Source organism: Eleginops maclovinus, chromosome 9 (assembly GCF_036324505.1).
Source record: "Eleginops maclovinus isolate JMC-PN-2008 ecotype Puerto Natales chromosome 9, JC_Emac_rtc_rv5, whole genome shotgun sequence".
NCBI classification, from domain to species: Eukaryota; Metazoa; Chordata; class Actinopteri; order Perciformes; family Eleginopidae; genus Eleginops; species Eleginops maclovinus.
The window spans coordinates 15,199,008-15,449,451 of record NC_086357.1 but is presented as its reverse complement, the minus strand read 5'-3'; the positions used below and the strand labels follow the sequence as shown (position 1 = coordinate 15,449,451).

General features: G+C 39.0%; 19 protein-coding genes and 3 long non-coding RNA genes across 33 annotated transcripts; 18 read left to right on the top strand and 4 right to left on the bottom strand.

Annotated features, from left to right (window-relative positions):
* Window positions 1–664: 664 nt before the first annotated feature.
* On the bottom strand, window positions 665–3,848 carry LOC134869128 (prostaglandin E2 receptor EP4 subtype-like). Of its 2 annotated transcripts, XM_063890568.1 has the most exons (3): window positions 2,710–3,848; window positions 1,663–1,819; window positions 665–1,437 (listed from the first exon to the last, which is right to left on the bottom strand). In XM_063890568.1, exons 1-3 carry the CDS (start codon window positions 3,643–3,645, stop codon window positions 1,307–1,309), a joined length of 1,224 nt encoding a protein of 407 aa, XP_063746638.1. In that variant the 5' UTR covers window positions 3,646–3,848; the 3' UTR covers window positions 665–1,306. The 2 variants fall into 2 exon arrangements, with proteins under 2 accessions (XP_063746638.1, XP_063746637.1); XM_063890567.1 differs by having other exon boundaries at window positions 665–1,819.
* A 2,126-nt stretch (window positions 3,849–5,974) lies between these two features.
* LOC134870213 (uncharacterized) lies at window positions 5,975–6,327 on the top strand. The gene is made up of 2 exons (XR_010166520.1): window positions 5,975–6,107; window positions 6,221–6,327. It is a non-coding gene; the product is annotated as an uncharacterized LOC134870213 (long non-coding RNA).
* Window positions 6,328–8,083: 1,756 nt separating this feature from the next.
* On the top strand, window positions 8,084–8,627 carry LOC134869299 (uncharacterized). The gene is made up of 2 exons (XR_010166397.1): window positions 8,084–8,407; window positions 8,521–8,627. It is a non-coding gene; the product is annotated as an uncharacterized LOC134869299 (long non-coding RNA).
* Window positions 8,628–12,524: 3,897 nt separating this feature from the next.
* LOC134869302 (disabled homolog 2-like) lies at window positions 12,525–21,110 on the top strand. The gene is made up of 10 exons (XM_063890822.1): window positions 12,525–13,276; window positions 13,401–13,554; window positions 15,487–15,617; window positions 16,260–16,358; window positions 17,242–17,373; window positions 17,692–17,778; window positions 17,901–17,948; window positions 18,086–18,148; window positions 18,629–18,719; window positions 20,286–21,110. Exons 2-10 carry the CDS (start codon window positions 13,470–13,472, stop codon window positions 20,690–20,692), a joined length of 1,143 nt encoding a protein of 380 aa, XP_063746892.1. The 5' UTR covers window positions 12,525–13,276; window positions 13,401–13,469; the 3' UTR covers window positions 20,693–21,110.
* Window positions 21,111–21,470: 360 nt separating this feature from the next.
* On the top strand, window positions 21,471–30,411 carry si:ch73-40i7.2 (FYN-binding protein 1). Of its 3 annotated transcripts, XM_063890496.1 has the most exons (17): window positions 21,471–21,580; window positions 22,996–23,136; window positions 24,321–24,903; window positions 25,042–25,153; window positions 25,452–25,507; window positions 25,679–25,716; window positions 25,945–25,976; window positions 26,528–26,660; window positions 27,088–27,250; window positions 27,762–27,909; window positions 28,107–28,123; window positions 28,429–28,489; window positions 28,589–28,631; window positions 28,923–29,085; window positions 29,296–29,329; window positions 29,695–29,747; window positions 29,860–30,411. In XM_063890496.1, exons 3-17 carry the CDS (start codon window positions 24,549–24,551, stop codon window positions 29,886–29,888), a joined length of 1,437 nt encoding a protein of 478 aa, XP_063746566.1. In that variant the 5' UTR covers window positions 21,471–21,580; window positions 22,996–23,136; window positions 24,321–24,548; the 3' UTR covers window positions 29,889–30,411. The 3 variants fall into 3 exon arrangements, with proteins under 3 accessions (XP_063746566.1, XP_063746565.1, XP_063746564.1); XM_063890495.1 differs by lacking the exon at window positions 22,996–23,136 and having other exon boundaries at window positions 21,476–21,580; window positions 29,695–29,732; XM_063890494.1 differs by lacking the exon at window positions 22,996–23,136 and having other exon boundaries at window positions 21,476–21,580.
* Window positions 30,412–31,114: 703 nt separating this feature from the next.
* On the top strand, window positions 31,115–34,605 carry pex11g (peroxisomal biogenesis factor 11 gamma). Its single transcript, XM_063892296.1, has 5 exons — window positions 31,115–31,318; window positions 32,252–32,449; window positions 32,805–32,983; window positions 33,374–33,445; window positions 33,562–34,605. The coding sequence occupies exons 1-5, from the start codon at window positions 31,256–31,258 to the stop codon at window positions 33,773–33,775; spliced, it is 726 nt and encodes a 241-aa protein (XP_063748366.1). The 5' UTR covers window positions 31,115–31,255; the 3' UTR covers window positions 33,776–34,605.
* Window positions 34,606–34,733: 128 nt separating this feature from the next.
* si:ch73-40i7.5 (amyloid-beta A4 precursor protein-binding family A member 3) lies at window positions 34,734–42,175 on the top strand. Its single transcript, XM_063892294.1, has 11 exons — window positions 34,734–35,323; window positions 36,009–37,002; window positions 37,347–37,374; window positions 37,489–37,634; window positions 37,791–37,877; window positions 38,346–38,534; window positions 39,573–39,752; window positions 40,300–40,512; window positions 40,913–41,032; window positions 41,158–41,298; window positions 41,442–42,175. Exons 2-11 carry the CDS (start codon window positions 36,022–36,024, stop codon window positions 41,511–41,513), a joined length of 2,157 nt encoding a protein of 718 aa, XP_063748364.1. The 5' UTR covers window positions 34,734–35,323; window positions 36,009–36,021; the 3' UTR covers window positions 41,514–42,175.
* Window positions 42,176–42,638: 463 nt separating this feature from the next.
* On the top strand, window positions 42,639–69,173 carry abca7 (ATP-binding cassette, sub-family A (ABC1), member 7). 2 transcript variants are annotated; one of them, XM_063892292.1, is made up of 51 exons: window positions 42,639–42,811; window positions 43,689–43,812; window positions 44,224–44,322; window positions 45,120–45,213; window positions 45,644–45,785; window positions 46,687–46,811; window positions 47,857–47,975; window positions 48,370–48,567; window positions 48,734–48,826; window positions 49,234–49,471; window positions 49,725–49,864; window positions 50,064–50,180; window positions 50,278–50,475; window positions 50,716–50,921; window positions 51,057–51,233; window positions 51,354–51,576; window positions 51,730–51,951; window positions 52,203–52,407; window positions 52,862–52,975; window positions 53,620–53,791; window positions 55,554–55,685; window positions 55,805–55,944; window positions 56,099–56,236; window positions 56,818–57,065; window positions 57,287–57,344; window positions 57,483–57,685; window positions 58,639–58,768; window positions 58,886–58,909; window positions 59,202–59,347; window positions 60,078–60,202; window positions 60,288–60,389; window positions 60,570–60,762; window positions 60,997–61,091; window positions 61,174–61,206; window positions 61,303–61,408; window positions 61,487–61,561; window positions 61,674–61,843; window positions 62,334–62,511; window positions 62,873–62,988; window positions 63,175–63,319; window positions 63,632–63,755; window positions 64,034–64,163; window positions 64,402–64,528; window positions 64,623–64,685; window positions 64,963–65,069; window positions 65,341–65,482; window positions 65,641–65,775; window positions 65,987–66,090; window positions 66,269–66,361; window positions 66,876–67,125; window positions 67,380–69,173. In XM_063892292.1, the coding sequence occupies exons 3-51, from the start codon at window positions 44,257–44,259 to the stop codon at window positions 67,848–67,850; spliced, it is 7,152 nt and encodes a 2,383-aa protein (XP_063748362.1). In that variant the 5' UTR covers window positions 42,639–42,811; window positions 43,689–43,812; window positions 44,224–44,256; the 3' UTR covers window positions 67,851–69,173. The 2 variants fall into 2 exon arrangements, with proteins under 2 accessions (XP_063748362.1, XP_063748363.1); XM_063892293.1 differs by lacking the exons at window positions 43,689–43,812; window positions 58,886–58,909.
* On the bottom strand, window positions 68,365–71,223 carry LOC134870211 (uncharacterized). Its single transcript, XM_063892295.1, has 3 exons — window positions 70,461–71,223; window positions 69,739–69,929; window positions 68,365–69,352 (listed from the first exon to the last, which is right to left on the bottom strand). Exons 1-3 carry the CDS (start codon window positions 71,097–71,099, stop codon window positions 69,217–69,219), a joined length of 966 nt encoding a protein of 321 aa, XP_063748365.1. The 5' UTR covers window positions 71,100–71,223; the 3' UTR covers window positions 68,365–69,216.
* A 1,155-nt stretch (window positions 71,224–72,378) lies between these two features.
* r3hdm4 (R3H domain containing 4) lies at window positions 72,379–78,485 on the top strand. Its single transcript, XM_063891854.1, is given in 9 exon segments — window positions 72,379–72,586; window positions 73,534–73,691; window positions 73,895–74,016; window positions 74,297–74,414; window positions 74,501–74,521; window positions 74,524–74,585; window positions 74,977–75,062; window positions 75,795–75,850; window positions 76,321–78,485. Coding segments are annotated over 9 exon segments (765 nt in total). The 5' UTR covers window positions 72,379–72,548; the 3' UTR covers window positions 76,425–78,485.
* Window positions 78,486–81,398: 2,913 nt separating this feature from the next.
* Window positions 81,399–122,764, top strand: arid3a (AT-rich interactive domain 3A). 4 transcript variants are annotated; one of them, XM_063891327.1, is made up of 9 exons: window positions 81,399–81,646; window positions 93,719–94,412; window positions 94,498–94,780; window positions 110,530–110,602; window positions 112,547–112,730; window positions 113,301–113,548; window positions 113,903–114,190; window positions 115,342–115,431; window positions 116,179–122,764. In XM_063891327.1, the coding sequence occupies exons 2-9, from the start codon at window positions 94,072–94,074 to the stop codon at window positions 116,322–116,324; spliced, it is 1,653 nt and encodes a 550-aa protein (XP_063747397.1). In that variant the 5' UTR covers window positions 81,399–81,646; window positions 93,719–94,071; the 3' UTR covers window positions 116,325–122,764. The 4 variants fall into 4 exon arrangements, with proteins under 4 accessions (XP_063747397.1, XP_063747396.1, XP_063747395.1 ...); XM_063891326.1 differs by having other exon boundaries at window positions 113,900–114,190; XM_063891325.1 differs by having other exon boundaries at window positions 94,483–94,780.
* A 560-nt stretch (window positions 122,765–123,324) lies between these two features.
* Window positions 123,325–130,700, top strand: ctdspl3 (CTD (carboxy-terminal domain, RNA polymerase II, polypeptide A) small phosphatase like 3). The gene is made up of 11 exons (XM_063890503.1): window positions 123,325–123,913; window positions 125,060–125,183; window positions 125,319–125,459; window positions 125,653–125,764; window positions 125,855–125,966; window positions 126,616–126,702; window positions 126,831–126,893; window positions 127,193–127,272; window positions 128,241–128,367; window positions 128,653–128,748; window positions 130,203–130,700. The coding sequence occupies exons 1-11, from the start codon at window positions 123,788–123,790 to the stop codon at window positions 130,266–130,268; spliced, it is 1,134 nt and encodes a 377-aa protein (XP_063746573.1). The 5' UTR covers window positions 123,325–123,787; the 3' UTR covers window positions 130,269–130,700.
* A 1,472-nt stretch (window positions 130,701–132,172) lies between these two features.
* On the top strand, window positions 132,173–140,175 carry LOC134869878 (transmembrane protein 79-like). Its single transcript, XM_063891814.1, has 5 exons — window positions 132,173–132,292; window positions 135,278–135,562; window positions 137,431–137,997; window positions 138,578–138,791; window positions 139,502–140,175. The coding sequence occupies exons 2-5, from the start codon at window positions 135,289–135,291 to the stop codon at window positions 139,755–139,757; spliced, it is 1,311 nt and encodes a 436-aa protein (XP_063747884.1). The 5' UTR covers window positions 132,173–132,292; window positions 135,278–135,288; the 3' UTR covers window positions 139,758–140,175.
* A 1,816-nt stretch (window positions 140,176–141,991) lies between these two features.
* ndufs7 (NADH:ubiquinone oxidoreductase core subunit S7) lies at window positions 141,992–146,406 on the top strand. The gene is made up of 8 exons (XM_063892265.1): window positions 141,992–142,106; window positions 143,002–143,038; window positions 143,667–143,738; window positions 143,840–143,960; window positions 144,218–144,397; window positions 144,764–144,810; window positions 145,109–145,197; window positions 146,185–146,406. Exons 1-8 carry the CDS (start codon window positions 142,091–142,093, stop codon window positions 146,280–146,282), a joined length of 660 nt encoding a protein of 219 aa, XP_063748335.1. The 5' UTR covers window positions 141,992–142,090; the 3' UTR covers window positions 146,283–146,406.
* Window positions 146,407–148,377: 1,971 nt separating this feature from the next.
* Window positions 148,378–152,431, bottom strand: gamt (guanidinoacetate N-methyltransferase). Its single transcript, XM_063891693.1, has 6 exons — window positions 152,157–152,431; window positions 150,421–150,566; window positions 150,227–150,290; window positions 149,729–149,796; window positions 149,197–149,307; window positions 148,378–148,646 (listed from the first exon to the last, which is right to left on the bottom strand). The coding sequence occupies exons 1-6, from the start codon at window positions 152,332–152,334 to the stop codon at window positions 148,506–148,508; spliced, it is 708 nt and encodes a 235-aa protein (XP_063747763.1). The 5' UTR covers window positions 152,335–152,431; the 3' UTR covers window positions 148,378–148,505.
* A 6,467-nt stretch (window positions 152,432–158,898) lies between these two features.
* On the top strand, window positions 158,899–178,074 carry dazap1 (DAZ associated protein 1). Of its 5 annotated transcripts, none has more exons than XM_063891938.1 (13): window positions 158,899–159,043; window positions 160,137–160,177; window positions 161,421–161,587; window positions 162,100–162,165; window positions 163,342–163,446; window positions 163,671–163,719; window positions 167,376–167,458; window positions 170,714–170,861; window positions 171,044–171,076; window positions 171,830–172,000; window positions 172,641–172,805; window positions 175,262–175,354; window positions 176,943–178,074. In XM_063891938.1, exons 1-13 carry the CDS (start codon window positions 159,012–159,014, stop codon window positions 177,104–177,106), a joined length of 1,317 nt encoding a protein of 438 aa, XP_063748008.1. In that variant the 5' UTR covers window positions 158,899–159,011; the 3' UTR covers window positions 177,107–178,074. The 5 variants fall into 5 exon arrangements, with proteins under 5 accessions (XP_063748008.1, XP_063748009.1, XP_063748007.1 ...); XM_063891939.1 differs by having other exon boundaries at window positions 163,339–163,446; window positions 171,851–172,000; XM_063891937.1 differs by having other exon boundaries at window positions 163,339–163,446.
* Window positions 178,075–178,233: 159 nt separating this feature from the next.
* Window positions 178,234–189,660, top strand: LOC134869957 (dipeptidyl peptidase 9-like). Its single transcript, XM_063891936.1, has 21 exons — window positions 178,234–178,479; window positions 180,211–180,301; window positions 181,099–181,343; window positions 181,880–181,992; window positions 182,508–182,681; window positions 183,149–183,317; window positions 183,411–183,521; window positions 183,736–183,864; window positions 184,013–184,074; window positions 184,161–184,261; window positions 184,427–184,604; window positions 184,919–185,078; window positions 185,539–185,618; window positions 185,758–185,928; window positions 186,088–186,223; window positions 186,542–186,687; window positions 186,923–187,069; window positions 187,391–187,543; window positions 187,769–187,911; window positions 188,237–188,348; window positions 188,436–189,660. Exons 2-21 carry the CDS (start codon window positions 180,246–180,248, stop codon window positions 188,526–188,528), a joined length of 2,679 nt encoding a protein of 892 aa, XP_063748006.1. The 5' UTR covers window positions 178,234–178,479; window positions 180,211–180,245; the 3' UTR covers window positions 188,529–189,660.
* A 1,137-nt stretch (window positions 189,661–190,797) lies between these two features.
* Window positions 190,798–193,891, bottom strand: LOC134869959 (angiopoietin-related protein 4-like). Its single transcript, XM_063891942.1, has 7 exons — window positions 193,372–193,891; window positions 193,101–193,211; window positions 192,855–192,945; window positions 192,106–192,219; window positions 191,731–191,826; window positions 191,361–191,639; window positions 190,798–191,276 (listed from the first exon to the last, which is right to left on the bottom strand). The coding sequence occupies exons 1-7, from the start codon at window positions 193,819–193,821 to the stop codon at window positions 191,107–191,109; spliced, it is 1,311 nt and encodes a 436-aa protein (XP_063748012.1). The 5' UTR covers window positions 193,822–193,891; the 3' UTR covers window positions 190,798–191,106.
* Window positions 193,892–195,049: 1,158 nt separating this feature from the next.
* LOC134869960 (uncharacterized) lies at window positions 195,050–196,336 on the top strand. The gene is made up of 2 exons (XR_010166479.1): window positions 195,050–195,489; window positions 195,842–196,336. It is a non-coding gene; the product is annotated as an uncharacterized LOC134869960 (long non-coding RNA).
* Window positions 196,337–209,506: 13,170 nt separating this feature from the next.
* Window positions 209,507–238,011, top strand: kank3 (KN motif and ankyrin repeat domains 3). Its single transcript, XM_063891692.1, is given in 13 exon segments — window positions 209,507–209,594; window positions 225,140–225,199; window positions 226,260–226,344; window positions 226,508–228,301; window positions 228,916–229,018; window positions 229,249–229,285; window positions 229,288–229,481; window positions 229,758–229,848; window positions 230,436–230,655; window positions 231,368–231,510; window positions 234,743–234,943; window positions 236,404–236,505; window positions 237,346–238,011. Coding segments are annotated over 11 exon segments (2,985 nt in total). The 5' UTR covers window positions 209,507–209,594; window positions 225,140–225,199; window positions 226,260–226,307; the 3' UTR covers window positions 237,409–238,011.
* A 1,737-nt stretch (window positions 238,012–239,748) lies between these two features.
* LOC134869865 (GTP cyclohydrolase 1 2-like) lies at window positions 239,749–241,752 on the top strand. Its single transcript, XM_063891799.1, has 6 exons — window positions 239,749–240,060; window positions 240,674–240,783; window positions 240,914–240,969; window positions 241,131–241,162; window positions 241,249–241,333; window positions 241,565–241,752. The coding sequence occupies exons 1-6, from the start codon at window positions 239,802–239,804 to the stop codon at window positions 241,689–241,691; spliced, it is 669 nt and encodes a 222-aa protein (XP_063747869.1). The 5' UTR covers window positions 239,749–239,801; the 3' UTR covers window positions 241,692–241,752.
* Window positions 241,753–247,208: 5,456 nt separating this feature from the next.
* LOC134869876 (GTP cyclohydrolase 1-like) lies at window positions 247,209–249,208 on the top strand. The gene is made up of 6 exons (XM_063891813.1): window positions 247,209–247,523; window positions 247,821–247,930; window positions 248,235–248,290; window positions 248,507–248,538; window positions 248,647–248,731; window positions 248,957–249,208. Exons 1-6 carry the CDS (start codon window positions 247,265–247,267, stop codon window positions 249,084–249,086), a joined length of 672 nt encoding a protein of 223 aa, XP_063747883.1. The 5' UTR covers window positions 247,209–247,264; the 3' UTR covers window positions 249,087–249,208.
* Window positions 249,209–250,444: the final 1,236 nt, after the last annotated feature.

Below are 250,444 nucleotides of genomic sequence, written 5' to 3'. Positions count from 1 at the left end.
TCGCGTAAATCATGCTGGTCTTTAATCAAGAGATACTGTCAGTGCAAATTTCCCTCAACTTTTTCAGGGCTAAAAAGAAATCTGCAAAAGTTTCCAAAGGTAACTTTTGAAAAATACTCTGCAAAGAAATCCTGCAGATAGAGTTCAGCTCATCACAGTTACCTTTATTTCCCTCGACTGGATTCTTCCTGGTCTATGACATGCAAAGGTAAGCTTACTAGCAATTTGGTCTAAGTCTAATGATGGGAAACCAAAAACCAGTCTTTGACCAGGACCACTGAAACAGTGTGGCCAATTGTTTACATGCTGTTTACATGCTGTTTACATGCTGTTTACATGCTGTTAGCTTGCTTTTCAACAGAAGCAGAATATGACCGGAAAAAGTGATGGCTGCTGACGCTGGAAAAGGTAGGGTTGAATGTTTTCATGTCTTGTAATTGGAATTTTCAGGGACACTGTGGTTGAGATTAAATACAATTTAAAGGTTGAACATAATACTGAAGCCATTTTTTTGCCCATATGAAATAGTATAAGATACCTGTTAATCTGAAAACCTGCACAGGTTTGCACACTCATTGAGCATAGAATCTATATTTTGGCTTGCTGTTAAAACATGTGTAATCATGTACAGGTGTGTTTTGAAATGAATGGATTCGATATGGACCCTGATACAAATACATTTAATAAACTGAACACAGGTCAAAGGTGCTCGGCACCAACTGAGAAAACAGAAATATGCGTTTAATTCAAAACTTAAACAAATGATCAAATGGAGAGAAAAGACAAGAAGAGTCAAGCTAGGAACTTTAGTACAAACATGAATCAACAGCATTAACTCAATGCCTTATTGAGGTCGTAATCCGTACCCCCAAAGGACGTGGCTGACACTGGGGTATAAGTTTTCAAAACACATCTCAGAGAAATAGCTGTGCTACGTTTCAATCAGAGTCTTTTAATATCTCCATGTTATTTATGTTATAAGAGAACATTGTCATTTGAACACTGGCTCCACATGAAACGTGTTGTACCATCTCTGTAGCATCCAACTGCAGAATTCACATGAAGTGTCTGATCTGTTGGAGGGAGGAGCTGATGCTGATGTGAAGAGGGATGACAGAGGACAAGGAACTTCGAGATGTCATCTTGGACTTGAGATAAGACTGATCAACATTTTTCCTCTTTTTCTGACATTTAATAGACCAAACAACAAGAGATAGTTTGGAGTTGCAGCCCTAGTTAGGTAATAATATCCAACATCATGTCACAGCAAGAGACATCTGCATAGATGCAGAGCAGAAGTGATATTTTATTTAATAAATAATCCTACAGGAGCTACAATGGTCCTGTCTGGCCTCGGGCCTGCAGAGACGTCACACAGTCTGTCCTTCCCAATGATGACCGCTCCGCGACAAAGCCCTGCGTTGAGGTGCTTGCAGCCTGAGTGAGCAGCAAACATTCACATAAGTCAAACAGATTTCATTCTGTGTTAAGTCTGACGGAGACTCTCTGTGTCGTACGAAGTGAAATTGACAGTGGAAGGCAGCTGAGTTATGATGTTTGCGTTGCACATCAGCTGCGTGATCACGTGGCTGTCCCTCACGACTACAGGATAAAACAGATTCCTTTGTGACGTAGAATATGAAGTACTGTGAGTGCTGCTACCTTGTCTGGATAACTTGAGTAACTTCTTGAACATAGACCTCCTGAGGAGGATGTAGATCCAGGGGTCGAGGATGGGGTTAACAGCGGCGATCCGGATGGCTGCCAGGTCAGAGTTGGGGTCATTTTTCAGAATGAAGCAGTTGGCAAACACGCGGACCTGAAAGAGAAAAACAGGTTTTGATTCATATCTTCAATGATTAAACATGCTGTAATGGCAGCAAATATTAACAGGAATAGTTCCTTTTTACAGTACTTTTCAGGTTTCCCAATAAAAATGAAGGTTATCATTCCATAGTCTTTTATGAAAAGTTATCAGCAACTCTAAAATATGAATAATGCCTGATAGAATGTGCAACACATCACAGGGTTTCCAACCTGTTTAAGTGCTCTTAATACTATATATGTGACCCCTTGTTTGAGGTTCATAATGTCAATGAATTGTATGCAGTTAAAAAGGTTTTGTTTAGGTCAGATTAAACTATCCTGGATTAATGAAATGAACTCCTGTAATTATACTTCATTAGGTATTATAACTTTTTTATGCTTTATAGTTATTAATGTATTCATGTATCCATCAATTTAATGTCTCAGCAGGTAAAGCTGAAGCTCATTTAAACACTCATGCTGCAGTAGTTTATTAATTTACCTCCGGGGATAAATATAGTCTCATCTTAATTATTATTATCATACCAGAATGTATTAGTCATTTATTAGATTTTGTATCATTATTCCAAATTTACAAAGTAACTCATAATTAAATGTAGTAAATACATGTAATGTGCTAAACAATTATAAAATATCTGCCTCTGAATTGTTGTGGAGTAACCTTAATGTATAAAAATCTAACAAACTATAAATATGATAACGTATAACAACGTGAACATTTCGGGCTACTTAAGTACAGTAGAAAAATATTGTACTTCGTTACTTTTCACCACTTGTCTCTGGAAGAAAAACTTTCTCCATAAGGTTTGCTGCTCCGTAGGCAAAGGTGCAAGCAACATTAAAAACCACTAACTGCTTAAATAAAGTCCCCCCCTGACTCACCACCAGCGGGGCTGAACAAGCCAGAACCACGGCGGAGGTCATCACCAGCACAGCCATCATCTGCGTCTCTGCAGCCGAGGACAGAGCCCTCCACCTCTCCCGGACGCTGGCTCTGGTGACCGGTCGCTGCACTGTCCTCTGCCGCATCAGCAGCAACGCACCGCACACCGCCAGGTTCAGAACGATGGTGCCGAGGATGAGCAGCAGGCTGACGGAGCCGTACAGAACGGAGTAGGCAGTGGCCACAGGCTCGTCTGTCCCCCAGTCGATGAAGCACCAGGTCCCGGACGGCTGCAGCTCGCTCTTCGACATGCCCATCATCGGAAAGCAGCAGAAGAAGATGTTACTGATGTAAATGAAGAACAGGAACCTTTGCGCAAATCGTCGGTCCACCCCCCACCGCTGGTAGGTGTACGGACAGCATATAGCCATGTACCGCTCCGCTGCCATGGCACATATGATGCTCAGGCCTGTCAAACCGAAAAACAGCAACAAAAAGGAGTGAAATTCGCAGACATGCTGGAGCGTCAGCACATTCTGGTACATGTAATTGGCTATGGTGAGCGGACTGGCCAGGCAGGTGCCCAGCAGGTCGGTCACCGCCAGGCCGCACACCAGCGTGTAGAAAGCTGAAGATTTCCTCTCCTGTCGAGATACTGACAGGACGATTATTGCAATTATATTCCCAATAGCGCCTCCAGCAAACATAAAAATCGGTAAAGCGATTGCTTTTTCAAACGTGGTCGCTTGTGAATGCTGCATCAGCGTCTCGTTTATCGAAACAGATCCGTGCGTAAAGTTCGGGCTCTCCATCGCCAAAAACAACCTGGTGTTAGTTAGCGATATTTGCTTCGGTCTGTAAAGGATTTGGGAGAGCATCTCCTTTTGAACCCCCTGTAATTGAAGATAAGGGGGTACTTTTTCTGGTAGTCTCATCCCCTCAGTTTTCCAGTAATCTAGATGCAATTAGCCAGAAGTCGTTGCGCAAAACTGGGAGCCAAGAGGTGGGCTGTCTCTAATATACTGAACCACTCAGCAGCCCGTTGGATGCTGTGAGTGACGGAGAAAAACGAGATGGAAGTTCAGTTTATTTTCAGTCTCCACTCTGTCTCATCTGCAGAAGTAAGCGTCATCACAGCCCTGCGTAATAGTTGTGGCTGCCTATCAGGAAGTCAACTTCACTTAAACGATGATGCAGAGAGAGAGAAGCTTCAGGAGAGCTTTCTCACCCATTTAGACATGAGTCATATTTAGATGTAGAAACTATAGAATGCAATATTTTGAAAGCAGAGTGCTAAAAGGTTTCTATTAAGTTAACTTTGGGTTTTCACTGTTATATAAATCAAAGGGCCAATACAGTGATATTATATATTTAAAGAAAAATCTATGTTGTCATTATATTCCTTGATGTGATGCAAACTTGGAAATCAGTGTGTGTGAGCCAAAAAATGGATGCTCATATTTCCTGAGTAGTATTTACTAAACAGTGTTTGTGAGATGTGGCACATTGGAAAAATATTAACAGGTTTGGCACTCACTCCTTAGGTACTGTAATAAAAATGCAGCTGCAGCTATACAACTTCAAACAGATCCACTTCATTCAACAGCTAAACGGTCTGAAATCTCAAAAGAATCCCAAAGAATATTTAAAACAGGTGCAAAAACGTTATTATATGCCCAAATGTTTGGTATCAGGGATAAAGCTGTAAACTACTTAATTAAACACATAAATATATGGTTGGAAGAAGGTGTTCCAGCTTTGTCCCAAACAGAGATGACTGTAAATGGTTGTGTGGAAAACACAAGGCTGAGGGACACCTAGAGCACACACGGGACGTCAGTGCACTTAGCCTGCTCTTGCTCTGCAGCCATCACACATTCATTACAACGTGACTTGTGTTTACAGTTACGAGCAGCAGCGAGGGTCTCTGCCTGCAGCTGGCCTTAAAAGACAAAGCACAACACCTCTCTGAGAAGTAAACCACTGCTGCTCCTCTCTGCTGCAGACAAAAGGGAGCTGGCAGATTCTAAAAACAATAAAGCCCTTAAGTGATGCCAAAGCTGGAAACTCCAACATTGGCTGGAATGTCCTTCAGTGAATCACGGGACGCACCAGCACAGTTTATAGTTATTGCTAATGCCATTTAAATGTGTTATCTCTATCTGTGGTCTCTGCAATAGGCATGGAGCTATAAAAAGTGTACATAGTTTTAAGTGTATGACTAAGCTGCAAAACAGGACATGTTGCACTACATTCCTAAAAGGTAATTATACTGGATTTATGTGTCTGTAAAGTTACCTCTTAACTCATCTTTAATCATGAATCAACCCTTGAAGTTCCATTAAAAAAGGCTTTCCACCACTATTCTCAAGACAGAAAATACATAAACATTGATAACATTTTATTTGATCACACTTTGGCTGCGTTAAAAAATGCATACTTGCACTAATCACACCAAGTGTGACGTAAAATTGAGTGTTTAGTGTATTTTAACTGCAAGGACTTTGTGTATGTTAGAAATCCCTGGATATAGCAAGAATAAGAGTATGAGCCATGAGGTCACACAAGCCTAAAACAATCAATGCAGTTCTTGCAATGGTAAAGAGGTAATGCTGCCATATGATACGTCTGTTATGCTGCAAGCTACTGGAAAAGCTGGTTTAAAACTGCACTCTGTTCATTCCTGGAAGTGAGTCAAAACAATTTCTTGGATTTTAAACATTTTCTAGGGAATCCGAGGTTAAGTGGAGGGGTCAGTCGGGAGTTACATAACAATAAGAAAATAACATAACCAGAGATGGTTTAGCAGCATATGAAGGAAATGTTACAGTCACTACATAACTGATTCTAAAAGAGGCAAATTAAACATCACAAGAGAAGCGATAAAAGGGAAAGGTTGTTGCCTTTGGTGGAACACCTGCTTAAGCATCCTGTATGACGCTGAATCAACCCTCAAAACTCTGGACACTGTGACCCTTATAACTGCAGCAGGTGGTTGAATAATCTCTTTGCAACTTGTAAGTGCTTACGGTAGACGGTATAGTTTCAGTTTGAAGTTTGCTATAGTTCGGTAAAACCAACCAAATCGCTCAGATATTATTTTCTACAGTATATGTTATTAAAATATCTGCCCAATTAAATTGTGCTGACTAATTTAATCTTTGCCTGGATGTTCATAGGCAACATGTTTTTGATTGAATGAAATACTATTGTTGTGGTCACAGCAGTCTGCTGTGTTTTTCCTCCTCCTGGGGTTGCCACTCCCCCTGTCTGTCTCACTTCACACCTGGCCGTCATCTGCAATCATGCTCACCTGGTCGTCATCTCCAATCAACTCCCCTTCATAAACCCTTGGATTCCCTGCTGTCGGTGCCAGATCGTACTTCGCTCTACAGTGGTAATGATACGTGCCTGGCTCCAGTTTACCTTGTTACCTTGTTACCTCGCTACCGAACTCTCGTCTCTTGTTGCCTTTGACCACAACCTAACTCTGTTTCCCTCTGCCTGCAGTTATCCGGATCACGCAATCCAGCTCGCCTGCCTCACCCTCCCCCCGGCTTCCGCGTCCTCTACCTGCTCCTCCACCTCATTCAATAAACCCTCTTGCATCAATTCAACACCGTCTCTTGTCTGCTCTTGGGTTCAGAATCGTTATCATAACAGAACGATCTGGCCAAAATGGACCCAGCGGACATTGACAGCATCCGCGGAGCTCTCGCCGCCCAAGGCACTCAGGTTGCTGAGCACAGCCACACAACGCAGCGCGGTTCCGAGGTCCTGATTGGCTCTCTCAGCCTGCCCATTAGTCTGCGGCTGGTACCCTGATGACAGGCTGACAGAGGCCCCCAGCGCTCGGCAGAAGGCCTTCCACACTTGGGAAACGAACTGGGGACCACGGTCGGAGACGAGGTCAGCGGGAATCCCGTGGAGGCGAACGACATGCTGCACAAGCAGCTGGGCAGTCTCTGTGGCAGTGGGGAGCTTAGGAAGCGCAATGAAGTGAACCGCCTTCGAAAATCTGTCCACAACGGTGAGTATTACAGTGTGGCCCTTAGAGGGAGGAAGACCAGTCACAAAATCAAGGCCAATGTGGGACCAGGGCCGACCAGGAACAGGAAGAGGGCGTAACAGACCAGCAGGAGGTTGATGGGAGGACTTGGCCCGAGCACACACCGTGCAGGCAAGCACGAATGCCCGGGTGTCAGCGTCCATCGCTGGCCACCAAAAGTACCTCTTCAGGAGGGACAGGGTGCGGCCCACGCCAGGGTGACAGGCAAAGCGCGATGTGTGGCCCCACACCAGAACTTGAGAGCGAACCGAACTGGGGACAAAGAAACGGTTAGGAGGGCCGTTGCCCGGATCTGGTTCGGTGACTTGGGCCTTCCGGATGAGGGACTCTATCTCCCAGGTGACAGCAGCAACCTTGAGGCAGGAAGGAGAGAGGATAGTGTCAGGGGAGGCCGGTGTGTTCATAGTGTTAAACTGACGAGAGAGGGCGTCAGGTTTGACGTTACGGGATCCGGGACGGTAGGTGAGGGAGAAATTAAACCGCCCAAAAAACAGGGACCACCGGGCTTGGCGGGAATTCAAGCGCTTAGCTGTCTGGATGTATGACAAATTCTTGTGGTCGGTCCAAACCACGAACGGCTGTTCTGCCCCCTCAAGCCAGTGCCGCCATTCCTCCAATGCCAGTTTCACAGCCAGCAGCTCTCGGTTACCAACATCATAGTTACGTTCAGCAGGTACCAGCCGGCGAGAGAAAAAGGCGCAGGGGTGAATCTTCTCATCAGAAGCTGAGCGCTGGGACAGGACCGCCCCCACCCCCGTGTCAGACGCATCGACCTCCACGATGAACTGCCTGGAGGGGTCAGGTTGGATAAGAATGGGGGCAGACGAGAAAAGTCTCTTAAGACCAGAGAAGGCAGTCTCCGCCTCAGGCGTCCAGGCAAATGGGCGGGCAGGAGAGGTGAGACGGGTGAGAGGTGCTGCAACCCTGCTGTAATCACGGATGAACCTCCGGTAGAAATTGGCAAATCCCAGGAACTGCTGCAGTTTCTTGCGGGAATCGGGAATGGGCCAGTCTGTCACTGCACTGACCTTCTCGGGACAGGTCCTCACTTGCCCGCTCTCAATGATGAACCCAAGGAAGGATACAGAGGTGACACTGAACTCACACTTCTCGGCCTTCACATATAATTTGTTCTCCAACAGCCGCTGAAGAACTTGCCTGACATGCTGGAAGTGTTCCTCCTGGTTGCGAGAAAAAATAAGGATGTCGTCTAAATAGACAAAAACTGAGCGGTTGAGAAAATCCCGGAGGACATCGTTTACCAGGTTCTGGAACACGGCAGGGGGTATCAGTACCTCGTGGATTGGGAGGGTTATGGGCCAGAGGAAAGGAGCTGGGTTTCGCGGGGCCTCATCCTCGACCCCTCCCTCATCCGGGATTTTCATCTGGCTCACCCAGAGAGGCCTAGGCCGCCTGGAGGCGTCCATTGAGGGGAGGGTACTGTTGTGGTCACAGCAGTCTGCTGTGTTTTTCCTCCTCCTGGGGTTGCCACTCCCCCTGTCTGTCTCACTTCACACCTGGCCGTCATCTGCAATCATGCTCACCTGGTCGTCATCTCCAATCAACTCCCCTTCATAAACCCTTGGATTCCCTGCTGTCGGTGCCAGATCGTACTTCGCTCTACAGTGGTAATGATACGTGCCTGGCTCCAGTTTACCTTGTTACCTTGTTACCTCGCTACCGAACTCTCGTCTCTTGTTGCCTTTGACCACAACCTAACTCTGTTTCCCTCTGCCTGCAGTTATCCGGATCACGCAATCCAGCTCGCCTGCCTCACCCTCCCCCCGGCTTCCGCGTCCTCTACCTGCTCCTCCACCTCATTCAATAAACCCTCTTGCATCAATTCAACACCGTCTCTTGTCTGCTCTTGGGTTCAGAATCGTTATCACAACAACTATGTTAGTTACAGGGTGGGTCGGGGTGGATGGTGGATGATTTTAACACAGTGGGATTTGCATCAAAGGTCATGTCTGTGGTTAAGGCATCAAACGCAACAGCTGCCCTTATATGTACTGCAGCTTCCCTTAAAGAGTATATACTTTTGCATGACGTATGCATACAATGAGGACATACACTTCATCATAACATGGCTCATTGAACTTTGACTCAGAGTAGACAGAAAAGCATGGTAACTTGCATCCTGCAAAATGTGACCGGATGCTGTCGGGTGTCCTTGTATTCTTATCATACTGCATTTGACAAACTATGTTAAGGAGATGCAAAATCTTTCCTTTCGTATTTAATGCTATGGTAGTTTGTTGGGAACAACATGATTGTCTCTTGCTTAAATAATGAATCCTGTATGTGAAGCCGTTTATGGTAAAGATATCTGAGCACTGCGATCCCTGTCTGCTTTCTGGTATTCCATACAACTCAATGGACTGACTTTAATAATATTTGGCCTGAAAAAAAAACAATGGGGCTCTCCAACATCCAGCTGCAGTTCTGTTTCTCAGATCCTTTCTAACCTGTGAGCTTTTTTAAATACTTTTTTAGTAATATTTTATATCTCAGACTTAGACATTTCTTTTAGCATACTGATGTAACAGGTATATTTTATACCAAGGCTGTCACCATTTTAATTAAGCTAGCTTCTATGCCGAAATGTGCTCAATAGCAATCAGAGATTAAACACCCTGGACAAGTGTTGGACGACTGTCAAAAAATCCAAACTGCCCTCTGCCCTCTAAAATACTTGTTAATGTTGGTAACGTTAAATTATTGTGTTATGTAAACCTTCAGTATTTTGAATCGTTGCACTCTGATTTCAGTATTTGCCAGATTATTCAGAATTTGATAAAATGATTATAACATGATGACATTGGAATGGACTCTGTGTCCTCTTTTCTTTGTTTAAGTTTGCTACTTTAGTGTGGATGGAAACTGTTCATGAAGTTAAATAAACACTTCTACTGTGTGTTTAAATTGTATGCAGGAGTTTAGTGATGGTACAAGGCCTCCCATCATCACTTATTTGGGCTCTTTAATTTGATCCAGGCCAGAGAAAAACCAGCTGATGTGTTTCAGTGGTGTGAACCTGAATTAACAAAATTAATTGATCATTTCAATGGGAACACACTTTTTTTTTTATTGAGGTTTATTTTAACACAATATTGATACCACTGCACAGCTTATTAGAACATTTTAGTATTCAAGACTCAAAACAATTACAAGTTTTACTTGTTGGTCACTGCATTAACCTTCTATAGTTACCCTCAGTGCTATATTCTCTAACAATCTCCAGGTTTTCAGTTGGGTTTCGATTCTATCAGCCGGTATTGATTCATCCTGATCTACAGCTCATTTTCTAGACAAATCCTGCTGTGTATCTCACTTGTTGAAAAAAATAAGTGATGATGGGAGGACATGACAACAATTATATTGATTCTTGCAGCCAACAACAGAACCATTTTATGTTACCATTTATCACACAGCAAGTTAGTTTCCTGATGGTTCTCTATGGGGTTAGTTTGTTTGTACTGATAAAAACCAAATTGGCAAAACTAGTGTGTTGTTCAGTTTGAACATTGAGAACATTTTAGGGATTATTTGGTGGGGTTTTTAATCCTTTTCTCAAAGTTCCAACAACACAAAAAAGATTAAGTATGACAAAGGGTTCATTCTCCAAACTGGGAATCAGAAGGTTATTATATATTTTCTCTCCTCCATTTTGTGATGTTGGATGTGGAAAACACTTAATTCAGATCAACTGACAGGAACTTGTTCAAATCAACATTTTGTTATAGTTGCTGATGTATTTGAGTTCATCATTCAGTCATGGATTCAAAGCCCTTTAGTTAGGAAATAAATAAATGTGTTAACCGTAGAGATTGTGATCATCATCAACCCATTGTCATTCCTCACTCCTCACATCCTGAGGCTTTGGACAAGACCTCTTGGGGTTACTTTTTCACACATTATGGTAGCCCAGTGTGCTACTCTACAATGACATTAAACATGTGCTAAAGGTTGTGAATTCATAATGAAAGAAGTTTGGGTTTGGATTATAATTAAATAATCTTTAAAGTAAAACCTAACGTTGTGAAGACAAAGACAAAAACATGTTTTTAGAAAAACACACTTAAATACAAAATCACCACACTCCCGGCACATTTGCTCTGAGCGTATAATGTTGATAAAGGTCTTAGTTGTACAGTGAGATAAAAGCCTAATACATCTAATCAAGAGACTAAAAAGTACCCCAGCATCACTGCGTGTTTAAGGCCCTTTCATAGAGACGGGGCTGTCATCACACACTGCAGGTCATAGAAAATGTTGTAAGAAAACAAAACAGTCCAAAGTCACCTGAGTCTGGACTTCCAGGATGTGGATGATTGGTGGTGCACTTGGCTGTGTTTCAACATCAGCTGATTACATGCTAGATTCAGTGAGTGTGTTTTTTCTGTTTCTTTAAACTGAGAATTTATTATTCATTTCATTATTTGTAAAAAAAAACAAGCAACAACTTTGTTCACATGTTCAATAAATTGACTTAAATTGAAAAAACAGCTCGAGTTAGTCGGGCTTCTTTGGAATCGTTCAGGATCACTATTTTGATGAGTCATTCATCACAAACTTGGCATGAGTTCCTCCCTTAAGGCATATTTTGGATCGAGTCACCAAGGCCACCACTGGGAAACTTTTTAATTTGTAAGGGGAAATGTGTTTTAATAATTAACTGAGTAAATATTAAATGAACAATCCAATCCATATCTTTTTTTTCAGGTTTACAATTTTTAAATCAATAATTCAGAGTTCTGTGGTAAAAAGGGTTTTCCTTTCCACTATACAATGTTTCCATTAAGACCACTGACTTTAACGAGCAATGGCGGAAATTGGCTCCATCTTGATTGTAAAGCAGCCAACACACACAAATGAATAAATCCTGGTCACAGATCACCAAAGCTCAACTGTTTGAGACAAATCTTTAAATTTCTTCACTATCACTGTTGGGAAATGTGGCTTTAACCATTATCCCACAGTTGTTGTTTTTAAATGGAAACTTGGAACCCACTCAGTGCTGTGCTGACAGGAAAAGTTCATGTAGATTACCTTTTTTATTTTTTATTCAAAGTGGATTAAATCTGTTATTTCATGGCCTCCGGTTACTGAGGCCTCTGCCAGTTGACCTAAATGGTCTGGGTTTGCATATTGTTTTGATTTTAAAGGATTCGCTTTAAATTAAAGGAGATTTCAGGGAAAGTCACATTTAATCTGACATGAATCCTTTCCTGTTTCTGGGAGATTTTCAACATTTGTTCTGCTTCCTGAGAAAATGTTTCTACATGCAGAGAAACATATTTGCCAACCTAAATATCACGTCACAACAAGTGATCAGACTCATAAATATTTATCTGAAAGTGCATTGCTAGCATTTTGATCCCTCTCAAGTGGAGGGCCTGATGATAAGAGAGACAGCATAGACTTTTCTCAACAGCCTCTTTCTATGTGAGATCCTAAACTGTCTTTCTGGGCAACACTACTGGCTCATATTGGTGACTTCAATTATATTATCTCCAAGAGTTACAGTAGATAATAGGATGGACACAATTCTCAAATGTGTAAATATGAAAGTAAAGTCTCACAGCTTTATTTAGCACAAAGACTGGTAATACAGACATTGCTGATAGACTGACAGTAAGTGGTGCTCTAAAGAACGGATTTCCTAAATGTGATGTTCAGTTTACTCATCACGAGAAGCACTGTTCAGCCTTTGAAAACAACTGCATAACGTGTACTGTGACTCTGGAGGATATTTTTCAAGTCTGAGATAATAATGAGGTTGATGTCATAGTGATGTCATCAGGAATACCGTATCTCGGCTCGAATTGAGAATTCAATTTTCAACAGAAAAAGTGCAATACAAACTTTGACAGTTTGAGTGACCACTTGAGTACAGGCAGTAACTTTATAAAGCAATAATTGAAATGATACAAAGCACTGTATTTTTTCACAAAGCAACTAAAACATCCTCTTAGTTAGTTTTTAACTAAGAGGAGTGTACATGAGTGTACAAGAGACATCATACAGCATCATCAAGTTAATCATTTCTAGAGCAAGACATTCCTTCTGCCTGGTTCATGAACCCTATATCAAAACCCTTTAAAGTAAATATTTAATTGTTGTTGTTTTTTAAACAGCACTTTGTGAACTTGGTCTGGTTCCTCTCAACTATACTTTTTGCAAAAGTGTTCAGATAGCTTGATCTTTATTAGGCAGCCAAAATTTGTTTTCATCCATTATTTTAAGAAATACCACCCAAAGGCTTTCCTTGAGGGAAACGCATGACCTCTCACTGAACCCCATGGAGGGACAGCCCCATGTATACTGACTATCCTCCCTATCAGAGTCTCTTAAGTCTTTTACATGAGTTCCCATGTATTCAAAACTCCCAGAGGATGTTAATATATCACCATTGAGTGTGCAGTCTGACCTTTGACTCTGTAAAGTTTCTGCTGTGAATTGAGCCAAGCAGAGAAGAGTCACACTCCCATCAGGTGAGCAGAAACTGTTTCTCTTTTACTAAAATTGTTGTTGATATCTGGAGATGATTTTTCTTTTCATTTTGATATTCTTTGCTTATTCTTTACATCAACAAATCTGTCTTTTTCCGTTACAAAGTGTGACAGTCTCATTGCTGTCACTGCATCCTGAAGCCTCCTAGCTTTGGATTTCCAAACAGAGCTTGCCATGATGGAGACAGAGCAAACATCTGCAAGTTGTCCTGTCCCTGTCCAAACTCCTGTCAGGAGCTGGCTCTCCCACAGCACAAGAGGTACAGTGCTCTGCTGCATTTGATTGTCAGGGTTGGTTCTAAAAAAAAATTGCCTTTTGACAGAAGCTGCAAACTCTGACCAGAGAAAGGGAAACTTTGAGCACCTGCTAAATGCACAGTTCCTTACATTGTATCTGGACATGGTTTAGCAGGCTAATTCAATTCCCTCAGTTCAAGTCAGATAGATTATTAAGATTGTTTATTCTATACTTGCCTGGCCTTACTTTTGTTCATACTTTTTAGAAAAAGAAAAGAACTGTAGGTGTATTTGATTTAAAACCTTAATATATTCAAAATCACTTAAAACATGAAACACTTTCAGAACAGCTATTTTCTCTCAATAAGTGTCAATGGGCATATACTTAATCCTAAATTGATCAAATGTTCAACTATCCTTGTTAACAACAATCATTCAGTTGTAGCTTCATTCTGGGTGTGCAACCCCAAGTTTTTCTCTGTACCCCTCCGGCCACAGAAATGTCTGAGGGTGCAATGGAGTCATTAATACAAGTTTAACCAAACAGCACAGCACGATGCACAACTCATCAGATTTTTGCAGCGACAAAGTTGATCTATTTTTAATTTATGACTCCCAATTTGTTTTTATTCACATCTTTTACCTTTTTAAAATCTGTGTCTCTTTGCATCTGCTTAGACAGTTCTTCTTATTATTATTATATCTTATTATAGGACACTATAAAACTTACAATACAGTATACAGTGTGTGTCCTGGCCTGTCACTGAACTAGTTAATATCTGATTGGAAGCAGGTATGTTTTCAGGTTTGCTTTGTTCCTTGTTTCTCCTTCATGCACCTCTCTGTCCAGTAGTTCCAGCTGTTAAGAAAAACACTGTTGATGTCAGTGTCTGACTGGAACTAACTTATCACGTTTCCAACTTTGTAAATGTTTATCTGGTGTAAACAAGTGGTTTGTCAACAGAGCTATTTCTTCTTGTCTCCAAAAGCTTTAAAAATCTAACACAAACCCTTTTACACACATCAGTGTTAACCATTCAGGAGCAATGAGGATTTTATGAGAATATGATCACACTTTTGTGCTTGTAAAAAGTGCAATAAATATGCAGTAGTCATATTTTTGTTGGTGATGTATTGGATTGTAAAACCAAAAAGCTTCTGAATTCAGATACTGTATTCTTATTGTACTTTGGTTGGACTCTGCGTTTGGAGTAAGTTCATATTAGTTGTATAAACCTGTAATGCATTTTTATTTGAAGTGTACAACTTTTCTAGACCTGACATTACACAACACTTTTGAATAATAGGTTAAATGTAACAGTTATGTGTTAATGCGTTAGCTAAAATGTTACTATAATCAAACTAGCAGCCTGTGTATGGAATAAAATATTTCCGTACATTTGAGAGGTAGTTTAGCCTTCAACAATCACCAACTCAGGTACCTCTCTTTGTTTTGAACTCTGAAAGACGAATGTATTTCTGCTGAACAATAAACTAAGCAGTTACTAAAATACAGTAAAGTATTTCACAACGTTAGTTAAGCTGTTTAAGAGGTGACCTTTGTAACAACATGCATACTGACATTTCCATAATCACTCAATTGCTGTTTTCATTCCAGGAAATGAGATGAAACATTGACCAAGCATCAGTAAAACGCTCGCTCAGCTATTTGCCTACACACACAGTAAACACACCGAAGGCATATAAACACCTACATACTTCTACTAATTATCCATTTACAAACACGCACAGATGTTTCCCCATGAAAACTTTGTACAAACCCAGAGGTAAACATATTAGAAACATAAATACACATAAACTTTAATCAGATTACGACACACAAACATATTTAAGACACAACTAAGCTCAAATATATAGAAACATGCTTGTCCTTCCTCTCACACAGATTTGTCTTGGTAGTTTGACCCTTTTTTTCTCCTCTTTATGCCTCCCAGGGGCACCCAGCCACCCCACTTCCCGTTTCTCTGGAGACGGGGTTCGCTTCAAAGCCAAACTCATCGGTGTGGACTATGTGCCCGATGCCCCGGGACACAAGATGTGCTGGGACTCTATGATGAAACTAAAGGTTGTCGGTCTGTCCTCCACAGCCAGAACAAACACACCTCTTTTTCCTTTAATCAAACTGCAGTCATTCAATCAAGGAGCAAAAGATATCACATGGCAGTTGTCTGTTCAAGTCTTTTTCAGAGGTTTTTTTTCTGAAAATAAATTATCTTCTATATACAGAACTAAAAGAACTAAAAAATCTACCCCTATAAGAGGTAGTTTTCATATAAATGAAGGCAAATTAACATGGTTTCTTGGATGGAAAAGAGAGTTGTGGGAACATTCAGGAAAAAAAAGAATGTAATATTTGACCTCTTGCTCCGATATGTCAGTGACTTCAGGCCCTGTCATCTCACAGGATGTTAACCGATACAGTGGAACTGTGTATGAAAGGGTACAGCAACATCTTAAAAAAACAAAACATGGTCCACAGGCACATGACAAGAGTTTAATCAGTCTAGTGAAAAACGGTTAGCTACCTAGACGATTTGGCGCCCCCCGGTGAGGGTATGTACACAATCGATCAAATTCAGTCGGCTTAAAAAGAAATAATACAACTTTTGATCTGTATAAATAATCACATTTAGCCTTTAAAGTAACAGTACAGGTTTTCTGCCCATTTTAAATATCTCAAACATGTGTGTTATTTTTTGTGTGCCAGGGTTTTGAGGCAGCAGCAAGGAAGCAGGGGAGACACAAGCAGAGAGTGTGGTTGAAAGTTTCCTCCAGCGGCCTGAAAATAGTGGATGAAAGAACCGGGGTGAGTTACACTGACTGCAACTCCCCCACATCTCTCTTCCTCTTTGTGTTGTCCTGAAGCTGTAGTCGCCTCGGGTTGTTTGTTAATCTTGAAAAGGTTGTCTCTCGTGTGCAACCACAACAACCACTGACGTCTTTAGAGGACAAAGAATAAAATGTTGATGCATAACTAAAGCCAAATGTGCATTATTTTCGTTTCAATTATATATTCTCAGGAGTCCTTTGGGAGGTTAAGCAGAATATCTATACAACTGAAATGTGAGTGAGTTTATTTTAGTACACCACAGATATGTTGTAAGTGAGTCCAGCCCAGTAAGTCACAATTAGAATTCACCCCCCTAAAACCCATACCATTTGGCCTTCAATAACCTTTTTTATTATCCAAAAAGTATATGTTAAAAACTGAATCATGTTGATAGAATTGAGGAAGTAGTTTTTCCCGTATGAAATTGATTCCGCATTTTACGTGCAGTTAATGTTTGAATATTTGCTTTAGTTTTGGTTCCACTTCAGCCCTTTCTTTTGGTCCAATGTCTGATTGTAATACCCAACATCACAAACTTTTTCCTGCACTGAAACCTGTATTTCCTGGTTGTGTTCAACAAACTCAATTGAAGCTAATTCTTTTTCTTTTTTGGAGACCAAAAACTAAAAATGTAGGTTAAGGCTGCTAGATCCAGAAATAAGTCAAAACATTTCCCCACAAAAGCCAGAGACACATAAACAATTTATCTTTTATTAATGATGTTTAAATGTTCCTATTTCAAAGTCCTTTTCCCTTTCTTTCTTTATGGTATTTTTTGTTCCCCCATTACATTTGTGTTGTTGCTAAATGCTTTTGTCATATGTTCACCCTCAAACCTTTTCTATAATCTGTTGATTAGGCTGTGCTTCATGACCATGACCGGAGCGGTATCAGCTCTTTGATGAGAGATGAGTCCGACCCCAGAGCTCTGGCCTACGTCTACCAACACCAAGACACATACTGCCTCTTCTACATCAAGACGGCAAACCTGGTATAACCCACAAAATCCCTAATTTTGAACATGGGACATATTTGATAACATATAAATATTCATAGCTATAAGAAATTGGAAATACTTAACAAGGTGATACTCATTGAATTTAATGACATTTATATTAAACCGCTACACAGTGCATAATCAGGCTGTGGTCAAAGATTCATTATAATAATGGCAGTCCTTTGGAAATGTAACTCATTTGGGCAGACTGTATATCCCAGGTAGTGACAGCACAACTAAAGACATGTTTGTGCTGTAACCCTTCTCTGATGAGTTTGGTGCACAGTGTGATGTTTGATTTGTGTTCTCCAGGCAGACCCTGTCCTGGCTGACATTGAGGAAGTTTCTAAGATGGTGGACCATGATACACCTGAGGATCCAGCAGAGGCACCAACACAAGTCAGGGAAAAACATTTTATAATTGTGTTTATTTACTTTGGTGTACATGTTTTACTTAATTGTATTAAAGACTGGGTTCAATGGTGTGTGTGTGTTTGTTTGTTCGTTTGTTTTTTTTCCAGAGTAATTCCTTACTGCTGCTAAATGATAGTTCTGCCGCAGCAGCTGAGGTAAATAAAATAAAGTTTTAATGTCCAAATCTATTGGTGATGTTAATCATTGAGCATCTCTTTATGCAGTTATTTTCTTTAAATGCTGGGAGTCCCAGATTGAAAACAGACTGTACTGAATGTGTCTTTATTTTTAGGAACCAGCTTTAGAAGAAGTGTTCAGTCCACGGCCGGATTCTTCCGCAGAAAAATTTAACCAGGTATACAATATCACACATGTGAATGTTTCAGTACAGTGCCTTAGCTACCTGATTTGCACATGTTTTTTGTTACTTTTTAAAGACCCACCTCTATAAAAACATAAAAATCATAAAGACATTTTGCATTTCAGACTTTCCAAAATTCTGAGGTTGAATAACAAAGATGTGTGACCGACCTTTCAAATTCAAGCCTGAGGTTGGGGTTAGTTAGCCTGTTATTCACCTTTTAAGATCATAACATGTGAATTGATAAGACATCATGACACTATTATTTGTGTCAGTTTGTTTTAAACATTTTTTTTAACTTGCCTATTTTTGTTGTTTGATAACCTGTTCTCGTATGGCTCTTGAGACCAACTAACCTGCAGTTGGATTAACAGTCTCGTACTTTACTGTTAACACATAAGCCTTTGTTAAAGGTTGTTTATAGTATTGTTTTCAGATGCAGACTGTAGAGTTGTTCTATTGCTCTGTGTACAGGCCTCTTCAAGTAGTGAGCTGATGGAAGTTTTCTCCATCCAGATGGAGGCGCCGCTGATGCCCGACCAGAGCTCATGCGCCAGTCAGCCAGGTTAGTCTCATTCTGACAACAGGAACTGTCCCTGTGTCTCTTGCATGTGTTACTTGCTTGGTCTGTTTCTAGGAAATGGAGCCATTAATTTCATTATTGTGGCCAAAAGACACATCTTTTCTTGACAATCTTGGATGAAAATTTCAATTTAATTTTACAATTTCTATCTAGTTTTGTGTTTTGCATCACAATCCACTTTACTCTGCCACTGCTTAAGTATTGTAAATAGAGAAGAGATAAGTTATTTCACGTGACCTTTGTAAAACAACTACTTTAGCTTGATTACCTTTTAGAGTTAGCTGGATTGATTTTGGACTGGACACACATGAAGGAACTAAACACAGTATGTGGTTAATTAAAAAACATTGAATCACATCAAAGGGAGGATTCATGCAAACATCTAGCTCAGAGTTCATCAGTTTGGTATCCTATCATGCAAAAAATATGATTGAATCATCGGGCCTTAAAACTGGCCCCTTCCTTTCTCACGCTGACTCTTTTGCCGGCTGAATCAGAGCAACCTGAAGATCTGCAGAGACAAAAATTACTTTCACATCCCTATTGAACATTAATGTTCCCTACATCATACATCATGAAAAGACCAGACAGGAAATAAGATAAAATAAATACATCTGGATTCATATATTGAATCCCTTCAGCTGCTCTTCAACTGACCTATGACCTTAGATCTGGAGGCACAAGAGAAATGCAAACAGTGTGCCTTAATGTACGCACTAATTTCCCATGATCGCCCTGTTTAAGATGTTTAATCTTTTCCATAGGGAATAGCATCATTCTCATGGTATGTATAGAAATGGCCATATTTCTCACACTAATGTGATCTCATTCTGATAGGGAAAAATATCAGATCCCTATGAACTGAATTACAGAAAAGTAAACGTTTTTTTGGATTACATTTTTGTATCTGCATTATTATGTATTTACTGTATGTTCCTATTTTTTTAATTTGAACTTGGATTTAGGATTTTTACCAGAACATACTATCACCCTTTAATAATCATAAAAAGCTTCTGATTATGGGCTGTGTGGATTTCTTTTGATACTTTCACACTATGTAGCACCTAGACCTGCTTCATAATAATCTAATTTTGTTTATCCTGATATAGTGTGGCAAAGGTTTGTGGTGGTTTACATCCTCTCTCTTTATTATTACTTGAATTTTCATTATTGTAATTATATAAATTGATAATCTAATCAAATACTTTGCCATTTCAATCCATTTTTCTTGCTCAGAGTTCAACCTAAATCAATACTATTCTCATTGATTTTTTAAGAAATGGAGCCAGAGTTTGATTTGCTTAGCTTAGCATAAGGAATGTGAACAGGTATGAAAAGCTAGCCTTGATTTGTTCTAAAGGTAAAATATTCAGCTTTCCTACGTCTCTAATTAAAACAAATAAGTTGAAGTTTGTGATAAGATTTGTTGACACAAATATAAAAAATGACAAGGGAATCACTAGTTGTTACTTGTTGAAACTATTTCTTAACGCATTGGAAGTGCTCCAAGTATTGACTAATCGTTCCAACATAATTTGTTTCCCTCAGAGTCTCCACATCAAATGCTCTCCTCCTCTCAGATCCTCTCCATGTTCCCCACTCAGCCAACAGCGGGCACTCCTTACTCCTCACCCCCTTACTCTCCCACCTCCATGCCCTGGGGCCAGCAGGGGCTTTTGGGTAATCAGTGGGCAGGTCCAGCTTCAGTGCCCTGGCCCTCAATGCCTGGCAGTCCTGCAGCATGGGCCCCAGCAGGATACCCAGTGCCCCCTGCAGGTGGCCAGTTTATGGCTCACAGCCCTCAGCCAGGAGCTGTGATGGGAGGAAACTCCCCCGCCTCACCAACAGCTGTCAGCGGATACCCCTCCCCTTTAAACTCCCCCTACGCCCCCACTGCAGCAACAGCACCGCTGCAGTCAGTAACCCCCGCCTGGGACCAAAATCTCCTCCTGTAAAGAACTTGTTGAAGTTGAAAAGGAGTTGAAAAATGCTATCAAGATGATGCTTATTTAGGTCCACTTAAATGAGTGATTTAACTTTTCAATCTTTCTTTCATTTGCACGTAATCAAATATTTGTTTTGCTGCTTGATAAAACCGGAAGATCAAAACCATTTACTATATTATTACGAGTTATAGTTTAACATTTACTGTGTGTAAACTGAACAAAAGCAACACTTTTACTGCTATCGTTTAATAAAAATGAATGTATTAATTATTAAAATTATTAAAGATTGTATAGTTTCATTACCCCTGCTCATACACTTTGTTGTGTTTTATGAGTTTTACTGACACTCTTACTTTTCCTTTCTTTAGCAGATATAGGTTATGTAATGTTCATGCAGAATAAAATGCAGATCATGCGAGGAAGCTCACTTAACTTTGTGTCTAATTTCCTTCTAACTAAAGCATCTAACTTTGTCTTCTGTTTTATTATATTATTGTATCATCGTGTTTACTTTGTTTCTTATTGAAATAGAAAATAATTTACGTACAATAACACATTGCCAGAAAAGTTAAATAAACAATATTGCCTTACATGAAATGCACTCACAGTGCCCTGACATATAACTGCATAATTCATACTGATAATAACTAAAAAACTGACCTTTTTAGAAAGAACTGAAACAAAGGGGCTGACAGCATGTTAATGTTTCTCTACTGTCATTCCCATGTAGTGTCACTGTCTGCCATCCTGTTGCACTCGCTGAAGCATTTCCTCATTTGCAGAATAGGTTTAGTGACACAGGACTGTACAGTAGATCAGCCTCCATACAGTATATTGAATCATGCTGGACATGGAGCACTTTATTCATCAGTGAGACCATCACTAAAGGAAAATATGGTAAGAAATTGTTATTTGCTTTGTTACTTAGAAGGTTTAGCTGTTTATCTATATATTTGTGAATGAAGTGATTAAAAACTCCTCAGTAGCTCCTTTCAAACTTCTGGCCATTTCCTCCTACTCATCAGCGTGTCTATGAATAACTTGACTTTTACAGAAAGACCATCCAATTTCATTTTCTCACTGGGGGTAAAACCTCCGTTTCCCTCTGACATAAAACATAGTACCATTGAATCACCTTTAAAACTTGCTTTACAAACCTGCAAATACAGGATTTGAGCGACTTGTTTGTTCTCTGTAGTAATTACATCATTGTAACAGTAGAAGTGGAAGTTCAATTTTAGAAAGAAGTGTTCATGCTAATGAAAGAACGCTTTATCGCAGTGGTTAATGATTCACAGTGAGGTCAGTGCAGCTGTACTTCTACTTTTCTAGCTTCCTATTTCCCTTCTACTACACATGTTAATAGCATTTCAGAAATTCATGGTTGATATTTATTCTTGAAATATAAAAGTATCCTGCACTGCAAGTATGTGTGCAGATATACAGTATCAACTATTAATTATCCATCTAGAAAATGTAGATATATAAATGATTAAGGGTGATAAATGGTCTGGTCTTTAAAATCTCTTTGACTTTCTCTCTCAAATATCAATGTAATTTTATTTTTTCAAACCAAAACCAAAAGGATGACAAATTACTTTATCTATTTATCAATTAACAATAAACCGTGTAAAAAATTGTCTGACCGTCGTCCAATCAATAACTCTTTTAATCATTGCAGCTGTACTAGTGAATAATTAAATGCATATAAAATGCAAATGTAATAAAAGATTAGTATAACCTCAATATAGTCACTCATCCTGTTTAACTCCTTCTCCGACAAACTAATAATCATTTAAATGTAAATAATTGTACAGATCAGTTTTACTGTGTTTGTGTGTGTGTGTGTGTGTGTGTGTGTGTGTGTGTGTGTGTGTGTGTGTGTGTGTGTGTGTGTGTGTGTGTGTGTGTGTGTGTGTGTGTGTGTGTGTGTGTGTGTGAGAGTGTGTGTGAGAGTGTGAGAGTGTGAGAGTGTGAGAGTGTGAGAGTGTGAGTGTGTGAGTGTGTGAGTGTGTGAGTGTGTGAGTGTGTGAGTGTGTGAGTGTGTGTGTGTGTGTGTGTGTGTGTGTGTGTGTGTGTGTGTGTGTGTGTGTGTGTGTGTGTGTGTGTGTGTGTGTACACCTAACGGAGAACCGAAGACATCACTAGAAGTCAAGAATATTTACGATAACAAATGACATACCAGAAAATATTTCAACATAAATATTTAATTTCAATATAAATTGTAAATGTAATCAAGCACATTTTATTTGTTGACATGACTTTTTTTGTCACTTTTCCTTAAATAAAATATATTTTCTCAATGTTATCAGGTTTTCTTTGCAGCAAAACTGCACAGCTACACTGTGTGGCGACACAGTTTCATAAAATGTCAGAGGACAGACACACAGATGCACGCACACACCCCGTTGAACCCCGTCTACATATCATGTGTGTTTGTGGTGTAGAGAAAGGTATGTGTCTGTTTCCTGCAAGCTAAGCTTGCAGTTTATTGGTGCAAGAGGTGACGGCAGAGAACGTTTTTATGGTCACTAGCTCAGGATGCTGGCTGAGATAGAGGTGTGCGGTGGTGAGAGCTTCCTGCTCTTCTTCACATGCTCTGTTTGACTTTTTCAAACTTAAGATGTTCAGACAAAATATGTTGTAATTTCTTTGTTTTCATATTTTTTTCATTTTGTCAGAGAACCAGATAACAGAAAACGTAACTATTTACAACAAAAGTTCCTTTACCGGTTCATAATGTTACCCCCTTGCTTTGAGTTAGTTAACCATTGCTCTTTTAATTGCCTATTGAAGTTAAAGACAACCAATGAAAACGTTCCTGCTTCTCAACGACTGAATTAAAGAGCTACAATAAAGATGCTCACCTGAAAGTCATGTCACTGTTTTTATAAGAAAACTTCTGTATACTGAGAAAAACTTTGTGGCATTTTTAAATGTGTAAAATAATATTGTAAAATGTCATCTGAGTCATAAAGTTGAACGCTATTCAAGGATTGGTGTTACAATCTCCTGGAGACCCCACTCTCCTTTACAATTGGTATATAATATACTGCATTTCATAGATTGACCTTCTTCATTATGAACCAGTTTGATTTGCTTGATGATTGTACGCTGTGTTGTGGCTTTTTTAATTACTTAAAAAATATGTTACATTTTTTCAGTCAGCTTCATTTGTTACTGCCTCAGCAATGTCTGACTTCAGTTTAAAATGTAAATTGTCCAACTGCAGTGAGTTTAATAGATTTTTAACTGAGAGCAACAAAGTTTGTATTGGCTTCACTGGCTAATTTCTAGCATTGTTTTAGTGAAAATCTTTGCTATAACCAACAATTTAACCACCTTATAACATAAATAATGTTTTAAGGTATTGATTGATTTTAATTCCAGATTTACTCATTAGAGCAACCTCAGTAAATGTCTGTTCATCACTCATAAAGGTTTTGTGTGATGCAAAGAGGAGAGTTATCAGCTCTGTGTAGATCAAAAGAACCAGGAAACTGCAATGTTGCAAGGTGCATTCTCATTTTGTAAAGCAAGCGTGGGGGTTATGCCTTGCTGTGTGCTGTGTTGCTGACTTCCTGCTTCAAACATATAGCAGCAACAGTTGAGTTTGTGCCTGTGTGTTTTTCTTCAGGGGGAGAGTGTGGATGTGAAGGCTCTGAGGGCCAGGTTCAACAAGCCCAGCACCTCAGACACCAGCATCCGAGACAGCGATTCTCCAAAATCTCCACAACTCGGCATCAGTAGACTGGTCCTGCCTCTGACAGAAAGCAACCTGGCGCACCACAGACTGTCTCCTACGGTTCCTCCTCCTCCCCTGGCTAGTCCAGGCCTTGTGAGGTTCCCAATCAGGGCAGAACTGATGGCGGCATCCAGACCTCCCCTACCGCGACCGTCTCCCAATCCTGGAGTCAGAGCATCCCCCCAGTCGGTAGACCACAGCAAGGTTAAGCTGAAGGGGGAGATGCTACAGAACATGATGCTGAGGCACCAGAGGCCTCCAGTCCCCAAACAAGCCCCAGCTCACATCACCACCCCTCTACCCCTCCGACAGCAACCCCGACAGAGGAGCGCAGGGGATGTGACCCCACTGAAGAGGCCCCTGCCTCCTGAAGGACCACTGCCCTTGAAACCCAAACGGCCTCCCAATGTCAACCTGGAGCTCTTCTTGAGGCTCAACCGAGGACCTGCCCTTCTGGTTCCAAAAAAGAGTGATGGTGAGTCTCGGGCTTAATGCTCACAGATTTTAAATCATGTATGACTCAATTAATAAAGGAAATTATGAAAATTCCTCGCTTAATGTGTGTAAATATGTAAATATATAAATATATGTAAATGTGCTGTGATTCCCCTAGCATGTTCCCCGGGCTCAGCAGGCAGGAAGATGTCTTTACCTGCCGTCCTCAGTCCTCCGAAACCGCCACAACGATGCAACAAACCCAGGCTGCCGCACCAAATGGCCTCCATGTTAGTCTTAGTTCACATCACACAAAATCAGATTCTCATTTTCTTCACAGTTGACAGGATGTTAAGATGGCAGGCAGGAAAAAGTGGGAGAATCTACATTTATCTTTAGCTGATACAACTGTTGTAATGCACTTTAAAGAGAATAAATCAGCCCAAATACTATAATTTGAAAACAAAATACTATAAAATGAGGGCATATTTTAGTTTTTTTAAACATTTGCAGCGTCCAAGTGTCAGGTGGCGCACCACCCAATTGCTGAATAACAAGCAAGAAAATATGTGTGCTTTTTGATTGCAGGGATATTGAGGATAACCAGGACTTCTATGATGACATTGGCAGCTTTGAGAAGAACGGTAACAATGGCATCTTGTTTGTTTGTGCATCACTGCAGCTCTTTTTGTTTTTCAAGCCTTCGTTCCTCTAACTCATTTTAGGTTATTAAGTAAAGTGTTGCAAATTTTCCTCATGCTATTGTTAAGAGAATGTGTCACTTTTTCTTTCCTTTATATTGTCTGACTTCACAGAGTCCTTGAGCGACAACAGTTCACAGTGTGTGGACGAGGTAAGGACATTTTAACTTACTGTAAAGTGAAAAAAAGGGATGATATCTTCTGAGACAACACTCTTTCCTCAAACTAGATCATAAAGTTTTGAAATTTTAATGTTTAATATTTGGGAGGCTGAAGTATTTGTTTTATTGATACGGTAAATGACAATTAAAGTGAATCTAATAATCCTGATATATTTCTTTGTTCTGTAAACATGCAAATGAAACCTTTTTCTTTTGCAGGAAAATGATGACGTGTATGAATTTATAGATGAGTAAGTATGCACGTTCTTCCTTTATCATACAGTGTCTGTATTTGTGAAGCGCTCTTCTGTTTAAAAGTAGAAAGTGGCCGCAGCTACGTGAAGACGCAGCATGTCATGTTATTTTTGTACCTACTGAAGCAGCAACTATTATTACTTAACAGGCTTTTTTTTGTTGCATTTGACGCAAGTTCACTTAAGCGAACAGCACTCTAATGTGTAGAATCTGTTTGGTTTAAATGTGCCACAGATTGTTTTTACTGTGATTCAACACATTTGCTGTCAGGGATTGTTGTCAATTATGTAATGTGTAACACTGTTGTAAATCATTTGATCTCCTATTTTAACAACAATGAATGAATTGTTTCCAGAGTGTAAAAAACCTGCCAGGACATTTTCTGCTTGTCTCTAGGAAAATCAATATCAGTCTAACATTAGCATATAGCAAGCACAGATTCAAAGAGCAACTATCATGGCCTTAAATTCTTGTAGTGACTTAATATTGATGTAGAAAGCTGTGAAGTAATGAATTGTCTTAAAATGTTTGGATTGTTCCTTTATAGGGATCAGGTGGACTCAAACCGGTTAAATACTGAGAAGCAAAACAAAAAAGATGTAAAGAAGCTGCAAGAGCAGGAGAAGAGAGATCAGATGGAGCGTCAGAAGAGAGAAAATTACTTGAGGAAGAACTTTCAGGTACGGACAAAATACGCCCTCCTTGAAAAACCCTTTGAAGTCCAGTTTCTTCTGTGACAGTAAATCAGATAGCATCACTTGAGTGGTTATCCAGCTCTATATTGAATGATGACTCCTACCCTCTGCACTCAAAATGTAACTTTCTTCCTTCGGGCCAGATGTTAGTTGTCCCAAAGTGTAGAACAAAGCAGCACAAATACAGCTTTTCTTTGGCAGCTATCACACAAATGAATAAGTCCTACCAGTGTCACACAGATTTTGAATCAGTGAATATACAAAATCTACGTTTACTGGTTTTATGTTTTTGTTTAAATGTGTAACTTAGCTTAAATCCTTAAGCATGGAGGTTCTTCAAACCCAGTCACTCTTCAAATCCAGTCACTCCATCCACATAAAATTTGTATACATTTCTTATAATTTTCTATAGTTACAAGGGGTGGAGGAAGTCCTTCATACAGCCAGAGTCAGACATGACTGGCAAGGAGTAGGAAAACTGGACCTTAGCGTAAGGCAAGGAGAGAGCGTGGAGATTGTTCGAGTGGAGAACAACCCACGAGGCAAATGGTTGGCTAAGTCTGTTAACGGAAAATGTGAGTTTCTCTTAAAATATCTATCAAACATTTATAGAAAACATTAAAGTCTTTATGAAGACTATTTTAAGTTTAGATTTTCAATTTGAAGACATTTTTTCAGGGCCTTGCTTCGCTGTAACTTGACTTTATTATGTTTGCAAAGATATTATGTATTTTTGATGGATGATACTCAACTCTATCTGTACAACCAAAAATTCTGTGTGGCATATCATTTTAAACCCTTCAGTCTGAGTCTTGATGTATAAATCCTCTAGTGTTTGTTGTTCTTGTTGTAACCTATATATAATATGCTAGTAACTAGGGAAGAAAAGATGATGTTTTACCCTTAGTTATAAATGCTTTATTGATCCAAATCCAACCTTTTTCAAACAGAAATATGAAACTTTGTGGTTGTGGTTTCAAAGATGCCCAGTGATAACATTGATTAGGATTCTTTGCATCAGATGGAGCTCTGTTTCTTCACACAGTGATTTGTCATAATTAATGTCTTTGTTGTGTTACCTTGCAGACGGATACATCAGTAACACATGTGTGGATGTTGACTATGAAGCAGTAAAGCGCAAACAGCTCCAGTCCAGAATGATAGAAACATCACCTTTGCCTCCACCACCTCCTGACCCCTTGCTGATGTTAAATGTGGAGCCTAGTAGAGACAGGTACAGCTGATCATGTTAATCATGCTCAACTAACAATTGTTTTGTTAAAGTGGGAGAACAAATATTATGAATGATTGTTTCCCAAGCATTTTATCCAACCAGTAATTACATTCTGTAATCTACCTTATTATTTGGTACTTTCTCATTTTCAAACATGCCTGTTCGATCTAACATGAAATGTTTCCTCTAATCTGCAGCATGCTTGTGGATGATGGTAAGTGACAACACTTGAATATTACTGATTGATTGGGATTATACAATAAAAAGTAAGGGATTCATAATAGACATTCATAAACTCAACTCACTTACTATTTGCGAACAATCTTAAAAAGTCTGTTCTTATTCAAGTATTGTGTAAAATGCTTTAACTGAAATAAACATAATTTGGTGCAATAACCCTCACACAATGTTGTTAAACTGTGGTTGCCTAATTATTATTATGGTACTGATTAGTTTTTATTTACCAGAAGAAACAATTATTCAAGTTTTGGTTTACTGTACTTTTTGTTTTAACCTCAGACGACTATGATGATGTTCAACCATTAATTGAGGATTTCCCACCACCACCGCCTGAAATCAGGTACCTTTTTACATCTGGCCATTGAAAGGGAACAGGAAATAAGAGCTTGATAAATGAGAACTTGAGTATCTGTTCAATCATTATATCCTTTATTTCCAGCATCGATCCTAAATTGGAAAAGGAGCTAAGAAAGAAATTTAAGGTAAATATTTTTTAAACGTTCACATCAGATTATTTGTTTTTTTATCTGTAAATAAGAGTGGTATGAGCATAGCTGGGAATTAAAGATGTTATACAGTTCACTGTCTCTTCCTGAATCACTTATCCAAAGGGAAAACTTTACAGAAAGAAAAGAGAACAGGGTACACCTACACACCACAATGACAAGAAGCCTCATTTCCGTATGAGTCATATAAAACCAACATCTCACATTGCCCTTAACACAATTACTGAAAATGCTAAGAATGAATCATTATAACCTGTTGTTTCCCAGTATGAAGGGCCTACCAGAGTGCTCCACACCATGATGGTGAATCCTAATGGTACCATTAAGAAGCCAGGGGCAAAGGATCTGCACGTGAGTCAAGGAGAAGTTGTGGACGTCATCCAGCTCACCAACAGCAAGAAAGCTTTGTGTTGTAACCGGTTTGGAAAATGTATGCAAACACTTCACATCCCTTTGATTTGAATATGAATAGTAAACCTAAATTCATGCTATTGGCCCTGTGAGGCTGTAATAGCAGCTGGGACGAAAACAAATATTAATAACAGCTTGCTTTTGATATGCTTTTCCTTGTAATTACATGACATTACTTGTTTGCATGATAGCGTTTGACATAATGTCTGTTTTGTCTTAACTCTAACAGATGGTTATGTGTCCAGAGATCTTCTTATTCAAATGTAAGTGCATATTCAGCTTTTCTTTGGGATCCAACATTTGCTTCCTTATACTTTAATAAGTACCGTTTTACTTACTTTAAAACGTATAAAACTTCATGTAAACACATTTTTCGCTTTATTACAGCTTCACTTTGACTTGAATCATTTAATAGAATTTGAGTTTGTTGTATATAACTACATTTTTTATTTTTAGTCATCTAAACATTTCATATTTAATGCCTTCTTAAATGTAATGCCTTATGTTCTAATCAACGTTTCCAGTATAGGTTATAAAAAGAACATCCTAACATTGCAACAAGTTTTACATCTATAAAAGTATCAGCAGAAAAAACTGTTATTGTTTTTACATCACTCTCTCTTTGCAGGGAAGGAGACATTTACGACGATGTTGACTATCCATGTGGTGAGTTATCTTTGGGTATGTCCTGTAATAAATGCAAACTGTGCCGCTGTCATTTATTTGTCAGAGTCATTTGTGTTGTTTTATACTTATTTATAATGGTTGTTTGTGTTTTTATTTTATATTTCAGACGTCTACGACAACGACTCTCCAAACTGATTACTGAAACCTGAAAACTAAAGAAACACTCACGCAGTAAGAGAGAGGGATAGAGATATAAGGGGCGGGAGAGGCCAATGAGAAAAAACAATGTGAAAACTTAAACTATATAAAACTATAACTTACAACATTTACATTTTTGATGTAGGAATGTTGCATTCAATTAAACAGGATTCAATTGAGAGAATTTGTATACCACAAAATTGTATAAAACTACACACACACACACACACACACACACACACACACACACACACACACACACACACACACACACACACACACACACACACACACACACACACACACACTCATGCACTGTGCTATGAATGATAAACATGTCATCAATCCATTGTTTGCCAATCTGCTTGTATAGAAAGTGAATACACTATTAATAGCTTTGTGTATTGCCCGAATTCTGGGATAATTTAAAAATTAATGACGTACCTTTTTTACTGTTAGTTAACTGTCTTTTCGTTTAAATATTTCCTCTTTCTTTGAATAAAAAAGAAAATGCCTAGACCCTGGAAGTGTGTTTTTTTAGTAAAGTGGAAGAGAAAGATTCTACGTTGACAACCAACCAACATAATTGACAACCAATTGATTGATTGTCATAATAAATAATAAAAATGTCATTTCATGAACCACATTTAGACAATCCCTATTAGGTAAAGTAAGAGACAAGAAAACTGTTTTTCTAAAAGTACAAACTCGTTATCCCTCATGCCATGAAAAACAGTAGGATCACCAGTTAAAGAACACCATTAAAAGGGAGATCATTTTCTTTTTCTTTGCTCCATACACTTTTTTAGACAACACAATTTTCCTTATACTGTCTGCCTGAGTACACCTGTATTGACACTATGAAATGCTCCACAAATGTTTTCTTCAATGTAGTAATAGAGAGAGGATGTCTGTCACAATTGTGTGGTTCCTAGACACACCTCTAACAACTGCAAAAGGTATGTTTTGCATAATGTGTCCTCATTTAAACCCTATGTGTTGACACACATCAAGTAAAACTAAATGGAGTAAAAAAAACACAACAGATTGTACTTAATATTGTAAAATGTGTAAATAAAAACATTTATATTTCTTATAGTATAAATGATCATAAAGGATTTTTTAAATAATACTCTCGCTGAATATAACATCAGACAGAAATGATACTGCTCAAACTGTAGAGGGCAGCAGTGAAGAATAAAAAAGGACAAAGAAAAGGTTCGTCTTCCTGAGTACTTCCTGTTTCAAAGTCCGGCTGATAACTGTAAACAGTGGAGATGTTGTTGTGCAAAAGCTTTATAAATCACTGTTTATTTATTTCACCTTGTTGTGAGAGAGTTTGAGCAACAGACAGAAAGACAGATATGCAGCCGTCTGCGGAGTCTCTGATCCGGCTGCTGGAGTCATACAGAGGGAGAGATAAAGTTGTAAGTACCCATGTGGTTTATATTTTAAATCATGGGTGCACATAAACTAGGGTGACCAGATTTGAGGTGGCGAAAAAGAGGACACTTGCGATTGTTGGGGGGGAAGTCTAAGTACAGTAGACTTCTGTGCTAAGCGCCATTCAATTTAAGTACACGCTTAATGGTCCCATGAAAAACTGTGAAAACCGGACGTTTTCATGAATTTATAAACCCCCCCCGGACGCTCCGGACAGGACATAAAAAGAGGACATGTCCGGGCAAAAGAGGACGTCTGGTCACCCTACATAAACACAAATGACTTGGGTTTTATATATCACTCATTCCACATTGATACAAAAACAGAATCCTGTATTAATAATTGTTAAAGGTGTAGTTTAAGCTCTTTAAACTCTAAAGTCTGTGCCGCTGAGTGTACTGAAACCGTATTAATAAAATACTAGTACAGCAGAGTTAAGGTTTTTTTGTGTACCATTTGCTCTTTGATGTTCAGATAACATAATAAACCTAATAATTGTTTAATTAAATTGAATGATTCCCATATGGAGTAAAAAATATATAATTAAAAGTATATGAAATTTAGAATTGTAGTACAGATAGCTATTAAAGAGCAGTTAAGGAAAAAATGACAAAGCAAAAGTGACAGATTAATAGCCAGATAGTCAGTGAGTCTAGTATATTTTTAAACAGTATACATCTGAATACTATATTATTTATTAGGTGATGACAGCCTACTTATATCAAACTATAATAGAAATATTGTTTCACTTTACAATCCATCATTTCTACAGATGTTATTTGTTAGTTGTGAAATAAGCATAAATTGTTCCAGAAAAATGTCAAAAAAGAACCAAAACAGCATCTACTCATCCCTAAAAGTAAAGTCTCCTTTTTGATAAACATTCAAAGTTGTTTTCCTCCTCTTTATCTTTCTAGATCAGGACAGCCTGTTATGGCTCGCAGCTGGTTGGAGGATATCTGTCCCGGAGAGCAGAGGCTGGCGATTCATCCCACCGGCTTGGGAAACGTCTACTGCTGTTCTCTGCGCAACTCAGCCACTGCCGCACGGTGCTGAGGCTGTTTGATGATCTGTCCATGCTGGCCTACTCCCAGAGCTATGGGTTCGGAGGAAAGGTGAGCCACAAAACAATTCTCTGCTCCCATCTCTGATACATCTGATAATCTGAAAACCTCTTCACTTTAACAAAGATGAAAGACTAACTATTTAGTTACTATTCAATAGCTACAGTTCCTATGAAGCCATGACAGTGGTTGTCTTTGCAAAAACTCCAGATGCACTGTTGATTAATACAAATAAAATGAAAAGGAGGCTTTTTATTTTTGTTAAAATTCAAAAATGCAACCGTACATATCAACATATGAGTACAACATGGACACACTGTTAAAACAATTCTGATTTTTATAATGATGCACAGTTGTATCCTGTTAAATGCAGCATTAATGCATATGGCTTCATGTCTTTTGTAAGGAGGAGGATGAATGCATCCGCTGGTTATCGGTGCTAAACAACGTGGCCGACCAGCTGTACTACCCCTGTGAACACATCGCCTGGGCTGCTGATGCTGAGCTGATCAGAGTGAAGTCTGATAAGTGGTGGTTGCTCAGCACAGTGCTTTGGGGAACCTCGCTGCTGCTGGGAATACTCAGGTCTGATGTCACCTCAAAACAAACATAAAATCAAATCTGGAAACACTGATGTAATACAAATGGATAACCAAAATAAAACATTTCACCTATATGAAATTCCAATGTATACAGAATTCATACCTTATTACTTCATTGAATATAATGATAAGGCTGGCAGATTGTCTTATATTTTTCTAAAAGCAGCAATCTGGTAATGAGATTTATTTACAGTCAATTGAACACAAACAGCAAATAATATTTATAATATGTGTGACCTGTTTTTAAAGATATTTAGTATGAACCAATGGAAGTAGTGTGAAGTGGCAATACTGAAAGACAAGGAACACATTGTTGTTTTTGGTCTTTTTATGGGATTAGATGGCAGTAAGAAAAATATGTTTTGCTCTTTAGATCGCTTCGAGTTTTGATGCTACTGAAGGAGAAGTTGAAGAGATGTGAGAGGGATGAGGGAGACAACAGCAGGTGTTGTATAACAATTTGATGTCAAGTGTTGACTGTTTTTGCACCTATTCAAAAAGTTGGATGCTCGCAGAGTGAGAAATAAAATGTCCTAATGAACCTATGATTTTCTTCTTCAGTTGCTCTCAGCTCCACAGACACATGCGAGGGGAGATTCTCACCATCCTCAGCAGCACGGCTGACCTCAGTAATGCCGTTCATTGGATGCCGCCTGGTTTCCTGTGGGCGGGACAATTCCCCCCCTGGCTGGTGGGGCTGATGGGCACTATCTCATCTGTGGTTGGTTTGATCCAGATGAACGCCGGAGACGGCCAGGAGACAGAGAGTACATAGTACTAACCTCACTGTGAGGAACAGATGACTGAATGAATGATGTGAACTGATGTAAAATCAAGTAGTGAAAGAATGTATAAGAGATCTTTATCTTTGTGATCAGTATCTACTCAGAATATAATAAGTAGTAGATAAGGAGACTTTTTGCAATCGTCAGTCCAATAATCAAGTGCTTCATCAGCATTGTGATTGAAAGCATCTTTTATAAAGTATCAGAAATGAATGAATCAATTAAATGTTAAATGTATGTTAGTTGTTGCATATCTATGTATTTACATTTTCAGACAGCAGTATTCAGATCCTAGATGACAATGAGTTCTTAATGACGTTAGGGTTAATAGGAGGCAACTACATGGTGTAAATGGACTTCAGCACATCTGACCTCCTATTATCTCCTACGTACTGGGATGATAATAGATACATAATATAGAAAAATAATAAAGCTATGGTGATTTTGGATACAGTAAAACTTTAGAAAGACTGGTAAATTGTTGCCTTAGTTAAATATACACTCCTTAGAAGTAATTTTCAAGCATACATTGATGAATAAATCATCTGACCTTTTTTGTGTTTTTCATGAGCTGGCAACTGGGAAAACTCAAGTAAAAATGATATTCCTGTTTAAAAACCAACTGCACTGCAGTACAGCAACTTATTTCACTGATACATTCCTCAGGTGTGGACATTAGCTTTCTTTTTTTAAATAATAAGTGGCCTACAGACAACAATGATGCAGATTTATACTGAAATGAGAAAATGTTCAAAGTGTACAAACGCAGCTTAATATGTAAATTGAATTATGCGTACAGTTATTAAAGATTTTGATTATGTTTTTTAGTTTTATTAAATTGAATTCTCCTTTATTTGATCGTTTTATCGATGTTTGATTGAGCAGGTCTAAACACAATGACGTAAGCAACTGTAACCTTCAGGTGCCAATGGACGAGTCGGGACTGAGATATATAGTTTCTTTAGCGCATATTTCCATTAACCTTATATCAATAAACCGCCTTTTACTTTGCAAAAGCAGGGTTTTGTATTACCGGTTTTTGTCTTGATTAATTGTTATTATAAAAAACTTAGGGAGGCTACTTTAAGTAGACATGGCGTGGTTAAATTTTTAAAATGAAGAAGTTAATATTTGTGTTGAGTTGTTCTTGTCTCCGGAATAGAAAAAGTGCTGTCAATAGTTTGTGGTTATGTCATGTGATCATTTGAACAAAAGAGGAATAAGAAACTACTATGGGGCTGACTAAAGGAAAGGTACAATAGTCCATGAACGCACCGCAGCTACAGAGACCGTGAATAAATAAAGAGCTGTCGACTCGACAGCAATGGCAAGAAAACTCAGTTTTATACCGTAACTTTTCTTAAACTCTTAGATAATGTGATAGAATAGTATGTAACGGTTCTGCTGCTGTTAGTATGACGAATAAAACAAAGCCAAAGTGTAGGAACATAACTATCCCAAACCACGTCAACTCATCTGTCGTGGCACCCAGAGGAGTGTGTGGGCACAAAGAAACTAAGAAAGACGCAATAAATCAGGTGAGATTTGTCTTTTCGATGCTTAAACAACAGTATTTAACACAGAAATTCAATATGTTCTTGAATGATCTCCCGTTGACTCCCTGTCTGTTTTAATTAGCTAGTTAGCATTGAGCTAATGTCACATTAAGTCTACCCTTTATCGCCAAACTGAGATTTAACGTAGGATTTAGTATAAAAGTGTGTTTTATAGGACCAAGGTTTAATTCGTTTGTCTAAAACAGCCGTCATGACTTCTTCTCAAAAACTGGCTTTCTGGGTTCAGCCTCTGTGGAAAGCACATGAATGCGTCTTTGTGACCCAGTATCAAAACAGAGATATTATGTTGCATTGAAATGTATGTAACCCCAGCTTAATTACTTTGAATTCAAAAAGGTTTCATTCATAACTGGGCTTTGAGGGTCTGTTTTATGGTTACGCATATTGCACATGTTGTCCTTGTACTTTGAGCTTGAGGCTTGTTTCTTTATCTTGATGGTCATGATGTTATGTGGTTGTACATCCTATAGTGCTATAGCTTTAACAACTGGTGTCTTCTTGCACAAAATACTTGACAGTCTTATTCTGTCTTTTTATACAGGCAGTTGTGTTAATGCTGTAGCTCTTTTACATGCAGATAGAAACCAATGCGAGTGAATGCATTTTCTCATGGTCTCTTAACTTAATTATTTTTTTTCTCTAATAGACTGTCTTTTAAAATGGATTCAGACGTCTGCCCTGCATATCAGTCCAACTCCTCGTGTTCTGCCACTCTTCCTGTCAATGAAACCTCTGATGGGGAGGTCAGAAGACAGACTGAAGTAGCTCCGCCAGGTTCAGAGGTGGAGGATGTGGAATCCTACAACCTGATCGAGCCTCCTCCGTTAGACTGGAGGTCTGATTCGTCCAGTGAGGCGGGCTCAGAAGATGACCTGGATGACTCCTCCTTACCTCCTGCTGCTGACAGTCTGGACAAGGCCAGTCCGAGTGAGCCAGTATTACTACCATTGAGTGACACTGTGGCTGCGATAAACGTGAATCTGCAGGAGTTAGTGGGAGCTGTTTCAGAACCAGTCCATGATTCTGAGGTACAGTTGAAAGAAAAGCCTGAAACTGTTGAAACGGGAGAAGAGGTGAGGGTTGAGGTCTTGGAGGATGTTGGGGATTGCCACGAGGAAGGTGACGTTGAGGAAAGGGTGAATGAAGACGATGTGGAGTTTGCAAACAGGACATCAGATGATGAAGACCACAGCCGCATCCAGAGCCTGCTCAGTCAGCTGCAGTTGATGGGGGAAGAGCCTCATCCCACCTGTCGGACACCCCCTCACATGGCCCAGCAGCAGTTTTCCGACCTCACTGAGCTGAAGGCGTGTTCCCCCTCCCTAATAAGAGATGACAGCACTGAATCCACCGGGCTGCTGTTCTCTGAGAGCCACCAGCGAGACCTGCTGGGGATGCTGCAGTTTACAGATATCAGTGCTACACCCAGCCCCCCCAGTCTGCCCCACAGAGTAGACATGGATGCTGTAGTGTCAGTTTCCTACAGCCAGGAGGACGCTCAAAGGTTCTGGGGACATTCTGGTCAACAGCAGCTAAGCAGGGAGGACTCGCTGCCTGATGAGGAGTATCCTGAGCCTGTGTGGATGAAGATGGGCGAGGAGCCTCCAGAGGAAGATGAGGCTGCTGCAGAGAGCGAGCAGGTAGGTTCAGGTACTATTAAGAAAAATATGAATTCTAGACATCAAAATGTGCTTGTCCAGATTCATTTATAGATTTCGTCTACTTAAAAACGTATGTCTCAGGTAATACACACATTTTGAACTACCTAGTTTCTTGTATTCCACCCATTCATGTAAGAAAGATTTGTGTCAATTTAGAGAAACACACAAATAAATAAATATTTAATTTCACTACATTAATTGCAAATCAAAAGAGTTGTTGAAATGTAACCAATGATAACATTTTATTGCCATATTTCATGATGAATTATGCAAATTGTAAATTGTTGACAGTTTATTAATTTCTCTATTTACTGTCATTACAGAGTGCAGATCATCCTTCTTATAAAGATGGTAAGTTACTTAATTTTTTTTTTTTTCTGTCAGATCTTATTAAAAAAATGAATAAGAAGAGGTCCTGGTCTGTTTTAATATATTCCACATAATATATCCTCTTTACTCCTGTAGTACCTGGTCCATGTGACCCTGAAGACCTGTTGGATGGAGTGATCTTTGGGGCCAAGTACCTGGGATCCACTCAGTTAAAATCAGAGAAGAACCCTTCTACAAACGCCCGTATGTCGCAGGCTCAGGAGGCTGTGGACCGCATTAAGGTGAACTCAAATAAGAGAAATTCTCAGAGTGGACACTGAAGCACAGCAGATGATTTTCAAATTAGAAATAATAATTTTGAAATCCCAATTCTTCTATCATGGCTCTAGCTGAAAATAGTAATGCATGTCTTATCAGTGTGACTGTGTTTGTTCCAGGCTCCAGAGGGAGAGTCCCAGCCAATGACAGAAGTGGATCTGTTCATCTCAACACAGCGAATCAAAGTTCTCACTGCTGACACTCAGGTGTGTTTTCGTCTTGCTCATGGACTTTACTTTGATATTTTAGGTAATATATCAGCTCACCATACTTCTTTTATATATTTTAAAATAATCACAGTTTTAGGTTGTATTTTTTGCATTTATTTTGTTAACATTGTGTTTTCATTCGTAGTTTACAAATGATGTGCTTTACCATTTGAGCCATCGAGCCACGATAACCTGTATTGATAAGGAATTTTTGGTCATTTAATTATAGAATGATTGGGAGCTGAAATCATATTTGAAATAGTTCAACTCCTCAAACTTAATACATTTCATGAGATACACTGGCTGCTCAACAGCAACATTTCACATGGTACATGGCAATACAAACTAAGCTGACAAAAAAAGGGTAATCTATCTTAAGCAAGTCTCTGCAAGTTGAATTGAAAAGCAAACTTCCTGTCTTCTCTCTGTCTCTATTTAACACATTCATGTCTCGTTTCCACTCAGGAAGCCATGATGGACCACGCTCTGCAGATGATCTCTTATATTGCAGACATTGGTACCATTGTGGTTCTTATGGCACGAAGGAAGCGTAAAGGGCAGGATGCTGACCCTGCCTCTAAGTCTTCCTCCACGTCCTCCTCGGTGCCTCAGAAGAAGTACTTAATGATCTGCCACGTCTTCTTATCTGACGATGTGAGTTGATTCACTTTCATATGTTTTTGTCATATCATTAATCCAACAGGTTTATAAAAGAGTTTCCTGTCCTGGTGTTTTTGATCCTCGATGTGGCCAGAACTTAATCATTTTTTATCACCAGAAGTCTTTAGCATTTGGCTGCAGAACTCACAAACGACCTGACTCGTAAACACATTTTTAAGGTATTTTGCTCCCCTGAATGTTGCATCTTGGCTCTAGACAACAGTCTCAGCTTCTGCTTGGCCTGGTTTCATTCCCCCAGACAGACAGGGAGTTCTGCTGAATATAAACATGGTCTGGCTGTCGTCCCAGTTTCCCACTGTTGGCAAGACTGAATAGGGGGAGGAAGGGTTTCTTTTTAGAAAGTAATTAGCTGTGGGACACTGAATGCCATAGGGCAACTGCGTGTACTATTTCTAGTTTTCCCAACTTTACTCTCTATATACAGCCGTGGAAAAAATTAAGAGACCACTCCACAATCTTTATCTCTACATGTGTGGCAGCCAGTCCAGTGTCTGTTCAACTCCAACACAGAGAATTGTCAGCAGTTTAGAGAATACAATAAACAAGAGAAAATTATAATGCTGAAGTGGTCTCTTGTTTTTTTCCTCGGCTGTATATGAAGAGTTGTATAAGATAGGAGATGTATACAGTCTTTTGTTATACATGGCAGAGCTGTGTTCAAACTAATGGTAAAATGCTCGAAATCGTTACTGTTTTCCAATGTTATCACTAATTAAACGGTGAAATAAATCTGCTGCTTATTGTTTAATTTTAAAGTGAAACTTACAATGAATTGGGAACAGATAACTGATGAGCAGTGGAGACATAAGTCACCTTCCACAGGAGTTTATAGTCATTTTAGTTTTAGGGTGTGATGTGTTTTCGGGCGCACTGTTTAATGTTTTGCAAATTAACTCATTTGCCTTCAATTTGTTCATATGAAAATTGAGGGTAAAAAAAGTGAAGGAATAATATTTATTTAACAAATTGTACCTAATCAGTTCTCTCTCCTAACCATGTCTCTTCATCCAGGCTCAGGTCATCGCCCAGGCTATCGGTCAGGCGTTCGGCGTGGCCTACCAGCAGTTTCTTCAGGCCAGTGGCATCAAAGCCAGTGATCTGAGGCCGGGCGAGTACAGTGACTACTTGGAGAGTCAGGAGCTCTACAACGGAGATCTGGCTCACTTCTCCGACTCTCAGAACATCCGAGATGTAATCCGAGTTTGTGGCTACAATGTTTTTGTCGTTAGGATGTTATTTAATGTTGTTAGAAAAAGACACCAAGAAAGCCATGGGAGAGAAGTAACTTTTAAAGCAAAAATGCAGCATTTCTGCACTTGGATATTTACTGGGACTTAAGTGGTTCATTTACAAGAAAAACTCAAATATTTACCGGATTATTTTGTCACCACATGGCTTGATTTCGCAAAGTAATATAAACCTCATCACACCACATTAAACCGGTTTACAGATACTTGTTATTGAGGGGTTGCAGCAGTATGAAACATGTTGATAACCTTGCTATTTCCAATGCTTATTTTCTTTTAAATTTGTGAGATTGTTCTTTCAAATAAACCTCTTTTAATCCTGGATAAAATCTAATGTTTTCTCCTATAGTGACCCCAATTTGGTGTCCCAGCTGTTATAAACTTGGATTGATGAATTTAAATATATTTCAATACTGACCCTGTAAAAGATAACTATTGAACAATAATTGGTTAACCACATTTTTTTCTTTTTTCTTTGCTGTTTGTCTCAGGTTGGCATCACAAAGACTGCTGGAGAGATCTTGGGTCTGGCAGTGGTTGAATCGGGCTGGGGCTCCATTCTGCCCACAGTGGTGGTGGCCAACCTCCTTCACGGGGGGGCGGCTGAGCGCTGCGGCGAGCTGAGCATCGGGGACCGCATCATGTCGGTGAACAACACCAGCATGGTGGGTCTGCCCATCACCACCTGCCAGAACATCATTCGGGTAAGGGACAAGGGAGTGAAAAAAATAATAAGAATGACTTTAATAACTAAAAATATATCAACCGTAATAAAAGTGTTATTGTGATTTTGCTGGAAAAACAGACTTTATTGAATGTATTGGGATTTCAGCTTCTTCAAAGCAAGTGTTATGTCTTTAGGATGCACTAGATGGCACTGTGTCAATACAGTTTAGGTTTTCCTTTTTATTGAAAGTGGATTTAGATATTGCTTGGGTTTAAAGGACCAAGATCAGTATTCATCCAGCTGTGTATAGCCGGTATTCTTTACTGATATTTACATTCAAGCAAACCTGAATGAAGAAAAAGTAAAAACCACTCAATATTAAAAGAACATTGCAAATGCTTCTATAATTCAAAACACTTTTCTTTTTTTTGTCTCAGGACTTAAAAAGCCAAAAGTTTGTGAAGCTCAGCATCGTCCATTGCCCACCAGTCACCATGGCGATTATTAGGAGGCCAGATCCCAAGTTTCAGCTTGGCTTCAGTGTGGAGGACGGCATTGTAAGTCAATATTAATATTTTCAGTTTGTTGCTATTTAACAGGACTTAGTTGTTCTGTTTTTCTCCAAACAGTGAAAACATGATCTTACTATTTTGAAAGTAAAAATCCCTCTCTCTGTTTGCAGATCTGCAGTCTGATGCGGGGCGGTATAGCAGAGAGAGGAGGCATTCGCGTCGGTCATCGCATTATCGAAATCAACGGGCAGAGTGTTGTCGCCACATCGCACGACAAGATCATCCAGATCCTGACCAATGCTGTCGGAGAGGTGCGGATGAAATGTTTTTATTTCATAATGAGATACATCAATACATTAATATACCTTTCACTTATTGTTTGCTATATATATATATATATATATATATCATGTCATATTAACAATTACATTTTGATTTGTCTCCATGTTGGCAGATTCATTTGAAGACCATGCCAGCTTCAACATATCGACTTTTAACCGGACAGGAGCAGCCCGTGTTTCTTTGAGCGCAGCCTGCTGCTCAAAGGACAAAATACTGCACAGTGTTCAAGCTACCTGGACTTTTGCCAAACTAAGGAAATATTATGCAATTTATAATACAGCATAGCATACGCTGTTGTCATACCACTGAATACAACAAACTAGTCTAGCTATATATTTTTAAGATTTTTAAATACAATGTGATATTGTGAAAGCATATTTTAAAGTGACAGGGATAGATGGTAGCTTTCCATTTATATTTATCTGATATTTAACAATGCAGGCGGTAGCTGAGATACAGTGACTGATAAGCATAATATATTTGGCTTCACTTGCTTTTAAAACTGTAGTGAATGGTGTTTTTAAAAAATAGAGTTTTGGTCATCCAGCCTGGAGATTTCGCCAGTGTGCCTGAGCTGAATGTGTTTACTGGAAAAAGATTCTGTGTATTACATTGTGATGTACCAACAGTCCGTCACGTACACATGCTTATCAACTGCCAGAGTGTCAGCGTCTGTCAGAGTGCTCTGCGTCATACACACAAAGCTTCAGTTACTGTGCCTGACAGGAAGCCAAAATCATGCACAATTGAAGGTAATTGCCTTATTTCATAGAGAGAGAAGAGATGTGTATATTTTTAATAAATTGTTGTTTTGGATGTTCATTAAAAAGATCTTTAAGATCTGTTCTTGATGTTATTTATTAAGAGTCAGTGGTCACTAACTAAATATCAGATGCAAAAGATGCTTTTTGATTGGTTTAAAAAAAGGGACATACCTACAGTATGTACAGCTGATAAAATATTTTGTACTTTACTTGTACTTTTATAAGTATTTGGAAAGTATATCAAATTGATGATTACATAGTTCTGAGGAGAATAATGTAATGTTTGCAAATGTTATGCCATTACCTAATATTTCCTGCTACTTTAAATATTTACTAATATGCAATGTAATCATATGCGGTTCCTGATATTAAAGTGATGCCTATTATTTATGTGAATATCGTTATACGATAGTTATTACTTATTTTATGTTATTTATCTAAGTCTCTGTGATCATGAACATAACACAGTGCTTACAATGGCTGCCCAATCAGCTGTTTTCATAATCAAAACATAAACACAAGCCAATCAGATCCTTTGCCGGTTTCTGTGACCCCGCCCCTCAAACGCACTTACGCCAATCACCGTCGCATTGGGGCGGAACTTTTTTCAGCTACACTTACCGATTACAAACAGTGGGGAAATGGAGAGTCAATGACAAGCTACAGCGGCCGTCGGAAACACTGAAGGGAGATTGTATCACCTATTATAACAGCAAAGGTAATCATTAACAGCAGTGCATAGGGTCTTGGGTGCGCATTAAGTTGTATTTATTGTTTCTGAAAATGTGTTTTCTCAACCATCACTGCGTAACATGCTAGGAAGCTACTGTATTTCCGAATATGACGTTAGCTATTTTTTTTTTTTTTTTGCTTCCTGTAAGCTAGGTTTAATATGGTCTTTTGTCAAAATGTGACGTAAACTGGGAATTGTGGTAGCGTACCATAGTATCAAAATAAATGTTTACAAATTGAATTGTTTTGAGTATCAGTAACTACAAGCGTGAGTTTGTACCTGCTGGTTCAGTAAATATATTTATTATATTCTGACATTTGTTTTTATGTTGCATGCTGTATGCCTCTATTAAGTGCAGGAAAAGGAAAAGGGACACTATTATAAAGTAAATAGTAAATAAAATGCACTGGCTACCAAACATATCCTATACCTATACTAGTATCTGCAAAAACCTTAAACACTAAACAGATAAACAAACATATTTAAATAATAGTTTGATATTACACAATGTCTTTTTAGATGCAACTGAACCTGGCTTAAATCATGAGATTTATTTGATAACCTGCACTAACAGGACAATTAAACCACACTCTCCTCTGAAGGCAGAGGAGACAGAGCAAAAGTAAATCTTAAAGTCTGAGTGTAACAGGTAAGCTGTTAGGATCAGGAGGATTTCGTTGTAAAGCAGGGGATTGTCCATGTTGAGCAGATCACAGCAGGCACATAAGACAACCTTCACTTGCAGTAACTTTAAAAACTACCATTTTAATCCATCACATACAGGATTTTTAACTTTCTTAGCCATGTCTGTGTTCAAAGTGAGTGGAGGAAATATAAACACTGTTTACTGCTTTGAATTAAGGTCAAGTGTCGTCAGCCACAGTTGTGTCCTCTGCCGGGGAAAGGTCATCTTCAGTTTGTATCTATGGTCCCTACTAATGATGAGCATATTCACAGTCCACATAGGAAGTAAAGTATAATAGTCAGTAAGTATTTGTGAAAACACTTAAATCAAGATGTACAATTAATAACTTCCAGATACATTTCATTTTGCCTGTGAATGATTACACAAAACATTTGGGTGAAAAGAAGATCAACACAACATCGGGGGGAAACAGAACCACAGACAATATACCAAAAGTCAAATTATGATTCATTTTACCGTTAAATGCCTTTTTTCTGTCTTTGTGTTTTATCATTTATTTAACACTTTGTTTATATTTCATTTTTACCATTAGAGTGGGACAGTGCAAGACAAAGAATTGCAATAACTGTCCCCAGATATAATGAAATGCAGATACAGTAGCCTTATTTCTTGTATCCCCAACAACTTCAAAAAACAAATGTGGCGCCATGCTGAACCTGTCTTTTTCCTCACCACATTTTGTGTTTTCCAGGTTTGCATCATGACCAGGTAGCAGGTAAAAGCGATGGGGTTTTTCCAAAAGCTTGGCCTCCTGCTCTGGAAGAACATCACATACCGCAGGAGGAACAAGGTAGCCACATTTTCACTTTTTCACTTCACAATTAGATATATAAGACTTTGTGGATTCTATAGAGAAAAATACAGCTTGGACATAAAATAAATAAATATTACTATTGTTTAGAACAAATTAGCTAAAACAGGGCCTTTGGATTGTTACAGCACTTGCTGTATAACCGCAACGTCCTGGACTAGATTCCAGCCTTGACCTTTGTTGCCTGTTTTACCCCTCTCTTTCCCCCTTTTCCAGTTTACGTCTGAACTGTCTAATCTTATAGTCTTAAAAAAAACATCTCCTATCTCTTAAATTTCGTGAAAGATTTACAACTAACTTGTCAGTAACTAAGTGACAGGGTTGGGACATACTCTTGCTGATCTCTCTGATAGAGTTCAATAAAGGTCAGATTAGTTACAACTGTAATGGAAACTTCTGGAGCAATGGAGTCGAAACACAATGAGAACACGGGAAAGCTGGAACTTGATGGCAAACACTGAAGGTTTATCACGAAGCTACGGCCGGAGAATTGACAAGACATGTGCTTCAGCCACGAGTTGACCGATCAATTCTGAAGATTTCTCACCCAGTCTCATCTATTTAGCTGGTTCTGACACAATAATCAACATACTGCATAACAAGATAAAACAGGAAAAGCCCTATAACCTCTATCAGCTGACGCCAACAGGCAGGAGTAAGGAGACAACACACTGAGAGCACAGCAGTTCAAGGTTGGAGGCCTGTGCTCAGTGAGGGCAGTACACACTGATAAATTGGGTAAAAGTTATGGGCCTAATAAATTATTTCCCCACCAGATCCAGCTGATCATTGAGCTCCTCTGGCCGCTCTTCCTCTTCGTCATCCTCATCGCTGTTCGCCATTCACACCCGCCCTACAAACAGAGCCAATGTGAGTATTGTTGTGTAATGTCTTTTCAAAAAGACACACACACACACACACAGATAAGGCAGGATTAGCTCACTGAGAGTGATTCTGTGGCACGCACACACATTTGTTTTCCTTACTTGTCGTGTTCTTGACCTTCTTTGAGAAGTCGGTCATCAGTATATGGTGATATAACTTGACATGTAAATCAAATAATTGATTGCACAGTAAACTTCATGAAACAATATAAACCAGTCGATTTCTAAAGATAATTAGGTTGTTATTTTATATAATTTGTAAAAGAGAAACCCAATATTTTTTCACATAAATAGTTTAGGATTTTAGGATTATTGGTCAGTCCGCTGCCAGTAGATTGTGTTTTTAGGTCACTACCACAGTGTTTCATTGTTTCATATCTCAAACTAATCTCTGGTTTCTTTTCCTTTGCTTGTAGGTCATTTTCCCAACAAAGCTTTGCCTTCGGCAGGCACCTTGCCCTGGATCCAGGGCATTATCTGCAACATCAACAACCCCTGCTTCCACAGCCCGACCCCGGGGGAGAAAGTGGGACAAGTTGGCAACTTTGACAACTCCATGTAGGTAAAATGGAGGTAAAAACACGGACAGTTGTCTGGAGAGGTGAAAGCTCAAAAGATATTCAGACAAAGTATAGTCAGTGAATACATGTTCTAATTGAAAACATATTTTTTAAAATCAGCTTCATTTACTTTGACTTTTGTTCATGAAGTAAGAACAAGTTATAGAGCAGACTGCTTGCTGCTGCATACTGTAGTCTTGTTGTGAGGGGGGGCAGCCACGGTTAGAAACCCACTCCAATGTCTCCGAACTGTGGCCTGCCAATTAACAGAGGAGACAGAGTAAGACATAAGATTTGAGCAAGATGATATCTTTCATTGTAGGAAGTCATTAACTGGAAAGATCCAGTGTTCGAGCAGTTTGTTTACTTAATTACAAAGTTTGACATGTTGGGAAATATGCATATTGTTAGTCTCTTTCTTAAAGACAATACAATAAATAGATAGACACCGCTGTCACATCTGTATGCTAAATATGAAGGTGCAGCTTAGCACAAAAGTTTTCAATTTTGCAAGAAACTAAGTTAAAAATAAAATAAAATACGCCCATGTTAAAGGAGACAGTTCAGCCAAAATCAAAAACAAACATCATCTTACCTGTAGGGTTATTTTTTATCTTTCAAAATTGTCTTGGGTGTCAGTTACAGGTTGTCGGAGCCTTAAAGTAGTCCGCCATCTCTCGAGTTTAATGAAACTAGATTGGCTACTGTATATATTTTTGATTTTGGTGTAAGCTGTCCTTTTATTTCCCAGGCAGCTGGGCACTTCATTAAACACAGTTTGTAGTATTTGCAGATGTTAAAGTTAGTGTTTACTGGTCAACTAAAGTCTGTTGTAGTTTAATTAATGCCTCACATATGTGTGTCCAGTAAAGACTTCTTTTGTGTTCTCTTTGCTCCAGACTGTCTCGTCTCTTTGTGGATGCCCAGACCGTTCTGTCCTACAGTGGAAACCAGAGATTCCCCGGCTTTCAGGACCTGAGGGATAGTGTCCAAAGGCTGGGAGAGAGACCTGGAGCCTGGCCAAGTACATAACAGCTTGTTTGAATCTCCTCTAATAGCGACCTGAAGGGATACCTTGACATTCTGACAGTGACACTTTCTTTTTATTAATATTTCTTACTACAAACCTACCTGAGGTGGTTCTACCAGACAGACAGTTAAACGGATTTAGGTATGCTACCTGCAATGAGTGGGTTGAGTCATTTTGACAGGCAAACATACACAAGTCATATATAATGTCAAATGATATCTTTACGGTTGCTTTCCAAGAATCAGAAGGAATTATGTTCATGGAGAAACCCAATAGAGCCTTGGCTTCTGTCAGTGAAGTTGTTGTGTGGTTTAAACAAGGTCATTGTGCGGTATAAAGAAACCTGTTAATTAAAATGTCAGGGCATTAAAGAAAAAGATTACTATACAAATACGACATTTTTGGAAAACTTATACCTTTCTTTAATACATTTAAAAAAAAAGTTTAAATAAATAAATGTAATGGATAGAACTATTAAGTCCTGTAAGCCATCTTATGTTGTCTAAATGTATTCAGACCTTTTTTTGAGCCAGCTCTGTTCCCTGACTTCCCTGAGCAGGACTGAGAGCCTACAGTAGCAGCCGGTTGATCTGTGTGAATGGCTTTACACAGGTGTCGAGTGACCGGATGAATGTGGCTATTTACCTTGCGGTGGAGCAGCACAGACAGTCTGTTTTGCTTCTCCTTTCTCTGGGCAGATAACATTACATGAATACCCCAGACAAACAATTGGATGAATGAAAGCAGGCCCTTCAGTGTTTTTCTTCTGCAAGATTTCCCACATTGAGGGCCTTATAGACATCTGCTAACTCCCACCATCTTACCCGTTTGGTACTGTAAATAACGTTTTTTTATAAAGCAATTTTTTTACCGTACTTTGCTATTTGCTATAAGTGTAACCTGCCTGTTGACCTTTCAAGTTCAATCCAGCTCTTTCATGATTAATTAAAAATGTTTTTTTAAAGTGGAGTTGATTTGTAATATGGCACAATTTATTAGTAACAATGGAAAGTATTATATATTTGTGTTTCTGCTGTAGATCTTCCAGTAGGAGAATACCTGAGAGCCAATGAGACGTTTTCCTCCTTCCTCCTGACCAACGGCAGCCTGTCGCCTGTGACTGTGAGCCAGTTGCTAAAGGCTCGTCTCAATTTTCAGGTGAGGTCTCTCCTGAATATTCTCGGTGTATAAACAGAACAAAACCAACTTATGCCCTGAGCAGTTGCTGCTCTTTAATTTGTTAATCTGTTCTGACACCTGCAACCTAACAGATTTTTCCCAAAAGATGCAAAATCATTTCAACTTTCACTTTCAGAAACAAAAGGGTCAACAGAAAATGTAGACAGTTCAAGTACAAACAAAAAAAGGAATTATGAATTCATGGAACTAAATTAAAGTTATATAAAGAATAAAACAACCTTAAACATAAAACTTTAGATTTATGGGGTAACAAGGCACAATTAGATAAGCACAGTTGAGAACACATTTTATGTATCATTTATGTATAACACTGTTAAATGTAAAAGTGGGGCATCAATTGTGTCACATCCAGGTTCTTTTGGCTGGAGCTGAGGTGCAGCTGAAGGACTTGGTGTGTAATGCGAGCATGCTGGGACGTTTTTTGACCGTGGACGGAGGAGAAGCAGCCATGAATGATCTTCAGACTCAGCTGTGTAACGTGTCAGCTGACGTCCTGCAGGAGGCTGAACGCCTTTTCCTCTCTCAGCTCGATTTGGCCAAGTTGTTAACGGTAGGAATTTGCAAAAATGTTTTGCTAAAATGTTTCTTACCAGTGGAAAAAATCAATGGATTAAAAGCTTTTTCCTGTCTGTTTGCTCTGACTCTTGAGTTGTTTGCATATCTGTTGGTCTGCAATAAGGACCTCAGTAAACCCGTCTGTGTTTCCTTCCTGTCAGAGAGAACGTCTGATGGCTAACGCCGCTAACCTCAGGGACATCAGTCTGGCTGTCATGTCCATTTCCCAGGAGCTGGCTGTCCTCATCGATGATGTGAGAAGACACTATTTCTGGTTTTAACTTGCGTCTGAATTTCGTTTGACATTTTGTTGATTGGACAGTATTTTTCTTATGTGCTGCAAACTTGCATTAGTTATTCATAACACATTGTATTTAGTACTTATATCCGACCATGATTGAAAGGATTGCTATTTAGTAGTTATGTTATCCCTCTTAAAAATATGAAATGTATTTAACCTTACTTGAAATTGAAGTTTAGTATCTTACTGTGCTCAGATAATGTTTCCCTATTTTTCTGAATACATTTGAACAAAATGTCTCCCAGGAATAACATACACTTTAAAATCGATGTGTTTTCTCCCTACATTTTTACCCCCTTCTGTTTATATTTTCTCTTCCTTTGCCAAATATTTTCCTTTTATTTCTCTTCCTTCCTTCAGTTCTCCTCTCTCTCCAGCTTCACGGATATGAGTGCAGCTCTCAGTCTTCTATCTCCACCTAATCGCTCGGCAATGCCAAGAGAGAGTTTTCGTGCTTTTTCAAGGATCATGTGCGGTCACCCAGAGATTGGTGGTGAGCGCATCCCTTCACTCAACTGGTATGAGGACAATGACATCAAGTCCTTCTTAGGAAAAAACGGCACCGAAGACACAGACCTGAACCGTGACAACAACACAAGTAAGAAACTTTGATATTTTCAGAGACATACTAATAATAAAAGAAGTGAATGACCTCCTGTGAACAACTTTGAGTATATTATTTGCTTTATACCTTTACTTTTGATGTCTTTAGACTGACCAGGATTAATAGCCACTCCAAAAATCAATAATTCCTTTAAGCATTACATTTAGGCTGTGTCATGACTGTATTTAATCAAGTTTTTTTGTCCAACATTTGTCTCCTTTGGGTCTGTTCTTTTTTCTCCATGCAGCTCCATTCTGTAAAAGTTTGATCCAAGGCCTGGAGTCCAATCCTCTGTCTCGGATTGTGTGGCGAGGAATAAAACCTCTGTTTATTGGGAAACTTCTGTACACACCAGACACTCCTGCAGTTCAGCAAGTCATGAAAGAGGTAGTCAACTCTCAGTGAATCTGGGATACTTTCTGAGGATTTATGAAAATGAAGATGACTGTTTGTCCGTTAAACACCAGACCAGAAACCAGTGTTTTAAATCTTAATAATTGAAAACATCATCTGTAGTTGGACATAAAACTTATGGCATTGTGAAACAAATATATCCATCTCAGCTAACTACAAGTTTCTGCTGAAGGTGAACAAGCCTTTTGAGGACCTGCAGATCCTCCAGGAGCTGAATGAAGCCTGGATGGAAGTGGGACCGCGAGTCAAGCATTACATGGAGAACAGTTTGGAGATTCAGCTACTGCAGGTCTGACTGCGGACTCTTTACAGGGGGAATACATGTATTTTAACACATTTGGTTCCAAACATTGTTTTTATATTTAATTTGTTTGTGTGTGTGACAGGATTTGTTGAGGCGGCCAGAGGTGGCAGTCCTGGTCAACCTGCGACTAGAAAACACGTCCTGGACGGCCTCACGGATCGCACGTTTCCTGTCCACGCCCTCGCCAGACACCCCAAAGAGGCCCGGGGCTCCTCCTAACTGGCTGGACATCTACAACAACCTCGGCCACACCATCTCCACCCTCGCACAAGTCTCTGAGGTTCTCTTCCTTTGGCATTATTGATTTCTCTTCATGAAAGCACGTCAGAAATTCTGGCATCCTACTAAAAACTGTTTATTTTTTAACATCATTTTTTAGTTCCCTTTGTGTTGTTCAAAATAGTTTGATGGTAAAGGCGTAACTACTCCTCTTACTCCTCTAAACAATGGAAGTAAACTTCATCTTCTCTTCCCTGTTGTTCATTATTAATGTATTTTGCGTTTCCTTTTATCTCCTCAGTGTTTCTCTCTGAACAAGCTGGAGGGGTTGGAGACTGAAGGTCAGATGGTTGACAGGGCGTTAGAGCTACTAGAGGACCGGCAGTTTTGGGCAGGTGTTGTTTTCCTGCTTCCTAACTCCTCATCCCCTGACCTGCCGCCCCATGTTAAATACAAAATCCGAATGGACATTGATGATGTGACCCGGACCAACAAGATCAAGGACAGGTACTGAGGAAGCTTCTTATGTAGAACTTTGTCATTGGAATTTCAATGAAACAGCTTTTGTGTAAATATGCATTTTCACACGAAAGGTGATATTCAAATGAATTCAAAAACATATTTTGGGGGTTATCTCTACAGGTTTTGGGACCCTGGTCCAGCAGCCGACCCTTTTAATGACATGCGCTACATTTGGGGCGGCTTTGTGTACGTCCAGGACCTGGTGGAGAGAGCGGTGAGCCGCATCCTGACCGGAGTTCAACAAACAACTGGCATCTACATCCAGCAGATGCCCTACCCCTGCTATGTGGATGATGTGTAAGTCGAATGTTGTACATTAATGTTATTTGTCATCAACAATCCTTGGCTTAAGACTACAACTAGATTTTTCTTTTCTTTATTATTTGAATTGGAATTTTGTTTACTTTTATTCAACAGTTTCCTTCGAGTGCTGAACCGCTCTCTGCCACTCTTCATGACGCTGGCCTGGATCTACTCGGTGGCGATGATCATTAAAGGAGTAGTGTACGAGAAGGAGGCGAGGCTGAAGGAAACCATGAGGATTATGGGTCTGGGAACGGTAACGCTGTGGCTCAGCTGGTTCATCAGCAGCATCGTTCCTTTCCTGGTCTCTGCTGGGCTCCTCATCGCTATGTTAAAGGCAAGATCAACACCACTCACTTGACGCAAACATATCAAATAAAGGATGCACACTTAAATAGAAAACAATCAGCTGTTCGATCAATAAAGGAAAAATAGAGCTGTTAAAAAGAATAGGAATATTCTCTTTACTTTTATTTTGTCCTGTTTCCAGGTGGGGGACATCCTGCCATACAGCGACCCACTTGTTGTGTTTTTCTTCCTGACGGCATTTGCCACCGCCACCATCATGCAGTGTTTCCTCATCAGTACCTTCTTCTCTAAAGCCAATCTGGCTGCTGCATGTGGAGGGCTGATCTACTTCGGGCTTTACTTGCCGTACGTACTGTGTGTAGCCTGGAGAGACCGCCTCAACACCACCTACAAAGTCATCGCTGTAAGTAAATATATATAAATATTCTGCATATATACACTACTCGATAGACATTTTTCAGATGTATGAATAGAAAAATTAGCGATTAACATCTTAGAAATTATTTCAATCAAGCCAATTATTTAAAATGTCTTTAGCAAGACTACTCTTATGAGTTTCAATAACAAAAGGTACCTTCTTCCTGGCCATTGTTACAGATTTTTTAAGTGTCTTTGTACCAGGATAAAAATATGTGCTTGTTCCTCTTTCATCAGAGTTTTCTGTCCCCTGTGGCCTTTGGCTTCGGCTGTGAGTATTTCTCTCAGTATGAAGAGCAAGGCGTAGGAATCCAGTGGTACAACCTCCACTCCAGCCCTGTGCATGGAGACTCGTACAGCTTCACTACCTCTATAGTCATGCTTTATGTGGACGCCTTCATCTACGCCATTGCAGCCTGGTACATTGAAGCAGTGTTTCCAGGTACGGATAATGGAAGTTTATTTAGGATATAAAGATTGGAAATGTTCTGCATTTTTGTTTTGTTTTGAGTTACAGTTAGGGGGTTATTGAGTACAGATTTCTGTCTTCAGCAAACTATAAACTTTGAGTTCAAGGAGCACTTATACAAATGTGTGTGGTTTTAGTTTAGACAGGGAAAAAAAGATTTCTACAGATAATCATTTGTTTCAGATTTGAAAGCTGCAAATTAAAGCTTTTTTATGTGTTTTTTGTTCTGTTTCAAGACATTCAGTAATATATTATTTTTAAGTGTTTTTTTCTAACTATTAAAGTATTAACTACTACTAAGTAGTAAGTATGTATTGTTTTGTTGTAGTATTGGCCAATGAATCCCTATATTAGCTTAACATTGCACTCCCCAGTATCATCACAATGTAGTCTGGGAACATTTTATCTTGGTTTTTTTTCACACCAGGTGAATATGGGATCCCCAGGCCCTGGTACTTCATCTTCCAGATCAACTACTGGGGAGGAATTCCTCTGGAGGCGGGCATGCCGATCCCCCCCGCACCTACAGAACAGGATGAAGGTACAAAACTTGTTTCACAGGAGCAGATAATTCTCTTTCTCTTCTATTTTAAACTGTCACAGTAAACCAGAGCTAAATCATAGCCACAATCTGTGTTCTTTGGCTTCTTTACCCCTCTGGAAATGTGTGTTTACAAACATCAGTAAAGTCACTTATAATAGCTTGTTTATTGGAGTAATCTGTCATTTGAGCCACCATATGTAGTCTTCTCCTCTGGTGTTAATACCAATTAAAGACCATACTTGTAGTTGTGTGTTGAGGCCAATTAGCTACAAATAAAGTTAATGAGCTGAGACAATAAACCCATTAGCTACAAGGGGTTAAATGTACAAGGACACTGAAGCTGGAAATGAAAATCATTGTTCTGTTAACTACATAGCTGCATCTGACTGGTGCTACTACCCAAAATACCTTTAATTTTGGACTTCATTCATTTCTCCTGCAGAGAAGTTAGTGGACATATGTTCTCATCTCATTTAAAAACCTATTGACCGTGACTTTTCTCTGATGAATTCTGCTCACATACTACACCTACAATGCCAGTGTTAAATAACTGGGAGAGCAGAATGAGCAATAAGGATTTTGCCCCAGCATTAATATAGATTTAATGGTATATTTTACCTTATCAATATGTTCTGTTTTAGATCACATTGAACCAGAGCCCGATAACCTGAACCTGGGTGTGAGCATCAGAAACCTGGTTAAAATCTACAAGAAGGGAGCCAAACTGGCCGTCAATCACCTCAACCTGAAGTTCTACGAAGGGCAGATCACATCCTTCCTCGGCCACAACGGAGCCGGCAAAACCACCACCATGTGAGCAGCCGTCCTGCTGAGTGAAAGCCAAACACTGTGTTGAATGATGCTGTGTACGAGGGCACCTTAGCAGTTTCGTTTTCCAAGGATTTCAAGTAGAACTTTAGTTCAGGGGTGGCCAACCCGCGGCTCTCGAGCCGCATGCGGCTCTTTGCCCAGTCTCATGCGGCTCCTCAGTTCATATGGAATTGTAATTGTGTGTGGGGGGGGGGTTTGCGCATATGTATCCAAGTTCAAAAAGGGTTAACGACACACAAGTTCCAGGCCAATCGTTACACAGAGTTTTCGATACAGAAGTGCTTTAGACAATCAGAATGCAGATCCTGCAGTACAGGAGGCGGGTTCTACTGCACCCGCGATGTGACAGTGAAGGGAGAGATCTGCTTCTGAACGGCGAAAATAAAACTCAGATAAGACCGTAATAACTCAATACAAAGTTGTCAGATCAAAACGGTAACACTTTGCAGTTTTAGTTGTGTGTGAAAGTGCCTGCTCACGGAAAGCTGGCCACCGACACAGAAGGACTCCCGAGTTGCTGAATCCCAATAACGAAATAAATAAGAGAGAAAGTGCATCTTCTGCCAGTCACAGGGTAAACGTTGGGATAGTTATCATGTGAGGATAATTAACTTAAATGCACTTCATTTATTTTTAAATAACTGTCATGAAGCAGTATTTGAACCAACCTTAGTCATGGGTTTGTTTTAAATACAAACATTTAAATATTGTAAGCCAGATTTGTAAAGGAGTGTTCAACGCAATGAATGCCAACTTAGTTCAAAGAAGCAACATGCATAGTAATACAAAAATAGTTTTCACATGATTAAGTGAGTGTGTGTGAGACAGTGCACACAATCTTAATGGCTGAAAATAACTGGCCTCTGGTCTTAATACTTTCTGTCAATATCATGGTGTGTGACATTTACACGAAATCTGGCTGAGCAGAGGTATGTGTGTCTGTCTGTGTGACAGAGTGTGTCTCTATTGGAGTGTGTGTCTGTGTGTCAATTATTGTACATTTTTAGATTTTCATTTTCTATGTGTGAGAGACAGAGAGGGGAGTGAGGGAGCACACCAGTGGCGTAGCTATACCTATTTTAGGTGAACTTCAGCCCACCTAAAAAAACTGAAATCCCACCCAAATGAACATTTTGAAATTGAAAAGAAAAATGTATATATATATTTTTTTATGTCTCACATTAGTGTTGAGAGTTATGCCCCCTCCCCTTACCAAGACCACACAGTTATATTGTGTAGCCTCTTAATTTTGCTCTCAAAGTGCACCAGAAGGATGTAATTCACTTTAAAGTGTTTTTAAAAATCTGCCCTGGGAAGCATGCCCCCGGACCCCCCTAGAGGATGTGAAGTCCACCCCACTCAAACTTCAAAACTAGCTATGCCCCTGGAGCACACAGAAAGGGTGAGAGCAAAAGAGAAAGGGCACGAGAAAAGTGGGGGGACATACATCCACGATGTGTGTATGATGTGGCTCTTTGCAGTAACACAGTCAAATAATTGTCTCTTCGTCTCTGACTGGTTGGCCACTCCTGCTTTAGTTGAATGCAATTTCAGTAGATCCCATGTGTTGACGTTTACCTGTTGTCATTTCATTCATTGTAAATGTTTTGGGCTTTTTAATAGTGGAATGATGTTACTAAGCAATCATCAGTCCAGTCTTATTATTACTAATTAGTATTACTAATTTAAAGTGGAAGGTGTGCTTTAATTAGTATATATTCTAATTGTGTCTAATATTCGACAGATCGGTCCTGACTGGCCTCTTCCCACCTACCTCGGGCACAGTCTACATCAAGGGAATGGACATCCGCCATGACATGGACATCATCCGGAGGACACTGGGAGTTTGCCCACAGCACAATGTCCTGTTTGACATGTAAGGCTTGTTTTCTGGCATCTAAAAGTCACTGCAGAATTTCTTGGATTTTTTTTTTGTGTGATTACGTATGAAATTACTTATGCACTCTCTGTCTTTCTTTCGTCCCTTTTCCTCAGACTAACAGTGGAGGAGCATGTGTGGTTTTATGGGTGTCTGAAGGGTTTATCGGAAGCAGAGGTGAAAGCTGAGCTGGACACTCTGCTGGAAGATGTCGGCCTGTTGCACAAACGGCATGAACAGACCAAAAACCTCTCTGGTAAACTTTCTACTTCTGTAAAAAAAAATGACCTTTTTTATCTTACTTTTGTCAGATTGTATAATGACTGCTTGTGTTTTATGGAGGGTGTGTCATCTTTAAATAAAAAAATCTGTTACAAATTAAAACTCCCTCTGTCCCTCTTGTCTGTCAGGTGGCATGCAGAGGAAGCTGTCCGTGGCGATCGCGTTTGTCGGAGGTTCAAAAGTGGTTGTTCTGGATGAGCCCACAGCAGGGGTTGATCCTTACTCCCGCAGAGGGATCTGGGATTTGCTGCTCAAATATAGAAAAGGTGAAGGACAGCAGCTTGAGATCTCACTGTTTTTTAAATGAGGGTCAACATTTTAAAAGGCCATAACCCCAAAAGGTCAGAAAGGCATGTCAGCCTGAACATCCAAACCAACAAAGTTTTTTTGGAGTTACTGCCTTAAGACCATTTTTTTGTCTTAAAGGTCCCCTATTATGCAAAATGCAGTTTTTGCTGTCTTTTATCCATAAATGTCCCCGGTGTATAAGGAGACTTACAAAGTGACAGAAAATACAACCCTCTCTCTTTTCCTGCTTACACACATCGCTAAAAACGGGGGTACAAACGAGCTGATCCAGATTTGCTTCGGTTATGACGTCATAACTTGAATAAATAAGTAAAGTTGTTATATAATACATCTAATGTCACTGTTCTAGTGGTAAACACTGACAAATATAGCATAATAGCAGCCCTTTTACTTCAATTACAACATTACTTTATCACACAAGAGTCATTATTTGTTATACCGGTAGTTATTTTTAAACTAAATATACAGTAAATTACATTTAAAACAAGAGAAGGTGAAGTAATAGTCAATGTGTCCTTGCCCTCTGTGTCCCCCTCAGACCGGACCATCATCCTCTCCACTCACTACATGGATGAGGCAGAGCTGCTTGGTGATCGGATCGCCATCATCTCTCAGGGGAAGCTGTGCTGCTATGGTTCACCACTCTTCCTGAAATCCCGCCTTGGATCTGGCTACTACCTCACTGTGGTAAAGAGGGAAGGACTGGACACCAGCACTCCCAGCAGTACCAGTATCTGCACCAGTACCAGCAACAGCAACAGCACCAGCAAGTTGCCTCCTCTCAAGGTCCGTTTTTTTCGCTCTCTCTAAACTGTAATTATCCAAGAATTACGTGTTTGAGCTTTTATTAAAAAAAAAGAAATTGGTAAAATAGTTTGCGCTTTAAGAAAATATGGTGTGCTTAATTGCTTTGAAAGAAGTGCATTATGATTATAAAAATGTCATATTACTGTCTTTGTGACTGAAGTGTCCTCTGTACATTTTAAGAAGTCCTCTTTCTGTTTTAGGACAGTGAATCATCCATGAGTGAAGACACCGGCCTGGGAAGTGAGGACAGCAGCTCATGTGAGTCTCTCACTCCCGTTTGACCTTTTCAATTTTTGTTTTAAAGCTTTCAATTTCAACAACCAGCAGTTAGGGGTTTATGATTGAAGATATTACTCACAGTATTATCTCTCCCTTTATCGTCGTGTTCACGGGCAGACCTGGCGGCGTTGCTCTCCCTGGCACAGCAACACGTCCCTGGTGCGAGGCTGTCGGAGGAGTCAGGGCGCGAGGCGGTGCTCAACCTGCCGCAGACTGCTGCCAAGGACAGCAGCCTGGCCGTCTTCCTGTCCGAACTGGACCAAAGGATGACCGAGCTGGGCATCAGCAGCTACGGACTGTCAGACAGCACTCTGGAGGAGGTGAGGCTTTTACATCGGTTTTGATTGATACATAAATATGCTATTTGATCCACTTGCCATTTGACACACTGTTCATTTCATAATAATATGAGATAGCTGTAAATGTGCATAATTAACAATACACAATGTATCATAGCTACTTCAGATGACTGATACTCAAGGGTTTCTTCTGCCCTCAAATGTGTAACTGAAAAACAATAATAAAACTGTGACAAAAAGCAAGGACCACAAAAGGGACAGTTCAGACCAGAGTCACATTGAGAAAAAAACGCTTTGAAACTCTGCTTATCGAGGCGCCTACCACTCTGCTCTTGGTAAGTGACTGGCTTTAGAGCGTGTGTGTGTGTATATGTGTGTGTCAGAATCACACATTTGAACTCTTGAACTCAACCAAGATTCCCTTTGCCATTGTGCAAATGGCAATAGCAAAGCATTTGTTGTCCCCCCTGTGTGATCTGCAGGAGCTCAGCCAGGTGTAATCAGTAGTGTTGGTTATTTGTGGAGCAGCCCTGGTCTTAATTGGTTTAACATTAGCATCAGATTAGCGCTGATAGCAAAGTCTGATGAGACTGATTTACTCAGTCTGAATAACCACGCACTAACCTCTGCAAAGCTGATGGAGCTTTTCTTTACTGCCATCTGCTGTACACAGCTTCAGCTGTCAGGGCCTGAAGATCATGTTTAGGGCTTTTATTCAATGAACTCTATCTTTTCCAACCAGTGACAAGAAAAATAGTAGCAATTTAAACATTTACAAATTGAAATGAAATGTATAATTTAGAGCCTTATTTAGTTTTTGTAATCTTATGCAAAATTCTTGGGCTGAAACAGAGGAGATGTGTCAATTGAGAAATAGATTTACCCTCTTGTCGCTTTCACTTACCTCAACTAAAATATTCCACATGGAGGAATGATCTTGTTGTGTTTATTTTGCCCATTCTGTTCATTTCCAGATCTTTTTACGAGTGGCTGAGGAAACCGGAGTGGATGCTGAACCAGGGCTGCAGGCTGAGTCTCCCGACGGGCAGCAGCCGTCAGCCGGGCAAAGAGTGGAGAGACAAGATGCTGAAGAACCAGAGACAGGTCTGCACAAACACTTCCAGGCACAGATTTTTGTACATACCACACATTGTTTCCATGTACAGTCAGTCTGCTGTTCCGTCTCCAACTTTCATTGTTTGTTTCCATAATTGCTGCCAGGAAGGAAAAGGCTTCGTAAGCAAGGTACCTTCAGATCATCCTGTACTAAAAAACACCATCAGATAGTAAACGAGAGACTTCTCCCCTCAGATTAAATACACAGTATTATCTTCACTCTTAACCTTTAACTGTGAAAGTTCACAAATAAGAGGCTTGCTTGTTTTCAATAGCTTTACATTAAAATTCCACATTCGTTGTTGTCATGTTATGTTTCAAATGAAGACATTTTCTGTGGCTGTGATCCAACAAAAGTCTCCATGTTATCACAGGAGGACATCACTGACAGGACTCTACCTGTGTTTTTTCCTGCTTACAGAACCTCAAGAGACGGACCTGCTGAGTGGGGATGGCCGAGGTGGCATCCCGCTGACAGGCTGGTGGCTGACCTGGCAGCAGCTCAGGGCTCTCTTCATTAAACGCTGGCTTTACGCTCGAAGGAGCCGCAGGGGCTTCTTTGCTCAGGTGATGACAAATATCAGCAACAGCTGTTGGAGAGCGAGATTCAAAGGCCATCCATCACCACAGAGCTTATTGTTTCCATAATGAAAATGAGCGCTGTCTCTTCTCCGTCAGATAGTTGACTAATCATATAGTTTTGGCTTCGTTGTTGCTAACCTGGACCATATCTCCTTTTTTTCGAGTGACTAAAGGGGGAAAATCATTTTTACTCCAGTGTTGAGCATGCTGCAATGTAATTTTCTCCGTCAGTGTATATCTACGTCAAGTGTTTATTTGTGCTCGGACTCAGACTTTTACAATATGTTTATGACAACATATTGCAAATAACCCTACAGAGAAATAATCTGGTATGTTTACTTTTGTGTTGACATAAGTCATGCTTGTCTGGTTCTGAAATCGGTTGCAACTCTGGCTGAATACTGGACCCATTTCAGAAATTGTTTTGCCCATTAGTCACCTACACAGAGGAACGTGGGAAAATAGGATTTAGGTCAAGAAATACCAAAGTCAACCCTTAAGTCAGTTACTCATTAGACTGTTGTTATATGGCCTTTACTCATTCTCTGTGTAACATGGTGTGGCAGCCGGGTGTGGTTAGAGCGCCGGCTGCTGGGGTGAGGGGAGTGGCTCGGCCGGAGACCAGACAGCTGATCGGAACCACACCCGGCTGCCACACATGGTCTTTGGTTAGGGTTGGGGAAGTTGTTCAGCTGATGGATGACTTGTGCTTCAGGTTGTCCTGCCGGCTGTGTTTGTGCTGATCGCTCTGCTCTTCAGCCTCATCGTTCCTCCGTTTGGGAAGTATCCCTCTCTGCAGCTGGAGCCCTGGATGTACGGAGAACAGTTCACATTCTTCAGGTAGGCCTCCACCCAAACATTCACTCGGACCGTTGTTAGTAAAGTCAAGATTTGTAACTCCTTGCCTCTGGTTAAATATTTACAGCAATGATGCACCTGGGAATCCAGCCATGGAGAACCTGCTGGAAGCTCTGTTGGACCAGCCAGGTTTTGGTACCAAATGCATGGAGAAAGAGGACAACAGCACGTAAGAGACAACCCCTGATAAGACAGTATACAATTTGTGTAAGCAGCATCAAAAGGAACAGTAATGAAGTTAGTAGGACACATGGTTCTGAGAATCAGGATTTTGAAGACAGTTGTAAGAACACACTTGAAAAAACTCAGTACTCAAATCACACATCTTTACTCCCTTTTCTACCTACAGGATTGATGGGTGTGAAAACAAGCAGGGGGGGCTGTTCATGCGACCACAGGTGTCTTATTCTACCTGGCAGATGTTCAGCAGAGGCAACTGGAGCAGAAACCTACCGTCTCCTGATTGTCAGTGTAGCACAGAGGACGTCCGGAGGATGCTCCCTGACTGCCCGCAGGGTGCCGGTGGTCTACCGCCTCCACAGGTCAGTGTGCTATCGGGAATGACGTTAACACCAGGGATTGCAGACGCAAAACATCACCAATACAAATGTTAAAATTAAAAAACATTGATCTACGGTAATTTTAAATGGAGCCTCAGCCCAGGTCAAAATGTGATATAACAGTTAACAGGGAAATAAACATACAGTCTATGTAAATGAATCTTAATGTGTGTCTGTTTTTTGCTCCTGAGATCTTTTTTACTTGTTTTCTTTTAGATAAAGAGGCTGACTGGAGATGTCCTCCAAAATCTGACTAGTTATGACATCTCTGATTACCTTGTTAAAACCTACTCTCAGATCCTCAAGAAAAGGTACTAAATAAACATTTAAAAATGCATTACAGTTAAAAATATTCTTTACAAATTAGCTGTTGTTCTTCTGTGTCATTTGCAGCATAAAAACCAAGAAGTGGGTAAATGAATTCAGGTAAGCTCCTGATTGAAAACATCCTTTTGGATGTGGAACATTCTGTACTTAATAGGACTGCCAAGAAACAAACCGTTATACTACTCTGTGTTGCAGATACGGAGGTTTCTCCCTGGGGGGCAGCGCCACTCAGACGTTATCTCCGGTGCATCATGTCCAAGACTCCATCATGGCCATCAGGACTCAATATCCAGTTCCGCAGGTATAAATAAAATTCAGGGACGTTTGACCGATCCTGCTGCTTCCCTGAATGTTTCTGACGTTCTTTAATTCCACACAGAACAGTTCACTGGATCATCTGCTAAACAGACTGCCAGATTTTCTGGGAGGATTGAACAGTCAGAGCAATGTGAAGGTAAATGTGTTTCTGTGTGTCTGTTTTCTCTTTATTTTCTGCCGTCTGTATTTACAGGAAGTATCTAACATAAAACACGTTGACATTTTTATTTTATTCTTCCTGTTTTAAGGTGTGGTACAATAACAAGGGATGGCATTCAATGGTGTCATTCGTCAACGTGATGAACAATGGCCTGCTGAGAGCAAGTCTGGTCCCCGGTCCAGAGAGGAGAAAACATGGCATCACTGCATACAACCACCCACTCAACCTCACTAAGGAACAACTCACAGAAATGGCTATGTGAGTTCAAAGCTGTGGAGTTTTTGAGTTGAGGTGGATGGATTTGGTTTCTGGAGCTTGTTGTATTACCTCTATTTGTCTCAATAGATAAATTCATCTTGGTCACGGCCCTAAAGATGGATTAGTGTGTAAAGGAAGATTTGACAAAAAAAAATGCAACCTTTAATCCAAAATGAGTTGAAACCAATAGCTGTGTTGAAGTGAAAATATTTACACAACATGCATACAGTATTGCTCTACAACAAAATTATGCTTTAGTAATTCCTGCGCAGTAAGGTAAAGCGTACATAAAAACTTTTTGAAGGTCCAAAACCAATCAACAAATTTAACAAAAACCTCCTGAACAATTGTTTTCTTAATAAAATCAGAAGTTAAACGGGAAGTGGATCATTTAGTTGTATAATTGTTGGTCACACTATTTATATATTGTCTATGTTAATGAGTGTTGTTCTGTACCTGACTTGTGTTTTTCCCCTCTCTAATCTGTCAGGATGACCACATCAGTGGATGTACTGGTTTCCATCTGCGTGATCTTTGCCATGTCCTTTGTGCCAGCCAGCTTCGTCCTTTTCCTGATTGAAGAGCGAGTCAGCAAAGCCAAACACCTTCAGTTTGTCAGCGGAGTCAAACCAATCCTTTACTGGCTGGCCAACTTCACCTGGGACATGGTCAGTACTCAAGAAGAGGAGACATTTTCCTTACTCAATCAGCCAGTATTCCAGTGCTCAGATTTCACAGATAAAAAAATCTCTAACTTATTTTAAGACCGACATCTAAATCTCAACCTTTTACAAAGGCAGCAGAAAGTTCCGGCTAAATGAAACATCACGTTGCCCCCACCAATGCAGATGCTGGCATTTTCTTAAGTTAAGGGTCTGCATTATGGGGTCTTAACATTGACCTAGTTAGTAAAGCTGGTATAAAAACTCAAATTTCTTCAATAATCTGCATTAGATTTATTTCAGTTGACAATAGTATTCACTGAAAGAAAGAAAGACTTTTCTAAAATCTTGTGTTGTCTTCTTTCAGTTGAACTACACCGTCCCAGCCACCATGGTGGTGCTGATCTTCATCTGCTTCCAACAGCAGTCGTACGTCTCAGAGACCAACCTTCCTGCTCTCATCCTGCTCCTCCTGCTCTACGGGTACGATCAGGCTCAGGCTTCACTCACTGCTTTTCTCACTGTTCTTCTAAAACCACCCATCACAAGTGTGTCACAATGTATATATCTTATTGTCTCGTTCACCAAACATCATTATTACCCAATCTTTTTGCTCCTAACACAACTTAAAAGGCAAATGTATTGCAGTGACCTAATTATCCGTTTTAGGTGGTCCATCACCCCTCTGATGTACCCAGCATCCTTTCTGTTCTCCGTGCCCAGCACAGCCTACGTGGTCCTGACCTCCATCAACCTCTTCATCGGAATCAACGGCAGCATCGCCACCTTTGTCCTGGAGCTGTTTGTTGACGAGGTAATAACAGAGAAGAATATTGATTTATTAAATAATTACCTTTCTTTTCTTCTGGAGGTGGTACAAATATTCATAAGTCGAAGATTTTCAAACATTAAGAAGGTAAGGAGGTAAAAACATACACAATAGCAGAGCCCACCCCCCCCCCTCTCATTTACTGCTGTGCGATGTCTTCCTGTCTCTCCTCTCATTCATTCTGGTTTAGTTCAACAATTTGCTGGTAGTGTTATGGTTTATTTTTTCAACATGGCAAATGCAGTTTTCGTTGACAAATAAAACAACATGGGTGCTCTCCCTGTCTTTTCTTTCTAGCATCTGAACGAGGTGAACAGGATCCTGAAGAAGGTGTTTCTTATCTTCCCTCATTTCTGCCTGGGACGAGGACTCATTGACATGGCCAAAAACCAGGCCATGGCCGACGCCTTCCAGAGACTGGGTAATTAAATATCCTTCTGAAATCAGTCTCAAACTCTTCACAGTATTTCAAAGCTGAATATGATTTTCCTGAGGGATCGTAAAGGTCTCAGCTTTTGATACTTGATTGCTGTGATGATTGTGTACAGCACTTTGAATAGATAACAAGATATGGTAACTTATTTTTGTGTTGTTATTTCATGCATACTTCAACACGTGAACTCCCTATTAAACTGCAGCAAACACAAAGCATGTATTATATTTCAATATATGTGTATGTGATTGGGTGTGCTGCTCCAGGTACGAAGCAGACTCTGGACCCTCTTCAGTGGGACTTTGTAGGGAAGAACCTGTTTGCGATGGCAGTTGAGGGTGTTATCTTCTTCATCTTCACCATACTGCTGCAGTACAAGTTCTTCATTCAGTTCAGGTAAGTTTGTAACAACTATTTCAATATTATTAATCAAATACAGACAGCAGTTGAGGTTGGAATCATGCTGCAGCATCTGTACCAAAGTGATTGTGAAGATGCAAAATTCTGAAAGCAGATTAAATAAATAAATGTTCGGAAGACCAAGGACTTTCATTTATTAGAAACATGAGAAAGCATTGTTACACCACTCCACAGTAATACATGTTAAAGTTTGATCTTGTATCTCTACATGCAGGCCGTGGTGGACCGAGCCTGAGGTACCTCCTCTTGGTCCGGAGGATGAAGACGTGGCCAGGGAGAGAGAGAGGGTGATAAGTGGCAAAGCCCAGTCAGACATCCTCACCATGAAAGACCTGAGCAAGGTAAAGCCTACAATCAGCCCACATTGACATATTTCCTGCTGCTGCGTTATGAATTCCAGCTTGATCATAAAACAAAAAACCTTTTGTTTCACAGGTTTATAAAGCAGGCAAGATGCCAGCAGTCGATCGCCTCTGCCTCGGGATTCCTCGTGGAGAGGTGAGAGGAGAAAGAAGCATCTGTGTATTTCAGCAAGGTTTTGACTACATTTCTAATTACTGAATAGTTAATGAAAAATACTCAAAAGGACTAATCTTCAGAAGGAAATAGTTCCAGATGCTGAGTTCGGTGACACAGTCGGTGTCTGAATTATTGCATTACAGAAACATACTAAGGGACATTTTAATGCAATTAATTACACATAAATATAGAGAATAAAATAGAATGGAAAAGCTATAGCAGTAATAAATCATTTGAAAAAATGTGTGTCATCCAGTGTTTTGGCCTGCTGGGGGTGAACGGAGCAGGAAAGACCTCCACCTTTCGCATGCTGACCGGAGACACAACCGTCACCTACGGAGAGGCTTTCCTGGATCACCACAGGTACAAACCCTCGGATTTTCAAGTGCTTTGTTTGACTAAGTGAGTCATTTATGAAATCACATTTCACTTGGAGTCTTTACTCTCTCTTGACAAAAACCTTTAAAACCCTTGTTGTCTTGATTATCTAGCATCTTATTCCTGAGTGTTACGTGTCAAAGAGATATTGTAGAAGAGATATCGAAATGCTGCCTCAGTGGTGAAATAAAGAATAAATGAAATCATTCAAAGTATAGGTATTGGTGTAGCTGTTGACTGTGTCTGTGGTTCTCAGTGTGATAACAGAGATGGAGCGAGTGCACCAGCTGATGGGTTACTGTCCGCAGTTTGACGCCATAAGCGACCTGCTGACGGGTCGGGAACACCTGGAGCTGTACGCCCGCCTGCGGGGAGTGTCAGAGGAGTCTGTCGCCAAGGTAACACGTAGGAGCAGCTCACAGGAAAACTTAAATCAACACAATGAGTCATGTGATTTCTGAATTTGTCAGACACAGTTAAAGAATTATTGTGACCAGTATATTAAGCTTCACTGTGGAGGACTCTTTAGTAATGTACCTGTTCTGCTGTCCTGGAGGTGGCGCAGTGGGGCGTGAAGAAGCTGGGACTGACCCAGTACTCTGAGCGGGAGGCGGGAGGATACAGCGGAGGCAACAAGAGAAAACTCTCTACTGCCATCTCCCTCATCGGGGCTCCGCCTGTTATATTCCTGGTGAGAGACTATTCACCAAACAGCTGAAGAGCAACCGCTAATCTCTCCTCCAATGATGAAAGTTATCACCACTTGTTCAATTGTAGATTACTTGGATTGTCATAGGGAAAAATCGAGATAGATTATGTGGTGAGTCAGTAACTTAATTTTTGGTGCCACTACAGGTATTACTGTTTTTAATTCATTCTTATCCTTTTTTTCTTCTTATTAGGATGAGCCCACCACTGGCATGGACCCAAAAGCCAAAAGGTTTCTGTGGAACTGCATCCTCAGTGTCACCAAAGAGGGGAGGGCTGTAGTCCTCACCTCACACAGGTAGGAGGAGATGTACACTAAATGATAACCGCATAACCTAAATACCTTGCAGGCTCACTTACAGCTCCCTGTTTCTGACATAGAGCACTGAGAAACAGAAATTAATTCTCTACTTCTTCATCACTTCTGTAATTCTTTCCTAATAATGTGTTTAATGTATGTATCTTGTATGTGTCAGTATGGAGGAATGTGAGGCTCTCTGCACCAGAATGGCCATCATGGTGAACGGCAGATTCCAGTGTCTTGGATCTGTACAACACTTGAAGAACAGGTAAATACACTTTATTCTATGCAACGTCGATAATACAAGTTCAACTCAAAACACTATTTATCAATCAATCAATGAATGTTGGAGATTTGTGCTGTTTCAAGCCTCACATCCCCAGAGCGCCTAATTAAACCTCTCGTCTGTATCAGTTTTTAGAGGCACTGAATGAAAGTGTGCTTCCTTTTAAATGTTACCACGTAGGCGAGGAAATCTCTGTTTATATTGCATGTTTCATAGATACCAGTCAAAAGTGCTTCACTGTCAAGGAAATAAAAAGCAAATGAGAATCATTTAGAATCAAATGATAAACCAGATAAAATATACAAGAGGAAAACATGCATAAGACACAACTTAAAACTAAATGTATTACTATCTAGATCTACTGTACATACCCTTGTGAGTTGAACTTTCTCTATATTTTGTGTTGCTCTGTATTCTTGTTTATAAAGTTTCTCTGAATCAAATTCTGTTAAACTGTATTCATTTATTATATCCATTAAATGTCGGTATCTTCCAGGTTTGGTGATGGCTACACCATTGTTCTCCGTCTGCTGGACAATAAATACGACCCGGACTCCTGCCCCATCAGCAGCTACATGCAGAGCTCTTTTCCCAGCATCGAGCTGAAGGAGCGCCACCAGAGTGTGCTGCAGTTCCAGCTGCCCTCACACGCCTGCTGCCTGGCTCGAGTCTTCGAGGTGCTGGCCAACAACCATGAGGAGTTGGGCATCATCGACTTCTCTGTTTCACAGACCACTCTGGACCAGGTGAGAGCAACTCAAAACTCTGCATCTCGGGATGTAATGATGCTGAACCGGGATTTTTCTTTAGATTGAATTAAACTAACCTTTCAATTTTAAATATCAAATATAATCTTACTATACAACTCTTATTCTTATCTGAATTACCTATATTATCACTCACTTTCATTCTTTAACTTTATTAGTATGGTAATCTGAAACTAATTTAAATCACTCAAATAATTAAACAATGTGTCACTAAACCTGATTTGTTTTTATAGGTGTTTGTCAACTTTGCCAAAGAGCAGAAGGATGACGACATCCTCTCAGATGTTGTCATCAGCAACAGTACAGTACAGACCAAACAGACCACTCTACACAGGGTTAACCCTCCCACCATCCAACCACTGCCGCCATTCACTCCCCCTCAGCCGAGCAAGAGCCCGCAGCAGCCCGCAAAATCGTCTGGCAGTAAACACAACGAGGGTAAATCAAAAAAGCCCAAATCTGGCAAGATCAAATCTAAAGAAGGCAAAGCTAATGGGGAGAAAAGCAGCAACATGGCAATGACAAAAATACCTCAGAAAGAGGAAAAGGCTCAGAGGACGAGCCGGAGGGCCAGCGGCGGATCAGACAGCAGTGCTGGTGGAGTTCAGGGAGAAACTAGTAAATCAAGCAAAGCAGAGAGCTCCAGTAAAAATCCTTCTGCACTCTTTATAGTCGACGGCAACACACAGGACAGCTCACTGTGAACTGGACTGCTGCAACACAAGAGGTTTTTATCACTTGCTGTACGTTCATCTGAATGTCTTTCAAAGCAACAAGGCACAGGGTTAGACGTTGAAAGAATTGACTTTGAAAGTTACTGCAGGGGTAAATGTTTCTCCCCTGAAAAAAAAAGTTGAGTAATTAAAAAAAAATGGCTTTGGTGCCTTGTTCACCTTGTTAACATATCTGTAGCTTTTATACCCTTTTTTGGGTTCCTAAATCTTACACTGTATCAATGTCATCAATCCAAAGTTATAGAAAATATTATGCAAGGCTCAACATAAAAACAAGGGGTGGCGTTCCTCAGGGCTCAATCATTAGACCTCTCACAATCTCATCTTTACTTTGCAAAAGCACTTTAAAACAAAAGAGAATGCTGCAAATGCTCAAACAATACCTGAAGTACATTTGTTACATGAAATTGTTAAGATGAATTTATGTATCAAAGCATTTAAGGGGTTGTTTCATAACAATATTCAGTATATCTGTATAGAATTGTTACTTTAGGTTCATTGTGAAATACCTCTTAAATACTAAATGATGAACTTGACAAGTGTTTTTTTTTTTATCAAAAATGTATTTAGTCTTTTATCTTTCAAAAATATTCTGGGTTTTTTTTTTTGGTGGGGGGGTGCGGTTTTGAAACCGAGGGTATTTCATATGACCTTATTTAATCAGTAAGGCATGTTTGCAACAATCCAAATTAATCATATTTCAAATCAAATAAATCTGAGATCTATAATACAAACAACTAAAAATAGGGTTCAGTCAGACCCACAAACACCAAACATAACAAGATTACCTTTAATAAAGCTGGGTTTCCCTTTATTATTTTTTAGTTTCTTTCCTTAAACTGTATTTCTCTTTTTTCTATCAATTCTATCTTTCTACCATTCTGTCACAGCAGCTGACTGAATGTCCAAAGCAGGTTCTTACTGCACTGTTACATATTCAAAAGATTGTTACAGAAGTTACTAAAGGCATGAAACAAATATAACTCTTACAAGATAATATGTGTAAAAAGGTTAATGTATTGAGAAGACTGAAATTGTGCAGAAACATAAAGATGGAGTAAAATGGTTGTGTCATTTTGGAATGAACGTCTTCACTACTGAATGTAATGTTAATGTATTATGCTTGAAAAGTTCTACTTGAACATTAATTTATCTGTGCATCTACTATAAGATGTGCATTATATACTGGAGATATGCTAGTATAGGAAAGGAGAAACGGGTATATGTCTGTCGTGAATGTCTTGTCCTGAAGGAAAATAAAACTATATGGTTTCCTGTATACTTTTTAAACATGCTGTGCTGTATCTTTTGTGTCCAATTGGTTGTTTTCGGTGAATCACTGCTGTGCTGTGGAAGTCAGGAAGTTTATCTTCGTCATGGTGATTCTTAGCATCGGTGTTGATGCAGATAAAAGTGGAGGCAGGATCCTCTGTCTGTTTAGACAATATCCACCCACTGATGCTACTGCTTCCCTGTTCAGACAAAAGAGAAACCAAATGTAATGGACTGTTTTCCTCACACTGAATATGCAAATATTGCAACGCTTATATTCCAGTAGTAATTACACCATTATAGGGGCCTAAAATTAGTGTGATATGCCTTTTAGGATACATTGCTAATAAATAAATAAATACATAAATAAAGGTTCTCATAATTTTAAAAAAATTGAAAATGTTTTCGCTTCTGTTTTAGCTATTTAATATGTTTACAGTCTTAAATTGATGATATTTAATTTGACTTTTAAATCAAATATGAACAATGCCGTAGTTTAAATGTAGGCCTAATAATGTACTACTGTATTCCCCTTTTGTACAATAACTACAGTAAACAACAACATTCTCTAAACCACCACACGTACATGATGGCCAAGTCCCCTCCCTCTGGGACGCTCGTTTCTTTCAAGTGTTGTTCTCTAACAGCCACCAAGAGATGGTCTGCTGGCACTTCATCCCCTCCTCTCCTCTTCCTCTTCAGTTTCTGTGTTACCGTCTGCAGCAGAGTGTCCAGGCTGGACAAGGAGATGTCAGCAAGACGAAAATCTGGAGATCTCTGAGCAGAGAGAGAGAGGAAAGTCAGTCAGACCTCTAGGGTGAGGATGTTTTGTTCAGAAAGAGAAAATATATTCTTTTTTTCCTGTCCTGTTTTAAGTTGTTGGTTTTTTTTCTATCCGTCTGATATTTGTGGATGAAGTGCCTAGACTTTTTACATCAGTACCAATACTCCATTGTAAATATTGTGACACTTTCCTGTAATTTCCTCTCATTCACAGTCTACTATAAACTGTGGCAGTTCCATTAAAGGTAAACCGTTTTTTCAGTTTTTATTTAAATTTTCTTTAAAAAACTGATTTTTTTGGGCATATGATTTTTTAGATACTTTTTTATGTGTTCCTTGTCGACTTGTTTGTTGTTGTTGTTGTTGTTTTTTATGAGTAATGATGTATAAATGATGTTTTTATAGGGATTACTCTGAAAAGTATTTCATTCTCTCTTCATCTCCTGCCCTGCTAAATATTTTGTTTTCTTATTGTATGTATTTTCTTTATTGTTGTGTATTCAGCTGGTTTAGCAGTTTACTCACACTTTTAGAGACCTGGGGGTTCTCCATCCAGGTCCTGCAGTCTGCTTCTTCTCCTGTAACCAACCCGTCGCCTCTGCAGTCTTTTGTTGTGAAGTATGGAGAGATGCTTCTTGTTTGATCAGACAATCTGATGGGAGGCAGAGGAGTGTGGGAAATTTTCTGACATTCACAAAACTCAGCAGCGGCTTTAGATTGAGTCACAGGTGGCAGCACAGAACAATAATTTAGTGATTGTTCAATATCGATGTCCAAATGTAATCCCAGGAAAGAATCAAGTGTTTGTTCCACAGAGTCATCTTTGCTGCTGGTTTCTGTGTCTTTTTGATTCATGCAGCTGTTGTGTTTTGCTTTCTTCTCTTCCTCTTTCTTTTCTTCTTCCTCTTCGTCATGTTCCTCCACATTCTCCTTTGCTGCAGCCAGAACAGGCATCAGGTCGACACAAAGCTTCATTTTACTCCCTGAAGTCTCACAAGTAGTAGCCTTGGCTGAGATAGAGTTTGAGGCAACTTTAATCTTCTCCTTTGATTTCACGGTTCTCATCTTGGGCATTGATATCTTCACTTTACCTACGATCATCGGAAAAGTGTCTGGTTCATGTTTTTCTAGTTTTACCGTCCTTGTCTTTTTCTCTCTCTTCATTCCAACACTTGTATAAAAACACTTTTGAAAATCTTTAAATGTGTGGTTCAAACATCTCTTACAGATGCTTTTTAAATATAAAAAGAAATGTCCTTTGCTGTGTGTTGTGTCTCTCAGACATATCAAAACAGCTCTTCTTTCCTCTCCAGCAGCAGTGAACAGAAAAGCTCAGAACAATTAGATGTTGCAGGCCTATAAAACTGGCTGTTATGGTAACATGCACACAAACTCCAGCCACCCTTAATGTGTGATTGGAGAGTCAATGTTATCTTCTTTAGATTATATTAAAAGGGTAAAATATGTCTGAGCTAAACCCAGTCTTTGATGCTGAATTATAAAATTGATGGAGGTGGCAGAGGCAGTTTTTCTTGTAAATTATGACAGGAATTTGTTTCATTAGGCGTGCCAAAGATTGTCTATTAATAAGATGAATCACTCAGAAGTTGATTAAAAACACTTGTCATGCACATTTATATATGTATGTTGGATTAGTTTTAAAACTTAATGTATTTTTCACATTAACCTTCATGTGATGAGCTGTTTTTTTTAAATGGCAAAAATAGGGTAACATTTAAAGGCAAAACTAAAGCAAAGTTTAATGCAGTTTGTTTGTACATTTATTTCAAAGCTAAACTCATGACACTAATTAAATGAATACAGATTGTGACAATAGCTGCCCTCAAATATTTAAAGCAATACAAACTACCACAGATAACATCATTGTGATGCTGTCAAAGCATGGCCTGTCCAGACATTAATCAGAAAGAGAATCCGGTGTAATGTCAATTTGGTTTTCACACACAAGTAATTTGCTTTGGTTATTGGTGCATAGATAAAGACAAAAATATGGAGTCAAAAATAATGCAATCCTTTTTTTAAATAGATACTATTTGGAATTATTTCTTTAACAGATACAATGCTCTTGTTAAAAAAAATAGAGAGTTAGGCTGGAATGGGCAAAAAAATGTTTATAAATAGGTGAAAAAGATTGTGGTTCACCACCCACAACTATAATATTGTTAACAGGTATTTGTGTAACGTGGTACAAATGTTCATACCTACTGTATGTTATTATTATGACAGGAGTAACACATTAAAGTAAATCTTAAAATAATTATTGAAGGTGGAAAACATGTTCAAAATGTACAAATGTTCCTAAATGTGTTTAGAATGGTGTTTATAATAGATATTGTTAAAGTTGTTACATATTTAAAAGCATTACATCATGTAACTCTAGGCAGAGTGAGAGCTCTTCTTTTCCGCTCTGTGGTTCAGGTCTATTTGTGTTCACTGTCAGGCTAGCAGCCGAGGAGCTAGCCTCTCACAAAACCGCTGCCAAACTATCTCACCTTTTTGTCTTTTTTTCCGTCTTTGCTTTGTCTTTTTGTTTCTACACAGTCTGTAAAGATCAAGGGCATTTTTTCTTCCCGTTTTTGGTGCAGGAATAAAATGGTGGTCTTGACAAATAATGACGAACAGGATTACATGTGAGTAAATATAACGTTAGCATGCTAGTTAGCGTTAGCTTATATTACAGTTAAATAGCCATTTTTACTACCTCTCGAGTTGTAAACGGGTTTAGATGAAGAGTGCCAGCTCTGTTGATAATCATGCTCATTTGGGGAAGTTACTTTTAAGGTTTTATAAGGCTGTAGATTTCAATCATCTGTATGTTAGTCCTTTTTAACAGCTGGCAGCTAACCCGATAACCTGGATTATTTTTGTTTGTGGCTCTTTAAATTCATGGCTAAATCTCGCCTGGGTTTTTCTAATTGATCTGTTAAATCTTTCACTTGGCACTCGCTACTAAACAGATTATTGGTGTTATTTAGAGATTTCCTTGTTAACGTGTATAGGTGCAGCGGGAACATATTGCTTACATTTAAAATATGTTGCAAAACTGCATCAATGTTTCTTGATGGTTACTAAGATTCACGTTTGCTAAACCTGCAAGCTAAAAATGGCAACAAACAGGCAGAGGGAATCAACACAAAACACCCACTGACATACAAATGCAGCTCCTGCAGGATGCCATAACTCTTACTTTTCAGATTCATTTAGAAATACTGCAGGGATAAAACACAAGCAGCACATTAAAGTAAAGGAGATGTATAAACCCGAAAGCTCTTAGCAAAGGTTATTTGAATGATAGGTAATCCTATTTCACAGCCACTTTCCTTGCCAATAGGATTATGTTGCAATGATATTCTGCATGCCTGTGCAGATGCACCATTTCACCTTGTCATTCATATAATTTGCAATAGACAAGTACTAAATGTGCTTTCTCCCTTGTGGTTAAAGACAATTGAGGAATAGTAAAATAGTCATGGTAACATGAAATTACTATGATCGATAAGATCTGAGGTGCGGTTACTTCCTCTTCAGAATGTGTTACTAAATTAGCTATTGAGACATTTGCACTGTGTTTTCTCAGCCTGATAGAGGAGCGTAAATGCAGCTCCCTGCCCAACTCTCCAGCCAAGCGAGTGTCTCCCACCAAAAAGAAGCAGTTCTATATCAACCAAGCCATCCGCAACTCTGACCTCACTCCTCGAGCCAAGGGCAAGAAGAGCCTTCGCCGACTGGAGAACAGTAAGATTGTCTTATCAATTATATGATGTTCTTATCTGCTGCAGGACGAGCAATGTTGGACAAGCCTTGAAGACCGTGTGCCTTAAACACTGAAAAACAACATTTATGTTAAATCATCAATTCTTTTAAATCCTAAATCTGTCCTTCAGTTGCTTACATCACCCCTGTCCATGTCTTTCTTGCCCTTCTTCTCTGAAAACCAGCACGCTATCTTGCTAATCTTCTTGAGAGGGATGAGTGCACCATAGATGATCTGGAAGTTTGCAGTAACCCAGCAATCCCATCCTGCTTCACTGAAGCCTGCACCAACGAAAACTACATAAAGGTAAGTTGTCTTCAGCTTGGCTTAAACTTTGCTGCTCTTTAGTGATGCAGGAGTGTCTTTTAGGTCTGTCTTGGTTTTTTTTTTCTATAGTTTTTTCCCAGCACTAAAAATGATCAAAGACAGATGAGCTTTGGGGGAAAGTTATTCCCTTTCAAATCCTGCCAGAAGCCAAAAAACAATAGCTTGTCTTGCACCAAACATCACATCTAAATTTAATCTAAAATTGCTTGTTAAACAAATATTTGTTAAAAAGTTGTTCTTTATTCTGTTTTTCTTTTAGCCATGGAATGATTTCATGAATTGCTCAGGTGAGGAGCAGGAGAGGCTGCTGTCTCTGCTGGAGCTGGAAGGTGCCAAGAAGAAAAACACCAGCAATCCGCTCAAAGACGAGAGGAATGGTGAGCATCTTGATCTGTTATTATTTGTAAGCCGGCTGTTGACTAAAGTGCGGCTGTTTGTATGACCATCACCCATCTCTGCGCAGTAAATCCTGCCTTCAGTGCTCAGACTGCTTCCAGAGAATCGATCGCAGACTGCGAGCGACTCTCAAACGGAAACAGATCCCCATGGTGAGCTTCATCTTCTCCATACCTACAGTGGCTTTAAACTCAAGTCAAAGTTTAATCACAAAGTCTCAACTTGTAATTAGTTTTCTATCCATATGGTGATAAAATACCTGGTAGTCTAGTCCTTCCTGCATCTCTGCTGTGCATCAAACCCAGAGGCTTCACTAGCTTGTTGTCTCCTTCCTTTTCCTTTTCCTAGTTGATGTCAAAACAGTAACGTGCTGTCACAGATTTTTTCAAATGACAAACAGGTTTAAGCACGACCATGACTCAGCAAGAAAGCCCACAGAGGTTCAGTTTTGGGCTCAAGCACAAACCAGGCTTGAGGACTCATAATATGATGTGGATTAATCCTTCTGGCTGCCACCCAATATATTTTTTCTTCTCCTCACAGGGAACTCTGGAAATACTTGAGGAAAACCTTTTGAGGTTCTTCATCGCTCAGCCGAATTCTGTTTACACAACCAACCTAGGCAGCAGGTAGAGATCCTTTTTCTATATTCAGTGTATATGAAGGTTTTAAAAAAGCTTTTCATTTAATTTCCTCAAAAAGACACGTGAAGAGATATTAAAAAGTCTTAAAACTAATACACAAAAGTCCTTAATATTAATTTGTTGCCTGCTGATGTTAGTTATAGAGGTTCTCTTTGCCAGATGACCGCCTGTTAGCAGGCATTATACACCTTTAATAGTCCACCTACATATCAAATTCCAAAAATCAAATCATGGAAGATGATTTTGAATCCTATCCATAGTATTATAAACGCCCAACTTCTCTTTTGTCATCTGATGAGCCTCCAACTCATGGATTGGTTATTCAAACTGAACTTCCTGGATCCTGTTTCCACTCTTACTGGTTCCTGAAACAACAGAACCTCACCAATGCAGCAACCTTTTGTTATTTTAACACTTTTGTTTCCTTAGCATCTGACAAACATGCAGGCTAAAAGCTCCGGGTGATAAATCTTGATCAGGTTTCCCTACCTGGCAAACCAGTTTATATTAAAGGACATGACCCACACAAGGAAGTGAGCAAGGTTGCAACAGCAGGACACACATTAAACAAAACAGGAAGGGTAAAAATGTCAAATAATCTACATGAAACACACACAGAGACCAAGTTTATTGATCTATGTTGGGAAACTTGATGACTGTTTGTACAAATGGTTAGAAAACACTAAGGGGAAAATAATATCTCTGTTTGTGAATCAGCTTTGAGAGACTGCTGCTTCACGCCGTCTGCCAGTACATGGACCTCGTCTCTGCAAGTGAGTGGAAACACGAAAATCCATACATAAAGAATATATCATCAAGTCGGTGCTATTCCACTTAAGACATGACAGAAAGTGTTGTTGGAGAATTCACTTATATTATAAACTTATAAGCATAAAGACACATAGATCCATAAGGACAAAACTGTCCGGATTGAAACGCTTACTACAATGTCTGATATCTTGGCCATTGCCTTATGAATAATGCTTCTGATCGCTTCCTGATATTTGTGTTCGATGAAATACATCAATGTTATTGCTTATAATTGACATAACTACATATAAAGACCTGACCTCAGCACACAAACAGTTGTCAAAGCTTTTGAACTCTACGTTTCATACAAATGAGATGATTCTGTTTCTGGAATCCTATTGACACAGTCCGGCTGCATGTACAAGGCAAGCTAAATGTTTTTTCTGTCACATGAGAGAGGTCAAACTGTATTATGTTGTTGTTGGACCTTCAGGCAGCGACTACAAAGGGTCACGCCAGACTGAAGTGGTGAACAAGCAAGAAGAGTTCCTGCCTCCTGGTCTCCTGTTGTCTGCACACTTGGAGCAGATGAGCTGAGCCATGTTTTCTCAGCACAGCTCTGCCGCAGCCAGGCGCTCCGACAGGTGTAGATAAATCTGTTCGTTCGGATAATGTCCGTCTAGATCCTTCCTTCCTTTTCCCTCTGTCTGGTGGTTGATTTCTGTATCCATAAATACGTAAAAGTGTATTGCCGCCTGAATGTAGATGGATATACATGTCTAATGTCACATCCTTAACAATAGCATGTTAGCATGCTAACTGTTGGCGTGTGAGTATACCTCAGATAGAATTCAGCTCAAAGCCTAGCTAAGCCTGAGTACATGAGGGTGACATAGTAACATTTACCTTGCCGTGTGATTTCATCCTCAGGCAAAATGCTTTAATTACTGCCAAACAGAAAATAGTCTATGTTTTCAAAGCAGTTTTTCATTCAACCAAAAATGTTGTTCTAGTGTTTTTATTCTTGGGATCAATTAATTAACATAATAATGTTATAAGGATTGTTCATTCTTAATTTTAAGAATATTCTAACCTCACAACCTGATTTTCGATCTGGAATTCACAATTAGGAATTACATTATACAAACAAATTATACTTCATTCAATTTTCTAAAGAACAAATGTCAACAGTTGTCTAAATCATTTAGATAAGCATTAAAATGTATTTATGAGTTGTAAATTAAAGCAACAGTTGATCTATCCTGTCCATTTTCATAGTGCAAATGATAGAATTTAGAAACTCATGTTAAAAAAAACGTACTTTCGAAGCACAAATTCAGAACAGTACATAATGACAATATCAACCTAAAAAAGAATGGAAGAAGTACTTAAATAACGGACTTGTATCAAATGTATCCTTGCAGCTCTGTTCAGGCTGCAAGGAGTCAGTGGTGACATTTTGCAAAGGTGCTAAAAATGGAGGAATGCATCAGGAAATATATCGCTGCCTGAAGAGTCATCCTGTAGGATTAATGTCAGTGGCGAGGTGTGAAGCATGAATATTTATAATACATTATATGCACAGACACTTCATTCATCATCGTAGGAAGTCAATTGTTGGCTTGGAAACTAATTCTTAAGGTTCTTCTTCTCTTAAGGTACAAATTCCTGGATATTTCTTTCATTTTCTCTTTCTCTTCTGGCTTTGTCAAGTCTTATCACCTCGGATACACAGACATCAGGAACGTTTCTTCCCCACTACACACTGAAGTACATGATTGTATATATAGTATGGCAGCACTGTGGCTGAACAGGTTGCTCATGTGCTGCTTTCAGTGCACACTGGTGTAGACGAGGTGTAAGTGTTGTATCAGTCAATAATCAAAAATGAGTAACGGAACTTTGCTATAGTCATAAACTGCCTATGCCTGTACATTTAGGCTTTCTTGCTACATGCACAATGCTCACTCAGTTTACTCTCAACACACAAGTATTAAAAGTATCTTTTTGTCACATCATCATGTAATATGGTTATTACAGTTTCAAGTATAATGTACACTGTCCACTAGATGTGTTACACAGGTAGAAATAAAACCATGTTACGTTTTTTTGATGGTAAAAGCCTGCAGAGTGTTGACTCTGTATGTACATTAACTCTTACAACAGCACTTCTGCCTTATGAATACAAGTTTCTAGGTTTTTTTCTACATTTGTACTGGACTGGATTTTGGAAACAATGTGTAAAAAACTTGACATGGTGCATTTTGTTGACAACCAAAGTTTGTGTGTTTGTGTGCGTTGGAATGACATTTCTCAGGCTCTAAACTTCTCTCTCTGAATGTCACGTAGTTCATCTCACTTAGTGTCATTTTCTGTGTACTGTAGGCTTCCTTCAACATGCACTTGTTTTGGTCATGTTCAGCCCAACATCACGGGGCGATGCCAACCTTTTAAGTAGTTGTGCCTTTAATAAATGAACTCAGATGAATAACATGTGCCAACATTTGGAGAAGCCTAAAATATTCAGCTTTATATACTAGTCTTAAACATCTTTGTGTATTTAAGTGTGTGTGTGTGTGTGTGTGTGTGTGTGTGTGTGTCGCGCGCTACAACAATTATTTATAGTTATCTCTGCATCTATTAAAAGGATTTCAGATATTTCTTTTTATATGATTGTGTCATCTTTGTGCACCCTATTTCAATGAACCATTTTCTCTTATATTGCAAAAATCAAACTCCTGGAGATATAGTGTTACATATGTACAGAAGTAGAAGAGCATATCAAAAGTACAAGTGTTACTTTAAGAGGTTACTTGATCCAGATGACTGCATTGACATAAAGTTAAATGTACTTATTCAATCACTCTCTGTCGAACACTGCACATCCTCCGTTTAGTGTCCATTTACACTTTGAAAGTCTGGAAGGAGACTATCCACAATTATTTCTTCAAAACATGTAACAATTGTTGTAAGTAAGATAGGCAATAAACTGATAACCGCTATACAAAATATTAAGAAGTACCAGAATCCCATTTATTCAGGATAAATAGATGACTTTAATATTGAAAAAATATGATTGGGATTTAGTTTTGGAGATTGTTGAGTGAATATACTAAAAAAATCTCAGACTATGCATATGTTGTAAAGTTTATTTGAATGATACAGCGTACACCTGTAGTGGTGGTGTGGTATGCCAGGAATCCTCTGGGTTTGCTCTGACTTGGCACTAGAGGGGGTAATTGTACAAACAAACACAGCCACTCCTCATAGTAGAGTGAGTATTCAGACCCTTAAGTAATATATAATACTGTTATCAGGAAACTGAACTTAAAGTATTTGAAAGTAAAAGTACTTCATGCCGAAAAATAAGTGTCTGTTACACTAGTTTATATTTTGTCCTTCAATTATTATGTTTCGTTCATCAATGTAAAAGTAGGATTGTACAGTTGTAGTTGGTTGAGGTGGAGCTAATTTCCAGTTATTCACTAATGATTATTTTTGATTAATGTGGATTATTCTACAGATTATTTACCAAGCTGGAACCATGGAATGTTTTTGCATAAACATTAACTATCAAACATGTTTGATAGTTAATGTTTATGCAAAAACATTAACTATCAAACATGTTTGACTGTTCAATATTATTTTAAAGTATCGAAAGCTGTCAAATAATGAAGAGAAAAAATGAAGACACTATTTACCTAGGAAGTACATTTGTCATAGGATTAAAATACTTACAAGCACCTTCAATGTATACTTCATCAGGTACTCATAAAGCTCAATGAAAGCTAAAACCATAAATCTTGATATTAAATGAAAACAAACTAGCAGAGTTAATAAAATAACAAATATGGATGCAATGAATACAAAGTAAAGGGCTGACAGATGCTGCTCATTAATATTGAACATAACTTTGAAGCATCGCTTAACATTTATTTTTAAAGTCCTGTGATGTTTTAGTTTTGTCTATACCCTTCAAATATTTTCTAAATTAAACTGTCTCAAAAATTTTGCTCCATATATAAGAACATCAAATTTAAAGGATGATTATTTCTGAAAGCTCATTTTTGTTTTGCACTTTGTTGTGTTCTCATAAACTTTTTTTATTTTGTTGCTCAACATTATAGTGAGTATAAAACTATTCATTTCCTGTGTTGACCACACCCAGGCTGAAACGCATCAGTGAGGGTTTCATTATGTTGATGTTTGATTTGAAGTGTGAAGTGGTTACAGTTCACTGTTTTTAATTTAAATGTCTTACTATCACACACGCTTCTCTCCTGGATACCATTACATTTGAGAGGGCAGAGGGAGGATCATTTTTCTGTTTTAAATATCTCAAGCTCTTTATTTTAGTAAGCAGCTGTCCCCAGTCACTGCAGTCAGCAATCCCACTGTAAAATCAGATTTGGAAAGAGATTATATGACTGGTGACTTTTGGGAGCTGTCAACAATTGTGTGATGAAGACAGAAAAGAACATTTCAAGCCGGGAGTTCATTTAACCGTAGCTAAAGATGTGTTGAATGTAGTTATTTTTCAGCATTAAATGTTGGTTTTAATGTTCACTTTGATATAGAAAAAACATCTAAACCAAAGATCAAGACTCAGCACTATTAGTTTATATCAGTGTGGTGATATCTTATTATCTCAAATGCAGTGTTAAAAATCAATGTATCTCATTCCAAGTCAATCATTCAGTTAGTAGGGATCCTCATGTGTTCTGAAAGGGAAAATATCCACCTTCATGTTTTCTAAATTAATGTTGTAAAGCTTTATGTAATTAAATGAGACTATATCTGTATCATTTGCTTAGATGAAAATAAAATAAAACTATAAGTCAGTTGTAATAAAAGCTGGTTTAATTAAATAAGCGGAATTCTGAATACATTTTAAGCTAATTTTATGCGGTTTCTACACCAAACAAAGTCTCCTAGCAGCCTTACTGATTAGGGACTCTCTTAAGGCACCGTAACTAAAAATCTACGTGGTGAGAAAAAGGAAACACAACAGACAATTTACCGCAAGCTCAACGACATATTTCGGATAATATTTTAAAAACTGAATACGACTTATATAATTATATTTGAATTGTCATATCAACTTGTATAACGTTTCAGAACATGTTCGGTTTCAACAATGCAACATAAATTATGAAATAGTGACATACTGCTGTAAACCAACAAAGTAAGACAAAACTGAATGTCGGATAACATACTGGAACTAAGAATAGAAACTATACTATTATAATCGATAAATATGAGGAAAAACAAGTGTGTATTACAAACATATGAAAAATGTTGTGTGTGTGTGTGTGTGTGTGTGTGTGTGTGTGTGTGTGTGTGTGTGTGTGTGTGTGTGTGTGTGTGTGTGTGTGAGTGAGTGCCCACTCCCAGCCCAATTTATATAATTCAAAGCAGTACATTTACAGACATCCCCTGCTCCTGTGGGTGGGGGTGCATGGGGGGGCTGGCCCCTGCTGATTCAGAGGTTAGGAATTTGCATCTGATTACTGTTTGTCAACCAATGATGTGACTTTGCAGGACGGAGCTTCTCTCCACGCCTCTCTCTCCGGCTGTCTGCTGCCTCAACCCTACACTCAAACTCTGAAAACACAATTACGCGCAGAAGACGAATTCGTGGATATCTTGCAGTCACATGAAACCACTTTTTTCCAGCCGATAAACTAACGAACCACCTCTCCTCTTCCTCTTTCTGGTGTTTTCCTCTGTGTGTAATCGAGACTGGATTCAGAGACGGGGAAAACAGGGATGTTTCTTCCGGTTCCAAAGAGTGTAAAAACCGAACGGAAGCCGATGTGGTAAGTTCATATATTTTTCTTTATTTTTCGGTTTATCTTATTTAAACAGTCTTTCGTTGTGTTGCTTCCGTTTTTTACTCGTCACTTACAGGGCGCTGATTTTCTTTTTCTTTTTCTTCTTAATCGATGCGACGTTATTAAATCGCCTGATCGATAGTGTATTGTGAAGGTAGCGGATGGAGTCACCTGCCATATGTCACCCAACCAACGTAACGTAAACTACACTCAGTTAGACTGTACTATACGTTGTAGTAAAAATCTAACGGGTCTTTTGTTCAAATGCACCTTTTTTGGGCGGTTACAATCGCATTTCAAACTAATAAATACAGTAAAAATACATTAACATATTTATATTAAATAATCAGTGGTCGTTTTAACTGTCAGTTATAAAGTGTACTGAGGCTCTCACCAAAATACTATTAGGAAAGTAAAATCATAACTCTGCTCTCAGCGACACTTCATATTAAAAGCTGATAATTGACAATAAAGTGCGGTGTGGGCAAAATAACGGATGAACTAACCATTCGTGTTTGCTGTTGAAGATTTGTTGGCATAATTGTCAAAAATTAGTATTTCTTAAATTATTGAAATGTACGGCGGTGTCACGTCCTGTACAATTTTTAGCTACCATGCCATTAAACATCATCTAACGCCTACATCCTGTGGCAATTTAAGTCGAAGTGCATGTGACAGCATCAACAATTGGCTTTATACAGAAAGTTAAACATGTCATGTAGGGGATCAAAACAGATTCAGGGGGGTGATTCAGAGTCACACGTAGCTTTATGAAAGGATTTGAAGTTCTAATTATTTAAAAAACAGATTGTTAAAGGGTAACTAAGTACATACAATTACTCCAACTACATTTGTGAGGGAAGAGCAGGCTTCCGTTTTGCCACTTTGCATTTGACAGCTGTAGTAGCCCACTAGTTGGTCATTTAAAAAAGTTGTTCAAAATATGATCATGATGTAGCACTTAACACTTAATTTCAATTAAGTAAAGTGATGCTTTCACTTATATCACTCAATATAGTTTGTGTATCCCCTCTGTGATTTAAATCCACTGCAAAATGAAATGGGTTGTTCAGTGGCTAAAGCTTCAAACTTCCACAAAGTTTCATGAAAATCTGGCCAGTAGTTTTTGTTGGTAATCCTACAAATGTCAGCCCTGTTTGAGAGCTTAACACGCATTATCAGTCTACATGTAATTAAGCATGTAGCCTACCTGTCAAGGATAAACACAGCCGCAGATCTGCGTCATTTTAATATCCAACTGATATCATTTCTTAAATGTCTCTGGTCTCTCTCAAGGGGAAAGTAGAAGTGCATAAAAAAGGTGGTGTATGTGGATAAAAGAGTCTGTCACTATCTGTTCTTGGCAGAGATCAAGACCAGTCCAACATGTCAGCGGAGTGATATGGACACAATGAGCTGCCTTCAGTACAACAGCAGGGTGGTGGGAAAATCCTCTATATCCTTCTGTATGACGTCAGTGGATATGAGAAGGGGGCACCAAACTTGTCACTTGTCATTTCAAGTGGATTAAAAAAAGAACTCAGTAGCCTTCCTGACTGTATTTATCAGGAGAGCCTTGTTGGTTAGGGCCACCTCGAAGAACTCCACATCAACAACTACAAATTACTTTTTCACTAAGTAGTGGGGGTGGGGGAACACAGTCACAGGAAGCTAGTCTAGCTTAAAAGCATTGTATAGTACTTTGTCTGAATGACCTAAAACATATATGTACTGAGAGCATATAGAAAGTGCCAAGTTTATTTCTTTTGGTCTGATCTAATGCATTTTCAGAGGCCGTCAAGATGCGAATTTGAAGATATTTTCATTTAAAAACAACCCCAAAAAGCAGATTTATTATGGGCATACAATATATTGTATGTTTAATTCTGACACGAACATGGTTATGAAATGTGCTTAGAACTGACATATTTTCGTCGATGTCAGGTTTTACTGCACCTTGCACTGCCACACAAAGTTTGACTAGGGTCACCTTCCTATTGCAAATATCCTCCATGCGACTGCTCAAAGTTTCAGTTGACATCAAAAAAAAATGTGAGGTGTTAAATTAGTGCAACTGTTGCATCCCAATAATATTATAAGGCTCTGAAAGCACTGATAGATGTCCAGGCCTTATCGCACCCTGTACCCTACTATGCTCCAATCACCTTAGAGACTCGCCCAGAAATTCCCACACTAATCTGTTTGGTCCAATCTGGCATATGGTATGCTGCGTCCCACACCGGACAACTGCCCCAGCTCTGTGTTTCCAATGCAGAGAAATACTGCTGCAGCCAGTGGATGGAGGGGGGTGTTTTCGTAGTGATTGGCCCTATTGTGGATTAGAAACGTATGGCCGGTGATCAAGTTCAGGTCTTAAAAGGCCTCCCTTTGCTGTGGCATAATGCATTTGGTTCATCAACGTAAAAAACTCCTTGTTGGGAAACCAGGTTTACACATTTGTTGTGACTCTTCATTGTGGTTTCACATACTTTGAGGACCTTCATGATTATTTGGTTATTGATTCTTTCAATGCTAAAAAGTGTATGGGAATTAACCTCCCCTTCATTTATTCATAAGACATTAAATGTAGACTAACTTGATGCAGTGCTGAAATGGTAGGTCATCAGAAAAATAATCGAAAACAACTTTAATAATTGATTATCATCAATAATTTATCAAGAAAAAAGGCCCACACTTGCAGGCTCCAGCTTGTGAGAATTTGCTGCTTTTCTCAGTTTGTATACAACATTGTTGATTAAATAAATTGTTTGTGTTTTTCTGAATGGTCGGATGGAAAAACAAAATACTTAATTTTGGCCTTGTAACTAATTGACCAGCACTGTGAAAAGTGTATGACTTGCTTGAAGTGAATATATCTGCACTTTCCTTGTTGTTCGGAGTGGGAATCTTTATGGTTTTTGCATTTATTTTAAGTTGCTTCCGATAAAAGCGCCAGCCAAATTATATGTGAGGTGATGATGAAGGGATCTGTGTTTTTCCTCTTGTTGTTTTGACATTAACTTGTGGCGCTCTTGGTTTCTGGGAGTGTTCCTCTTGACATGTAAACTGGTCTCGTAAGCATCCTCTCAGATCAAGTGTTTGTTATGGTCTGTGTTGAAAGGTTTATTAGGCATTATCCTCTTCAGCATTTTGTTTGATGATGATGATGTTTGTATATTCACACCTCTCTGTGTTCGTTCAATGTACACGTGAAGATGTAAAGCAGTCATCAATGTTAACAGTTAATCGACAATTCCCTGCTTCCTCTGGACGGTACAGATAAACTAACTGATCATTTTAGATTCTTGCTTTAAAAAAAAGAAAGTTCATAACCTGTATTTTATGCAAACCTAAGGGCAAGGAAGGCTTGAATGTACCAAGATGGATGATTTAGTATCACCCATTTCTGGACCTTCAAGTTCTTTATAAAACCATAACAAACCTTTGTAAACTTCTTGTCTCGAAATTTGTCATGTCAATGTATTAATTGCTTAATACAAAAAAAAAGCTTTCACTCAATTGAAAGCCACTTGTTAATTGATTTGATGCTTTAAGGTATCTAAATGTATAGTCTATAATTGTAGTAGCAGAATAATACATTGTAAACAATGTAAATGTACTATATCTTATTTTAGATTATTTATAGACCCCATCCCTAATCCGTACAGCGTCCTGTCCGCTCACACGCCTGATCTCAGCCCCGGGGTAATCAGTGAGTGTAATATACAAATAGCCTGCTCATTTAGCCTCCGAGCATCGTGGATGAATGAGTTGCCATTGCTGGCAGTTGGCCACTAAACTGGTTAGTGGCTGTGAAATAATGATGACAGACATCGTAGACAAGTCAAACAAGTCTGCTGCCTTTTTTGTTTGTTGTCCTGTTGTCAAACTATAATCCTGCAGGGTTTTTAAAGAGTGCTTTTTCTGTCATGTCATGAGGGTGTGGGCTTTGCCTAAAGGCCTGCATTGTGTCACTTTAATGTTGTAATAGCTCTCCTGCTTGATTTGTATCACAGTCAATGCATGTGCTGTCTGCACACCACACGATTCCCAGCTATTAAGAAGAGGTGGGAAGCACCGCGGCTTGGCAGGCTTTCAGCTGTTCCTCTGCCAAAAGCTACATTTCTGAAGGCCTGTGCGGCACGTGGGGCTTTAACCCTGCTATCCTGCCAAAAAATGCAGGAGAAAAACTCACAGGTTACTTCACTGCCTGAGCCGGAGCCATGGGGGAATCCCAGCAGGGCAGACGGTGACGCAGGCACAGAGCAGACGAAAGTAGGGTCTGAGCTTTTGGGATGCCCTGCGGTTCCTGAACTGAGCTGCTAGTAAAGTTGTAGCCTTTGTGTTTTTTCAGTCAGCGTCCTGAACGCGACCTATCCTGGCACTTGTCTGCCTGGATACCAGCACACAGCTGCAACATGCTGACAAGTCCATCAAATCTGAAGCATTTGCATTTCATATTTGCGTCCGCTTGCACTGGCAGACTGCCCAAGCAATCAAAAGCTTATTAAATCAGATACATGCCAAATGAGACACATCACACCCTTGTGAGTTTTTATTAGACATAGCGCAGGCCCATGAAACTGTAATCCACATTTAGCACAGAAGAGCCTGTTTGTATTTTGGATGTCTCCATGTACAATTCACAGAGCTCTTTATCTAAGATTTCCACTCATCCATTGCCTCTCTGCAGACAAAACACTTGATTGTTAAAGATCACAATGCAGGGACGTGACTGCACAGTCACCATATAAACCAACACGTTAATCCAGTTTGGGACGCTCATGCCATTCAATGAAAATTAAACACCCCCCCCCCCCACTCCACGCCACCTCCCCCTGCACTAGAGGAACTATCATCATACCGTCAGTCTAGAGTTACAATAGCAGTGCATTGAACTCTGCGAGCAGGGACATGCAGCTTGTCTCCTGTCTGCTCACATGAAGAATTGGACTTGGTGAGGACAGATTTAGACATTGTTACAATGAATAATTATAATGTATATAACTGCAGTTAGAGGAGGTCCTTTCATAGAGTTCAAATGTTTCATACACCCCCGTGGACTTTCATGTCTGTCTTGTCTTAAGTATCACTTTTTTAACATATTTATATAAATGGTGTAGTTTTTATTTTTTAACTCTCTTTTTAGTATCACATTTTATTTTAATACCACAATTGTTATATTGTTTTTCTAGAGTGGAAAAGCCCCTAAGACATTGAACATTTATGTCACTTGCTAGTTCTAGACATCATAATGTATGCATCAGCATCTTTCATTTCCTTCACTCATTTCCAAGTGAGCAAATTATTGAATCCAGACTTTTTATATGTATTTATCATACATGCTGTAACATCAGTTGCTACAAATCACTTTGAGCCTCGCTTACTTGCACAGCTAAATGCTGTTGCTTGATAGATAACCATAGATTTCAATGCTGAGAAGTGGATCAACAGATTATTTTTGCTATATGCCCACTTAATTTATGGCATAGCTGGGGTTAATGAGATTTGGCTCGCTGTGTTGCCTCGGATCGCTGGAAGAGGTCAGTGGAAAGTGCGTGACGAGCCTCCGCGACACTTCCTCAATGATCTTGTTGTTGGTGCAGCAGGGCTCAATGGAGCCTGTGTTATTTCCCTGCGAGGTAATACTGCAAGGAATGTGAGAGAGGGACTCATAATCAAGACCAGCACCACTGACCAACTTCTTGTTTTTATGCTTTTTTCCCTCTTTTATGAAGAAAGGATCATGAATGGCTTCTGTTTGGCTCCCTGCGCATGCACTCACTCTTTGACTAGTGTCATATTCAATGCTTACCAGTCCTCACATGGATAGTTTATGCTAAATAGAAAAACTATATGAAGATGGGTAACTCCACACTGTATATAAAAGTAATGAATCAATATTAAATAATTAGAAAACAAGATAGATTCTGATATGATATTAAATACATGTACCATAAATAAATGTAATACCACTACTTGTACTGCAGCTAGAATTATTTGAATATGTATTTGTTCCCCCATACATACATGTCAGTGTTTGAGAAGCATTTAGTGTTAAGCTGAGTTTCTGTCTGGCTTTTTTCCCCTCATACTGCAATTTGCATGTTATAGCAGTATATCCAGTAAACTGAGCTTGTACAGATAAGGATTTTAAAGTAAAAGATGCTTGGCTGCGTCTAGTTACCCTGAGGACTTTTATGCTGCATTCAACATGTAGTGAGTTACAAGTGCAAAACAAGAAAGGCAATCTTTAGAGATAGAACCCTCTGAAGTGCGTTGGCCATCTAAAATGGAAATCCTCACAGTATTTTTGAAGCTTCACAGAAAGTAAAACTAGCTTTGTAGATATTGTAATCTTACAGTTCTTAATAAGTATGTTGTATTGCAAACTCCCTTGTTTTGTAATAATTGGATATTCACGTGTCAGGATTGGATTACATTTAAAGATTAAATATCAATATAAAAAAAGTAAAGACTTTCTGGCGCCATGATGGTCAGAAACCAACGGAGCAACATCACAATTCAAATGGTGCATAACAAGTGCCGAGTGATAGTATGATAAAGCCTTACAAATTTCACTCCACCCACACATTTACTGTACACTGAAGCTGATTGGAATCATCTTAAGTCTACAAGTCAGGTGGAAGACTTTATTCAAAACGGGTGTAGCGTGAGCATGGAGGCTCATTTGATAAAGAAAGTACAGTACAGCAACTACATGTACAGAAATTCCAAGAGGACATTATAGGACCACCCACAGTGATTTTTCTTTTTTTTTTTGGGGGGGGGGGGGGGCGGTTTTGCTTTAATTTTAGTACAGCTGAAGATAGACAGGAAAGGAGGAGAGACAGGCGATGACATGCAGCAAAAGGCCACAGGTCTGATTTGAACATTAGTCTACCAGGTGAGCTACCCGGGTGCCCCACAAACACTGATTTACATGTGATCTTTAGAGCAGGAAACACCAGCAGAAGAGCGCTTATAGCTCCAGAGATGAAGAGAAAACATCATGTGTAATACCACTTTAAGAATTTTTGACTTTCTATTCAAGCAGAACAGAAATAAGTTCATTTGAATACTTAGTTTTTAAACCTGGTTCACTGTGTTCATCTCTAAATAACCACAAGGCTTTCTCGGACAAAAAAAAGGGTTTCTTCTTTCAGTATATAAAAGGAAACACAAATATTTTTATTCAAAATGTTTTAATGAAAGATACATCTGCACTGGCATAATGAAACTAAACTATCTCAATAGGAAAGACCCTGACGTTAATGTCTGTATTTCTATGTTAAAAAACGTGCCACAAAATTATATCTCTCACATTCACGTATGGATTTGACAAGAAGGCTTTGATGCTCTTTCCAGAGTACAATTCACATGCTACGTGTCTATACAAGCAGCCAGTCTTATATGTAAATATGTGCGTTTACATGTGAATGTATGTGTGGCGGTGTAGGTCTCTTTATCTCGTTGGAATTAGACCCTTAGTTCTCTTTCTTATCATTCTGTCCTGTTTGCTCAGACCTCGCAATCTTCTACCCCTGAAATGTGGGTTCAGAAAAAAAGAGGATTAACCCATTAGCTCTCATTGTTTCAACTTTATCTTTCAATCAGCCAACTGTTTAAGTTTCTGCCCTGTTGGCTCCACCCTGACCCCACATGGGGTTCCTCGGGCACCTAAACCAGCCTCCTTTTAGTGAAACAGGGTGTTAAATAAGCCCCAAGGGTGTGATAGTCAGCATTCCTTTATAGTGTATAAAGCTTTTTATTGCAATGTTGGATCATTTCTGTATTTCCTAAAGTTGAACAGTCTGCTCTCTGTGACATGGCAGCTGGATTATAACAAGATCAAATTCATCTTAGCAGGCTTCAAGTAATGCATTTGTGTCTGAACCGGTGTGATTCAGACCAACCAACGTCCTGTAAGGAAGCTGCTGGCCGCTACAGATGTGGTTTGGATGAGTTACGACAGACAACAAGGAGAGTAGCCTTTTTCCTCAAAACAACAATTGCAGCATATTTAAAAAATGGTGTCGATTCTGCAATAGTGTCAGAACTAGAGACTATTTCTTCATAAGGAGAGCAAGATAAGATGTTTTCCCTCTTCTTTGATTGACTGATAGTCTACCCAATCATCTGCCAAGTATTCTTTAAAGTGCCTGCCCATCTCCAAACATTCTCCAAATATGGGCTTCTCAGATGGTTCAGGAAAACAAAGAAATCTGGTGCGCGAGATAAGGTTGAGGCAACATGGACGGTCAAATCCCCCCAGCATGTCAGACGGCAAACACAAGCAGGTAGCTTTGAGGTGGAGCTATTAGCTCAATCTGATAGGTGAAGCTGTAAATGTAACATTGCCATGGCAGTGGTTTGTGTGAAGATTGGTCTTTACACTCACTGTATCTGCATTAGATAACCCTATATGTCAGAAATTAAAGCAGGATTTACATTTCTTCTTTGGTAAACAAAACATGCCAAATAGTCCTACTGATTCTGAGGCTGTACTACTTTGCATTCAGAATGCCTTCATAAAGTGCTGGCAATAAAATTGTGTAGGAAATCATCTACTTGTCTTCTAAGCTGGCAAATGGCCTTTACCACAGCTACATTGATATGTTACAGAAAGGTTGCGGAATGATTAAGCAAAAAACATGAAGCAAGTAGGTTGCTGTAATTAATTTCCAAAGCATTCCAAGCATCACTAGAAGAACTGAAGAGAGCTTCTGCTCCCTTGCCATAATACCAACTTATAAATACATCATAGTTGCAACAGTTTTTGAACAAAGTAGGATTTCCATACAATAACTGGTTCTTGTCCAGGTAATAAAAAAAAGGTGGTTTCCCTCTCTGACTTCAGTATAAAAGAGACTCAGATACGCTTTGCATGGGATTCATCCCTGCACCACTGATACTGCTTGTTATTATAATTATGATTTAGATATTAAATGCTTTCTCACTGTAACCAATTCTGATTATTCATAAAGTACAAGAATGATATACCAAGGGCAATCTCTAGACTCTAGATTTTACACACAGCAGTATCTTTAATCTCTGTCTCTAGCTCGCAGTCTTATAAAAGTTTGTCTAGTACTCTGTTTCCACATAATTTTGTCGTGACATGCTGTCATTTATAAAATATTTGATATGCCTCCTAATATGGGGATGGGGGGTTGTGGTGGTGGGCTGTTCTGTGATGCAATGTAATTTGCACCATATAGCATATAGGAAATCGTGTCGTCTGTGATGAACATTGGTACGAAACAAAGCGACCACTTCTGCTTCCCGCTGCACAGGAAGAGTCAAAAGAACGGCTTTGTTGTAATCACTTCTGTCTTTTAAATGACATACATGACACGCAATAGACAATAACAGAGGCAGTATTGTTTTTAGGCTTAAGACACAGAGTGACATTCTTGCTTATTAAGCCCATGAGTTCAAAGTGTGACTACCTACCATGTTGAGTAAGGAATATTACAAATAGTGTGCACATACAGACAGTTTGTGTATGGGCTGTTGGGAAGTGAATTTGCCTATGCCACTTAATGAAAACTAAATGTATAGCTCTTCAAGTGGTTTCACTCTGAGCCCTCTGCCGTTTGTCAGTAAGTAGAACAGAGACAAGTTGTCTTGGTCGAACCAGATCAAGTTAGGTAAGATGTTTTAATCCTGCTTACACTGCTGCTATTCTCTATCCGACAACTGCAGGCATTCAGTTGTGCCTCTATTGCTCTTTAAGAATGTAATGAATCGATATTGAACATCTGTCGGCTGCCTCGCTGCATCTGTTGCGTCAGTTGTCACTTCCTTCACCCTCAGAAGAAACACAAGTTTCACAGCTCTGGTTTCCTTACGCAACACTTTAATAACATACGGCTACAGTATAAAAAACTTTTAAGTACATTTCGTGGCTTGGGATTATGACCAGTTGAGCCAAAGTGAGGAGCTGCAGGCTGCAGGCTGTGAACTGTACACTGTATGTCGTTGGTCTTCTTGTTTTTCTTCAAACTTGCTATTGTGGTTCAGCCAGTTCACATCACATTTTTCCATTATGATTGATTCTTCCCTAACCACAAATACACTAGCTGCTAAATAATGTATTGTCTTAAGGTATGGAGACAACAGCTGAAAGAAAATATATCATGTAACTGCTAGAGCTGCATCGATAAGTTGATTGACAGAAAAATAAACTGTAAATAGTCGCAAGTTTAGTACAAAAGTGGCAGAAAATGTAGTTTGAGCCTCTCAAATATGGAGATATCATGCTTTTTCTGAGTTCTATCATATTCAAATATAATATTTTGGGTTTTGGTCTGACAAAACAAGAGATCCACTATTTTCTGACTTCTTAAGAACTAAATATTTGTTATTTAACCTAAAAAAAATCATTTGTTGATTAATCGTTAATGAATATAAAAGCAATCAGTCCTACAAAGTTCTTTATACAATGGAACAAGATGCTTTAAAAACATCTGATCTGACATACAATATTACTGAAATTGTGTAACTTAGCTGGTCAATTAATTTGCAGCCCTTGTTGAAAAACTAACTGCCATTAAGAAATGTTAACGTGAGACGTTGATGATTATAGACATTTGTTAAGTTAGTTTTTTTATTACATGGTATACTATTACAGTATTTAGTGCATCTATTCATCTATACTGAATATCATTGAACTATGTTGTCTTCTAGCAACCTAAAACCCAAATATCAGTATGGGGTGGTTGAGTTGCTCATAATGGTGATTCAGAGTGAATTGTAACTCATTCATGATTTTACCCAGAGTTTACTTATGTGTAAAACCAAAAAGTTTCTGAATGTAAAGTTGGTGGTTTCAGAGGTCTTTCTGTTCATGTATCATTCAATGTAGCAGAGATGAGTCACTACTGCCTCCTTTCATGACTGCATGTCCACCACCTGCACTTGAAATTAATTTCCCCACACACTGTGGACCTGGTGTACATTTCTTATCATTGCCTGACTGAACTGAGCTACGAACCCCAACCCCAGCATTTTGACTATTTTCACACATTCTGAGTAAACGGGGAGGTGCAGGACAAACTGTGACTCTCGCTCTGGTAAAACTCTGGGCTATAGGTGGATCACTTTTGTGATATTACTGTTGATTGAAGAGAACAGACATCATTGATACCAGAAAGTTGCAGCCCATTTCTGATACTAGGCACTGCTTTGCATACCTGAGCAATTTTGGGAAAAGGGATTTAAGAGAAGCATTACTGCCTACAGAAGTTGCAGAAAAACTCCCCCACTGTGTCTCTACACTTGCAATAAAACATTTTAATGAGGGGGAAAACACACCAGTCATACCTGAGAAAAGTCAAACCTCTTTATATTAGTTCTATGTTTTTAAGTAGAACCTTAGACAATGTAGACAAGACATTGTCGACTGTGCTTCATGTACTCTTTAAGCCAAGCAGGTGAAGAAAGTTATGGTTTTCCTTGTGATTTCACTTCCTCTTGTTGTTGGGTCTAATACTATCTGTCCTCTTGTGTGCATAGCTTGTCTGGTCTGTTTGTGTGAGTAATCCTGCACATGCTGCACAACTGATAACTCAGGGACTGTGCGTTTATGCCTCACATGAAGTTTAGGATTAAATAAGGATTTTGTTGTGAGAAATTGGGTTCTTTCTGTTCTGGTTTGCTATACTTTTCTCCTTTAATGCAACCCTCAAAAGTTTTACATATATTCCGTCAAAGTAATGGATTCAAAAGTGGTTGATCAAGTTCCTTAAATAAATGTTTTGGTGGTTTTGCAAAAACAAGATCTAAAAACCAGTGCAATAGCAGCAACAATCTACATACATACATTTAACAATGGAGTATAGCTTGAGATCATGTGAGCATATAAAATACCTCCACTTAATTGAATCATAAGTTTGACATATAAAGCCATACAGTATCTGATACTTGGGAAAAGTTGTTAAACAATTTTGGCACTGCAACAACAAAAAAAGTGTTACCCTTACATCAAGGGACTAATGTTAACAGACATTGCCAAAGTGGCAGTCTGACACTGTTATTCTTTTTCTCCCTCAGGTCTTTGTAGTCTATCAGCGCACTCTTGTCCTCCTACCTTTTGCCTCCGCTACTTGTGCTTCATTGACTGCTGTGCAACTCAGCCCTGCTGTCGGCTTTGGTTTCCTCCCACTTCAGGAAAAACCATTGAGACAAGAGAGAGGCCTCTGTTTCCAGAACTGCAGCCGACCTTTCTCAGAGCTCTGCCACCCCTTCCTCCTCCTCCTCATTTCACTTCATAACCATAACCTGCAGCTGCCTCACCACAAAAAAAACTTCCACCACTGTCCACCGCCTGGCCCCGGACTGGTGCTCCTTCAGTGGGGGAGGGAGGGGAAGGAAGGCAGCTGAACGTTGTGCCACTTTCCCCAGAGATGAAGCTCCAGGCTGTCATGGAGAACCTGCACAGGCAGCAGAGGGCCAAGCTGCTGATGGAGCAGCAGCTACAGCAGCAAGCCGCCGCCCAACGCACTCAGGTCCGCACAATCGTTGGAGGAGGGGACGAGCCGATGGGGAGCCCAGCCCCTGAGGCAGAACAAGCCCAGATGGCAGCACTGGCAGCCATGCGTGCCGCTGCCGCCGGGCTGCAGAGGGTGTCGGACAGCCCCATGTCAGATCGCAGCAGTGGTGGTGAGGACGAAGGTGTTGACGATGACAATGAAGACGGGGAGGACCATTACAAGGACATGATGGGGTCAGATGAGGAGGAGCAGATGTGAGTTGTGTTGCTCTTAACATAATCTGCAGTGTTGCTCTAAATGTTTTCATTTTTAAACAATATTCAGTTTTTTTTCATACAGCAAACACAAATGGGACGAGGAAGACTTTGAAGGCGAGATGGAAGAAGACTTTGATGACGACCTGGCGGAAGAGGGTCTGCCAACGGGCCATGATGCCGTGGCTCCAGGAAAGGGAATCCTCCTGCTACCCCACCGTCAACTCAACCCTCACTCTCAGCTGCTGAAGACCCGGCCCGGTGTCGACCAGGAACCCCGTGTAGCCATCATGCCCCCCCACGCCACGAACAACCATCTGAGCGGACAGGACCACGGAGAGTGGACCTACGAGGAGCAGTTCAGACAGGTAGGATGTCTTATTTATACACCTCCTGCTCTACTGATTGGCTTGTTGCACTCATTCTAATGTGCCATCAAATGTAAATTATTGTTGCTTTGGGAGATTTAAAGTCAGCTGTTTTGGTTCTAACTGTGGAGAACCAGATCAGCTAAGTCCCCAAAATATGCCTTAATCGGCAGCTTTAGCACTCTGAGAACCTGCATGAAACCAATATGTTGGTTTTAGACCAGAGACACACATCTGGCCTTCACACCTCTCCCATCATGTCACCTTTCCAGCTGAAGTAATCTGACCAGGGCGGGAAATTAACACCAGCCACCAGCCAAATGTTGATGAACCCTTAACTGAGCTTTTTAACGTTTGTCTTTGCCACCTGACATTCTGGTGGGCCACATATGTCTGCTTTTTGCCCGGGTGGCTTAGTGCCTCCAAAGACTTGACATGTACGGACTGCTGTGGCCTTAGAGTGAAATGAATAGGCCTGCTAGCTGAGGGAAGCGGGGGAGGGGTTAGGGTGCATTTTAACAGCTTTACCATGCTGCCGTTTACTGTAAACATGCTTGTGGGCTGGATATTATGAGGGAGGCCCTGGTGGAATAAGACAGGCTGTTTACATGAAGAGATTTAAGTCTGTCAACAGCTAAGTTAAGATGGAAGGCGGCTGCTGATGAAAAAGACTGTGAAACTTGTGAATGATATAAATAGTGAACTCACCGTTCACTACAGAGGATTAAAAACTCAATCACTTGTTGAGATACTGAACTCTTTGCATTTTCTGAACAATTACAGCAAATGTTACTCCAAAAAGAATAGATACAAGCCTTTTAGAACATATAATACCTTTTATGACTGAGTTAATAATGTTTTGGATATAGTAACATATTGTTCAAATATTGTTAATTGAATCAATGTATCAGTTCAACCATTTAAACATGCCTCTGCATTGCAAAACTAAGGCTGCTTTAGTAGGATTAAAGTGTGGCATAATACTGGGCCACCTTATGAGGTTATATAACACAACAGAAGCCACTATTGAAATTCAAACACACTCATGGCCTGTAGCAATATCTCAAGCCATTGGGCAGAACAGCAACTTGTCTTTTGTCCTGAGCAGAGATTCCTCTTTTAGATGATAAAGCTGGTTTGGTATGTTTGGAGAAGATTTCAGAAATATATATTGATGCCTTAAGGCTATGTTTGAGGTAAACAAGCTCAAACCCAACCATTTGCTTCGTCTTCAAACCTAACCATTTATTCTGTAATTTAAGGCCTATTACTTGTAATTACAGAGTGTATGGAATAAAACTCCTCTAAAACCTAAACCTTCTCTAAATAGTCCACCACTCCCTCCGTAAAGCCTTGAAATGATACTCTCAACAGTTAGTGGTTTTCATACGTCAGGTACTAAATGGACAACATTTTTATCATGGCATGTCAGTAAGTTGCTGACGGTTATATAATCAAGGCAGCCAGTATATTGGCTGTTAAGATAATGTTACGCAATCCATTGTTGATTAAAACCTATGTCACGCCTATACAACGTCCCCATCTATAGTGGGACAGAGTGGAGGGGGAGAAACACACAGTCTGCTGTCATTTAAAACCTTCTGCATGTTAACACGGTATAGAGAATAAAGAAACAGTCACATCTGTTTGCGGGGAGTCGTGGCTCACAACCTCCTTGCTGCTGATGGTTTATAATGTTGTGAATCCAGGATTTTAGTCCATGACTCATTTGGCCATCGTATGATTACGGTAATTAGTAATAATTACAGCTTTACCCTGTGATTATAATGCCCTGTGAATGTGCTGTGTAAAGGAAAAACGACCGACCTGTAATGATGTAGAAAGTCTGTCCGCTGATAATTCTAACCCCATGCAAATCAAACTCAGTAATTTCAGCCTTACTTTATATTTAGTGGGCGCCATTTTTCTTCTGCTTCTTCTTTTTCTTGTGGTTTATTCTCATCATGCAACAGTTAGATTAGAGACCACATTTGTGTCTATGTTTTTTAAAACATGTTTAGTATAAACTGAAGCGGTTAAGAAATGTTACGTTTTGAAATGATCTTGTAATATTTGTAATAGTGGTGAGTCATAAAAAACCAAAACAAAATGGCACAACTTATTTCAGCTGCATACAAAAAAATGTCTAGCCAACTGAAACCTCATCAAATAATGTCCAGAAGCTGCACTTGAGCCAGATGTGCCACAGCACATTACAGTCAAGCTGAAATGAAGCATCACAGAATGAATTCAGATCAAACTAGTGCAAATGCAGAATCCCTTATTTACAAAAACAGAAAAACATTTGTTCAAAATGATCAAAGTAACACCAACAAGAGCTGGTGGTTATTCTTGAAGTCTGAGAAACACGGTACTTTTTTAATGATTGTTTGTACTGTCCACACAAAGACAATATTTTTATCATCGGAAGTCCCTAAGAATCATGGTAGAAAATGGTGATCTCCAGCCTTGTGAACTTAAACTAACTTTCATGTGTTGTGGAGTTGAATGGTGTGCATTTGTGTGTGTGTGTATTTGAGGGCACACTGGGTGGGGAGGAAGGGGTTAAGGCTGTACAGTTTATTTTGGGCAGGTGGGTGGAGGCTGTTGGAATGTGCCTGAGGGAGGGTGATAATGTGGCCACTGGGAACCCCAGATCCTCAGCAGAAACCCTGCATGCCTCTATCAGTCGGCAGCAGTTGGAGATCTTCCAAACGGAGAACTGTCCTTTCTCTCTGTTGTGTTTAAAGTCATGTCCTTTGTGAGGTCCCAATGTCACATACAGTTTCTCTATGAGCATCACTACAGCAGCACTTCACAAGCCAGTCCAAGGTCCTTGTTAGAAGGTGTAAGGAAATAAATGACGAGACCTTAGGAGAGGAAATTCAAAAGAGAGATGCCTCACATGACAGATTTAAAATGGGTAGGAACATGTCATTTAAAAAAGTAGAGACAAATCCTACCATGTTTTTAACTAATGTACTAATGTAATACACCTAATTTAAGAAGTTCATTAAAGAAAGTACAATGAAATAGATTGAATGTCACACCACATCTATATCCAAGGTGCCATGTAGGTAAGTGAAGCAATCAAACAAATGCTAAGGTGAGGTTTGCCCCCAGGCTGTGTGTGAGGCTAACGTATATCAGCCAAGGCCCGACCTGCATTCCTGTTGGAATCAGCCGTCCACCTTCCTATCTGCCCACTCTGCACTGAAAGGTCAGACTAAATCAAGGCAGCGGTGTCAGGGTTCAGAAGAATTACTTAAAGGACAAGGATTCATGCAGATATCAAATTATGCCAGCGTTGTTGGATTATTTTGTAATTGAAACGACAGCTCAGCTGAGTTATTTCAGGGATACCTCTGTAGCCCATATCAGTATCACTCTTTGGAATTTAACTTTAATTTCCAGGAAATATTAACACCCTTTTTCAAGTTAATGGTATATTTGCTTTCCAACAGCCAATAGGCTTGCATGCATCTGTTCCAATCAGCCACCATCCGAATGAGGGAAACGTTTGACTGTGGTTATTGAGTGACATAGGTGCTGATATTAGTACAAAACTGTGATTTTGGTTTAAGTACAACCCCTTTTATAAAAGGGTAATTTCACCAAAACATTAAAAAAATTATGTATTTTCTCACCCCCATGATATCTAAGCATGCAGATACCGATACGTTTTTATATAGATTAGGTTCTTATCTGGATGCTTGACTCCCATCAACTTGAAAGAGATGAATGAAGTAATGACAAAATCCTGACAAATTATATCTTTATTTACATCCATTTTCCCCGGGCCTTCTCTTGGCCCCTTGTTCTTTAGCTCCTGAGCAGCAAATAGTGGTGGATTTACAGTTACATTCTGTTTTCATGAATGTGTAGTCAATGCTATGGTATACATAATATAACAGACCCACTCCCTGTCCCCCTTTTATAAACAATATCCTCCTCAGGCCAGAATTCGTCCAAAGACCATGCAGAGCCTTTGAAGTCTCCTCTCCTGTGTCTCTGTCTGCTTTAAACACCAGCAGCTGGGCAGATGGAGCCCAGATGGACAGTAAAGTAGGGATGTCTTTAAAAATTCATGGCACTCACCATGATCAGGGCGAATGGAGGGGAGTTTGCATTAAACATTAAATTGCTTGCACACACACACACACACACACACACACACTGTGAGTGGGGGGAGGGACTGTTAGTTACTACAGGAAGTGTAGCTCGAACAGAGCCAATTGGGAGCGACACTTATTGGGATTGCCCCTCAGGTTTCTGCTGATACAGCTGTCTGATAAGTGTTGTTGGGTTTATATCCCTCTGTTTTTTCTCCAGGCCTTTGATCTATCTTTGGGTTGTATGAATAGGATGGATGTTGTTTTTATATTTAATATGATTGTATGTTTTCACAGGTGTAGATTTATTTAGTTAAAAAACACTGGAAAGATAAAACTGAAAGCAGCTTTCAGATAAAAATACATGAACTTTCTATATGGCCCGTATGAACTATGAATATCTAATTGACAGCTAGTTGTCCTCGTGACTCAGACATACTGAACATTTTGCTGTAAATGAATCTAATGTCAAACAATGTTTAATAATTGTAAACTCTATGTCTTTGTACAATTTGCCAATAACTCATGGAACATTTTATAGATAAACTACTTGTGTTTTTTTCCTCAATCCATTAACTTAAAATAAACCTGTTTTTTCTGAGGACATTTAACTCCAGAGCAACAAACAATTTGATCATCTGGAACCAGTTTTCCCTACTGGAGTCCACAGGGGTTGAATTAATCAACACTAGGGAGTTTTCATTTAATTGACTATGTTTTGCCTCGAGAATGTGCAGCCATCTGTGTTACTAGAAGAAAACCAGGCCCTGCTTCGACCTCGCAGTAACATGTGTCTGGGTGATTCAGTCTTGAAATGGACAGCTCTAAGTACAGGTGTTAATGCACATACAGTAACACCAATTAGAAAATGGTCTGGGCCACATATGACCACAAATGGATTGAAGGTCTTCTTAATCAACTGACGTCCTCTAAGTAGGCAGTTAGTACTCATCTGCTGACTTTGAAACATCTGAACTATATGAATTATATTTTTTAACATTAGTATTTTGAAGGTATTTCTCATATATCAGAAACCCCTTATATATTGAATATTGTGTTTTGAATGTTTCCAAATCAAATTGCGGTAATGTGTCTGTTTTGTGTTCTGGTGATCTGCAAAGATTCGATCCCCTCTTATATGCCTGGCTCTCTAGAGCCACAGCGGTAGCCTGGTAAAGGTACCGGCAGCACAGTGGTCCCTAAGAGTGTCGGTAGACAATAGGTTTTACCTTTAGGCTCATAAATTGTACCTTTTAAATCTGAACATTTGCATGCAGAAAATGATGGCCTTCATCACACAAAAAAAGACTGTAGGCAGCCTTTTTCCATTCAGTTTTCTCTTTAGTCTATATGCAAAAGTAGAAAAAGGATGAGTTTATTTGCATACTGAGTTGGTTAGGGTTAAGTGAGATCCGATCGCAAGTGGTCACTGGAGACACATGAGGAGATGCATCCTAATGCCAGGTGTGAAGAGCTGTACTCAGAGCTGTCCACTTGTGATCGAATCAACAAGAATGCATATTAATGCTAGGTTTGAGAAGGGCCCAAGAGGTTAACGGTCTCTGTTCATGTCATGAGAACAAAGGCCAAAACGAAAGGTCACGGGAGCATAGGAAGAGGTATGAAAGTCTTCCTGTTGAAGAGGTGTAGCAGCACAGGCGGGGAAGAGTAGTTGTCACTGAGGCAGAGGGGAAAATCCGTCTGCTGGTGTTTGGCTTTGAACCACTGCCAAGGAAAGTGTGTAGTACATGCTGGTTTTGACTGTGTATTATACTTGTGTCCAACGTGCAGCGTGCAGCACCGAGCTGATGTCAGAAACTGTATAGCCACAGGGATTCTGGAAATTGGCAGGCGCTCAATATGAAGGAAGGAGAGGGGGGTTGAAATGTAAACAAAGATTACATAAAGGCTGAGGCTAGCTCCTTTGTCCCATCTATTTCTTCGGCTGTTGTGATATGTTGTATGGATTTTAGTTTGGCTTTCTCCTGTATGTGTGGTTACTCTCACAAGGTTCTCTTTGATTTGATGTCTTCATGTAGAAGGAGGAGGAATGGGAGGGACTCGCTAAAATCCTTTATTGTCGTTGCCATTGTTATGTGTGAATCTAATCCTTTCTAAAGGAAATATGTGAGTGTGTCTTTTTGTTCCTAAATAATTAACTCTGCACTGTAGCCTTGTGTGAGCCTCAGAAATATACTGCATCGAAAGATTGGAGTTGTCAACAAACAAAACTCTTGGGTGACAGCTTTTCATAGTGAACCGAGTGGAAGGCATTCATTTGAACAAAAGCCATGCATGTGTTGCTGATGCCTTCAGATGCTTTTGAAAAGGTAGCGAGTGTTGAAAGCTTTCATTCCTAGCATAATCAATATAGAAAGAGGTCAAACAAAGATAAAGATACTTTTCTCCGTGTCAAGGTCTGAATCCCATCCGTGCGGTCAATAGCTCAAACATTATGCAGAGCATTGCACACTTGTAACATAAAAGACCCTACGAGTGCTTGGATCAACAATCACGTTTTACAACGCTATATGCCTCATCTTGCTATGATAATAGCTGTTGTGAAGCCATAGCTCTGTTCATACTATAGACAGAAATATGAATTTGTCACCTCCATGTAACAACAATGTGAACCGATTATTAAACGTTTCTATTGCAGATATTTTGACTTGTCATTGCAAGAAAACCACAGGCGACAAAGACTGCAGGCCATTTAGATATAAACCAATTTGGGGCCCTGCTTATGTGCATGCGCCTTCATTGGCAATCCTTATTGATTACACATATGCAAAACGAGTCAAATGTCTACTTTCAAAAGATTTAACAAAAGTTTTATTTTGCCTGAAGAACACACTGGGAAACAGTGACTCTAATCTCAATTTTGTGTACAGAAAAAAATATGCAGTGCTCATTTTATATGCTTATAATTTGACTCCTTGTAGAGGACAAATCCAGGGGTAGCTTGAGGGAAAACTGCAGCCCCTCCACCTATTGATCTGTGTGGGCCTTGCCACGTGGCCTCAACATATCAGTCTCTCATGAGCCACATGGACAGATATCTGCCCTCCATGAGGCTGGGTGTGCCAGATATATTTCTATGGCCAATTCTATGGCCACCATAGTCAACCATTAAACTCATTGCCCTGCCCGTCCAACACTCTGATTGAGAGTGCTCCTGGCCACCTCTCTTCCCCTCTGCATAGCAAGGTGCTACATTCTGAGAAACAGCAGCGGAGAACAAAACTTTTTTCAGTCTTGGGCCAGATAAATATCCCTTACATATGTCTAACATTTTATTCATCCAGTTTGTTTATAAGCACAGTGACAGAACTTCTACTGAACCTTTAGCTCCCCTGTTGTCTCTGTGTCCATCTTTCTTTCGTCAGACGCAAATGTTATCACTTCATCTGCACTGGCGCTACCTTCAGCTTTCACGCAAACACTCATTAGATGATAATCTAGGTCATAATTTTATGTCATTATAGGGGCAGGGTAGTTTACAGATAAACATCATATGTAAAGATATTTGTGAGAGAAATCACATTTTTCATGGCTGATGTGACTTTATGATCTGGATTTGCTGCTACACCCATTTCCCTTTTTTGCCTGCCCTGCCCAATTTTGGCATCCATCATCGCGATACTAGTCAGTAGCATTGTGGTTATAACAGATTGCTAACATCCACGTACATCAGACTCTCGAGGGCCCTGGGAAAGCTGGCTGTTATTTCTGATTCTTATCCAAATCTACAGGCCGTGGCAGCTGACAGCTTGCAAGAGCGGGATAGTGCTCATTCAGTTTCATGTCCTGTCAATGTCTTTTCCCCTTGTTAAGGTGTCAGCAGGGGATACTATTTATTAAATTATATCTGACAGAATCCAAGCATTAAAATGTTTTGGTAAAGCCCTGCATGCAGAAGCCTCCCTTACAAACTTCTCACACCATAAAGCAGCATATCCTGAAGAACATTGAATGTCTGGCACATTATTGAACTTCCAGAAGGGTATTCTACCGCAAGAAAAAATTGCCTGGGCTACAACTAATGGAGATATAAACACATCATTTTAATTTTATAGCTAGCTGTGTTTTATACTATTCAGTCCAACTAGGATGGATATAATCCTGTGATTTTATTCAACGGTTAGATGAGCAGTTTTATTCAGCAATATTCAAATTGCCTGTGTGTTTTTCTCAGTGTCTTTTTCTACCTCTCTTACCCTGTTGTTTTCATTTGGGGTAAATGTGACTGTAGAAGATAAGGTGAACGCAGTCAGTCACAGCGGTGGTGTTTGTCTCAGCAGGCTGTTGGCTCCTCATTTTCAGTCGATGGAGTTGATTTTACGAGGTCATCTGGTCAGTTTGGATTATGATGTGTTTGATCCTGCTTGTCAATAAAACACCGTTCAATGCCTCTGCAATCGGACAGTTCTATTGTTGCTGTTAATTGTTGGCATGTGGGGGGGGATGGTACAGGGCGGAGAGCAGAGGAGACAAAGATGGATTCATTATAGATGTCAGGTTACGGAGACATGTGAGCGTAGTAACTGCCAGCTCTGTCCACTGACTAGATTAAGAAATGTTCATTGTATTTTAACTATTCAGAGCACATGAGTGATCTCTGAGGCTTTTTTACCTTGTTATCTGTTATAGGTGAACTGAAATGATTTCCGTTTTTTTCCATGTGGCCTTGTCTGTTTCCTACTTTTCTTTATTTCCTAGATTGGATCTTGACAGTTGCTTGTGATTAGTGTGGTCACAATGTGTTTATAGAGTTAGTTTGTTGGCTTACGAGTCTCTATCGTAAGCCAACATGGCTTGTTAAATAAAAAGGTACAAATAAGAAGTAAATCCCTCTCCGTATACAAGTGAAGGAGACGTCGCAGCTCTGCTCAAATTGTTGGATTAACAGGTGATCCCTGGAAAGTGTCGTGCAAACAGCAGCAAAACATAATCCTGAGCAACAAAGAGAAGAAAAACAAGAACATTCAAGAATATGATTCTTTTTTTTTTTATTTGTCAAGCAGAACGGCAGATGCATTAACCTTTTGGAGGTATTTTAAAATCTGGTTTCTCAGGCAGTTGGCCTTCAAGCTGAGAAACTGCTCTGCAAAACCTGCCCTGTGGTTGTCTTTCATAAAAGAAACAGTCTAAATGTAAAGATCAAAGAACAAATATAGCTATTGTTTACTTCTCTCTGGTACTGTAGTTAAGCATGTGTTTTGCAAATTGGGCAATACTATCTTGTGACTTTCACTAGCGTCTTTTGGTGACAAAAAAATGAGACATAGTGGATAATTTCATCAGGATCCTTGGCCGTGTTAACAGCCTATTCTGTTTATGACCCTACTTTGATGAACATAATCAGATAAGAGCTTCAATAGTCAGAGTATTGCCTTTGTTGCAGTTAAAGTTAATGATGGGCTGACCCCACTGAATTCCTTCTTTACTCTGTGGAAGAAAACTTAGATTTATTGAAGCCAAAGTTAGGTGAAACCAAAAGCTGCGGAGCCTGTCATAAACCAGTATTCAATGGAAATCTCTACAGCCTTTCTTTTTCTAAAACTTCCTCCTACTATTCATTAAAAAGACATATTCTAGTGACATTCAAGATAATTTCCTGCTCTGTTACCTCGGGAACAAAGGCAGGGAATTGCATTGTGGGATAAAAGTACATATTATGACACATTATGTTTTCTGTGGGAGAAGTGAAGCGATGCTTTGCTGGTGGTTGTGTTTGCTTTGGTTCATTAATGACACTCGTAAAAGAGCTTTGGCCTGGAACAATGGTGTGTTTGAATATGGCTGATCATGTGTTCATGAGCTGAGTCAAGCCCCCCCCTCAACCCTTCTCCCTGCTAGCCATACATTCCCCTCCCCCACTGTCAAATATGTGTGTGTGTTTATGCACAGTATATGTGCTGTGTGTTCATGTTTACATTTTATCTTATTTTCAGCTCTCTTTATGTTTACAAAGTGTTCTATGAGAGTCCAACACTCATTTTGTGTGTCTTCTTTTAAGGTTTTGTTTGATATAGTCATACTTAAAAGTAAAAAACACAGTAACTTTGCATGACTGAGAGCATTAATTAATTGAAATTAGTCAGGAGGACATGTGGAAAACAACTTCATACTAATCTCTTACATTAGAAGAAACAACTGAATGACTTGGACTAATTTGAATTTGTGAAACTGGTCTTCCAGTATTGGGTTAAAGGGGAATGAGTCCCAGTGTAAACCTAGTTTCTGCTCCGTTCAACCACAGGAAATATACTTAGTCTTCCAGTAAATAAAACACACACTCCGCAAAGGATAATTCACACCTTAAGGTTAGCACTATGTTCGCCCAAGACTGTCTGTTAACATGTTATAATGATATTCAAAGACTGACCTCAAACTAACAAAAGTTATTTTCCACTTTTAATAGCATAATGGAGGAGGTGAAACCTTAGATAATATCTGACTTTTGCCATGTATTTGAATAGAAAAGAAAATACATTCAGCTGAAGCTCTTGATATGAAATATATAATATATGTTTTGCTGCAAATTGCATTATTCACCTAGTATAAAAAAAGATTAAATAATGATGATAATAAGTCATTTATTGGATTAGTACAAATAGTACAATATGCAGTTTTATGGTTTGCTCTGGCAGAATTCTTCTTTTTATGTAAATGTTTCAGGGTAGACATATTCAAATTCGTAACGGCAGCCTTCAATTGTCCCTCTGTCTAATATAGCAGTCTGTATGAAGAGGAACGTGTAGCCCAATGTCTGTGTGCGTCGGCATGCTGGGCCAAAATTACGCTTCCTCTTGAAAGACACATTTTACCTGAAGAAGACTTTTAATGCAACAAGAACAAGTATAAGAAAACATTTGCTCTAAGGGTTATCATAAATTTAATCCCGTAGTTTTAAGGTTGAAGGTTGGCCTGTAACTTTTTTTCCCTTTTTAAACTTTGACCCTGAGTGTGTTGGTGTGTGTATGTTTGTATGTGTGTCAGGTGATTATCAGGTGTAAAGGAGCATGTAGACGATACCCTGGTCTTTTCTCATTTTAGGTTTTCAGTTGCAAAGTCTCTGTGTGTGCTATGTGACACTTTAGTGCCGCTGGCTCTCTAACTGCCACACTAACAGTGAGTTGAACCCTTCCCCCCTCTCACACACACACACACACACACACACACACACACACACACACACACACACACACACACACACACACACACACACACACACACACACACACACACACACACACCCCTTAACAGTATCACCTACCACCACCTGATGGCTAAAAACAGGCTTGTCTTTGGTTACTGATTATTTGCAGTATAAGACCACTTTGTTTTCTGGCCTGTTTATAATTTATCTGCAGACGGGGTGACTGACATACTCAGGCAGGTAGGGAAACTATCAAACAGCAGTCAAACACTAAATACTTGTTCAAATATTAAGTCTCCTAACTTTAGCATCTAAACAGACAGCATATAGTTTACTTTCCCCTGTCACCGTTTGTTCCCTGAACAAAATAATGTTTTGGATGCCAATTATAAGCTTGTTACAACAAAATATGTATATATAAAAAGCCCAGTTACATATTTTGAAGTGTGTAAAAACAGTCAGAGTTTACTTCCAGTAAACAATTTCAAATTGAAGTCTTCTAGTAAGCTGTGCTGTTTTAATAGGTCTTTTTGTTGCAGGGAATTTGGTGAAGTGGCGTTAACTGGCTCCTGGCATTACCAGTTGGCCAAGTTCTTGGTCGTTTTTCTAGTTTCTTGTCTCTAGACATTAAAACCTATATAATAACACCCACACCCACCTGTGTGTGTGTGTGTGTGTGTGTGTGTGTGTGTGTGTGTGTGTGTGTGTGTGTGTGTGTGTGTGTGTGTGTGTGTGTGTGTGTGTGTGTGTGTGTGTGTGTGTGTGTGTGTGTGTGTGTGTGTGTGTGTGTGTGTGTGTGTGTGTGTGTGTGTGTGTGTGTGTGTGTGTGTGTGTGTGTGTGTGTGTGTGTGTGTGTGTGCGTGTGCATTGCGACAGGTGAGTTATAATGTACATAAGGGTTACATGTATGGAGCTGAGAGTAAAGAAAATATATAGTGAGGGTTGGCTGTGGTCGAGCCAGTTGAACAGGCTCCTGATTGGCTGCTCTCAGTCCTCCAGGTGTCCCACTCTGATATGACCTATAACAACTATAGCTCTCCATGATGCAGATGGTCCATTAACAGCTTCTGTTAAGCCGCAGGTGGACATGTTTTAAAGTGAATGTGTTGTTTAAAGAGTGATTTGTACATACTACACAATCCAAGTTTAGTGCTTTTTTCTTTGCCTAAAACATAACTCCTGTTTTTTTCAGGGTGTTTTCATGCATTCTTTTGGTTTTTCCTCATCATGTTGTTTCATTCAGATGTACATTTTTATCAGTGACCCTGTTTACATGAGCCACCTTAATCCAACAACTTTATTGTTATTAATTAAATAATATTAGGAAAAAATGAGTTCCTTCTACATTTCCTTCCAGTATTTAACTCCACCAACTTGTCAATTGATGCTACAAGGGTTTACTTTACCTAGCTAATGTTACTAGAACAACTTTGCTTAAGCTACAGTTCTATGTGCATGAGAGCAGATCTATGCGTCATTTAGCAGTTTGATTGCAATTTCTGTGACATTTAGGAAACAGGCATGATTTGATAAAACCGGTAACTAGTTAAACTAGGTAAGGTAATTATAAAGTGACATTTAAAAGGCCTGTTTGAAGTATTAAGTGTCATCAATCAATACTATAAAAGGTCACGTTAAATGTCATGCAGATTATTCAGATGTTCGGTTGCCTTGGTTTGTGTTGGCTAAAATCATATTGATTTCCGAAACCTGGACAAAAATAGGGATGAAGAGAGATGCATATAACTAGGGAGGGACTTTATCCAGAATACTGCATAAATCAGACATACATAGAAGGTAAAAGCTGGGAGAATCCAGATTTAAAGTCACATGTTTATCAATACAAAACAGAGTAGTCTTTGTCTGAAAAGAATTGTGTTTAACAGCGTATACTGTAAATGGATTAGTAATAGGAATACTGACCGGTTTCGCAGGGAAACAGAAAAAACTATCAACACACTGCCATGTCAACAGTGTCACGCTGCAAATGAGCAAATGTTACATGAATATTTAAGACTTCAGTAGTTTATTGAGTGTTGTGTATCGTGCTCACACTGATTTCTGGTGTCATACTATAAAAAGTTGACTGCATTTTGTTAAGAAATGTTTTTCATGCCATTTTACCACATCTGGATCTTTAGCTTCCTTGTTTTCGATGTGACAGCGCTCCCACTATGCCACTAGGGAAACATTTGTTTGTATGATCAGGACAGAGGGAGGGGGTGGAGAGGGGGTGACACAGAGCAAATAAAACAACATGGGGGGGATGGGAGTTTTAGGCGGGGTGGTTATTTCAAAGATTTATGGAGCGGCACTTCACGAAATGCATGCATCCTGTAATTAAAACTCCCCCTTGCCTCTAGCAGGCATGTACATTACCCAGCATCCCCCACCTCCAACGTCCTTAGTTCCCACCCCTCTGTTCACCCTATCCAGCAGAATATAAGGTCTCATGGCAGCTCGGTGTCACTAATGAGGGCTAAATGCCACAACGAGGCCACTACTGCCAAAAATCATACACGACTTCTCCTGGACAAGCCTTTCATTTCACTTCTCTGGCTGTGTGCTTTGAAGGAATACTTCCCCCTCCAAAATGATCATTTGTTTATCAATTACTTTACGTTATACTTCAAAGTCTTGGGAATTGTTGTTTAAAAACGTTGTTTTTCTTACATGCCTCTTTGGTCAATGAGGAATTATAAAAGCAGAAAACTCAGTGAATTGAAGTAAAAGGGGTCTTTGTTTAACACCAGCAAATGTATTTCACGTATCTTATGTCTCCAGTTGTATGCTCTCTACATCCCAAACACATGCATTTCCATTAAAAAATTCTATTTTATTATACACTTAAAACCCATCAAGGCACGCATGGATTAGGAGTAAGTGTGAGACTCTCTGTGATGACGTGTTTTAAAAAGTAAGGTTTTAAATGAAAATTGTGTATGTAAGTGTGTATGGTGAATAGTGGGCATACTGAAACTGCATAAATGAGACTAAGATTTTACTCCAACAATTGTGTTGTTGTTAACTTTATCTCTTCAAAGACTTTTCCCCATTTTTTTATTTTTTCGTTCAGCCTAAAGGCAAGTAAAAACATGATTTCTTTGAGAATTGAAGGTAGCACTCATTGATTAATTAAAATACAATTGATCATTTTGGGGTTGCGGCATTCCTTTAAACCAAATGCACAAGACTTTTAGTAAGTAGTAAGGTATTGTTCACTCTACATGTCAAAGAGGTGGCAGAGTACATTTAAACCAGAAATGGTCTCAATCTGCAAATTTTCGTCAAACGTCAATGTTCTTCTCCGTCTTGTCTCAGCATTCACAGGCTTGTTCAATATAGTGATGCAGTCAATACATGTGACAGGGTAACATGAATCAATTGTAAATATAGAATTTCACCCATCTTACCTTTTATAATAAGCAGATCAATCAATTAGATGATTTACTAATTGATTATTATATTCCAAATCCTCCAGTGTAAAGATTTCCCTGCTTTTTGTTGGTCCGACAATAACAAACTGTCAAATAGTCTTGTTGATTTCAGTGATGGTCACATGCTGGACTTTCATTTGGTCTTTACGTGTTGGAAAAGACTGAAAATGTTCGTATTGTCTCCTCTCTTAAATCCTATGGGAACTTTTTTGAAGTTGCTTGTTTTGTCCGACCACCAGTCCAACATATTTTTATTAGAAGACAAAGTTTAGCATCAAATCCTTACAATATTAAGCGACTGGGAACAGAAGATGTTTGGCCCTAATCAATTATGAAAACAGTTGCTGATTAGTTTTCTGTCAAATTGAATTGCTTTAGCTCTAGCATGTGATGACTACTTGTCTCAATCACGAGCTGTGACATGAATGCTTTCCTGTGATATGAAATGCTCTTCAACCGTACAACATGAAGATTAGTTGTGGCTTGGTCTGCTTGCTGCAGTGCTGTGTAGTAACAATATGCTGCTTGTGTTTCACACCTTTAAATAACAGATTATGAAATGTTTCCTGTGATTTATAGTTGTATAACTGGTAAATATTTTACTGTCATACTGACAAACTGGACTTGAAAAACAACCACTGGTTTCAATGGCTTCTCTGTACTCCCCCGAGTTGGTGCCCCACTTTTACTGCTAACTTTCACCCAACTTTTCCAGAGCCAGCTGGATTCACATCAGGTTCTCATCAAATGAGACTGCTCGACATTTCTTCCTCTCCTTGTCATCTCCTCCTATGGTCAGAGGGAAACTGACTGGTTTCTCATGACAAACCTTTATGAGTGAATGTCGTAATTTCAAAGTTTTTCAGCTATTGATTTATCATTATTACGTGTTCAGGATGCTTATTTCACAACAGAGCATCCTGGTCATCTCTTCTTTGGTGTGTCAGATTATTGTCATTGTCAGATCCTAGATTGTGGATTTGATATCAATTCAAAAGCTGTTGCCTCACCGGGATCTCTTCTCCTCCTCTTCTACAGCTGTATGAACTGGATAGAGACCCGAAGAGAAAAGAGTTTCTGGATGACCTCTTCAGCTTCATGCAAAAACGAGGTATGTTACTGTGTCCGTTCAGTGTCTTATCTTGCCATACTATAGGTCATGGCTATCTCAAGCCAGTCTCACATCCTTTTTTTCATAAACAATGTTAAATAGCTTTCCATTATAATTACAAATGACAAGAACAAGCCATTTTCTTCTTCCTTCCTCCTTCACCCAACGTCCCGAGTGACAAAATGTGACACACAATCCATACAGGCAAGAAAAAAAGAAACAACACCTCATCATCAAAAGAAAAATACACTACAAATAATAATAATTTTTTAAAAACAAATAAATAAAACACAATACGCTCCATGCCATTACTGTCCCAAAGGTGATATTTACGTATGCTATTTTTTTAAACGTGCAAATTGGTATTCAGTGCTCTCTTAGGCTTGCCTTTGTAAGGGATGTAATAAAAGGGTTTCTTCAAACACATGTTTTCTATCTTCTATAATAGCATACAAACATGATGCCATTTTGCTAAGCCATTAATAACTTACATGCTTTATCTGTTTCCTACCAATAAGAGCAATACGCCACTTGGCTTGCAAGAAGCTTGGTTTAAGCTCATCCTTCATGTTTTTAGTTTGAATACCAAATGTAAATCTTATGTTGGAAAGGGTCTTCTACAGAGGTGATTTTTTTCCCTCCCAGGTTTTATGTCTATCTAGAACTCCATTGCGTAGAGAGATTCTTAAAAGTTGAATATGAGGGAGGGATGTTCCCTCCTCCCCTCCTCTCTTTGACATTTGACACACACGTCTTATCATCTTTCACTCACATGGGTGGGGTTTTTGTTCATTTCGGAGATGATTGCTTTATGGTTGTCCCCTCGTTCGTTCCCAGGCTATAACTAGAAGGAACACATCGTATCGATGCCTGGGAACAGATTGGTTTACCTTCCTCTCCTGCTGCTCATCTGCCAGCCCTGCACACATAAACACACTCACACACACTGACTCAGAATGCAGGATGTTCACTATGGTGACACAAACATCATGAAAGCTCATTTCCAATTGTGCAATATTTTATTTGCATGTCATGGCCAACGACACATTTCAGATACTCCTCCTCCCATAACACTTTAGCAGTCTTGTTTATATGACAAGTTGATTTATGGCTGATATCATCAAAAGAGCGGGAGATGATTGACATGAGAGACATGAGACACGAGACACGTGCTCGCAACTGAAAAAAATAATACTACATGTTTACAGTGTCAGAGCCAACAGTAATGGGCTGATCTGCCAAGCTTGATCTGAGAATGTGAGAGCGCCATCTGCAGGCCGCACGTATAACTGAGGCATCCCTCTCTAATATGCACATCCAGGTTGATCATATTTTATGTCCAAGTGGACCTGAAGATTGTCTTTGGGATCAATCTGTGTTTAAATGAATATTATTTGATGGAAAGAATAATGAAGGCTTTGATTTTCCTAAGTAAAGGACATTTGTCACAGATTAATACAAAATTGGATATATTAATAGGGGCTTGACTAAAGGCATGTTCGGTTTGTCATTAACTTACATTCACATCATTTCAACACAAAATTGTCAGGTTTCAAAATGTCACCAAGACAAATCCTGTTTTATATTTTGACAAGACACTAAATATTTAAACTGTTCTCTCTACTGAAAAACAATGTATCAAAATCGAAAGTTCCACCAAAATTAAGTGCCGTCACTTTTCCATTACAGCATAATTTATTCCCCAAAAATGTTTGGATATCTCACCCTCTTGTCTAAGTTTGTTTCCTGTTTCTTTCCACAATCCTTTTGTCTGCATGATGACTGGATTTTGATACATTTGATGGACCTTGTACTTCAGTCTGCTTCTTGATATGTGTGTGTTGGCCAATTCAGTTTTTGTCCCTGTAGGACAATTAGTAGAAGCTCTTTTCAATGTAAATTTCCAACGATTCCTAAAAAAAATACATTTTTGTTTTATTACAGGAACGCCGGTGAATCGTATTCCCATCATGGCCAAGCAGGTCCTGGATCTGTACATGCTCTACAGGCTGGTGACAGAGAAAGGCGGCCTGGTGGAGGTCATCAACAAGAAACTGTGGAGAGAGATCACTAAGGGACTCAACCTGCCTACCTCAATCACCAGTGCAGCCTTCACCCTACGCACACAGTCAGTACACACACAAACACACACACACACACACACACACACACACACACACACACACACACACACACACACACACACACACACACACACACACACACACACACACACACACACACACAGGACCACACCTGGTTGTTTCAATTTGTTCTGTGTTATTTTTTTAAATGTTATCATCCATTACTCTCATTCGTATAACCAGTGTTCTTCTGCTCAGCCATTTCAAGCATGCAGAGTTTGCTTGCTATCAGATGTCAACAACTATTATGTTTGATCACCTTCGTTTTATGTCACTTTCTGTAGTTGGTTTAGATGGCAATGTACTTCCATACAGTTTGGAAACTTAGGCAAATAGTCGATATGAAAGAAGCAGAGACCATTGGTCATACAGTTGACTAGTGGTTTAGCCCACCCAAAAGAGTTTTCCAGACTAATTCTCAACCACACAAAAGAATGTTGAAGCTTTATGTTAATTATAGGAACTAATTGAATGTTCAGCAGTAGGTTAAAGCTTGGCAAATTTCTGCATAAAGAGGCTTTTGGTGAAACATAAATACATTGTTCTCCTTTCAGATACATGAAGTACCTGTACCCATACGAATGTGACAAGAGGGGTCTGAGCAATCCCAACGAGCTCCAGGTAGCCATCGACAGTAATCGGCGGGAGGGCCGGCGGCAGAGCTTTGGCAGCTCCCTCTTCACATACTCGCCCAACGGGACACCTACCATGCTCTCGTCGCCCAAACTCCCGTCAGCCAGCGTCGGCCTGACGATGGGCACCAACGGGGCCTCGCTGACCCATAACCACAAGATCAAGAAAGGTGAAATTTGGATTTAGAAACATCACATCATGTGTGATGTTTAAAGACTTTGAAGGACGAAAGAGATTATTTTGAGTGGTTGGATTTAATGGCTTTATGTTGTATGACTGGGGATAGTTATTTTTGAAGTAGTTCTTTAAAAACCTTGAGTTTTAAATCCTCATCCTTACATTTAACAGGATCGAACTTGCTGTCCTGTCGTCTGTAAGACATCTTAAACCCTAACATAGTATCTCCGACATGTGTTTGGGTAGAAGCACGGTTTATATCTTGCCTGGATAACACATCATATTCAGTTATTTTTTTTCAACTAAAATAACCCTTCTCCCCCTTGCTGTGGTCCTTGCCTAGAAGAGGACGCTGGCCAGTCGCTGATGGGACTCAGTATGGCTCGTCTGTCAGCGGGGGCGCTGCATGGGAACTCGATGGGTGCGATGCAGGCAGCAGCCGCTCAGGCAGCGATGGCCGCTCAGATGGCGGCTCTGGAGCAGCTCAGGGAAAAACTCGAGGCCGGTGAGCCACCAGAGAAGAAGATGGCACTGCCGGCCGAGGAACACCAACGACTGCTGCAGAGAGCACTACAACACAACCTGCTGGCCATGACCGCTCAGATACCCATGAACATCCGCATCAACAACCAAGGTACTGATAAGGATTGATAGGATACATTCAGTCGAACTAAACAAACATCCAGGCGTGATATAGATTTATTTCTTTAGTTGCGACTATTTAATTAATGAATGAAATAGTCATTTTTGTTTATCATTATTATTATTATTATTAATAATAATATCAAATATATGAAAGTGTAATTTCTTAATCAAACAATATCGTCTGATAAAAGAAGAACTAATCTTTGTCTTGACAACATAATAATGTTTTAGCTATGTTATATTAAAAAAGCTTAATGCTTTGCCATCTTTTATCTGTCAGACTGAGAGTTTTCAGCCAATACGTACAGGGGGATTTGGTTCGACAGACATCAATATATACAATTAAATACATAAGGACACAATTTTATCCCCTGGTGATTAATGACATTGCCTTAAGGCATGTGCTGGATAAAGGAAGGAAATCCATACTCATGTTTTAAGAATCAACATAATCAATCAGCATAAAGTATGATCTTCCAAACAGATTTACTTCAGAAGATCATTATAAATTAATCCATGATAATGGAAAAAGGTGCATATCAATATTACAAAATCTGCTGTGGATTTTACATTTCAGTGCTTTTCCTTAGAATTTACACTGGATTACCCACCCTCTCCCTCTTCCTGGCAGTTAGTTTCTCAAGCCATTGTTATCATCTCACCACACACCACAGCAGCCAACAGGGAGGAAGTAACCCACAGCAGGCCTATATGTTGACCTGTTTAGCTTATAGAAGCAGCATGCATACATATAGTATGTGCGTGTGTGTGACTGAGTGGGGATTCCCTTCTGCCTGCTGACACTTTGATCTTATAGCAGAGTTTCCTCGGTTGCTGTCTATCTGATTGAGCATGCCAAACTGTTTCTCAGTACTGATAATACAGGTGACTTCAGAGAAATGTTAAGTATTTTGCAAGTTCACACACAAAGTTCCAACTTTGAATACCCAACATGGAAAAAAAATATAGCACACACTTGCACTAAAAACATGCAAACGTGGGTTTCACCAGAGATAACGTAGCTTGGTTGGTTTTGGATGGTTGAGGGGAGTCTACCTTGGGCTGCTTCTACAAGAAAATTAAATGGCCAAAATAATGCGATGTTGTAATGGACATTAAAAAAAACAATTTTCCTTACAGAGAGCAGGCAGGACTCGGCCCTGAATCTCACCACCAACGGCACAAGCAGCATCAGCATGTCAGTTGAGCTCAACGGCGTGATGTACACCGGTGAGTAACACTGTCCTCCTAGGCCCTGCTGTGGTGCCCTTGAGCAAGGCACCGGACACCTCCAATCCCCCCTCCCCATTGCTCCCCGGGCACTGCTCCTATTACTAGGATGGGTTAAATGCAGAGGACTAATTTCACTGTGTGTGCTCTGCTGTGTGCATGTATGTGACTAATAAAGAGGGTTTCATCCTCCGATTCTTCTTCTTCTTCATCAAGTGGCACAGTGACTCAACATTTACTGTGAAAGATTGTTTCTGACTTTCCGACGTGTGATCCAAACATTTCCAACAATTCCAGTGTGTTAAAAAGTGAAAAATTATTATTTTATTCCAAAGCGTATTTTTTGGCATTTAACATTTTCAATTAAGTAAAATAACTGTTTTCCTGGTTTCTACGCACAAAGAGAGGCACCCACCTGTAGCCTATGTGCAGGGCACTCTAGCGTAAATCTAACAGCACTATAAATTACATTTATTTACCAATATAACAAATCTCTCCAAAAATGTCTTTAAAAAATATTCATTTAACGACCTTAATATAAATTAACATTCACAATTCAGTACAGCCCTATCAGGAACTTTCATTGAGTTGTTCATCATTAGTGTCATCACTAATTCATATGTCATGTATTTCTAATTGAAGGATGGGAAGATTGACCTGTACATGTTTTATATGGAGCTACAGTAGAGCTGTGTAACTATACTCTGTATTTTTAACCTTTTTTTTTTTTTGACCTTTTCTGTGCAGGCGTTCTTTTTGCTCAGGCAGCAGCAGGGGCAGCTTTGTCCGGTGCAGTCGGATTGTCTGTCTCCAACAAGTCGGTCAGCAGTCGTGTTGCTCCACAGCAGCACCAGAACACACCTACCTCAACATCGAGCAACCCGTTGTCTTAACAAACCCCCAGCATTTTTTTATTTTGAATTACCATGCTAAGTAAAGCCAAAAATCAACCTCATTTTCTACATAATCTATGCCAAAAAGAGAAGAATCATAAACTGTACAGAGACTCAAACTGAAACTCAGATCACTTGAATTACATTATCTCAGGTTTTCTCTCATCAACTCACCTCTTTTGTTCTTCATAGCCAAACTTATTTCTGGAAAAAACAAAGAATATCTCAACTGAGAGCCAGTATATGCTAAACAAATATGTATGCACAATCTGTGAATTATTTATTTCTGCATAAATGTACAGATTATTGGAGAACAAAAGAGAAGGTAATAACTAGGAAGGGTAATGCACTGTTTACACACAAACACAGCTACTGATTGACAGCAATGTTTTATCCTCTAGGGGGTAGATTTTTTTATTTTATTTTCACTTTTTGTTGTTATTGTTATTCTCTTTACTGTGTTTTATCATTTAAATCTTTAACAATCCACTCACTGCAGGAAAAAAATATATTTAAAATTATATATTAAAAAAAGTTAATATGAATATCCTCTATTTTTAATCAGAAAAGCTTTAAAGGTATATGTTTTTCTTCAGGGCATATAACAATGTACCATTGTGACCTCATTTTGTGTAAAGCCCTATTCGCAAGGCAGCCATTTTGGATCTCTATTAGGGAAAGTCCGGTCACTCCTGCTGTGCACATCATATTAGTGCAGAGATTCTGCAGTGAGACAAGATGTAAAACGCATTTCAAGAGTCTGGGTAATGGCTACAATGCTACATAGCTTATGAATGCTATGAAGTGGTTGTGCTTTTCCCGTTACAGCTGGATAATGTTTTATCTAAAATCCTCACCTGCTCGTTGACATAAGGCCAGTTTAATATATATCTGCGCCATTCTTGCAGGTAGATTGTCAAGCTTTGAGTTCGAAATGGCTGTGTTGTAAGAGTACGGTCAGTTTTGCAGGCGGGGATATGAACTTTTAGCCTTTCTTGAACCCTCGCTGCATTAACACGCTGGACTTTTGCAGCCTTATTAGTGTCCACACAGACTGCTGCTGTTTGCGGTTCAGATTGTATGTGAATAATAACTATTTTTGACTGCTCCCAGGTGTCTGATGCTAATTGATTTGTACAATATCTTGACAAATCCAGAGCAATGCTTTTCAACATCTTTCTCTGCAGAAAGATTCATTTTCCTCTTCTTCTTTTTCTTACTTGGCCTTCTAGTGGAGTGATTGTCTTAAGGTCATATGCATGCCTGTATTTGTAGATGAAGCCCTTCAGCAATCAGGAATGAACCACAGTTTTCCTGCCTTTAAATCAGAGGAGTCGTGTATCCACTAAATCCCTATCAATGTGGAGACACTTACATGGACAATCAGGTGTTATTTTAGCTTAAATCTGGTGTTGTGTTGTTGTATTATAGCTAACAGATGCTTTTATTTTTGGTTCAGCTTTGTGTTTTGCGTGACTTAGTGCTTCTTCTGATCCAAGTGCTTCTTATCCTGTGCTGTGACAGGGACCAGGTCTCCTTGAAACTGGCTGTCAAGGATATAACAGAGAATGTCTTGTGATCCTTTGACTGTTTATAGATGTTGTTTAATTAGGGCTTTGACAATGTGCTCTCAGAGGTAATTGTAGCTGCAGCTGAGCACCCTCTTGTGTCTTAGTGTTTGTATCAACACTTGCTGCAGTAAGATTTGTAAAAAGTTAAATCCGCCACAGCAAAGATACCATATAATTCACGTGTAGTTATGTTTCTGCAATGACATCAATCATCAATCAATTCAGCTTTTTTAACTTTAACCTGTGCTACCTCTCTGGACTGTTAAAGATTGTTACTCTACCCCCACCCAAAGCAGCCTCATTCCTACTGACGTTAAGGAGTAAATCAGGCTTTGTATGTGGGTTCTGTTCTGAGGCCTTAACACAGCATGAGATGACCAGAGAGTCAGCAGTACCTCCATCTAATCAGTTTTTACTGTTCCAGTCAAATATCACCAGATGGCTGTCGTGGCTTTGATTTTGGACGCACCCCTCAATGGGAAATCACCACCAGTTGCTACACAAACACTGACCAGTTTTGAAAAGTAAAACTCTCATTCAGAGTCACATACAATAATTAAATGTTGTCTTTAAGTTTGGTAAAATAGTGAGGATTACCGTCCGGTCTCTGTAGTTTTGTTACTTCCTAGAAAAAGAGAACTGTTATTTATCTTTTACTCCCGCTTACATGCAGCTGTCAACATTTTGAAATGTAAGCTTTTCTTCTGAGCGTGCCTCTCTTTCTCAGTTTGTATTTAATGATCTTAAGCAGGCAAGAGGCTGTGTGTCGCAAACTGCAGAAGATCCCATGTATGCTTATCTAAAGGATTCTCATAGGGGCCGAATAATAGCAGCATTCAAACATGTCTAAATCAGAAAACGCTACATTGGGAAAAAGGCTTGGTGACCAACGAATAATATCGGTCAATAATGTCACCACCACCACCTATAGCAAAAACGTGTTCCTGCTACACTTTTAGGTCTTCATAGTTGCTGTTTTGGTTGAAGGTGTGTTTAGGGTTTTACAATTGTGCATTTGTACCACATGTCAGCTAAAATAACTTTTGAGGAACTGGCAAATGTTCACAATGGCATCTCAGCTCCCCCAGCCAAGGCCCTGCAACACACACAATCATGCACACACTACACAGGACTGAGGCAGAGGACACACTATAAAAAGATATATGAATAACATTTAAGAAATATGCGGCTATCTAATCTTTTAATGGTTATGTAATAATCTTGTGTCAGCATGTGGCTGTATGCCATTAACTGTTAGCTGTTAATCATAAGTAACAAATGTATTATAGATGGACTACTCAATAGCAAGAACAGAACTTTGTATTTAAAGTGCATTGAGAAAGCTTGTTTGAAATTAAAAAAACCTCAAACACTCACAAACGCAAATATGTTATCCAACCTGGATAACATAGTAGGATGAGATGCATAGTTTTCTCTTCATAAGCTTTCTTCTGCATCACATTTTCTCACTTTTATCATTCTAATGCTACTCTTTAGATCCAGCCACCTACAGTCAACTTAAGAGATGAAATCTTTTTACTAAGATTTTGTGAGTTTTTTCAAGGAATCACAGCCCACGATGGATTAATGTTCAGGTTCTTTATGTAGATGTATTACAGATGACTTTGTATTCCTAGAGTGAAGATTGACAAACAGGCCGTGCCATCTGGCTTCTTCTTAGCATTCAGCAGGCATAGTTTTATCTTCTTTATTGTTTAAGATGTGGCTATTGTATTATTTATTTGGTATAATAAGCTCAAATACCAATATTTTATGGCATCACAAAAAGATTGTTCAACTCCAAAAAACAGGAAAAAGAAGATTAACCAATTTAAGTAAAGGCTTGTTCACCAGCTACCTTTGACTGGTCGAACTGAAGTCATCACAATTTGGTGTTTCATAGAGTTTCATAGGGGAAAAGTATGATGTCAAGAATTAACATCCTGGTCTTAACTCAGTTTTGAGTTAGTTCCTCCTCGATTCCTCCGTTAAGCAGCTGTACATTTCATAGATTACTATGTAAACTGATGTGTTTACTCCAGCACACAGAAGTTTCAGCATGCCTCTCTCTACGTGAGTAGCAGATGTCACAGTTACTGTTGATGGCTGACAATCAAATAGAGACATGCTGTGGTTGAAAGCATTAGTTTAGGGGGGAGGGCTGCTAAAGAAAGCACAATTCAATCAATACTGATCTAAAGGATCAACATTGCTTTCTTAGATTTGACCCTGTGACCTTTTGACCCCCGAGGCAACATTCAGGCACCTGCCCCCTTCAATGGATCCATGTTTATCATATACATCTATTGACTCCCTCTCTGAGATATTTGCATATGAACAGTGGAGGTACTGCAGCTCTCTCTGTTTCTTTCAGTATGTATGTGCACGGCGACAATCAGGAGACATTAACAATGTATACCTCCAACACTCTGACTTACCCTTCAACCACACAGAACCCATTTCTACCTCAAGAATAACAAAGACTTGGCAGATTTTGCTTCAGCCAAAAATTACTTTTCAAGGTTGTGTTTAAGCAGAAAAACCTCATCAAATCGTAATTAATGCTGGTTATCAAAGATAAACAATATTAACGTTTGGTTATGCAAGGGAGTCAGAGATGTTAGTACTGTTGAGGGTTCAGTTCCAGCTTCATCGTCTTTACTTAAGAGCTCCCCTCAGTGGAAGGTTTTGTTATGACGCACTATTAGTTCACATTTCCTAAAGGGAAATGCAAAAAAGGTCTGAGCTAAGGCTGCAAAGATGTATTGTCCTTCAGTGTGGACATTTACTGCAAACAAATGACATCATTTAAGTGTTAATATCTTCATTTTACTTCCAGTGTTTTCAGAGTTTTTTCCTTGTTAAAGTGACGAAGCCTCATCACTGGACACTTAAAGGCTGCACTGAAAGAAACTATTTTAGAGGCATTTAATTACAGAATTTGTTTAATTATTTAAACCAGTTAACAGTCAATAATCAAACATCCTTTTTTTGCTTGTTTCTCTTTGCTGGGGTCAAACAGGTTTCTCCATATTTTACAAAAAACATTGGAGCAAAGTAGCTGTGAAAACTGTATTAGTCTTAACTCTGTACTTTACCAGAGTTTGTTCTGAGTCTGGAGAAGAATTTCTACCAGGTTTTATGGTTCAGACCGGTATTTATTTCTCAATGCTACCAGCTGCTTTTTATGTGTCTGTGGTTCTGTAGCCGCTTTGTTTTCTTTCTTCCTTTGTCAAAGTTACAATATTGTGTGGTAATGCAGTTTAAACGCTTGGGTTGATTTCATAATGTCTGCTTGTTTGATGCAATCATGTGCTGTTGTATGGATCAGAAAACAATAATTCCATCCATCCATCCATCCATCTTCTCCCGCTTTTCCGTCAGGGTCGCGGAGGTAACAGCTCCAGCAGAGAGCCCCAAACTCAATAATTCAGCTGTACTTATTTTCATCTCACTCTTTCCGATTTTTCTTTTAGTCTTGGTGTTTGATTTCCTGTCAATCCAGGAAGGTCATAAATGTATTGCTTTACAGGGGCTGACTCCCAATCAGCACAAGCCCCCGCAGTCTCTTCTGGTTGGTTGGCTTGCTCGCTCTGTAATAACTTTCAAGTGTTTTACCTTGAAATAGTGCAGCTTTTATTCCCACCAGAGCCTAACTAAAGAACGTCTTGAAACCAGAGTGTCTTGCATGGAAAATGAAAATTCTGACTCTTGTTCCCACATGTTGCTGACATGGAAATTCTGCTGTAACATTTACGGGTTAAGGTGCATGCGGGCTTCGGGGGGCTTTTGATGAAATGTCACCACTGACTTTATCTGTATTAGGGGGACTGTGGACAAGGAAAATTATAAATAACACGATGCCTTCTGCTGTGACAATAGTTGTATGAAATAACCTGTATTACTAAGAATCATTAAATAGAATATTTCTGGAATATGGCTTTTAGGGCTATGCATTATGTCGTGTTCCTACTACCTGTTTATTTGGCTCTTTCTATGCTTTTTTGGGGATATGCTATAGCAAACCGGCACACCGAGATTACTTTTAGAGCAAATTTATTAATATGATGATGATGATAAATAATGGGATTATTTTAGGGAAGCATGTGATGTGCGTGTGGGCTTCACGTGTCTTCAAGTTAACTGAAACAAGGCTCTTGTCTCTTACAACTTCTCAGGAAAATCTACCTCTACCTCCAGTTTTATACATTTAACCCAATTGAAGTTACAGTTTAGTGAAAGAGGATGTGAGAGCGGACCCAGGTCTGAAATAACTCCAACATAGTACAGTACATAATATATCTTATAATCTCATGGCACACCTAAGAGTGTATTAAAGCAAGTATTGTGGTATATTTATATCAGTTTTTCTGGCAGGTCAACAAATACAAATTCTCTCAGAAAATGTATTTCACACCCTGGTGTGTGTGAGAGGTTTATTTTGGACTCTGGGGTCTTTCTCCGTCTCTCTGATTCTTTCTGTGTTACAGGTTGGTAACACTTTAACTTATTTAAGGATCAACAACAGGGAACCTCCAGTTCAACAGCTTACTAACTTCTCAGTACTAGCACGAATCAGTATTGCTTTTAGTACCACTGTTAGTACTGTCAGTCGTTTTCAGTCTGTTCTATTAATGTGTGCTTATTCCTCCTTTTTTATAAATGATTTTTTTGTTTGTTGATGAATGGGATGTTTCCCGTTAACCACGGTAATAGTAGAGTGGCGGCGGTCAATGCAACTGTTCTTTTTTGTTTTCTTTGTTTTCGAAGGGTGAAGAGCTATTATTGCCTATTTACTCAAAATGTGTTTGTGTGAATACTTTTGTTTTGAATCTGAAATTAATAAAATATCACCTCTCTTTAATGTCACCAGAGTTTAGGATTTTTTTATTGTGTCTTTAAGATAAGTTATATGAGACCGTTATTATTATTATTATTATTATTATTACTATCATTTAAGCCTCCTTAATAACATTGATGCTGTTACCAAAAAGCACCTTATGAGCTTTTTGACAAATTATATTAGTAGATTTCACTTTATTTTAGCATCTTCTTATAATAGGCATTACATTTGAATTCATAATTTATGTAATTAACTTATTATTAATAGTTTTTTTTATTTAAAAGAGTAGCATATTGCAAAAATAAATAAAACTGTAAAAGTTGAATATGTGAAACTGTTGACATATGTGTGTATGATTGACTGAGATGTATTCTGTACTACTTACCTGTTCCACACCATAAGGGGGTGCTATTGATTTTATATGAGATGAATATGATTGGTGACGTCACACCCCCTATATATATGAATGTTCTGCGCGTGATTTTTCTCTTGGCCCGGTCCCAATATGATGAAGGCTAGAAGAGCAGTTCCTTTGTTTGCTATATAAAAAATATGCCCTAAAGGCTGAAGGAAGAATTCGTCTCGTCTACCTTTCTAGTGTTATTGGACTCCTGCTGTGTGTTGGCAGTACTCCTAACAGAAACACGTTTTTTTTAATTGAAAATATTATGAGATGAGACAAAAAATAATATTTGAGGAACTTTTTGAAGATGCCTCCACCCTAAAGGTGCTGTGTATTACATAACATTATATTATATATTCAGACAACCTTTTTTTTAAAATTGATCTCACCCAACCCAATTCATAAACATAATCTCTCTCGAGCCTTCTTAAGCGCCGCCCATATCTGCTGCCCGCAGAGCTGAACCTATCGCACCCCGGCAGATTTAAACACACTGAGTGATCGAGAACACACGGGGCGGAGCTACACCCCGAACCCAGGCTGGACGGGAAAATAAAGAAGGTGGCAAAGCAATCGCACTGAAATCGTTATCACAGTGGACGAGTGTATGTTTTCTACGTTGAACAGTCCAATTTGAAAACGTGAAATGAGACTCAGGTCTCAAAAGACCATTACGCCTCCCTGCTTGGAGCTGCCGAGAAGCACCCGCCGACAGTCCAACAAAGCGAGACAAACCAGCTTATCATGGACCGAAAGCCCTCTTCAAACCAAGGTAACACCAGTTTATCATGGACATTTTGCTACGATTTGTATTCTCAGTAATCTACCTTGTTTAAGTAACACAAATCTCAGTTGTAAGGGATAATCATCCTGTTAGTTTCTCTATTTAGGGAAGTCTGATTTTTGTTATCCGGACGTTGTTTAGCTGCGTGCTAGCTAGTGTTCTCAAAACAAAAACAGTAGGTGGTGTTGCTAAAGCTAGCTAGCTGCTGTTGTGTTGATCCTTGTTTCGTGTACTTCTTGTGATTCTTAACCATACTTAATCAGGGACGGACACATTCATATGCTTCTTTGACAAAACACCAGTGATGTTTTAACACCGTATTGGTTTGCCTCTACCCGAAACTGATTAGCATTACGATAGCTAACGTGGAAAATGGGAGGATGGCTGATAACGTTGAGGTTGCCCGTTTTATTAGGTAACGTTACACCAAGCTCAAAGCTAACGCAGCTTTACACCATGAAGCTATAACGTTATTCAACTTAATTGTCAATCAGATGTTACTGTGTGTAAATATTGGTGCAGTACTAGTTGCGTCATAATGCATGCACAAGTTCCTGGTGCCGACGTAGATATCTGAAAGAAATACTAGATGGAAAGAATACTAATAGATGAATCTATTATCAAAGTAGCCATCATTGGTCTGTCAATTAACTAGCAGACAAGTCTTTTTTTCTCTCCTGAATACCAATGTTTACTTTTGCTATGCATTATTGCTACAACTTTACAGCACTTTGTTGGCACTACAATTAACTTTGTGCACCTACAGAGACTTTAAATATGACAGATCTTCCTTGTCTTATTTTAGCCTTCTGTCTTTTTTTATTTAAGTGATGGCGCAATCACGTAGCATTCATGTTGGTGTTCGTTTGTGTCAAAGACTATGGTTTTATGTGTAATGTTGCACAAAGCCAATGCAATTAAGGACATTTTTAACACCTGTTAGATTAGGTGTTTATTTCCACTTGAGTTATTCAGATATTTGGATGTATTTTTAGAGGATACTACTCATTTCATTATGGAGAATTCCCATTTTGATAACAGTAAGATATTGTGATTAACCCTCATTGTCCCAACAGCTATAGTAACACAATTGTTTATCAATTACTTTTTTATCTCTTTTTTTTTTACGTGTAGGTTACAGAGACCTTGGATAATGACTCCCACTTCTTATACGACCAAATCCCACCAATAACAAGGCGACCGCTGCTTCGTGGTCGGCCAAGGAAGAGAGCCATCGCTGTCGATGATGGAGAATCTGGTATGAATGGCAGATTCCAGCTTTCCAAAGGATACTTTTCATTTATAATGTTGCTCATTCCTGAATATATATTCCTTTCACTGCCCCTTGCTCTTTTTTTCATATTTTCTGACTGATTGTCTTTTTGTGTATTAGAATTGGGCTTCAAGACTCCCACCAGGTCCATCATGCAACATGAGTGCATTCTGTCAGAGATCGACCCAGTGTCACCTCGCAATGCAACATCCAGAAACATTTACTCGCCCATTGTGCGTTTCCTCACACCAACCAAAGAGAGTGAGTACATATGCTGACAGCTTGCTTAAGAACCACAGTATGAATGTACCAGTGTCTTTCTGGTTACTTGTGGTAAATTCCCAACCGGGGTGTATCAAAGAGGAAGAACATTGTGGTGAGCTGGTGTTAGTATCGGTTGCTTAATGATGAACAGAACTGAATTCTCAAGCTCTGAATCTTTTTTTCCTCCCAGACGTGAAACGTGAAGGTTCTGGAAATGTGCTGATGAGCCCAGAACAAGGTGTGTTTGGATTTGGCTCAATTGACCTATTGGCTGGAGAAGAGGATGAGGACATCTTCAGTCCGTACGTATAAAGCCTCTGTCAAAGATAATGGACATTTTATTGTAATTATTAATAATTTTCCGTTTCTAAAAGTATTATTTTATTTTACAGCTCAACATTCATCAAAAACATTCCATCGCAATCGCAACATTCCCAACCCCAAATCACAGATATTCCCCCCAAGACCAGGAGCACCCCTGAGGCCACACTTGTGGTCGATCTGGTGAGGTTAATCCTCTGGAGTTTACAAACATGGAGCTACAATTTATTAAGCAATGAATTAATCCTTCATCAAGGTTGACTTATTATCTAACACATATCTTAGGTTTGTTCAGACATTTTAAACACGACTTCAGTGATGTTTATTAAAAGCGAAGATGAAAAGGTCAGAAATGAGCCACCATCAACTGAAATCCACAGTAGCTGTGTCCGAGTAGGTCTCTCCATAGTGTTGCTGTTTTTGCCTAACAGTAGGCTCTGTCACTACTCACAAGTGTTGCTCTAATTCAAAGTCAACATCAAGTGCATTTAGTAAGGACGGAGGTGTTTTTGCTCTGCCTCTTTTATGCGTTTTGAAAGATACATTTTTGTTCTGAGATAAAATGTTATATTTGTCAAGTTGCATTGTTTCCTTTAACTTGACTTTAAAGTCACCTAATTTCAGTCCATTTTTGTAGTTACAAAGAACAGTGGCGGTTGAACCGAGATTCCATTTTTTATGGTTTATTTTTTTATGTACACCACAGGAATGTTGAGACTATGTTGTCGGCTGGGCTGACCTTTTAGCAATAGCGCTGGTGTGCTGACTCTGAGTTGTTTGTGTTCTGCCTCTGGACCCCAAATGTAAGTAACATTGATCTGTACTCTTTCAGGAGGAGACCCTGATGTTCAGCTCTCTGAATGTGATCGAGGAAGCAGAGTACACCTTCAACACAGCTTTCCAGGACAATCAGTACAAGGTGACCACTAGCTGCACGTTTTTGAGTGTGAAGCACACTGACTAATTGTGGAATAGGATAATGGACAAATCAGTTGAACAAAATATGAATAAACCTATTTATGTACTCGTTCACCATCTCGTCAACAGGTATACATGATCTTACGACCACATGTCAAAGAGTTTCTGCAGGCCATGTCCAAAACCTATGAGGTATGAGTTATTTGATATTAAATGGTCATTGATTGGTGCCTTTTGGCTCTAGTGTGTTTTAGTGAAAACAATTATGTTTTAATGTGCAGTTAATCACTCCTACTTGTCTGATGTTTTCAGAACATATACAGCCCCTTCTATATGTCGAGATTATGTTTTCATATTTTACTTTTGATTCATCTGATTTTTTTCTTTTCTTTGTATACTCAAATAAATGTTGTTTTCGGTGGGTCTTGACACCCTGTTGAGTTCTTGTTTGTGTGAAATCGGTTCCAGCTGCTGTCTTTGTTCTGTTCCAGATGTTTGTTTACACATGTGCGAAGAAGGAATACGCAGAGAAGATACTGGACATCCTGGACCCGCAGAGAAAACTGTTCCGGTATGTCTCCTTAAGATATGGTTCCACTTGTGTTTTATAAACTCTTTGCTCGGCAGCACTCTGTCTGGTTTATCAGGCTCTGCCAGCAAGTGTTAGGCTGCTGCTGACCTGTCTGTGACTCTGACATCTGCTCACAAATGTTACATATTCTGTTTGTGGTCTGACCTCTGATCAGTCGCTCAGTATCAGGGGGTTTTGCTTACCCTGAGTGACTTACACTCTCGCGTATGGTGAGGGCTGTAGAGAATAATTTTCTTTTGGTTTCAGGAGGTTGATGTCTCTTACAAGAAGGATGTAAAGATTAACAGACAATCTACAAAAAACTTGCATAGGAAGAATCCTGAGAATAACTCAATTCTGCATGAAATTCAGTAGAGGCGTGTGTGTGCAACATCCCCCTCGCTGTTAGAAATGCTAGGCTAGTTTGTACAATGTAGTCTCATTAAATATTCCTCAAACCCCTCTACTCAGTGAAATTGTCTTAATACCATATTTTTATAACAATGTATAAAATTGTAAGCAAGGTGAAATGAGTCCCTCCTAGTTTTAGATTGGTGTTTAGTTCTGCAGCCTACAACTGCTTCATTCTCAGCTCTGAGGCGGTTCAGTAATTGTATGTGACGTGTGCACTGACTGTAAAGTAACAGAGATGAGCCGTACATGCACATAGAGTGGCACTAGTATTGTGGTCGTGAAAGCAATCTCCTGTTTTATTTGTATTTATATGTATGAAGCGTTTGAAAATACTAAAGTCAGAAGGTTGACGTGACCCCTGGGGTAAACAAATCTCAGCTCATCTCATGTTTCACTAAAAAGCATCTGCCTTAAAGTCTTACTGAAAACTTTAGCCTGTGTTTGTTTGCCAGGAAGTGTAGATTTTTAAATAATTCAAATATTTGTTGTCGGGAGTATTACACTCTTTAAAAGAAAAAAGTGACCATTAAAAGCATTTGAAAATTCTCTTTCAGACATCGTCTCTATCAGGACGACTGTGCCTGTGTTCTCGGCCACTACATCAAAGATCTCGGTGTTCTCGGGAGGGATCTCGCCAAGACGGTTGTTCTGGACAACGCCCCCCACACATACCCGTACCATGTAAGTACTGTGATTTCAGATTTGGTGCTGTGTCTTTTCCATTGCTGTTAATGTGCAGGGCTGGCGAGATGCTGCCTTTTTTTCCCTTCTAAGCGGCAATTGCAATGAGAAAAAACAAAATCATGGTTTGAGTTTGTCTATCAGTACTCAAGAGAATAGGGAAAAATGTAGAATATCATCCGATTTGTCCTTTGAATAACATCAAAAGCATTATATATTGTTGTATTTTTCAGAGTGAAAATAAATAACAGACTGTATTCATTTACATTTTCTGTGTTTTCGCAGCTGATGAACACGATACCCATCAAGAGCTGGTCCGGGGAGTCAGAGGATCGAGAACTCCAAAAGCTCGTACCCTACATGGAGAAAATGTCTGCAGCGGTAAGTCTGTCCTCTTATCAGCTTTTATGATTATTACATATTACATGTATGCATCAAAACTAGGGCTGCCCTCGACTTAAGATTTTTCTATCCGACCAGGCGATTAGTCGACTAATCGTCTCGCGTATATGATATATTATGATTTATGAAAATCATAAGACATTTTTTTTTTCTTCTCCCAAAATGGTTTCAGTTTCAAAGGCTGATAAAAAACCGTATTATAACATTTTCTATAATTCAAATCTGAATATAACAACCCAATAAATACTACACCGGAAATGGATACAGCGTCAAATATGCTCAAAGGCAAAAATCCCTCCCTTCATTACGCCCTGATTATGAAATGAAAGCTTGAATTTATCGTTTTCTGAGCTCAGAATGATTACATATTATAGGTTTATATATGTTGATATGAAGCTAGGCTACTGCCTCACTCACTGCTGCTGTTTTCCTCCCGAGTCTGAGAAAGGAACACACGTTGTCGGGGATAATAAAGCTCTGTGTTTTGATATGATGGCGTTGATACGGAGGAACCTTTTTTACAGCGGAGTTTGCATGTCACTTTTTGGGGCTCGTCCTGTACTTCTCTCAAAAGGATTGCATTACTTTGTATATCCTGCCCGACAAAATATGTTGAGGACCAGGCACAACTCTGGATGAAGTCTGAGCAGGTTTCCGGCCGACACGTCATAGCATATGCAGCGCGCAGACGGACGTTTTTTGACTAACCGGGGGCAGCCCTAATCACAACATTTTGATACGAATATGCCAGTGTTTTCAGATTTCAAGCAAATTTACCCTGTGATAATCACTATTACGTCAATGATTTCAGAGCCTGGTCCTTTTCACATTTAACTCTGTGATAAGTGAAAGGTTTATTTCTGTGAACTTGTTGGAACATTGAAAAGACCAAAACATGCATTTTTACAAACCTCCCAGCTGAGACTATTAGACACACACACACACACACACAAACAAATAGCACCTGCGGCAAGGGATTAATGATACACTTCATAACTTCTGCAATGGTATAAACACGGGAATACAATAATTCTATAAACAGTTCAACATTTTTTAAGACATTTGCAAATGTAGCACCCATTCCTCATTGAAGTAAAGGTTTATAATTTTTACAAGCTAGATGTCTAGGGATGCAGCTAACTTAGTCACAATTTAGACTTTGTAGTTGAAATTGCTAAAATGTTCTTAAAGATCAAACGTTTAAGTATTTGCAATGTTAAAGAATTGATCCAAAAAGTAATAGATTGGTTTAACTTGGAGCTTGGCCCTTCAGCCCTGTTTTTTATTCCCTCAGTGTGATTCCCTGGTCAATGCAGCCGGTAGACTTTTCAGTCAGCTGAATAAAACAGCTGGTTATCTGCAGCAGCAGATTTGTTGTCTTTCCTCCCTGGTTTCTTCATTCAGGCCTAATATCTCCTGTTATATTTTTTCAGGAGGATTTTCGGGAGGTGCTGAAGAAGAGGAAGGATCATTACCACCGGCTACTGTCGGAGGACTAACAGGACTCCACCCCTCCTCACTGAACCACTTTATGTGACTTTCACAGCTCGTGTTTGCTTTCTTTATGCTTTGACTAAAAGCAGTTGGAACTAGCTAACCTTTCGAAGCGGACCTGCCCTCCCTTTCCTCCCTGATGCCTTTTAAAGGACGGCGGATCGGTATTTTAAACATGCTGCTGATCATTCATCACCAAAACCGTGTATCTCCAAGACTCATTCCACAGGGCAATAAACTGCTGCCCAGTCTTTGTATATATTTAAAAAATATGATTTTGAGAGTTGTGATTGTTTTTGATTTATTTATTGATTATATATCTAATCAACTGCTTAGTCTCTGTATATTTTAGAAATGTTTTTTTAATGCGATGAAATCACCCTGGTAATAAATGGGGAAAATAAAGTTCTCCTGTCACTCCACTGGCTTTACTTCCAGGATGTTGTTCAGTCTGTTTCAGTTCTGTGAAATTATACTTGATTTAATACCATATGTCTTTAACATACTCGGTGAGTTTCTCATGAGAGCTGCTTCGCAATGATGAAGAGGATGAGGAAGATGTTCAAGTGGACAGCTGTGAATATTTTGAGTGAGGTAACTGATTCATCAGAATGAAGTCACATTTCTGTGTCACCCTCTCACTGTTGAAATGATTAAATAATACAAATTCCACAGGCCTGCCTTTACCCCAGTAAACATCCTCGGCTGGTTTGTCAAAAACTAATGTCAGGTATCTATTCTGATTTTATGTGTAGGTGTTCTTTTTAACTGGGTTTTTCAGCTGTGTTTCTCAGCAGTAGTTATAATGCTGTTCCTGCTGCTGAACAAATACATCTCTTCACTTCCTGTGCAGCAGGAAATAGCCACCAGAGTCGGGTTTGGAAAAGCAGATGGTGGAGATGTGGGAATAAGGTGTCATCACTTTGCAGCCTACGGTTGTGGTAATACAGAAATACTTTACTATTAACTTTCTTACAGCAGATTTTTCAGAGAAGACATGGATCTAATGTTCTCTGCTGCATCAATGAAAAAGTCCTTAAAAACTTCGTAATAATACAGAACAATGCTTTCCTTTTTGGAAAAAGAAAAAATGTTTTAATTGAACCTCTTAAGTTTTGTTTAAAACATATTTTAAAGTTTAGCTTTATTTAACAGTTTTGCTATTTTTATAGCGATTTGACTATTATTTTTTTAGAATATAATTTATAACAAAAAATGAAGTGTCAGGTCATCAAAGTATTTTGCAGCTGCTATGCAAAACGTAAATATACTCAATTTAAATATAACCCATTTTAGAGGCTTAAAAACAGCAAATGTTTATGCTTCAAAATGTCATTTATGCTTTAGTAAATTTAGTATCTTACTCAAGCAATTAAGTGCTGTGGAAATGCTGGTGAGAAATATCTGTCGATCAAATAATAATTTCAGACCTTAACGAGCACAAAGTCATTGTAGTAAAACACGTGCAATTATACCATATACAAACTAAGAAATTTAACGGACTATTGATCATTAATGAAATATACTGGCTGCAAATGTGAAATTAGAGACTCCATGTGAACAGCTTGTAGCACATTATAGTGTTTAATAGTAATGATTAAAGTACTTTCACCGAGTGCTGTAAAATCGTTACACACTCTCTCACGTAAAAAAAATAAGAGGATCACTGAGCTTTAGTTAGAGTAAATGTTTACTGTCCTGTTTAGTTCAACTGGTTTTTGTGATAGATGTGATTGTTAATGTTGAATTTGGAGGTAAACTAAGAGAAGGTGACTCCCCCTCCTCCTCCGCTTCGGGCTTTATTTGCTCCATATGGTGTTGGACATGGTACCCAGGAAAGAAAAAAACTCTTGTGGGCGGAGGAAAATGCTAGTATTTTGTCTGTCCTGAAATTTGATTCAGAAGTTCAGAGTCCTGGAAGACAAAAAGCAAACGGAGGGGGAGGGAAGAAAGGCAGAGAAGGACGCAGAGGGTTTTTTTCCCTGCAAGAAGAGTAAACTTACCAAATACTCTGCAACCTCCGACTAAAGTAAGTCCATTTATATGCCGCATGCTTCTAGTAGAATACCCCGCCTAGACGGCATTTCATGGAGTTAAATTAAATCACATGTGTGTCTGAAATCTGACTCTAACTGCTGTAATTGCTGCTGAATGGCCACTTAATATAAGGTTTCAGCGCTGCTGTTATTTGAGAAAGACCTTTGTGTGTCCTTTACGCGCACATTCATGGAGGCGCGTTTGATTTATATATCACCAAATTGGGCATTTCCTGCAGCCCCTATTCTAAACCACACAAGACCAGACTTTACTTGCTTGTGTATAAGATAACTTGTTATAAAGTTTTGTTAGAGACAACAGCCGGAGAAAAGTGTTTATTTTCACCGGACAGTAAAAGCAAATTGCCCCCTACGCGCGTTTCCACATCCACGCCAGCTCTGATAACCAGCGAGATTTATTCCTCTCCGAAGCTAAAGCCCAATGAGTCCATATGTGCGCTCTATACATGGTAACGTCCCCATTTGTTTGGAGAAAGATCCCCGCCGAAGATTTTGCGTGCCGATTCTGCGCCACTGTTGGATGTGCGCCAAAAACATCCAGGAGAAAACGCTCCAAACTGAATCTGCAGATGTTAATGAAAACCTCTGAAAAGCAGCATGCAGTTCAAGTAACCGCAGACCGACAAAGGTGCATGATTAGTTTATTTAGTTTGTTATTTTTAAGACGCTTTTTGTCCATTTAGTTGTACTATAACATACAGTATACTGAATTCATCAGGTTTCTTTGTACGAAGATAGGAAAAGACGTATTCAGATTTATTGCTTTAGGAACAAGCAAGCAATACTATTCAAATACTCTATTACAAAAGTATTTCACTCAAAAATACATCAGTATTGCCAACATAATGTCATTCAAGTATTAAAACTTTCATTACGTAGATTTAAACTGTCAGTGTTATGGATCATTTGAATAATTAAGCTAATTTTAACTGTTTCATGTGTTGTTGGGTTACAATGCATCATATTCTATAAATTAATCACATGAGGTCAAATCTGTACAATTGTTACAAACATAATGGTGTAAGAAATATAATATATAGTGCATATTCTTATGCACTATATATTATAATTCTTACACCATTATGTACTCAGTAACACAAAATGGAATACCTAATAATGCAAGTACCTGAAAAAGTGAGCAAATGTGCTAACCAAATTATGCCAGACTGGGTTATTTTAACAGAAACCATGATATTTGTATATTAACTTTCATCTTATATAGTGACAATCCTGCCAATTGTTTTTCCTCAATATCCTTTCTGATGTGATGTTACAGCGTTCAGGACCCTATAGAATCCCATCAAGGGTATTAAAAGAAAAAAAAAACACATTAAACAGAAACATATTTATATTGCACATTTTCCAAGTTTGCTATTTTTTAATGTAAACCGTTAACCCTATAGGCCTGTAAACACCGTACAAAATTAAGGAGCCTCACTTTGAATATTAATGTATGACACTAGATGCAGAGGTTTGTTAATTCACATCTTACAATATTCCCAAATGTTTTCCCCTGCATTTAGGGCAGGATTTATTTAGGTCACAATTTGCTGCCATAGGGACTTTCTGCATCTCCAGAATCTTTCCTGCTGTTTAACTAATGTTGGCACTTTCTCTGTACTTCATTTGTAGTCTGTCAGAGTTAGTGATGGGGTGAACAGGAGATTGACAGTAGGAATATTTCAATACATACTGGTGTTGCCTCAATGAATAGTTTAAATTACAATGTAACCCACTTTTTTGTTCATGTAACCCACTTACTTACTTTTCTACTTTGGCTATTTACTTGTGAACATACAGCTCTGGAAAAACTTAAGAAACCACTCAAAATGTTTCTTAAATCTTTATCTCTACATGTATGGCAGCTATACCAGTGTTTGTTGAATTCCAACATACAGGAAAATTGTCAGTAGTTTATAAAATACAATAAAAAAATTAAAATAAATGTTTAACTCAAAGACATGTCTATAAATAATAAAACAAGAGAAAATGATAATGCTGAAATGGTCTCTTACTCTTACTTTATTTATACATCTCATCAGTTACATTTTGGATACACCTACCTCTCTCTTACCCCAAACAAATATTCAACATGACATCTTTATCCCTACAAATTCTGGAAGACAAAGGTCAGTGCTCAAGACCACATCACCACACTGAGGTCATAACCTGACATACAGGGTCAGAGGACTTACAGATTGGGAAATATGATGCTGAAACACTGATTTCAGGAATTCAACTCCAGTTTAAAAAATATTACTGTTATGATCCACGTATCAATCCTCAAATTGAATCCATCGAAATGTCCCATTAAGTCATGAGATGTCAGGTCCCTTTTTAAAAGACAAACACTAGTAAACCACACCAATAGAAAATAATACAAAATAATATATTGATCCATAATGTCATAAAACAGTTCAAACCCTCACAGGCAGCGTGACCTTGCAGAGGAAGATACTGACTAGCTTTCGGAGCTGAAATTGTACAACCAACCACAAAATATCAACACTGACGGTGGTTTCCTTTATTCACCAATAAAAGCCCCTTTCCCACATGACCAGTTTGACATCATTCCACATAAAGTCCCAACAGTCTTTTAGTTTTAAGGATCTATACTTGTGTAATTTACAGGGCTATTGTGCCTTTGCTGATAGTGAAAAGTGTTTAACAGGTATAAGAATTAAAACAATATCTAAAAACAACTCTCCCCTCTCAAAGATTATAGTTTTTTATTGTATTTTGTAAGGGTCTTTGGCACAAATGCCACTCGTCGCTTGAAAGAAAGTGAATAGTGAATCTAATAAAAGATGAATGGAGGTTTTGCAAAGGCATATACTGCTTTGGATTCTCCAGCATTTTGAGGAAAATGGAGTAGGTTTTACGACCCTGTGTGTCCCTGGTTTTGTGTTTTTAATGGTTTCTGGTCTTGTTTTTATGTCTGGCCCTCCTCCTCTCAGGCTGTGTGACTATGAGCACCTCGGGGCCTCAGGCCACTAACCAGCAGAACGTGAAGGAGCTGGACAGCATGAAGGAGTCCATCAGCGACATCATCAACCAGCTCCAGGACATAGACCCTACCCGGCTCTCCTTCTCCCCTTTCCTGGACCTGGACACGCAGATCTCTCTGGCACCGGTGTCAGACAGCCCTGAGTCCTCGGTGGAGGAGCTGCACTCGTCTTCCCACTCCGTCTCCGGCTCCCAGCGCTCCCTTGAACCGCCACCAGCAACTGATCAGCCAAGAAGTGAGTTATTAAAGCTGCCTTTCACTGTCCGTCTCTCAGAGCTGCAGGATCTGAGGGAAAGTCAGAGCAAATTAGCAGAGGCTGAAGTGGACTTTGAGACCAGACTGAATGCAAAGAGAGTTGAGAGTCAGGCTGATTAAAGCAGGACAAAAGTTAATAAGCATCGCACAACAAAGGAGTTTTTAAGGTTGAGCAGATGTGTAATACTACCTGCAGGAGTTCTGGACTAACTAAACATTCATGCCTTACAGTAAAAATGTACATTTTTAGAGTCACCATGAAGATAAAGGGCTTTGTTATGTGAGATTTAAGACTTCCTGTTTCATAATTCAGGATTTTAGGAAATTTTGACTTTTTAGTAAAATGTCCTGCATCTGTTCTTTTTGATGAAACGTTAAAACAAACAAAACCGACAGTTGTGTTTTTCAGTTGCCTTTCGTTCTGGTTGGGCAGATACTATTTGTCCATCTCCAGACAAGAGACGAAGTGCTTTGTTTGGTAAAGTTATGTTGTTTTTCGATATTTCACCACTGCAACAGCAGTTGTGGTGTTTATGAAGTCCATGCGGACTGGGCTTGTGCATGACACAAGGAAAACTTTATTTTGGTCTTAAGTCAAAACAGACAGGAGACGAGTTTAAGGCAGGTTATTGTGCTGCAGAGCTGCAAGAGGGGGACCTTTCTGGGAAATGTTTGCAACACCGGAACCAGGAAAAATAATTTAAAAAGACATCATTACAATTGCCTGTAGCAACAATGAAAACACCTTTTTAAAGGATGAGCGATCATCTGTAAATGTCCACAGTCCTTTTTTCTGCAAATTGCTGCCAGTTTCTTGATGTAAATTAAACTATACCGTATTTTATATAAAATGATTGTATTCATTAAAAGTTGAAAATAAATGTTCATCAATTTAACAAGATACCAATAATAAGCTCTATTATTTATAACAACATACACATTTTTCAGAGCAGAATAATCTTCACAAATGAACACTACTTTAAAGTGTGAATACAATTACTACAAATAGCAAGTTACTGTATGGCTAAAAACGAACTACACCACGGCCACATGGCTTCACAACCACCACTAAACTAAATGTGGACTCTTGTTCCGCGTGTCAACGTTTAGTGGTATGATTTTGCCTGCTTGTTACTAACCCTGTTTTTTAAGACATGAAAGCTTCATAATGCAAGTGGGGTATTTAATGACATATGTCTTAGAACAAAATATGGAAGTCTCTTCAATTTGTGTTAACCACAGACCTTAAATTTCGGATATAGGGCTCATGCTTCACTTTACCTGGTGTTCTTTATGTGGTGCATTCTCTTAAATTGTTCATGTTCAGTCAATATCATCAGAAACTAGTTGACACAAAAACTAGTGATCATGTTTCAGGACTACTGGTTGGTTTTTGTGTCCACTGTAACTGTGGGAACGTGGAGGAAGTGCGGAAGGGGGCAGGGCAGCTCAATAGGGGCTCAACAGCAGTTTTTGGCCTGGGGCCTCCTAATAGGTTAATCCAGCCCACCAAAATGTTACTTGAGACCTAGGGTCGACAAGAAGTAAGGGAATGATTGATTAGTGTGAGTCTTCAACTAAATGCTCTCAGTATGTTTTATATAATGCCTTTGTTTGTATGGTTTTAATCTTACAAGGCAATATTGTTTTATAAATCTTCTTTTATTGTTTGTATTGTCTTTGTATGTAATTTATGACTCTGCATCTGGCTACAAATTGTTTGACGTTGAATGCAGCTGTATGCAATATTACTGCATGAGAAAATGTCTTATCTTATCTTATCTTATCTTGTGAGCGTATCTTGTCTGGTTTAGGATTGTGTATTAAAATCTGCTCTGCTTTGAACAGGCTCGGCTCCCTGTCACCAGCCGTCTGATGGCGGCCACCCAGAGGATCCAGGAGCCGATCAGACGGAGGAGGGGGAGCTGGATCAAAATCTTTCCAGTCCCATCATCACAGCACACAATTTGGATGCTGCCACGGAAAATTGCATCAGCTTTCCAACCCCGGCCTCTCAGGGAGACATTCCCAATGGCACAGACACACCGAGATGGAGCCCAAAATCCACCAATGTTGACTGCACTGTCGATGAAGGTCGACCTCTGATAGGCCAACCGCCAGAGAGCGTTGAGCTGGCTGTGTGGAGCTTAGAGGGGCCAGGAGAGAGTTGCGAGGCAGCAGAGGAGACTTCAGATCAGGGACAGTGCTGCTGCCGCTGCTGCCAGTGTAAATGCTGTCAGAGCGGCCGAGTTCCTGCTTTCTTCTCAGTCCTGACCTCTCTTCTGTGTGCAGTCGGGATCCTCTATGCACTCTATTTTTATGTCCCCATTAGACCCCCAGATTGCCCCGACATAACCAGCCGCATCGTGTTCACCTTCTGCTGCTGCGTGGTGGCTGCCATTCCCATCCTGCTAGGTACGATTCACACACCTGCATACTGACATTGAAAAATAGCCATGTGATCCCCACAAATGAGAGATAAAGATTAAGAGAGGATTTGGTTTGTCTGGCCGCCTCGTCTAGGAATGTTTCAGTGTCCCCTTTAATTTCATGTGCTTCCAACCTCAGTGCAGCAGACGTCTCCCCGGGCTTCTGCAGAGAGCATAATTTCCTTCGCCTGCACACAGCTTTAAATGGAAACTACAATAAGAGGCTGGCTGCTTCTTTCCTCTCCCAGGCTGTGGCCTAATTGTTTCAGAATATTTTAATCACTTTCCAACCTGGGTTACGAGAAACCAGAGGGCAGGTGGCAAAAAACATCCAGACCAAAGCCTCTGCAGATAATTTCCCTCTCACCCATTTGTCAAGTTGTTTTCACTGAGGAGGATTTGCATGCAGGCCATTCTGCCGGCAGTTGCTGTATTCAAATTATGATATTATAATGACAAAGTAGCCAGTGCTGTCAGAGAAGGTTAAGTGCCGAAAGGAGTTGTTTTTGTAAAAATGGCCTTTGTTCCAGATGCTCACTGACTTATTGCTCTTTCATCCCTGGCAGCGATGCTGATGGGTGCAGCCTGCCAATTCTGCACAGCCTCCTTCAGTCTGCAGGACACGTTTCCCAGAGGACGGGCTCTGCATCAGCTGTTTGTTACGGTGTCTTTGGAACAGTTATTCCTCTACGTCCTCAACCTCGTCGTTATGGCCGCTTTGCTGCCTCAAGACCAGCTGAAGTTGGTGCCCATTCTGGTCGCGATGTTCATCTTCGGAAGGTAAAGCTCAAAGGGGGAACAGGGGGGTGTGTGATGAATGGAAATGGATGATTTAACTCAAACATGCTGTCCATTGCCAAACATGTACATTAAACCTATCCTAGTTCCTTTTTTTTGAGTAGAAATGTTGGGTGATCAATAAAATTAACCCCAAATTCTATGGAAATGATCCAATACTGGAATACTTGTATTGTTATTTAAGTATATGATTAAACATTTTTTGTTGTAAATCGGCGACGTCCTGTTGGAGATATCAGCCGTATTGATGTCTTACTTTCTATCTTATCTTTGTTATTGTCTTTGGAATAACTCAACAATGTCTCTCTCCAGAAATCATGAACCAGTTGCTGAAAATGATCCACAGACCTTGTTGTGAGCCATTTCATGTAGGAACTACTTCCTTCTACTAACCAAAGCCTGCAAAGGCATAAGCAGTTTATCCATGAGTAGATGCATGCTTTCTTATGTGATATGGTTGGGAGGGGTAGTTTGGTAAAAATAAAATAGTTCCAAAATGAAACTGATCACAACAAGATCTGTGGATTAAGTTAAGTTACTGGGTCATGATTTTGTGGATAGAGACATTTCTTCTGAGGTGAGGCAGTCTTTAGTATTCAAGCTCAATGAAACACTGTCAGGGTGATTGTGAGTGTTTATCAGTGAAGTTTGAACTTGATCTGGTTTCCTGTGTTGTGTTTAATCCTTTACAGGCTGGTTTACTGGGTCAGCCTTAACACGTGCAGCTCATGGAGAGGCTTCGGATCAGGCCTGACCTTCTTCCCGCTCCTCGCCATGGTGGCTCTCAATCTGTTCCTCATGTACACCCTAAATCTCAAAGAGCCACTTCTTGTCTCTCAGGACCTCCTCTATAATCAGGTCACCCCCTCTTCCTGGTCAGGGGAGACATCACAGAGCCCGAGTGGCTCACCAGACATCCTACCCACAGACATCCTGGACGCTCAGTGAGGAGGCGAGCTGTGCTTTCTTCTTTCAGAGGAGGAGATCTTTTCCTAAAATAGGCCATTCCTGTGGTCTGCAACTCAGCACAGCACCACACGCTGCCACTATAACCTCCCAGTCTGTGACAGCTTAACTTGTATCTTTGCTCCTCCTATACAGGATTTTTAAATGTGGATTCATGCTTATTATCTGAAATGCAATTGCTCTTTCCCTGCCAGTGGCAGAGGATGCCTTTGAACAATGTTGTTGTCTTAAAACCCTTGTCCTTTTAAGCTATTCCAGTGCCTGTATTTAATGTTTTAAACTCCAAGTACTTAAAAGCCCTGCTTTTTATATGGCTGAATTTGGTTTGACCTAAAAAATAAAAAAAAAAACACAGGCAAAAGCAACTGCAATTGTAGGACTTCATTATTATTTTTCAAGTTTGTACATGATGAAGAAAGAATAAAAACCATTTGTAAAAACGTTGTTTCGTCTTTTCCAGACAGTTTTCAGTTCCATTACTTATTTTGACCAGTTTGACTGAGCAGCTATTCCTGGAGACAGTGCAGTATGTTTTTAGTGCTGGGACTGTCATTACGTGATAACATGCTCTCGATGTTCTCTGGTTGCTATCCATCTTCTCCACCCTGCTGGCTTTCTCAGTGCTGCTGATGCTGCTCGCTAAGTTTATGCTGCAAACTGAGGCAAAACAAAAACAGGATGCTAAATATGGCTGAGCTCTCTTACTTTTCACCAATTAGTAAACAGGAGATTAAAGAGTTTCAAAATTACTTTAATTAAAGGCAATTCATTTGACATTTGTCAGCCTCAAATACTAAGATTTATTTGCTTTTACCAATGTAATGAAATAATAGGTTTATTTCCCATACGCAGTAAAAGGACTGAAATGTTTTCTTGAACAAAGTCAGTGCTGACTGTGTCTATAGTGTCTTTCTGCATATATGATTTATATGTTCCTGTATATCCATTTTAACTTCCTTAGGACAAAATTTAAATGATTTTTCATACAGGTCAGATTTTAGTATTAAGGTTTCCAGTTTGGCTTATCACTTAGGTCAAAGTCATTTGAAATGTATCTTAAACTACCGACAGACATGCTCTCTCAACAAATTACTGTTGAAACTTGTCCACAAATTAATTAACTAATTGATTTAAATTAATTTACTTGTTATATGTTTTTCTTTTAAATTGTTTTTAAATATATATATATCAAACTGTGCCTAAAAGTGAAACATTATTTGTTTCCCCATGTGAAATGAATCTGGTTGAATGTGCTAAATGGATGAAAACAGTATATAAAAAGGACACCGTACAGAAACTATATAAAGTTCAAAAATAAATACCATTAAATAAAGGGACAGTGTACAAAGATAATACACTCATGTGAAAATATATATTTTTTCAAATCTAAAACAAAGATAGTTGCTTTAGGTTTTATAAATGCTCCAAATTTAACTTAAATAAATGCGTTTGTTGTCAACACATGAAAGCAGCTCTACCAGTTGAACAAGGCAGCTGCTATGAATTTGATTATGTGGGTCAAGTCCTTACCTCTTAAATGAAAACACAGAACCGGTTGTTTTAAAGACTTGAGTAACTTATGTAGAATGAGCACCGTTTATGAAAAGTATTTTTTACATATTACCCTCCAGGGAGTAAAACAGATCTTCCTTAAAAGGCAAGTTGTCAGTTTAATCCACAGATAAATATAGGATTTACATATGATTTGGTGTTTAAAGTAAGTCAATTATGCGTTACATGCTTTGAAGAAGATAAGGGCTCTAAAATATATTTCCCTACATTACATAAAACAGTTGCCAATAGTCCAGCCACTTTCGGCCTCTGCACCTCTGAAGAGAAACTGACTTATCAATATCAACTCCTTAAAATAGTCAGACAATACAACATTTGTACAGTTTTTTGAATGTGTATTTTCACATAATGTTTTAAAAAGTCTATTTTAAAAAAAAATCACAAGTTAAAAAAGTCACATTACCATGTCAGTAGCAGTAGTAATCAGTGTGTCAGTGTTATCCAGCCTACAGTTGCCTACATATTACACTTGTTTTTATGTCTTGTATTGTGCCAATATTCTTTAATTTTACTGGTTAGACATGACGACACCATGTCCCTTAAAATAAAGAATACAACATGTTAACATCAGAAATGAAGGCTATTATTGGGAAGTTGTGGAAACGGCACACACTATATTTCTAGTAACTCTGTTAACTGTATCACCCTCTGTGGTTTAGATAAACTGTTGTAATCGTTACAGCAGCGCCCTCTGTAGCTCGAACTCATACAGGAAGCAGTCTGACGTAACCACAATCCCAAAGATGGCGGCGTTAGCAGGTAAGTGATGTTTTGATTAAACGAAAACGCGTTTTAATAAACACTACGATGTTTCTATACGTATGGTAATGACAATATATATAAAAAGTAATATATAAGATACGCTACCCACTGTTTTGACTGTGTCGGTAATCGGATTTGCATATTTTATTGAATGCGCACACTGACCTTGCTCTGTCGGCGTTAGCAGGCGGCTAACTGGGTTAGCGCTTACGTGAATTCCACCTGCATTCAAGTAGCAGTCAAAGCGCAAGCTAACTTTAGCTAACAATAGAACGACATGCATTGTTTAAACTAATCAATGTCGGTTATTTTTGTTCTTTTGCATCTACATTGGGGGTGGAAAACCATGCCAAACATGTCGTTAGCCACAGTACGTGTCCTCAGCAATTGATAAGATTTTCCATCTAAACTCTCCCTGAAGCCACTTAGGGTTTCTCTTTAGTTTCTAAATCTTATGCTGCGTAAAGTATACCTTAAGAGTTTTAAACGATTCCGCAAAGGCTTTTATGCAATTCGGCGTGCATTAAACACGCCTTGCAGCATTTAAAGCGATAACAAAGGTGTGTCTTGACGTTATTGGCTGTACTGTATTATATACAGTACATCGTAAAAGGGGGTTACTTTATCTCCCTAAGGTTCTGAGAAGGATCGCACAATTATCTGTAGTAAAGACCTCTCACTTTGCAGTGAGTTCTTGGTTTGAGGTGATCTCACCGAGGTTAAACTTTCTAGTAATGTTACACTTGCATGCACTGTTGAAACAAGATCAAAACAGAGATTGAGAAATACAGCTGTTAAAACATGTTCAATACTTTACAGTACTTTGCTTTAGATTATATAACTGTTTTATACAATTTCTTCAGTTTTTGATTTGTTTGTTTTTTTGTTGCAGCGCCTCGCCTGGCCATGTTTGGCTGCTTTTCAACAAGGTAAGAACCTTTGAATAATTGTCTTTGTCTCAATCTTAATTTAATTGGGTCCTTGTCTTACAGCTGCTTTATTATTATTATTATTATTATACCTTTCACAGCAGTGGAGTTTGTGTTCTAGAAAAAAAATGTGTATTTCTTGCAGGGAGCTATAAGAAAGATCTCACTTTGAATACAAATTCTGTAGGCAGTTAATGCATACTAGGATATCAACCCAAAATATCCATATCTACCACATCATACAGTAGGTCAAGTTACAATGATATTGTAGCGGTCAGATTGTTTTCCATTGAAGAGTATAACAAACAGAAACAATCCCCCTCAAAAATAATTGCTGAAACACTGACTGTGCTTTACGGGCTGTGCAGTCTTCCTTTTGGCAGCTGTGTGTGTGTGTGTGTGTGTGTCAGTCAAGTTAATCCTTTAAAGCGGCATCAAATTTATGGAGCTCAAACTATCTCATCTCATATAAAATCTTCCCATCTGTCCATTACACACAGATTCTGTCTTCGCACTGAAGAATTACATTTTCCCCCTCTTGTGAAACTGACTGTTTGTGGGTTTTCATTATTTTATTTTACTGTTTTAACATTAGTTATAATTAACATTGTTCTATATTTTTTTCCAGGCCTATTTCAGCATTTGCTGTTCATCAAAGGGGTCTGCACAACATTGCAAAAAAAGAGAATACCACCACGAGGTGAGTTTACCAGAGAAACTGTGCTGTAAACATCAGAATGAAGAACAGTCACTTTGTAAACACTCTGTACAAAGTTAAAATCTTTGGTCTTTCTGTAACAGCTTGGTTCCAGTCAGAGAGCAGAGCACGGCAGTGGCAGCAGCCAAACCATCAGCTGTAGCCACCAGCAAGGGGGAGTATGTTATCACCAAGCTGGACGACCTGGTGAACTGGGCCCGCAGGGTGAGTAGATGAGAGGATGTTGGCAGTGTTTACACTTGCATATGTGGAGTGGATTGATAAAAGTCTGCAGTTGTGTCTCGTGATCTGGCATTTTACTGCTGAGGGGTGTCCCACAAAGTTAGATGTCATTGTTTATTTGTTTTATTGAGGGAACCATGGCAGAAGGAAACTGCATATTGTGTGTTTAAAGCTGATATATTAATGCATCTCTATTTGTGTTGCTGGTCTTCATGTGTCTCCTGTTCTCAATCCTGCAGAGCTCTCTGTGGCCTATGACCTTTGGCCTGGCATGCTGCGCAGTGGAGATGATGCACATGGCGGCACCTCGTTACGACATGGACCGCTTCGGAGTGGTTTTCAGAGCAAGTCCCCGCCAGTCTGATGTCATGATTGTGGCAGGAACGCTGACCAATAAAATGGCTCCGGCTCTGCGAAAGGTGAGGAGGGAAATGGTGGGATGTAACAGCCGCTGTTTAATATTGAAATAGGTGTTACTTATCACTCTACAAACAGCAGACCCGAAACACTGTCTCGGGTCTGATTCAGCTCTGTGGTATTGAGGGAAACTTTTCCAAAAACTGGTTTCCTGCTCAGACATGAGACATGAGTCCTCTCTCAGACTTCTGTTTCTGCATGACGGGTGCTCTGAGAACATTATAGCTGTTTATTTAACGCCTGGATTATGACCAGCCTGTCGCTGGATCGGTAGACTGGCACGAAGCCTCCCTCCAGCCGAGAGGACGGATTTAGGTCTTAGTCAGACTTTATATAAGAGTGACTGAACTGCGTCTTCTTTCCAACAGGTGTATGACCAGATGCCAGAGCCCAGATACGTGATTTCCATGGGAAGGTATGCCAGCAGCAGTCTTCCTTTCTTTTTCTCTACAAATACTCTTCATGCACCAACACCTGCCTTAATGTTTGGTTGTGATTTAATTTATCCAGTGGTCTTCTTTCTGATCTATGGTCACAAGCATTCACCTGAAATCTTTTGTTTGTTTCATTGTTGTCATTGTGTTTCAAGTTAAACGTTTTTTCTTTGCACTTTTATATAGAAGTTCAACACCTACTTTTTGTGTTTATAGTCTGAACCCTAACATTAATTATCTCAATACCTTACAATGTCTTCTAAAATTATTATTTTCCAGCTGTGCTAACGGAGGAGGCTACTACCATTACTCCTACGCTGTGGTCAGAGGTTGTGACCGAATCGTACCAGTGGACATTTATGTTCCAGGTAAACATTAGGGCACAACATGTAACTGATAAAATCAACACATTTGTTTTTATTTGTTTGTTCATCTTTCGTTGATGAGGACATATCAAACATACATTTTATGATGAACAGTAAATGCCCCTGTGCAAAAATGCCAACTCCGTGAAGAAGTATTTGTCAGAGTTTTTAGTGTAAGAAGTTGACTGACCTGCACAGAGCTCTGACTCAAATCCATTTTCTAACATATTTGGGTCGGAAAAAAAGGCTGACATCGCCTATCAACACCATCGCCGAGAAATCATTCACTATCACTGATGCTTTTGTTCATTTCTGCAAATAGGTTCCAAAATCTTGTAGAGATCCCTTTCGGAACAATAATCACACATTTGTGGTTTTGTTTGCTGAGATTTTAAATAGTTTTGAAACAGAATGAATGCAGTACAGTTGGAGCTAAAGAGTAAAAGAGACCGTCAGCAGGAAAATTGACTATTTTTAAAGTTATTCTAAATAGCTGCCATTGCATCTGATTTCCTGCAACATCCGCTGTACGATTTATGACTTGTAAGTGACCAGAAATGTTAGCATGGGTGAGAGGGGCTGACTGTCAGACCCTGCTGCTGTAAAATGAGAGGTTTTGTAAAAGGAGTCTGACAGCTGCTCAACTTTACAACACGAGGCTTTGCTGCTTGTGTCCACAGGGGCCGCCAAAGTCAATACAAACTTGACGTTTTTTGTAGTGGTTTCAAAAATGTAGGCTCGGATTCATTATCAAACACAGATTTATAACTATCTCTGTAGTAGTAATTGAAGCATAGCAACTGAATTATTGTTATCATTGAGAGTGGCAGGGTGGTAAATCTGTTACCAAATGCTTGAATTATAAATAAAGACTGGATATATTTCTAGTAATGGCAGTACTTGTTTAATTTTAATAACTAGTGTATTAAATGAAAAATGCATGATATTTTCTTGCTGTCAGTATGAGTAATACGAGGTGCTCGTTTTCAGGTTGTCCACCCACTGCAGAGGCTCTCCTCTACGGGACATTACAGCTGCAAAAGAAAATCAAACGTGAGAAGAAGCTGAGGATCTGGTATAGGAAGTGAATGTGTAATATGTGTCTCTGTTTCTGGTTTGTAAATGTTGTATGTCTGATTTCATTTGGAGCGCTGCTCCTCCTCCATGTAGAGCTACAGGAACTGACTTCAATAAAATCATTACTGTAATTTACTCTGTGTACTGCCGTTTATTTTCAACCTAACTGCAGCTGTCACGCAGCAGCTTCTTTAGTTTTAATTAACGAGACTGTTCCTGTTGCAGGGAAATCGTGTTGTATAACCCACACTTTAGTTTTAAATAAATAAATGATTGTTTTCCTTTTTTTTTAGCCAACTCTTACCAATCAACAAGACCTCAAAATTGGTTAAGTTATCCTGTGTTATCTTAAATATTGTTGTGATAAACTGGGCTCACATGAAAATACATAAAGCTGTCTGTCTTTCGTCCCACTGTGACCAGTTAGGCCAAGCTTAAACCACAAGGTGGCTCCTGTTGTCACCAGCTCTGATAACTGGATGAATAGTGACATTATGAATAAATTATCCAACTTTTTTTTTAAAACGGCAACATGTCGTGTTCACATTTTAAAGACGATCAAAGAAGACAAACAATTGATAAAAATCCAGAAGGAATTGTGACAAAGATTTGGGCCCAGCAGGATGTTGAGGTGACAAAAAAACTCTATGATGATGAAACTCTGAATGACCTCAAAAGTATCGCTGGCATGTATTTACTACAATATCCTGTATTTATAACTTATGCGCTATAGACCATAATGGAGAACCTAATGAAGATATTGATTCTTTAAAAAACAGCTGCATCCCAGAGTATCCAAAAACCAGAATGGCTGAACACATATCAGTGAAATACCTCCACTAAAGATGGAAATACCTCAGCACTAAGGAATATTTTAAAAAAACGGATTATTTTTATTATTATTGTTGTTTTTGTTTTGTATCATCTTATATTATTATTGTGTTATCTGAGAACATTACTGTTCTACATTACATTACCCAGAAGGGCCAACAATAAAACTATTCAAAGATATTTATACATCAATATTTGTCAAAGAAAATAAGCAAATCTTTAAATTTGAGAAACTGAAACCAGAGAACATTTGGATATTTTGTTTTAAAAATGTTGCATGTTGTCTGCCTGATTCAGATTAGAGAACTGCCAGCTGTAGTTTCCCACCGGACTGCAGCTTGGAGTTACATCATCCATTTATCTAATGATTAATCTGTCTGCATCAGGTGGTCACTCATTCCCTGTATTCAGTGATAACATGCACTGTTATCTACAACCATCAATTCAACGTGTGCAGGGCAGTATCCATCTCATTAGACAATTATACAGCCAACTTATTGTTTTATTGAAGACTTTTTATTATGCACTGAATACTACCATGCTGATTTAACAGTGTACCATGCAATAATCCATATTGTAAGTAACCAAATACTTAAATACAATGAAGTAATTAAAGGAAAACCCATTAACCTGCTAGTTTTTGTTAGTTTTATATATATATATATATATATATTTAAGAAGGTCATTTAAAAAAAAAATGTGCTTGTGAAACTGTGTGTGCCATTATGGCAAGGTGCGTTCTTGCAGACACGTACTGTATCAAGAATCTCAGAAACTGGTGTCCATATTTCTGTCTGTCTGTGGATGTACCTGGAGTACTTCTGTTTTTTCTATACTCTAAGTAAACAGTTAGAATTTTGGAGATTTTGCTTTTAACAAAGTATTTTCAGTGTGTCGTTTTTTCTACTTGTATTGAAGTAAACGACCTTTGAGATCTGTTCCCCCACTGCTTCCGATGCATGCCGCTTAGCAATTATGCATTATTTTGAAATATATCTACATCTTTCAAGTTCATGAAATATGCTTGGTGATTTAAGACCTTAAACAGATGAGCCTCTATGGGGTGTGAATGTATTTTTGGTGGTTTCATTTAGTTTTAGTCTGCTGTGAAGTATAATATGTATTAATGGCCGGATAATTCAGTAACAACAAGACCAACAAACCTACAATTCAAATGAAGACAATTGTCTGAAAAAAGCCTGAAAATGAAACCACAAGGGTAAACTAGCTAATGCTGCAATAAAAGTTGTAATAAAAATTAACAGATGCAATCTGTCGAAAGGACTTGTGTTTATTGAAATATGGCAGACAGTGGAATAAACAGTCGGGAGGTCAGAACGGCCAGGTGAGAAGGCATATTATGGTACAAAAAAAAAAAAAAGTTGCAGCAGCATCTTCAGACTTTATTCCTTGACGATGGTGGGAGTGATCATCTTGTTGAACGAATAATATTTGCATTCTTCGGGCGGTGCAATGTCCATCGTGGTGGTGCTAATCTTCTCTTTCTTGAAGCCAGCTTGGACTAGATGAGGCATCTGGGTCTCCTGAAAATCATTAACAGACAGCGCTGGTCAGTGTGTGGAGGCTAGCAGGGCGGTTTATCGCTAACCTTGAAGTGATTGCAACATGTAATTCAGGTTGCACTCAGAACAGCCTTGATAGAAACATTCACGGAAAGATAAATATCACACATTAAACATTTGTGTTATCATACAATAGCAAATCACACTATGTTGACACAAATGAACATGTAATGATATTTACTATGAGTGTCAGTATTCACTCATTTGCAACCCCTTCTTATGCGTAAAATTAATTTTACGCATAATAACTTATTTTTTTCAAATATCACTTGTACTGCACATCCTGATTATAACAATGAGTAGTAGTAGTAACATATTTTGGGTGCATCCTACACCACCGCCCACGATGGATCTAATGGTTTTTATTTTCAAAAAACTTCTGTTTCATAGACAAATTATGGATAGTATCTAAGAAGACAGAGAACAATGCAGAGAACAGAAGTTATACCGTTTTGATTAGTTAAATGAAGTCAAATGTCTTGTCCTAAAGGAGCAAATGAAGCTGACAAACCTCAAACATCTTGATGATGTTGTCGTATTTGGTCTTGAGCAGCTCTCCCCAGGAGGTCAGGTTGCAGTAGGTGAGGACGCCGCCGGACTTCAGCAGCCTGTGAGCGTGACCCTGCAGAGAAACCCGGAACAAATCAATTTTACCGTAGGGATACGACCTGAAGGAGACTCCAGTTTGTGCACCACACAATATAATAACACTAAATCCATTAATACTGCTTCTCAATTTGTTATTTATTTACATTTTTTTGTAACTTAAACAATCATATTCACAATGCTGCAAAATGCTTTTTTGAACTTCATGTCTATATGACTCAAATATAATTTATTTTTAATGTTATCAAAAAACAATACTTATATCAGAAGTATTAATTGTAATTATTATTGTATATTGAAATGTGTTCTATAACTTAGTGGCTTTTATCCCTGCGAACAATTCCAACAATGCAGTGATTATCCTCCTTCAGTATTTTAATTATTTCAGGACCTTTGGTAATGTACTGTGCTGTCGTACGTGTATTTTAACTTCTTACCTTAATGAAGTCAAACTGGTGAGTGTGCCATGTCTCCTCTGACAGAGGGTAAGTGTCATACAGGATACCTGGGAGTGGAGAGACATGGTTTTAGTAGAGTGCATTATTTTTGTTGGTTCATATTATCCGTCAAATAGGTTAAATGGATAATGTCTCAGTGTGTTCATCAACAGCTTGTGCACCAATAGCTGAAGTTTTATTGAATCTTTAATAGATTATGTAACCTCACACTGACTTTCAGCAATCAATAACCTAAACTGAGTGACCAAAACAGGGGCAGTACTTTTTTACCCTGATGTGGTAACGGTTACTCCATCTGATTTTTAATGGAGCCTAAATGGAAGAAATGTTTGGACATTTTTGTGGTGTTTAAAAACCCTGTGTGTACAGATTCATTGTATTCATACCAACTGTGTGCTCCGTACACTCAGGAGTGGGCATTAAAACACACTTTGAGCAGTATATATCCATGTGATCAAAAGTTTCCCCATTTCTTACCATCAAAGTGGTTATCTGGCAGAGTGGGAACAACGTTCTCCCAAAGGCCCTTCAGGGGGACGACCTGCACAAACATAACAACATATTGTACTCATCTTTATGGACAGTAACAATAACCTAGACGTGCAAACATGCAGTGCAACAAAACATCTGTAATAAACCAATACCCCCAGATAATATTGGCCTTTACTGACCTTATGTGGCTGAGACTTGGCCCAGTTCTCCAGTCTGGCAAAGACGCCGTCATTGCACTCAATGATCCAGTGCTCCTCGATGGGAAAAGCCTCTATCTTAGTGGCAGCGATGGCCATGCCAAAACCAATCTCCAGAACCCGACCGCCTACCAGACAGAACCAGAGAGACAATAACGTCAGAAAATGTGTATCTGCGTCTGCTACTTTATAGAGAAACTTGTACAATGTTGCAGGGTTCAGTAATATAGCATTAGCATTATTTTTGACTCATTGCGTATGTATACTAATAAAATCATGCACTCTTGTTTTTGTAGTTTAAGTTTCGTCCCCTCTGATGGGTGTGTAGGGAAAGCCAGTTGGTTGTAGCCAGTTGGTAGGTTGTAACATGTGGTTGGACAGAAAGGTCAAACCGTTATATTTCCTTTCAGAGAAGCATATAAATAGATGAAGAGTATAGGCTCCTTGTTGTCCCTTGACCCCTTCAAGTTGATTTACTGAGTTTTTAATCAGCAGCTCCCTGTAGTATTCACATTTTTATTTAATCATTTTGTGTACATTTATTCAAATCAATCAATCAATTTGATCTTACAATTAAGAAAAAGTCAAAGCATATTGTGAACTGCTAGAATGCATTTTGAATATGGCATAACAAATAAAATAGTGGACAATAACAACATTGTGGTTAGAAAATGCACTTTCAGGGTCCAGCATTCACGTAAAATACATGTTTCACAAACGTGTGTCTTAAAATATGCAAAGAGAAATTTGCATTTGAACAGCGCTGTGCAAAGAGTTTCAGTGCACAGTCTTCCCCTCCCACATGTCTGCGAGGGTGTGTGGATCGTTCTATTTTCACATAAAGCAGATGTCCATTTCCCCAGCATATTTCTTGGCCAGTTCCCATGGGTAGAGAAACAGCTGCTGTAGTACTCACACAGCACTGAGCACCATGCTGCTCACACTCTCACGTGTCCCCCATGTCATTTAACAAAAACAATATGATAAGTAATAAATGTGTAAAAAACAATACTCTGGAAAAAAATACATCAACACACCCCAAAAAATTCACTAAATTCAAAAACCTTTTGTCCCTGCACCTTGCATATTTATTTACTTGTTTTTTAATACTGGGAACCTTTGCACATCCCCATAATAGGTTTTTTTGTATAGATTCCTTCCTCCTGCTCTTTCCTCCTTTTTAATAGTTACAATGCATATACTTTAAACTTTTAAATATATATATATAATATATATATATATATATATATATATATATATATATATATAGCATTTATAACCATAATCTCTTTATTTTATATAAAGGAAGCCTACTCAAACAATAAAAGTTTGCTGGAAATACAGTATGTTGGTAGTGTCTAGAGAATATGTTCACCTATAAAGCAACATATGAATGGCACAACTGTAAACAAAACTTATAAGATAAGATAAGATGTACCTTTATTAATCCCCGTGGGGAAATTCAGTGGTTTAAGCAGCAACAGAATAAGAATAAAATACAGGACAGTGTGGTTCACACAGGATAAAAAACAATACAAAAATAAAATGATTAAAATTATGTACAGGTAAGTATCTGTTAAATCTGTTATTTATGTCATATTTTGGTTTTATCTTTGTTTATCGCCCTAAGAAAACAGCTTCTTAGGGGCAGATGAGTCCAATGAAGTACAGTGCCCGATAATGGACAAACCTTCGCTTTCCTGCACTTCGACTTTTACCTTTTGAGGATGCAACGGTCGACAGGGAGTGCATGTACGGGGTCTCCCAGCGCTCCATTACGGGTTTGCCCATGATCTCCAGGTGTGTATCTGTCTCATTGTAGCCGGCGCTGGCATCGTGCCAGGAGGGCTTGCAGTCCTCTCCACTGCTGAATATGGGCTGAGCTGCGGTGGTCATCTTGTAGTGATACGGAGGAGAAGGTGGTGGTTGTTTGGAGTCTGGTGAAAGGTTTGTCGGACTGTGTCTCCACTCAGAAGAGGGTGAAAGGCGAGAGGCAGCGCTTTATATCGGGCCCAGAAGCGCTGACGCCGCACGAGTTTCACTATAGGTCAAAGACTCACCCACATTCACAGAGGAGGGAGGAGGCGTCAAAGATCCTCTGTAGAGCAGATGATTCCCTCTGCAGTAACTAACTGGCTCACTTTAGCAATGCAGCATCAAACATTATTTGAATGAAGTAAACTTTAAGGTGATCAGTGTTCAGGAAAGGGCTTTACTGAAGATGGATGTTGTAGTCCTCCCGTATAGCCTACTGCACAGTCAAAGTTGAACGAATAAACAAGATAAAACCGTTTACATGATGCCTTGGTATAATCACATTCAGACTCCACAATCTTTTTCTGTTGCCTACAGAACAAATTGGTGCAGGTCCTGGAAGATTTTTTTTGTGCTTTTAGGAAAACAGTAGATCTCTTTGCATGGAGGCATAAGGTATATTAGGCTGGTATTTTTGTTTAAAGCTGCAATAAGGAATTTTAAGCAACATGGTGCGTTAGGACTGAAGTCACTGCTATCGACTCTATGAAGTCACCGTCTGGCCACGAAAAAAGGCAGCACATTAAACACCTCTAAATCCCAAATGTGTGGACATTACACAATTAAAGTCGTAGATTTAAGAAATGGAATTACATGTTCTTGATTATGACAATTATAAGTGAGCTAAAGACATGCTAGATTAGCTGGATTATGTTACCTTTGAACCTGGATACTGCTTCCCCCTGTGCTTATGTTCTCTATTCTAAGCTAACATGACACCTTTTTAGTAGTTTCATATTGAACAGATATAGTTTTTATCCTCTCATCCATCTCTTATCACAAATGAAATTGTTTTTTTGTTGTTGACTGAACTAGCAGCAGTGTGAGAGCTGTTTTTTCTGCTCTCTGAGTATAAACAGCTGAAGCTATTGCATAACAAGTTTAAGAAGTTAAATAAACTGGATATGAGCATAAGAAAAGCCCTTATACTTATTAAAAGCTGCAGTATTTATGAAAAGCTTAATGTGTTAACATCATTTAAACTAGAGCATAGTTTGAACTATCTTGTAAATACACACATTTTAAGCAAATCCTTCTCAAAAATACGTACAATAATGCAGGTGCTGGCATGAAATGAAAAAGTTTAATTTTTTGTGCATTACGATGTTCAAACATTCCTTCAGAGACATTTAAGTCCTAATGTCTATATACAAACTAACATTTGAGGTGTTATTGTGTTGTGATTGTTATAATCATAACAGGATATACACTGCTATTGAGACATTTTAGATTCATAATTGACGTTTTAAATTACTATAGCATGTAAACCAGAAACAATTAGGTAACAGGAAAAATGATAACTATTTACATAATTCATTGATGCTTTGGTTAAGTTGATATTTAGATGTAATATCAACTATGGGCTCTAGGAAACTGCATAAACTAGATTACATTGAATCAGATTTGAAGATAGGACAACAAACAACGTGTTTAGTGTAATTGACAGATTAATTAATGACAACAAACTCTGTCACTTAGGCCTATGTGTTGTAATATTTACTGCACAATGATACAGTCAAACATGGATCATCTGATCATCTTCACAGGCACTCTGCCCCGGTTACCCATCATGCACTTCAGTCCCATTAGGTGATGCAGAGAGGGGCCAGCTCCTCTGTGAGGGTCCTCATCAAAATGCAGGTTTTATCCACCTACCGCTTTCACAGGAGACTCTTCTTCTGCACTGCCTGTGAATAATAGTTACATGTATTTCCACAGGAGCTCACATTCATTCAGCAACCACAGCACTTTGACACGGGAAACAATAAACACTTTCTTCTGCAGTTCTCAAAGCTGTCATGTGGCAGACCACAAAAAGCCCATCAGAAAACTTTTGATGACGTTTTAGCTTCAGGTAATATCCAACTTGGTGAATGATAGCATTGAATTGGAGAACCACTTGGCAGGCAAGAGAGAGACCTAACAGGGACCATTTCCAGTGATTTCAGTTGCAGCACTTTTGAAGGATACAGTTATATCATAGGCGCTACAAAACATCACGCTGTGGCAAACCCTTCAAATATGAAGACCTTCAGATGAGATTAACTGGTCCAAGACTCAACTTAAACCTGATGGTAAACTTTACTCTCATTTCCTTTTCCACTTTGGATCAGCCTTTCTCAAAGCCACATGGTGACTAAATTACTGAAAAGTATTTTTTGTTTTATGTCTTAAGACTTGGTATTCCATTTTGAGTGATCTGTTTTAGAAATGTTTTCCTCCCCGTCAAAACAGCATAAATAAGCCTAAAACAATTCATCCACCATCATATACCTGTATTACAATTAAAAGGCACTTAATGTTTAAAATGTTGCTTACATTTATTTAATGATTTGTTTACCCCTAGAAACCTCTTTAAATAGTTCTTAAATCTTACATCATGGTAATATTACTTTTTTTGTTATCTTTGAGTATCCTTCTAGAGCATGGTCCTCAGAAACAAGGGCGAAAACAACTGCCTCTTTGTTTGTTTCCTTATCACGTGACCTGTTTCATCACCGATGCTCTTTAACGGTTTCCCTGTCCTCATATAACATGCTGCTGCCCTCAGCATTTCTCCACCAGGGTCCAGCTGAAGGGATTGTCCACTTCTCAAGAGTCAAAGGGCAGCAGAAGTATTCCACACATCAACCAGATCAAACAATGTCATAGTGTGTCAGTTCAGAGTCCTCTTGTGTTTTTAACTCGTGTGCAGACAGATTTCAGCCAACACAATTTTATGTTAAAAAATCTCAAATGTGAAGCACGTATTCTCCAGTCACAACATAATTACTTTGGTTAGTATTTGAAAATAAATGCTTGAAGGAAATAATAGTTTTGAAAGAATCAACACAGTATTGTGGGGAAGAATTACATTGCGTAAATCTTTGATGAATATCTGCAGTTAAGTGTGTTGTCATTTTAGATAATGAGTTCGTCCATCAGTGTCTGTTGTGCCATCTACAACAGGAAGAGGGAGCTGTTTTTTATTTCAAGCTTGAACAATGATATATGAAAGTAGCAGTCTGTGGATTTATGCAGTGGTGGAATTTAACGGAGTACATTTAGCATTTTTCTATTATTTCCTTACAGACTTAGAAGAAGCCTGAAGCACCCAAATGCTGTTTGTAACATTACATTTAGTAAAAGAAAACATAGCTTTCTTTTACTAAATGTAATGTTGTCCATCTACTGCATTTTATTAAAAGATCGTAAATCTATTTTAAATAAAAAAGTAGCCCTCATGAAAACCAAAAGGAAAAATCAGGCAGTAGGTTTACCTATTATAAATTGATCTTAACTACAAAATGTATTGTAATATTGTTATCCTGATAGTAAATCCCATAAAATCAGTTCTCTGATGATTCTTTTTTTAACAGGAAGGGAATACAGCTATTTTTATTTGTGTATCCCTGTAAGGTAATCCCATAACATGGAATCTGTTCCCAAGCCTGCATGTATAGTAATAAGGCATTGTATCCGTCTGCCATGAGACACACTTCACTGGCTCACCAGACGACATAACGTAGCCTTAAAGCCAAATTTAAAAGTGCCCTAAAAGCTATTAAAGTCAGTAACCACTGACTCTGCATTTTATAGATGTTGCTTTGTATGCAAATATCCAGTTTTTTTATGTATAACTTGCACTTGCTGCTGACATGGTCTGTAATGTACTGCTTAGTGTAATTTTGTCTAGTTTATGTAGAGTGTTGTGTCACTGCTCATACTTTTCGCTTATAAGCCTTGTACAACACATGCAATGCTATAATCGATGTGTAATATTGTATAATATAAATGATAAACAACATAAAATTAATTTTAAACACAACAACAGAGAGTACTGACAATCCAGAGGGCATATGGTATCATCATATCACATCATCATGCTTTCACCTCCTTCTGCTCTATTTTGCTACTATTAACAATATAGTACCCATTTCATCTCTGAATTTTGTCTCCTTTGAGATACAGAATCAAGCTATTTTCCCCATGTACAACGTCATTTACACACACACACACACACACACACACACACACACACACACACACACACACAGACACACACACACACACACACACACACACACACACACACACACACACACACACACACACACACACACACACACACACACACACACACACACACACACACACACACACACACCCCTCCCAAAAAACACACATTTTGATTGACTCCAGTCCCAGTGGAGGGAGTCTTTTATTATCTTGACACACTGAGGTATGACCTCCTTTTGTCCTCCAAAAGAGATAAAGAGAAACAAGAACACTGAATGAGAGAGTGAATCTCATTCTGACATCTAGAGTCCCTATTGGAGGTAAAGCTTTTGGGGAATACTCCAAAATTGATAGCGAAGTACTTCTATTTTTATTGTTAATCAGTTATATACAATAATTGCATGAAGAATAAAATGGTACACATGTTATTTTTGCCATAACTCCTGATGTATGAGCCTATAAGAATAGTCCCCATCTTAGCCACCATATAGGAGGTTATATATAGTTTTTTTTCCATCTGACACAACATATCTCTAGTACATCTGACGCATATTGAATACATGTATTGTTAAACCTTCAGGTTTAGTAACCTTAGGTTAGTGTTTATATTTAAAAATGGCATGTGTAGCAGAGGGCTTTTGTTAAAAACACCAAAGTGAGTTTTCAGACACAGTTTTACCTTGAAAACAAAGCCTTCCTCTTTTTATGCACATTTTAATAGATAAGAAACTTGAATGTTACAATTCAATCCAGTAATTTGGGTTTGTAAGAGATGGCTATTTTGTTGATTGGTGATAACACTCTGTTACTAATGGGAAACTGCTTCATTGGAGAAGCAAATAGTAAAAGAGACTCAAAAGGAAAAGAGAATATTAATAAACATATAAAGGCTAGTTAGTAAAAAGGATTTTACAAAACCACAAAGGGCAATGTATTTTCAGTGGTTTAAAATGAATCAAATTGGCTAGTAAAAGTAGCAATACCGCAATATAGAAATACACCCATAAGATGCATTCAGCTATTTTCTAAAGCAAAGTACAGAATTAATTTCAATAGAATGTATTCAAAATATCAAAAATAAAAATACTATTAACTAGATGTAAAATAGCAAAAATATTTTCCTCTTGAATGTCCTAGAGATTAAAATAGTAAATGATGAAATTACTAAGTTATAAATACCTAAATAAGTTATCTATACAGTTCTTTCTTACTTACATAAACGTACTTAGTTACTTTTCAATGTTGTTAATTTCCTATTTATTATTTGCTATATAATGCCAGATTTAGTGAGAATTGCCTGTAATACAGAAACGAGTGGAGATGTGACAAAGTAGGGTTTGATTAACAGTACAGATAGTCACTGTTTATATCTTATGGGGCATAATATTAGCAAAGTTTTACACACTTATTATTGTGCACTTTTTATTAAATGCACCTGAAAGATGTTATTTAATCACACCTCATTTTGTGTCCCCTCTGTCAGTTAAAGGTGCATAACATAGTTGATATTGATATCACTGTTTATTGCTTGTCAATTTATTTCTGTTGTGTTTTATTAACTGAGCAGCTGAAAGAGTAGGTGTCATTTGATCAATTCAGATCAGCACCAGTAATTGAATTGCGGCATGAGCTGAGCAGAAAAGATGTTGTGTGCACATTCCTGTAAATAGAGGACACCCTTTGCGTTTATATGATGGGACGCACATTGGGATCTTTGTTTTATAGGCAGTGGGCCAGACATAGAAATATATTAGGATACATGTTTTACGTTGTTTACCACATTTTCAAACTGAGCTTGAAAACAAGTGGAATGATTTAAAAAATGGGGGACAATGAAGTCATTTTTAAAGGATCAATGAAATAACAATCTTGGTCATTGCTATTGCTTTTAAATGTTTTACTGAAATTGTTATAGAAAATATGACCTGTTTATGCATCATGCATTTGTATTGCATATGGTTATTTTGCTCACTTACTTCTAGTGTGTAACAATTGACTGTGTTTTTGCTTGGATGTAACAACATCTATGCTGCCCTCTTTGACAGGCCCTCTTGGAAAAGGTCCTGAACTATAGACAGGATGCTCCAAACAGGAAGAAAAATATTGATTTGGGTTAACACATTAACTATTCTTATATCCCACCTTGAGCCTAACAATCAGATCACACTTTGCATAAGCATCTTTATTTTCCTTAAATCATACATGATGTCTTGACTCAACCTTCTAATTGTATTTTTTTTTTTTATGTGATGGATGTTACTTTGCAGGGTTTTCCTCGTAAAAGCAGTGAAGCCTGATAAAAAGACCTCCTGGTGTAAGGTACCCTTATGGTACAGATATAAATAGTAAAGAGAGAGTGAGTGCTGGTTGGGTGTAATGTTCCTTTAAAGGCCACTGCCCCCTGCAGCGTCGTCACTGCGCAGAGCAGTTTGAACCAAAAAGCGGAGTGACCTTCCTCCGCTCTCAGTGAGTCTGAGAGGGGCAGCACTGAAGCAATAAGCCGGTTACAGCTCCTACAGTCCCCCACTTAAGCCACAGAAATGAACAACAACTTAGTCGGAGATGAAGTCGGGTAAGATGCATTTAACAACACCTTCTGCTGCAGACGCATGACACTGTAAACTACGTTATAACTTATAATTAGCGTGCTCTCTTGTCAAGCTCTCATCTGACAGCTAACGTTAGCTACCAGGCTAAGCTAGCTGTAGTAACTGAGTCGGATCGCTAGCCCGGGGAAAGAGGGCTAAAAAGTGAAAGTAGTTATCAAAGTAGCTCAGTTGTAACTGTTGTGTCTTACGACGAAATACACCACGTTTATCTGGAGTGTTGCCATTTAGCTTGTCAAGGTGAAGTGTGAAAGTGTAGTTACTTATTTCAGTGTTGTTTCGAGTTAGCACCTGAGCTAGCTTAGCTAACGCCAGCGAAGCGAAAGTCTCCTCTTCTCGACTTGGCCAGCGTGAGGACATTTAGCGGGCACGGAGGAGGATGGAGCATCCTGTACGGACCCTAGACTTTGACCACTGCCGCCTCACTCATCACTGGTGTGTATCACTGATACACTGATCTTAACCATTCATGAGCTGACCACCTAGTTTGATATTAGTCCGGCTTAAACTTGCAGTTTAACAACCAGCATCCGAGTTCCGCGGTCCGCAGGCAGGGAGCCGGGCAGTCGCTCCGCTGTATCCGCTGCATCCTCTGGAACCAGTTTGTCAGCCGAGTGTTGTGTTAGCTTGCTACGGCTCTGTCCCGGGGTAACTTACGTGGCAGGATGTTCACGAAAAGACTGTTATTGTCGACGCTAATGCAGTGTGTGTCAGAAGAGCAAAGTGACAAACACGAGCAGCACTGTACCTAAGCATTACTCACATTAAACGCGGACCTTTACACTGAGGCTGAGTGTATACCTGCCTCCGCTGCAGCAGCTTTGGTGGCAGCGTTGCCTCATGTTGTGTAATATCTGTGTGCTTATCTGTTCAGTCAGCTGTAGCGTCGTTAAGGCTCCTAAACTGTGCTGTCACTCCACTCTCTCTCTGTGTAGTTAGTCGTTTAATGCTTCTGTGCAGGCGAAGTGTCTCAATGCTTGTTATTTCTTGTGTATGTGATTCTAAATCCAATTTATAATCACTGACTGACTTAATGGTATTGTTATCTACTCTTTACAGTAAACTTTTTGTGGGTGGCTTGGACTGGAGTACCACACAAGGTAAGTAAAGTTAAGGCTCAGACCATTCATGCTTACTTTAAGTTCACAGTGTGTCTGATTTGGCTGCATGGATTTGCTTGCAGACTGGAGGATCCGGGTTGGTAGCATATTGAGTAAACCCATTATGGTTATTCAGATCATATTAAGCTATTAAATACATATTAGAGTTTGGTAATATTATAAACACTAAATATTTAAAAGAAACAACAGTGTTTTTACCTTTTCCTCAATGACAGTATTTATGAGTATATGGTCTTTAACACATGACAAGTTTTTTACACAATGACTGAAATAAGGGTCTATGATTGGCCTCTTTGATGATCAGATTTTCTTTGATTAGAGGTTGCCTTATTTGTTTTTGCTCGTATTATGTTATTTGACTCACTCACAGTAATTATATCCAAATGCTATTAAATGTTGTTGCCCCTTTTTTAATGCAATTTTCCTTCAGTTTTTATTGCATAATTATTGATGATCATTTGCAAACAGTCAGTGAAGTCTACATCAGACAGTCGTTATTGGGTCTGTCTGTGCTTTCCCCTCCCAGACTGCCCAGAGATGGTCTAGTTTGTCTTAAGCCCCTTATTGGCTCATGCTTGGTTTGCCATTGTGTGACTCTGAGCAAGGCTTTAGCCGTGTTAACGGCACTGTAAACATTAGGATCTGAACCACAGCGCTGCGTAACCCTGAGCTTGTTTCCCTAGCGATGCCCCAGGGCTTCCCAGCAATGAGAAAAGCGATTACGATTACTCTCAAAAGTGGCTTTTCATTTGTTCAAACTTGCACGCCTTGCTGTTGTGGGTGTGTGCGGGAGTTAGTGGTTGGGTGTATATTTAGTTTGTCAGTGCCTTCATTGCTCTTGAGAACGTGAATATGTCGCTTGAATAATTCTGCATTGTTGTTTTTATGTTTTCACATTAGAAAAAGGCAAAATTCCCAATACTGCCTTTTAAATAATATCAAGGTCACTGGAGGATTGTGTAATTACATGAAGTGGTGCTTGTGTGTTTTCCCCCCACACCTGTTCTAGTGCAGGTTGAGGTGCTGTACATATTTTCTTAGCATCATTTATCAAAATGAAAGCATCAACTCTATAAATCATGAGTACACTTCTTTGTGGTCAGGATAGAAACTGGGCTTATATCTCCGATGTATGAAACTGGCTTTGCTGAGTTGTTGTATGTTCCTGTGCTTATTTTTATGAAGCATTACTGTTGTTTAATTTATCTATTTCTCTTCTCAGAGACACTTAGAAACTACTTCTCACAGTATGGGGAAGTAGTAGATTGTGTCATCATGAAGGACAAAGCTACAAATCAGTCGCGAGGCTTCGGCTTTGTCAAATTCAAAGACCCCAATTGTGTACGGACAGTACTGGAGACAAAGCCGCATAATCTTGATGGAAGAAATGTAAGTATTTTAAATCAAAGGAGCACATAATCACAAGTAATCAGCCTGCGCTTTGTGTGAACAATATGAAAAACCTCATTCTGGATTTCACAATACAGAGTAGTTCAAAGTTATTCAAGGAGAAGCAGTTGTTCTAAGCATTTGTACTTGCTTGCAGACATTATTACGAATTCACTTGCAAAATTTGGACGTTTATTTTCCCAACAGGATTTACCTGTTTAGTGTCAAATTAGCAGAATTGGCAGGGATCTTGGATTGCTCTGAGAAGCAGTTGTTCCCTTCCCTTCCACATTAATGCTTGAATGCAGTCACCATGAATGACATAGTACCACATTTGTTCAGTTGAAGGAGGAAAAGAAGAGCATAACACTTTAGTGGCCGCATATTCAAATGAATGTCAGTACATTTATTAGGCGAGTCAATATACTGTAATGGATTCAGTGAAGGGGAACATTTGAAGGTGCCTTTTATTTGGAGCTAATGTCAAACGCTCCCTCTCTCTCTTCTGTCAGATTGACCCGAAGCCATGTACTCCCAGAGGAATGCAACCTGAAAAGTCTCGAACCAAGGAGGGCTGGGTAAGAAACACATTTCTACTGGGTTATGCGAGGTGTTTCTGCTGGAATAAGTCTCAGGCTGTCAGTGTCTCCATCCCCTCCTCCTGAGGTTAGACTCCTTTCATAGTCCTAGAGGAGACCTTGACCTTCATTTATAAAACTAGTCTGACTTTGACCTACATTCCCTATAGAGAGCCATTTAAAAAAAAAAAAAAAGAAGAAGAAAAAGATTACAGTGCAAAGCCTTCAAACCTTTGAGAATGCTAGAAATTAGATTTGGGTTTTGCTAATGACTTATATTCACCTCTTTTTTTATCGAAGGACTGTGACTATATCAACAGAGAATTGGTACAGTTTACACAAAAAATTGTCAGATGATAAGGTCACATTTTCCCAGATGTATCAAAAATGAAGAGGTCATAGGCCTGTATCACTATGTAAATGTTCGAATTTCAAATGACATATTTGCCTCTTGCCTTTTTTTTTAATGCAGTACAATTTATGTGTCTTCTTTGGAATGTGTTGTTATTATCTATCCTCCCTCATTGAATAAAACTGAGAGACCATAAGTCAAGCTTGAGACGAGTAGGCTTGTGTGGTTCAGAAATTTGCTTTCAGCAGTGAATTTTTGAATGGCAGAAATCTCTGCAGCAATGTGGGTAATTTGTGGGTCGATCAACATCCCACTGCAGATTTATTATAGGCATTTTGTCCTTTTTGACGTCAAAGCTTTTACTAACGGCACCTTTGCTCTGTATAAAACCTTTTTATACGTCACATATTTGGCTGTAAGCATAAATTGTGAGTCAAAAGCTTTTTATAAATGAGGCTCTTTCCCTCCTGCTGGACCTCCTTTTACTGAGTAGCTGCTTCTTAATGTTTTACTAACAAAGCAGGCGATGTAATTGTTAAAAATCATTGTTGTAAGCAGCCTCAAGCCTTTGCAGCTTGAGTGCAGTGCGCAGCAATGCTGAAATGCTTGGTGGCTGAGAGTAAGGGGGGGAGCTGTGCTCTCTGATCTGTGGAGACTAGTGTTTGCATTGACATGACATGTTAAGAATTATACCCCAGGGCAAGAGGAGAACCTAATTTCTCCTGCACTGTCTGAATAGATGATGGCTAAGTTAACTGGCCCCTTCCCAGAGAGATCCTTTAACAGACACTGAAATCCATACACTCCCTGTTTTCTTTCAGAAGGGCAGCAAAGCCGATAGCAATAAATCAAAGAAGATATTTGTAGGTGGAATCCCCCATAACTGCGGCGAGCCAGAACTCAGGGACTATTTCAATAGATTCGGAGTGGTGAGTATTGCCAAGTGAATAATGCACTTAATGATATCATTAAGAATGCTTGAATGGATGTGACATTGAACAGGGTCAATACTACACTATAAAAAATGTTAATGGTGGGTTAGGAAAATTAATTATTTGATCAAATTGAGTCAGAATATTTAATTGAAGTAAAAATGGTCCTGGTCTGTTTTTTTTTTTTAATGGAGCCACTGTTTCCCTTTGTCCCATTCAAGGTCACAGAGGTGGTAATGATCTATGATGCGGAGAAGCAGAGGCCCCGAGGTAAAAGCTGATCCCGTTTTTTCTCTCCCCTGTCCTTACCGTACATCTTAAATCTCATGACAAACTATTCTGGCCCAAAGAGAAAAGAGCTTCAATTCAATTTAAACACTGTAAGCCATAACGGGCATTTTATGTGTAGTCAAGGCGAACAATAAAACACGAAAGCATGTTGGATAAAACGTTACAAAGCGTACACATTCACCACAGTGTACATTCAAAGGAGAAATCTGACTTGACATATCTGGAGGAATGAAAAGCTCAGTCTCATGCCTAATGCTCTGCTCTCCTGTAAAATACATGAAATTCTAAAAGGGGCATCAAGGCGATACCTTCATGTGGTTACACAGTTTTGCAATTTGACATGAATGTAATCTGCTGACTCAATACAATGGTAGATGGCACCTCTAAAACCTCTCCTCAGTCTGTGCCACATGCTCAATTCTGGAAATTGTTTCAGGAATTGCAGGCACTGATTTGTACTGATGCAGTGTCCTTCATGACCTTGTGTGTCAACCCTAGTCTGTTCCATAAACACAGATATACTCTTTTAAATAGGTAGAGCAAGAAGGAAATAACATATTAAAAGCCTTCAGTCAACAGTATTAGTGAAAACACTGGTATTGACCCGGTGATATCTTCATCAGAAATGATAAAAATGTAATAAAAAAAGATGGTCATCCTCAAGGGCAACGTAATGTCTCCTGGATTTACTACATTAGAAACTGAGTATTCTCACGGAGTGATACAAAACATGTATTATTACATCAAAATATATATCAACGCCGCTTAGTGTGCCAGAGTGCCTGCATAAATGTTATGAAAACCCTAAGGAAGATCCGTCTGATCCCAAAAGCTCACTGAGGCGTTCACATTTGTTTAAGGATGTATGAAGACTTTCTAGTTTTAGGTGGTGTTGCCACCAAATTCAGAGAGTATCCTCAGTATTCATGACATTTATTTGAATGATCTGTTAATCAATTTTTTGTCTTTGAAATATAATTAAACTTACATTTTAAGTATGCACACATTTCCTAAACACTTAATTCATTGTTTGGTCAAAACCAGCAGTCCATCTTCAGGGATGTTTCTCAAAAATGTTTGCATGATTTATCATATTTTCAAGGAATGCGATCTCTAAACTATGATAAAGAATCCTGTTACATCTATAAAATGCAAAAAGTTTCTGCCTCTAAGTCACAAACTGAAGAAGAGTAGGCAGGTTGCAGGAAAAGTAGGTGCTCCAAAAATGATAGTACTTTATCACAACATGCATTTGGCATATTGAGAGCAGTTTGAGTGTCTAAGGGGAGGTGCATGTCCTTCAAAGAGGCTGGAGGTCCATTGTTAACACCAGAACAATGGAACCTGTTTTTAAAGCGTTTTTTCTTTGCTCTAACGTATTTCCTGACAGACCATTCAGATCTCGGAGGAGTTTGCCCACTTAATCATCAGTGTAATGTGAGTTTATGACATGTGCCGACACTTTTAGCACGGATGGCCTCACTGGGAATCATACCCTAAGCCACCGGCAGTGTTGGTGTCAGACTCCGCCCACTGCCTTGAAGTCATCTGTTTCATCTGTGTCTGTCCTACATAGCAAAGATGCAGCGGCCGCCGACCCACGACATACAGTATATTACCGCTCTCCCTTCAAACCCCAATCATTCTCTGTTGGGCGAAACCCTGAATAGTTTGTCATTTGAATTTAACATGATGTATTGCAACAGTAACAGTATCTCATCTTGTATAAACGTTTTCTTTTACTAAAACCAATAAACTTTCAATGTTGGAATAAGTTTTCTTTACCTTGATTTAGACGTAACTTATACATGTATCTTAAATGGCGTAGTATGTGTTTTCCTTATGTTTAGAAAGTTAAGTATTTTTGTAAGTAAGCCCTTTCTATTTTTCTTTCTTCTGCCCCCCTTCTCCTTGTGAATGGTTTGAATGTGATTAACGGTGTCTCTTAAGATTTGTCTTTTCTCCTTTAGGTTACTGTGCATTGACTGGTAGCACAGAGGTACAGGCCAAATGTAAACGCACTCAAAAAAATGTTCTTGGTCTAAATGGGGTGTGTACAAAGTTGCATCGAATTGTGAAATTCTCTGAAGGGTAATCTTTTCTCGATTCTATTAGAAAAAGAGTTTATGGTTGATGTTCCTGTTTATTATTTGAGATATATGTAAGCGACAATTGAACATTTTGCTTTGGTGTTTACTAAGGACAATATTGACATCATAGTAAATGTAAGCCAATATTCCAAATGTCAAGAAATAACAAACAAATTCTTTTAAATCTCATTTATGGTTAAAATCTGACAAGAAGGCTAAACGGTAATGTAATGAAATGATCACATCATTTTGCAATAACACAATTATATACTGAATAAATGATGAGGGCTGCAACTAACAGTGATTTTCAGTGTCAATAAATCAAATAATAATTTTACAGATTAACAAATGAAATGTTTGTTATATGAACTTAATTTCAAATATTGTCTGCAAATATCATTCATGTGTTTGTTTGAAATATCCCATTTCAAGATGTGTGATTAAAAGCAGGGACAAATATGAACTATCTTTTATTTGTTGTTAATTATCAGTATTTGAAAACTGATTTGAGCAACAAGTCTTAAAATGTTTATCTTGACTGAAAGAGAAATTCTTCAATGTGGGGACTGTTTTAAGTTCAGATCAAGGACGGGTCATTGACAGATGTTATTAATAGCAATAGGTCAGGATGCTGGGGATTGCTTGGCATGGCACTAGAGGTCCCTCTAAAATCTTTTATCTCGTAGGACCTTTAATTGGATCCAGGTTAGGTCCCCAGGTAGAGATGTGCACACAACCCAATTCTGCCAAAGTGGAAGTAAATCAAATTGAAAGTAGATCATTGCAGCGCGTCAACGACCTGCTAATAAAAGTTCTGTTACAGATTGTCAGATGAGTTTACTGAGCCAACATGTTTAACCGAAAACCGTTTCTTCTTGTCGTTGTTGTTGAACTTTGTATACACCCCATGAAAGCCTTGATCATAATCTGCACTTTTCACTTTGGGAAACCCGTCGTGGCCTATATCTTTGTGTTACCGCTGTAATCAATACTATAATCGTCCAATTTAGGCTTATCCTGGCTGACTCAAAAGTGAAATACTGAATTTGGGAAAGCTTGGAGAAAGCTTTAGGCATTCTACAGTTTGTGTTTCTCCATGTTTTGTGATGCATTAACAATGGCTGCTGCGAGTGTGTGTGCTCCACAGCAATATACCAAGGGACAGATCAAGGTGGGGTTTGGATGAAACAGCATGAAGCGACAAAATGGTTTAATTGGCATTTATCATTGTTAAAGAGTGGAAAATGGACTTAATAGTTAATTAGTTTGTTTGTGACATTTCACATTAAATCAAATGTGAAATCAAATTGTCATCTTGACACAATATTTCTAATTGTTTGCACAGTAAAGAGCAAAGTTTCCTTGGATCCCCCAGGCTTTAGTCTTGGATTTGTGTTGTTCTGAGAGTCTGCGACATCATCCGAACCCCAGGAGCATCTTGCTCACTCTTGACAGATCCTCACTCTGCTGAAGCCCAATACTGTTCTTCATCTTGTGTTGTCACAACCCCCCTGCTACCTTGATTCACTCTTGGTCGTTGGCTAGGTTTTGGATTTATTACTTTCGAGGCCGAACAATCAGTGGACCAGGCTGTCAACATGCATTTTCACGACATCATGGGCAAAAAAGTGTGTAGTTGTAGTTTTATTTTACCCTTAAGATCAAACAGAGGCTTGGGCGACAGAGTGAGAATTACATTATGATGCTGTTTTATTTTTTTCACTTTCCAGTGGCTTCCCATTAATGACTGCAGCATCATATAGCACAACGTTAGTCTTTCCACATCTTAAAATCATAAGGCCACCTATTAATTTAACTCATCTTATTATTATTTTATTAATAATAATATTTTTGGGCTCTAAACATTTGCTACCTTCACACCTATGCTTCTATAGGCACAATACATTTATACTAATGCTCTTATATTAGTTTTTTATAGTCGCCTAAGGCTTTGTTTAAGTCGACCACTCCTTTAGGATGTCCTAAGTGCATAAGATTGTACTTGAAATATTAAAGTCACATTCTTATCTGTTTTCATATTTAAAATATAAGCAAATTAAAGTACAAAGCTCATCGGATTTGCATGAATATAAATCACCTAAAGGATTGGTCAATTCAGTTCTGTTTCTTTTGATTTCTGATATTTTGTTGGCAGGTCACTTACATGTCAACATGTTTTCCTTTTCTTTTTCTTATTTTCTTTTGGAAAAGTAAAAAAAAAAGCTTAACTCAGTGACCTCAGTTGAAGAATCTCCATACTGTATCTTTCAATTTCATAAATAACAAAAGACAGTTCCCTCTAAAACGCTGCTTGGATCAGTCATTTTGAAGTGTTTGTTTTTACTCACTGGGTGTACCAGATGGATGGCGTTTACTGCGCAAAGACAACTCAGACAGCGTCAGGTAAGCTGTCCATCCGGGAAAACACTGACTATACATTCATTAGGGTGTTATATTTAAGCACCCCTCCTAACCTTCTGGCAGTCCTTGTATTGTTCAAGTGGCAAACACCACCTGCCTGGCACCTCAGCTGAATAAAACAAACCATTCAAAAAATAAAGTGCTGCTTGGTACACATGCTACGATTGGTCCTGAGATTTGGAGACACTTTTATAGCTTCCATTTATTAAAACCCCCCCTTTTCCCCAATAGAGACATTTTATAATTAGCAGCTTTTAAACCTCTGCAGAGATACCATAAGAGAGACTCCTTTCTGCCCTGAGTAATGATTTGTGGGCATAGGAAAATTATTAAAGTCAAACATAGAGAAGTCAATCATATCATCACATGTTTCTGTCCTTGATCTTTACATGGCTGCACAAGTGTTTTAAATCAGTCTGCGGTACACTGCGACACTGAGGAAACCTCTGGGTTTATCTTGAGGTTTATAATCTCTTATTTAAAAAAGTTAAAGCAGTGTTCATTTTTATCTTTTGAAAAGTGCTTGTTGTGCTGGTATTCCTGCACTGAACAGTGTGAGCAGTGGATTTCTTTTTTTCTCTGATTTAATGAAGCCTGTGGTTCTATAGGAGGCACCTAACATTATCTCTGTTAAATTTGAGCAATTTTAAAGTATATTTGGGGTCAGTCTTGCTTGTGATTGAGAGTGGATGTAGATATATAAAAGTGAATGAAAGACAGAGAAATTGGGAATAACGTACAACTAACCCCCCTGGCTGGAGTTGAACCATGGGTTTGCTATTAGCACAACCCATCTTGACCCTACTATGTCTAATCTGAACAAACTATGGAATGAAAGTTTAATATTTTAATTTGTAACATTATATTGTTGGTTGTTTTGTCGAGACAAAGAAGCTTAAAAGCTTTCTTGAACTGGATTTAAGCTGTATTTTGGTTATATTAACCAATTATGTTGAGTAGCAACACTAAACATTTTAATTGAAATGTCACTTAATACACTCAAAATCCCATTTCCTAGGTAAATGAATCAGCCCTACCTGTTTACTCTCCAGTGGAGCCCGCCCCCCTTGACTTTGCCCTGGTTTCCAGCAGGAATCAAGGCTTACCTTAATCCATTGTTCTTGACTTGACATTACCTTACGCTGGGACTTGAGGGAGGCTGGGAGATATGAGCTACAAAATTAGAAATTGGAGCACATCAAACTGTGGAACAAATCCCAAGTCTGCTGTTGGGGACTGCACAGAAGTCATGGTATCCATCACTCGACGCTGTGATGCCCACGGGAGAACGTGCTCAGGTAGCTGCTGGTGGCGGCGGGGCCACTGCCGGAAACATGTGCATGTAATTAGGTCGACAGAGAAGGAAGAGGGGAGGCTGGGGATGGTGGCAACACCTTAAAGCGGGGAGGAATTTGTGATTCGTTTTCTTTCTGCAAGGTGACCCCAATAACTCAAACCCTCAGTCTATTTCTGGTTGGCCCCCCCTTAGTCTCAGTCTGTTTCTTTGCTCTGGTTAACTGCTGGTAGCTTTGCCTAGTTACAGGAAGGACATTTTTTGTTTTTGGGGCAATATATTTATACTTGACTTACTATTACAGTGATTGATAATAGCAATACATAAAGGACAGATTTAAGAACAACATAGATGGATAAAGTCAGTTGGCATATGTTTATAACTTGATGGTATAAGGCGTTGATTCCCAAACAGTAATTGAAATATCAAAAATAAAGTTAAGATCAGAAACAGAGGATTGGAACACTTACATTCTGAGCTTTTGAAGTATAAAAAAAGTTGCCTCCAGCAGCAGTTTGACATTGTTTTTGAGGTCCAATTCGGTCAGTCACTTGTACTCAATTGAAAACAACCTTCGATACGGTATGAAGATTCAATGTATAGAATGACAGAAAAGACTGTTTATTTGTTCTATCTGCATGTTTACCTTTATTTATTCTGTTAGAACTGAGATAGAAATTTCTCTCTACATTCATTTTCCCCCTAAAACTTATTCCAAATAAAATATATTTGAGATGCTTTGTAAGCATTAGCCAGAGAAAGGTAAGTCATGACCTTCCATTAGATGTCTTTATCACATTAGGGCTATTTATTTCAATAAAAAACTAAATGTATGTTTCTCAGGTACATCTTAAGATGCTGTGATCTGGAGACAATTCATTTAAAACAACGTGTAACATTTACTGTCTTTGCACTACGATTCTGGCTACTGTGAAATTCCTGCTTGATACGTAGTACCTGAGACACATAGCTGCACAGCTGTACTGGCTACACAGTTATATTATTTACAATAGTTGCCCAATAATAAATAATAAAGATAAAGTGAAAGATTTCAAACTGGCCCAATGTAAAGATTAATAATCAGTGGTAGGTTAGGACTGTCTAGGTGAGGGACTTCATGGACTTTATACTGGTGTTGCTAAATGTGTCCTCCTTGTCCTTTGTCCAGGTTGAAGTAAAGAAGGCTGAACCTCGTGACAGCAAAGCTCCTGGCCAGGTCGGCCCAGGCCAGTGGGTGTCTCGGGGCATCCTGAGCGCAGCTAATGGTTGGACAGCACAGCCTGCCCCGGGCTGGCAGCAGCCTTACGGGGCGCAGGGTGAGTGGGATCAAGTCAGAGAGCAGAGTGAGTGAAGCTCTAACCGTGACTGTTTAAATGTGCTAAACCTGCTGCTTCAACATTGTTGAATTGTTTATCTGTTTATCTGTATATCTGTATCCTTAAACATTTAACATTTCAATTATTGTCCCCAGTCTAACGTCTTTTTTCTCTTCCTGAAGGAGTGTGGGTGTCGACTACTGGCCAACCTTTAGGTAAGTGTTTGTCTCCACTTTACAGCAAAAATACATTTTAGAAAATTGGTTGGTTTTCAGTATGTAGGCCTGTAAAGGTTATTGACCTATTGTATGCTATTACATGTTTCTTAACTGAGCCAGAGAGTCTATTGTAGTTATTATTTGGTTGTGTGGTTTTATGATATTCATGTTTTATTTTTAATTAGGATATTTAAATATTTTTCTCATTCCAAATCTTCCAAATATTGAGCTGGTGTACTTTTATGTAATTTAAATAAATTCCATATTTTGTCTTTCATATCAACATTATTTCTAAAACAGGGGTTTTAGTTTTCCAACTAAAGTAGTTTGAATTAATCAAACTGCAGATAGATTTTGTGCTTATCTTGAAACGCCTGTGTCACAGAAAGGATCCTGCTCTCTGTGTGGCCAATAGTCTGATGACCGTTAACAGCAAGCATTATCACTGATTCATAATGGCTGAGGCTGCTGATAATTTGCTGCTTGAGACAGATGGCAGCCTTGAATAGATTCCAGCCTCCCTCTGCTATTGGTCAGGCTCGGTTTCATATCACTACCTCCGGGTCATCCCGCAATGCTCACTGCGGTGTTGGCCCTCAGAAGATACTTCAGTTCTATTCGGCTCTAGAATGTGTTCTTCAAATTCTCAAACTATACATGTTGGCAGTTAAGTTATTTTCATGATTGCAGTTATTGTACGTAATTCAATATATAAAACCAATATTTATCTTAAACATTTCTGTAAAATAGATCTGTTCTGTGTTGGAGCAGGCGGCTATGGACCTCAGTTGACAGCAAGCCGCGGAAACCCCACACAGCCTCCATCACCTTTCAACGCATTCCTGGTCACGACCCCGGCAGGCGGCTTCGCTGCACCTCAGGCCTTCCCTCAGCAAGGCTACAGCACCGCACCTCAGTTTGGTCAGTAATACTGTGACACACTTACTACTTTCACTTTGGTGTTGTTTTCACATCCCCATAAAGTACTTACAGATATCAGAGCATATGTGAGAGAGAAGGTAACACTGTGGATTAAGTGGATATAAGGAAACAGTAAGAAACCAACACTGAAACAGGTGTGAGTAAATGTTTTAGTTGAGTGTATGACAGGATTTCCTGTCAGCTTTTGCTCTTGCTGTGTTAAGGGAGGAACCTCCACCTTATCAGAGATGGACAGCATGTCTCGCAGTCACCCAGCGTTTAAATGAAATCATGCTAAAAAGTGTGTGGGCATTATATTTTCAAACAACTGAACCTGTTACCAAATATGTTGTCAATCATGGACAAAATATTAGGAAGGTGTTAAAGCAGACCAAAACTATTATTCACAATTAATTTCAGCAACCTACATTTACAAAAGACATGTGCATGTAAAACTTCATTATTAATGTGAGTCATTATGCTTTCTGAATGATCTGATGTGGTCAACTACATTGACTAGACTGCTTTTGGAATATATTTATTGTTTTATTCAAAGTCACCACCACTGGGGCTTTCATACTTGCGCGTAATTTATAATCTGTGATGAAGCCACAGTGATGATCATGTTACTTTCCAACAGGTTACAGTTTTGGCACACCCCAAGCAGACCAGTACGCTCAACAGGTTCCTCCTCCGCCCACAACTCCAGGAACTGCACCTCTGGGCTTTGCCTCCGCCACCACACCGACTCAGGACTTGAGCAAAGCTCCCACTGGGCAGCCTGACTTCCCTTATAGCCAGTATGGTAAGAAAAGCATTGTGCATTAAGCAGTTTGCTGCCCTTCTCTCCCCCATTTGGTTTTTATTCTCCCCTCGGCCCTGCCCATTTCCCTGGATATTTAATTGGAAGGAACTACAGCTCATTCAAATGCTTACCTACAACCCTTAGACAAGCAGAAGCTTGCTCCTGGAACCATCCAGCTTGAACTGCTCCACATGCATACATGCTTCTTGCATACATGAAGCCCTCTGGCTGTGCAGTGAAGATGCTGCTGGAGTTTCCTCATATCCTGGAGTCTTCAGCAGTCATTTCTTACAAGTTTTTCAAGTTTTTGTGGATTGATTAAACAAATATGTTTAGGTTTGAATTAGATCATCCTGCCTGGCAATGTTCTTTATTTTGCATTTTTATTTTATTTTTATTTTCAAGGGAGTGAAAGCTTCTCCTGGCAGACTGCAATAGACAGTTGACGTGGTTCAGTTATCCCTACCTTGTAATTATCCCACCTACACCTTCTCTCTTCTTCCCTGTTGATGATTTTGCTGGCTTCTTTTCCTGATGTTGGCACGACAGCCATAGAAGAGCCCCAGCATGACAGTTTTACGCCTGTGAAACCTTATTTCTGGAATTAGGCATGTCCAGCCTGCCAAGTTACCTATTAAAAACGGACGACATGTCCATCAATTTATCAAACCAGAGCTTTGCATGTAAGACCCTCTGCCTTTTAAATACATGCACAAATTACAAGTCATACTTTAGATTCCTGGGTAATTCAGTTTTTACTTTTGTGTCTGTAGATTTTACTTCCTGTGAGTGTCTTTGTTGTCTTTTAGCTGGACAGCGTTCAGCCATGATAATTATTCCTGCTGGATCTCTACTGAGCCAGTAAATTCTTGGCTTCATTTCAGTCAGCGTGAAAGGACTTGAAAATAACAGATTTTAACAAGCCACTTCTACAAACTGATGTGCTTTATTAATTGATGTGATTCAAGTAATTGTGAGGTAGTTCTCCAGTGACATGCTCTATACACATAGAGACTGTGAAAACTAGCCAGCATCCATGGAATATGCACATGCTTCAGTCAACATTCAGACATTCAGTCTCATCAACACACAGACGGATAAGAGTCAGATGTTCATTCTGGGGCTACATTCAGTTTTTTTGGCTGGCTGGTATTTTTCTTGGCTTACAGCTGCTTCACACTGCTGGATCTGCATTTAAAGCAGTCATGTGATCAGGACAGACATGACAGGTGCCCATCTTGTTCAGTGTTTCCTGCTTGTGCTTATCTTCCATCCAGCTTTTTGCATTTGGTGTTAACTGCCTCTCCAGGCAGCATTTAAAGTCGGGAGAAGCAACACAAAGTTATTCTTAAATAACCCCTAACGATTTTTACGTATCACACTCCTCTACCAGGAACGTTTTCTGTATTTAACAACAGCAAGAACTGGTTATGGCATTTTTACCTGTTTAAGATTAGTAAATTGTGAAGAAATTGAGCAAGTTTAGTTTTAGGTGAAGTTTGGCCTTCGTGAAGTAGGGGAGTTTGGAGAAATTTGACGTCAAACCAGTGGTTTGCATGTTTGATTCATTTCAATTGATGCCAATTTCTAATGAATACCATATATACTAACTTGATGACTCCCACCTTCTAGGTAGGCGCTGGCTTTTATGAAATTACAGTACAATGACATTTGAAAAACCTAATTCAGTGATATTTTACAATAAACATTTAAAAATAAAAATCGTAATTCAAGAACTCTAATACCTGAACTTTGACAGCTGAAGAGCAACTTCTTCACTTAGCCTCATCCCTATAGTTAGAGGAAATGAATATGTTTTAAGACTATAGCTAACTAAACAAGTTATTTGTGGTTACTTTGGGATATTAAAAGAAAGAGTTTAGAGAATGGCCAGTGCTTACAATGGGAGAACATAAAACAATTGCAAATAATACCACTTCGATACATCAAGTCAGTTTCAAGTTGATTGTCATAGCATGCTGAATCAATGGCTGCTTGGAAGATAGGACATCACTCTAGGTTATGGCATTCTTTGGTCAATGGCTGGCAGCAATGTGACGTCAATGCAAGTCGTATTTTATACACTAAAATAAGCAAAACACTGGTATGTTTTTTCTAGTTACTCTCCCTAGTTGCTTACCTCTTCTAATATTAGTTAGGAAAGCACGTTTTTCACGTTGCAAATTAAAATATAATGCACATTTCACTTAACTTCACGAGGCCAGGCAGGCATGATCTTAAAAAGTCAGGAGCGCTAGCAGACAGCTCACGCACTCACACTCTATTTTGTTTGACTTCCAGATAAGGCTGAGCATTGGTACCTTTCCAGGCGTAGTGCAGTTGCAGTGAATGAGTATACCTGTGCAGCTGTTAGCTCAGTAAGGGGGGAACTATGTAAAGTAGCCGGCCAGCAGTATCTGGGTTCAGTCAACCTGGTCTCCTCATCTCCCTGATAGGCTTGGGTAACTACCTTCAGGACCCCTCTGCCTACGGACCAACGCGTCCTTCTCACAGTAATGGTCAGGATGAGCAGGGAGGATATAGTGCAGGTAGGTGACAGCATTGTCTTCTCCAACCACAACAGTAGCATTTGTTCAGTACTATAGTGTTTGTAGAGCTGCAACATGGTTATTTTCCTCTTTTCTTTTGCTCTGTGTATTTCGTATTTTGCATGTACATTTTGCATGTACATACAAATTACATTGTATACTCTTGTATAGTAAAGGACAGCCTTCAAGTGTCAGCTGAGTGGATTTAAAACACATTTAAATTGAAATGTATCATTCGGACCATAAGCAGTCATTTCCCTCAGTGGCTGAAGCTTTACTATACCAAGACTTACCATGTCCTCCTCTTTTGTCCACTCTCTGTGTCCGCATTGCTTTGCAGATTATATACAAGGATGATCTAATTGTCAGAAAATGTGTTCATGGTTCAGTTGTCTTTATGCATCAGCAGTCCATTCACCCGTTGTGTTCCCCCATGTAATGCCTCCATATTATAGCTAAGGGGATGAGAAAGGGGAGAAGATTCAAAGAAGGACAATAGCAGTACGTTTTCCAATTCCTGTCTTCTGTTGGTCCTGTTGGGACCCCTCTCTGTTCAAGTACCTGTCTATGATCTGCTCATGGAGCAATTTGAACCCCCCCAAAAGAAATGTGATGTATTTTCTAACTTTTCCTGCCATTTTTTTCCTTTCTGTCTTTCTATCTGTCTCTTGTATTGTCATTCCACTTATTTATAATGTCCCAACTCCAGTATTATTAAGGAAAAATCCAAAATCAGTACCAACTGATGTTTCTACCACCCATTTGGTTGCCAACCACTCAGTTTGTTTCCCCCGACCATCACTTTCATGTCCTTTTGGCTTGGACAGTGGCTGGGGAGATTTGGGTTGCACCAGCCTTTTCTCCAGTCAGATCAGTTTCCTTCCTTTTGTGTCACTTTGGTTTCCCTGTCTGTTTGCAGGGAGATGGTGCCATCCAGTGTCTGAATAGAAGAACATTGATCATCAAGAGAATCTAGAGATTGTTTTCCTCAATGAAGCCTTCCTAAATTAACTGAAATTATCAAGTTTGTTTTTACATTTTAACAATAATGTTCAACACTAAAGAGCTCATTGGAGGAATACAGTATTCGCATTTAGAGGGAAAATCCACCATGAAACCTTTACATTTTTTACACAACATGCCATTAGCAGTGCATATTTCATATCTTTATCCTTTTAGTTGTTTTGTGTGTCACAGTTTAGTGCGTGTAGCACAAATACATTTCAAAGCCCCAAAAATGTAAACTACATCTTTATGTTATCCTTATATGTAAACAATGTAGATGTATACAAGATTTAAACTAAAGTAAAGTAAACTAAGTTAAATTGGAAGAAGGCAGCACGATAATAATCAGTTTGATGTCAGCTTCAGTAGAGTTTTAAAACATTTTTGTTGTCGATCAAAAATATTCATCTAAGAAATGTATTGTGTAGTGAAAAGGTTGACGGGTGGATTTTTCCTTTTCCATTAAAAGTTGTTTTACTTGGCAATACTTTTAAAGAAGTAAGGTTTCTCCCCAAACACTGTTTCATGTCCCTGACATTAAAGTCCTTCTTTCCCCCTGCTCTCCCCTATCTGTCGTCCTCAGGGTATGGGCAGGACCTGACCGCCTTCAGCCACACCTTCGCGGACCCCAGCCAGCAGACGGCTTCCTACGGGACAGCACAGCCCGCCGGCCCCCAGCCCGCTGCCACTGCATTCGGCAGAGGGCAGAACCACAACGTACAGGGCTTCCACCCATATCGACGCTGACCACGACCTCTGGGCATGGCAGCTGTGTAAAGTTCAGAAACAAAAAAACAAAAAAAATAGAAGTCAGGGATATGTGTGTTTGCTAAAAAGCAAAACTGGAGTTCTGGATTGTTCTGTGGGAATGTTGACTGCACACAGTGAGTGAAACGGAAACCTTTGTGAAAGCAGGGATTCCAGTAAAGTCAAAATGGGTCTAAAGAAACCCATGTTTTCTTTTTTGCATAACTTTATGAACATTCAGCAGAATGAAGCTTTTATCCCCTACCCACCCCATCCCATGTTTTATAGTAGGACTAAACTACTTTGCAATAATTTTGATTGTCTGGTCAAACACTAGCACAGAGACTATATGTAAAGAGACTTGCATATAAATATGTATATTTATGGTGGACACAAATGAAAACAGGGTCTCAAGTTTCCTCAGCTTTAAATTCTAGGGGAAAATGTTTTTATTTTTCATTTGGTGGTTTTGTTTACTTTCTGAGCCTTTAAAGTTTGTTTAAAATTGAGATTATGAATATATATATATATATATATATTATACACAAACTGTGCAATTTTTTAAAAAGAGAATTTTGTACTATAAATGTACACTTTGCTTGTTTTTTTATTTAAAGATGTAGACTTCCCTCAGGTGGCTCTTTTGGGTGCATTTTTTGCACTTACGCAAAAAGGAAAAAAAAGGACAAATTATTACAAAAATAAATGTTTTAAGGATACCGTGCTTGTCCCGGTTGTTTATATTTGGTTGTGGATGTATTTGCTTCTAGTGTTTCAATGGTAAAACCTACAAAATATAGCTGAAACAATTGGTTGATAATATTTTAGTAGATTGATATTTTTGATGATTAATTAATTGAATCAGCCGTTTTTTTCAAGCAAAAATGGCACATAAAATGGTTAATGCATCAAATGTTAAAGATGTGCTGCATTTATCTGTTTGATATTAATAAAAACAAATATTTTTAGACTGGTGTTTAGACAAAACATAAGTATATTTCCCACCTCGCTCTCAAAAACTGAGAAAATAATAAATGTCGAAGGTTTACAGGCTTAACTTACTATATTTGAATAGACCAGAAATGAATGAATATCCTTATTTTATTTTTTTATTAATATGGCTTGGTATTTTTACAGATTAGTAGTAGAACGTTTTTTTTGCTGTATACAAAAACAAAAAAGATCTGTTCATGCAATTATTAAAGCAGAAACGAATTTGAGGGATCACATCCGGGTCACCAGATATAACGTTTGATTTCCGCATTGTTAGCACATTAGCATTTAGCAACCTGCTCTGTGGGAATAATTTGCCAGTTAATCAGACCCTGGTCGTTGTTTTCAAGACGGGTAATCCTCGACACAAGACAGAACGAGTAAGCAAAAAGCGAATGAGTGTTTACTGCTTGGTTTTCTTTCTGTTTCGGTGCATTAGCTAACAAGTGTTTGGATAACGTTAATGGGCGGCTAACTGGCTAGCTCCATGCTACGTAGAATATAAACTGTGTTTTAATTATAACATCAATTACTTCAAGTGTTTGTCATGTTTTATGGGGAGGACACATGTCTCGACCAGATGTTCTCAGTGTGGTGTGGAGCTGTAGACTTCACTGCAGACTTCATCAGCTGTCAAAACGAAACCAACAGTTATTCGTTAAAAATATGTTATGTTTTTGTAAACGGATGCTAGAAAACATACAGCTTGTGATAACTAAGAGGATATTGCCAAATATATGAACTACAAAAACACCACAAGGAGATATTTACACGAATATTTAATCAGTTTAGGATACATATCCAAAAGTAGGGCTTGTAAACAGACTTCATTCAAGTCACATGAACAGGTAACTGGTAACCGATAAGGAGATCAGGATAAAACAGACACAAACAGCATCACAGTGGTTGGAGAGACACTGGGAGAATAAACTGGACTTATTCACCAGGTATTCATCTATCTAGTTCACGGAATACTGTTTTCACCTTATTATAAAGGACAAATGCAAGCATAAAAAATATCCTCAATGGCCCATTACAGAATATTTAGCATTTCATTTCTGAGTTCTGATGCATGTCATTACTTGAACATTGCAGCCGGTAAAGGTGTTTTGGTATTGTTTGTATTATTAGTTTAAATGTGCATGTTAACTAGGCTGTCAAATCAATGCAATTAAGTGAATAGTACAATATTTCCCTCTAATGTAGTGGAAAAGTAGAAAAATAAAGTAAAATACAATTCTACTTGAGTAAAGTAAATGTTCTCACCACTGCTGCTCAGAGCAAACACATATTCACATTAACAACACAACTAACATTAGCTATTAATCAAATATTTAGGATTTATTATCAATTGTTATTGACTCAACATTTTGTCTTTAAAATATTCAATAATAATATTTTTAAAAAGAAAAATCCAAACCCCACTTAATAGATCTGTAGGTTTTGACGCTATCTCAGAGCCTTCATCAGCGCAACAAATTTGATCAGTTGTGACCTGGACTTTCAGTCACGTGATAAAGGAGTCAAATATAGGGGTGAGAGAAAATACAATATTCAGACTGCAGTATAATCCACTTTAATCAACTCATCTCAAATGTCCTAGTATGGCATTGGTTCTTCCGGCAAACACATGGATTGCTAGAAGGGAGATGCTGTCGTGTTTTCTGGGAAACAGCTTCTGTAGAATTTGCCCTTTATTTTGGCCCCAGGCAACAGAACAGCCTACAGTAAAATGTGGAGCGACAGTGCAACATTTGCCACAGTTATAACACAGACGTTGAAGTGTCAGCATCATGCAGCTGAGTCACACTCAGTGAGACTCTATATCAGGAACACACAGCTGGAAATGTGGCGATGGTCGGCTGAAAAGCAGCAGCTCCTCCATGAAGCAGCAGAGAGACGTCGGTCCTGAGCAGGGCCTTCACTTAAGTAACAATTTCACTTTGATAGCATTTGACCTTAGCTGAGGGCGAGGTCTAGGTTTTCACATGTTGAGTTTTGTGTCAATAATTTGATTGTCAGTTAGACCAGGTGCTGCCATGTAAACAGTCTGAAATTTGTTTTAATTGTTCAACATCTCAGGTCTCATGTGTTTACCTGGTTTCCCTCAGGGTGTCAGGTCTGGTCCAGGGTCGTCGAACAGTTAATGCACAGAGTAAAGAGGCGGAAAATTGAACACAAAAGAGAAGACAGCCAGGAAAGGTATGTTTCATTTTAACGATCGAAGCTGTAAGTAGCATTATTTTCATCAATGATATTTTTTTGTCAGAGGAACATTTTCTTAATGGTGTTTGCTGCCGAGAAGTATTACGAGATATACAAATAAGTGTGTAAAGACATTTTAATAGTCCGTGGAAAATGTATTTTGTTGTATGATGACGAAAATTTCAGGCATGCACAATCAGTATCCCTTTTAAATCACTTCTGAAAATATATATTTTTATATATGTGGATACTCCATTTTCTATTCCATTGTCTTTACCATCGTAGTGTAGCATGTTTTAATGCTTGACTTTACCAATCAGCACTATATACAGTAAAAAGCTGAGGCTGATGGGAATTTCATTTTTTGCTTACATAACGGATCATGAAACATAGTATTTTGACCTGCTAGTGCTCCTGAAAAGTTAAGAGATCATCTTTAGAAAATATCCTCAGTGGGACGGGAATTTGTGAACCTAAATTCCTGGCAGTCACTCCAATAGTTGTTGCTGTTGAATTTCCTTTTTGACCAAAGGGGTGGACCAATCCACTGACAGATTGCCACGGCCATCCATAGTGCCACGCACTTTAAAAATCTATTTGAGATGACTCTCAATACATCAACTAGATTATACGTTTAGAGGAACATTACATAGTCTGTTTTCTGTCAGAACGTCCAAATTACCATGTCAAGTAAACCGTCAAATCAAAGATTCAACCACATTTTGGAGTTTGCTTGTGGTACTTTCCCTCTTGGATTTACTGTAGCTGTATCTGATCAGAGTTTCTTTCTTCAGCGTCAGACTGGCACTGGCAGGCATGACAGGGGTGGACGAGCTCTCTGACAGCACAGAGGTGGTGGAAATGGACGACGTGAATCCCAATAGGTTCCAGGTGGAGAAGCATACCTGGGATGGCCTGAGGAAGATAATCCACAACAGCCACAAGAACACACGTGTGGTTATCAACAAAGCACCACACGACTTCCAGTTCGTCCAGAAAGATGAGACCAGCCCACAATCCCACCGTATTTACTACCTAGGTGAGCTTGGGACAGAACTGGATTATTTTCATGCAGGGTCTGAAATAAGTACACGATAATGTAATTTTTTCTACTCTTGAAGAAAATGATGAATATACAGCTGAGATAAAATGGTTTTGGCAGGCACAGACTCCTTGGCCTTCAGATTCAGTTGCTTCCTTTCTGTCTTTTGGAAAGCTAGCATGTTTCTGTGAATAATATGTGGCTACAGCTGGTGAGTCACAGTTATCAGCCTGCAACTGTTTTCAGACTCTTTTGATATCTACCGAGCTGCAGTAGATCAAGGCTGTGTGTGCTTGGGCAAACCTCTAACTCTACTAGGAACACAGATTTAATCTGAGGCCATCTTTCTGCTTTCTCTGTTGCAGCTGTAGTGCACAAAATCAGTAGAAAATGGTTGCTCCTCTTTCCTGCTTTTCCTCGTGTGCGTCAGTTGTATTATGTGATATCATTTCCATTTCTGTCAAGTGTTGTTATGTGCACCACATACCCATGTAGCTCTGTTGTTGACTATTCCTGTGTTTGTGCTCTCATAGGAATGCCTTACGCCAGCAGGGATAATTCTTTACTCTACTCAGAAATTCCCAGGAAGGTCCGCAAGGATGCTCTATTGGTTTTGTCATGGAAAGCGATGCTGAATCACTTTCAGGTGAGAAGGACATTTAGTTCATTCTGACACTTCCACTTAATTCCTATGTCGTTCACTCACCCTGTGTTACTCTGAATTCTTGAAGAAAGCTTTTTTTCACGTGCATCTACATTGAATAAAAAATAAAGAAAATAAATTGAAGTTAATGGAGGCTAATTTCTCTGCTAGGCCATTGACTGTATTAAACACATCAATTGTTATTGCATGAAAAAGAAGTGTGCCTGCACATCAAGAGTTTGATTATGCACGTGTGATTTAAAAAAAAATTACCTTTTTAAAATGTTCCCCTGACGACAAATACGAGACCACTCTATTTCCTAACAGAAGTTGTTGCCACTGAAAGGAGAAAATATTAGAAGTTATAATCATTGGTACAGGCTAATTATTTCTTTAATTCAGTGTGGTAAGGTTCTCTTACAGTTTGTTTGTTTTCCATGCCCTGAACAAACTCTATGACTTTGACCCGTTCGGCCAGCATTATCACGTTGTGTGTCCTCCTGTCACCCTGACCTTAGGCCAGCCCTCACCACGGGGGCTTCTCTCGGGAGGAGGAGCTGCTGCGAGAGAGGAAACGTTTGGGGGTGTCTGGCATCACCTCCTATGAATACCACCGACCCAGTGGCCTCATGCTGTTTCAGGCCAACAGCAGCCTGTATTACTGCCGCGACGGTGGAAACAACACTTTCACGGTGAGTGTAACAGGACTTTCAGTGCCAAGTCGCACAGTGAATGATGGCTAAGATTGCTAAATGGGTCAATAATAATAACCAAATAATAATTCTAAACAGGAAAGTTGCATTACAGAAATACAAAAAGATACATTTGAGGTCATTTTGAAACGTTTGTTTATTTTAAGGTTCTCCAACAGAAAGCACTGGAAAAGACATTTTTCCAACATAGACATTTCCATCTCAGTAAATCTCTTACAGAACCCCCCCCCCCACAAAAGAAGAGTTTAAACAAAATGAAACCCATATAACTCCAAAATGTCATCAAACATTGAGCGTTGGATTGTTTATTTAACTTATGAAGGCAGACTATTCTTTCAGCACATACAGGAATATTAGTCAGTGTTTTCCATCTTTACCTAAAGCTAATGACAAAGTGTGTAACTCCAGGTGTTGTGACCTCAGATGTCCTCTGTGTGTTTGTGCAGACTTCTCCAATGCATCCTGTTGAGATTAAGAGCCAGAGTCCAGGAACCCGCATGGATCCCAAGATCTGCCACGGGGACCCCAACTTCATTGGTTTCATCAACAACAACGACATTTGGGTGACCAGCATTGAGACGAGGGAGGAGAGGAGGCTCACATTCTGCCACAAAGGTCAGGGCTGAGACGGTCAGATCTTCCTGGAGAATGCTTCCTGTTACTTTCAGGTTTTTCACTGTGTTTTTATTTTTCTCTGTACTCGTTTAGGTATTAATAACCCAAAAGAGGACCCCAAATCTGCCGGTGTAGCCACGTTTGTTACGCAGGAAGAGTTTGACCGTTTTACCGGATACTGGTGGTCACCAGCTGCTCGTGAAGGTGAGTGAGAAAAAGACACAGGTTGTTGTTGTAGTTTAATATTAAAACTTATTATCAACAGTCAAACAAAGGTGGGTTATAATTTACTTAAATAATGAATATTTATTTATTTGACGCTTTGCTTTGTTTTTTAGAATGATCGTGATAATTATTCACATGTAGTTCTCGGTTCATCTTTGACTGGTTTTACTGGGTTTTTTTCTCTCTGGTTCAGAATCCGATGGGGGTAAAACTCTGCAGATTCTGTATGAGGAAGTGGACGAGTCTAAGGTCGAGGTCATTCATGTTCCATCTCCAGCTTTGGAGGAGCGAAAAACAGACGTCTACAGATACCCACGTGCAGGTACAGATACAGACATAAACAAAAAAAGCCTTTGTTTTAAAATGCATAACTTTAGCTATGATAAAGCCTAGCCTTTACACTACACGGGCCGAAACTGAGACTTTTGAGAGAATCGCTGGAACATAAGCCAGTTTTATTTTGTCTTCAGGCAGCAAGAATCCCGACATTACTCTCAAAATAGCAGAAATCAGGACGGACAATCTCGGCAAAGTGAGTGCTTATAAAATAAAATGATTACCAGAAGGTTCTTCGGGAAGAGGTCTTTAAATGCCAGCTTCATGTTGTGTCCCCCTCAGATTATCAGCACACAGGAGAAGGAGTTGCCTGCTCCCTTCACCAGCATGTTCCCTTGGGCTGAGTATATCACCAGAGCTGGATGGACCAAAGACGGCAGATAGTAAGTATTTTTTCTGTAAAACTTTAAAAAATCACACTGTGATTTTAAAAGCCTGCCCTTTAAATTATCTTTAAACTTTGCCGAGATCACAAAGTTCCAAATCCGAGAACTGAGTAACATGATATAAATTTGCATGCTTAACACCTCTCCCTTTCTGTGCGTCAGTGCGTGGGCGGTGATGATGGACCGGCGGCAGCAGCGTCTCCAGCTTGTCCTGCTGCCTCCAGCGCTCTTCATCCCTGCACATCAGGCTGAGGCCAGCAGGCAGGAGAGCCTTGAGGCCCTCGGAGACTCTGTCCATCCCTTCATCATCTACCAGGAGACCAGCGACATCTGGATCAATGTGAGGGTTCTGTTCATACTGAAGCCTGAAGGTTTCTTGATTTATGTCTGATTCAGTAATGATGCTCCCTCTCATCTTTGAGCTGCATTTAGTCCGTTATTGTTCCTAAATGTTTTAATGTCTGTTGCGAATAGTTGGATGTTTTGTTAGCTTGGATTAACTTTAATAACATTTTGGTGTATCACAACTACATATTGTGATTGTGTCTGGCTCATTGTATGATTTATGATAAAAGCATGGGTAATGGTTAAATTTGTATTTAAATAGCACAGTTTTCAGCGGGAAAGCCATCATGACTTTCTATTTGTGTTTAGGTCCACGACATCTTCAATCCATTGGTCCAAACCAGTGATGAAGAGATCACCTTCATAACCGTGAATGAATCAAAAACAGGTTTCTGCCACCTGTATAAGATCACCAGCATGTTGCAGCGGGGCAGCTACACCTGGGCCAATGGCTACACACACTCCGAAGGTAACAGCATCGACAAGCACAGGCTGATACCGGCAGGCACACATCACCCGAAACTTACATCAGTGAAGAAACATATCCCTGTAGTTATTTACTTTAATTTAGCCCAACAATGAAATACCAGACAACATAATTCAACCAGTTTGGGGGAAATGAATTGAGCATAAGCCTTGCTGCTATCTCTTTTATATTTTTCCACCTTTTAATTTAGTATGACGTACTGATCAGTGTTGAGTAATCGGTTGTAGTCAATTTATGATATATTTCATTTTCTAAAGATCATTGGATTATTGCAAGGTGTCGATGAGACTCTACAGGCAAATAATAATAATAATAATTTAAAAAACTTATAATAAACAACGATTCGTGCCCTGAAGTGAAAAACTGATTGTATTATGATAAAGTTATTTAATATTGCCCTTGCTGTCAAAGCCTTCTCAGTCCTCTCCTCTCCTCCCACCAGATGACTTCAAGTGTCCGGTCAAAGACGAGGTGACAGTAACCAGTGGGGAGTGGGAGGTGCTGGCCAATCATGGAGCGAAGGTAAAGCGCTGACCACAAATCAGTTTGAGGTTGCTGACATGTAACTGCATCCACAGCAGGAGTAATTAACCACCACAATCCCTCATCAGTAACACAACAAACAGACCCTGTTCAAACATGTTGCTCTGTGTTTGTGCAGCGGTCGTCCAGTCCTCAGATCTGGGTGGACGAGGCAGCGAAGCAGGTTTACTTCCAGGGAACCAAAGACTCTCCTCTGGAGCATCACCTTTATGTCGTCAGCTACGACTCGCCGGGGGAAATCGTCCGACTCACTAAACCTGGCTTCTCCCACAGCTGTTCAGTGAGCCAGGTGTGTAACCTCATGAGTACTTCCTTCATATATATACATTTTTAAACCGTGGCAGTTTGTTTTCCTGAATTTGATTTTTCTCCATAGATTTCGGCACATATATAAATATTTGTTGGATGCTGGTCAACCCTGTTTTGTGTTGCTTATTTTTCCTTACAGACTTTTGACCTGTTCGTCACCCATTACAGCAGCCTGTCCACGGCGCCCTGTGTGCACATCTACAAGCTGCAGGGCTCGGATGACGACCCGCTGCACAAAGAGCCTCAGTTCTGGGCGAGCATGATGGAGTCCTCTGGTACGGACAACTGGTTACATAAAAACTCAAATAACATGAGACTTGGAAAAATGGTGTTTAAACATTTGTTTTCAATTCATGCTGGGTCGTTCCTTACTAACTCAACAAGTGAGTTAATAAGGAATGACCCAGCATGAATCAACAAGTGAGTTAATAAGGAATGACCATTTAATGGCTTTTCTTTTTAAAAGCATGTGAAAATAGTACTGATACGTTTGAACTATTAACATTAACTTAAAGTTTTCATGCATTTGAAAATGTAAAATAATTACCTTTTTTTTATGTTACTGTAGATTTAAATATATATATTTTTCCCAGGTTTCCCAATGGACTACACTCCTCCAGAGATCTTTAGCTTCACAGGGAAGTCGGGCTTCGAGCTGTACGGTATGTTGTACAAACCGAAGAAGGTTGTCCCCGGCAGGAAGCATCCCACTGTGGTGTTCGTGTACGGCGGTCCGCAGGTTAGATACTTTAACTTTTTTATTTTTTACTGGTTTATTTAATGAACTTTGACTTATGTATGAATTTAAATTATTTTACTTGGCAAGAAGATGTTGTGTTGGTCCTTTCTACTTTAATAAATGGTAACTAACTTGTGTCTTTGATCTTGAAAAAGCAACAGGCCGCCAAAGCTTTGCTTTAAAAGTAAGAAATCAAATGACATAACTGTAACCATGTTGTTATTCTTTCCTCCAGGTCCAGTTAGTGAATAACTCGTATAAAGGAGTGAAGTACCTGCGGCTGAGCACGCTGGCGTCTCTTGGCTATGCCGTGCTTGTGATTGATGGACGAGGCTCCTGTCAGCGAGGACTCAAGTTTGAAGGAGCTGTGAAAGACAAAATGGTAGTTAACACAAATCATCTGTCTGCCTCCGACAGACTCAGACAGGGACGAGCCGTTAACACAAACTGGGACTAAACATGTTTGCCAACAACCTTCATTTCCATGACTTAGACTACATGTTGGTGGGAAAAAAATTGAAAACAGTAGCGCACAATGAACACAGTCAGGAGGAATAGCGACCGTGATGTTTTAAGACCTAATTTCTCTCTCTCTTTATATATATATGCAGCTTAAATTGAGACATACTGAGTAGCCACCACTACCTCCTGCATCCAAACTGTGATGAGTCGGGTGAGTAACCTCTCTGTTTCCTCCAATCAGGGTCAGGTGGAGATTGAAGACCAGGTGGAGGGTTTGCACTACGTAGCTGAGAAGTACGCGTTTGTGGACCTGAGTCGTGTTGCCATCCACGGCTGGTCGTACGGAGGTTTCCTCTCCCTCATGGGCCTCATCCACAAACCAGACATCTTCAAGGTCAGAGAAATCACTGTTTACTTTGTTTGTGTGCTAACTGATGTGCAGTAAGTGGGCGACCAGTTTAACAGACTTATACGCAGATGTTGGAATTAATCCTATGGACAACTTTTAGCAACTAATATATTTTGTATTTACCATTTCAACTTTCGGCTCTTTCTTCATCTGTGAAAACGTTGATGTAAAACGTTGATTCTATTTGACACTGTTTGTGTTTTTTTTAAGGTCGCCATCGCAGGAGCTCCTGTGACGTTGTGGATGGCCTACGACACTGGCTACACAGAGCGGTATCTGGACACGCCTGAGAAAAACCCCAAGGGTTACGAGGCTTGTTCGGTCGCCCTGCACGTCGACAAGCTCCCCAATGAGTGAGACATTTAAAACATGGAATTTAGTTTGGATTTTCTAAATCTATTACTATTCAGTTACTGTGTCCACTATCATCTATGACAAATACCCTATATAAAATACATTGTGATGCTTTACCTTCTGTCATAGATCTTAAATATTACAACAAGGTTACTACAGTTAATGTGACTGAATAACACAGAATGTATTTCACTTGTACCTTTAAGCTAATGTATGTAGTGATCAGTGTCCCTGTCAGCTGTAAAATCAGTAACATTTACTCCTACATGTTTACAAGTAAACAACAAGATCAGATGAACTAAGAACTCCATCCCTCTGACACAGGCCTAACAGATTGCTGATCCTGCACGGGTTTCTAGATGAGAACGTGCACTTTTTCCACACTAACTTCTTGGTGTCTCAACTCATCCGCGCAGGAAAACCATACAGCCTGCAGGTAAGCGGATGAACACATTTGTACTGACTGAAGTGAAGCCTGTTCAGCTGATCCAATGATGATTGAACATGTCTTTTGTTTTCCCAGATTTATCCCAATGAGCGACACAGCATCCGATGTCCAGAGTCTGGAGAACATTACGAGATTACGCTGCTGCACTTCCTCCAGCAGAACCTCTGATAAGCCTTTCCACACACTGACCTTTCCTTCCTCAATTCCTAACCTCATCTTCTTGTCTCCTGTTTCCATTTCCTCCATTTATTTAAACCTGCATCTCCTTTCACTTGGTTTTATGATATGCAAGCTATGCCTTGAAGCACCTCAAGAGTTAGTCTGCAGTTTTAAAGGTGCTGAAGCTTTTTAGCATCAATAAATATGAGATTTGAATATCACTACCATAAAGTAAACCATGTCTGAGAGAAAGGGGTCTTGTAGTCTTAACACTGTATCTACAGTGGAGGGAAATATGCTGGGATGCTTTGAGGCCCCGTAACATGCAGAGGGCGCCATTCACCCAAAACACACAGGGCTGAAGGCAGACGGTGACACGAAAACCATCACAATGTGACAGTTATGTTCAAAATGCTGCTCGATGCACCATTACTAGAACTTTATCAGCAATGCAAAAAGTACAGAAGTGGACCTGCTGCGCTCGGTTCTTCTTTTTTTTGTGCCATTCCTTTTTTTTTTTTATTGAACTCTCACTTCATTTTGAACGCAACTGATAGAGTTATCATTTGTCTGTGTCTGAAAATAAACACTGGAATAAATTAGTCATTGTAAAGCTCTAAAAGAGCAATTAAGCAAGCTCTTAAATCCCCTTTTGTACTGTGTGCCCTCATGCGCCATCAAAGACGTCTTATGTGTTGTGCCACATTTTTCCACATCTAAAAGACAAAAAAAACACAGGCCACGTTTTTATTGTGTTGTGAAAAAAATAGTATTTTATGAATTCTTATGCAATCATAAAAAATGGAAATATGTAGCGACATGTTGCTGTTTCACTCACTTGCTTGCTTTATTTTCCGGGGAGCTTCTTTTTCTTCTTCTGCTGCTGAGGTTTTTTGCACATATTACGTATATTTGCCTTGGTGCCAACAAACTGACCTATAAATGATGTATGACACAGCTGTTGGCAGTCTGAGGTGCCTTGCTCGTAAAGTATATATCAGGGAATCTGTCTGAGGACCTACGAGAATAAAATGCCTTTTTACGTGTGTGTCTGATGACCATCTGTAAGATGAGCAGCCATGAACTCAACGTGGTTAATTGTACTCTCAGATATGGAAGAAATAAACAGAAGTGAACAATCTTTTTCAACGTTTATTCTGCTCGTGAAATGTATTCTTTTAGAACGTTTTTTATTGGTCATTATTTTGTCAAATAACACAAAAAAATCAATGTGTTTACAATCCCCACCGGACAGTTTTTTAAACTGTATTGGGCTTTTTGAGTTTAAGGAAGAGATTAAACAGAATTCAAATTTCCCCAAGTTGAATGACAGGACCAAAGTTTCCCAGCAGAATATTGCCCAGAGCATCACACTGCCTCTGCCGGCTTGCTTCCTCCCCATAGTGCGTCCTGGTGCCATATGTCTTCCCCAGGTAAGCGGCGCACACCACCATCCACATGATGTAAAAGAAACCGTGATTCATCAGACCAGGCCACCTTCTTCCATTGCTCCATGGTCCAGTTCTGATGCTCACGTGCCCATTGAAGGCGCTTTTGGCGGTGGACGGGGGTCAGCATGGGCACCCTGACCGATCTGCGGCTACGCATCCCCATACGCAACAAACTGCGATGCACTGTGTGTTCTGACACAGAGCCAGCATTAACTGTTTCAGCAATTTGAGCTACAGTAGCTTTTCTGTTTGATTGGACCACACCGGCCAGCCTTCACTTCCCGCGCGCACCAATGAGCCTTGGCCGCCCATGACCCTGTCTCCGGTTCACCAGTTTTCCTTCCTTGGACCACTTTTGGTAGGTACTGACCACTGCAGAACAGGAACACCCACAAGAGCTGCAGTTTCGGAGATGCTCTGACCCTGTCGTCTTGCCATCACAATTTGGCCCTTGTCAAAATCGCTCATATCCTTGCCCTTGCCTGTTTTTCCAGCTTCCAACACATCAACTTTAAGGACAAAGTGTTCACTTGCTGCCTAACATATCCCACACAGTGACAGGTGCCATTCTAACGAGATAGCCACTGTTCTTCAATTCACCTGCCAGTGGTCATAACGTTATGGCCGATCGGTGTATATAAAGTAGTATAAAATGGAAATACTCAAGTACGAGTACCTCAAATGTGTACTTTAGTACAGTACTTCAGTACATTTATTTAGTTTTACCACCTCTGTGAAATACTCTTAAACCATTTTAATTGTGGTTTTGCTGCTGAGGGGTGTGTTTGTGTGGCCTTTCACCTTCAAGCATGAGCAAAGAGTCAGGATTTATTCAACATTTAAAAAGCTTTACTTTCATCCACTTCATATAAATGAAATATAAAATGTGTATAAATGTCAAAAGTAATACACCGGTTATTACCAAGTAGAAGTTTTTAAAAACACATACAGTACAAAATGACAAAATAAGATTAAGAAGCCCTTATAAAGAGAGTAAACAACTGTCAATATGACAATAAGTACGGTATGGCATAGCATAGAAATATGTGATGATCCTGTGCATGATGGATCATTAAGTTATATACTGTACAGTTGTGTTTATTTGGTCCTTTGCTCTTTCATTCAGACTGATCAGCCTAATTCTGTATTGTGGTGGGCGCCATCTTTAGAAGAGTCGTCTTCACAGAGTAGTTTTGTCCCTTTGTGGACGTCCAAAACATCCCCTGTCTTCTGGACTGATGTCTTGGCCTTCTCGCATATCTGCCATTCAGGTTTGACTCACCACAACTACTGAACCACCAACCACCTGAAACAAAAGAGCATTTTTATTACAACTTTAGTTTCATTTCTACCAGTATTTAGCCACTCGCACAGTTTTTATGTTTCGTACCTGATAGTAGTTCAGCACAGTTGATGTCAGCAGAGAGGTCGTTGTCTATGTCGACCGTGGAAAAAGGAAGACCAGATTTTCCGGTCGTCATTATTTTCTCTTGAACCCCAGATAATGACTCCAGGTGGAGAGCAAACCTCTTCTCTTCTCCTTCGAGTTTGAGTTGATATTGAGCCTGGTGCTGCTGCTCTCCCGCCCAATCAGAGAGCTCCACTTGCAGGACATACGGGCCTTGTTGGGAGAGAGCATGGATGTTCTCCAAGCCCAACCAAAACTCACCTGGAGGGATGAGAAATGTTTAGATTAATTTTCACCACTCAGGTTTAATCATGCAGATTTTTGAATAACTTTTATGAGCCAAGTTTCTCACCATTCAAGCTGCCGAAGCCTGTCTTATAGCTTTCCCATAGCTGGTTGAAGCTCTGGGATCCATCGTGACGTTTCTGGATGACAGTCCATCCGCCTTCTGCAAAGAGAAAGAGGAAATATAAAGCTAAGAGGCTCATCACAGCAAAATGACTACGCTTTCTCAAAAACATTACCAACGTGGCAAATTGGGAGAGCCATTATAATTTCTTAAAGATCATACAACTCTGAAATGTTCAACCCCTTGACCTAAAATGTCTCAGGGCCCTCTCTGGAGTGTTTTTAGAAAGTGTTTCTCTGTGGTTTAAGCCGTTGAGACATTGTTGTTCTGTATAATCAACACAGGAGGACCTTTGGGGAAAGTTGCTGTTTGACTCACCTGAAGTCATTTCACAGAGCACGCTGAAGGGTCGGGAGCTCTCTGGTTGGATTGTGTAGACGCCGCTGGCTCGCTGCCCTCGTACAAACAGATCATGACAATCTCTGGCCAAACCTGAGAAACCCAGAACAAAGGAAACCCAGATCGGATCATATGTTCAGACTGAGACTGACCTTAATTTGGGGGAATTCAATACAGTACATCTGTAAGCATTGATGAGTCTTAGGTTTTGGGTCACACACTTGCTGTCTTTGCATCTCGCTCGAGCTTTGCATGTCCCCTGAGCATGCAATACAGTAGGTGTGTGATAAAAACTGCTGTCCTCATTTTTCTCCTGATCTTTGGACTTTAGATGAGCCGCTCTGCCAGCAAGTTAGCGATTACAAATTCAGGTTCAAAGGTTTTAGCTCTTAAGTCACTATAGGATAAATTAATAGCTCTTTTTACCATCCTGTTAATTCTGTCCTGCTGCAAAATCAATGTTGAAACGGCTCAGGTTTCAAACTATTTTATGTAACGTTTTCTGTCGATGTATGTTTCTCATTGAATTGTGATTTTATATACCTTTCGTACTTGATGAGGAATGCCCAGAAGAAGAAGAATATATGAGGGCTACAGTTCCTTAATTTTACTATGTTTTCAGCATGCAAAGGTCAAGCCTCTCACATTGGCTACAGGTCAAAGTCTTTCAACATCATCACTCATTTTGACATAATTTCTTCCCCTCAGAGCGACAGTTTGATTCTTACCTGAAGCGTCTCTTCTCTGCTCTGCTGGCTCTCCCCTCAGTGCCGTCTCTTCATCTCTCCGTCGGTGGGATTTTACTCTCTTATGTGCAACCTGGTAGATCAAAGCAGGGTCAACACACTATAACTTATCACTTACGTTGATCTTGTTAACGCAAATGTAATCCTGCTGCTGACATGTGGCAGGTTTTTTTCTCTCACCTCCTAAATCATACGAGGTGTACTGTATATTTAAGTGGTGTAACTCACCTTGCTCTGCAGTGTTTGCAGGTGCAGACTCTGCTTCTCCAGTTTGTCTTGCTGCTGCTGGATTTTCTCGACCAGCTGGTCAATGCGTTTGTTCTGAGCCGCCACCAGTCTCTGGAAAAATAAAATGTCTAGTCAGCTACAGAGCATCATAGCGTTTTCAGGATCACAGCTTTTATTACAATATATGATGCCTTTCTCTATGCGGGGGTATTTAAATAGGAAACTATTTTAAAAAAAATATATTAACATGTGCATATTATTTGTCTCTCACCTGGATGAATGAGACCTCTGTGTGATTGCTGCTGTTGCTGTCCTGTGCAGGCTCTTTGAGCATCTCCTCCACTTTATGTTCCAGTCTGTCCATCCTGGTTTGGATGTCCTTGTTCTCCGTCTTCACCTCCTTTGACAGCTCTGCCTCCAGCTTCCCCTCCTCCTCTATGCTTCTTGCCTTCAGAGCTCCTTCTTGCTCCTGCTGCCTCCTATGCAGCTCGGCTACAGTACCGTTGAAGGCCTTCAGTTTGGTGTTGATGTCCCTCATCTGGGCTTTGGTCTTGTCCACATGCTCCCTCAGACCCTGGCCTAGCTGCAGGAGGCCGTGAGCCACCACGTTTACGTCGTCCCAGGAAGCTTGTTTATCCCGAGCTCTTCTGTCTGTGGGGAAAGCATCTCCTGCTTGCACTAAAATGAACAGCAAGAGGATGAGAAGCAGTGGCATCTTCATCTTTATGTCTGCTGAGAGTCTCTTTCAGTATGAAAACTGGTTCTGAAATCTGTCTCTGTTGTCTGCTGCTGAAGAGCATTGTGGGGTTTTTATAGCACAGGGCTGCAGCAGAGGGCTCCTCTGATTGGCTGCTGGAGCGAGGAGGAGGGAATAGAGGGAGGCTTGGGGCTGGAAATTCCTTCAAAGTAGTTGCCCTCATAATGACTTGATCATGATGCAATGGAAAGTCTTAATAATTACTGGTAAAACACGTACTGAAACAAAAAAGGAACATGAATTCTGTTTCACTTTAAGTGTTTCTACCTAAAGAAAAATTGCGTTTTCATCACAATATGCTAGAGCCAACCTTTAAAACATTACATTTTTTGAAGTGTTTGAGCATCAAGTCAAAACCCAATTAAAATGTTGAAAGAAAATGTGTACAAATAATAAGTTTAATGTTTAGGATATTTGCCTGAAATATACTTACAAATGACTGATTTACTGATAAATTAATAATTAAATCAAATAGTTGTTATAATTCTATTTAATTCTGAATCCCACAGGCACCATTTCTACATTCTGTTTGTTAAATAATAATACAACCTAATGGGTTTTCCATATGTTCATATAGTCTAAACTGTTAATTAATTATTAATTTTTGCATAATGCCAATACTTATGAATGGTTTATTTTGTTTTATTTTGTAATACAGTGTGTCCAATGAAACAAAAGACAAAATCAAATTGCAGTTTTGTAGAATGGTCAACAATAAGATTTAATGATTAATACTTGTTATATGTAATGTATTTCACCTTGTGGAATTGGGCAAGCCACTGTGAGTCCTCTGCATGAATCAGGAATGCCGGAGAACACTCAAAGATGGAGGAGTCAGTGTGAGAAGTAGGGGAAAGTTCAACCCTCCGGCCTTCCTACTCACTCAGTCCCAACCACAAAACACACACACATACACACACCCACACACAGGGCACGTGGTGTACTGATTAGGTACCGATGAGAAGCCAAACTCTGAAACACAAACATGCAGAACAACATGTTAAACCACGGGTAGTCACATTTGTAAGAAGAGCATTTTTAAAAGAAATATTTACCCAAAGAAGAAAATAAAGGACAGGATGCATTGATTAGATAGAAAAGTGAACTTTCCCCTAAACTCCTAAAGTTATTATGCACTAATAATAACTTATTAGTTATTATTAGTTTATATCTTTCGACCAGAAATGCCAGAAATGTACTATTTCGACCTCCTGAATTGTGAGAATGTGGTGCTTGTCTTTGTCTAGTGAATTGACTAAATATTTTTGAGTTTGGGGTTGTTGATCAATAAAACAAACAATTTAAACACCATTCCCATCCTGGGCTTTAGGGACTTTTTGTCAGTTGATCTTGTACTCAATTTTGCCCTTAGCTTGTGTTAACCCCTTAACGCCTATTGTCGCGAATTCGCCTCAAACCGCTTCTATTAAAAATGCAGCCGAGATCGTGCATGTGTTCCCCCAATGCCGGTTCATGTCTCTTCGATACGGACCTAGGAACGTTTTGCAAGCACTAGTTTCTCGTAGGACCGGTCAAAGAGTGGGAACTTACACCCGGTCGACGAAGGCGGGCATATCCGGTTAGACGCTAACGAGTGGAGAAAGCAATACGAAATATACGGTCCTATTTGAGGTAAGTTATTGAAAAAAAAAATATTTTTGCTGTTTATTGTTTGTTTGTGCAGCTAACGAAGCAGAATAGAATAGTTTTGACAGATATTTCTGAAGTTATTTGAAGTGATTCTGTGTGTCGCGAATTCGCTACATTCGGCCATATTGTCTACATTGGTTACAATGAGTACATGTTTTGTATTATGTAAATACAGATGTCTGCATTCAATAGTGACCTTTTATTTCTTTCATTTAGCTTGACCTCGAAGTATGGAAAGCTGTTTTCAAAGAACTTTTCTGTCTTACAACTGTACTCATAAATCATAAATAAAAATGTCTGCTCTTTTCAATAGTGACTTTTTTTTTTACACCAGGTGATGAAAGCAGCAGCAGCAGCAGCAGTGATGACAGTGGCAGCACTGATGGAGACTCTGATGCGGTCCCTAGCACCAGTTCTGCAGCTACTGCTGCGAGAGCACCTACTACAACCTTAGCTGTTTTGTTCTTGTTATTGTTATTGTTTTCATTGTTATAATGAATGGTTAATGATGTCATGAGTTTTTGACAGCTGAGTTCATGAGTAAGACAGCTCGGCACATCCTTTGTTCTCTCTAAGTGTTTTCTCGTTCTCTCTCTCACACACACACACACACACACACACACACACACACACACACACACACACACACACACACACACACACACACACACTCTCTCTCTATTACACACAGTTCTACATGCTGTTTTTTTATTGTTGTTTTGTTGTCATTGTCATGAGTTTTGCATGTCTGTTGACATATTGTCATGAAATTAATACTATTTTAATTTAAATTATATGTTGGCATCAATAAAATGAATTACATGCCTGAGATGGGAAATGTGTTTTAATTACTATTTGATCCATTAATGCCTGTTGTCGCTAATTTGCATCATACCCCAAATTACTATTTTATCCATTAATGCCTGTTGTCGCTAATTTGCATCATACCCAAAATTATATCTATTCTATGTGCTAAATTGAAATTAATAATCTCCACTTAATTTAGCATCTGCTTGAAAGCAAAAACACATAAAATAAATTTTTTAACATAATTGCATTTAAATTCAGGCGTCAAGGGGTGTTAAAAAGAAATGTGTCAACATGAATAATGTATTTACATGTGAATACAGTCAGATGTCTAAGATTTGTGGGGCTGTATCAGGACAACATACTAACATTATGTTTAGCAAGTTTAATGTTTAACATGTTCCCCACCTGAGTTTAGCATTCTAACTTTAAATGTGGGTGGTCAATGTTTTGCTGTATTCACTGAGTAACAGCTGTTTTGGTTTTAAAGCAAAAATAGAAACCGTCCTTTTAAAACCTAACCACAAACTCTGCACTCACTCTGCATTAATTCATCTCCACCACAAAGAAATGTCTGTCAAGAGAAAGTACTTGGAGGGTATTTTGTGTAATTAGTGAAAAAAGAAAACCTCATATAATTGAAAATGAAACCGAACAAGGAGGAACTATGTATGACATTTTGCACAGTTACAAAGTACAGTACGATCAACCTTAAACAAACATTGACACACAAACGATGCCATATGTTTGTATTCCTAATATAGCCTTGAGACACTCATCTGCTTTTACATCATTATTGGTTGTCTGTGCTGCAGTGCACGTATCTGAGTGCAGGCTGCCCTGCTGCTGCACGTATCCTCAAACCTCCTGCCGTCAGCTCATGTCAGGCAGGGATTTGTGTCTGCAGCTCTGTGAGACTGAGCTCAATCAGAAAATGTTCCAACTTCTCTCAGCTGGATCAGGACACAATGTTCGAATTGTAGATGAGGTTTTGTTTGGAAGTTGCAGCGTGCATGTCTATGTCTCGGCCCTGTTATAATAACAGCTGTTTCCTGCAAGTTTGAATAAATATAAAGGAGGTTCACACACTGAAGATCTGAGAGTTTGTATTAAAGTCAACCTCATTTACATTTGTGGCAGGAATCGTCATGAAATCTTGCAACAAAATCTTCACAGTCAGCATGTTGGACAGGAAACGTCTGTGTTTAGTCTCACAGTTTGCCGGACTGCCAGCAAATATGTAATCCAGCCAAAAGTTATCAAAAGCCACATTTGCATGCATGTTATCGTCCTCTTTCACAGGTCTGTCACACTTTGTTAAAAACTCCCTTTGCATAACAATTCCCAAGATCTCCTTGGTGTAAGGCTTCGAGATGATAATAAGATTTAACTTGATTTGAGAGAGGTTGATTTGTCCGAAAAAATGATAACATTGCCCGTTAATATCAGACTATCTGTGGTTATGTGCAGATTATGAATCTCAACACATCATACTGTGACATTAGAAGGACTTCAAGATAGTTTTTATCATTATTTTCATGCAGAAACATCTCTGATGCTCGAGGCCCCTTTAACTTTGCAGACAACAACACAACATGTTCCTTCAGATCTGCACATTTACAGCACATCAGCTTCCACACCCAGTGGTGGGGTGGTGCTGGGGTAGTCTGTGTTTCAGGCACCAGTTGGTTAGTGTGTGAAAGGTGAAGATGTAGTCACGTGCAGGGTTTGTTGCATCAGTCTCTCCCAGGCAGAAAATAAGCCTTTGCCTCTGTTTTGCATCAGACATGCTCAGCTGATGTCGAGGTAAAGACACCATAGAAACAAAAACATGCAGTAGAGCTGCAGCTGGATCAGGAACTATTTAAAACTTTTGTTGTCATCTTCAACCTTGAGTGTTTGTGATCAGGTAGCTTAAAAAGAACAACAGCCCTTTCACAAAAACACAAGATAAGGAATATAAAACCATTGATAGAAAAACGAAAATAAGCCAACCAGAGACATGGGATAGGTTTGAGCATCAGATGTTTTGTTAAATTTGTTGATGGATTATATTTCCCAATTGTGTCATGGTCCCATTTTAAAGTATTCTTATTATAAGTCTGTAATAGTTGTTGCACTGTTTCAATTTGTTGATTTTCTTTCAACTAAAATATAGTTTAGTCTGGCATGAAATTGGATAAACACATAAACATGACTGATGATTGATTTAGAAAGTTTTTTTTTACCCTTTGGATTTGAGTGTTGTATTGCACTATAAATGTAGGTAAAATTTAAAAAAGTTTGATATTTGTATTTTTCACTTCATCGCCTAGACAGAGACACCACTCATTACGAGAACAACCAATATCTAAAACAAATCTCTCTCAAAATAGTAAAAATGTGGCTTAACACTGGATAAAAAGTTAATGAATGACGCTAGCGCATGTGAGGATAAGATGCTATATCAGATGTCAAAATGAAACAAAACATTACTTTATTTAAAATAAGTTTTCTCTCAGTTTTAAAATGTTAGGGGGTAATGTACTATATAATAGGTAGAGTTGTTTAAAGGACATTTTTAATAGGAAATAGTACATCTCATATTTGTAATTCTCTTATTTATGTCCAAAAGGTTTTTGAAAATAGCCTTCAGTTGGTGCTTGTCTCTTATTTTCATCTTTCTATGTCAGCTCAGTTCACTTGGCAGAAGAGGAAAGTGTGTGAAAGGTCGTGTACAGCTCCATATGTTGATGTAATCAGGGATTTATAAAAAGCAGCTGTTATTTACAATTCAAAGGTTGGTTCTACGTTCATTCACTTGCATCACACTGATCTTTCACCCAGATTCCCCTCACAGCATCTGTATCCTGCAGCTCCCGCCTGCTTAAAGACCTGTTCCCTCTTCTTCTTTTTTTTTACAATCCGATTCTCCTCCTTGCACTTTAACCTAGAAAGAAGTTTTGTTCCCCTGAAGCATCCAGGAGCAAAGGCCTGTTAGACAGGAGAGGGCTTAATAAATACCTTTCTGTGTTTTAGGTGATATAATCACACTTTTATGGCTTCTCTGAAACACTGAATGTATATTTTCTTAGTGATTTAATCAGCAGAAAGTAGATACTAGGTGTAAAGGTGAAGCATGGGCAAAGGAAAATCTCAGAAAAAAAACATAGCAGATACAAACAAAATAACATCCCCAAACTAAACTGTAAAGTACGCTTTGAGAAGAATGTATATATCGTTGCTAATTGAAATACAACAAAACCACTTGGTTAGGTTTGGTATATATCATGGTTTGGCCTAAGATAAGAACTTTTAATAGTCAAGTTTGTTAAATATTTAAAAAGTGTTAGTTAGTTTTTAGTTTCACACAGGACACTAACAACGGCCTCCTGGGTGAAAATTCTAGACCTCTTCTTGACTTTAATAAGAAACTTATTTGTAACTCCTTAAAAAAACAGTTTCCTAAAACATAATTTAAGATGCAGTTTTGTTATATGGGAACATCATTTGTAGAAGAACATGTTAGAGCCACGTCTCATACAGACATTATTCTCTATTGTTAACATTGTGCTTTTTTTTGTGTAGCGATTCGTAGCGTTGTACTCGACGGAATTGACAATATATTTTCTTTCAGACTGAGAAAAAGGCCTGAGACAGATTCAAAAACCCTGCCAACTTTCTCACCTTCACACTGCTGACTAATGCATGACGTGGACGTAAATGTCGAATTGTCATTTTCGGAAAGTTACAGAAGTTGTGGGATGCAGTATTCTCGATCCAGACGTCGGAAACGTGTGTGTGAGGAGCAGGTTGTTTGTCATCCACCACCGCTGACACGTTCAGTCTTGTTTAGATTGCATGTTTAACAACCCAAGTAGTTGTTAGACACATTTTGTTGAGGCTGAACAGACAGCTGGATTCTGTACTTCTGTTCAAAACAAACTGAAGGCTGTTTGTGGCAAAAACTTTTTGTTTGACTTGTTAACCTCTGCTCTATTTCTGAAAATTAAACCTTGTTGAGGTTTTTTTGTCCTAGTATAACCCAGGTATTTGGTCTGCTTCAGTCTAGAGCTTTCCTCACATGGGGCTCCATGGGTTCCCTGCAACCACTTTACTTTTACTCTGTTTAGCTGTGACCTCGCTGTGAAAGGTTCAAATCACTTCTTTTACACAGTTCCCTTTGACACAGAAACCAGGGAGAAGCCAACTCAAGTGAAATAAAAATAATTAATATTCTGCCCGAAATCATGCTATTGTTAAGCACATTTGTTAAGAAGCAATTCTGATAAATGATTGCAGATTTTCACTCAGTAAATGACTGTTTTATTTATTCTATATAGATTGTTAAATTATCAGATGATACCGTTACAAATTCCACAGTTTAGTGCTTTTTATATGCATTTTTTAAAATTACCTTTACTATTTGTTGACTACAGTAAGTTGAACCTTGCGCTTATTATTTAATGTGTTTTTGTTATGCAACAATTGTACTCCTTTTACATTTCTCAATCAAAAAAAACATCTGAAACATCTGAAACAGCACACCAAAATGATTTGTTAAAACCAACTCAGTAAAACAAAGATGTCATTCAAATCTTTTGACGCATTTTCATTCAACATTCAATATTAACTGGCTGAGCCTGGACTAGTTTAGATTGTTCGACTCTGATACCAAACACATTCACCATTTTTGGAGATTTTAAATCTTAATCAAAGTGTGTAGAATTAGCTGATCTATTATCCTTGATATTTACAGAGCGCGCGTGTCCTCTGAGAGCCTGCCATGTTGCAGTCAGTTTTCTAGAGTAGCCTTAAAAGGACAAACCAAACTCGGGCTTGATGGAGAACCGTTTTATGTTTTTGCCCTATGATTTTACATTACCTGGAGGCCACTGCATCACAGTTGCTCTGATACTAGCATTCCAGACACGCAAAAAATTCAACTTGGCTAGTTGACCATTTCAGATACGGTTGTGGTAAAGCCTTTTTTATATGTGCTGCTTTTTTCTTTTTAAACACAAGGCGTTAAATGTCTGCATTTGGTTGCTCCTAAATAATTGTTATGATAAGATGGTTTCTGAGTGAGCCTAAGGTCCTGAAAGATACCACCGTCTTACTACAGCTTTGCACTCAGTGGTTTGTTATTGCAGTCTCGTAGAGGGAGTGGTGAGCTTATTACATTTTGTAACAATCAAGTTTTAGACAATGTCACTTTAACTTTTTAATACACTAAATTATTTAATAAATGAATAGGAAAATATCAGCAGATTTATCACTAATGAAATTAAGCTTTTGCCCTAATCCTATGATGCCTTAACTTGTTTTTTTTAAAGCAAAACAAGGTCATAAAAATGTCTTTATGACCTCTTCCTGTTTGGACACAGGACTCAAGGACTCGCCTTGAAGCCTGCAGTCAAGAAAACATGTTTTGCTGCCAGCGGCTCTGGACTTTGATCCTTGCTCAGACAACGAGATGGACAGGTATCCTCGTATCTCCATCCTGTCAGTACCACTCAGAGAGGGAAATTACTTTTTGTTCTGATAAAGGGCTGCTAGTGTTTGGTTTCTAATCTGTTTATCCTCTCTGGTCCCTCAGTGTGTACAAAAGTTTCTGCAAATGTACCATGACAGAGGTTAAGGGTCAAAAACACAAATAAAGTTGAAAGATGTCACCTATGAACAGAGAGCACTGTAAACAGAGACCTTTACAAAGTCAAACCAGTGTGAATTGGTTGTCTTGGTTTATTCAAAAGTTTGGTGTACTTTCTACTGTGTTTTATAAAAATATAGTAACTCAAACGCCAGAGATCAGAACAGTATATTAGCAAGCAATGGTGGTATGGGTTACATTACTATATGACATTAATTGCTGTTGATGGAAGAAAACATTTTAATTCAAATAAAAAACCTAGCTGATTTTGCTAAGCTTTCACATACTCATACTGCAATTATTTATGATAACATAGAGACAACATTTCACTTCAAATCTCCAAGAGCTGATGATTTGATTTGAATCCTTTTGTTTTGCTTTCTAGTCAATGTTGTTATTGTATTGTTGACACAAGTTGTTGTAGGTGTAAAGTGTGATGCAAGATGTGTGCACAAATGTCCCTTAATTATTGTAAATACCTATCGTTTACAGAGAATGGACGAGTATAGCATTAGCAATGCTAATGGTGAACTAAATCAACAAAAGTTCATAATACAAAAATGATATTTATTGCTGCACTGAACAATTTTTTGTTACTTATATATTTTGGGTTTTACTGCCAGCACCTGTTCACTCTAACACTCTCGCAGGGATGGCAGCTGTTCCTAGTGAATTTCTATGATTAACTAACTGATTTCTACATCGAAATTCTCCAAATGTATTGGTTGGTGGAGAGGGATTACTGTCTTTTGAATATTTTTAATTAGCCGTCTGTCTTTTACCATAATAACTCTGCTGCTCTCTAGTGGCAACAGTACAATTGTTTTTGCTTTAATGTCTTACCTTGAGTATCCAAGGACAATCCTTTTGTTTAAGCAAAGAATCCTCCATAAATGTACCGACTATAGTCTTCAATGGAATAAAAATATAAGATGCTGCCAGATTCAAATCAAACCTATTTTGTCAAGTTAGCACAGAGCGGCCAGATTATTTCCTGGCTTTGTCAGTGTTTGACTCTTGAATAAAATCTATCTTTCTTGAGGAAGAATTGACTCACACTGAACAGAACGGAGCCAGTTCTCCATCACGAAAGCCACGCCTCTTCAGGATGTAGGTACTGTAGTCTTATGTCTGATCAGTGAAAATGTTGATATAACCCCCTCCATGCTAAACACACAAACTGTATAAACAAATATTCAAATATTTAAACATGATCAAATTAAAGAAGCACTAGAAGTGATAACAAGGTAGATAGCAAAAGGAAGTGAAACTAAGGGACATGTTGTTTGTTGCTTCACTGAATTAATCATTTAAATACAAAGTTAAATGAAATCCATTTAATGCATTCAGACATATAGCTGGTGATATATTTTGTTCAAGTAGCATCTACTTACAGTTAAGAAGTGTTTGTTGCTAAAGGCGTGCTAAATTAAACTTCACTTTCAGTTTTTGTAAGTACATTTGACTTAGTATTGCATAGTAGATTTTATTTAAGACTACATTTGCACCTTATTACAAATCTTCAGTAACACTGTTTGACTATTCAGGTTGTCTTTACTTACTATTCTTACTTTTTATTTCATAAATATGTAAGTAATATTTAAATATGATTTCTTCAATCTGTAACATCAAATGCCTATTTTATTCAATAAAACAGTTTTACACTAAGGTTACTACAAAACATGAAACAGAAGAGACTTTTAAACAACACATTTCTTTTTGTTCTGTTGTCTGCTGCAAGTCATGATTAGGCCGCAGCTTACAATGATTTTAACCAATACTGCACGCATCAGTTTAACTAAATAAAGAAGGCACAGAAAGACATTTATATACTGTAACTGAGGTTGAAGAAGTATCACGCCCTTTAAATAAAAATATTAATACCACACTGTACACCGATCAGTTAACATTATGACCACCTGCCAAATATGTTTTTAAAAATTCCCAATTTGGGATCAGTAAAGAACATCTTATCTTATCTAATATTGTGTAGGTCCCCCTTTTGCAGCCAAAACAGCACTGACCCGTTGAGGCATGGACTCCACTTTACCTCTGAACGTGTGCTGTGGTATCTGGCACCAAGATGTTAGCAGTAGATCCTTTAAGTCCTGTAAGTTTTGAGGTGGGGCCTCCATGGATCGAACTTTTTTATCCAGCACATCCCAGAGATACATGATTGGATTGAGATCTGGGAAATTTGGAGGCCAGTCAACACTTCGAACTCGTTGTCGTGTTCTTCAAACCATTCCAGAACATTTTCTGCAGTGTGGCAGGGCGCATCATCCTGCTGAAAGAGGCCACTGCCGTTAGGGAATACCATCTCCATGAAGGGATGTACTTGGTCTGCAACAATGTTTAGGTAGGTGGTACGTGTCAAAGAAACATCCACATGAACGACAGGACCCAAAGTTTCCCAGCAGAATATTGCCCAGAGCATCACACTGCCTCTGCCGGATTCCTCCTCCCTATAGTGCGTCCTGGTGCCATATGTCTTCCCCAGGTAAGCAGCGCACACCACCATCCACATGATGTAAAAGAAACCGTGATTCATCAGACCAGGCCACCTTCTTCCATTGCTCCATGGTCCAGTTCTGATGCTCCCGTGACCATTGAAGGCGCTTTTGGCGGTGGACGGGTGTCAGCATGGGCACCCTGACTGATCTGCGGCTACGAATCCCCATACGCAACAAACTGCGATGCACTGTGTGTTCTGACACAGAGCCAGCATTAACTGTTTCAGCAATTTGAGCTACAGTAGCTTTTCTGTTTGATCGGACCACACCGGCCAGTCTTCACTCCCCGCGCGCACCAGTGAGCCTTGGCCGCCCATGACCCTGTCGCTGGTTCACTGGTTTTCCTTCCTTGGACCACTTTTGGTAGGTACTGACCACTGCAGATCGGGAACACCCCACAAGAGCTGCAGTTTCGGAGATGCTCTGACCCTGTCGTCTTGCCATCACAATTCGGCCCTTGTCAAAATCGCTCACATCCTTGCTCTTGCCCATTTTTCCTGCTTCCAACACATCAACTTTAAGGACAAAGTGTTCACTTGCTGCCTAACATACCCCACACACTGACAGGCCAACGAAATAATCACTGTTTTTCATTTCACCTGTCAGTGGTCATAATGTTATGGCTGATTGGTGTAAGAATACTCTATTACAAGTGAAAGTCCGGTAATGAAAATGCTACTTAAGTAAAAGTATAATTCACTACATTTTAATGTGTAATTACACATTACATGTAAAAGTACCCAATTGTAAAATAATCCAATATGAACAAAAAACAAAAAACACTGAAAAGCTCAAAATGAATAAGAACTACTAACAATATTTACATACAAATATATTTAATATACTTAAGTACCTCAAAGTTCCATCACCACTTACACAAAAAGTTGGAATTTCATGAGACATCTTGAGGAAAATAAGTTCAAGAAAGATTTGGGAAAAACTACAGAAGCGTATTTCCACTTTGGTGTGTAATGACCAAGTTCATTGCATGGATGATGGCCATGAACAGAAGGCAAGCCTTCGCCACACATATTCACTCATCAAGCACCTCAGATCCCTCTATGGAGATGGACATATTTGTAGGTGTTTCTGCACTTCATGGAGGACATGGATCTCCATGATGACACACAATGAAAAACTTAAGTCCCAGGCTCCTCCAACAATGTAACATAAATATATAGGACATACAATAAATAAATAAAACAACTATAAAAATAGTGCAAGCTCAGGATGTATTTATATTCATGTAGAACAGGAGACACATTTGAACACAAATCAAGCAGAACATTTACCTGGCACTCTTTAATCAGCTCCTATGCAGACTGCCAGAAGCTCCATCAGGCAAGGGAGGACGGCTTCCGTGTATTGCTGTTTAACAGACACGTTAATTATTGTAGTGAACACACATAACAGTGATATTGGAAACAAAGATAATACCTTATCGTCAATTCAACCCGCTACAAAAAAAAGGATCCAACAGTTAAACTTCTAATAAAGTCACTGTTGTCCCAGTAGTCTTCCTGGAGTTCCCCTCTCCTTCTTCAGGCTGCAGTGAAACAGGCTGCATCACGTACACTTGCACACAGGCAGTTTACACAGAGCAGCGTCAATGGCAGTGAATGTGACACACCTTTTTTAGGAAGCCGGTGCCCCTATCTGTCTCAGTGTACACAGAAAATAAAAGCACAATGAATCTTCTGAACTACTAGTGCCACACTGCGCCCGTGAAAGCAGGATAAATCAGCTAGCACGCCACGGAGCTAAATTACTATGCACCAAAGCTGAAAAGCTAACAGGGATATAGAAAGCACACATACATGATTCCAGATCCAAGAGTATTCACTTTAGACGAGGGTCCATGCTCTCTTCAATTGTTAATCGTCTGCTTTGTTTAATGTCTGTACCATGCACAAACTCCTCTGACGTAATCGGGGTTTCCCCACCTTCACTCACATTGACCAGGCACAGTTTACCATCTTTTCACAGGTTATAGGTCAACACATTACTTAAGTTAACATTTACTTGGTGCTATGATTGAAATGTGCTTATCAAATTGAAGTTACAAAATTACTTGCAAATTCAAGTAACATAAAATAAAAGGGGGACATTATTTGTAATTTATTGTAGAATAATCAAAGTAATATTTACAGGACCAAAACATATTTTAATTCAGTATATACACGTACTGTCAGGTGGGATTTAGCTGACGGCAGCAAAATTAGTTATGGGAGGATGAGTGTGTGTTCATGTCTTTTGGGTCTGATTTAATTTGAGAGACCCTCTGCCCCAGCGGTCAGGCTAACCTGCAGAAAAGAGGAGCCATAAAATGTCTCAATGCTTTCAGCCATGTGCAGCTTCCTCTATCTGTAAACTCTTGCATATTACTGCAAGTTCCTCAGGGCAAACAAGCTAAATGGAAGCAAGGCAAGGCACACACATTCATATTTCAACAAGGCAATTTAAAGTGCTTAACAAAAACATTTACATCATTAAGATAACGTGAAGAAGAAATACAATTAATAATGTAAACAGAACTAAAAACATGCTATAATAGAAAAAGACATGTAACAAGTGCAAGACTAGTTACTGTGCTTTGTAAGATATTTAGTTTTTGGATTTAATAAAGGCAGTAACAGAAGAGTTTTGCAGTGATAGCAAACAGTTACTAATTAACAGCAGAAAGGGCAACATTGGCATTCATTGTCATTTAGGTATGAGGAAGTGTTGCATGTTTCTGGCCAATATATTCACTTCTTTTAGCTCTGTTTTTATAAAAGATAGCAAGTGGACCTTGAGTTCAGAATAATTTTGTTGTCAGACTATTGTTTAGAAGTAAAAAATAACTTTGAACCCCTTAGAAACTATCACTTAAAACTAAAATAAGATATCGTAGACACACAATAAATCCTTTAAATCTAAAGAAATGTTGATATAATTACTATTTAACAAGCTGGAAGATGTGGACTGATCTTCAGCATCCGTTAATGCCTTTATCAGTAAAAAGAAACAGCCTAAGCTGGAGGCAGTGGAAAGAAAACAAATTAAAAACCTCTCTGTTTCTCTGACAGTTTGTGTTGTTTCCTAGAGCAACAGATAGAAACCAGATGTTCGAAAGTATAACTTACAGCAGCGGTCATACAGTCATTTTTTAGGTGTTGTTAAACATCAGTTTTTGACTTCTAATTCTAATGATGTTTTGAACATAATAACTATGCAACAAAACTCAGTGATTAAAGAATAATTGTATATTTTACTCAAATAAAAACAGTAACATAATTAGGCTATATTATGTCTCAAAAAAGTCACAACTATATTATGTCATTATGTAATAGAGTAAGTAATTCTAAAGGCTATTTAAAAAAACATAATTAAAAAGTCCCAGTATACTTGGCCTACGTCATAAAACCCATAGTATAAAACAGTACAAATGATTAAAGTTACAGTATAAAAAGTCATAAAAAAGTCAAAGTATAGCATGTCATAAAAAGTAATTGATAACTTCATAGTAAAAGTACGTTGAGAAAAGTCCTATAATAGTATGGCATAAAAAGTCACAGTGTATGTGAACATGACTTATTGCAGTACCGTCATCAAAATACAATAGTTTAGTATGCAATAAAAAATCACAGTATAATTGTTCATACATTTTTTGTTTAAATCATAGTATATGAAACAAAAAAACGGCATAGGATGAAATGAAAAACTTATAGAATAGTATGTAAGAAAAAATCAAGTCATAGCAGAGTAGCCCAAAGCCTATGTGAATGAAAGCCCTCAGTATACTATTCAACTATCCTATTAATAGCACAATTTACTGATGAAATTATTTAAATGACATTGTAGTACAGCACTTGACCAACTCTACATGTTCCCTTTCCAGCACCCTTAGACAGTGATGTGTTTAACACTGTTGTGTTGGTGTGGTTTCAGGTAACACAGCGTCCTCAGCTGCTGGGTGTTAGGTAATACAGTTTCTAATGATTTAAACAGCATGGCTCAGGCTTTTCTTCCCTCCATATTAACTAGTATAGCTTTGTCTGTAACCTAACTGTGACAAACGAGCTCTAAAAATTCCTATAAAAAAGGGTTTACTTTAATCTGAACTGAAGGGTAGAATAACCGTGACAAAAACAGGATGACACAAATAATACGTTTCCCGATGCTGCTGTCAATCATTCTAGGGCAAATACTTTAATATGTGGTTAAATCTACATTTAGTTTTTACTCCGTGAATTATTTTGAAACTTTGGCGCCGTTTGACTGAACAGACTTACTTAAATCCCACCCCTCCCTCGTCAACAGCCAAAGCTCTGAATATCCTTCCTCATTGGAGGATTCAACTGTCTGTCAGTGATTTATCAGCGACAAACATCAGAAAGCTGCGTCTAAAAGTAACCATGAGTTAGACCGGACATATCATGCCTGCCTTCAAAATGAAAGCACTGAAAAGCAACACTAGGACATCTCAACAAAAAACAAATAGGATAAGTAGACTTTAAGCAATAGAGAGTGACTACAGTAATTACTCTACAAGTAAACATCCTCGAAATAAACAAAATGTTCAGAAAATGCCAAGAGCAAAAGTCCCCCTAATGAAGAAAAGCCCGTTTCAGAATAATTTATAAATGACTGGATTATACTTGTCTTCATTACTTTAATATCAGTGCCCATAATAGTGGACATTTTTGAATAGCTTTTATACCACAGACTTAACAAAACGGGAATCCCCCCCCTCCTGTATTATTTTGATACAGGATAATATTATATCAGAATTTACAAAATGATGATACATTTAGTAAATTCTTAATATTATCTCCAACTAATAATAATAGTAAGTTACTCACTTTGCTCAAGACATTAAGTGTAGTAAAACTAATTCTGCTATAGGCCTTCATGTACTTTATAAGGGTAGAAGTATTAAGTATCATAAAACGAAAACAAATAACATTTAAAGTAAACATGTAAAGTACCACAAAAACAGGGGTCTTATTTTGAAAAACCAAACAGGAAACGCGTTTCACGTGTGAGATAACTTGATGTTACTTGATTTTTTTTTTTTTTTTACGTTCTCCTCCCAAACTTTTCTTACCTTCTCGGAAAGTCATGAGAAGTCTCAGTGAGACTGGAGCCAGAAGGTAAGACACAGCCCGAGGGATCCATTAACTCACATGATGCTAATACTTATTGATTAGCTGATTATTGCATGACTGACCCAAGAGTGAACTAAAGACAAAACGATTTAGCTGCGAGAGTTTTAGTTATTAGCTGCCTCAAAGAGTAACGGTGAATAATTGATCACCACTAATAGTCTAATGGTCTCTACAACGCCTGTAGTACTTCAAACACTATACATTGTGTGTGTTTGATGTTCTAGAAACCTTTAGTGTCACAGACGTGTGTATTTATATTCCTAGTGTGCTTTTTATAGTGTTTTAAACATCCATAAATCTTGCCAAAATCCTTGAATTGGCTGAACAGACACCTATGCTTTGTATCTTTAATATCTGTTGAAGTTTCTATGGTCATAAAAAGACTTCCCATATCTATTATTGTTGACAAACGTGTTTCATTTGTCATGGGTTTTGGAAATCATATTTATATTAATAAATACTTCATTGTGACCCTCCAACAAGTCCACTCCTATTAAGAAAAGCTATTATATTTTTCTCTGCTTTGTTTGTTTTTAAGAATCATGCTTCCAGAGATTTTTTTCTTTACCAAAACTGTAAATTGACTTTCTCAAAACCAAGAAAAACATTATGTAAAGTTAAATGGTCCTTTAGTCATTAATATCCAATATTTCTCTTAAAAGCAGATTTACACACGTATCTTTCTGAAATCCAACCTGTGTTGTTGTTGCCCCACACATCATTGAACATCATTTCAAAGCATCTAAAACCCTGGTTGTCTTTTTTTTGGGCTTTCTCTTGAATTTAAACCCATTTATTGAGTGGTTTGTGCAAATCATTCATCTTGTTCTTAATCTTCCTCTCCCTTTTCTTTCTCCAATAAAGCACCTCTGTTTTGGATGCTTTATAAATAAGTTTATATTTATGAAGTTAATATAAACTTATCAACCAGTTTGTATGTCTGCTTTCAGTTGTAGAGCATTAATCTCTCTCAGATACTGTTGTTGGTGAGGCTGTAACATGGGATGGAAATTCCCCCCAACCTACTATATTGTCAGAAGTGTTGAACCTCTCTCCCCTCCTCACCCTAGCTACTCTCTTGTCTGTTATTACAGTGTTCATCATCTCGGCCACCTCAGTTCTCCCTAAGCAGTTTTTACTAACTGTGACGAAAACTGTGATGTTGAATGTTCAGAGTTTTGTGACAGTGTGAATCAAAACAATAAACAGAAAACAGTGATTGACTATCATTAGAGCAACAATACCAATTAAAAAAGGACCATCAAAGAGGCAGAAACATCTGTCTTAAATATGGTTACTCCTCTTTTGCAATGGGATTCTGGGAAAATCAAATCAAAACTTTAAGTACAGACTTGGATACATTTAGGATGACAGATTCACAGGGTTTCACTTGGTTAGAAGATTTTATGCTGGCTCGATGGTTGTTTAGAGTCGTGTATAATTTGATCTTTCCCTTACACAAGTATGACTTTAATCAATATTTTTATGACAACAAGATATCACATAACATTTTGAAAACTATATGAAAGGGGTCGCTCTCTCAGCTCATATAGCATTGTTTTAGACAAAAGCAGGCAGCTGTTTTCAGGAAAATAATCGCAAACTTAACTGTAGTCTGCAGCAAACCATAAACAAGTACAGTTAGCAGAATCTGCTCAATTTATTTCCCTCAGGAGCAAAAACAGAGCTAAAAGAGAGTGAATATAGGCAAATGTGTCATTTGAAGTCAGACACAACTTCAAATGTATGATAATGTTGCTCTGTAACTGCTTCATTTGTAAATTATCAACTATTTGCAAGCAAGTTTTCCCTAAAAAGTGATGATATGTCAAAGTTAGGTTTATAACTGGGTGAATAGTAAATGCAGTTTCACGTTTGTACATTTTTCATATTAGATTTTGTTTCTGTTGACTGTATTACACTAGTATAGTGGATGGTTTAGATAAAAGCTAGATGCACATTTGATTTTAACTACAAGTTTAAGAAAGAGTCTGGTTTGATGATCGCTGAAACTGGTTACCATAATGAAAAGGGGCTAAACTTTTGTTTGTCCTTGGTAATAATCATGTGAAGAATGTTGAACAAACTGATTGGACAAAAGGCCACAGAGAAACAATGAATGTTTATTTACTTTAGGTAGGAATGTCAGGACATGGTGGCCTTTCTGTTTAACTTCCTTTCTAGCGTCTTATTGTGAAATGAAACAGAAACGTAAGCTAGAAGTTGGATTTGCCGTCAGTGTGTCATTATAAGATGGACGTTGTTTTTTTAATGTTTTTGAAATGCAACTAGGGGAAGAAATCCAAATTGACCACTACAAGACAATCTTCTGTGCAAAGATGAGATGAGTAAGCCGGAAATTGTCCTTTTGTATTAGTGTTTATCCCTTAACTTTCTGACGCCCTCTAAGGGGAAGCTTTTCTTTCTGCAACAGGACTCTGGGGTTTGGCTTACTGCTGTCGCCTCTAAAATAGATTCACTGTAAGTTTAGTTGGCGGTGTCAGGAGGTCACTCCGATACTCTTGATTTTCCTTTTCTGCTCGTCTTTTTGGTTGTGTTTCATAGACACTGTTTCTTATTCATGTTTTCTTCCCCCTATTTACACCTAAGAATCGAATGAGTACAGTTTATTAAATAAAAACTGAATTAAATTTGGTTATGTGCTCATACTCATGAGCTTGATAAGATGCATGCTGTTGTATTCTTAGCTCTATTACCGGTGGTTTTAATTTTAGCAGACTGCAAGTTACTCTTTGCACTGCAGTGACATGACAAGCAAAGATAGAGCTGGACTCGCCAGCGATACATGGACAAACAAAAACCCCAATTATTTTTTTCTCAAGAAATGTATGGCGTTACATTCCAAAATAACCCCTATGTTAGAATTGACTCGCTGCTACATGAACAAGAAAACCGTCTTTGTTTATATTTAAGGTCAGTAACAATCTGTGTTGTCTTTGTTTTGGATTTCTTCCTTATAATTATATTCTTCACTGTGAACGACACATCTACACGAGGACAGACAGACTTCTGGTTGTATTTGCAGTCTTTGAAAATCTGTCAAATTTGATTTTGAAGTTGGCGGGCTCACAACCTTAAATCTTTTTCCCGTTTCCTCTTTGGTCTCTACAGACAAGCCAAGTTGTTCAACATGAATTTACTGACCTCACCTCAATGGAAGTTTTGAAGCAGTTTATTCCTACGCCCATGTGAAGTACCACTGAGTGCAGCTTTAAGAAGGCATTCAGACATTTGTTAGACGTTGTTGTTGTTAGATACATGTTGGACAATGAAACAGTTTGCGTGACTAAAGCAATGTCTAATGCAGCATTTTGCTGATGGTATTGTTTTGCTAACATTGGCAAACCCATTGCTTCGCCAGCAGTGGTGGATAGTACCTCAGCACATTTGCTCAAGTAATCTATACAATTTAAGTAAGGGTACTTTACTCGAGTGTTTCTATTTTATGCTACTTTGATGCTCTGCTTTTCAAGACCTTTAACTAACAGCTTTAGTTAATAGTTACTTTAAATGTAGAATAATTATATAATTAAAGTCATTTTTAAACTTGTGTTATATATTTAACCACCCACAGTAATAAATTAGATAAAACTACAACTATATGCTGCTTACATATTAATTCATCAGTATTAATAATCCAGAAGTATTATGTACAACACTCACAGATTAATTATTTGTATTTTATGCATCATTAGTATATTTTACTTTGAAAACCTACTGTTTAGTTTATTTAGCTGATAATAATTTTTTTTTTCCATTAGCCTGTCTTTGAAATGAATGAGAGGGCTGCACTTCCCTCCACCCAGAGTGAAAGTCCTATCAAAAGTCCAGCCATGCGTTTATTATTTCACAGCTGTTGTAGTGATTAAAATCACAACATTAATTTCAGAAAAACTTAAACATATTCATTCTTTGCTCTTTTAAAGTCTGTGGATTGTTTACCTTTATTAAAGCCTAAGCTTCTTTTTTCTTTTAAAGCAACAATTAGTTTGAAGTGTCGGGGCTGTGTGAAACCTGATATCAGCAGGTTTTCATCATAATTAGGATGCACCCAGGCCTTGGAAAAGGAAATTACCACTTTCAGCTTCATGCCAGATCCTATGATTGGAGTGGTTTTCCAAAATGTCCCTGAAAGAAAAAAAAGCTCTTCAGTGTGTCTGCGAGTTTCTGAGTTTTCTTCTCATAGTTTTAGTTTTAACAAGCAAGGAAAATAAAAAACTTGTGTCCTGATTTTTGTAGCATATGTCGACATGGCTCTAGAGTTAGCTAAAGCTGGACAGGAAGTATTGAGTAATGACAATACATGACAATTACACACCACAGAATTAGTTAAATATCAATCTAGTATCCTGTATCATCTAGTTTCCTATTAGCTGGTAACGGTTCTACACTTACAAGAGTTTCTTATACGGTTATTTTTACTGATAGTCCCGAGATTGTTATGTATGACTGAAGCAGACTCTACTGATGTATTTTTTTGCAGATTGCGTTAGAATGAATTGTAATCCCGAGATATTGGGCATTTTTTGTGGGTGACAGATTAATGGTTTCAAAGAATTCTAACCTAATAATGTGGAATTCAGTTGATTGTTCTGATTATTTTCATGATGAAGTCCTCCCTCCGGACATTTTCAATAAATTCAATCAGCTCTGATCTCTTTTTCTGACCTTAATATAATTCTGTCTGTAATATAAAGCTATCATACTTGAACAGACTCTTTCAGTGAAATGAGACACTGGAAAACTCGAATATCTTGTTAAAAAAATATATATTTCAGTTGTGGTTATGAAATAAAGGTTTGATCATTTGAGAGCAAACTTGTGATGAGGACAATTTTTGAAATTATAACGGTCATGGAAGAATCGAAATAAATAAAGAATGGATACTATCAGCTTTTTGCCAGCAGCTCTGGATTTCTTATCTTATTATCTTTCCTAAGAATAAAAGGTTATTTAAGGACAGTGCCGCTGATAGTAAAGTCATTTTCAAAACCAGCATCTTTCCCACTTTCCTACCAAACTTCACCTACTTTAAAAGCAGATCACAACTATAAAGTTTAGGTTTTTAAATAGGCCAAACGATTTCCGAGAAGAAGCTGTAAACAACAGTAAACATTTATTCATTAACACATAGGTTCTATAGACATGAATGATGATGACATGGCAAAAAGGTCACACCCACAAAGCATGGATAACGAGATGGGCTGCGTAATTCAAGAGGGGTCAGGATTCATCTGAACACATCATGATAACGTTAAAGTGTAGCTTTGCCCAGTAATTGTTTTTACTGAATTAAACTTGAACGCATCAGAAAGTAACTTGCTGGCACCTCTGTTGACCTTGGCTGTTTGCTATGTCCATCGGCTGATAACGGCTTACGTTAACTAGCTGTATTCCTGCTGATTCCAACATTGTTTTGTTGTTTACCACGGGCCATTGTAAAGGGGAATGAGGGTTTCGTCAGATGCTCCACCCTGTGCTATCTTCACTGCCTGAGAAACGCTGAATAAAGAACACAGGGCTAAAAATACCCAGACTTACACAAGTACTTTGGCAGAGCTTGGGAAAGAGGCACTGATTAAACCGTGAGCACTCACATAAGGATGGGAAAACACCGAACTAGCCAATCAATGCTGCTGTACTTTGGTTCATAGGGTGAATTCTTTTTACTCTACCAGACTCGGATTTACAGGTTGTGATATTTGACCCTGAAAGTCTTTTTGGCTGTAAAATGGGGAAAGTGGCAGAATGGTTTGACTTTTGAGGCTTGAGAACCAAAAACGTCAAACTCTCACTCCGTCTGAACTGACCACTTCTCTCTGAAATCTTTTGAACCTTTTTTTCTGATGAAACAATGAACGTTTTTGTGTGCATTGGAGAGAGAAGTTTAGTTTGCGGTTGTACTCAAACTTTCTCTGGCGCCTGAGAAAGCTTCTGAGAGTGAGCCATTGAACTCCAGTTTCAAACTAGTTTTCCAGCACAGAGATCACCTCTGTTCACAGGCTCATAATGGAAGAAATGTTATGTTTAGCACTTTGAAAAAGCACCTGAGCCATCTGAAGTCACATAACGAGGCTGTACAACACCTACATGTTCGGATCCCAATGCAAGATGAAAGCAAACTTTTGTGTCCTATTTTTCTTTTGATAGTCCATCTTTTCTTTACAAATCGTTTTTTTATTTTTTACGTTGTGTTACCCTTTTATCTCCTCTTTCTTGTATACTTTTCTATGGTGCAAATTGCTGGCTCCATTTTCTAATAGTGCTTTTTTTTAATGTCTTACCATTGGCTAACCCTAACCCTTCTTTACAGATCAGTTACAAGCCATTGATACATAATACCATTTGAGGAAACTCTGTCGGAATACATCCGAAAAGTGACTGGTTTGTCAATTAAAGTCATGATATTAATATATAGAACATTTAAATAACAAAATAATGAGAGGTCAGAGGTTTGTCTTTTTTAAAACATACACACTATACTGTACATTCAAAAGTTTGGTTGGTTGGTTTTGGTTCAGACTGTCCATTGGAGAGTGTACCTAATGAACTTAAAATAAATGATGTTAAGAGGAGCGTAAAAATGTCAAATGTTATGAAAAGACTCCTTTATGATTTGGGTGAGATTAGTCTGTAGATTGTCTGAGTCGGCCACGTGGCATCATTATGTTCAATGGAGCTTTCTAATGCCTGGGAAACATCAGATTGCCTCTCAGGGATAATGAGGGGCCTTAATCTGAGAAGCTAACTGAATTACTGCCTGATGGAAAACTGAATTAGAGCCCACAAACATGTCTTTTCCACAGAAGTAGCTCCATGTTAAGAAAGGTGTGTTCACAGGAGCTTTGGAAGACATTTTAAAGACCTACATACACCAAGTGCCTTGTCATTACTCCGACACTCAATGAAAGAGATGCTGAACTGGTGTAATTTCCCCCAGTGAAGGAAATAACACAATATAATAGACACATATTTCAGTTGTTTCTGGGCAGAAAGCCGCTGACATCTGGTCCTGTTGTGTAGCTGGAAGACTCAAACATCTGGTGGCTCCAGTTTGCTACTGATGTGAAAGAGACATACTGTATGGGTCTTAAACACAAATCTGTGGACCGGATATCTAGGTCAACTTAGAGAGACTTTTAGAGATGCTTAAAGCTGGTTTATTGAAGTTATTTGCTTGGCCAGAAACACAAAAAGCTGAGGTGATTAAGGAAGCAAGAAATGTGCGTATAGAGAAACATTTATAGATGGAAAATTCAGTTTGGAAAAGAGCATTTTCTTTCGTATCTAAAAAGCAGCTTCAACAACAGTGCAGTTTACAGGCCTGCAGAGTTTGTGTCTCACCACAGAGGGAAAACAAGGTGTTTTTCTTCCAAAAATGCAACGTGACATTAGAGCTGGAAACTGGCTAATTGGGGACAACTCGACATGTGAGCTCTGCTTTGTTTGAGGGAGGAGCAGTTATTCACCAGCCATTGGACGTCCCAGTCACAGCTGACTGCATGCTGCTGGGATACAAACAGTGTGCAGCTTTCTGGGCTGCAAACTGATACTAACATCACTGTTTCCGGAAATAAACATGAAAAAGCTATTTCTTAGAATTTATTCATGTCCAGTCCCGTTTGTTCTGTGGTTGTCTGTGTTTAAAGCTTAACTGGGTAAAAAAACACAAAGCAGTTTTACCAACAGATGCAGAATCTTGCTACCGGCAAGATTCAAGGTTTTATTGGTCATATGCACAGCATATACAATGTATATGTTGGCAATGAAAATCTTATATCCCATGCTCCTCCAACAACTCAACATACATGGTGCGAATAAGATAAATAAAATAGTGCAAAAAGAGAGAAGAATATTAACAAAAACAACAATAAAAATGTGTTGTTATTGTTAATATATACATATGTGGAATACATTGAGAGTATTTAAATACTTTACACTGTTAAATGAGGAGGTATGGACAGATGCATATATTATGTATAACAGAGGTATATGGCAGATATGTATAATATATAGATATGTGTACTATAAACAGATATGTATGGCAGATGTGTATAATATATATATATATATATGTATGTATGTACTATAAACAGATGTGAGTAGACATTCACAGAGCTCAGGAGTTCAGCAGTCTTATAGCCTGTGGTATAAAACTGTCTCTGAGTCTGGTGGTCTTGGTCCGGATGCTGCGGTACCGTCTGCCAGACGGCAGCAGACAGAACAGATTGTTGCTGGGGTGATGGGGGTCCTTTAATATCCTACCGGCCTTCTTCCTACACCGCTGGGTGTAGAGGTCCTCCATGGATGGCAGCTCCGTCCTGATGTGCTGAGCAGTTTTCACCACCCTCTGTAGAGTCTTACGGTTGAGGGCGGTGCAACTGCCATACCAGGCGGTGATGCAGCCAGTCAGGATACTCTCGATGGTGCACCTATAGAAGTTGCAGAGTATCCTGGAGTCCATGTTGAACTTCCGCAGCCTGCTCTGACCTCCTCTCTGTACGCCATCTCGTTGCCGTCTGTGATCAGGCCGATGACGGTCGTGTCGTCAGCAAACTTGATGATGGTGTTGGAGCTGTGTGTGGCCACGCAGTTGTGCGTGAACAGGGAGTAGAGGAGAGGGCTGAGCACACAACCCTGAGGGGCTCCGGTGTTGAGGGTCAAGGTGGAGGATGTGATGTTCCCCATCCACACTGCCTGGGATCTGCCCGTTAGGAAGCTCATGATCCAGTCACAGAGGGCGCTGTTGAGCCCAAGGTCCCTGAGCTTAATGATGAGCTTGGAGGGCACAATGGTGTTGAATGCTGAACTGTAGTCAATGAACAGCATTCTCACATAAGTGTTCCTCTGGTCCAGGTGGGAGAGGGCAGTGTGGAGGGTGAGGGAGATGGCATCATCCGTGGACCTGTTTGCTCTGTAGGCAAACTGCAGGGGGTCCAGTGAGTCAGGGAGGGAGGAGGTGATAAAAGTTTTGACTAACCGCTCAAAGCACTTCATGATGATGGAGGTGAGTGCAACTGGGCGGTAGTCATTGAGGCAGATGGGTTTTGTCTTTTTGGGGACAGGGACAATGATGGACTCTTTAAAACATGTGGGGACTACAGACTGGAGCAGTGACCTATTGAAAATGTCTGTGAACACATCTGCCAGCTGAACTGCACACACCTTGAGAGCACGGCCAGGGATGCCATCAGGTCCAGGAGCCCTGTGTGTGTTGATCCTTTTCAGAGATCTACACACATCTGCACTGGTTAAAACCAGTGAGCATGGATCCTGTGCCTCCACAGCCGGGGGCCTCTCAAAGCGTGCATAAAATGTGTTCAGTTCATCTGGGAGAGATGCAGACACTTCCTCAGCACCACTCGTTGTCTTTTTGTAGTCTGTTATTGTTTTTAGTCCAGACCACATATTTCTGGCGTTGGAGCCCTTGTAGTTCGACTCCACCTTGTCCCTGTTGCAGATATCATCTGTCCCAAAAATACTTTTACAATTGTAAATTCTTTCCATTTTCTTCTTTCTTTTTCTCTCTAAGTATTTCTTTAGCGAGCTGCAGTGAGGGATAGGGACCCAAAGTGGGATTATTGAACTGAAATGACTGAAAATTTGGAAGATGCTTGATTTAGCAATACTTAAGAGTCAGATGTCGACTGGATATTTTCGTTTAGAAAAAGGATGATGGATTTCCCCCAATCTTGGCATTCCCTATGTCTTTCAATGTACATTAGTATGGGCATGAGTATTGTATAAACTTAGACTTTAAAAATATGAACTGACTTGATAAACGTAAAGTGGATGAGACTTGAGGTGTCTTGGAGTAGCCAACTGTTCCTGTTGTCATTGACTACATTTGCTTGCAGGCGATGGACACTTTTATGCATGTTGATTGATTGATTTAAAATTGACAAAGATTAGAATGAAGCTTAGTGGACTGATTGACCTAAGAGTGGGTCAAATCAAAGTGCTTCTCAGCATCTTCAGATCCACTGTGAACAACTCTGTTCATCTTAAAAATCCAAGAGTGATGAACTTCCCCAGCCACTCTATTGAATCACTTTGTGACATTTAGAACCTGGACACAGTCGGCCAAAGGCAGGGAGTGTGTGTGTGTGTGTGTGGGGCGTCTGTTGTGGAGAAAACAAGGAGTCCTCACAAAACTTCTCGAAAAACAGCGTCACCACCAAAGAGGCATAAAGCCTCATTGTGGGGGCTGAATGTCCCTGATTGTGTTTGCTGAAGAATCTGGAAGGCAGGGTAGGCAGAACACACGTGATGTTTGAAGTCAACCTGATTGTGATAAAAAATAAAATAAATTGATTTATCTTTTTATCTGGGTACAGCAGGACACGCACAATATAAATGTGACGTCAGTGTTTATTTTACAGCATTTCACATTACATCTCATTAGAGTTGGTAGTTTACATGGGGAGCACCAAGGAGGACCAAAGTGTTGCCCGCAGCTCTACAGTGGAATAAGATTTAATATATTTTCAATAATCTCTGCTGGCCATGTGCGATAGTCAGTAGACCCCCTTTCTGCAAATTGGCTCTTTCTCTCATACAGATACAACAACATGTTAAGGTTCAGTTTACAACCATGTCTAGCATGTAAGTCTTGAGTTGAGGCCAAAAACATGTTTTATAAAATGGCAGTGACTCTGACCTTTGACAACCAAATGCTTATTAGTATATTCTTTAGTCTGTGCTCAATTTGCATAAGTTTACTCCAGGTCTTATTTGAGAAATTGTGATCACAAGAATAGGAGGCGGACAACTCAAATTTGAGGAATACAAATTCCAAAATATGTGGCCAAATGTATTTTGGTGGCTGTTGACATACCTAGGCGGCCTGCACCAGTAAAGTCTGTTTGGGAAACACAAATGTATGATATAAAGATGGGAGAGAGGAGCTGGCTGAGCTCTTTTCATATACAATATAGAGAGGTGTCTGAATGTAACTGTGTGACACGTTAACACCTCGTGCTATAGTGATAACGCATTATCTAACCTCTGTGTGATGCATCATGTGATGTTGGCCTTGGTGCTGTTGTTGCTGCAAATTGTTGTGTGTGTGTGTGTGTGTGTGTGTGTGTGTGTGTGTGTGTGTGTGTGTGTGTGTGTGTGTGTGTGTGTGTGTGTGTGTGTGTGTGTGTGTGTGTGTGTGTGTGTGTGTGTGTGTGTGTCACACTGGTTCTATTTGTTCAGCTCTCAGCTTGTGCTTGTCCTCTCTCCGGTGATTTCCTGCTGCCTTCAGGAAGCAGCTTTCAGGACGGCCTGATGGGTTTCCTGGCAGGACCCCCCCCCCCCACCGGCTCCTACTGGGAGACAATAGGAGGTCTCCCACAGGGGCATGAAGGGGTTATGTGTGTGTATGTAGTGATGAGGGGGATTTATTGGGGGAGTAGTGGGCTTCCCTTCAGGAAACTGCAGATTTATATCCCAGCAGCAGAGAGGCCCTCGTGTGTGTGTGTGTGTGTGTGTGTGTGTGTGTGTGTTTGAATTTCAGTTTATTAGACCTAAATGTCCTCACAAGGATAAAGGCATGATGATACAAATGCTCTTCTTGCCTCTACAAGAGATTACGTTCTAGATTAGGAGCTTTAAGGTTTGGGTTAAATTAGAAAGTTAAAGTTTGTTCAAATGTTTGTGTTGAGATGATGTTTCCTGCTGTGTTCAGAGGCCTTTCTTCACTACAGAGATGGCAGCTAAAGAACAATCTCAGCAGTTTTCAGTTCAGGTTTGAAATTCTTTCTTGACATTGGAACTTGAAAATCTTAACTGAAGGAAGACTTAGTAGATGCTCTTCTGCTGCTTATTGTGTTGCGATACAACTGAGTAGTACAACTGAAAAATAAATGTTTAGGGGAGTGAACATCTTGTGTGTGTGTGGAGAGAACATCACAGGGTGGCCTCACCCAAAAGTATACCCTGCTTATCTCACCTATGTTATTCAATATGCGACAATATTTTATAAAACCGACATTATGCTGAATGGAAGAAGACTTGAAAGCAGCAAAGCCTCAAAGGGCAAGTGAGATGTTTGGTATTTTTGCATTGACTTCAAGGAAACAAGACTTGATGTGAGATTAAAGTTGGGGAAAATACATTAAAGACAGAAAAAAATTGGTATAATCCATCAAAGTTCACTTTAGTTGATGGTTGGTGAGTTTAGTTAGTTGGAAAAAGACTATGGGTTTAACTGAAACTGAAATCAGTGTGTTGCATATGGAGTAGTAGGCTATGTGTGTACATCTCTGAATGAGTTCTTTTCTCATGTAAAGCAGTCTGTTAGCAATAACTGCTGTCAGTGAGAGAGGATGTTGGCTTTGACTCCCTCCCTTCGTCTGTCAGATTGACTTTTTTTCTCAGAAAAGGACGTCAGGCGGTTGGGATGAGGTCACTTTTTAAAAACATGGCCCCCAAGCATCAACCCAGCACAACATTTCCTCTTCCACTGAACGCATGTTCTCTTCTTCATGAGTCCGCTCAACTCGTCACATGTTCCTTCTGAACTTTTCAAGCAGTTACATCCTGTAGAAGTGTTTATTCCGCTTTGTTTGACAGAGAGGTATTACAATATTAGTTGTGACTGTGAGCTGTTGCATTTAAAAGTTTGTTGCAGTGTTGCATTCAAACTGAAAAATGTCATGTAATTTGTAGCCATGGAAAAATACAGACGTCTAAAGCTTTCTAATGAGTCTTAAGGACAATTGCCTTTTTCTGTAAAACAGTTCACAGTAAAAACACAATTAAGCGTTTTTTTTTAACTCCCTTTAGCTTTGAATGTAATCGTCATAATCTCTGTCTGCAGAAGTGTGTGTTTGTGTGTGTGTGTGTGTGTGTGTGTGTGTGTGTGTTTCAGCTGGTCAGGACTGGGGGGTTGTAGAGAGAAGGAATGCAGCTTGAAGTCTGTAATTTGCTGTCTTTCATCAAATCAGAAGGAAAAACAGCGACACTTGAGGTGTGTGTGTGTGTGTGAGAAAAGAAGTGGGTGAGAGGATAAATGAGTCATGTGACGATAGATGGTAGAGATGAAGAGAGGAAAAATGGTGGAAAGAATGAGAGGAGAAAATAAATACAAAATGTTTAATGAGAAAAAGAGGATAGGATAATGCAGGTAGAAAAAACAATAAAGGTGTGGAGGTGGAAAGCCTCGTCCGTCTGGGGTTCATTTCGTTTGTTTAACAGTCTAATTAACTTTTCAACAAACTGTGCAACACAGTTTCATGAATAATGCTCTGGAGAAAAGGATCCACAGCCGATGCTGCTGTCATTCTTCTGGTTTAAAAAACAGACCGTATATATGGTGAAACCATTTCATGAAAATCTTGATGTGGATGCAATCAGTTTAATGCTTTGAAATATAAAGAACTTAATTACTGTGTTTACTCGTATTGTGCAGTCTCCTAGAAAATAGGATACATGGTAATAGGCTCAGGAACATTTCATATTAAATGGTCTTTATCCTGTAACCGTGAAATTCTGCAAAACGTAATTCTTGAAGAACCTTTAAAAAAATGTCCAGGTTCTGCTTTGTGTTTAAACTAAAATATTCTGGTGACCTCTGTTACCGTTTCTTAGGTTCTTGAAGTGGGAAAAGCATGAAACTTAGACTGGACTCCTTTCTTTTGTTGTTCTGTGTCCATGTTGTGTTTTCACTTGTTAGAGGAGAGTTATGTTCAGAGAGACGTCTATCAAGGTTTTAAGGATGGCAACTGAATGGTTATTAATGTTATGGGGATGCATATAAATTTGAGTATGATTCTCCAGCACTTCTAAACTGATGTCATACTTTGAGACAAGCTGCAGCATGTCTAAGTGAATCCCTCATTGTCACATGTGCTTTGCATCCTTTGCCATGTTAAATCTGGTGTCATTAAGATAAAGATGTATACTTCCTGCATACAGTATGGTCCTATTGTGTAAAAAAACATGTCGCTTTGTGTGTTTGAGTCTGTCAATAATCATGACGATCACATCAACTCTTTCCCAGAAGTTCACATGCTCTTTGTTTTGTTTCTTTGAAAACACTTTGTCTCATTGATTCGAACCATATCACTGCTCTTATGGGCATCAAGTTAATTGCAATGGTAAGCTTTTATTTGATCCTAAACAAACTCAACTCAACCAACAAGGTGAGGTCCCATCCTTGACAACCTTTCAGTATAACTTGTGAATGATTGCCTGCAGCATCATGTTTACTGTGCCTTGACCTGAGGGCAGAATCTGACAGAAGCACTGAGCAGAAACAGAGTTGCTGCTGATAAGAACATACTGAGCAGAAATGCTGTAAGCAGTTAGAGACGCTTCTTTGATCTTTATTTTCAGAACACATTTTAATGCCTCCATTGTCCATGCAGGAATACATTATAATATAATCTGTGATAATAAGTCAGATGCCTGTCTGATTGTTGCAGTCTTTACTTTGACAATAAACTGCTTGTGTGCTACAGTTTCGAGGTGACGGATGATGTGTGTTTATAGGTTATCAGTAGGCTAGTCAGTCAGCCAGAAGGACGACCAGCGTGTTGTAACAGCATTTGTGAGGAATGTGCCTGAGGCTGCTGGAAAACACATCTGTTTGTTTAAAACTAAATGAATGACTTCATGTATGTGGGGTTTGAGTGTGTGGTACAGGTTACTGTACCTCAGACTGTACGTTATTTCATAGGCCCATCCTTCTCTCTATTTTAAAAGTTGTTTTTCTGATGAAGTCTTCAGAAAACGTATCCGCTTTAGTGATTCAGATGGAAAGCAGTCGCCTATCATTTCTTGAATACACCCACTCACCTGTGATAGATGTTTGTGGCGGATAAACACCTTTTCCAAATGGATACTTGTCCAGCAATTTAAATGTTTTTCTTCCTCTCTTCTCTAACTTCTCTTGTCAAGTAATTCTGCATCATTTTTGGTCTTGTAGATGTTTCTAGATGAGATTAAGATATACTTGTATTTCTAAAGAAAAATAATAATAATAATAATCAAAATACCACTAGAGAACGGTGGACAGTAGAAAATCAAGAGCTGTAAAGCTTCAAGCTGATTTCTACAACATGATTATGGAGGCCCAAATAATTCACAATGACTATATATTACTATAATTATTTTGTACTTTGAAGAATAAATATTAAAACAATCAGTCAGATCTTTATTTTTTGTTATCTTTTTTGGCCAATAAATTAATCTAATGCGTTGGAGAGAGAGTTTGCAACCATTACTGTAAAGCATAATTTAAAAAAAATACAATACTATATTGTGTGTATAATTAATGTTATATCAAATATATATATATTTAAATATCACAGTTATGGTCAATCACAGTATATTCCAACACCCCATAACGGATAAGTCAGATTATATTTATGTAGAATTTAACCATGGGTTATTACGCACCTGATCAGGAGGTGTTGGGTTGTTTGAACCTTTACTGGGTGAAGGCTCATGGTCATATGGTTAATATGCTGCAGTGTTTCAACCTGATATGTTTCTAATGGCTGATGTCTCTGTCTCAGGGCTGAGTGGAGCAGGAAGGAGCAAACCAGCCTGAATCGCTCACTGAGCGGCTGAGAGAGGTAAACTTGTCCATTAAATGCAGATTAACACTTGCTGTTAATAATTATCTTTGTTTCATGCTGAAACACAGGAAGTATATCATGTCTGTTTGTGCTGAGACCTACGCAGCAGAGAGGGAAAAACTCCCAATATTAGGGAGAAATAGAACAAACTTTAACGAGAACATTAGTGCTTTGTTTTGCAATCATTGTCTTTTTTTTTCAATTATGTTCTACAATGTAGACTTTCCCATTAGAGTAACTTTGTCTCATGTGTCTAAATAAATAGACATCATGCTCAAAGGAAGTTCTACATTTCTCAGTGCAGCGGTCTTGTGGTGAGGAAGAATCCTGCGGTTTATCGGTGGAGCTGAATGGTGTGATGCTATCATTAGTGGAGCGGCTGTCTTGTGGTTTTTGGACAATGTTCAGCTCTTTGTTGCTGACTTGTTCTGAGGTACTTCCTTTCACTGCCAACTTCACTGCGTGCCAGAATTTTCTTTAAATACAAACTCACACACTAACTTATATTTGAAATGAGCCATTTAACTTGCATTCCTTATGACTTAAAATAAGTATTATTGTTAACAAAGTCTACAGTGAATCCTATAAGCAACTTCTAGTGAAGGAGAGAGCTTGAAAGTTGAAAACACACAAACGATCGCGTATTCACACACATTCACGCACGCACACAAGGTATGGATGATGTCAGGCTCAACAGCCTTCAACACCTCTGAAGAGGAAAAGCAAACAATCCCTTTAACAAAACCTCTTTATCTCTGAAAGCAAGGAAGTCAGCCTCTTTACAATTCAGTCACACGTTTCAAAGATCCAAAAGAAAAAGTAAGGCTTTTAAAGCAACTTGTTTGTTATACCTCTCCCAATAACAAAATAATGTTCACAGGAACATTTAGAAAATGTGAATTATTTATGCCTACAAAAAAACGATGTTAGAAACATTTGTTGATTGTGCCAATCCTTCACCAAACTACTGTGCAGTGTTTTTAAAAACGACACTTACTTCCTCTTGGTTAAGTACATTCATGACAAACACATTCATGCCACTGTTTGTTTTCTTTAGCCAGGTGTTTATTTTGAAGTGTTTGCTGAAAGGTCCCAGTCCTGAAAAATGGCTCAGTCGGTGCAAGTTAACACCAAGCTGCCTGGTAAGAAACTGCATTATTACCCCATATACCAACTTCTTTATATTTACAAACATGGGTACTTTAAGCTAGCAAAAAGGATCTCAAAATAAGTATGCAAGTGTTTTATGAGCTAACAAAGCGTTGTGATGTTAAACACTAAGTGTAAAACCCTTCTTCCCCTCAGATCTGGGCTCTCCGTTTATCTACTCCAGTCAGGAAGAGGCTGAGCAGCCAGGCTCGTACTCCGTCCAGACTCCGTATGGTTTCCAGCTGGATCTGGACTTCCTTAAGTATGTAGAAGAGATAGAAAGTGGGCACAATCTCCGTCGGGCTCCTGTCAGCTCTCGCCGCTCTGGCCGGGGGCTCAAACTCTCCCAGCGGGGAGTGGGGGGACGTAACAGTGGATGGACATCCACAGAGTCTCTCGCATCCCCGGCCAGTGAGGATGGCAGAGCTCCTCCTCCTCCGCCACCACGCAACCGCTTGGGGTCAGCACCCTGCGAATCTCTTTGTCTTTCCCCTGTGGCCGTCCTGAGTGTTCCCCCCTTGTCGGCCGGAGCCAAAGTGCCGCCTCCTCCACCACAGCGCAACCCCAGAGTGGAGCGGACTCTTCTGGAAACCAGCCGGCGGCTCCAACAGGAACAATCCTACCAGCACCAAAACGGGGTGCGTCTCCAGCTTGCAGATCCCCCCAAACAGAATGTACCCTCTCCATCGACTGTGCCCCTTCAGAGTAACTGGACTAAACCCAGTCCTCAGAACTCTGGGCGCAACACTCCAGCTGCTGGTACCACAATGACTCCGATCCCACCCAGCCAGCTCCAGACAGTTAGAGAGCAGATGGCCACCGCCTTGAAACAGCTCAAGGAGATGGAAGAGAGGGTGAAGGGTGTCCCTGCGCTTGAAAAAGAGGTAGCCAAGCTTCGGGCAGAGAAAGACATGCTCCTGTTAGCCCTGCAGGAGAAGAAGGCAGCCATGGAGGTAGCCCAGCAGAAGCAGCAGTCCACAGAGATGTCTACTCAAACCACAGAGACCATTCAAGCGGACCACAGTATCCAAAGTCGATTGAATGCACCAACCTCACCTGGACAGAAAGGCCTCGGAAAATCTGGTGAGCTGAAAAGGCTTACGGAGAGATTTGAGGGGAAGGACGACAAAGCTACAGAACCTTCATCCAAAGTTTCTGTAAAAGCTCCAGAAAAAGTATCTGTTGTTGAGAAGAAAACAGTTGCTGTTGGCGGCGATGAACCAATGAACTCGGTTGTTTTCTACTACAGCCAGGGGGTGAAAGATGCTTCTGAGGGCACCGAGGTTAATGTTTGTGATTCAGGCACAGGAACTGAGGCCCCTCTGGTTCATGAGGAGGGAGTACAGGCCAGTGTGGAGACAGAAGAGGCTGAGGTTTGGGTAATGGAGTCACTACTCGGGCTGACCAGCGAGGCACAGCGGGAGATCGACACCTTACAGGACACCATTAAATTCCAGCAGGAGTCCATTGTGGCTCTAGAGGAACGGTTGATTGTGGCCGACAAAGACATGGGCTTTCTTAAAGCCAAGATGGAGGAGAAAACCTCCAAGGTGACATTTGAGAAGGGGGTTCTTGCTAAACCAGACATGAGACATGCTCAGGTAGAGACATTGACTGCTGTGTTAAAACATGCAGCAGTGTTGTGCCAGCCTGAGGTGAGCGATGCATGTGTTGGTGAGAATATAACAGCAGATCAAATTGAACAATTCACCCAAACTGATGCTGTAGAGGAAAAGGCAGAACCAGCTACTGTTGCAGTGGTCAGCACTGGGTGCCAATGGGAGAACTTGTTTGGGGAAAAGATGGAGGACAAGAGAGTTCCAGTCTTAAAGAAGAGACAGTTGACCATCGCTGATTACAAGGTCTCACCTGAAGAAGAGGTGGTCAGTACGGCCGAGAAGAAAGAGGATGACCAAGAAGAGAATACTGCAGCTGGCAAGACCAAGACAGGTGAGAACTTACAGAAATCTAAAAAAGGTTTTTGCAGTCAGGACAACATAAGTGGTTCTTTTTTAAAAAAAAGTTCTTCTTCACAAAAACATAATATTGGTAACAAAAGTCATAAAAAAGTGCATCCTGCATCCATGCTAGAACAAGTTACCAAGTAAGTCCCACTAAATTGAACTTCGTCACGATATAATTTTATCCTGAATTAAGCGGTCAACAAGAATGAGCTTAAAAGAACTGTCTCATTTAAAACTATGTCAATAATTATTAGTTTTGTGTTGCTGCAGGCCATTTTTGTTACAAGCTGACCTGTTGTGCGCTGGCTGAAAGACTTTCTAGGGCTACAGTCACTTTGCAAGCCTTAGTGCTCAATTCTGATTTATTGCTCCGATCCAATTTTTTCATTTGGCTGTACAAATAAAAAAATGTATGTGGCCAATATGAGACAAAGTGTGAACTTGTCATGCTTCTGAAATGAAATACTGGCATAAAGATCAATAACCAAGACGTCAGCACAATGATGTTCAGTCAACATGGAGGCCACTGATTGTTTTGTTTTACATTGGGTGAGTTGTGTGTTCCTCTGTTTGATCCGTCTGCTTCCTTTATGGTAACAGGTATGCTGAAATCAATCATGAAGAGGAAGGATGGGAGTAACTCAGGCGAGAATCGCACCGCTGGCAAGAAGAGCCTGCAGTTTGTCGGCATACTAAATGGAGGGTGGGTAACATTATTTATTTTAGCACAGTTAAAATAGATTTGAGGGCAGCAGATGGCTTAGAGGTTGGAAATAACACTTTTACATAGGTCACAGGATTTACATGTAACAAACAAAACACGTTTTTCCTCACCAACTGCACTTTTGCTTTCAAAATGAAAGGTTGTAAGATTGCCTAAGATGTGAAAGGCACAAGTTGCTTTGTATTCCAGCAAATGTGTGTGTCTCCCAGGTATGAATCCACCTCCAGTGAAGAAGAGGAGGAGGAGGAGAGGAAGAAGAGGAAGATGGTAGTTCTTCTGAGGAAAGTGGAGAGGGTGAGTGCTTGGACAGCACTGAGGAGGATGAAGCAGCTCTGGAGGAAGAAACATCGGAGGAAGAAAGAAATGTTAACCTGGATGAGAGTGACACTGATGAGGAAAACCTGAGAGCTTCAAATTATTCCTCTGATGATGTGAAAGAGAAGTACGTTGTTACTCAGTACCTAAATATACATTCGCTGTATTAATGAATTCAGTTTCAGAACACAAGGCTCAAAATGTGTGAATGTAATTTCCCGATTTAAATTGGATTTATATAAATGTAACCCAAACCACGTTGGAGGACAATCTTCCTAGTTAAATATACAAAAAATGTACAATGACATAAATGGCTAAATCCACATGCAATTGTAGAAACTGAAACAATGTAAAGAAAGCAGGTTTTGTTTTGTGTTTAAACATCCAACATTGTTTGATACAGATTTGAGCTGAGCTCAAAAATGAGAGAAGCGTGCCTCATTCTGAAGAACCACCTGAACGATGACGTGAAAACACTGAAGAGTAAGGAAGAGGTGCGTCCCTGCATGCTTCTTCTATTCATTATATCACTTGGTGACACATTTTATTTTAGCACTTAAACAATGTGATGAAAGCTGTAAGACTGCTTATTATTGTTTGGGGATATTTCTGCCCTAGCTAACATTACAAACAACAGGAGATGCTTACTAAGAAAAGACTCAGAATCTGTATCACTGTTGAGTTTAGTAGATGGTTAAAAAGGAAAGCCAGGTCCCCATTAACTTGAGACAAATCCTGTTCGCTGAAATACACTGACTAGACAATAGTTTTGAATTTCACCAAATAAATGTTTGTGAGGGACTAGCACTTGTAAAATCAGTGGTGGACAATTAACTCAGATATTTTATTTCAGTAAAAGCAATAATACCAATATGTTGAAATACTGTTACTGCTTTCAAAAAATTGAGACAAAAAAAGTTTTTGTGTCAAAATAAAATTACCAAAGGTAAGATTGCCAATTTCAACCACTGAGAACAATAACAGCTTCATGTTTTTTAGCTGCTGAGATAAATATCCTGCAGTTGCTGTTTACGTGTCTTGTGTAATGTAAACTTACTTACATCCCCCCCCTCACCTTCAGCTCTCCAGCACCCACATCGTCCAGCTCGAGTGGTTCCGTATCTCCAGCGCAAAGATGGCTCAGCCTCCTCGGGTCTCAGACTACCTGATGGCGTTCTCTGAGGTGTCGTCTGTGCTGCTGGAGCACGTGGTCAACATGACCGACGGCAATGGCAACACTGCGCTCCACTACAGCGTCTCCCACTCCAACTTTGGTGTGGTGGGGCTGCTGCTGGACACAAGTAAGTGACCTTCTGAGAATGACCCACAGTACACCATTAAGTGTCTAACCCAGTAAATAATCCAACTGCTCACCTCTCATCTAGGGACCCCAGGTCTCTGAGTCAATGGGGAGGAAAAAGTGTATTGTCAGATTTTTTTTTAAATTGCTGAATATTCTTTCTTGTAGTGTGAGGGTGCGAAAGAAAAGGATGTTACATGAAGTGCAGATGATGATGATAGATTGTTGGAAAAGCTAACATTTATAATTTTAGTAAAACTAAACAGATTAGAGCTGCATGTACAGAAAAATAACGGTAGAAATGTAACTTGATTTAATTCTCATACTGAGATTTCCTGGTTTTCTGTTTCGATGTATACAAATGTATTATATTTGGGTTTTTGCACTGACAAAATGTTTTGAACACATGATCTTACTTACCTATAACATTTCATTTTTGAACTTTAAAATAACTTTTAACTTCTAGTTTATACGCTCCTGAGGTAAAAAAAAAACTGGGTAAAATGAACTGTGGTATGCAAAGATGAATTATTTAATATTACTTTAGTTGTCTTAGACTTAAACAAACTAATACTAATACAAACAAAGAACACTCATGACTTTTGAAATGTATTATCTGCCGATTATTTATCTGCTTTATTCAACAACAAAAAAATAGAATTATAAATATACATTTCCAATTTGGCTGATGATCCTTTATGCGCTCCCTGCAGGTGTGTGCAGTGTGGATAAGCAGAACAAGGCGGGCTACACAGCCATCATGCTGGCTGCCCTCTCTACTGTGAAGGAGGAGGACGACATGGCTGTGGTCAAGAGGCTCTTCAGTAAAGGCAACGTCAACGCCAAGGCCAGCCAGGCAAGTCATCATCAGTTCATCACACACACACACACACACACACACACACACACACACACACACACACACACACACACACACACACACACACACACACACACACACACACACACACACACACACACACACTGTTACTAATTTCATGTTCCCACGGTCCTTTTACTGCAGTCATTACTTTCATCTGCATTAAGGGTAGCATTTATTTTGAACCAGAACACAGGATAGATTCTACATATCACAGCCAAACAGAAAAACTGTAAGGGAGGTGAATGATCCACTAATTTGATCTGTGACTAGCATTGCATTGGGGTTTTTACAGTATTCCTCACTGCTGGTTTACACTGACATTTAAACACACTAACGCACACAGACCATCAAAGTAGTTCAACACGACTTAATAACTCTACAGCTAACACCTTCCATCCATAACAAAATCCATTATTTTCATGGGTATTGGGGCATATGTGTGTTTACAGGGTTCATTTGATCTTGTCTCAGTCTATACATTTGTGCTACTTAAACGCATAGTTAAATGCAAGTTGGTAGTTTGCGGTTAAGGGTTCAGGTGTTAAATAATTTCATGTTTTTGCAGGTCTGACAGTTTGGATTAGCTGATTTAATAAAAAGCCTGACACTGCAACACTACTTGATAGACTCGGTGTGTGAACATATCAAAATGTAATATCTTTGGTTTAATAAATGGCATTTTTAAAATTTTTATAATTACTGCTGGCAAACACAATGGCAACAGCTTTGACGCCTGATTTATTTTTCTTACATCATATGAGAATGGGCTGGTTGACTTTAAGTCTGATATGATTTACATTATAAATAATTACATTTGAAATAATTGAATATGCCACAAATAGCTTTTTATATGTACAGTGGGGCAAAGAAGTATTTAGTCAGCCACCAATTGTGCAAGTTCTCCCATTTAAAAAGATGAAAGAGGCCTGTAATTTTCATCATAGGTATACCTCAACTATGAGAGACAAAATGAGAAAAAAAATCCAGGAAATCACATTGTAGGATTTTTAATGAATTAATTATAAATTCCTCTGTAAAATAAGTATTTGGTCACCTACAAACAAGCAAGATTTCTGGCTCTCACAGACCTGTAACTTCTTCTTTAAGAGGCTCCTCTGTCCTCCACTCGTTACCTGTATTAATGGCACCTTTTTGAACTCGTTATCAGTATAAAAGACACCTGTCCACAACCTCAAACAGTCATACTCCAAATTCCACTATGGCCAAGACCAAAGAGCTGTCAAAGGAGACCAGAGACAAAATTGTAGACCTGCACCAGGCTGGAAAAACTGAATCTGCAATAGGTAAGCAGCTTGGTGTGAAGAAATCAACTGTGGGAGCAATTATTAGAAAATGGAAGACATACAAGACCACTGCTAATCTCCCTCCATCTGGGGCTCCACGCAACATCTCACACCGTGGGGTCAAAATGATCACAAGAATGGTGAGCAAAAATCCCAGAACCACATGGGGGGACCTAGTGAATGACCTGCAGAGAGCTGGGACCAAAGTAACAGAGGCTACCATCAGTAACACACTACGCCGCCAGGGACTTAAATCCTGCAGTTCCAGACGTGTCCCCCTGCTTAAGCCAGTACATGTCCAGGCCCGTCTGAAGTTTGCTAGAGGGCATTTGGATGATCCAGAAGAGGATTGGGAGAATGTCATATGGTCAGATGAAACCAAAATAGAACTTTTTGGTAAAAACTCAACTCGTCGTGTTTGGAGGAGAAAGAATGCAGAGTTGCATCCAAAGAACACCATACCTACTGTGAAGCATGGGGGTGGAAACATCATGCTTTGGGGCTGTTTTTCTGCAAAGGGACGACTGATCCGTGTAAAGGAAAGAATGAATGGGGCCATGTATCGTGAGATTTTGAGTGAAAACCTCCTTCCATCAGCAAGGGCACTGAAGATGAAGCATGGCTGGGTCTTTCAGCATGACAGTGATCCCAAACACACCGCCAGGGCAACGAAGGAGTGGCTCCGTAAGAAGCATTTCAAGGTCCTGGAGTGGCCTAGCCAGTCTCCAGATCTCAACCCCATTGAAAATCTTTGGAGGGAGTTGAAAGTCTGTGTTGCCCAGCGACAGCCCCAAAACATCACTGCTTTAGAGGAGATCTGCATGGAGGAATGGGCCAAAATAACTTAAAGGTTGTGAAAACCTTGTGAAGACTTACAGAAAACGTTTGACCTCTGCCATTGCCAACAAAGGGTATATAACAAAGTATTGAGATGAACTTTTGTTATTGACCAAATACTTATTTTCCACAATCATTTGAAAATAAATTCTTTAAAAATCAGACAATTTGATTTTCTGGATTCTTTTTTCTCATTCTGTCTCTCATAGTTGAAGTGTACCTATGATAAAAATAACAGGCCTCTCTCATCTTTTTAAATGGGAGAACTTGCACAATTGGTGGCTGACTAAATACTTTTTTGCCCCACTGTATGTGTATCATCGATTTAGACTACCAATGGATTGGTTAACAACCCTACTAGTTTTCACTGCAACAACTTGCTAGTTAGAGTGAAGGTAGGCAGTGCACTGGGGATTTAAGCTTTTTATTCTCTGTTAAGAGCATTTACTGTTGTAATGAAGCACTACATTTAGAGCCAGTCGAGTGATATGTTTTAAGTCGGATTGGGTTAACGTAATGTGTTGGGTAACGTGAGACATTCATGAGAATCTGTTGACTTTTTAAGTGGTTTTATCTCTTTGCCTGATCTAATCAGGTTGTGTAGAGTATGTGTTTGGACACAGCGCCTGACAGGCTTTCACACTGCCAAGTCATAGGACTCTGGATTTATAGCATCACTGGCTATAAACCCAATTACTGGCACTTGTTATTGTTGCCGTGGGGAACAAAACACAAGGCACACAATACATTTTTGAATCAGAAATGTAATAATATTTTCTGCTGTGTTTTTAGAATGAGCTTTTTGACGGGGGTGTCTATATGATGAATGACTTCGGCAAAAGGCAAAAGTCCTTGTTTGACCCTTTGTATAAGTGACTTGATAAGCTGTGCAAATGAAGACAAAACTGTGCTGGTAGGATAGTGCTGAAAAACAGGAAAGCATGGTTTGTCTTTAATAACTAATACCCCTGATAAAACTTCAGTTAAAGTCAACAATTCCCAATACACAAAAACTGTATTTTCTTTGGATTAAATGACGTGTTTATAATCCTTTACCTTTGCAGGCGGGCCAGACAGCATTGATGCTAGCTGTTAGCCACGGTCGTCAGGAGATGGTGCGGGCGCTGCTGGAATGTGGCGCTGACGTCAACGTGCAGGACGACGAAGGATCCACAGCTCTGATGTGTGCTAGTGAACATGGCCGGGCTGAGATAGTCAAACTGCTCCTGGAACAACCTGGTTGCGACATATCCATTGTTGACAATGTGAGGCTTTTACAGTTATCTGATGCACAGATTGAGGGGATGTCTTCAGTAGCCTGTGCTGAGCCTACAGATGAGGCCAGCTGTTGGATTGTCTGACTGCTGAAAACATCTGAATACTTGCTTGTCTGGAATTCAGCTTAATCCATGCTCAGGAAATGGCTTCTCCTGGGAAATTTGTCTCTCAAATTTCCTCTCCTTGCCACCTCTTTTTGGTTTCTCTTCTTTCAAGATTTTCTTTGTTAGAACTAAAGAGCCACAATCAGATTAGTTTCTTATGCCTTTTACCGAAATCAGTGCTGTGTACAGGAAACCCAATCCTGGTCTACTCACAAGCCCCTCGGGATGAATTATAAAGCCACAACTCCTCTGTTAACAACCGCAGACTTGCAGATTTCAGCCCTGCAGGCTCTTGCACGAGTCCTCTGCATACTTCACCACATGACCCATTCACAAGTCAGCAGCTGTTAGTTTCCTCAAACCAAAAAGATGGAAAAATTGCATAAGTATAAGATATGAACTTTTTATGTCCAGAACTGGCATATATTATGCACCAAAGATATGTTCTTTAATTATATCACATAGTTGTGGATTTGTTAGTTTACATTATCTTTTTCTCAAATAGAACCTGAAACAAAACTCTTCACATTCGCTGCTTGGGACATTTCTCGCTTTGTTTTTGCACAGCTGTGTGTTTTAAATTGATTTCACAGAGGATTGGTCTGCATGCTTGAGGAGAGGCCAGTCAGACAGATATTTGAGAATTCACATCTGTACAATGAATGAGTTGGTCCTTCAGTGCAGGAGCTCCTGGATTGTGTTTCAGTGCAGCACAGCTGGACTGACAGGACTGGGGGGGGATGTAAAAGATTTGGAAAATCCCCCGCTTACTGTCCTCTAAAAACCCAGAACAGCATGACAAACCATCACTGTAAAACACAGTACAGTTGTATGTACAATAATGCAGGGCCATTGCTTAACATTATTTAGTTTTACATTTTAAATCCAAGGTTTAAGAGTCCACCAATTTGGTTTAATTACCTTAATACTGTCTAATTAGGTCTAAGTAACAACATAAAGCATGTGAGTTCTGTCTGGACAGCTTGCTAGCTAGACTATGGTAGGCGAGTTAAACCCAGGATAAATAGTTAATGCGGTGAATGCAAATAAGAAACAAGAACAGTCTCAAATGTCATTAAAATCTCTTGTTGCAAAGCGTTACAGTTTCCTGGTTAAGACGTTAGATATAGTTTACTGGACAAACATGGATGCATGAAAGTGACAAAACTGGTGAGAATGAATTAGCTACCCCAACGTCATTCACAAAAGTGATGTCACACATCCAGACAGGAGTAAAAACAGTGTGGATCACATGGTCCATGTCAAAGTTAAAAGCCCTCTGTTTTCTTAAGGGTCAATAAACTCCTCCTACTTGATCTGTTTCTCCTTTCTTCTGTCTGTAGGATGGCAGCAATGCCCTTTCCATCGCACTGGAGGCGTCTCACAATGACACAGCTGTGCTGCTCTACGCCCATATGAACTATGCCAAGTCCCAGCCTGCTGTGGTGGGTCCCATTCCACCCCCCTCCTCTTCCTCTGTGGAGATAGGGCAGTATAACTTGTACAAATGACACATGTAAAGGAACACAACAACTGAAAAAACAAAACAGAGTTTAAACTTTGGTGAATACACCTTTAGTTTTCATGCAGACGTGTCTGGTTTTGTTTTTATTATATGTTAAACAGCATGGAAAGAAAGAATACACATTTGGAGTGAAGAGTTAATGTTTGAGAAGTGATTCATTGTTGGTTTTCTGAAAGCCAGCCACTTTAAATCTGCTGGAAATGGCATGTATGCAAGGAGGCTGACGTCTGTGCAGGTCACACTACAGCATATCTGTGTTGTATTTGTGGGTCGGATCAGTTCCTCAGCAGCTCCCAGCTTTAGTTTGGGTGTAGGCGGCACTAACTGAAGGTGCACTGCTGCCCCCTATAGGTTTTGTCAAGGTACCATCAATTTAGTTTTCTTAATATTTTAATAACAGTGCTGCAACTAATTATTATTTATATTTCGGATTAATCTGTTGATTATTTTCTCGATTTAAATTATGAAATTGGTTGTTTGTTGTGTTTCCCAAAGCCCATTTGACCTCCTCAAACACATTTTTTTTGTCCAAACTAAGAATTATTAAGTTTACTTTCGTAGAAGCGTAAAGAAATCAGAAAATACCCATATTAAAGAAGCTCGAATCAAATGATTTAGATTTTTTTTCTTAAAAAATGACTCAAACCAATTTATCGATTGTCAAACTAGTTGTCGATTGATTTAAGAGTTGCCAACTAACATCCAAAAATGTAATCCTTTGCAGGGTATTGAATAATTGTGCGTGTTTAATGTCTTTCAGGGGAGTCCAAAGACCCAGCCGAGAAACCCCACCAGCCCCCACAAGTCCTGGCCTTTAGACTGAAAGGATCATGGCCGCTCATGTAGATGAACAGATTAACTGGATCTGAGCTGTGAAACGCTCCACTGGAATTTTCTTAAATATATATGTATTTATATATTGCCATATGTCTTGCATTTATAAGTATTGTTAATATGAAAATCTTATTTTTTCATAAAAGTTGTGAATGGTTATATATTATTCTTGACTAATATGAGCTCTTAGCATGTCTAAATGAGGTCTCTAGCGCTTGTTTGTTTTCTGTGACGAGATGAGACCTTTACATTTATTATTTGCACTCCCTCTAATATTTCTACTGTTAAGGGGCAATATACACCAGTGGGATATGATGCACGTTAAAAAACCTGCACCCATAGGTCTCAATGTAAGCCCAAACCGACATCACAATATGGGTCAAGCGTTACAGTCGGTGCAGAAAAGTGGTCATCTTGGATCCCTGGTGTGGAATGTCCCAAGTCTTCTACTTCTATGACTTTTCTGTGCATCCTTGGTTAAACCTCTTCACCTTCATATTCGTCTGCACTAACTGTCTGTGCAGTGTATGATTATATAAATAAATATATATATATAAATATTCATTTCTGAAATAAACATATTTGCATAATACATGATGACACAAACTGGTTGTTTTTGTGTTCTGAAATCATGTAGTTTTCTACATGTTCTGTGAAGCATTATTAATCCAAACTCGGCAAACTAACAATAAGGTTGATCGTAATATTACTTTTCTACCAGAGCTGAACAGGGATGCATGAATCCTGAAGTCTGCATCTGGAAACAAAAAGTTAATTAAGAAGAAACACTTTCATTTCAAAACCTTTATAGACAAAATGGTGTTTATTCTTCTGAAACTGATTTGTAAGAGTTGGAAGTACATGGATATTTTTGAATTAGGTCAAATAGAAATTCAATTGAGTGGAATATTCTGTTATAAATAAAAGTCCTGCATTAAAGCCTCAAGTGTAACAGTTTGAGTACATTAACATCAGCATCAACATATACTTAAAGTAGCATTAGTAAAAGAGTAGTGCATTTCAGGACAATGTTTGTCATTTTGAAAAGAGCTATACAAATACAATTAGCAATTATATTACTGAATCATAATAATTGATGCATTCATGTGTATCACTAAGTAATTTACCTGCCAGGATCAAAAGTCAGATCTTAACTGATAAAAATAAATCAACATTCATTTGATTAAAAAGTACTGAGTGCAAAACTCTAAATACCTCAAAATTGTAATCTAGTGCATTTAATGATGTGGCAAAATGAGAGTTAAGTTATTTCTTAGAGTAAATGTCATTAATAATCTAAGTGTTTAGAGTTAAGTTTAATTTATTTTATTTAATATGCATGTCAATTACAAGATCGCTTGATGAATGTATTATAACTAAACTAAGGGATGTAGATAAGAACAGATTCACAGCACATTGAATCATTAGCAAAAGACATTGATAACCAACATTACCTTATATATACATTTCACCAATATAAATAAATGTATCCTATGTTAACAAGCTTCACATATAGTATAGACATAATGCGTATACATTCTTTCAGTTTTGGTTCATTTTCAACCTTTAAAAAATTAAGTCCTGAAAGAGTGAAACTTGGTGGCAATGTTTAATTACACTATCATTTAACCGAAAAGTGACGTTTAATCCATCATCTGGTTATGGTGAAATTGTTAAGGAAGACCTATTCCTGGTTTATGATTCTGTGATTATTTTGCTGTTAGAGATTAATGAATTTAAATGAACAAAATAGGGCAGACTACATTTTCACATTTCAATGCATCAAACATTTACTGATGCATTATTAGTCATGGCAGAATTTAGACTGATAGCAAAATTATAAGATATAGCCAGTTAGTCTTTAATGAAAAGTAAGGATTTTTACTTATAAAAGGTTGTTATTTTTAATACGATATTCCTTCTGTTTCCTGCTTGATGAAGCAGCAGACGCTAGAACAATGAACAAATTATAGACACCCTGACCCTAACTCCTTGAAAGAACAGACTCAATGTGTGCAGAAAGATTTCCAAGAAACCTTTTGGAAGTGAATGTATATTAGTGCTAGTCACAGTTTTTGTTTTATATTTAATGTTGAAGTCACTTGACAGCATGGTACATTTAGGTATTTAAATCATAGGACATGTCAAATGACTATTCCTCGAAATCATTTTAAATTGATTTGCGTGGTGAGTTGATAGCTTCTCCTGCATGAATGTTATGGCTTAATCCGGCTTCAATGACACCACAGCCTGAGGGCCCCACAGCAGGGTATAAGAACCAGGGGACGGCCTTTCTGAGAGCATCAATCCAGCAGTGTAGTACTGAGCCTGTTTCATTCTACCCTGCAGTATCTTTCACTGAAAGAAGACATAAGAGCCAGAATGGAGTATCAACAGGATGTAGAGATCAACGGAGAAGACGAGTACCTGAACATCTGCAAACATAATGGTTTGTGCAAAAAAGAGAAGGACTCCAAAGATGACACAGATTCAAACAAGCTGTCTCACATTGAGAAGGCTTATACCACCATACTGGGGGAGCTGGGGGAGGACGTCGACCGGGAGGGACTTCTACGTACACCTCTACGTGCAGCCAAAGCCATGCAGTTCTTCACCAAAGGCTACAAAGAAACCACTCAAGGTGAGTCTTACAGATAAAAGGATTGAGTAGTGCTAAACTGGAGTGTCTCCTGGGCTGTACAAATGCAGGTTTGAGAGAGCCAGGTTCCTTATGTTAGCGGACTTCACAAAGACAAAGATTTATTATTGAACCTTTATGAAGACAGGTAATGTCATTGAGTGTCATTCTCAAGACAGGCCTTTTGAAAATAAATCAGCAACAAACTTACGAACAGAGAGGAGTATAGGAATAAAATGTAACATATTAAAACACATATAAATGTTCTGAATTTGTATTTATAACATGATCTATCAATACCCAATCGGTCCATTTTCATCCAATACCTGATCCAGCTATTCAAGTAAGTACTGTATCTTACGGATATCTGGTAATAATGCATCCCTAACAGAGTACAAGGACACCTGAAGATGCTGCACATTTGGTATTTATTTTACTACTCAATGCACACCTCTGGCCTACTGTTTATAATAACTAGACAACTGCACATTCTTGAGCCCTTACACGATAAACTTAATCGCCATATTTGAACTTTTTACAAAACGTATACTCGGCTATTTTTAATTTGCTCGTGTACGAATACATAAAGTAAAACTCATTGATCAATCTTTCACAGATATCTTGAATGACGCAATCTTTGATGAAAACCACGATGAGATGGTGATTGTCAAGGACATCGAGCTGTTTTCTCTCTGTGAACATCACCTGGTGCCCTTCTTTGGCAAGGTAATCTATTGACAAAGTTATTAAAAGATCTTTACTTTTAAATATTCTAAGATACTACCTTTCTGTATTGGATTCTGTATGGCAAATAAAAAATATTTTGCATTTCTAACTTGTTTTTTCTATCATTCAGGCTCACATAGCATACCTCCCAAACAAGAAGGTAGTTGGACTCAGCAAGCTTGCTAGGTAATAACATTTAAAAACACAGACACACACACACACACACACACACACACACACACACACACACACACACACACACACACACACACACACACACACACACACACACACACACACCTAAGCACATACACTTTCATGACATCTTTATTTTTGTATCATTTCAGAATTGTTGAGATCTTCAGCAGGAGACTTCAAGGTATACAACTATAGTCTTATTCCTTTGTTTGTGTTATTTTTTTATCTTTTCTTTACACAACATATAATAGGTTCATTTCTCCACAGTTCAAGAGCGTCTAACTAAACAGATCGCTTCAGCCATCTCTGAGTCGCTGGAGCCGGCTGGAGTAGCAGTGGTGATTGAGGCTGCGTGAGTATTTCACTTTTGCTTCATCCCAATTATTCATTTATTTGTTTGGTAATAATGTACCAGAAAGATTTAACAAAATTCTCTTTTGGATGTATTTTATATCATGGCTTCTTTGATAGTGCTACAACAAAGTTATTTGCACCAATAATGTATCACATAAGCTCATAGAGGAGGCATATTATCATGGATCTGCATTACATCAATTTAAATATCCTTCTTTGTGCATTTCAGCCACATGTGCATGGTGATGAGAGGTGTGCAGAAGATGAACGCCAGCACTGTTACAAGTGTCATGTTGGGAACATTTCAGGATAATCCCACCACCAGGAAGGAGTTCCTTGCGCTTATAAAGACGTGAAAAGTCTTTACCTCATCAAAAAGATCAGATGTTGGCGTTCTTACTTGAGATAATAACTTTGTTTACTGTAGCTATGTAATAATTACACTGAAATGTGAAATGATCGTCATGTGGTTATATCTGTTTAATTTAACGACTATAAAGAACTCCACTGTATAAAAAACATGTTGAAAATAAAGATGAAAGTGATTCTAAATTTCAGTGTGTTTTCACTCCTTTATCTATAAGACATACAGTGGGGCAAAAAAGTATTTAGTCAGCCACCAATTGTGCAAGTTCTCCCATTTAAAAAGATGAGAGAGGCCTGTCATTTTTATATACCTCAACTATGAGAGAAAAAAATCCAGGAAATCACATTGTAGGATTTTTAAAGAATTTATTTCAAATGATTGTGGAAAATAAGTATTTGGTCAATAACAAAAGTTCATCTCAATACTTTGTTATATACCCTTTGTTGGCAATGACAGAGGTCAAACGTTTTCTGTAAGTCTTCACAAGGTTTTCACACACTGTTGCTGGTATTTTGGCCCATTCCTCCATGCAGATCTCCTCTAAAGCAGTGATGTTTTGGGGCTGTCGCTGGGCAACACAGACTTTCAACTCCCTCCAAAGATTTTCTATGGGGTTGAGATCTGGAGACTGGCTAGGCCACTCCAGGACCTTGAAATGCTTCTTACGAAGCCACTCCTTCGTTGCCCTGTCGGTGTGTTTGGGATCATTGTCATGCTGAAAGACCCAGCCACGCTTCATCTTCAGTGCCCTTGCTGATGGAAGGAGGTTTTCACTCAAAATCTCACGATACATGGCCCCATTCATTCTTTCCTTTACACGGATCAGTCGTCCTGGTCCCTTTGCAGAAAAACAGCCCCAAAGCATGATGTTTCCACCCCCATGCTTCACAGTAGGTATGGTGTTCTTTGGATGCAACTCTGCATTCTTTCTCCTCCAAACACGACGAGTTGAGTTTCTACCAAAAAGTTCTATTTTGGTTTCATCTGACCATATGACATTCTCCCAATCCTCTTCTGGATCATCCAAATGCCCTCTAGCAAACTTCAGACGGGCCTGGACATGTACTGGCTTAAGCAGGGGGACACGTCTGGAACGGCAGGATTTAAGTCCCTGGCGGCGTAGTGTGTTACTGATGGTAGCCTCTGTTACGTTGGTCCCAGCTCTCTGCAGGTCATTCACTAGGTCCCCCCGTGTGGTTCTGGCATTTTTGCTCACCGTTCTTGTGATCATTTTGACCCCACGGGGTGAGATCTTGCGTGGAGCCCCAGATGGAGGGAGATTAGCAGTGGTCTTGTATGTCTTCCATTTTCTAATAATTGCTCCCACAGTTGATTTCTTCACACCAAGCTGCTTACCTATTGCAGATTCAGTTTTCCCAGCCTGGTGCAGGTCTACAATTTTGTCTCTGGTCTCCTTTGACAGCTCTTTGGTCTTGGCCATAGTGGAGTTGGAGTATGACTGTTTGAGGTTGTGGACAGGTGTCTTTTATACTGATAACGAGTTAAAAAAGGTGCCATTAATACAGGTAACGAGTGGAGGACAGAGGAGCCTCTTAAAGAAGAAGTTACAGGTCTGTGAGAGCCAGAAATCTTGCTTGTTTGTAGGTGACCAAATACTTATTTTACCGAGGAATTTATAATTAATTCATTAAAAATCCTACAATGTGATTTCCTGGATTTTTTTTTCTCATTCTGTCTCTCATAGTTGAGGTATACCTATGATAAAAATTACAGGCCTCTCTCATCTTTTTAAATGGGAGAACTTGCACAATTGGTGGCTGACTAAATACTTTTTTGCCCCACTGTAAGTCTGATCAGCGATAGGAAGGGAAAACATTTGCCAGAATACACATCCGTAAGAAAAAAACAAGCTTTAAAAGTAAAATGAGAACAATCATTTATTTGATAAGGATCAACTGAAGCAGGTTGTTCATTATCATAAAGCTTTTAATGATATGTGTTCATTGCTGTATTTCTTAGAGCGCACAAAGTGCTAATGGTCTCTTTCAGACTTCAGGAAAGGAAAGGGATAAGTACTGATCTGCCTAACAACCAACACAGAGGACAGAACACTAATAAACCAGTATTACGTGTTTAACAAATCATGTGCATGCAAACATATTTTGTTTTTCATAGTTCCATTTTTTATCATATGTACAGCATTGTAAATGTATTAAAACCAAGGTGTCCCGACCCAACCACGGGGGGACCCACATGTTCCCAAATGCAACCATTTTTTGTGAGTTTGTGAGTTCAACTTGACATGTTCCCAGTAATGTATAGCATCAGACTAAACTTAAGTACTTTTTATATCGGGTTATGTTAGAGGATATTTCATGGTTATTTTTCTATGGAGGTGCTCCTCAGTCTTTCATTAAATGTTACAGCACGTAACAAACCTGTACGTAGCAACATGGATTCAAGATTCAAAGGCTTTATTGACATATGCACAGTAGCTACAGTGTAAATACAGCAATGACAAACTTAAGTCCTGAGCTCCTCCAACAATACAACATATATGTTATACTAAATAATAATAATAATAATAATATACTAAACAATACATTTAGCTGTTACTGTATTCTAAAAAAGAAGCAGCAGGTTATTTTAAAAAGCTAAATGAGGAACGAATGAAGAAGAGACTGGCGGGGAGGGGGAGACAACCTGATGTTCCTATTCAGACACCACTGATGATCAAAGCTCAGGCAGGAAGAGACCGTGGGAGAACAAGTGCCTTATATTTACACCATACTGTGTACACCAAATCATGTGCTGGTTCTACCAACTGAGAAAGTAGGTAGCACGGGTTAAAAAACAAACAAGTAAACATGTTGTAGTACAAACCCAAAATACAAGTATGAACCTGAAAATTAGCATAGCGTTTCACCTTTTAATACATTTGGTTTTGGCCCTGTCTGACGCACTGGGTTTATCTTGATGTATTACAAGATGTGGGTAGACCCAGCCTTCTTCTGAAGCACAAGACAGTCAGCAGGTTGGTCTTGTGTTGATGTAAATGCTCGGCTGTAACAGCGTGAAGCCAGGACCCAAAAGTTGGTAATTTTAGAGATTTACCCAAATGGAATTTTAAGGGCCAAATATGTATTTGCTGTTTAATGTGGCTGATCTTGATACAATAATGACCATATTCATCTTATAAAATCTCCTCATTCAAACAGACCACAGTTATGCAAGTATGTAGCTTATAACAGGGGAAAATAAACCAACTTTCTCAACAAGTAACAAGTATTGGCAGGGAATTTTTTTTTTCTGTGTTCATATCATGACACAGTTTATCACATCTGAATCTTGACATTTTGATCAAATGTGGCCAAGCAGATAAATCTATAATGTTCCAACTTAGTTTGAAAATTCTTGGAAGCAAATGAAACAAAAAGGAACATGCCTTACACAAACCATGTAAATCTGTTCAAAACGAGTATGCTCAATTGGTTATCCGTCTGGTCCCAACACAAAAACAGGATCAAGAGTCGCCTGAGTTGAAGGAGTTTAGGCATGGAGTGCTGTCATGTGGCAGTGTTAACAGTGTGTTATGTTAACGGGCATGATGCGTTAAAGTTTTTTTCCATTTTCTTTTTTGCGTCAATGAGACTTCTGATTGTTTCACAGTAAATGTTTCACTGTGTTACACTTTTAACATAATGTAGCTATTCATCTAGTGGGGCATATAGAAAAATACTTAGGTAAGAATCTAACTGTCAGGAACAAGAGCTGTCACCTATACTTTGGTACAAAGCTGATGCCTAAATTCTAAATTTTGTTTTATGCGAACTCTCTCTTCTACAGTACTGAAGGTATTATTGATCAGGGATTAAGCCTAGTGGTGTTCCCTCATCTCTCTGATAAGGCTACATAGGAAAATACAACAAATCAGTGTAAAAAGTGGTTATAAAGAGAACTGGTAATGTAAGCTGACAGCAGCCAGCAGACTTCATGTTCCGACTTAGCTTAATCACGTAGCTAACAGATAATGTAAAGAAGCTGCATTGAGTAAGATTATGATGCTTTAAAGCTCTATTCAGTTAAAAAGAAAAAAGTATTGGGTGAAGGTAAATTGAGGCTTTATCATGATGTGTTCAAATTCAATCTTGTAAAATGTTTAAGGCGAGTTGTTTTCACAACATTAAAATATATATTTGAGAGCAAATTATGACCTGTGATGTTCGAGAGAACTGTAGAATTTCCATGGTGTTTGGTAATAGCCACTGAATTTCTGGTATCGCCACATCCCTAGTCAGGATAAGTACACGTTTCATCCGCATTAACCGATTTATCCATCCAAATTCTACAGCGCTTATCCAGGTTATGGTTGAAACAGTTTACATGACAAATGCTCATATTAAAATCTCAAATTAAACCAGCAGTGTAAAACCCAAGGCCTTTATCACTTTTAAACAAAAGTTTAGATAAACAGATAAAATATCAATACATTTATATAATTACTCTAAACATGTGTATTTCAAAACAGCTCAGTAATTCTTAGAGAGCATTCTGTAAAAATGTAAAGGCTGTTTGAGTACACAGTACAAATATACTGGCTTCAAAAATCTCTCATAAGGATTCTCTAGCATAGCATAAACAAACAAACTTACTTTATTTACTGTTTCAGGATGAATGTAATCTTTGATCATTCTTGTTTATGGAATTTTAATGATATTCCCTTTTTATGTAGAACAGGGGTGTCCAAAACATACAGAAAATACATGCGAAGGAATGGCCCACTCACTAGAGGTGAGGTATATTGTCTCATAAATTAAGTTAGCAAAATCCATCAAATGTAGATGAATTATGCTTGATACTTAAATATGCTTTAAGAAAAAAAAAAAACAGCCTACATCACAGCACTCCATAGGGTTTATTTTATTACGAAAAGTGTTGGCTGCTTAGTCCTTCAAACAGAAGCCTCAGATTGCTTCTCAAATTACTTTCACAGCCCTATGGTTTTTTTTAATTGACTGAATTTATTTGATAAACTGAGAAATACTACTGTGTAATATAAAAAGGTACACTCTTCTGAACGTCCCCCACTTTTTCACAGGGTTAAATGAAGGACAGTTCAGATATTTTCCTAATTTCTATTCATTTTCAACTTTACTTTACTGCTCAATCCAGACAAAGGCTTCACAATCATTTGTACAGGCTTGCATGTGATTGGTGGTTGTTCAAGGATACCTAGACTCTGTGACCTGAAATCAGAGCATGGGATTTCTAGGTATTTTAACTCATCACAGGATCAGTCAAATGCTGTTTCATGGCATTCAATGAAAGGGAATTCTGAATTGATTTGTGAGGTGATTAGATACCTTGTCAGTGTGAAGATTTTAAGCTTACTCGAGAGATCAAATCTGCAAATATGCACATTTAATCATTTCCTTCATGGGTGTCTTGAGGCTTCAGTGATGCTGTAGCCTGAGGGCCCCACAGCAGGGTATAAGAACCAGGGGATGGCCTTTCTAAGAGTATCAATCCAGCAGTGTAGTACTGAGCCTGTTTCATTCTACCCTGCAGTATCTTTCACTGAAAGAAGACATAAGAGCCAGAATGGAGTATCAACATGACATAGAGATCAACGGAGAAGACAAGTACCTGAACATCTGCAAACATAATGGTTTGTTCGAGAAAGAGAAGGACTCCAAAGATGACACAGATTCAAACAAGCTGTCTCACATTGAGAAGGCTTATACCACCATACTGGGGGAGCTGGGGGAGGACGTCGACCGGGAGGGACTTCTACGTACACCTCTACGTGCAGCCAAAGCCATGCAGTTCTTCACCAAAGGCTACAAAGAAACCACTCAAGGTGAGGAAGGATTTCCCTCTTGGTCTTGTTTAAAAAAACAACCTTTCTTTAGTGCTTACTAAAACTCAATACTTTAATGTGTTAGGACTCTCCACATGATTTTTGAAATGAATATCAAGAATATTATGATGACTACCTAATGTTGAAGGCTTATTGTCCAGGTCTTCTGATTTATGAAACATTTGAAGCTCATAAATCTGTTTGGTGCTTAATGCTAGGTCCTTACCATATATGACTTTTAAATGTATCTTTGCTAAAATATCAATACAGAATATGAAGCAAACATGTAATTCACAGATATCTTGAATGACGCAATCTTTGATGAAAACCACGATGAGATGGTGATTGTCAAGGACATCGAGCTGTTTTCTCTCTGTGAACATCACCTGGTGCCCTTCTTTGGCAAGGTAATTATCTGGGGTCTTGAATCTATGCATTGATAAGAAAATAAAAACAGATATGTATAATTGATCAAAAATGTACTGACTTCTATTCATCTATTGAAATAAACAAATACAGATTATTTAAGCAGGATTTTTTTTTTATATCAGTGATTTCCACTTAAACTATGTGATATAAGCTTGAATCCTTCAATGATATAGGTTTATGTCTAATTAGTATTTCCAGATACTGATGTTCTGATATGAACTTGCATTTTAATATCTGTATATAACTGTATCTTTGTTTATGTCTGCTTTTTTTATCTTCCAGGCTCACATAGCATACCTCCCAAATAAGAAAGTGGTTGGCCTAAGCAAGCTTGCTAGGTAGGTGATCAAAAACACCCCCCCACACACACACACACACACACACACACACACACACACACACACACACACACACACACACACACACACACACACACACACACACACACACACACACACACACACACACACACACACACACACACACACACACACACACACACACACACACACACACACACACACACACATTCAATTCTCTTCTTTTTTTTCCAGAATTGTTGAAATATACAGCAGGAGGCTTCAAGGTAAAACTAACTGCTATTATACTGTATGCACAAACATTTGTTATCTTATTCAACAGTTATTTGTTTTGTTTTTGCTGTAGTTGTGACATTGCTCATTTTCCTCCACAGTTCAGGAACGTCTAACCAAACAGATTGCTTCAGCCATCTCTGAGGCGCTGGAGCCGGCTGGAGTAGCAGTGGTGATTGAGGCTGCGTGAGTATTTACCTTTTGTTTCATCCCTATTAGTTTCTTATCAGATCTTAATCTTATCTGGATGTACAAGTAAAGTATATAATAAGATATAAGATGGTGAAACTATGATGATAGTTGTGGCATCACCCAGAGTAATGTCTTTACTCTTATTTAACAAATCTAATGGATTTTGTTCAATTCATCACAGTAATTTGAACTGAACAACTTTTTATTTGTGCATTTCAGCCACATGTGCATGGTGATGAGAGGTGTGCAGAAGATGAACGCCAGCACTGTTACAAGTGTCATGCTGGGAACATTTCAGGATAATCCCACCACCAGGAAGGAGTTCCTTGACCTCGCTATCAGGAAGTGAATATCTTTTACATCAGCAGGCAATTTAACAGAGGAGGGATTAATTGTACTGTCTCTCGTGGCGGTGGTGAACCTTCAAGCTTTTTCTAAGTATTTATTTTTATCTTATTTGACCATCACCCGAGGAAGGCCTGCTGCAACCATGATTTCTAGTTGACTTTTAATACAAGTACTTTATTAATTTATTTGTCTATTTCTGTTCATTTTATTCCACACAGGTGCTGTTGTTTTTTTGGCTTTGTCATTAGACTTAAAACAATTTTGTACATTTCAATGGCTGCTCTTTGGAGGGTGGGTTACTATTCGCTTTGTTGCAAAAAAAACCAATCTGTAATATTTATTTATATTAATGTTATGTCTTTTCAACGCAAATGAACATTTAAAATAAACATGAAGTATTCTCACATATGTCGGTGCTTGTCCTTTTTCTTTATGTATTAATAGTAGAATGTTTATGCTATCCGATGGCATTTTAAAATGCAGTGTACTGTGTGATCCAACAGTACTTTATTTTTACAACAGGTCATAGTTTAAATAAGTGTTGATATGATGTAATGTTTATTTGTCCAATTAAGTGTACAGGACAATTTGTAGTATAAACTGTGGTAGTCAATGTAACATCATGGCAGTTTAAAAGACACACACGTATCATGTATTTCCTTGCATGCCGAGTGGAATTGAGGAAAAACAAAATTCTTAAGCGATTTACATCTAGCTAATTATCCTGCCATTAATCTTGATGTCATCAGTCACCATTGTATTGGGAGCATTTACTAACCAGCTGTTGAAGAACGGCACTCTAAATCAGTAACTATTAAAAAACCAGAGACATTATCTGTTAAAGGTGCATGAGACGTTGATTCTCTTTTCAAGTAAAATCATTACTCATTACTTAATAAAATCCTCTAGATTGTTTTGCTGCAAATATTGTTCAAAATGTTTTAAAGTAAAATAAGGATGGAGCTATTCTCAAGGGATCTTTCAAAACTGTTTTTGTGATTAGGGAAAATATTTCCTAAACATCTGAACAGAATTAAAAAAACAGCTGATTAGATATTTTTGATATCTCAAAGTATATAACAAAGGCAGGCTATAGGTAAAATAGCATGCATAACCAGAGCAATAGCCAGCATGCTTTAAAAATAAATGTATTTTTGTTTTTGCTCAGCAGTTCCTATATATTTAATTATTAATGCATGGACCTCATTATCTTTGTATCAAACCTTTTTGACAAGGTCAGTTATCACAATTTCAACACAATTACAAAATATATTTTCAAACTATATATGTTTGACAAATTCTCTACAGAACCGACATTCCACTGCAACCACAACATGTATCTTTCAGTATTTCATAAAC

What these genes read in the sequence shown, in the direction of transcription:
- LOC134869128 (XM_063890567.1), bottom strand. Translation starts at nt 3,645, where the DNA reads ATGAGACTACCAGAAAAAGTACCCCCTTATCTTCAATTACAGGGGGTT. An exon ending in CTTGTTCAGCCCCGCTGGTG is followed by an intron (nt 1,820 to 2,709) that starts GTGAGTCAGGGG and finishes TTTCTCTTTCAG; the next exon opens with GTCCGCGTGTTTGCCAACTG.
- LOC134869302 (XM_063890822.1), top strand. Translation starts at nt 13,470, where the DNA reads ATGATGGAGACAGAGCAAACATCTGCAAGTTGTCCTGTCCCTGTCCAA. An exon ending in TAGTGGATGAAAGAACCGGG is followed by an intron (nt 16,359 to 17,241) that starts GTGAGTTACACT and finishes TCTGTTGATTAG; the next exon opens with GCTGTGCTTCATGACCATGA. An exon ending in CCGCAGAAAAATTTAACCAG is followed by an intron (nt 18,149 to 18,628) that starts GTATACAATATC and finishes CTCTGTGTACAG; the next exon opens with GCCTCTTCAAGTAGTGAGCT.
- si:ch73-40i7.2 (XM_063890494.1), top strand. An exon ending in AGAGATCTTCTTATTCAAAT is followed by an intron (nt 29,330 to 29,694) that starts GTAAGTGCATAT and finishes CTCTCTTTGCAG; the next exon opens with GGAAGGAGACATTTACGACG. An exon ending in ATGTGGTGAGTTATCTTTGG is followed by an intron (nt 29,748 to 29,859) that starts GTATGTCCTGTA and finishes TTTATATTTCAG; the next exon opens with ACGTCTACGACAACGACTCT.
- pex11g (XM_063892296.1), top strand. Translation starts at nt 31,256, where the DNA reads ATGCAGCCGTCTGCGGAGTCTCTGATCCGGCTGCTGGAGTCATACAGA. An exon ending in GCTATGGGTTCGGAGGAAAG is followed by an intron (nt 32,450 to 32,804) that starts GTGAGCCACAAA and finishes GTCTTTTGTAAG; the next exon opens with GAGGAGGATGAATGCATCCG. An exon ending in GATGAGGGAGACAACAGCAG is followed by an intron (nt 33,446 to 33,561) that starts GTGTTGTATAAC and finishes TTTCTTCTTCAG; the next exon opens with TTGCTCTCAGCTCCACAGAC.
- si:ch73-40i7.5 (XM_063892294.1), top strand. Translation starts at nt 36,022, where the DNA reads ATGGATTCAGACGTCTGCCCTGCATATCAGTCCAACTCCTCGTGTTCT. An exon ending in TTCTCACTGCTGACACTCAG is followed by an intron (nt 37,878 to 38,345) that starts GTGTGTTTTCGT and finishes GTTTCCACTCAG; the next exon opens with GAAGCCATGATGGACCACGC. An exon ending in CCTGCCAGAACATCATTCGG is followed by an intron (nt 40,513 to 40,912) that starts GTAAGGGACAAG and finishes TTTTTGTCTCAG; the next exon opens with GACTTAAAAAGCCAAAAGTT.
- abca7 (XM_063892292.1), top strand. Translation starts at nt 44,257, where the DNA reads ATGGGGTTTTTCCAAAAGCTTGGCCTCCTGCTCTGGAAGAACATCACA. An exon ending in GAACAGTTCACATTCTTCAG is followed by an intron (nt 60,203 to 60,287) that starts GTAGGCCTCCAC and finishes AAATATTTACAG; the next exon opens with CAATGATGCACCTGGGAATC. An exon ending in CAACTCACAGAAATGGCTAT is followed by an intron (nt 61,844 to 62,333) that starts GTGAGTTCAAAG and finishes CTAATCTGTCAG; the next exon opens with GATGACCACATCAGTGGATG.
- LOC134870211 (XM_063892295.1), bottom strand. Translation starts at nt 71,099, where the DNA reads ATGAAGAGAGAGAAAAAGACAAGGACGGTAAAACTAGAAAAACATGAA. An exon ending in ACCCCCAGGTCTCTAAAAGT is followed by an intron (nt 69,930 to 70,460) that starts GTGAGTAAACTG and finishes CTCTCTGCTCAG; the next exon opens with AGATCTCCAGATTTTCGTCT. An exon ending in GGAGGGGACTTGGCCATCAT is followed by an intron (nt 69,353 to 69,738) that starts GTACGTGTGGTG and finishes TTGTCTGAACAG; the next exon opens with GGAAGCAGTAGCATCAGTGG.
- arid3a (XM_063891324.1), top strand. Translation starts at nt 94,072, where the DNA reads ATGAAGCTCCAGGCTGTCATGGAGAACCTGCACAGGCAGCAGAGGGCC. An exon ending in TCAGATGAGGAGGAGCAGAT is followed by an intron (nt 94,413 to 94,482) that starts GTGAGTTGTGTT and finishes AACAATATTCAG; the next exon opens with TTTTTTTTCATACAGCAAAC. An exon ending in CATCCGCATCAACAACCAAG is followed by an intron (nt 114,191 to 115,341) that starts GTACTGATAAGG and finishes TTTTCCTTACAG; the next exon opens with AGAGCAGGCAGGACTCGGCC.
- ctdspl3 (XM_063890503.1), top strand. Translation starts at nt 123,788, where the DNA reads ATGAGACTCAGGTCTCAAAAGACCATTACGCCTCCCTGCTTGGAGCTG. An exon ending in CCTCACACCAACCAAAGAGA is followed by an intron (nt 125,460 to 125,652) that starts GTGAGTACATAT and finishes TTTTCCTCCCAG; the next exon opens with ACGTGAAACGTGAAGGTTCT. An exon ending in CCCACACATACCCGTACCAT is followed by an intron (nt 128,368 to 128,652) that starts GTAAGTACTGTG and finishes GTGTTTTCGCAG; the next exon opens with CTGATGAACACGATACCCAT.
- LOC134869878 (XM_063891814.1), top strand. Translation starts at nt 135,289, where the DNA reads ATGAGCACCTCGGGGCCTCAGGCCACTAACCAGCAGAACGTGAAGGAG. An exon ending in TGCCATTCCCATCCTGCTAG is followed by an intron (nt 137,998 to 138,577) that starts GTACGATTCACA and finishes CATCCCTGGCAG; the next exon opens with CGATGCTGATGGGTGCAGCC. An exon ending in GCGATGTTCATCTTCGGAAG is followed by an intron (nt 138,792 to 139,501) that starts GTAAAGCTCAAA and finishes AATCCTTTACAG; the next exon opens with GCTGGTTTACTGGGTCAGCC.
- ndufs7 (XM_063892265.1), top strand. An exon ending in TTTGGCTGCTTTTCAACAAG is followed by an intron (nt 143,039 to 143,666) that starts GTAAGAACCTTT and finishes ATTTTTTTCCAG; the next exon opens with GCCTATTTCAGCATTTGCTG. An exon ending in TACGTGATTTCCATGGGAAG is followed by an intron (nt 144,811 to 145,108) that starts GTATGCCAGCAG and finishes ATTATTTTCCAG; the next exon opens with CTGTGCTAACGGAGGAGGCT.
- gamt (XM_063891693.1), bottom strand. Translation starts at nt 152,334, where the DNA reads ATGACCACCGCAGCTCAGCCCATATTCAGCAGTGGAGAGGACTGCAAG. An exon ending in CCAAGTCTCAGCCACATAAG is followed by an intron (nt 150,291 to 150,420) that starts GTCAGTAAAGGC and finishes ATGTTTGTGCAG; the next exon opens with GTCGTCCCCCTGAAGGGCCT. An exon ending in GCCAGATAACCACTTTGATG is followed by an intron (nt 149,797 to 150,226) that starts GTAAGAAATGGG and finishes CTCCACTCCCAG; the next exon opens with GTATCCTGTATGACACTTAC.
- dazap1 (XM_063891937.1), top strand. Translation starts at nt 159,012, where the DNA reads ATGAACAACAACTTAGTCGGAGATGAAGTCGG. An exon ending in ATTTCAATAGATTCGGAGTG is followed by an intron (nt 163,447 to 163,670) that starts GTGAGTATTGCC and finishes GTCCCATTCAAG; the next exon opens with GTCACAGAGGTGGTAATGAT. An exon ending in GCAGCCTTACGGGGCGCAGG is followed by an intron (nt 170,862 to 171,043) that starts GTGAGTGGGATC and finishes CTCTTCCTGAAG; the next exon opens with GAGTGTGGGTGTCGACTACT.
- LOC134869957 (XM_063891936.1), top strand. Translation starts at nt 180,246, where the DNA reads ATGCACAGAGTAAAGAGGCGGAAAATTGAACACAAAAGAGAAGACAGC. An exon ending in GTCGACAAGCTCCCCAATGA is followed by an intron (nt 187,912 to 188,236) that starts GTGAGACATTTA and finishes CCTCTGACACAG; the next exon opens with GCCTAACAGATTGCTGATCC. An exon ending in GAAAACCATACAGCCTGCAG is followed by an intron (nt 188,349 to 188,435) that starts GTAAGCGGATGA and finishes TTGTTTTCCCAG; the next exon opens with ATTTATCCCAATGAGCGACA.
- LOC134869959 (XM_063891942.1), bottom strand. Translation starts at nt 193,821, where the DNA reads ATGAAGATGCCACTGCTTCTCATCCTCTTGCTGTTCATTTTAGTGCAA. An exon ending in CAGAGGTCTCATTCATCCAG is followed by an intron (nt 193,212 to 193,371) that starts GTGAGAGACAAA and finishes TTATTTTTCCAG; the next exon opens with AGACTGGTGGCGGCTCAGAA. An exon ending in GCTCTGTGAAATGACTTCAG is followed by an intron (nt 191,827 to 192,105) that starts GTGAGTCAAACA and finishes TTCTCTTTGCAG; the next exon opens with AAGGCGGATGGACTGTCATC.
- LOC134869865 (XM_063891799.1), top strand. Translation starts at nt 239,802, where the DNA reads ATGGAGTATCAACAGGATGTAGAGATCAACGGAGAAGACGAGTACCTG. An exon ending in TGGTGCCCTTCTTTGGCAAG is followed by an intron (nt 240,784 to 240,913) that starts GTAATCTATTGA and finishes TCTATCATTCAG; the next exon opens with GCTCACATAGCATACCTCCC. An exon ending in GCAGTGGTGATTGAGGCTGC is followed by an intron (nt 241,334 to 241,564) that starts GTGAGTATTTCA and finishes TGTGCATTTCAG; the next exon opens with CCACATGTGCATGGTGATGA.
- LOC134869876 (XM_063891813.1), top strand. Translation starts at nt 247,265, where the DNA reads ATGGAGTATCAACATGACATAGAGATCAACGGAGAAGACAAGTACCTG. An exon ending in GGCCTAAGCAAGCTTGCTAG is followed by an intron (nt 248,291 to 248,506) that starts GTAGGTGATCAA and finishes TTTTTTTTCCAG; the next exon opens with AATTGTTGAAATATACAGCA. An exon ending in ATACAGCAGGAGGCTTCAAG is followed by an intron (nt 248,539 to 248,646) that starts GTAAAACTAACT and finishes TTTCCTCCACAG; the next exon opens with TTCAGGAACGTCTAACCAAA.